The sequence below is a fragment of the Rhineura floridana genome, chromosome 18 (assembly GCF_030035675.1).
Source record: "Rhineura floridana isolate rRhiFlo1 chromosome 18, rRhiFlo1.hap2, whole genome shotgun sequence".
NCBI classification, from domain to species: Eukaryota; Metazoa; Chordata; class Lepidosauria; order Squamata; family Rhineuridae; genus Rhineura; species Rhineura floridana.
The window spans coordinates 24,167,648-24,453,429 of NC_084497.1; the positions used below are offsets into that span (position 1 = coordinate 24,167,648).

The following is a 285,782-nucleotide window of genomic DNA, read 5'->3' on the forward strand; positions in this document are numbered from 1 at the left end:
TCCAGCTCCCTTGCTGGGTCAGAAGAGCCCAACGACATCTGAAGGGCCACTGGCTCCCGGTTTGTGCCTGATAAATCCCTTCCAACCCATCTCACCTCTGACTCAACCTTCCATTTCAATTTTTCCCCATTCCAAGGAGCTTCACTGAGATGGTACAGTCCTCACAGGGGCAGGCTGTAGCACCTCAATGAAGCCCAGTTGGCATCGCCCCCAAGTCTTGGCTTGGTGTCTACCGAATGAAGCTTTTGATCCTAATCAGGATGCCTATAACTTTATTTTAACCCACCTCCCTAAGCTTCTACCTTGCTGGCTACCAAAGACACTTGGGCATGCGTTTTGCCATCGAAGAAATCAACAACTCGACCTTTCTGCTCCCCGGCGTCATGCTGGGCTATGAAATCCACAACACCTGCAACAACCCGGCGGTGGCCACCAAGCCCACCTTGTCCTTCCTCTCCAAGTACCCCGGCAACCACGGTGTGGAGGTGCAGTGCAATTACACCAACTACAAGCCCCGAGTCATCGCCGTCGTCGGCCCTGACAATTCAGATCTGAGTGTGCTGGTGGCCCGGCTCTTGAATTTCCTTTCCATCCCGGAGGTAAGAAGGGAGAGGGTTTGCATTGGTTTATTTATTTAAGGCATTTTTTGGCCTTGCGTTTCTGCACAATGGCTCCCAGGGTGGCTAACCAATCCAAAGGTTCTCTCACCACACCGAAGAGTAACCCCACAACAAACCTGTGAGGTAGATTCGACAGCAAGAGAGAGGGACTGGCCCCAGTCAACTTAATGAGAGATTCATGGCTGAGTGGGGATTTGAACCCAGGTCTCCCTAGTCATAATCTGGCACTCTAACCTCTGTGCCACACAGCCACTGAAAGCACTCTCTAAGAGAACACCTTCTCACATACCAATCTGGCATACCTTGAGGTCAGCAGAGGAGATCCAACTGCTGGTCCCTGGGAAGGATGAAGGACGTAGCGCTAGGGTCCAAAGAAGGGCCTTTTCTGAGGTGGCTCCATGCCTGTGGAACACTCTCCCCACTACGTTGCGTCTAGCCACGTCGCTGTTGTAGGAAACAAGTGAAGGCTCACCTCTTTTGGCAGCCTTTTGGATGACTGAAATCATTTATGAATAATCTGACACAGCTGCTTACATTTTTATAACTGTTTTGATCTTTTGTATTTTATGGATGTTAAGGGCTGTGATGGATCTAACAGCCAGTGTGGTGCAGTGGTTAGAGTTTTGGACTGGGACCTGGGAGACCAGGGTTCAAATCCCCACTCAGCCACAAAGCTCATGAAGTCTCTTAGCACATCCTATGTTGTGAGGATAAAATTAGGAGGGGGAAAATCATGTTGGTACACTATTTTAAGCTCCTAGGAGGAAAGGTGGGATATAAGTGTAATAAGCAAGTAAGTAAATAAATAAATACTCTACGTAAGTCATGTCTATTAACTTCAATGGATCTGTTCTGACTAGCATTGGACACCACCCACAAAATATATCTTATTTTATTTATTATGAGCTAGTATCCAACATTAGTCCTACTCAAAGCAGACCAATTGAAATTAATGGACCTAGGTTAGTCATGCCCATTAATTTAGATGGGTCTACTCTGAGTAGAACTTAGTGGACACAACCTTATGCCACTATGCCTTGTATCTGATGCTAGCCCTGCTCAGAGTAGATCCACTGAAGTTAATAGACATGACTAACTCAGATCCATTAATTTCAGTGGGTCTGCTCTCAGTATAGGACTTAACTGGATACAAGCTGTACACTGCCCTGTGGCTTTTGGACAAAGGTCAGTATATAAATTTCTTTAAAGGAATAAATACATTTTGTGGCAGGTCTCCCTTGTTGGTTTTTTAAAAATGACTAAAAAAAATCAAATTAAAAAAAATAACTTCTTTAAAAATGATAAGAAAACATCGATATCTCAGTACCCAAGCCACTGTTAGTTGGTTGGTTGGTTACTTGCATGGTGTCTGTCAACAGTGGTTTGAGTAACCCATTTACTCAAAGAGGGGAGATTTGTCATCAGGGGAGGCTATTTCCACCTGCCTTGCCCCACCCTCCAGCCCTGGAAGCCTTCAAACGCAGCTTCTTTCAGAAGACTTTCTGGCCCTTTGAGTTGAGCTATGGGGGTTCGGGGGATGGAAGAGGTTTTTGCATCAGCTTGGAGGTTAGTTTTTTTTAAAAAAAAATTGTTTTGGCTTTCTTGTTGAGCTTTATGCTCATTTATGCTTTGATGTATATATTTTTTTCTTAATGTAGTGATTATACTTTGTATTTTGTGTTGTGTTTTGGCATTCTGACTATTTGTGTGAACCGCTTTGAGCACGTGTATTTGTGGAAAATGCGGTATATAAATAAATTTAATAATAATAATAATTTTGGGTTTAACCTCACCTCTCCTCTATTCCTCCCCAGATTAGTTTCGCCAGTTCCAGCGATCACCTGAGCGACAGAACTCTTTTCCCAAGTTTTTTCCGAACTGTCCCCAGCGACAGAAGCCAAGTCAATGCCATGGTTCAGCTCCTGAGCAAGTTCAGCTGGAACTGGGTGGCCGCCTTCGCCACCGACAACGAATACGGCCGCCAGGCGCTGCTCATCTTCGTCCAACTGGCCCTCTCGAAGGATATGTGTGTGGCGTACGAAGCCATTCTCCCAAGCGACGTGGAGGAGTGGAAGAGAGAAGAAAAGCTCTCCAAGATAGTGGGCCAGCTCCAGAGGTCCAACATCAACGCCACCGTCATCTTTGCGCAACCGAAAGAAGCGGAAGAACTGCTGAGGGTGGTGGTCGAAAGAGGCATTACTGGCAAAGTGTGGATAGCCAGCGAGTGCTGGGCAACCTCGTCCAACATTGCGCGGATTCCAAACCTGGAGAGCATTGGCACCATTGTCGGGTTGGCTTTAAGAGGCGGGGAGATAGCTGGCTTTCCTGAATACATACACAAGGTCCTGGCAGATCCTGGGGAGAAGCGTAACAGCTCCATCCTCACTGAGGAGGATGAGCAGTGTCCTGAATGCAGGTATCTAACCCTTGCCAACTTCTCCACCACCGTCAAACACTCCAAGTTCTATTCCACGCTCAGCACCTACAAAGCGGTCTACGCCATCGCCCATGCTCTCCATCGGCTGCTCCGCTGCAGCGCTACCAGCCAGAAGTGCAACATGAAGCACGAGGTCTACCCTTGGCAGGTGAGTGAGACAACAGCAGTGCAGGACTACCTGCACGGGTTGTGAGTTTGATTGGTTCATCTCCTTGCACAGTCTTGTAGAAGGACACAGACACTCGCCCAGGGAATTCGGCAGGATTCCATCCGGATCCCCAGAATTACTGACCTTCCCTGTTCAAAATACAATTAGGTTCTCTTATAAAAGCCACCTACTCACGCTAGAAATGCTTTTTTTGCGGTGGAGTAGGGTGCACAGTCAACTTTATAAACCTGCTCTGTCCCTTCTTCCCCGTTTTCTTGCCAGTGTCACCCACACACACACACAATCTAGTCGGGCGGCATATAAATTTAATAAATAAATAAATCCCTTGCAACAGCAATATAAACCTTGAAAAAATGGACTGCCTTCAAGGTGATCCCAACTTATGGCTACCCTATGAATAGGGTTTTCATGGTGAGTGGTATTCAGAGAGGGTTTACCATTGCCTCCCTCTGAGGCTAGTCCTCCCCAGCTGGCTAGGGCCTGCTCAGCTTGCCACTGCTGCACAAGCCAGCCCCTTCATACAATCATAGAATAGTAGAGTTGGAAGGGGCCTATAAGGCCATCAAGTCCAACCCCCTTCCTTGTCCGCAACTGCCAGCTGGGGGGCAACTGGGCTCCTGGGGACTCACTCTGCAGCTTGCAGAGGTGGCAGGGCACGTCACCTCTGAGCCGCTTGCTCTGGGGGTGACCTTTAGCTGGCCCTTTACACCCAGGAGACACGAGTGGGGATTTGAACTCACAGACTCTGGACTCCCAGCCAGGCTCTCCTCCCCATTGTGCTATGAACAAAAAATATATGCACCCAATCGGTTAGTTTTTATACCATCAGTTAACTGTCCAATCTGGGGCCCTGAGCCCAGGTGCTGTCACCCAGGTGAAGATGTTCACCTCGCAGTCTTGTCCAAGTGAGGTCGCCCCCACACAGTGGCCTAGTTTTTTTTAATCTTTGACGTTAAGAACCTAAGACCATCAGAAGAGCCTTGCTGGATCAGGCCAAAAGGGGCCCATCTAATCCAGCATCCTGTCCTCCCAGTGGCCAACCAGGTGCCCTAATGGGAAGTCTTGAAATCGCAATCATGAGCTGTGTGGGCTCTTTCCGGGGTACAAAGTCAATACAAAAGGAGCTTAAATGGCAAACCGCCTCCGAACACCTCTTACCATGAAAACCCTACGGATATATCCAAAAGATTCAGAGGGCCACCATAAGTCGTAATCGACTTGAAGGCATCGAACAGCAACAAATATTCTCTTTTTTTATCATTAATTTTTATTCAAATTTTCAAAGACAAAAAACAAAACAAAACAAAAACAATTAAACAATAAAATAAAATGTTGACTTCCGATTTGTCGCAGATCAGTTATAGGTCTACAATATATAACAATCCTGTCTCTTAAATTATATTATAAAATCACTTTCCTCCAGTAGTTATCTTAATTAATCATCAAATCTCATAAACATTACTTTATTCTTTCCACAAAAAGTCAAAGAGAGGTTTCAATTCCTTGAGAGATATATCTTTCAACTTTTCTCCAAATAGACATGTCGCTTAATCCATCTCGTTCAAATCTATTAGGTCCAATAATTTCAATAGCCATTCTTCCATTATCAATATTAATTCCATCTTCCATCTTCAATAATCCTGTTAAGTCCAGTAATTTCAGTAGCGATTCTTCCATTATCAGTATCCCATAATAATCTTGTTGTCATAGCCATAGTCCAAATAAACATATCGATTAATCCATCTCATCAAATCTGTTAGGTCCAATAATTTCAATAACCATTCTTCCATTATCAATATTAATTCCATCTTCCATCTTCAATAGTCCTGTTAAGTCCAGTAATTTCAGTATCCATTCTTCCATTATCAGTATCCCATAATAATCTTGCTGTCATAGCCATAGTCATATAATAAGAGTCTGATGGGAATTTCCTATATCACAAATATTTCCTTGCCCTCAATTCTGAATATGTTGCTGAAATATTGTTGTAAAGTCATATCTCTGTTCTTCTTTTTTACAAAATGCACTGGCTCATCTCTTGAGAATTTTTCCATTGTCACATATCTGTAGTTAATTCCATAGATTTTTTCTATGTCAAGCTCCATCACATCATTCCAGTCCAGAAAATTATCCAAGACATTGATAACTTTATCTCTAATATCTTCATTAATTTCTTCAGAGACAACATTGAATTCCAAACAGTAAACTTTATTTCTAATATCCATAAACTCCAAATCTTTTTCCAATTCCACATTTGTTCCAATCTCCAGGGCTTGTATCTTCCCTTTAATTTTTCTTTTCTCATCTCTAATCTCAACAATCTCCTCTCTCACAAAATCCCCTATTTCTTTAAGCTCCTGCGTCATTTTGCCAAATTCAATTTTCATCTCCTGTCTACCCTGTCTCAGGGTTTGTTTCGTTATCTCAATCTCATCCATTATTTTCTGAAACATAATTTCTTCCATGGTCTCAGCCACTTTCCTGATTGCCATTCTTAAAACCACGAAAACAAAAATTATTTCAGCCACAATTGGGTTAATATTCCAGGCTTGATGACATCACAGTGTAGACAGTACAGTCTGCCTTATCTCTTATATGTTCAGGAATACAAAACAAATTTAGTTCCCAGCATCAAAACAGTTAGTGGCGTCGTGAACAAGCAGATTCGTCGAAATGAAATAGACCAAAAAGAAAATAGTCCCGGACATATAATACTCTAAAGTTCATAAATCAAATTTATTTATTTATTTTTCCTCCTCGAAATAGAAATCCCTCTTCCGTTTGTATCTTTAGAATGCACTTCCAGGCCAGCTTTTTGCAATAAAAACAAAGATAGGCTTTTTCAATTTCTTTCCTCCTCAATTTCGTGAATAAAAGAGAAGAGTTATAACTCACCCAGAAATTCTTTATAGCTGATTCATTGACAAATCTCTTTTTGCTGCAACAATTTAAACCAAGTGAAAAAAAAATAGAAAGAAGGATGCTTGCCTGTTAAAGTCCGTTTTTCTTTGAAGAAAAGATAAACGTGTCGCTTAATCAGTTAGAGCTTGTTGGAAGTCCGTCCGGTTAGGGTTGGCTGAACTTTCTCTCATAAATTAATGAAATCCAGTCCTCCCAACAAAAACAGGCTTTTGTGGTTAATCTCTATGTTTCTCCCTGCCTGGGAGAAAATCTTTACCAGTCAAAAAGAACGTTCTGACTGATTTTAAAACTGAAAAAGCTTCTTCTGAGACGAGAGCTCGTCTCAAAAAGCAGGCACAGGCGAAGTCACCCTTCCCGGAAGTCAGCAACAAATATTCTCAATTCAAACATTGGTTTTAATTTTCTGCCGTTCCCTGGATTCTCTTTGTGTGTTGTAGCTCCTGGAGGAAGTAGCCAGGGTCAACTTCACGGTCAATTCTCAGCCGGTTAATTTCAGCCCCACAGGAGATCTACCGACAGGTTACGATCTGATTTTTTGGGAAGAGACCACGCCTGGCAACCACGAGTTTGTCGTCGTCGGCAGCTATGACCCCCAGCGGTCTCAGCTCAGCGTCAATGCAGCTAGGATCAACTGGAGCACGGAAAACAGAAAGGTTTGCACTAAATTATATATTACTATTGTTTATTCTAGCTTAATGCCCACAAGGCTTCTAAATGGGGGAGGGGGGAGCAAAATCTCTTTTCCGCAAATGGTGGCGGCTTTCCTATGCTGTCCCAGTTAAATCTGTTTAAACAGAACCAAGCTATGCAGGCCTGCTGAAGAGTTCTTCCAGCCCATCTCCCCATCCCCATGCCCTTCCAATCGAAGTCCACATCCTTCTCCTCCCACTGCTCCTCACAAATGGGCTGGCTTCGTTTCAGCTTGGTTTTTCAGCCATAAGGACTAGAGACTTAGGGCCTCTTTTTAAAATCATCATCATCATCATCATCTCAGGGTGCTGGATGTTGTTGCCAGTATCCAGACCTCAGATGGCACACTCGTGGGATGGTGGACTCTGTATAGCCAATAACAAAAGCCTCCTCTTTCCTGTGATGGCCCCAGTGACAAGGGTCAGCACGTTCAGGCAGCTGCCAAGGTCCCAGGGCTCTGGAAGGGCTCTGCCTCCTGGATTCCCCAATCCCAGGCCCTTGGCTGCCACTCACTTGGGTGCCACTGCTTTCTCATAGACGTTCTCAGCAATCAACAATGGTGGCAATGGGGCAGGCGGGGACATTTGAAGCAGAGGTTACCGACCTGGTGCCCGTGAGCACAGCAGTGCACCTTTCCCTGGTCCCCACAATGCCTCCGAGCCGCTCATTCCCTGCCCCCTTAGTCATGAGGTGGTGAGGGTGGCTATAATTTTCTCTATTGAAAAGTACACAGAGCCAAAGGGAGAAGCTGGAAGAATTATGCTCTTTCCCACTTCCTCTCTCCGCTCTGTGTGCTTTTCAAGGCTCAGGTTAATTCTGCTAGATTTTACTTTCACCCAGATCCCCCAAGGAAGCAAAGTTGATGTGCTTTCTATCTTTCTGTCTCTTGTGGGGGGGGGGATCCAGGGAAATGGGGAGAGACGCGCCCATGGCACTCGCTCAGAAAGTCCCAGTGTGCCCATGGGCCTAAAAAAGATTGGCAACTCCTGATATAGAGGAAGGGGAGACCTTAGTTTGCCTTGCCAGAGGGCCTCTGCTGCCAGCCAGAGCATATCCCCATGCAGCGGATAAATATTTTCCTTTCCTTTTCTAAAGCCACCTATCTCAAGGTGCACGCAGGAGTGTCTGCCAGGGCAGAAGAGATGGCTGAGAGGGGAACACAATTGCTGCTTCCTGTGCGAAGACTGTCCTGCAGATTACTTCCAGAACCAAAGAGGTGAGGTGGAACTTTGCCAAGAGCAGCGTTTAATTACCGTGTGTTTGCAGCAAACCTTCAGACCGTTCTATTTTTTTCCTTCTTTTCTCTTTGCAGATTTTTTGTTAGTGTTGATGTGTGTGCGTTGTTGCATGAAACAGCATACATTACGTTGGAGTTAAGTTGAGCAAGAAACTTCTTCAGAGCATTAGATCATGTTAAGAGTCTTTATTAAGCCATAATGTCTTAATAAAAGACTCTTAACCTGATCTAATGCATCTGAGAAGTTTCCTCAGCACTTTTCGCCTCTTGTCTCCGAAGCCATGCCTGACGGAGGTCTGAACGTTGCGTTTATTGAGGAAAAGCTGACCCAGGAATGGCAGCGGAGACAAGAGGCGAAAAGTGCTGAGGAAAAGCAAAGAGCCAAGCTGAAAGAAGAAAGCAGCTGCAGACAGGAAAACAAGTGGAAACAGCAGCGGCTGAAGTCTTGTTATGCCTGTGGGGCTCGTGGGCATCTCCAGAAAGACTGTGCAGTCAAGCGAAACTCCAGGGACGGAGGCTTGAAGCAGGGAAGTGTCAACTTTGTTTGTAAACAGAAGTCTCAAGATTTAGCACCTGTTAACTGGATTGTTGACAGTGGGGCAAGCCATATATTAATTAAAGACAGGAGTTTGTTTTATACGTCTACAAATGAGCAGGACTTTGTTTTTCTTGCGGATGGATCGCAGAAGAGCGTGGAAGCTCGAGGACTGGTGAGATTTGATAAACTGGGAATACATTCAGAATGTTTGTTTGTTCCAGAATTAGATCATAACATGTTGTCTGTGAGAAAACTGGTGAGTTGTCAATTTTCAGTCTTGTTTGACAGAGGGAAATGTTTTGTGCAGAGAAGAGGCAAAGTTGTCTGCCAGGGATTCATGACACAGGGGCAGTTTAGAATGACCATGGGTGTGAAGTGTGCTGATGCCTTGAGTTTAATGGGGCGGAAAGGGAATGACCGCCAGAGCTGTAAAAAGACAGCTGTAAAAGGCACACAGTCAGTATTTACTGCTCACATGGAATCTTCATGTAATGCAATCAGGTTAATGCCTAAGAGAGTGCAAAGCAGCCGGGTACACATTCCACAGAGAAAAAGATGAGGCAAGCTTGCACCCAGAGAACAACAAGAATTTGTTTGGTTGTCAGAAACACAGCAGTTAATTCTGAGCAGAAGCATTAAAGTCTCAGAAAAACCTTGGGATCAAAGGGAAACAGTTGTTCTTACAGGGTCAGATGACACACAATCACAAACATTTAAGCCAAATCCAGACATAAAGGTGGAGGGCACACATATTCCTCTCAGAGATGCGTTAAATGAGCTCATTTGTGGGAAACGAAGATCAAAGAAATGTAAGGTTGAGGAAATGGAATCTCCTGCGCAGGCTGTGCCAAGCACAAGCACAGAAGGGGGGGCACAGAGAGCAGAAGCCCTAGTGCCATTAAGACGTTCTACAAGAGTAAACATAGGGAAACCGCCAGAAAGATATACTGTGGGGGTAATTACCAGTCCTGGAATGCATAAACTGGTGGACATGGATCCTGACACTTTGTATTTGACATGTGTACAGCCAAAGTTTGATTGAATAAAGTTTTAGCTAAATGTGCAGAGATGTTCTGAACTATACTGAAATGTAAGCTGTATTGCAAGATGTATTGTAGAAATGTATTATTGTAATTGTTGTAATGAATTACAGACATGATGGGGAAAAGGGGGAATTGTTGACCATTGAACCACACTGTCACTGAGTGTTTTTCCATCAAGTCTGAAAGTGTGGAAATCTGTAGCTAAGAGAAGTTATGTCTTTGCCCAGTCTGGCCGTTGTCATGGCAGCATCAAGATAGACTGGGAGAGTTCTAGCAGTTATCTGTGTTGAGCTGGGTCTTCTGTGTAATGTCTTTGAACTGAGAACTTCTCTCCTGGAGGGGGGGATCTTAAAGCCTTAAGCCATAATGTCTTAATAAAGACTCTTAACATGATCTAATGCTCTGAAGAAGTTTCTTGCTCAACTTAACTCCAACGTAATGTATGCTGTTTCATGCAACAACGCACACACGTCAACAGTTAGCTCCCTTTCATACTTCTAAAAAAATGTTCCTCTGTTATACTTTGTCCTATGCAGGGCTGCCAAACGTGATGAAAGAAATCAGAGTTGACCTGTCAGAAGCGTGTTTAGCCAATTGATGAAATTTGCACAAGAATGAAAGAGAGAGGGCAGCGGGGGGGGGGACGACTTCATTTCCGTGATACGAGCCAGGTGGGAACATTTGGTCCTCCAGCTGTGGCTGAAGGACAACTCCCATCATCCCTTGCCTTAGCCATCCTTGCTGGGGCTGATGGGAGTTTTAGTTCACTAAAGTTCAAGGTTCTAGTCTTGGTGGACAAAGCCCTATGCAGCTTGGGACCATAATACCTGAAAGACTGTCTTACCCCTTATATACCAGTTGATCACTGCGCTCTGCAGGTGAGGGCCTCCTGCAGATACCATCCTATCAGGAGGTCCGTTATGCACAACATAGGAAATGGATCTTTAGTGTGGCGGCACCTACCCTGTGGAACTCCCTACCCTCAAATATTACACAGGCTGTAATATTCTGTTCTCTTTTCGGTGCCTACTGAAGACCTCCCTCTTTCAACAAGCCTTTTAAGTGGAGACCTTATCCCAGTCTGCGTCTGTGTTGGATTTGCTTTCTAAGATGTTTTTAAACCTTTAAAAAAACCCAATGTTTTTAAACCTTTTTTTAAAAAAAATCTTCAAAGCTTTTTTAAAAAAATGTTTTTAAAGTTGTTTTGTTTTAATGTATTTTAATGTCTGTTTTTATGATGTTTCAAAGTGTTTTTAGTGCTTTTGTTTGCCGTCCTGGGCTCCCGCAGGGAGGAACGTGGGATATAAATCAGATAATAAATAAAATAAATAAATAAAAATATCTGGAGGGCCACACAGGATCCCCACACCTGATGTAAGTGGGAGGCTTTGTCTTAGAAAAGGCATTCCCCATTCTCTCTCTCTCTCTCACTCACTCACTCACTCTCACACACACACAGAGGAATGCCTCTTCTAAGACAACTATTGCCACCTGCAAATTGTTTTCTTAAAATAATTACTGGCATTGAATATAATCTTCAAAAATCTGCTTAACCAGGTAGAGGGCAACTTCTTAGCCAAACATACAGTTTTTACAACATAGAAATCTGCCTTTCTGTCAAGTCAGGCCAGTGGCCCATCTAGCCCATTACAGCCTACACTGACTGGCAGCAGCTCTGCAGGGTTTCAGATTCAGATGGGGGAGGGGGGTCTTTCCCAGCCCTGCCTGGAGATCTCAGGGATAGACCCCAGACCCTTCTGCAGGCAAAGCAGAAGCTGTAACCACTGAGCCACAGCCCCCTTCCTGCCTCACCGGTGCTTCTCTTCACCTAGATCCCCACGAATGCACCCCGTGCCCTAGACACCAGTGGTCTCCTCCACAGAGCACCGCATGCAAGGACAGGGCGTTTGAGTACCTGGAGGTGAGCGACACCCTTGCCATCGCCATGGTGGCCTTGACCATGTTGGCCATGGCCCAGATGGCTGCTGTCACCGCCATTTTTGCCAAGCGTCGCGGCACCCCAGCCGTGCGCTACGTCGGCGCCTTCCCCATGCTCTTGATCGTCCTCTCCTCAATGTGCTTCTGCAGCAGCTTCTTCTTCTTCGTCATCAAGCCCTCCGAGGCGGTCTGCAAGCTCCGCCAACCCCTCTTCTTCCACAGCTTCACCCTCAGCTTGGCCACTCTGCTGGGCAAGGTGGTCCAAAGCTCGGGGCTCGACCGGGCCTTGAAGAGGCCTTGGCTGAGGAAGCATCTGATGGGCGCCTGCGTCCTCCTGAACACAGCCATCCATTGGCTCCTGGTGATCCTGTGGTTTAGGCTGAACCCTCCTTCTTTGGAGGAGAGCACCGAATTGGAGAGGACCATCCTGCTGCAATGCGAGGACAGCTCCTTCCCAGGGTTTAGCTTGCTTTTGGCCCACGACTATGGCCTGGCGGCGGTCTGCTGGCTCTGCTGCTTCGCAGGCCACAACCCGGAGCGAAAGGGCAACAACGCGGCCAGCTCCATCCGCTTCAGCATGGTCCTCATTCTCATCATCTGGACGCTCTTCCTGCCCGCCTACGCCACCTCCCAAGGGAAATTCGTCGCCTTGTTCCAGGTCTTCGCCGGCTTGGCCAGCCTCTTTGCCATCTTTGGCCCCTGCTTCTATCCAGTGTGTTACGTCGTGCTCTTTGCGCCCCACATGAACACAGATGCCCACTTCTGCAGCCGGCCCCGGGACCTTCCTGCAGATGAGCCGAATGGCACAGAAACCAAGTAATCCAGGGTGTGTGTGTGTTTATGAGGGGGAACGAATTGGTGCCGTCTAGACTGGGGGTTCCCAAACTTTGTTCCCTCTGGACCGCTTGAAAATTGTTGAGGGTTAAATTTAGTTCTCTACATTTCTACTGCGATCTTCAATTTTTTTAACAAAAAATCCTCATGAAAATTCTCCACCGTTTTAGTGCGAATTTCTCCAAAGAAACACATTTTCGTAGGCAGTTTTGACAAAGGTGCACATTTTTGCAAGCCATTTCTCATCGTTTCGTGCCCTTTTGCCTGTTATTTTCACTCATGTCTTCATTTTTATGCACACTTCCCCCTAACATATGCATTTTTGTAAATGCTGTTTAGTTGGCGAACTGCACCCCAAAATCTTAATAAATGCAAATTTTGAACGATGGCTGTGTTTTGGTTCTCGTGTTGTTTCGGAGACTGCGAATTTGAGAAATCCTGCTTGAAATGCAAACTGAATTGAAATTCTCACCCATCCCTAACACACACACACACACACACAGACACACACACCCCTCTCTATCCACCCAGGAAATCAAGAGTCATTATCACAGTACAAGAACGCATTCGAGCCAGGCAAAAATCACTTGAGAAAGGCATGGAGTAGGGCCGGTACAGCTTCTCACCTGGGAAAAGGGAAGGTGGCATGGGCAAAGGCACAAGGGCCAGGTAGATACTTCAACTCCCTTGTCTCCTTGGGAGGCACCATAGCTGAGTGGTAGAACATCCGCCCTGCATGCAGGAGGTCCCAGGTTCCATCTCTGCGGGTAGGTCTGGGACTGTCCCCTGCCTGAAACCCTGGCGTGCAGCTGCCAGTCAGTGTAGGCAATACTGAGCTAGATGGACCAATAATCTGACTCAATCCATATAAAGCAGCTTCTGGTACTTCTATGGATACTTTCTCTACTTGGATGTAATGAATCATTTTCTTTTTTCCCTTAAATATTTTAAGTGCTTTAAAAAGATGTACGATGCTTTAATTTAACTTTGGGACAGATCTGGATGTCAATATAGGCGAAGACTTTTGAAAGTCATCCACTTATACATTTGTGGAAAGCACAAAAGCAGGACTACAGCTGAACGTCAAGTAGACTAAAGTAATGACAACAGAAGGTTTATGTAACTTTAAAGTTGACAACGAGGACATTGAACTTGTCAAGGATTATCAATACCTCGGCACAGTCATTAACCAAAATGGAGACAATAGTCAAGAAATCAGAAGAAGGCTAGGACTGGGGAGGGCAGCTATGAGAGAACTAGAAAAGGTCCTCAAATGCAAAGATGTATCACTGAACACTAAAGTCAGGATCATTCAGACCATGGTATTCCTGATCCCTATGTATGGATGTGAAAGTTGGACAGTGAAAAAAGCGGATAAGAGAAGAATCAACTCATTTGAAATGTGGCATTGGAGGAGAGCTTTGCAGATACCATGGACCGCGAAAAAGACAAATAATTGGATGTTAGAACAAGTTAAACCAGAACTATCACTAGAAGCTAAAATGATGAAACCGAGGTTATCATACTTTGGACACATCATGAGAAGACCTGATTCACTAGAAAAGACAATAATGCTGGGAAAAACACCAGGGAGTAGAAAAATAGGAAGGCCAAACAAGCAATGGATTGATTCCATAAAGGAAGCCACAGACCTGAACTTACAAGATCTGAACAGGGTGGTTCACGACAGATGCTCTTGGAGGTCACTGTTTCATAGGGTCACCATAAGTTGTAATCGACTTGAAGGCACATAACAACAACAACAAAGGTACTTCTGCAACAGATAGAAATCTGGGGCGTGGTACACACGCAGCCTGGTATCTCCCTCAGGTACTAGAGAAATAAGGACCTTTTTTAAACCTTTTTTTACCTCAAAAACTTGGGATATGAAGGCACATCACTATGACAGAACCAGGCAAGGTGGGCTCCTGCTGGGAGGAAGGGCAGGATATAAATCAAATAATAAATAAAATAAAAATCATCCAGGAATATATATCTATGCTTGCAGGTTATGAAATATACAGTACATAACGCATAGCACTCTCTGCCTCTCTGAAAATAAAGCATCACCACAAATGAAGGAAAGCTATGGACGTGCATTGGTCACATAAAATTAAAAGCTTTTTTTTTTTAGTGTTTAAAATAGCATTTACACATAAGCAGCTATATATTAACTATACAGACACTTGGATTTTAATACATTATCTACAAAAAAGCAAGAATGCAATTATGAAACGGAGATTTAAAACAGGGGGAAAGTGCAGTTCACACACCACCAAAAAAGTCGGGTCGATCTCAGGAGCTGAACCAGTTCTAGAACAGTCAACGTTTGAGGGCGAGGGAAGTGGAGATTCCACACACACCCAACTACAGTCATTGTTCAAAATTTTTTTGCTCACTCTACTGTACATAAATTCTTTACACATCTTTCGAATCGCTGATCGGAATTTGAGTCGTTCGTTTGAAGTTACTCATTACAATCCAGTTAAATGTGATTTTATAAAGTAAAGGGTGGCAGTGGATGTAGATGGGAACACAGAGCAAATGTTACGGGTCCGCTTAGTGGATTAAGACAACAGGACAGGAGCAAAGACAAGATGGGTCAAACTCAAAATGTCGAGGGCAAGTCAGCGGGGCAGGCTTGTCCAATTACATCTGGGAAAATATTCAGGGACGGATCACTTTGAAAGAGAAGAGAGAGAATGTGGCGTAGGGATGGAAAGATCTGCGTATTTTCATTCTCTCAGTTTTCTCATTATACAAATCATAAATTCAGTTCTCCACATTTCTACAGCAATTGGCAATTGTTTTTTAAAAAATATCTTCACGAAAATTATCCAGTATTTCTGTGCGAATTTCTCCTGATAAAACACATTTTGTAGGCAGTTTTGACACCCATACACGTTTTTGCAAGCCGTGTCTCATCCCATAATGCATTTTTACATGTTATTTTCACTCATAGATTCATTTTTATGCCCCCTTTCCCCTAACACATGCACTTGTGCAAACATTGGTTGGAGAACTGTTTCGCAGAATCCAAGGAAGGGTGAATTTTGAAGGCTGGCTGTGTCTCAGTTCTCGTGCCATTTTGGAAAGTGCAGGTTTGACAGATTCGGCTTGAAACGCGAACTGAATCGAACTTCTCACCTATCCCTAAGATGGAGTCACTGAGAGACAACAGTGGAGTCTTGAAGGGTGGTGTACCCTTTTTAGGGTGAAGGCAGATCTGTTCCTTAAAATAGGGTTGGGAGACGTTACGGTCCTCTAGATGCTGTTGGACTCCAACTCTCATCAGCCTCATCCAGCATGGCCAAAGATCTGGATGATGGAAGATGGAGTTCAGCCGTGTCTGGAGGACCAAAGGTTCTCCAGCCCTGCCTTAAAAATGTTACTCCTGTCTGAAACCCTGGAGAGCTGCTGCCAGTCAGTGTAGACAGCACAGAACTAGATGAACCAACTTCCTAGCTTCCTAGGTGACGCCTGTCATCGACCGAAGGCCGCAATCCTAAGCACGCGTACTTAGGGAGTAAATCCCACTGGACAATGATAGTAATGACTTCTAAATATACAGACATAGGATCGCACTGCACAGCTGGATTCAGTGGCCGTTCAACACCACAACACACTTTCTGCATGTTGCACTAACCTTGGAAAGGATGGCATATCCTTCTACGATTCACAGATGGCTGCATTTCTCAAACTATCCAGGTACCATCAAAGCTGCTGATATACTTCGGGGAAGGGCCGTAGCTCAGGGGCAGAGCATCTGCCTTGCATGCAGAAGGTCCCAGCTTCAATCCCTGATGGCATCTCTGGGTAGGGCTGGGAAAAGATCCCTGTCTGAAACCCTGGAAAGCCGCTGCCAATCAGGGCAGACAATACTGAACTAGATGGACCAATGATCTGACTCTATATAAGGCAGCTTCTTATGTTTCCTTACTGCCAAAGGATCCCAGAGTTCTCTGGAACATAGTTTTGGAAACCTCTGTTCCTTTATAAACGTGCAGTTAGACTCTGGACCTTATGACCTCATTGTGTGTGTGTGTGGGGGGGAGAGTTCCATGCCTTTAGATGGCAACACATATAACTCCAGTTATCTTCAAAATGCGGCGAGCAAGTTCCCCTGCTCACTCTGTTGGGCGGGACACTGGGCTTCTGCCTTGCCTAAACAGCAAATATATGAAAATGGAAACGGACTGCCTTCAAGTCAGTTCTAACTTATGGTGACCCTACGAATAGTGTTTTCATGGTAAGCGGGATTCATAGCCCAACACTCTAACCACTACGCCCCACTGGCTCTTAGCCAGCCCCCATCTTCTTCCAGGCTGCAAACAAGCCCAGCTTCCTCCTCCTCATTCTCAGTGTTGCCCCTTGTAGAACTCAGCAGGAAGAAGGATGGGGATAAAATTAGAATGAGCTGGCTCCGCCTGCCATTGGCTCCAGCTCAGCCAATCATTGGCTCTGGCTCCACCTACTGTTGGGCTCCCTGCCTTCCGCCCCACCAGTCCCAGCAGGCACCAGCCGCCAGTGGCTAAGAGGAAACCCTGATTAAAGCTGGCAAAAGGAATGGAGCAGGGGAAGGGGAGGGGAGTTAGACATTCAGATGAAATTGAAAAACTGACTATTGGCGAAGAAGGGGAAGGAAGGGACAGCAAATATTTTCTTTGAATGGAATGGACTGCCTTCAAGTCGATTCCGACTTATGGGCGACCCTACGAATAGGGTTTTCATGGTAAGCGGTATTCAGAGGGGGTTTGCCATTGCCTTCCTCTGAGGCTGAGAGGTCATGAATGGCCCAAGGTCACCCAGTGAGTTTCGTGGCTGTGTGGGGATTCAAACCCTGGTCTCCCAGGTAGTCACCAAAACCTTTATTTGTAAGTGGGGCCCACCCTGTTGCTCTGCACTGACATGGGGGTGCCTCCCAATTCCAAAGGAAGTAAGTCCAGAGCAGCAACTCATGCAGGTACTAACAGGCAGCCTCCCCTGACAGTGGGCCAGTTCTGCTGCCTCTCCGTTTTGGGAGCGATTGAACTGAACAGTGATGCAGACATGCAAAATGACATGCTCCAAATGGAGGCTGCCTGTTGTCTCTCTGGATGAATCAGTAGTCTCGGCGTACCTCTTTGCTATTAGCCTGCACTGGGCTTGGGTAATTGCCTCTATCTGTTAGGTGTGTGGATCAATAACCCAAGCCCAGTGGAAGCTGATGGAAAAGAGGCAAGTCAGAAGCAGCAACTTGCACAGAGAGTCAATGAGCACCCTCTTCTCCAGGCAAGTCCTTTGGGCTCTTACAGGGTGCCTCTATTGATCTATGTTTGCTCATATATACTGTTGACACCACAAGCCATTCACACATTTTAATCATTTTAATTTATTTATTTCTCGCCACACAAGTAGCCATCCAAACTATCATGCTCCAGCCCACAGTTTGGACACTTCTGCGCCAGCAATTTTATCTAGCTGCAAATTTTATTTTATAGTAGCAACTGCACCTTTTCCTGCCAAGTTTATAAGCACAGCCATGTATAGTCAGTGCACTCACAAGGGGCACCCTGCAAGGGTGGGTATGTTGTATTGATCACAGAATTCTGCATTCTTGCTCAGAGTTTTAATTAAAAAGTTTCTAGCCTTCATGGCTGGGGAGCCCAGCTTGAAAACACGGGCAATCTTGTGCAAGTGACACGCTGTTATCTCATCAGTGTCAGTTTTGTACACTGATGAAATAGCAGCATGTCACTTGCACAAGATTGCCCTTGACAAAGGGTTTTTTGATGCCCGAAACGCGTTGGGCCGCAATAAACAATTACCACTTTCGTTTTTGGCTGGTTGCACTTCGATGGCCTCCCTCTCTCTGTCTGTGGTATCTCATAACTCTGCCATTCCTGAGAAACCTCCAAGGTGGGGGACATTCTTTTCTTAACACATCACAGGTATTTTCATTGCCTCTGGTGCATTTTGACTCTTCTCAGGTGGATGAACAGGTTGCTATTTTCTCCACCGCTCCCCATCCTCAGTACAAATTAGGAGGCAGATGGGAAAGTAACTTTTCAGTTGGCTCCCATGACTCTCACGTTTTCTTATTATGTTAATTATTCCATGTGTATCAACTTTTATTGGTCTGTGACCAGTAAATAAATCCACCTACCTATCTCACTGGCACGTTTATATTTAACAGTGCCCTCCTTGTTCAGCTGTGTATGTAACTGGAATCACGTTTTATGGTTTGCTAGGATGTTTATTCATGAGGTGAAGCCACTGGTCTAACAAAAGGGCAGTTCCAATTACGCACGACTCAGAATTGCTCCCGGCTTTCCGATACAGAAAGCAAGTTGGGCATGGAATTCATTCTCTCAGTCATCGGCTGCTCTTGCCTTCAGTTCAGAAGGAAAAGGCTAGCAGCCGATGCCAGAGAGAACGAGGAAAGGAGCGGGAGTGGGAGAGGGAGTCCCCTGTTCCCTTTCGGCAAAGAGAAACAAAACACAAGAAGGCACAGTGCTACCTTTAGCATGAGTGAACAACGCAGGCGGCAGCAGTACTTCTTGCCCAGAGCGGATGAGAAACATGGCTGCCTGTAGTGGCTGTGGGGACCAGCGCACACTACAGTCATTGGGAGGCTTCTTTCAACATGAAGCGAATCGTGTGAGGCAGGGCATAAGCATTCATGATTTGTAGAAGTCCCGTGCACAATTCACACTTGGAGACGTGCACGGAGGAGGAGGAAGTGCAAGAGGTCATGAACATACGACCTCATTTTCCAGGACAAAGTGCCTAACTCTCTAGGAAGTAGCTTTCTCTTATCAAGGTAATCACATGGTATACTGACCCAGGCATACAGCGTGTAAACAAGACCTAAAGGGCAAAATGGAAAAAGGAAACAAACTCAGAACAGAGCCAGATCTTCATCAGCTGCTGGGGATGGGGCTCCCATAATGCACCTCTGCTTGGACACACCTTAAGATTTTACAGCTGCTAGCTGGCACTGTCCTTAACATAGCAAATAATAACAATAACAATAATAAAGTCAGACTATTCTCCCCCCCCCCGGCTGGAAGGAAAGAAAGAAGCCAACCAGAACATTTTTTTTAAAAAAAGGTGCAAATATGCATGAGTGAAGAATTGTGTGTAGTTACTTTTTTAAAGTACTATATAAAATGCTATTCCTTGATTAAGCCAAGGAGGACACAGTATAATTGCACTGGGGAGAGGATGCCATAGATAACGAAGCTCATTAGGGTATGTAAAGAGAACACCAGTCAATCACATTGGTTAAGGGGTGGGAAGGACGAAAGGAGAAAAAAAAAAGATTCCATCAATTTGCGGATAATCTAAGACCCCAGAATTTCTCTTCCTCATTTGCTTGCAAAGCACAATCAAGAGTCAGGGAGGCGTGACATGCAAAGGACAGTCTGAAGGGTTATTTTTCTCTCTCTCCTGCCACCATTATTTCTTTTCCAACACTGATTCACAAACTGGAGAAAAAAACAAAAAGGAATCCCGACAAAATAAACTTTCCACACAAGAGTCTTTGAAGGCACTTCTTGTTCACATAATGTCAACGAAGAATTCGCAAGGGTTGCCCATGGCCTTCTGGAACGACTGGCGGCTGCCGGTCAGCTCGGGGGGGACGGAGCCGAGTTCTCGCACGGGGGGCCCCCCTGGGGGCCCGCTCGTCCCATAGACTTTGGAGCCCAGCTTGGGGAGGTTGTAGAGTGGGGGCACACCTGGAGGACCATAGGAATGGTGGCTGTGCGGGTTCCTCTCGCTGGGAGCGGTAGAAACGTTGCTCCGGTGGCTGAGCTGGCTGGCCGGGCGCTCGCGCCGAAGGATGCTGCCCCCTCCTCCGCTCCGGGTGGTGTGATCCGATTCGCTGCCGCTGCCGGCAGACTTGCGATCCTTCTCCCGGTTCAGGGCCCTCCGGCTTTTCTCGCTGTTACTCCGGTTTGAGCCGCTGCTTTTACTTCCTAGTTGTGGGGAGGGGGCAGGAGGAGGAAAGGGAAGAGTCAACGAAAGGGGGAAAAAATGAGAGTTACACATTGGCCACACAGCTGATCAATGGCTCCCCGAGAAAGAAAAATGTAAGGAAGAGCACAATGCATGCAATGGATAGCTACAGGATTTTTGTTGGGGGGGGGGCAATCACCAGGACAAAAGCAGATGCAATCTTTCATCATGCATGGATGTCTGGAAACCCCATCTAAAGCCTTGTTGAAGCAACGAAGCGCTATATATGAAGATTTTTTCGTGAGAGGGATCGCACCGTAGCAAGGAAACAATGGCAAAGAGTTTCAACAACAAAATCAACCCTCCTGAAATAAATAAATATTTCATGGGACCATTTATTCCAAAAAGTCCTGAAGGCCTCTATATTGGCAAGTGGGACCTGTAACAAAATGTTGCAGTATATCTTCCTGCCGAAAAGCAGTGCTTGTGTCCAGCCAGCCACTACATCCAAGCAGGGCTTTCCATGCTTCTCCGGCTGTCACTCTACATCCCGTGACTGTTGAGCAGGCTGTCTTCACTGGCTGTCGCTTAGAAGATTTGTCTCCATAGTTTAGGGGATGGATAGGTTAAAGGTGGGGTATTTGTGGGGGGTGCTTCTGCAATCCTCGGAGTTGACCCGCAAATGCTGATACCGCTCCTGTTGTTTCTCAGTGCCCCCATTTTAGCTACAGTCCTGTCGACGCTCAGCATCTGAGTTTGCTATTATAAAGAATGGAGTTAACTTACTGTTGTTATAAGATACGTGAGAGCAGCTAGAGGGGTAGACCAAGGTAAGTGGTTTTGGGGGGTGGAAGGGAAGAGGGTTGAGGCGCTGGCTCACCACCCTCTTTCGAAAAGTGGCTTCCCAGGAAGCCTAGTTGTTGACCAGGGAAACACACACATACACACACAGAGTTTGCATTAGTTTGCAGTTGCCTTTTGCCCAGAGAGCCATTAGAAGCTGGAAAATTTTCTTCTGTGTAACTTAAGTATCCAAAAGATAGCCTTGGTGTTTTTTTTCAAGACCACACTGGTAAAGTAAGAACAATCAGTTTCCCATTCCTAGGTGCGTCAGACAGTGGAAGTGTGCCTCAATGACCTTACAGGCCCCAAGTTGGCCAGAGGTCCTGTTCACAGGAAGAACATTCTGGCCACCATCTAGAGCAGCCTTTCCCAACCAGTGTGCCTCCAGATGTTGTTGGACCACAACTCCCATCAGCCTCAGCCAGCATTGCCAATGCTCAGGAAAGATGGGAGTTGTGGTCCAACAACATCTGGAGGCACACCTGTTGGGAAAGGCTGATCTAGCGGAAAAGGACTTGGCTTCTGACTCTTCCCCATTGGCCTCCTCAGGAGGGGTCTCTGGGATCTGCAGCTCTGCCCGCTTACCAACTATTAGTAAACTCTCAGAAGAGAAGACAGATCGCGTCTGGAGGGCACGCTTTGACAGCAAAGTCTGAGACTTCAAAAGCTAACATTCTGCTCCTTTAAATTCCTGCCAGCTCTCAGACAGGGAGCAGAACCAAGGTATTCGGCAGGCTCCCTTTGCTATTTAGCTGCTCAGCTCAGCTCAAACGGAATCAACATCTGCCTCAACTCTGAACCTGGAGAAGTCAGCAATCCTCCGTGCCACCTGAATCCGGCACCTTGAACCCTGCAATCTGCTGGTCACTGCTGGGTCAACTCCAGCTGAACTCCACTCCTGTGGTTGACATGGGGATCGTTTATTCTCATTTTACAGAGTTATGCATTTGCATTTTGAGTGTGTTGTAAGCCACTGGGAGACCTTCAGGTAACAAGGGACTAGCAAGTCTAATAAATAATAGTAATTTAAAGCGTCGATTCCCACTCGGCAGGCTCTCTCAGCCCAGATGGCTGGGCGCTCGAGATAATTCAATCAATCAAAAGGGCAGCGGGTGAGAGGGAGAGAGAAGACAGCAGGGAGAGAGATGAGCCAAACATTTTGGAACGGGGGGGAAAACACAAGAATCTAGATGTTCATGCTATACGGACCGACAATATTAGTTTTCAGTGGAGGTGAGTGAGACGCTTACCAATCCCAGCCATTCCTTTATGAATCCTTCAGTCTAATGCTTGCTCAGGACAAAACAAGGGAATAACAGTTACCAAAAAAAACCACCCCACAACACCCTCAACGATACAACAGCAGCAACAGCAGCCATGGCAGCAACACACTTTTAGGAAGAAGGCAATGAAAGGACAAGCAACACACCATCTCCATCATGCTCTTTGGTCTCTTTCCCCAGATATGCTTATATATAAATAACACATCCCTTGCGCCTGTGGTTTCAATAATGAGCAATGTACAGGTCTGTAGCTCTGTCTCTAAGGCCGCATCTGCACTGTACATTTAAAGCACTATGATACCATTTTGAGCACTCATCGATTCCCCCAAAGAATCCTGGGAACTGTAGTTTGTTAAGGGTGTAGAGAGTTGTTAGGAGACAACTCACAGAGCAACAATCCCCAGAGTTCCCTGGGGAAAAGGACAGATTGTTCAACCATTCTGGGAATTGTTGCTCTGTGAGGGGGAATAGGGGCCTCTCTAACAACTTTCAGTACCCTTAACAAACTACAGGATCACAGAATTCTTTGGGGGGCATCATGACTGTTTAATGTACAAACCATGACTGAGGGAAGGTTCAAGAGCAATTGAGGAGCTTGCATTATTTGGCTCCCTTAGCAAAACTCCTAGACAGGGATGGCTGGATCCTTACTTTGGACCACGAAGAATGCTGCCCATCACTCCATTAGGTTCAATGTATTTGTTGAATGATGCAGATAAATGTATTACCTTAAAAGCAGCCCAACTTGCTGTTAGAGAAAATAAACCTAGGACTTTGTAGACAGGAACGTGGCAAGATGGAACAGGCAACAGCCAGAATATCCAAGTTCCAGCTACACCGCTCTTACTCCCCAAAACTAATCTGTCATTAACAAACATAATGCATATTTTTGTATGTGGAATGTTAGATTGTGATTTTTTCTTAAACTGGTTTATTGACTCTCCTGTGACTATTATCTTTTACATTCGCTATAGACTGTAAAACAGACCTACATGGAGAGGGCCTGTTTTGATTATTGAACAGGGCCTCACAACACTGTTGCTATATATACAAATGGTTTTAAATGCTGCTGTGGTTTGTTTGGCCACCCACTTGGGTAGCACAACTCTGCTCCTTCCTCCTGAAAGCTGAGATAGTCTGCATGCAACACTAAGCCAAACCATGGGCTTAGTACGAACAAGTAACCAGGGGGGTTCTTTCAAATTAAGGTCATCTGCTGATCTCCTACCCTGGTCCTGCTGCTACCATGCTAGCCATGGTTTGGCTTAGCGCTATGTCTCAACCTGGGTTCATGGTGGGTCCCCCCAGACAAGCCACAAGCGATAAATGAAGAACAAACCTTGGTTACAGCTTTGACTGGAGCGGGATAAGCCATAAGGATGTGCAGGTTTGCTCATTCATGCTTTGGCTTAGGGTTATGTGCTGAAGCTAGTTACTACTTTTCACAAACATTTTCAACAGTGTCAAAACATGCCACCTCTTTGGTGATTTATTTATTTTTCTGGCGCTCCCAGCATAAATGACAGCCATCACTTGACTTCAGTTTTGATTGCCCTCACTTGCCTTCAGTCTCCATCGCCCTCGCTTGCACTCAGCAATGTCTTTATTTATTCATTATTTAATTTTATTTATTTATGTTACCAAATCCGATTTGGCTGAGACCGTGTGGCTTGCTTAATCCTACTATGCAGGTCGTTGCAAACCTATGCAGGCAGCTTCCTTAAAATAATCATTAACTGCCCTTCTTGTTGCACAGCAAAGAAATCATTTCCACGCATGATGCACACAGGATGCCATGAGAAGAGGAAAGGGGCAGAAGAATTAAGCAAACGGCCAGCAGCGGAAATGGAAAGAATGGAAGGAGGAGAGTCGTGTCTGCGGGCTTACCTTCGCTTTGCTGGCTCCCTGCGCTGCCGCTCCCATAGCTGAAGCCTGGGTCCTGATAGGCCGGCGGGAAACATGGAGGGGCAAGGGGGTATTGGTAAGGATAGCCTTGCCCCAAGGGCCAAGGCGTGGCAGAGTGCGGGAGGGGGCCCAAGGTGTCTTGGTTGGAAGCTCCGCTGGAACCGTTGTTAAGGTTCAGTGCAGCCAGATCTGGAACGGGACGGGGGGGGGGGGACATTCAGAATGGTGCAGACACAAGGACATAGCTCAATGGTAGAGCCATCCCCTTTGCATGCAGAAGGTCCCAGGTTCAATCCCTGGCATCTTCACCTACGGTGATGTCCCTGGAAAGCCACTGTGGATCGTTTCAGGCAGTACTGAGCAAGACAGGCCAATGGCTTGATTCAGTATAAAGCAGTTCTCCCCCTCCTCAATATCTAAGGCCCGTGAAGGCTCCTATATTTGGGGAAGGGTCACAGAGAGCAACCTTAAGAGACAGCAGCCACTGGCCAATCACCGTTTTGTTAAACGGTTTTGTTAAATGCCCATGGAGCCCTTAAACATGCCAGTAATCATTCTGGCATGTTCTGGCAGGGCTACGGTGCTGTCTTCCATCAACGTAAACTAGGAAGGTAGGAAACTGCCTTATACTGAATCAGATGATGGGTCCACTTAGCTCAGTATTGCACACACGGACTGGCAGCGAGGGACGGGATCTGTTGGCCGGTGCTCGTTCAAAAGCACTCCATCAACCTAAAAGACCAGTATCAATTCGAGTGCGTTGGGCAAATCGCTAAATCCGCCCCGCAACAATATAGAGAAATAAGTGAATTAACCGAAAACATGGTGCCAAATCCAAACTGGGTGGGATTCTAGCCCTACTGGTAGCGGCACTCCAAGGTTTCAGAAAGGAAGATGCCATTGGGGAACGAACCTGGGACCTTCTGCATGCAAAGCAGATGTTCTACCGCTGGGCTATGAAGACACTCCCGCAAAATGGCACATAAGAGGCCACAAGGGGGACTTACTGCCGCAGAGGTCACCGAAAACATAGTAGCACTGCTCAGAGAATGTGATCTTGTTCACAGTGTGCCTGAGGTAGCCGTGTTTTAACATGCTGCTGGCGTACTTCCGGGCCTCCCTTCGGTCTTTAAAGCCCTCCACGTGCGTGTAAAGCCAGTCGACCACGTCCGCTCCTGCAAACGGCAAGAAGGGTAGTCAGGAACAGCCACAGCATCCTACTGGGCAATCCTTACAGCAACCCTGCAAGGTAGGTTAGTGTGGTTACTCTCATTGAGCTGAAGCTAGTTACTGCTTTCCACAAACGTTTTCAGCGGTGTCCAGAAATGCCATCTCTTTGGCGATTTATTTATTTTTCTGGCACTCCCAGCATAAACAATAGCCTTTACTTGCCTTCAGTCTCCATTGCCCTTGCTTGCCTTCGGTCTCCATTGCCCTCACTTGCTCTCAGCAATGTCTTTATGTTACCAAATCTGATTTGGCTGAGAGTGCATAGCTTGCTTAACTCTGCTATGTAAGTTTATGGATGAACTGAAGTTTCAGTTCATCAGGGACTTGCAACTCGCATGCAGATGTAATGCAGTTTCTCCCTAAAACCAGGGCTGACTGGGTGCTTGGGCACAAGCCTGCCCCAGCCAACCCCCCACACACAGACGGCGCGGGGCTAATAAGCCCGCTCGTGCACCCCACCTACCTCTCGTGCCATGTGAATGATGTGCATGCATAGCGCGCATGCCTGCCATCAACCAAGATGGTGGGGGGGCCTCAGCTCCTTAGGGAAGCCCTTGCCACCATCTTGGGTGATGGCAGGCATGCACACAATGTCTACGGTGTTCACACTGACAGGAGAGGTAGGTGGGGCATGCAAGTGGGCTTATTGAAGTCTGTGCGGCCTGTATTGCAGGGGTGCCTGGGAGCTCCCTCTCTAAGATCTGAGGCAGCGTCAGGTTGCAGGACCCAACACTGCCATGGATCACAGAATGGGGACACCCCACCTCCACCCTAAGGGGAGGCAAGCAAAGCATGATGGGAATTGTCATTCAGCAGCATCTGGAAGGCCAAAGCTTTGCCACGCCTGGTTTAGACTCTTTGGCCTTTTAAGCTGAAAAAGCATATTTTTTTTGGGGGGGGGGATATATTCAGCCATTCACATTCCACTCTGGGTGGGGGTTCTGATGTTTTCTTAAGTCTTCTGAAGTATATTTTATACTTCAGCACAACAGCTTGTTAACATACCGAAAGTTAGGAGGGAAAAGTTGCTGAGGATCACTTGCATGAATGTTGAACTGATGTGAACAAAACTAATTTGTTTTGTAAAGAGATGAGTGTGACCTGGAATTAGTTTGTTTATTTTGATTACATTTAAACCCCACATTTCCTCCTAAGAGCTCAAGGTGGCATACATAGTTCTCCTTCTCCCCATTTTATCCTCACAACAGCCCTGTAGGGGTAGGCTGAGAGGCAGTGACTAGCTCAAGGTCACCCAGTGAGCTTCATGGCTGAGGGGGGATTCAAACCCTGGTCTTCCAGCTCATTGTCTGACACCCTAACCATTATACCACACTGGCTCCTTTTCAGAGATGTTGAACTTGAACTAGTTCCTTTTTAAATGAACTTTCCAAGTTCTGGGCATGGCCAATAGTCAAGGGTGATGGAGCCTCAACAACATCTGGAGGGCACCATGTTGGGGAGACGAGGCCTAACTGGTTGCCTGCCAGCTGCTTTCTCAAACAGACAGGTGAGCAAACGTTCCTCACTGGCATAAACAAAAACCTTGTAGGGCGGACTTTTTCTTTTGCCCCTTCAGAAACCTGAGGCCCTCACCTATTACTGCGTTGGAGATGGTGATTTTTAACCACATCCTGTCCCGAATTTCAAGGCCCGAATCCAGCAACTGCATAACCTTGACAATGGTGGCCATGTCGCTTTTAACAGTTAAAGGGGATTCGTCCAGTTCTGGAAAAAAAGGAAGAGGAGAAAAAAACGTTGTTCAAAAGGAACCAAGGGACGGACGGAGGCAGAGAGAAAAGGGTGAGGGGAACAGCAGTTTCACACAGGGGTGAGCCCTACCATGAGGAAAATGGAGGAGGATGCTTCAGCTTATAGGTTGCCACCATGGGCGGCCAAGTGAGAGACAGCCTAACTGACCCGTGAGGTAAAATCCACCCACAAGTCCTTCTGGGCAAGCCTGACTGAAATGAACTGCAGCTGGACAAGAGGAAAGTAGGCACAGAGTGGGGCGAAAACTGCTTCCCTCCATTTCGGGTGCCCCATTTGGAGGTGGTTAAACATGAAAGGGATGGTTTCAGTGATACTTTGGATAAGGGGCAAAATTTATCGCTTTGGCAACAGGACATTCACCCCCTCATTATGATGCTATGACGTGACACAGAGTTGCGTCCAACTGAATTATGTTCAGGGTAGACCCACTGAAATGAAAGAACCTAAAGTAGTTAGGTTCATTAACTGGGGCCATGTTTGCATTGTACATTTAAAGCACTATTACACCACTTTACTCCAAAGAATCCTGAGAACTGTTGTTTGTGAAGGTGCTGAGAGTTGTCAGGAGGGGACGCCCCCTCTTCCCCTCACAGAGTTACAATTTCCAGAGTTCCCTGGGAACAGGGACTGGTTGTTAAGCCACTCTGGGAATTGTAGCTCTGTGAGGGGAACAACGGTCTCCTAACAACTCTCAGCACCCCTTCACAAACTACAATTCCCAGGATTCTTTATGACTATAAAGCTATGACTCTTAAAGTGGCAAATTACTGCTTTAAATGTATAGTGTGGATGGGGCCGGGGCCTACTCTGAGAAGGACAGTGGCGGCTGGTGGCTGCATGTCAGGGGAGTGGTGGAACCCACTCCGGGATTTTGTCTGAACTTTCACGGGGCTGTCCAAGGTGCTGAACCTATTGTGGGAAGAGGTTTCAGCACCGTGGACAGCCCTGTGAAAGTTCAGGCTAAAACTTAAAGTTGATTCCACCGACCCACACACATGGAGCCACCAGCTGTCACTGGAGTAAGACTGGCCTTGGATGCTTTGGACTACAACTCCCATCAGCCCCTGGGGCAACAAGAGGGGGGAAGCAGGAGGGGTGACAGAGAGAGAGAGAGAGACTACACAACCCCCCTGAGGCTTATGGGACTTGGAGAAACTTGGCAATGCTGTGCCACAGGAACATTTCTGGGTTTTTAAAATCAGAAAGCGCTGAGACCCATTTCATCCCCTACAGAAACCTCCAGATTCAAAAATTCAGCTCATTTTCCGCGCTTACTATGTCACATGTCAAAAAAGAAATAAGCATGCTGGTGAAGACAGCCTTGGGAGCGCAAGAGATTCAGGCCAATCACCTCCTTGCACATCAGAAGAACATGCCTCCTCCACCACGGGCCGCTTTACACCCCCAAAAGGGTTCCGTATGCAACCAGTTATCATTGGCACTCTGCGGCAACGTTTGGCTTTGGCAGGAAGTTAGTTCGGTTAGTAGCAAGAAAAGCGAGACGCGGTTTTGTTTCACAACGTTCCAATTTGAATATGTGGGGAACAATAAACTGGGCGAGAACGACAGATTTTTTTTAATGGGTTTGGGTGGGTGGGAGGGAGGCTGGCAAGGTCATGGCAGAAACCAACTAGCGTGGAAAGACGGGGGCTGTCTGGTCTGGTTCCCACAGAGCAGGGAGGGGCAATCTTTTCTTCCCCTGTAAAGGGTCACATACTAGCAGGGGCCTGAGTCAAAAGTGGGCAGGGCCAGAAGCAAATGTGGGTGAGGCCAGCCCTTCTCTCTCTGCCGCCCTTTCCTTCTCTCACTCTCTCTTCCACCCCTTTCCTTCTCTCTCTGCCACCCCCTTTCCCCATGTTTTTCCCCCTCCTTGCCATCTGCACAAAATGAGGCCAAAGACCGCAGGTTCCCACCCTTGCCATAGAACAGACGGATCTCTCCTACAAATGGGCTTTACAGGATACTACCCCAGACTTAAAATAGACACTCCCAGACTAGCACTTTGTTCTCACAACGGCCAACCAGGTGCCTCCTCTGGGGAGCCCCCCAGCAGGACCTGAGTGGAAGGGCAACTCTCCCTTTCTGCAGTGCCAGCAACCAGCGTTCGGAGACATGTTGTCTCTGACAGAGGAGGTAGAACACGGCCTCTATCCTCCGTGGATATGTCTAACCCTCTTTCAAAGCCCTCCAAGTTGGAAGCCGCCCCTACACCTTCTGGGAGTGAATCCCCTGGTTTGCTCGCTTCCCCTTGGAGCTAACTGAGAAGAGGCCTCTAACAGCAAAGTAGCCAATTCTAATCCAGTAAAAAGACCCTCAAAACCGCACGCCACAGGTATTAAAAGTGTGGACAGGGCCAGCGTAAAACATAACAGATTGCACAGTGTTGCTGGGAACCAGGAGCTCCTTCCTCAGTTGTTCAGCTAATGTCCCCTTTATGACAACTGCATGCCATTTCTGCTGTATTTTTTTTTTTTTAAATCCTAGCCAGCCCTTGCTCCAACAAAACGACAACAAAGGGGCGGGCCTTTGCCCCACATTCCCACAGCTTCCTCTTGTAGCTATGCAACAAGGTACCAAATCCATCTCCATCTCCGCAAAGAACGCAAAAAATGTTACAGACGCCTGCTGCAAGCAGTCGGCAGAAAGCCAAAGATGCCGACAACCTCAAGTATGCACAGAATTGCACATATATGCGTTGGGAAGACAGAGAAAATGCTTTTGATCAACCGCTTTCAACCAGCTGCGCTCCAGACATTTTGGACTACAGCTCCCATCTAAAGCAGCCTTCAAGAAGGCAGCTTCAGATAAAATCAAGGCAAAGCAAGAGTTTTTCTTGCTGGTCTTTTAATTAAGAAGGAGAAGAAAAAAAGGCCAGATCACTCTACATAGGAACACAGAAAGATACCAAGTCAGACCATTGGTCTATCTAGCTCAGTAGTGTCTACACTGACTGGCAGGGGCTCTGGAGGTGGCAGGGATAGAACCTGGGACCTTCCACATGCAAAGCAGATACTCTGCCCCTGAGCTACGATGCTTCCCACACCCTGTAAAATGATGCTATCAAGGACTCTGAGACTTCAGCCAGTGCCTGTTGCAGGGTGATTTTTGGGGGGAGAGGGGGGAACTCGGGCAAGATACTCACAGTGGGCCCTTCCCTGAATATGCCCACCCTCACACCACTGTCCATTTGTGGTGTTGCGGTGGAAGTGTCCAGCTAGGGCCTAGGGGACCCGAGTTCAAATCCCTGCTTGGCCGGGAAGCTCACTGGGTGACCTTGGACCAGTCACTGCCCTTCAGCCTAATCTACCTCACAGGGTTGTTGGGAGGATAAAATTGGGAGGGGGAGGACCATGGACGCCACCTTTAGCTCTTTGGAGGGAAAAGGTGGCATAGAAAGGGCCAGGAGCCATTTTTAAAGGTTAGGAATTTTGAATGGAAAAGAAAAAAAAATACCCCAAGTTTATCATGGAATCATAGAATAGTAGAGTTGGAAAGGGTCTATAGGGGCATCCAGTCCAATCCCCTGCTCAATGCAGGAATCCAGATTAAAGCATCCCCAACAGATGGCTGTCCAGCTGCCTCTTGAAGGCCTCCAGTGTTGGAGAGTCCACCACCTCCCTAGGTCATGGGTTCCATTGCTCTAACAGTTAGGAAGCTTTTCCTGATGTTCATTTGAAATCTGCCTTCATGCAACTTGAGCCCATTATTCCGTCTCCTGCACTCCGGGACGATCAAGAAGGGATCCTGGCCCTCCTCTGTGTGGCAACCTTTCCAGTACATGTAAAGTGCTATCCCATCTCCCCTCAGTCTTCTCATCTCAGGGCTACACATGCCCAGTTCTTTCGGGCTCTCCTGAAGTTGTGTGTGCGCGTTTGGAAGGGCGAGAGGAAAACCAAAAAAGTTTGATGCTTCCCTCAAAGTATAATGAGCACTGTTGTTGCTGTAGCAATTGGGGTGTGTGTTTTGTTTGGGGCGTTCTGTTTGTTTGTTTGGCTCCACACTGCCAACCCTGCGCAGGAGGAAAAAACCTGCCCGGTCCTGGTGGCAGTGCGACTTACTTTCCGAATCGGGAATTGAGCTTGTTAGTGAGGAGCTGGTAGAGGTGATGGTGCTCATGGAAGGACTCATACCGTAACGGGGGTACGCTCCCGTCAGGGCCGTGGTATGAGAGATCCAGGCTGCTGGGTCGATCGGCCGCACAGGCTCAGCTGGAGTGCAAGAGAGAAACAGAAAGAATAAAAACAAAGCAGGATTTTAGCAATCGTGTTCCACAGGGGTTAATTAATTTATTGTATTTATTTATTATTTGATTCCTCCCAGCAGAAGCCCAGGGCAGCAAACAAAAGCACTAAAAACACTTTAAAACATCATAAAAACAGACTTTAAAATACATTAAAACAAAACATCTTTAAAAACATTTTTTAAGAAAGCTTTGAAGACGTCTTAAAAAAAAGGTTAAAAACATCTTTAAAAAAAGGTTAAAAACATATTGTTTTTTGAAAAGGTTTAAAAAACATATTAAAAAGCAATTCCAACACAGATGCAGACTGGGTTCATCTGTTTACTTTCAAAGCTTAGATCCTGGCTTCACTAGAGCAATATTCAAGGCTGCTTTACAACACAAGGAAAAGCCGTACGCAACTTTTACAGAGATGGGTGAAATAGATTATTTATCATTATCTCATTATCTTTATTGTTTGCGGTCATTGACTAGCCATACAGGTACAAATATTTAAAGGCAGAAAGGCAGAAAAATTACATATGTAAGTAAACAAGTATATATATCTATAAAAATGAGGATTTTATTTTCAAAGCAGCCCAACGCATTTTAAACAAGTACTTCCTGCTTGTCAGTCCCTGACTCTACATTATTAATTTGCTTCCTCTTGGCATTTATATTCTGCCTGGTTAACTGTATGTCTTCTGGGCGGTTCACAAATTAAAAGCAACTAAAATACAAAATGCAATCCACGAATGAGTGAAGCCATTGCTACAAAAGCGGAAGCAGCAGAGAACTAGCTAAAGAAACAGACGAGCGTAACAATCATACGAAGCAGCATAAAAAATAATCATTAAACAGAGCAATTGCTTTCATCAGGTCATCCCTAGATCCACGTTCTTCGGTCGCGGGGAACCCAGTTCCCATCACCCCCAGCCAGCATGGCCAACAGTAAGGGATGATGGCTGCTGTAGCTTACCAAGCTGCTGGATTCACTCATATCATTCCCAGCCAACTTATCAATGCTTAGGCATTACAGGGCCTACGGCCATACTGCCCTGAACACGCCCAATCTCGTTTGATCTCGGATGCTAAGCAGGGTCAGGCCTGGTTAGTACTTGGATGGGGGACCGCCTGGCAATTCCGGGTGCCGTAGGCTTAGAGGAAGGCGATGGTAAACCACCTCTGAATACCTCTCACCATGAAAACCCTATGAATACATCCCAAAAAGATTCATATGGTCACCATAAGTCATAATTGCGACTAGAAGGCATATAACAACAGGCATCTGAATCGAAGGCATATAACAACACCAGGCATCACAGGAGTTGTAGTCCAACCACATCTGGAGGGCCACAGGTCAAAGATCACTGCCGCAGATCACAAGTTCCCCTCTTTCTGCATCATCACCACCACCACCTCATAAGAACTCAGGATGCCCCATGCTGTGAGTTTTGTGCACCTTAAAGCTGTGAACAATGGCAGATCACTCACCTCTCGGGATTGTGAAATAGCTCCGGGGTGTGGGGTCCCAGCATTTCGCCACCGTTAGGCTGATTGGGCTGATGCGGAGCGGGGGCGGGGAGAGAAATAAATACAAATATATTTTATGAACGGAACAGAAACAAAACTCCCACTTGTCCGTCCCAGACAACATTGCTTCAAAACCCATGCGGGAGTGAGAGGGAAGGAGAGACACAATATTGTTTGCTCTGCCAGGCAACACAAACAAACCTACACCTCCCTGCATATAGAAAAGTAGCATGTCAAAGAGAGAAAAAATCTATCTCCTTGAGATACTCATTTTCTACATGCAGGGAGTCCCACTCTATCCCACATGGGGAACCACCCGCTTAACCTGGCTTCGCAAATGAGCCTACAAAAAGTTACTAGCCTGCAGACTCAACACTAACTGGCTACAGGGGGCTGGCCAAACTCCATCCTTGCTGAAGTTAACTCTTGCACTTCTGTGCTGGGTAAGGAGGAGGAGCTACTTCCTTGGCGACTTCCTTGGCTGTGTGGAATTCAATGCACTGCATGCAGTCCCCTGTCAGTGATGGCTAGCAAGCGAGTGCTTTGAATACGAGGCTATCTTAGCTATCAGCAGTGGAGGTTGGTATATGAGGGCGCCAACCTCAGGCAGCCCCCCACCTGCCTGCCAGCTCCCTCCTCCTCAGTGTCAAATGTTGTCACTATAGAACTCAGCAAGGAGGAATACGAAAACTAGGATTTTGTGCCTCTGCTTGTCATTAGCTCTAGCACCACCTACTGACGGGCTCCCTGCCTTCCACTCTACCGTCCCCATGGGCACCAGCCATCACTGGCTATGAGGCCCCGCACTGGCCCACCTATCCACCGACCCACCGGGTCTCATTTTTGGGGACTTGGTAATCCTGTTTACAACAGGTCCCCTAACAGGTCCAAACCTCAGAGCCACATTCTAAACCCAGGCTGAATTTGGGAGTTTGTTCTAAGTACTGGAGCTACAAGCAGTGGGTTGTAGCCAGCAAAGTTCTATTTATTTATTTTTATTTATTTATTAGATTTATATCCCACCCTTCCTCCCAGTAGGAGCCCAGGGCAGCAAACAAAAGCACTAACAACACTCTAAAACATCTTAAAAACAGACTTTAAAATATATTACAACAAAACATCCTGAAAGCATATTAAAACAAAACAAATGTAAAAAAAATCTTTTTTTAAAAAAAAGCTTTATAAACATTTAAAAGCAATTCCAACACAGACGCAGACTAGGATAAGGTCTGTGCACTTTGCAATTAACAAACCTAAGTTAGTTGCGGCCGTTCGCTTCAGTGGGTCTGCTCTGAGCAGGACTAGCATTGGATACAACCCACTGACCGAAGGAACGGCCCCCAGTCCCGGCTCTGCTGCGCTCACTCACCCCGGCTTGGAGACGATCTCCCGTAAGACCCGCACCGCGTCGTCGTTGCTCATGTTCTCAAAGTTGACCTCGTTCACCTGGAATGCACCCGGGGAAGAAAGTCATTACCTCCAGAGTTTCTCCTCCAGATCAGGATTTTATTTATTTATTTATTATTTGATTTATATCCCACCCTTAAGATGCTGGACTACGACCTGGGAGACCAGGGTTCAAATCCCTACACAGCCATGAAGCTCACTGGGTGCCCTTGGGCCAGTCACTGCCTCTCTGCCTCAGAGGAAGGCAATGGTAAACCCCCTCTGAATACCTTTTATCATGAAAACCCTATTCATAGGGTCGCCATAAGTCTGAATCGACTTGAAGGCAGTACATTTACATTTTTACTTCCTCCCAGCAGGAGCCCAGGGTGGCAAACAGAAATGCTAAAAACACTTTAAAACACCATAAAAAGACCTTAAAATACATTAAAACAAAACGTCAAAACATTTTTTTAAAAAGCTTTAAAAACATGTTTTTTTAAAAAAGGTTAAAAACATATTATTAAAGAAAACATATTAAAAGCAATTCTAACAGACACGGTCTGGGATAGGTCTCAAAAGGCTTGTTGAAACAGGAAAGTCTTCAAAAGGCACCGAAAAGACAGCAGAGATGGCGAAAAGATAGCAGGATGTAAAGAGAGGCCTCGCAGGATGCGGCCAAAGGACCTGACTAGCCCAGCGTTCTGTGATCCCAGCAGCAAGTGGAACGCAATGCCCATCTTCCAGTTGAACACTGGATGGAACAATTGTCAAAGGGAGCCTTGCTCCGACACCAGGAATTGGGGGTGAAGGCGAGTGCAGCCCGCTACACCTCACCATCTGGCCTTTGGGACTCTCCCCGAGCCACTCCCCCTCCTGAGCCACACACCCCTCCTGAGCCACACACCCCTCCTGAGCCACACACCCCTCCTTCATCTGCCACACCCCTCATTGGCCCTGTTTGCACCCTCCTTGAGAGTTTTTGCTTGGCTGGAACGTACCCTTGAACTCGGATCATGCCTCTTTGCTTGCCTGGATGGTGAACAGAGAGGGGTGTGCGAGTGTGTGTAGAAACTAGGGATGGGTGAGAATTTCAATTCAGTTCGCATTTCAAGAATTTATCGAATTTGCACTTTCCGAAACAATATGAGAACCAAAACGCAGCCATCCTTCAAAATTTGCTATTTAAATTTTGGGATGCAGTTCGCCCACTAAACAACTTTTAGAAAAACGCATATATGAGGGGAAAGTGTGCATAAAAATGAATATATGAGTAAAGTAACATGCAAAATGGCATGAAGTGATGACAAATGGCTTGCAAAAATGTGTACCTTTGTCACAACTGCCTACGAAAATGTGTTTATTTGGAGAAATTCACAGTAAAATGGAGAATTTTCATGAGTTTTTTTTTAAAAAAAATCACAGATTGCTGCACAAATGGAGAGAACCGAATTTAACATTGGAAAAGTGAGAAATGGAGAGAACTGAAATTGACAGATCTTTCCATCCCTAGTAGAAACTAGCCTGCTGTGCAAAGGGAAAATTCAAATCCATTTCTCTGCCTACTTTTGGCTCCTGCCCCCCCACTAGCATGTGCCCCCCCCCCAGAAGGTCGTCCACCAGCAACTCATTGGCAGGACATGAGGGCACGAGCCCTTTCCCGCTGTTGATCTGCAGTGACGCGGCCCCTCTCATCCTGGGGGCGTGACCCAAGAGGCAATGTCAGTGCTGACCGTGGAAAGGTCACAACCACCACCACCTCCTGACTTGCACCGACCTGCAAGAGCATGTCCCCCGGTTCGATCCGCCCATCGGCCGCCACGGCCCCCCCTTTCATGATGGAGCCAATGTAGATCCCGCCGTCTCCTCGGTCGTTACTCTGGCCTACGATGCTGATACCCAGGAAGTTGTATTTTTCTGAAACGAGGGAGTGAGAGAGGAGGAGGAGTGTCCAAATGTGCAACAGGAAGGTCATCACAGGTGACACTGTACAGGCGCTCCCTTGCCACCTGCTGGAGGGGCCCCTGGGCTCTCCCTTGCAGGACTGGGCTGAGGCATCTAACTGAAAGGTAAGGCAAGCCAGCATTAATTCCCAGAAGGCCATTCAGATTGGTAAGGGAAAGAACTGAGTCATGGAACCAACCGTTTTAAAAGCATTGTCATCACAGCCTTGAGACAAGGGTAGTCAACATGTTGTTGTTGTTGTTATGTGCCTTCAAGTCGACTACGACTTATGGCGACCCTATGAATCAGCGACCTCCAACAGCATTTATCGTGAACCAGATCTTGTAAATTCCTGTCTGTGGCTTCCTTTATGGAATCAATCCATCTTTTGTTTGGCCTTCCTCTTTTTCTACTCCCTTCATCTCTGATCATTAGCCATAATGGGGACTGGGAGCCCAATAATGGGTTGCATTCGACTACGTCCTACACAGAGCAGACCTGGTGAAATTAATGGACCTAAGTTAGCCATGTACCGTAACTTCAATAGGTCTACTCTCAGTAGGACTAGCACTGGATCTAACCCAATATCTGGATGGCCACTGGTTTACTCCTCCCTGATCATAATAAAAGCCAGAACAGTCACTCATGCAGAGACACAGCAGGAAGCCCCCTTTCTGGACGATGCTTCCAGCACCCAGGAGCAGTCAGTCCAGGAATGAAGAACCTGGTGCCTTCCAGATGTTGCTAGACTCCAACTCCAGTCATGCCTGATCTCTAACCACACTGGCTGTGGCAGATTGGAGCTGGGAGTCACAACAGCATTTACAGGGCAGTATGTTGGTTTCCTTTGCCTTGGGGCCTTGGATCCAAGGTAGAAGGTTACTGGTTGCACATATCCAGCTTACTTCAGCAGAGACAAGACCCCGCTGTTTATAATGTATGTAATATATAGAGAGCCTAAGGTGTTATTAGACTGTGTAATATCAGCCTGAGATACAAGAGATTTTAGTGCAACAGATGTAGAATTTGTCTGTGCCTTCAGGTAATGGAAGTTATTTTTATTTTTGCTATTCACCCTCTTCCGTGTAGATATTTTTTTAGATTTCAATAAATTTGAATAAAAAAATTAAGGTTTGGAGTTTTTTTAGGCCATGGCTGCATTACAAACGTGCACATTCTGTGACTGAGCCTTCTTCCTCAGCATTCAGATCTTCTTGTGAATGTGCCAAGACACAGCAGCAGCTCAGCCAATGAGGCTTACCCATGTTGAGAGTGACGGTGATGATGTTCAGGGACATGGTGGAGTCTGTGATGCTGCTGAAGGAAGATGACTGGAAAACAAAAAGGAGAGACAGGTTAAAAAAATCCGCAGTTTCAACAGTTCAGAAAGTGGCTATTAAAGGAGTCAACTGGGCAAGCACATAGATTAAAAAAAAAAGAAATGGCTCAAAGGTCAACATTCTTGGCATAAATAAGTCTAGGTCACTGTTTCTCAAACTTTTTAATTTTTTTATTTTTTTGTTGCTGGACTACAACTCCCATCAGCCCTAGCCAGCATGGCCAATGGTCAGGAATTATGGGAACTGTAGTCCAGCAACAAAAAAATAAAAAAAGTTTGGGAACCACTGGTCTAGGTTGCTAACCCACAAATACCAACATTAGCCAACTGTGGCCCCAAAGATGAAAAACAAACGAATTTTTCGGAAACTTCCCTAACTGGTTGCCTGGGGATGGTTGTTACTCACCACAGGTGACCAGGCAACAGCTATTTACAAATCTGTCTAAAGCAAGGATGGGAGACCTGTGGCTCTCTAGATGTTTTTGGACTACAGCTCCCATCAGCCATGCTGGCTGGGGCTGATGGGAGGTGGAGTCTGACAATATCCAGAGGGCCACAGGTTCCCCAAATCCTTGCTTACACTTAGGGATGGGGGCGAAATTCAATTCAGTTTGCATTTAAAGGTGAATCTATCAAATTCACCCTTTCTGAAACAGTATGAGAAGAGAAACATAGCCATCCTTCAAGATCTGCACAATTCCAAATTTTGCTAAGTAGTTCACCAACCGACTAATGTTTACAAAAACGTATATATCAGAGAAAATGTGCCCTAAAATGTATACATTATTGAAAATAACATACACGCATTCCGTTCGTCAAAACTGCATGTGAAAATGTGTTTGCCAGGAGAAATTTGCACTAAAATGCTGAAATATTTTCGTGAGGATTTTTTAAATAAAAAAATGACAAATTGACAGATCCCTTCATCTGAACGTTACACTCTTAACCAAGTCTGCAAAGCTCAGCATTGCCCAGCCTCACCCTGTCAATCTGCCGCATCTTCTGTTTCCGGCGACGGCGTTTGTGTTTCCGGATGAGGCGGGATGAAGTGCTTTGTTCCGTGGAACTGCTCAACCTAGGGGTGGTAAAGAGGACAACAAACAAACAGAACATTCAGAACGCCTTTCAACAGTAGCCAAATCCACTTTCTTCTGTGCGTGCAGCCATTGAGCCAGCTGCCTGTGGAAAACACACTAGGGCCGGCCTTTCCAACTGTCAGCCCTGGCCAGCATGGCCAATGGCCAGGAATGATGGGAACTAGAGTCCAGCAGCATCTCAGGACCCAAAGGTCTGGGAAAGGCTGCAACAAGGCTATGTTCTATTCAGAGGAGTAGAGGTTAATGAGGCAGTAAGACAGTCATTACTGTTAACTTCAGTGGGTTTACTGTGAGTAGGACTAACATTGCATACAATCAGGGGGGCATGCTTAGTGAACGCACTCACTTTCAGGGATTGACACTCGAGTTGTTGTGAAAGGGATCAAGGTGATTCAGATAGGCCTTGCCCCTGCTCACCTCTATTTTGCTCATGCCCCTAGTCCTCATGCTGCCCTTAAAAGCAGCCCACATGCAAAGTGGTGGGCATGATGCTTTAAAAGGCTGCTGGGGGTTGGGAGAAGCCCACCCCTTGCAAAAAAAACCCTTGGGGGAAGAGGGTCTTCTGCACACAGTGAGGTTTGGGTGTGTGTGTGTGGGGGGGGAGATCATCCAGTGGAGGGCTGTTAGTTGTCCCCCATGTTACAGAGGCCTGGCTGGCCTCAACTGCAAGTTGGGCATTTAGTGTCACTGTTCCCATGGTATGGAACACTCTTCCAGCAGAGATGCGGCAGGCATCCTCACTTTTGACTTTCAGGCATCTCTCGAAAACATTTTTTTTTAACAAAAGGCTAACAGGCTTATGCAGTTGGTTTTAACATTTTCTTGAGCATATCCACTGCCAGTCACTTCAATCATTGTTCTGTGCAGTTTTTCAATGGTTTTTATGTTTTTATATCAGCTCTTGTTCTGTACAGTTTTTAATGTTTTAATATCGCTGCACGCAGACAGAAATGCTTGTCCAAAGAAATCAGTAGCTCTCAAACCTTTTCTCCCACAAACCACTTCAAAACTGCTGAGGGGTCCTGGGGGACCACTTAAAATGATTTTTCTGCTGTTATGGCAAATGCAGGGCAGCGCACTAGATGCTGTATGTCTTTTAAAGTGTATATGCATTTTTTAAAACGTTCTTATATTGTGTTTTATCATATTACAATTTGCATTCCACATACATGATAAGAAACAAAACAAGCACCAAAAATTCAATTAAAAATCAATATAGTATTAAATGTGGACATGATGTGAACCCCGTGAATGAAGTTCCCGGACCACTGGTGTGAACCATGGACCAGTTTTATAAATAAATAGGGTGTGTGTGTGAGAGAGCACTTTTAATGAGTCCTTTTATACTCCTTCCTGCTGAGGATGCTCCAATGGGCAGCCTTGGCGGGTGGAGTCAGTCCAGGACCTGACAGTACTTCACTAGAGAAGCTGCCCCCTGCAGTTCAGCGGCTCGCCACACAGGGGAGCTGTGTGCAGATCCTGCAGTTCCCCCAAGCAACCATCTGCCTGTGGTGACTGCCTCGCTCTGCCTTGTCATAGGGCTGTCTCTGCAGGCATGAGGAACACAGGGATGGGGAACCTGTGGCGCTCCAGATGTTGCTGGACTACAACTCCCATAATACCTGCTCATTGGCCTTGCTGGCCGGGTCTGATGGGAGTGCGAGAACATCTGGAGGATCACAGGCTCCACTCCCTGCCTTGGGAGATCTGGGAAGTCGCACGGCCTGCCTGGGTGAGCGGAGCCACCTAAGAACAGGGGTGGACATTACAGCCCTGGGAACATTTCTACCTGCAGCTCTTCAGCTCACCACAAAGGGCAGCAGAGCACAGGCCCAAAAGTTTCCCAGCGGGGCGGCTCCTGAAGTTAGTGTGGATGTTCCTGGAAGGCATAGGATGAAAACAATCTCATTTATTGAAAGGACGGGAAGGAAAGAGGCATGAGAACAATGAGCTGTTTAAATTAGGCAACCCACAAACAATGACCGCACTCGACATGTTTAGGTTGCAGCAGGAGAGCCTCGGCATTTGTTGTGTAGCCCAAGTCTAAGTTACGAGGCAGGAACCTGGGTTTGCCATGGAGAAGATCAGGGCCGAACTTTACAATGCAGTTCTCCAATCCAACAATATGTCCAAAGACACCTCCTTTTGGGGTGTGCATAAAATGCATATATTGGTGAAAATAACACACACAAATGCATTCTATTAGGGAAATTTGCTTGCAGAAAGTGCATATTTGTCAAAATGGCAGACAGAAACGTATACAGTACATTCGGAGAAATTTGCACCCAATTGTCACGAGGGTTTTAAAAAGCCAAATTCACAAACTGCTGCGGAAATGCAGAGAACTGAATTTAAAACGGGAGCAACGAGAAATGCAGAGAAGCCAGACTGATCGATCCTTCCAGCCCTACAAACCATGGCACTCTCCTTGCAAAAAGTGCCTTACGGGGGAAGAGGGGATTTTTCAGATGAGGGAATGCAGTGCCGGGAGGTGGGAATGTTTAAGACTCTTTCCCTGCATGCTAGATTCCCAACGAAAAGGTGAAGGGCTGTGGCTCTGTGGCGGAACGCTTGTTTGGCATGCAGAAGGCCCCAGGCTCAATCCCTGGCATCTCCAGGTAGGACCGGCAGAGAGCCCTTTCGGAAAATGTGGAGAGTCATTGCCAGCCATTGCAAATGATCCTCCGCTAAATGGGCGGAAGGTCTGACTCGGAATAAGGCGGATCGCTAGGTTCCGAAGCTGAACACGAGTTGGCATCTTCATAACAGCAAAAACTGCAGGCTTTGGGGTAAGCCTGTGGGTTTCAATCCCTGACTTGAGAATGAAATGATCTATTTATAAATATATTTATATACCGTTATTTCGTTAGAAATGTCAAAGCGGTTTTGCAACAAGTTAAAAACAATAACAACCAAACAGTAACAACCTTAACAATACAAAGAACAAAAACAAATGTCAACTATTGCATAAGCCTGGCAGAACAGAAAGGTTTTCAGCAGGCGTTTAGAATAGCAGAGTTGGAAGGGGTCTATAAGGCCATCAAGTCCAACCCTCTGCTCAGTGCCGAAATCAATGCAGTTTAAAAGTTAAAACATAAGCAATTGATTCTGTGTTTTTTCCGTGCAACAAATGTCAGAGCAATTTTGGGCTGTAGCTCAGTGGTAGAGCTTTGCATGCAGAAGGTTCCCAGGTTACAACCCCCAATATCTCCAGGTAGGGCTGGGAATGCCCCCTGCAGGAAACCCCAGAGAGTCGCTGCCAGTCAGTGTAGACAATACTGAGCTAGATGGACTGCAGTTCCTATGCGCTACCCCTGCCCCTTCTTGAGTGATATTTGACCTCTTAATGAATACTTAGCAGAAGAAATAAGAGATGTAAATGTTTAGATTAGCTTTTAAAAAAAACCCTTTGAAACATTCCAACCTCTGAAACGCAATCCAAAAAGATTCAAGCTTAGTTGTGCACAGAAGACTCCAGGCCAGAGCTGACCAGAACATTAAGAGCAGCTTTGATGGGTCAGGCCAAAAGTCCATCTTGTGTAGTGTCCCACAGGGACCAACCAGACATCTGAGAAGCCCAAGAGCACAGCATGAAGTCAATGGGTTATAGCTATCCATGTCTTACTCAGAGTAGACCCATTAAAATTAATAGCCATGCCTAACTCAGGTCCACTTCTTTCACTGGGTCTGCTCTGAGTAGAACTAGGATACAGCCTAACAGACCTCTTCATTTTTGCTCTTCAGCAACTAGATTCAGAGGCTCAACACAGCCGTCAAACCTCGTAGCCAACAAGAGTTCCCCTCCTCTTCCATACATTTATCGTCTTTGAAGCTCCTGGTCACCTCCGCACCCTGTGGCTAGCGAATCCCACAAATTAATTACACAAGGTGTGATTAACAGGCTTCTATTTGGCCATCCTTTCCTCTTCCAACAGTTTCACTGGAGGACCCCAAATTCTAGTATTAAGGGAGAAAGACTTACACGAAGAAGACACCCTTTTCTCACTTGAACACTTTCCCCTAACCCCAGATATTGCAGGAGGGCTGGCAGCGAATGAAACAGCCGTCTGCATATGCCTGCAGACACCCTTGTTTTGATACCTGTGATTTTTTTTTTAAGTCTCTCCCTCTTTCCGGGAAGCTGCAATTCCAAGCCAACCATGGCCCTGCTCTAAAATCTATGGGTTGCATCCAACTACGTTTGAGCAGCAGAGCCACTGAAATGAATGAAACCAAGCTGGCCACGTCCATTAACTTCAGTAAGTAAGAACTGAGTAAGACCACCGTTGGATACAACTCTGTCAAGAAAAATTTAAAAAACAGAGTAATTACTCTCTGGCTTGCGAACACCCCATACATTTAAAGCGCATGGCTTTCCCCCAAAGAATCTTGGGAACCATCGTTTGTTAAGGGTGCTGGGAACTCTGGAAGGGGTAAATTACAGCTCCCAGGATCCTGTGGGGGAAATAATGTACTTTAAATGTATGGTGGGTACGCAGCTTTTCTTTCTCATACACACACACATATATATATATAAAAAAGGAAACCAGAGTACTCACGCAGGTAGGACAAGGAATACGGCCCCTCACTAACACAGCATGACCTTTTCCAGCCGGATCCTCTTTTCCTGGCCCCAGGAAACACCCCCCTGCCTGGCCGCCGATGCCCACCTTAAAAATACAAGTGCGCCCGCTTTGGCATGCTCTTCTACAGGGCCAGACAAAAAGCTTTCTTATTTTGCCTCTGGCTGTTTGTGCAGAAAAGCCCAGCCCCTTCCAGGGCTGACCCGCCTCCCCTTGCCCTGCACCCTGCCAGCCGACGGAATGTCTCATCCGCTTACGAACATCATCTTTGTAATATTAAACAACATGCCTTGGCACATTCCACTCCGTCGCTCTGCATGGCTGGCCGGCTAGCCAGCCCCTTGCTCGTGCCAAGGCAGCCTGGGCTCAGAAAGGGGGGAAAAAGGCCTCTTGGAGTCATGCATTTTGTTTTATTTGCTTCAGTTTCTAAGGATAACCAAAAAAAAAAAAAAATCTGGGGTGGAGAAGAAGAATGTTATTGAAACACACACTGGGATCTGCTCGGCTCCAGCACGCGACGCTCCAATAGCTACGTTAGTTGTTCTTAATCCTTTCCCGGCGTCTTATCTTGCCGCTACGGAAATATTCCATTTATTTATCAAAATGGGAGAGCAGGGAGGAAAGAAAGGTACCTCGTTCCCTTCGGAGGCCTAAAAGAAGGCAAAGGGAAGGAGGCCGTCGAGTGGAAGAGACCCTAGCACTGTGCAAACAAAGAGAGAAGGTTTCATTTTTAGCTGATTCGCACACAAAGAGAACCCTTCCCAACCTTTTGATGACTCGAGCACGACCGATGTTTGGTTTTTTTTAAGTACTGGTATAGAGGGTGTCATGAAGCCTGCGGGTACAGGACCCAATGAGGATTTCATTGGTGTTTAATCCCTGATAGGCTTTTGATAAGATGCACTCAGTGACCCCACTGAACTGCTGGAAGCCGGCAGACTTGTCTTCCTGGGCGGTGAGCTTGCTAGACATGCTTATGACCGTTGGAGGCAAGTGATATCAGAAATCACAGGACATCACTTCAACTTCAGTCCTTCGTTCATTGTATTCCATAGGACAGACAACGGCAACCACGATTAAGAAACCCTTAATAATCAATTTATTAATAGGAACATAGGAGGCTGCCTTATGACGAGCGAGACTATTGGTCCACCTAGCTCAGTATTGACCTACACTGACTAGCAGCGGCTCTCCGGGATTTCAGACAGGGGTCTTTCCCCCAGATCTATCTGGGATTGAACCTCAGACTTTCTCAACGCAAAGCTGCACCTCTAAGCTCTGATCCTTCTCCTAAAGATAAAGTGCGGTTCTAGTCCTCATGATCCTGAATAAAGGGCTGAATTAAACAGAAGCATAGGAGGATGCCTTAGACTGAGTCAGACCATTGATCCCTTTAGCTCAGCGCTGACTACACTGACCGGCAGCAGCTCTCCAGGGCTTCAGACAAAGGGACATTTCCAGCCCTCTCTGGAGATGCCAGGGACTGAACCTGGCACCTTCTGCATGCAAAGCAGATGCTCTAATCACTGCGGCCCTTAAGACATGGGAAGCTGCCTTATATTGGTCTATCGAGCTCAGTACTGCCTGCACTGAGTGGCAGAGGCTCTCTGGCATGGACAACACCCAGCTATATGGACCTCTGGATCCGACTCACAATAAGGACGCTTCCCTCCCTCCTCGCCACGCACACAGGCCTGGAAGCCTTTTCATTACCTGCTTGTGTGTTCGTCATCGTCCGAGTCGACGAAGCTGCTGGATTCCAGTTCGCTGCTCATCATGGTGGAGGAGCTGTCATAGCCGGGCGGGTGTTCCCGGTGCCTCTCCAGCTTCGGGTGCCCATTGATACGGGAGACTGCAGGGGGAAGGAAGGCGGGTGTTAGCTGACAAGTGTTCGGCTGAGATGGGGTGGCGTCCAAAGGTTCGCAGCAACATAGAATCATAGAATAGTAGAGTTGGAAGGGGCCTGTAAGGCCATCAAGTCCAACCCCCTGCTCAATGCTTGGAATCCAAACCAAAGCATTCCCGACAGGTGGCTGTCCAGCTGCCTCTTGAATGCCTCCAGTGTGGGAGAGCCTACCCCCTCTCTAGGTCATTGGTTCCATTGTCGCATGGCTTTAACAGTTAGGAAGGTTTTCCTGATGTGGGTGCATTCGCTGGCATGGAAGGGAGGGCAGTGCAATGGGGTTTAGAGTGCCGGGCTCTGGACCGGGAGACTCAAGTTCAAATCCCCAGCCAGCCACAGAACTTGTTAAGTGACCTTGGGCCTGTCACTATTGATCAACCTAAACTGCAGCTGCATATGCACATGGACCCATATGTTGAAAGCATCCCGGGAGCCGCAGTCTATCCCGCGCAGAGCTACAACTCCCAGCACCCTAATCAAACTACAGTCCCCAGGATTCTTTGAGGGAAGTCATGTGCTTCAAATGTGCTTTAAATGAACGGCGTGCACGCAGCCTGTCACACAGGGCTTTCTGGAGCGAAAGATTCATGCGACACAGAGTGGGCAAATTTAACTTGGCAAATGATGGATAGTCAAGACATTTGCCACATTAGTGGGGTGGGGAGTAAAACCAGCAGTCTGGATCAGTGGTGGCTGGTACCCACTGGTAGGGCGGAAGGCAGAGAGCTCAACAGTAGGCAGGGCCAGAGCCAATGACAGGCAGAGGCAGTTAATTCCACTTTGTCTCCATCCTTCTCCCTGCTGAGTTCTGCAAGGATGGTGTAATGGTTAGGGTGTTGGACTATAACCTGGGAGACCAGGGTTCGAATCCCCACTCGGCCATGAAGCTCATTGGGAGACCTTGGGCCACTCTTAGCCTAACCTACCCCACAGGGTTGCTACAATATAGAGAGAGGAGAACCATGTTTGTACACCATCCTGAGCTCCTTGGAGAAAAAGTGGGATATAAATATGAGCAGAAGAGCAGAAGAGCCTACCTTGCAGGGTTGTTGTAAGGATAAAATAGGGAGGGTGACCACTTTTGTTGTGCTACAGTACAAAAGGTAACAAGAGGTAACAAGGGAGATACGCTGCAGGAGAATGAATAAAGCGGAATGATGTGTGGACAGTCCGGTATAAATCCAACCCTAATGCACTATTATTGCCTCAACAGTGTGTTGCAGAAGACACCTGCAGAAAACCCAACAGTCTGGAGGGACCCAGACGGAAGCAACCCTATTACAGGCTCTCTCGAGACCAACAGCTTTGCCAATGTGCATGTCTGCAAGTCTAATAAGGATTAGCAACCTAGCAGGGGAAAATTCTTTCCAGATTATCCCGTGTAGCAAAGAGCAAACATGTTTGGGCATCTCCAAATATCTTCCACTGACCCAGCTCCCCTTGCCAAACTTGATTACAAATTTACTGCAAACTTAGGGGCGGGGTGGGAGGACCGGATGGAAAAGGATGGCTACTCCCAGCTGCCTGATTTTAGACCCTGAGCACAGATTCCTCATTCATGACCAGGTCAATCATTGATCCCAGGCATAAAAAAAAAAGCACGCACCAACCATTCCCATCTATTGTGAAGAATCAATGGCCCACATCAGTTGTTCATGTTGAATTGGGTTGAGGAGATGGAAGGGAGAGGGGAACTCACACACGGAGGACAATTCTGGAAAAGAGGCTTGCTTGCTGTCCCACGCATACACAGGCTCACAACCCAGACAGGCATATTTTATACGTCAGCACAGCGAATTTACCGTCCTCCAAATCCAGCCTTTGTCAACCTGGTGTCCTCTAGATGTTTGGGACTACAGCTCCCATCAACCCCAGCCAGCACGGCCATGGCGGGATGGATAAGAATGTCAGAAGAGTCTATCAGCAGGATCAGGCCAGTGGCCCATCTAGTCCAGCAACCTGTTCTCACAGTGGCCAACCAGGTGCCCCAACGCTAAGCCCGCAAGCAGGACCTGAGCACAACAGCATTCTCCCCTCCCGCTGTTTCCAGCAACTGGTATTCAGAAGCATACCACCCCCCAACTATGGAGGCAGAGCATAGCCATCATGGCTGGTGGCCACTGATAGCCTTACCCTCCATGGATTTGTCTAGGCCTCACTTGAAGCCCTCCAAGTTAGTGTCCATCGCTGTCTCTTGTGGGAGCGAATTCCATAGTTTAACTATGCGTTGAGTAAAGAAGTCCTTTCTTTTGTCTGTCCTGAATCGTCCAGTAATTTAGATCAGCCTCACTCAACCTGCTCGCTGGGGCCGATGAGAGCTGTAGTTGAAAATATCTGGAGGGCACCAGTTTGGTGAAGGCTAGGCTAACCTTTTGACCATTTTGAGAATCCCAGCTTACCCTTTGCGCAAAAGTAGCCAGCTCCATGCTGGCTCTAGGATTTGGGAGACCCATGAATGTGGCACCCACAGACCACTCACCCCCCCACAACTAAACCCGGAAGAAATGGGACATGCAAACTAAGAATTCTCTTAGGATGCACTGGATCTTCTTGGATACTCTGAGCGAACTAGAAATGGTGGCAGTGCTTAGAGGGGGTGGGCCTTCTGCTGGGCTTGTGGCCCTGGCAAATGCCCCACTTTACCGCCTTCTGGCACCAACCTTGAGGCAGCTTATAATTCCTACAAATGAAGTTGCAGTGGGGAGACTTTCACTACATGAGAGCAGCTGGATCTCCTGGGGCACAGAAACCAGTCCCATGTCCAGAATGGAAATCAATCCAGTGAACACCGATCAGTATTTACTGTTGCTGCAACTTTCAGTCCGCAAATGGCACGTAATTGGTTATTGGGGGGGGGGGTTGCATCGCATTTCCCTTGCACTAAAATGAATGGAGTAAATGCTGGGAGGAAGGGCGGGATATAAATCAAATAATAAATAAATAACCCTCACATTCTTGCTCCCTGGCTACTGTTATTCAGTGGTATACTGCCTCTGAACTTGGAGGTTCCATTCAGCCCTCGTGGCTAACAGCCACTGATCTAAATTCCATTTCAAAGCCTCCTAAGCTAAGGGCTACTGCCACATCTTGTGGGAGCAGGTTCCACGCATTAGTTATGAGCCATATCATTAACAAGTGCTTCATAGAATCATAGAATAGTAGAGTTGGAAGGGGCCTATAAGGCCATCCAGTCCAACCCCCTGCTCAAGGCAGGAATCCAAATCAAAGCATTCCCAACAGATGGCTGTCCAGCTGCCTCTTGAATGCTTCCAGTGTCGGAGAGCCCACTACCTCTCTAGGTAATTGGTTCCATTGTCGTATGGCTCCAACAGTTAGGAAGTTTTTCCTGATGGCCAGTTGAAATCTGGCTTCCTGTAAGTTGAGCCCATTATTTCCTGTCCTGCACTCTGGGGCGATCGAGAAGAGATCCCGGCCCTCCCCTGTGTGGCAACCTTTCATGTACTTTTGTCTGTCAGTGGGACATAGGAAGCTGCCTTAAGCCGGATCGGACCATTGCTCCCTCTAGTTCAGTATTGTTGACACTGACTGGCAGCAGCTCCCAAAGGTTTTACATAAGGAGTCTCTCCCAGCCCTGCCTGGAGATGTTGGGGATTGAACCCGGGACCTTCTACATGCCAAGCAGACACTCTGCCACTGAGCCATGGCCCTCCCCATCTTGAATCTCCTGCCAAACAGTTTTGTAAGACTGGAAAAAGTATGAAAGATTATCATTTTTTAATTATTACACCTTATCTAAAGAGCTCTTTGGACTTAACCACCTACTGCAAATAAACTACTGGGGAGGTGGAAGGGGGTATTTTTTCTACTTCTTTTTGCAAAGCCTACTTTGAAATAACAGTGGTCACATCAATGCACCCTGAGGGAAATTCCTTTTAGAAAAGATGGAACCACACATAGGCGGTCGGCACGCACACCTCAGAAGTGGTTATTAGAGGGACATCTTTGAATTCCCCACTACCTACAGAGATATACAGGAGGCGGAGCTTCAGGGTAGCATTTGATTGGTTCCAGTGGCCTCAAAAGGTGACGCCCCCAGGGGGTACAGTGCTTCCTGTTCCTGATGGGTCTCCGAGGGGAATGTGGGAGTGTCCTACGTGTTCCATCCTGCAGCGGCTGACCTCGGCCAAAACATTCCAAAAATGCAAAGGTCACCATCACTTGGGGGTGGTGCCCCCTTTGCCAACTCAAGGCACCCAAGCCTTCGGAGCACCAGCAACCAACACCCAGGGTGTCAACCTCTCGCCACGTACGCCCATGCAAGTTCAGAGAACGGAAACAAAACGCTCTCGACAAGGCTATCCCAGACGTATTTGGGAGGAGGAGAGACAAGCTATAAAACTTCAGCAATCCAGCTGATGGATCAAGCAAATATCCGCACCCAAAGCCTCAGAAATGGCACAAAGCACACCTCAAGAGATCCATAGGCCTCCTTTTCCGCAACAGCATCCCAGCGACATATTTTTTATTGTGTAAAAAGTCCACCACCAAGCACCGGATCCGTGCAAAAAGCTGTGGAAAATAAAACACGGATCATGACAAACTTGGATTCATTCATTGCAATGGGCCTGAGTTGGACTCTGTTGGGTACAACCCACCGTGGGAAATTTTTATTTAGAATCACAGAATTGTAGAGTCGGAAGGGGCCTATAAGGCCATCCAGTCCAACCACCTGCTCAAGGCAGGAATCCAAGTAAGCATACTCATAACTGGGGCAGGCTGACCCAATATAGGAGGCAGCCCAGAGGACACTTTTCCTCTTTCCAAACCTGGAGTTAATTCTAGTTTAATCCTTCCACTATCAGACATATTTTATTTACCATATCTTTTGTCAAATCAGAATCCCAAGGTTGCACAGTTGGCATCGCCTGCCGCAGAATGTTGATAAAACAAGATTATTCTAATATCTTCTCAGGTTCCATGCAGGATCTGAGAGTTTTTATGCTTTTATATGTATTATATTTTATATGCATGGGTCTACGACCGAAATCAATCAATCAATCTAATCTAACTCTAAATCAACTCATTTGAAATGTTGTGGTGCTGGAGGAGAGCTTTGCGCATACCACGGACTGCAAAAGAGACAAATGATTGAGGGTTGGAATAAATTACACCAGAACTGTCTCTAGAAGCTAAAATGAGGAAACTGAGGTTATCATACTTTGGACACATCATGAGAAGACATGATTCACTAGAAAAGACAATGATGCTGGGAAAAACAGAAGGGAGTAGAAAAAGAGGAAGGCCAAACAAGAGATGGGTTGATTGCATAAAGGAAGCCACAAACCTGAACTGACAAGATCTGAACAGGGTGGTTCACAACAGATGCTCTTGGAGGTCGCTGATTCACAGGGTCACTGTAAGTCGTAATCGACTTGAAGGCACATAACAACAACAACAAAAATCTAACTTCCACTGTACCATTTCCCTGATCTAAACAGCTGCTGAGGGGAGGGGGGTGGAGAGATGTGACATACCTAGCAAGGCATGTGCTCTACCCCTGGGCTATGCTCCTCCCTACTGCACAGACCATCATTAAGGCTCAAGGCAATGGGTGGTAGCGATTCCCAGCCATGAGGCTGCTGGATAAAAGCACACAACCACATCTGCCAGTTTGCATGCACCATCATCCAGCCGGCACCTTAAAGTCATTGGTGCGCAAACACAGCCTTCCCTTTGTGCCACTTTGGTGGCACCAAATTGTGGTAAGCCACTGCCACATTCCTCTTCAGTGGATGACAGAAAGCAGGATTTTTTGGCCCTCCTAGGGTATATCAAAACATTTGGCCAAACTATTTAAAGCATACACACCCACACAAAAGGAGAGGACGGCTTAATCCGCAGCCCTGGTTCAAACCAAAGCGCTTGGATTTTGGATTTCTGTAAAAGCCATCTCCTAAGCTTCTGTGGGATTAGACAGAGTTAAACCCGAGCTGTTTAGTTTTCAAGGATCTCATTCATTAGTAGGAACAACAAAGGCAAACACGCTCTGAACTCAGAAGGCAGAATTACCTCTGAAGCTTCTCGTCCTTCCCAAATCTACAAGTGTCTCCACTGACACATCTGTAGCCCATTCGCACCTACTTGCAACTAACAGAAATGTACTCTGCCCTCCTCAAAAAAAAACACACAGAGACACTGCCCAAACATACTTGTGGTCCAAATTTCATCTGCTTGGAATCCTTGAAAGTTCCCTTTGAGCCAGTCCCCAGACAAGATTCATTGTGCTTGGAGATACCATAAGACGACCCAGCTGGCATCAACAGATTTGCTTCTGTCAGGCCACACACCCCCTCTGGGAGCAAAGCCAATGAGAGAGGAGCTATGCAAAATGCTCTCCCAACAGCCACATCTCGCCAGAAAGGAACAGCTCTCTTCAGGGCGTTTGTCACAGGCCACTGCAGGTCAGGTTAGGGGTGGGATGCAATGCAGCCGGTGTTTTCATGCGAAGCAACTTAATTTGCGCCTCCCCAGAACAACGCGCAAATCCGAAACGTGGACTTCCAAATTTGGAGTCCTCCGAATTTCACGCTGCAATTTGCCAACCAAGAAATGTGGACAAAAATACACATATTGAAGGAAAGCATGTGCATAAAAATGTATATGTTAGTGATTATTATGTACGAAAATGCATTTTATTAAGCAATATTGCTTGCAACCAAAATAGAGGGCTATTAGGCAGACCTGCTTGCAGAAAAGGGCATATTAGGAGAAACGCACACTAAAATGCTGGCAAAGTTTTGTGAGGGATTTTTAAAAAAATAATAAATTGCAAACTGATGCAGAAATGTGGTGCATAGAATTTAAGATTAGAAGAATGAGAAGCCAAGAGAAATTGAAACTGACAATATGACACAACTGGCATACAAAATCTTTGTTTGGCTGTTATATTAATCAGCTGTCTCTTGCTGTGAGCCTGTGGGTGATGCCCAACGCCAGGACAATACAAGTCTGAAAAATATGTCGAGACACAAACCCATTCATGATAATCAATGAGCCAAAGTGGCTACAGTACTGAAAATATTAGCACCGCCACAATCATCATACAAAAATGAAAAGACTCACAATGCAAGCTAAAATAGACTACTTGCCATCAAATTGAGCACAGACTAAAAACAAATCACACAAACAGGCAGCAACAGCAGAGGACAGTCAGGGTTTTGTGGGGGTCAGCAATGGGGCCTTGGCTGGGGTGTAGCTGCCTGACAATGCCAGCCCCTGAGGATGGCCCAGTGTGCACCTGCTAACTCTTGCACTGCACAGGGGGTTGAGCTAGATGACCTCTAAAGTACCCTTCCAACTTGATCATTCTCTAAGTAAAAATAAGGGGTGATACTTAATGCTAGTCCTAGGCAGAGTAGAGTCACTGGAATCAATAGACGTGACTTAGGTTTATTCATTTCAGTGGTTCAAAGGACTTAGCTTTACACGCAGCAGCCAAAGTGCAGTTTTAGCTCACAAAAGATTACGCTATAACAGAATCCCCTGGTTTTTAAGGAGCCGCAAGACTCTTGACTGCTTTTGTTGCAGCAGACCAACATGGTGGTTGTTTCTTTAAAAATGTACACCTAAAAAATGTAACTTGTGAAAAGGACAAATGTGCATTTGGAAACGTGCAGGATTAGACAAGAGCTAGGAGAGCCTGCAGCTCCCCGTCCAGTTACCCTTGGGCTTAGGGATGTAAGAAAGCCTCGCTCTCCACTCTGCCCTGTATTCATCACATGCTGCACTGTTTCTGTTGGACCGCAGTTCGTCTTCCGCCAAAACCCACATTATTTGTCTCTCTGTCTGCAAAATTACGTAAATTACACCATTTATGTAATTCATTGCATGAGTTATATTATCATGACGTTATTCCACCTCATTCACTCCAATGCAAAGGAAAAGGAAATGCAACACAAATGGGAGGAGACATAAAATCGATGCAGAAACGCTTACTGATCCGGCGACCATTCCATACGACTGAACAAACACTAAAACCAGCTGCTCTATAAACTGCTAATCAGCAAGCATTTTAGCCCTAGCATCAAAAACAACGCTTAAAAAATTGCCAACATTGAAAATGACTATAGGGAATATTACGGTTCAAACATACTTTCGAAAGAACTCCATCAGCTCGACCAGGAAACCGTTCCAAAATGGGATGCAGCAGTCAGTCCCTCGCACCCTTATAATTGTTATTATTATTATTAATTAGATTTGTTAGACGCCCATCTGGCAGAGATTAGTCTGCCACTCTGGGCGACGTACAACAAAAACACAAATACAATCCATATAAAAACATAGACAGAAAACATTAAAAGATTAAAAAGTTAAAAACCCCTAGAATTGCACTCTGACAGCCTAACCCCCCTCCCATGCCTGGTTAAAGAGCCAGGTCTTCAAGGCCCGTCGAAGACACAGCAGGGAGGGGGCCTGGCGGAGGTCAGTTGGGAAGGAGTTCCAAAGTGAGGGGGCTACGACTGAGAAGGCTCTAGACCTGGTCCTCACCAATCTAGCTGCTTTTATGGGGGGAATGAGGAATAGACCATTCGTGGATGACCTTGTTAGCCGGCACCCTTGGTGAGAGTGAAGGCGTCCCTTTAGGTAAAGTGGGCCAGCTTCAAATAGGGCCTTAAAGGTTAAAGCCAGGACCTTAAATTTGGCCCGAGCAGCCACTGGTAACCAGTCCTTGAGGACTGGGGTAATATGGGGTAGTTATAAAAACTACAATACAAAAGCATGTGTAGTATAGACTCCACAGCACCGGATCCACATGGACGCTGTCTCTGAGCATGAGGTGTGCCTTGGAAGCATCCTTCCTTCATCACAGAGGACATGGCATTAAACTTAGTCAAAAAAATGTTCTCCTACACTAGGGATGGGCTTTGCTCTTTGGTTCCAGTCCGTGTGGTTTGTGGTGCCGATCCAAAACATTTTCCCCCAATTCTTTTTGCTCTTTTTTTGCTATTTCCGATCCGTTTGTAATAGCTAACAAAATTGCTAATGCTGTTGGCGATCTTTCTACCAATAGTCTCCTGGGTTTTCTAATTAAATTTAAATTAGGCAGATCATTGCCTATCAGTTCTGCCTCTTGCCTCAGGTTACTGCTGATGGAAAGATGTTAATGGCGATTGTTATCACTTCATTGAGACAGAACTTCAAAGGAATACACATTGCAGCACTTCAGAGAAAAGTTGCTTATGTTAATAACGGTGTCAAATTAGCCCACAGATTTATTTTTTAAAAAAGCCAGTGTTGCTGACAGTCGCAAGCGTTAGTCAAACCCAACCCGAAGACATACAGGATCTACGGCTTCTGACAGAATTCGGTAACAAATCCAAAAATGCCGAAATGCGCCCCCCCCCAAATCTCTATCCTACACCGCCACAGATAGTTTGCCGTCGTGACAATCAGCCTCTCGTTTTGGACTGACAATCCAAGTTAGTAAAGATGTCAGACGTGGCTCTGGCTTTCAGTGGTGGCTGTTCGGCGAGTCTTCCCGAATTAGAGAGAAGATCGTGACGCCATGGCTCCTGCTTTGCTGGGGAACAAAAGCAAGTCGGTTCGCAAGTCAGAGACAGCTGCTAGTGAGGCGTCGAGCCAGATGCAGCTCTGATCTGATCAGACAGGCCAGATATTATGCACTTTTATCTAATTCTGATAAAGCCATGGCAGACAGAACTATCAGCCACGGGAGCCAAATGGAACCTCCATGTTTAACGGAAGTATACCTACGAATGACAGCTGCTGCTACCCAGGACTCAGAAGAACAGTATACCTGCTGGATCATACAAAAAGCCGATTGAGTCCAGCAGCCTGTGGCCAACCAGACACCTTTGGAAAGCCCACAAGTGGGACATGAGGCCAGCAGCGCCCTCATGCTCCCCAGTACTCAAAAACTGGTACTCAAGAAGGACGCTGCCATCACGACTAGCAGCCACTGACAGCCTTATCCTCCCAGAACTTGCCTACGGCCCCTTCAGATCTTTTTGGAGGGGGGGGGAGGCAAGTGTGTTCTGCACAGGGACAGGTGAGAATTTCGATTCAGTTCGCATTTCGAGCAGAATTTATCAAATTTGCAATTTCCAAAACAATACGAGAAGCGAAACACAGCCATCCTTCGAAATTCGCATCAATTAGAATGTTGGGATGCAGCTCGACAACTAAACAGCATTTACAAAAATGCAGATATTATTTTATTTATTTATTATTAAATTTATATCCCGCCCTTCTTCCCAGTAAGAGCCCAGGGCGGAAAGCGTGCATAAAAATGAATACATGAGTGAAAATAACATGCAAAAAGGCATGAAATGATGAGAAACGGCTTACAAAAATGTGCACCTTCGTCAAAACTGCCTACAAAAATGTATTTGGAGAAATTCGCACTACAATGGTGGAGAATTTTCATGAGGATTTAAAAAAAAATCACAGATTGCTGCAGAAATGTGGAGAACTGAATTTAACGTTGGAAAAAATGAGTAATGGAGAGAACCGAAACAGACAGATCTTTCCATCCCTAGTTCTGCAACATGTCGTTAATTCAATAATAGGGCATCAGTGATGGATTTATACTGGACTGTTTGCACATCATTCCCCATTATTAGTTATCCCACAATGCTTCCCCAGAGCGCAATGAAATAATGGGACGAAACAAAAAAACATTTTGGACAATTTTGGGGGGGGAATTAAAAAGTTAACGAAGTTACAGGGCAGTATTGCTGAGCCAAGTATCCCCCATCTTATCACTGTGCATTTGGTTTCTTTTTCCTAAGTGTAGAACCTTGCACTTATCTCTGTTAAAATTCATTCTGTTGTCTTCAGCCCAATGCTCCAACCTATCAAGGTTCCTTTGAAGTCGTCCAAGTTGACGGCCGCCGCTGCCTCTCATGGCAGCGAATTCTATAGTTTGATCCAGGCAGACCCTGGGGAGCTGTTGCCGGTCAGAGCAGACCACACGGGGCTAACGCGCACAGAGAGCTTAGCCTGATATAAGGCAGCTGCCTAACTTTCCGACACAGGGGAAGGGAACCTGTAGCCCTCCAGATGTTGCTGGACTATGTTTCCCATCATCCCTGATTATTGGCCATGCTGGCTGGGGCTGATGGGAGTTGTAGTCCAGCAACATCTGCAGGGCCACAGGTTTCCCTCCCCCATCCTAAAGGAACACTGAACATCTGAATGCAAAGATCCACACAACACAGCAGCAGGTCCTCAATATTTGTGCCCAGCCTCTTCATCCAGCCGTCTGCCGTCCCCCAGCAGAAGGTGCCAGACATACATTCCTATGCTGCCTGTCAAATTCATAACGTGCTGCCTTTTGGGAAGTGCTGGAGCTCAGGGGAAGAGCACCTGCCTGGCATGCAGAAGGTCCCAGGTCCAGTCCCTGTCACATAAGAACATAAGAAGAGCCTGCTGGATCAGGCCAGTGGCCCATCTAGTCCAGCAGCCTGTTCTCACAGTGGCCAACCAGGTGCCTGGGGGAAGCCCGCAAGCAGGACCCGAGTGCAAGAACACTCTCCCCTCCTGAGGCTTCTGGCAACTGGTTTTCAGAAGCATGCTGCCTCTGACTAGGGTGGCACAGCACAGCCATCATGGCTAGTAGCCATTGATAGCCCTGTCCTCCATGAATTTGTCTAATCTTCTTTTAAAGCCATCCAAGCTGGTGGCCATCACTGCGTCTTGTGGGAGCAGATTCCACAGTTTAACTACGCGCTGAGTAAAGAAGTACTTCCTTTTGTCTGTCCTGAATCTTCCAACATTCAGCTTCCATCACCTCCAGGCAGGGCTGGAAGAGACCCCTTGTCTGAAACCCTGGACAGCCGCTGCCGGCCAGTGTCGACAATACTGAGCTAGATGGACCAACGGTCTGATGCAGTATAAGGCACCTTCCTATATCTCCACCCCCACCGACTATGTGCAAGAGACAGGCTGGCCCATCTCACCAGCATCCAAACAATTATGTCACCACTTGACACCTGCAAGGGGAGAAATAACTCTCCACCACCCCACCCTGCAGAGGCTCTAAAACATTCGGAGCGCCAACAAAAAAACCCACCTCTTAATTACCTCGCTAATTGACTCTCCCTTTTCTTGCTTATCCTTCGGAAACAGAAGTGTTGATGGTTTTTTTAAAAAAAACGCCTTTGTCCTAGTGAGCGTAGGGTCCCAAGAACAGACCTCCCAGGCTCATAATTAAGTGTGGGCTTCTGCAACCCTCCTTTTTTTAACAGGGCCTGGTCAATTTTCCCAACCAGTGAAAGGGCATCTGTTGTTTCAAGCAGAGGTGGGGAGGGGTCACTCTCTCTCTCTCTCTCTGGGACAAAAGATGTCTTGTTCGCAATGTTAACAGACAGACAGAGGATCTGCTAATTAGACAGAAAAAAGACTGAAAGGGAGAAGGGCAGAGTTCCTAACGCACTGAGGGGGCGGAGAATTACACACGTAACGCACTTCTCACAATCACTGCCCCCTGTGCACTCCCCCCCTCAATGCAATTATTTCTCAGTTGTGCTCGACCTGCCCTTCACCTGCTCTGTTTGGGAAATCACTTGCCAAAGATAATTCCTTCCAGGCCCGCGTTACAAAATCAATCTTTCTCCGCTGCTTAGAGGTCTTTGGGACCTTGTTCCATGGAGAAAAGCACCAAACGGCAAAAGGGTTAGCACAAATACAACCAGCCGGTCTGTATTTCGGAGGGCAAACCCCCCACTCTCCCCAGGGAAAAGGAGGCTGAGAACGCAACCGATTCCCGCCGCGGAACCCCCTTCGCCAGCTGCACCATGGCAGGGCTGCCTCAAACAAACATTTGCATACAAAGATGAGCGGCTTTATTTTATATATATATATGTAGGTATACATTGACGTTTTTTAAGCAAGAAAATATACATCGGTTGCAGCCTCCTCATACGAACCCTGGATGACATAATAAAAAGATCTTAAAACAAACAAGAAACTAACCCCCCACGCCTTGCCGCAGATCTCTGGAAATAATAATTACGTAATAGGTGTCAAGAACACCAAAGGAAAAAATGGGAAACAGGAAGAGCCAAACAAGAAATGCACAATTAGTCAGTACCAAATTTCAAATCTAGACATGCAGACTATTAGGCGTTCAAATCCAAGCATAATGAGATGTGGGCTCCCTACCATGCTCTCTCTGGTTCACATAGATTACAAACTTGACGAGGACGTTTGCGTGCAAAGATGAGCAGCTTTATTCTGTTAAAACTCAGGGTTGCCCACCTTTCAGGATGCATAGGGCCCTTTGCAAACCAGAGAAACAGTTGTGGGTGCCATACATGTATCACAACTCCCCCACGACTCTGTTGCCCCCCCCACACTATTGTTGTTATCATTTATGAAATCTAGATCCCACCCTTCCTCCCAACAGAGCCCAGGGCTACAAACACAAAAGTGATAAACTAGACTATTAAAAATAAATTAAAGACATATTGGAAACATTTAACAACAACGAAAAGCATTCAGACACAACGGCGTATTCTCACAGCTGATCATTTTAAGGATGCCAGAAAGAGTTTCTTTCAGCCATCAAACGCCTGGGCAAACGGTAATGTTTTGAAATTCCTTCTAAATGTTAATAACGACGTAGGCAGAACTACCTCGCCAGGAAGGGCATTCCATCAAATGAGGAGCCACCACCAAGAAGTCACTGCTCAGCACCAACCAGCACCCAGAAGAGGCACAACCAATGATGTGGCATGAGGTGACCCGTTTCTGCCTAAGCAGATAATCAGCCCACACAATACCACGCAATACACACCAGTGCGATGCCATTTATTTCTATTTTGCACAAATCCCAAGCCAATGTTTGAGGTTAATCTCCACTGAACGAGGAAGCGACAGCGGAGAGGAGCCCTGAAGAGGGCAACGTTGGGAGGCACCTACTCACCATCCTCGTGGCCCTCTCGGTTCCTCCGCCGGTGTCGGTCTCGCCTGTGGCTGATGACAGACTCTGTTCCCGTTTCGTTGTCCAGTCCATCTCGACTGCTTGCGGCATTTGGACTGCAGAAAAGAAGATGGCATGAGACGCAGCTGGCATTCAGAACAACTCCAGGTACCCTTTCACCAGCTCATGTTGAATGCCTGTTGGCAACCAGGTTCAAAGCGACTTCAAACATTCAGCCAGACATATGGTACAGTCCCCGCAGGGCACAGCCATCTCAGGAATGGATGGAGAACAGCACTTGTTCGTCATGAACATAAGCAAATTTTAAAATATTCAACAAGGCATGTGATTTGGTGCAGTCCTCACCGGAGAGTGCCAAATCAAACACATACATGGACCAGGAAAGGCTGACCACAGTGGTTCAGGCACTGGTGACCTCAAAGCGGGATTATTGCAATGCACTCAATGTGGGGCACCTGACCAAGAATCTGCAGTTCGTGCAGAATGATGCAGCAAGGGGTGAGATCCTGTCAGCATATAATGCCCCCTAAGTGCCCGCTTGACCGCTTCGATCTGTGGAATAGGCATTGTTACAGGTGCCACATAATGCTTGTGCTGCATTTGTAAGAAGGCAATTCTTTCGTGTGGCAGCACCCTACACTTTGGAACTCCCTGCCGATTGACATCAGCCAGGCGCCGCCACTGTACTCTCTTCAGCGCCTGCTTAAAACGTTTTGTTTAGGCAAGCCTATCCAGACAGATGCTGATGTGTTTTAATCTCTTGTTCGCCTTCTGTTGTTTGTAATTTGTTTTTTTAAAATGTTTTCAATTACCTGTTTTCACTGATAATTGTAACATTTTTTGTAAACTGCTTAGAGATTTCTCACAATCGACTGCTACATAAATGTTGATAAATAAATAGATACATGGGAGACTGCTCATTTGAAAGCAACACACAAATACGCTATGGCACATTTTGGGCTTTGCTTGAACATGTGAAACCTCAAAGTGTGGGAGGGGGTAGAGCTGTGCACATCAGTCACACCCCAATGCCCTTGTCCGTGCCATCCCCTCCCCCCCAAAAAATACCTTCTCTCTCCCGTGATGAGTGGGAGAGGTCTGCAGGCAGCTGCTATGTGTGTTTGCCTCATGCAACCGGGGACCCTGATCATGCACAGCAGAGACAGGGGAACCCCAGGCCCTCCAATGCAGCCCTTCAAACCTCTGCTTAATGTCTACACTGACTGGCAGCAGCTCTACAAGAGGTTTCTCCCAACTGGATGTGGAGATGCCGGGGATTGAACCTGGGACCTTCTGCATGCAAAGCAGATGTTCTATCTGCTAAGCTATAGCATTTCCTGATTTAGAAACCTCACAGCAAGGGGAATCTGGCTCAGCAAAGGTTTGTTATCATGGGGGAAGTTTTCAAGTACGATCAATCAAAAAACCCTCTTCACACTTTCTTGCAAATTGTAGGAAGATGTGGCAAACAGGCCATGGGCTGGGGGATGTTGGGGGTGGGGTTTGCACACAGGCTCCTGCCTTGCCCACGGTTTAAGCATCCACGTGTTCAGGCAAGGGCTGAAGTTAGTGGCATGCAGATCCCATAGAAATGAATGGGACAAGTGCGACTTTAAAAGCCGAGTGCTGTTGATTTCAATTAAGGGCCATTAACTTAGGCCGGATCCAACCCATGGTTGGCATTTGATAAACCAAGTGCCTTTCTGCTCTAAAGCACCAAAAAATTATATCTTCGTTACTGATGTGCTGTTTCAAATTCATGTGTGATGTGACGTTTCAAATTGTGTGCTGACATTCATCAGAATCTGACATTTCCTCCTTATCAACGTGTCTTTGCTTTATCCCCCCCCCATTCAAGGAGTTCACGTTGGCATACGTGATCAGCCCACCCCTTCATTTTATCCTCACGACAGCCCTTTGAGGTAGGTTAGGCAGAGAAGGAGCCCAAGGTCAACCTGGCTCTCCCCCAGCCCCAGCCTGGCATTCTAACCACTATGGAGACATACACCTGCATTCTCATCTCATGCAAAAGGTGGGTCCCCAGAATTGTTCAGGGACCACAAAGCCTTCATCTCTCTGTACCAGCAGTGCCATCTAGTGGCCAGATGCTGTTTCAGGTTGGAACATTTCCTTGGCAAACAGACCCTGTAGAATTGCAGAGCTGAGAGGAAGGCAGATCGGGATCTGCTAGTTGATTTCTGGATGGTTTACAGCAGATCAAGCAAGGGATTTTCTAATTATTTCACAATAGTATAACGCAGGCTTTTTTTGGAGGGGGGATCCAAAAATTGGGGGGAGTGCAGTCAGTTTGAAACTTGGACTAAGACCTGGGAGTGTGTGTTTGTGTGTCATGTGCCTTCAAGTCAATTATGACTTATGGCGACCCTGTGAATCAGCGACCTCCAATAGCATCTGTTATAAACCACCCTGTTCAGATCTTGTAAGTTCAGGTCTGTGGCTTCCTTTATGGAATCAATCCATCTCTTGTTGGGCCTTCCTCTTTTTCTACTCCCTTCTGTTTTTCCCAGCATTATTATCTTTTCTAGTGAATCATGTCTTCTCATGATGTGTCCCAAGTATGATAACCTCATTTTCATCATTTTAGCTTCTAGTGACAGTTCTGGTTGAATTTGTTCTAACACCCAATTATTTGTCTTTTTCGCAGCCCATAGTAGCTGTACTATAAAAACCCAAGGACAATGTACAACTGTGTGGGGGAAGGGGGGAAGCAAAGGTGTACGCCAGGCTGTATCCTATAAAGTGGGTTTTGCATACCGATGTGTATGGACTCTCCTTTTGTTTCGGATGGCTCTCTTGCGTGAACTCATACCGCGCCCTGCTGGGACAGGGCGCTGAATACCAACAGGTATGTGCAAAGCTCTCCTCCAACACCACATTTCAAATGAGTTGATTTTTCTCTTATCCAGACTAAGATGCATCCAAGAGGAAGGCAATGGTAAACCACCTCTGAATACTTTTTACCATGAAAATCCTATGAACAGACTATCCAAAATGCGAAAGGATCTGGGAGACCAGGCTTTGAATTCCCCAACTCAGCCACAAAGCTCACTAGGCGACCTTGCAACAGTCGCCGCCCCTCAGCCTAACCCACCTTGCAGGGTTGTTGCGAGGATAAAACAGGGGAGAAAGGAGAATGACACATGGCATGTTTGAGCCCTTCGGACGAAAAGCGGGACAGAAATGTAATAAAGAAAATGAACGCATAACGTTTTGCTTTTCAGCATGTGCTGTGCAGGTAGAATTCCCCGGCACCTCCAGTGTAAAAGATAAATAAGCTAGCCAACGGAAAGGCCTCTCTCTGGCCAAGACCCTGGAGAGCCACTGCCAGCCAGAGCTGGGCTAGAGGGACAAGTCCGCTGGAGGGTAAGGGCCGCAGCAATGTGGCAGGGCAGCTGCTTTGCATGCAAAAGGCCCCAGATTCATTCCCTGGAATCTGCCGTAAAAAGAATCTCCTCTCAGGTATCAGGTAGTGGGGAAGGCCTCTGCCCGAATCCCAGGAGGGCTGCTGCCAAACAGAGTGGACACTCCTGGCCTGGGTGACAAATCACCTGGCCTGGTATAAAGTAAGCCATGAAAGACCCTGATGTAGGCAAGATAGCAGAGGAGCCTTCCGGTGTCTGCTCTGGCCTGGGGGAAGAGCGGTAGTTCAGTGGCGGAACACCTGCCTTGCATGCAGAAGGTCCCAGGTTCAGTCCCCAGCATCTCCCGATAGAGCTGAGAGAGACCCCTGCCTGAAATGCTGGAGAGCTGCTGCCAGTCAGTGTAGACAACACTAAGCTAGATGGACCAATGGTCTGATTTGGTATACGACAGCTACCCATGTCTTAAGGGAAGGCCGTAGCTCCGTGATGGAGCGCCTGTTTTGCATGCAGAAGGTCCCAGCTTCAGTCCCTGGCATCTCCAGTTAGGGCTGGGAGAGACTCCCTGCCTGGAACCCGACAGCTGCTGCCAGTCAGGGTCGACAACACCGAGCTGGGTGGAGCGACAGTCTGCCTCAGTTCAAGGCAGCTTCCCACGTCCCTCGGAGGCCAGAGGAGTGGGAAGGGGAGACAAAGGACAAGCCAGCCCAGCCAATCTCATGACAGCGTTTACCTGCGGCGCTTGGGACGGAGGAAAGCCACAAGAGGGCAGCAAGAGAACAGGAGGACAGAGGCAAGGCCTGGCAACCAAAGCACAGGCCCTCCATTTTTTTCCCTGGTTGAAAACGTTAACAGAACCGGCTGTGACGCTTTCCTGGAGGAGGAGGAACAAAACAACAACCCGGAACTCTTGCTTCTTGAGCTCTGCAAGAGCGTATTCCTTCCTTCCTTGCTTGTTTGTTTTTTAAGGGCTGCCACTTGCCTGAAATTCCTAGCCAGTTAACAGAATGCGAGCAGCGAAAAGTGGGGAGGGAAGTGTTAGTTATTACTCTGTCTCTCGCAGAGATGGGGGAACGTGCCGGCTCTCCAGGCATGGCTGGACTAGGAGGGATGGGGGAGAAATTCAGTGGGCGAAGCAGCGACACCTCAACCACCACCCCAAATTGCTACGGTACCGGGTACAATGAAACGCGGGCATGAAAAAGCTCCTGTTAGCTAGGGTTACCAACCGTACGAGTACATGTACTCTTTTTGAAATGGTGCAACAGCATACTCTTACTTTTCACTTATCAAAGCCAAATGTACTCTTTTTGAAATGACAAAATGATGGTAAGAGGATCTGCACAGAAAGGAGGCTGCCCACTGCATCCCTGCATGATTTTGTGGCTCAGAGCTTTTTGATGCTTTCCCATTGGAGGGAAAGGGAAGGCAGTCTGCTGCGTCCATGAGTACGCTGGATGCAGAGAAGGTCAGAGCAGCAACTCACACAGGGGAGCAATGAGCAGGTCCCTGATAATTCCGTCCTGTAGACGTGTGACTGGACGGGCACGATCAGCTGATTTGATCACACCCCCACGGTAGAGATGAGGAAGAATCAGGCTACCCTCAGAGGGGAGGAGGCGGCTCATCGCTCCTCTAGTTGCTCCTTAGGCCTTGCCTCCATCAAAATCAGCCTCTGACAGGGATGGATCATTCTGCAACAGAGAAAGCTTCCTTATACCGAGACAAACCAATGGTCCACCTTGCTTAGTAATGTCCACACTGACTCGACATTGGAAAAGGGTGGGAATTTCTTACATTTGTACCATGAGCAGGACCGCCCACCAGTCAATCGCCCAATGGGACACCGAAGTCAGGCGGCCTGTTTGTCAGGGCTTATGTGGCTCTGTGCACGGTGCTTTGCAAGCCCTGAGAATCGGCTGACTGCCGGGGCTTGCAAAGCGTTGTGCCCAGGGCTGGGTGGTGCCAGCAACTTGGCCCAGCCGCATCTTTATCTCCCCACACCTGACATCATATGACATCACAAGATGGCATCATATAAGGTGTCAGATGATGGCATCATAAAAGATGCCACATGCAAGGCAGGTTGCATTGCTTTGACCAAAATTGCCTCATGGGCCAGGCCAGACAGCCTCCACCCCTGATTTATAAGCTCACAAAATAATCCCTTTGGGGGGGAAATGAGCAAAGCGAAACTCCGATTTTATTTCGGAAGGGAAGCACACCTCCCAGCCCGCTCGGCAGCACAGCACAATGCGGCAGAAACTAGTTCATGCTTCCAGCTGCAACAGGAAAAGTATTTTTAAAAAAGAGCCATACTGAAAGGAAGGGGGCCGAGAATCCCCGATGCCTCCTGTTCTCTCGATGGGCGGAGGAAGGTCCGTGTGGCTTTCTGTGCACTGGGAGCCGGCGTCCGAGTGGGAGCTCTCAGCCAGGACCAGCTGCAAGAGTCAGAGAGGAAAGAGAGTTAGACGTGGGGGCTCAGTTTGGGTTTAAAACCCTCCGAAAGGGAGAGCGGTCTCTTGGAACTCCAAATCCCTCTATTTGTAGCATCTGGGGAAACGCTCTGCTTTTGTTTCGCTTTCCGGTTTGTTTGTTTTTTACATACCCTTGGCGCATCCCTGCAGCATCACTCTGTATAACCATTGCCCCATCCATGTGGACAGAGATGGGACAGCAATTTGATTCACTTTGCATTTCAAGCTGAATCAATCTGCACTTTCCAAAACAGCACGAGAACCAACACACAGCCGCCCTTCGAAATTCACACCTATTTGAATTTTGCAGTGCGGTTCTCCAGCTAAACGACATTTAGAAAAATACACACATTAGAGGAAAGCGGGCATAAAAATGTATACATAAGTGAAAAGGACATACACAAATGCATTATGTTTACATCATATGTACATTAGTCAAAACTGCATACAAAAATATGTTTAGCAGGAGAAATTCACACTAAAATGCCAATGAATTCTCAGCATTTTGGAACTGCTTTTTAAAATGTTTTTAAAGCTTTTTTTTAAAAAAATATGTTTTTAAAGATATTTTGTTTTAAGATATTTTAAAGTTTGTCTTTATGATGCTTTAGAGCATTTTTAGTGTTTTTGTTTGCCACCCTGGGCTGCTACTGGGAGGAAGGGCAGGATATGAATTTAATAAATAAATAAAATGTGGATTTGTGTGTGTGTGTGTGGGGGGGGAAATTGCATATCGCTGCAGAAATGCAAAGAACTGAATTTAAGACTGGAAAAATGAGAAACTGAGAGAATCAAAGCTCCTACAAGTGAGTAGACTATGTAAAACAAAAAAGGTTTATGCGGATCTTAATAAAAGTCAGGACCAGCCCACTGCTTTTGGTAGTTTTGAAAGGGGTATCAGGCAAATTCATTGGGAAGGAGAAATCTATCAACGGCTGTCTGGCCTTGGTGTCTAAATTAACACTCCAGTTCAGATGTACAAGCAATAATAAAGAACCCTTCATTCATCTCACACTTTCCGCCGCCTTTCCCGCCACTTTCCAAGCTGCAAAAAGCCCAAAAGGGGTTGTTGCTGTGCTAGCATCACAGATCACTTTAATCCACGTTAACTGCGCAAATCCGAAGTTCCGGTACACATGAGAATCCCTGCCGCGAAATACCGGCAGTCCGGAGGCACCCTAAGAGCAGCCTCTGCCATCCACCAAGCTGCAACAGGGGAGAGGGTTGAACTTCATGAGTCAACCAGCAAAATTTCCAAAGTAAAATCAGAGACGACGGCAAAGCGCTAAGGAACTCCTAACAGCAACACGCCAAGGGGATTGAAGGGAGGAGAGTGAGAACATATCACAGGTAAGACAGACACAAACAAAGCGTGAATTATAGGGTCCTTTCCCCCCCTAGGAGCGCATAAAACAGCTCTCATCAGAGACAAGCTCATCTCCCAACACAGTAGCCATCAGGGAAACAGAGAAAGAAATAGATCATGCCAGCCCTTGGGTTGACTTGACAGATAATGCCAGCCCTCGGGTTGACTTGAGATTGGCATTTCTGATGCTGATGTGCAAAGGAAATGTTAATAAAAAAGGTATACTCTAGAGAGGCGGGTTGATGAGGCGGGTGAACCAAAAGCCAGAGAGACTGTCCCTCCCCTGAGGTGCTGTTTTGCTGATGTAAATATCAGCATCATTAAAAAAAAAAAATAAGGAACAGAAGACAAATCAAGGAAAGGATGGAAGAGTTCCACAGGCTCCTTTCCTCCTTATTGGGCTTATCTCAGAAGGGGAAATAAAACTTTCCCAAGACATCGCATCCTTTGCTTCAGAGAGAAAGGTTGTGCGCCTTCGTCTGCCGACAGCATCCCCGCCTTCATTAAGCGCAGAAAGAGACGGAGAAAAATGAACGAAAAGTCTTGCGGCAGCCTCAAAGCCCTCTAGAGGTTGTTGGACTCCAGCTCCCGTCAGCCTCAGCCAACACGGCCAATGGTCGGAGACAATGAGAGTTGGAGTCCAGCAATAGCTGGGGGAGGGGCACAGGTTCCCCATCCTTGGTATCCGTAGTGTACTGGCAAATTCAGAAGTGCAGTGTCCCTTCAAGATAGGCACAGCCATGCCCCCTTTTTTTTGCTGGGTTGATAATGAGATCCTGGTTAAGGCCTTCTCCCACAAAAAGAGGCATCCCTAGGAGCCAATAAACACGAAACAGGACAGTTAGCTACTGAAAGGAGTCTTCTCGGTGGCTGACTCACCTCCTTTCACTCTGATTGGCTCCCACCGGCAGGAAAGAACAAGGAAGCAGGTTAGAAGACTCTTATCAGTGGCTAACACACTCCCCCTTTCATGCTGATTGGCTCATAGGATGCTGGAGACATAGGGACCCTGCTGGGACCCTGCTCCCAAAAAAGTAAGGGGCCTAAGACCCCCCTGAGACCCTGGACGACTACACCACTGCTTTTTATATTTGTAAACTGTATTTGGTGGTGGATTTTTGTTGAGAGATGAGCGAGTGTTTTGATCCAGTTCGCATTTCAAGCCAAATCTATCAAATTCGCACTTTCCGAAACAGTACAAGAACGGACACGCAGTGATCCACGGGAAGGTGCACTTCTCTGAGTTTTGCAGTCCAGTCCTCCGGCCAAGAAATCTGTTCCAAACTGCACGAAGTAACATACACAAATGCATCACAAGGGGAAATTGCAAAACTTTGCAAAACTGTGTCTATGGGATGGCAATCACTGGGCCAGCCTCCAGCCAAGGGGGAGGGAGGATTTGACATGTGCACAACTGTACCTGTGGATTGGGACTCCTGGTCACACCAGGATCCCTGCTCACAAAATGCATACAAACTTTTCCTGTGTATGCAGAGAACGGGGGCTATGTCACAGGAAAGGGCCATAGCGTTCCATGATAGAGCATCTGCAGAAGGTCACGGGTTCAATCCCCAATGGCATCCCCAGGTAGGGCTGGGATAAGACTCCCTGCCTGAAATCCTCGAGAGCTGCTGCCAGTCAGTGTAGATAATATTGAGCTAGATGGACCAATGGTAAGGGTAGCTAGTTCCTACGTACACACATCATTAAATAGGCAGCAGCACTCTCTGGAAAACGTCAGAATCTTTTCGTTGTATGTTTGCTTGTCTTGTCTCTTGGCCTGGGCGCTTAACATAATGAGCTAGAATTTGATGCAATGTGTGTTGTTGGGTGCCTATGTTCTTCCTCTCGAATGAGGCTGAGCAAGTATTTCAATAAGCGAGTATCTCGATTCAGTTCGCATTTCAAGCCAATCTTATCAACTTCGCACTTTCCACAACTATATTAGAACCGAAAGACAGCCATCCTTTGAAATGTGTGCTTATTTGAATTTTGCAATGCAGTTTGTCAACATGCAAGGTTTACAAACATGCAGATGTTAGGGGGAAATGTGCATAAAATGAATATATGAGTGCAAACGGCATGCAAAAAGGCATCACATGATGAGAAACGGCTTGCACACAAGTCAAAACTACACACAAAAATGCATTTATTGGGAGAAATTTGCACTAAAATGCTAGAGAATTTTCAGGAGGATTTAAAAAGAATCACAAATTGCTGCAGGAATGTGGAGTACTGAATTTACGGCTGGAAAGATGAGAAATGTACAACCAAAGCTGATAGATCATTCCATCCCTTGCATACATCACACACTGGAAGCCGACTGAAAGCACACGGCTTCTCCCAAAGAGGCCCACGAACTTCAGCCTACCCCTCGCAGAGCTACAGTTCCCAACGCCTTTAACAAACTACAGTTCCCAGGATTCTTTGGGGGAAGTCATGCGCTTTAAATGTATGGGGGGTTCAATTTCGCCCTGTCCAGCCATTGACGTTCAAGGGACGGATTACCCAAACGAATTTAGCTGGCCCCTCCACAGTCCAGGACAAAGTTGAATGGATTTTTTTTTTAAACTGCATAGGGTAAGTGCACCTGGAAAGCAACCATGCACACAAAAAGGGAGATTAAGTATATATTGTGGTGTCTCTTTTTAACACTCCTGATAATGGGCACCAGAACACCATAGTTGGAGAAGAGGGGAGGATGACATCACCACAAGTCAATCGGGAGCCTTTACCAAGCGCGAAGAAGCCAATCAGATAAAAGCTGCTCCCTTATTGCAATGCCTCCTTTTGAAATAAGACAGAATTGCCCACAATGGCCAACCCACTGTGCGCAACCTGTCATCAGCCAGTGGCTCGTCGAATTTCACGATCAGCAGGCAGCGGGCAGGCTTATTCTTTTTCAGAAAAAGAGGGTTGGCCTCAGCAGGGTGGCTGGGCTTGGAGTCTCCGAAGAAAAACAGGCTTGCCTTTTCAGGATTGATTGAGAGGCGATGGAAATCGTGAAGGGCATGCACGTGCTCAGCCTCGCTAATAGAAGGGTGTAGACTGGCTGACATGTCCCCATCCTGCATGACTGATTTCTGAGGTGAAGGAGGATGCTCTCCTTGGGAACCCGCTGGAAAAACAATGTAGGATGAATGGTAAAGCTTGCCATCGGGATTATAGATGAGCACCACAGACAAAGGCTGGTGAGACCATAACACTGCCCCTAACTCTGGTTTGGGAGTCTTGGAGTGTTCTGCAGGCTTGTCTCCCGTTCCAGGATGTGCATTTTCATTTCATGTTATTTTTGCAGCTAACCATGGTTAACATCTACTCCTCCAGAAACCATGGTTAGCTCTAAAGCACACTGTGCAGATACGGTTAGAAGCAGGCTTTTGGAGCCAGCCACATGGTAAGAGCACACACACGCGTGCACACCATTGCAGACAGCATGCCAATCAGAGCCAGTGCCCGACTTTGCTTCCTCCCCTCCTCCTCCCTCCTCCTCCCTTTTTTTCTTTTGTGCTGTGTCTTTTGGATTGTAAGCCTGAGTGGCAAAGACTATCTCCTTTCTTTTAATTCTATCTGAAAACCGCTCTGGGAGGTTTTTTTCCCCACCTGAACAGCAAGTGTATAAAAATGCTTTAAATAAAAATAAATAAGTCGTTAGAGCCAAAAATGATAATGGGGGGGGGATTCGTAAGTGAGAAGGAGAGAGGCCATGAACCCACTTGCAGCTCCTAGCCACAGGTGGGTGACCAGGCAATGTTCTATCTGCAGCAGTCTTAGCAGGCAGAAACAATCTGAGATATTTTGTTGGTGACAGCAGCCCTATGCAAAGATTCTGGGTTGCATCCAATGCTGCACTAAGTTAAAGTCATCTGTTGTGCTGGTGGAAAATTGGCGAGCAAGGGAAAATGCAAAGATGGCTGCACAACGGATTGCACAAGAATCAGCTGTTGCACAACAAGCCTCCACTTGCGCAACTGTTGTGCTGGATTCCTTTTTCGTGCAGCTTATAAACTTCTGCCATCTGCTAGCCCCAGGGCTTTGTACTGGCAAATAGACAGCCTTGGATACAGTTATAATAGTGATATAAAAATCCAACAAATCCAACAAGCACTTCCGTCTGCGGAACTGGCCCTGTTAGAGGTGCCACATAATACTTGTTCCGCACTTGAAAGAAATTGTTCTTTTAGTGTGGCAGCACCTACTCTTTGGAACTCCCTGCCTATTGACATCAGGCAGGCACATTTCCTTCTGGAACCTCCCTAAAAAAATTTAGACGTTGACCTGTTTTAATTTTTTTAATTAGTAGTTAATTGTTTTAAATATGTGTTAATTACTTGTTTTCAACTGTTTTATCAATTTTTTTTTTTAATTGTAAACTGCATAGAGGTCCTTGCATTCAAGCAGTATATACATTTCGTTAAATAAATTAATCAACTATGGTGTTTTTTCAATAAACAAGATTATTCCACAGGTGAAACCAGAATTCTTCCTGTGCTTGAAGGGTTAGTATGTCCTATTCAGCACTGGTTAGGCCTCATCTTGAATACTGCATCCAGTTCTGGTCTCCGCACTTCAAGAAGGATGCAGACAAACTGGAATGGGTTCAGAGGAGGGCAACAAAGACAATCAGGGAACTGGAAACAAAGCCCTATGAGGAGAGACTGAAAGAACTGGCCATGTTTAGCCTGGAGAAGAGAAGACTGAGGGGAGATATGATATCACTCTTCAAGTACATGAAAGGTTGTCACATAGAGGAGGGCCGGGATCTCTTCTCGATAGTCCCAGAGTGCAGAACATGGAATAATGGGCTCAAGCTGCAGGAAGCCAGATTTCGACTGGACACCTGGAAAAATGTCCTAACTGTTAGAGCCATACGACAATGAAGCCAATTACCTAGAAAGGTAGTGGGCTCTCTGACACTGGAGGCATTCAAGAGGCAGCTGGACAGCCATCTGTTGGGAATGCTTTGATTTGGATTCCTGCATTGAGCAGGTGGTTGGACTTGATGGCCTTATAGGCCCCTTCCAACTCTACTATTCTATGATTCTATGACTCACTGAGAGAAGTCTCAAGAACCAAATATCGGGTTGTCTTCGGAGTTTTGGCCTTGCCTAAGGAGCCATGGGTGGCGTTAGCCAAGCCCTTTTGTAATTTGAACTCTCTCCCCTCGGTTTATTCCTTCCATCTTTCGTATTTTGGTGAACCAGGCGCCTGCCAGGAGTTGATAGGAGCATCATCCCTTACCATGTGTTGCAGCCGGCGGTGAACATCTCCCAGTGCTGCCATTTAGAACACAGAAAGCTGCCTTATGCTGAGTCAGACAGGTGGTCCATCTAGCTCAGTACTGTCTACACTGACTGGCAGCTGCTCTCCAGGGTTTCAGGCAGGAAGTCTCTCACCACCCCTACCTGAATATGCCTGGGATTGGACCTAGGGCCTTCTAAATACAAAGCAGATGGTCTACCACTGAGCCACAGCCCTTTCCCTCTTCTTAACTAAGGCCACATCTACACCATACATTTATTCCACTTTAAACAACCATGGCTTCCCACAAAGAATCCTGGGAACTGTCGCTTGTTAAGGATGCTAGAAACTATAGCTCAGTAAGGGGTCTTCCAACAGGGGTGGGCGAACCTTTGGCATCCCAGATGTTGCTGAACCACAACTCCCATCATCCCTGCCCATGGGCCATGCTTGCTGGGGTTGATGGGAATTGTAGTTCAGCAACATCTGGAGTGCCAAAGGTTTGCCATCCCAGCTCCTTGACAAACTATAGTTCCCAGGGTTCTCTGTGGACTGATACTGTCTGTTTTTTTTCCAAGGGCTGGAAAAATGTCACAATATGGCTACCTAAAAACTGGATGCTGGCATTTAAGAAACGTAATTGTGTTTCATTTAATCAGCTAAATGCTTAACGAGCACTAGTCTGAAAAAAATGTTTGGTAAAAGAATCCTAGCAAAATTTCTCACACACACACGCACACAAAGCTTAAAAACACTCGTAAATCCACCCGCATTTGGCTTAAAAGCACAATAACTCAGTGAGTTACCCTCAAGAGCCATAAAACTGTGTCGAATCGCAGCAAACCGCTTGTAAACCTCCTGACGCAAAATGAATGGCAAACACTCTGTGGGCCCCTGTGGAGCAACAGACCTGCAGAATGTGTCAGCAAGCATGAAAGTCTTTACACAGTGGTAAACAACAAAAATAAAAATAAATTCCAGATCTGTAAGCAGAGCAAGGGCTACGGAGCAAAGCACCTAACGGTTAAAAAGCAACTCTCACAAATGAGTTCTCAACAAACAGCTTGAACCGTCAGACTCTGCAGAAAAACGAATGAATATGAGGCAGGATGGAAGTTCTATGTGGGATACTTGATCTGTGATGGTTATGCTGCGGCCATCACTGGGCAGAGAACACGGCCATGGGTGAGCTAGCTCCAAGGTAACAGGGAGAGTGAACAGGTCAAGGTAAAACTGTGATGTTGCAATCATAACTTGCCAGTGTGGTGTAGTGGTGAGAGTGTCGGACTGGGACCTGGGAGACCAGGGTTCAAATCCCCGCTCAGCCATGAAGCTCACTGAGTGGGTGTCCAGATGCAACATGTGTATGTAAATTGGTACTTGTGCGCCTGAAGCTTGTGAGCCAGACAGAGGCAAAGCGCCGATCTGCGAACCCCTCCTGCAAATATACCCATCGCTACTCTTGCTTTGTCAATGTGGAACAGGTTCTATCAAAGATCGTTAACTAGGCCAGAGCCAGAGTGGTTCAGAGGTTAGGGTGTCAAGACTAAAACCTGGGAGACCAGGGCTCAAATCCTTGCTCAGTAAGCTTGACCTTGGGCCAGTTAGTCTCTCTCACCCCATCGACGGCGCAGGGTTGTTGTGAGGATAAAGTGGGAAGAGGACACTGTTGCCAATCAAAGCTCCTTGAATGGAGAGTGGGGTAAAAATGTGGGTTGTATCCAGTGCTGGTCCTGTTCAGAGTAGACTCATTGAAGTTAATGGGAATGATTAACTTAGGTCCATTGATTTCAGTTGGTTTACTCTGAGTGAGACTGAGCTGGATGCAACCCCCAGTGTTTTATGAAAACTGGGCATGTTTAGCCTGGAGAATGGAAGACTATTAGGAGATATGATCGCACTCTTCAAGGACTTAAAAGGTTGCCACACAGAGCAGGGCCAGGATCTCTTCTCGATCGTCCCAGAGGGCAGGACACGGAAGAATGGGCTCAAGCTACAGGAAGGCAGATTTTGACTGAACATCAGGAAAACCTTCCTAACTGTTAGAGCGATACAACAAAGGAACCAATGACCTAGGGAGGTGGTGGGCTCTCCGATACTGGAGGCATTCAAGAGGCAGCGACAGCCACCCATCAGGAATACTTTAAGTTGGATTCCTGCATTAAGCAGGAGTTGGACTCGATGGCCTTAGAGGCCCCTTCCAACTCTACTATTCTATGTTTACAAAAAGGTGTGTTAGGGAAAACTGCACATAAAAATGCATCTCCTTCTGAAAATAACATACTCATTTTTGCAAGCAACTTTTCCTAATACAACACATCCTTACATATTAATCAAAACAGCATATTAAAAATGTGTATATTAGGAGAAATTTGCACTAAAAATGCCCACAAAATTTCATGAGGATTTTTTTAAAAATTGCATATTGCTGCAGAAATGTGGAGAACTGAATTTAAGTCTGGAAAAAAATGAAAAACTGAAATGGACAGATTCATCCATCCCTCTCTGACACTACCCAACAAGATTCTGAAGCTTGCAAAGAAGGAAGAATTTTGGCATGAATACTTTGTTTCTACCTAGTGCAGTAGAGATGTGAGAAGTTGCACCTACTAGTTCTCCCCTCCCTGCCCATGTCAAATGCACATGAGATTTGACCTATAGTAGATCTGACAGTGCCTCCTCCAGTGCCCCACAACATTCAGCCCACAGAACCAAAACGACTCAACGTACCCAAGACACGACACGTCCATTGAAGCACGGCAGCTTTGCATTGTCATCTGAGATCTCCTCTTTCACCACCCTGGATAAGAAAAGAACGGAGGCATCAGGAGTTGGATAATGAAATTATACATGCAGTGATTAGGACAGAGCACAAGCTTTTGAAGATGCCCATTGTCAGCCCCAATGAGTTAGCCCTCCCCCCCAAAAAGCACATCTAAAAATGAATAAATACAAAGCCACCCAACCAAAAAAACACTAAAACAACAGCATAATGAAAGCAAAACCACCATAATGATAGGACAGGCTCGAAGGAAAATAATGTCTTAAAAGGAGATTGCATTGACTATTTTCATGGAAGGCTGACAGGAAAAGGGTTAAAACAGGCTTCCCAAGGGACAGCATTATTTTATTCATCCATTTAAATATTTCTAGACTTCACTTTCATAAAAATACAACAAGGTGGCAGTATACAGCATACGGAATTACAATCGGATCAGTAAAAACCCCAGTAAAAGCCATTTCGTAAACAGAAACACATGTTGCCAAGGCCTGTCTGAGTAACACAGTTTTCAGGAGGTGTCTAAAAGAAGGCAAACATGACTCCTATTGAGCCTCTACTGGCAGGGAGTTCCACAGGACAGAGCCTGCCCCACTCTAAAGGCTCGCCCCCTACTAGTAAAGGTTGACCAAACCTCAGGAACATGGGGAACCACAAGCCGTGCCTAGGAATGCAGGAGCAAATTGCATTTAAAGCCAAATTGATCACATTCGCACTTTCCGAAACAACAAGAAAAGCGAAGCACAGCCATCCTCCGAAATTCGCACTTATCCGGATTTTGGGATGCAGTTCTCCAACCAACCAATGTCAAAATGCATATATTAGGGCAAAGGGTGCATAAAAAATGAAAACATTAGTGAAAATAACATACAAAATGCATTGTAGTAAGAGAAATGCTTGCAAAAATTTGTACTTTAGTCAAAGCTGCATTAAAAATGTGTTTATTAGGAGAAATCCGCACTAAAATATTGATGAATTTTCCTGAGTATATATATATTTTTACAAAAAATCACAAATTGTTGCAGAAATGTGGAGAACCTAAATTAAAATTGGAAAAATGAAAAACGGAGAGAACTAAACTTGACAGATCCTTCCATCCCTAGGTATGCCCTATAAGAAGATCTCAGTGACCAAGGCGGAGCAAAGAGATCAGACAGCCCTTAAAGTACTTCGTACCCAAATTGTTTAGGGCTTTGTCAATTAACACAAGGTCCTTACAGAGCCCGGGTGCCACCACCGAGGCGAAACCGGATGCAGTTCCAACAGTGATCAGATCCTGAACAGAATCGCCCCAGTGGTTGTTTAGCCATCTGGGCCAAAAGTGGCTTTAAAAAGATTGCAACCAGCTCTTTGAATCGGGCTCTGAAATACCCCAAAGCAGATTAAGCAGCAAGGAGCTGATTGGCCCCAAATAAGAACACCCCACACACCCCAACATCAAAAGTCTGGCAGTTGCATTCTGAGCCAGCTGGAGCTTCCAAACAGTCTTTAAGGGCAGTCCCACACAGAGGCTCTGTTGCAGTAGTCCAACCTGGATGTAGCCAAACCATGTACAACAGTACCCAGCTCTCCTTTCCGCCATTCGCCACAGTTGGCACTGTCTCTGAAGCTCTGTGAATGCACTCCTGGCCATAAGATTTGGCCTTCCAGCACTCCCATGAGGGAACAGCACCACAATACAGAATAGAACCCATTCCTGACTTTTTCATTTACTTTCTTTCTTTTTTTAATCCGCCCTTCACCAGAATGTCCCAGAGCAGGCTGAAGCACATAAACGCACACTTAAAACTGTCAAAAACCACCCCGCCAATAACCATAAAATCAATCACTCATACAACACATTACAGGGAGGTCGACAAAAGTAATTCTCCAGTTTTCAAAGGCCAGGGGAAAGAGATGTATTGTCAGCAACTGAGGGAAGCTGTAAAGAGATCATACCGGATGCGCCTCTGTGGGGAAGGAGTTCCACATTCTTGGGGCGATCACCAAGAAGGCCCTCTCACAAGCCAAATTCCCTGATCTCTGAGGTTATGTACACACCATACATTTAAGCACATGTCTTCCCCCAAAGAACTGTAGTTTACCCCTCACACAGCCATCATTCCCAGCACCCTCAACAAATGACAGTTCCCAGGTTTCTTTGGTCTTGCTAAGTCTTTTTTAAATGGCTAAAGAATTGGTCGAGAGTTTATGTGTGGCATGTTCAGGTTGCGTATATTTACAAATAAAACCCAGAGCTTGGAAAAGTTACCTTTTTAAACTACAGCTCCCATTAGCCAACATGGCCACTGGATTGGGCTGATGGGAGTTGTACTTCAAAAAAGTAACGTTTCCAAGCTCTGATAAAACCATATATCCTCAAGACACCACAGTCTTCGCTGACCTTCATTCTAAGGAAACCAAACCCTGGTGTAAGCAATGAAACCCCCGGAATCTCTCACCACTTGAAAATCAGGGTGCGCGCAACAATACTTTGGGCTCATGGCCACCTTTAATCAGTTGACAAACTAGCTTCTCGCTAGACACTTGCAACCCTCTCGTTGCACATTAATGTGCCTCCAACGCATAGCCTGAGAATGACGTCTCTCAAGGGGAGGAAATGGGCTGTCCTTTACTCTCTCACTCTTTCCATCAAGAAAACAAAAGCAGTTTTGCCTTTCCTTTCCTTTCCTTCGGATCATTTTATTTTGGTTCCGGGGGGAACACCACCAACTGGAAAACTAATCAATCCAGCGAGGGAGAGGGGAGTTGTGCTGTTTGCTTGCTCTGAAACCAAAAAAACAAAACACCACTCCCTCTGTTTGTTTTAACAATTCCCTCTGTGGTTCTTTGGCCCTACAGGAGGAGGGAGGGAAGCCACAGTGACCACAAAGGAAGGAGCGAGTCTTTAAAGCTTAGTCAAAAAGGAACCAAAAAAACCACACACACATATTTGCAAAAGGAGGACTGTTTCCCTTTTCTAGGAACGACTTGCATATAAAGAGATCTTAAGCATAACAAAAAGCTGTAATGAAATCATTTTAGTCCCCATTCAAGGAAGAGGTCTTATCAGTGTTTGATCCAGATTCTGGGGAGGGGTGGGGGCCAAATACAGCTCTCTGGGTATGGAGGGGGAGGTAGAAATACAGTTCCGTTCATATTTAAATCCCCAGAGGTCTCTGGGAAGAGGGACTGGGTTGTTGAACCACTCCAGAAACTAGCTCTGCGAGGAGAACAGGCTTCTCCTAACGACTCTCAGCACACTTCACAAATGACAGTTCCCGGGATTCTTTGGGGACAGCCATGACTGTTTAAAGTGGAATCACAGTGGAATAAATGGATGGTGTGAATGGAGCCCCACAGTGTAAAACAATGCCTCCTACTCCTAACTCATTGGTCCAAGACAGTACCATGGCTGATGGTATTAAGAGCCACTGGGAGACTGAGTAAGATCTCACTCTGCCTCCATCTCTCTCCCAACCATCAGGACAACCAAGGCCGATTCGGTCCTCAAACCAGGCCTGGACCCGGACTGAAATGGGTCCAGATAATCTGTTTCCTCCAAGGGCACCTGAAGTTGAGCTGCCAACACCCTCCCAAGCACTCACCCCAGGAAGGGGGTATTTGCAACTGGACAGTTTCCGCCATATACCTCGGGGTCCAGGGCTGCTTTTTTCAGGAGGGCCCAAACAGCTTCCCTCCTGATTCACATCCAGTACACTGTAGACTCTTCTGGTCAAACACACACCCAGCTAGTTAAACTCTGGAATTCAGTTCCATGGGAGGCAGCGATGGCCACCAACCTGCATGCCTTTGAAAGAGGATTAGACAAATTCATGGAGGAGAAGGCTATTAATGGCTACTAAGGGCAATGGCTACTATGGCTGAGAATTTTAGTTCAGTTCGCATTTCAAGCAGAATTTATCAAATTTGCACTTTCCAAAGTAGATGTACTGCCCTCAAGTCGATTCCGACTTATGGCGACCCTATGAAGAGGGTTTTCATGAGGCTGAGAGGCAGTGACTGGCCCAAGGTCACACAATGAGCTTCATGGCTATGTGGGGATTCGAACCCTGGTCTCCCAGGCCGTAGTCCAACACCTTAACCACTACGCCACACTGGCTCCGAAACAATATCAGAACCGAAACACAGCCATCCTTCGAAATTCGTATTTATTAGAATTTTGGGATACAGTTTGCCAACTAAACAATATTTATAAAAATGCATGTATTAGGGGAAGTGTGCATAAAAATGAATGTATATGAGTGAAAATAACATGCAAAGAGGCACGATGTGATGAGAAATGGCTTGCAAAATTTTATTTATTTATTTATTTATTGTTCGATTTATATCCCACCCTTCCTCCCAGCAGGAGTCCAGGGTGGCAAATGTGTCCCTTTGACAAAAGCTGCCTACAAAAATGTGTTTCTTTGGAGAAATTCGCACTCAAACGGTGGAGAATTTTCATGAGGATTTTTTTTTTTTTTAAAAGTTGCAGATCGCTGTAGAAATGTGGAGAACTAAATTTAACATTGGAAAAATAAGAAACTGAGGGAACCGAAACGGCTAGATCTTTCCATCCTTACCCTGAGCTGGGATCTTCCAGAGCCGCTGCCAGTCAGAGTAGACCACACTGGGTTGGATGGACTCACAGTGCAGTGCAAGGCAGTGCTCGCTGTTCATATGCCCGAGAGCGCAGGCGGAATAAACATTAGATGCATTAACAAAACCACATGAGAAGTTAAAACAGCAACTCAGATTCACACCCGCTTTCAGTGGTTGGGTTTTAAAACGCCAAGGTTGATAGCGCAGCTCCCTGCATTTTTTTAATTGCATCATACATCCTTGGCAGCAATTTAATCAGCAGAATGAGTTAAAGAGAGTTTGCTCTTTTTAATTATTTTTTAGAAGCCTGTTAAGAGCTGCCTTGAAGGGTGGGGGGAGAGACCTGGCAGAGAATTAGTACAGCATTTGTTTATCTCCTTCCTTATGGGTTGGCTGTGGCAAGTGGCAAATTTGGAAAGGTTTGAATGCTAAAGTGGGGAGGGCGTGTAGTTCCTGTGCAGAGTGAGAGCCTGTGCGGTGAATTGAACAATAGGAGAAAGTCACCAGATGCCTTCAAAGTGAGTGTCTGCAACTGGCAGAAGGCTGGCCCTCCCTGGGTGTAAGGCGGGGGGGAGCAGATGTGCCCTGTGTGAAAGTTATTGAGTGGGTCTGACTGTTCCCAATTCTCTCAGAGGCCTACTGGGAATAACTGGTTCACGTAGGTTTTGTTGATGGGCTCTTCTTGTGTCCATATCGGGTGTTTAGAAGTCTTAGTAAAGAGGGACACGAGTGACGGCACCACAATTTCAGTGATCACAGGTAGAGGGAAGTAGAGGTGGTGAGCTACCACAGAAGACGAAGGCAAGGCTATCTTCCCCTTGTTCCTTGCTCCCACTCCTCTCATGGACAGGTTCCTCGTTGCTCATCTGCTGTACTCACTTGGCCTGTGTGTGTTGTTGTTTAACGCCAGTTCGGTACACAATGACCACTCTCATCCATGATTTGATTGTGGATGGAGGTGCTGTTTTGGTGTGCATTACCGAGACCTAGGTGGGTGAGCTTGGAGGAGTTGATCTGACCCAACTTTGCCCACCTGGATACTCGGTGCAACACCAGCACAGGCTGCAGGGATCGGGGAGAGGAGTTGCTGTGGTCTACACAACTTCCATCTCTGTCACCAGGAAGCCACTCTGTCTTGGAGCTGGCTGTGAGGGCCTGCACTTGGTGTTGAGCCAAGGAGAGAGTAAACTAGGGTTGCTGCTGGTGTAACATCCACCCTGCTGCCTGGCAGCTTCTCTGACCGAGCTGGCGGAGCCCGTCTCGGCTGTGTTGTTGAAGGAGCCCAGAACGATAGTCCTGGGTGATTTCAATGCCCATGCTGAGAGTGCTTCTAGTGTTTCAACTCAGGACTTCATGGCCTCCATGACAACCATGGGGCATTGTCACAGGCCCGATGCATAGGGCAGGGCATATCCTCCACTTGGTTTTTGCTCTAGGGAGAGGAAGGGGTGGTCTGGAGATAGAGGGGGTGGATGTCACCCCACTGTCATGGTCAGACTACTTCCTAGTGAAGTTTGAACTTATGGCAGTTCTCCTTTCAGATCTCCCAAGGCAGCAAACTGATTTAATTGTCTAGCCTTGGCCCTGCTTGATGGGAGATTTCTAGGTATCCCTTTTAACAATCGAATCTGTCCCTGCAAAGCTGATGCGACTGAAACTCTTTATCATGTTATTTTCGATTGCGTATTATATAAGGAGGAACATACTAAGCTTATTACCCCAATAATTAATAAATTTCCCCATAAATCAGATAAATATTTACTTGCTTTCCTACTATATGGTTCTAGTAAAGATATAACCTTACCGGTAGCTAAATTCATTTTTATCGCCCAACAAATTCGTAGAGGTTGTCCTTCTACTGTTCTTTCGGATGATTAGAGGTATTTCCTATCTTATTGTAATGCATTTGGTAATTGTTCTATATTTTAACCTTTGATCTCCCATGTATATTTGTTTTAACATATGTATCATTTCCTTTTCCGTATTTGGGTCTATGACCGTAATAAAGTGGATTTGATTTGATTTGAACTTATGGCTCCGATCCTCCCTTGCAAGTGTGGTGGACAGATTAAGATGATCTGCCCCCAGAGACTAATGGAATCCACTGGATTCCTGAATGCCCTGGGGGAGTTCCTAGTAGATACAGCATGTAACACTGTTGAAGCCCTTGTCACTCTGTGGAACAGTGAGGCATGTGGGGCTCTTAACATGGTGGCCCCTGAGCGCCCTCTCTGTGGAGCCTGGTTTGCACCTTTGTACCCCAGTGAACTAAGGGCAGTGAAACAGGCAGGATGACAGCTACAGCGTATGTGGCGAAAGACATGCTGTGAGGCTGATCGGGCATGAGTAAAACATCATAATCGTGCCTACTGTGTGGCAGTGAATGCAGTGAAGAAGGCCCACTTCTCTGCCTCCATCGCACCCTCAAGTAGCCGTCCAGTGGAGCTTTTCCGTATTGTCAGGGGTCTGTTGACGTCAGCTCCAAGAAATTGAGTTTTAGACCTTTCAGAAGTCCATTGTGAATTGTTTGCAAGGCACTTTGAGGGTAAAGTTGCTTGCCTCTGTAGCAATCTTGATGGCCATCCACAGCTACTGTAGTCCCCAGTGAGGTGTCCAGTGCAATGTCTGCTGCAACTTCTTGGGATTGGTTTCAGTTGATGCGGCCTGATGACAGGGACAAGGCACTTGCGATGATGCGGCTAGCAACATGTCCTCTAGACCCTTGCCCTTCTTGGCTTATTAAAGCTTGCCGAGGGGGTTTGACCGAGTGGATCCAAGGTGTGGTCAACACATCATTGTGGGAGGCAGTGGTTCCAGCTGCCCTGAAAGAGGCAATGATCCGACCGCTCCTGAAAAAGCCCACCCTGGACCCATTGGTTTGTGACAACTACTACCTGGTCGCAAATACCCCCTTTTTAGGGAAGGTGACCGAGAGGGTTGTGGCACAACAATTACAAGTACTCTTGGATGAAACAGAATATCTTGACCCATCCCAATCTGGGTTCAGGCCTGATTATGGGACTGAATCACCCTTGGTCGCCTTGATGAATGGCCTTTATCAGGAGAAGGACAGGGGGAGTGCGACCCTGTTATTCTTACTTGATCTCTCAATGGCTTTTGATACTATTGACCATGATATCCTTCTGGGCCGACTTAGTGAGATGGGAATTGGAGGCACTGTTTTACAGTGGTCCCAACCCTACCTCCAGGATCATTTTCATTTGGGTGATTGTCTTTCGGCCCCCTGGCAGTTGTGCTGTGGGGGTGCCGCAGGGTACCACCTTGTCCCCCATGCTGTTTAACATCTATATGAAACCCTTGAGAGTGGTCATCAGGAGATTTGGGGCAAGGTGTGAGCAGTATGCTGACAATACCTAGCTCTACTTCTCTGTAACGTCTGAATTGTGAGAGGACATGGAAACCCTGGCCGAGTGCCTGGACTCGGTGGTGGGTTGGATTGAGGGCCAATAAACTGAGTCTGAATCCTAGCAAGACAGAGACGCTACGGGTTGGTGGTTCCCAAGTTCAGATAATTGGTCAGTTGCCTGCTTTGGATGGGGTCGTACTCCCTCTGAAAGAGCAGATCTGTGGTCTAGGGGTGCTCCTGGATCCATCTTTGTCACCAGAAGCCAGGGGACCTCAGTGGCTAGGAGTGCCTTTCACCAGCTTTGGCTGGTCAAACAGCTGCAGCTGTTTCTGGACTGGGATACCCTGACCACTGTTGTCCATGCACTGGTAACCTCCAGGCTAGATTACTATAATGTGCTCTATGAGGGGCTGCCCTTGAAGTTGGTCCAGAAGGTGCAGCTGGCATCAGTGGGGCATGTTTTGAGTAGACATGATTTAGGATTGTGGCCTTAGGTGATATGTTTACACTCACTCTCTTGTTTTTCTGGTCCTAACACAGGGATGGACAACCTGTGGTTCTCCAGATGTTGCTGGACTCACACTCCCATCGACGCTGACTGTTGGCCCCACTGGCTGGGGCTGATGGGGTTGGGAGTCCAACAACAGGTTCCCCCATCCCTATTTTGAATGAGGAAACGGCTGAAGCCATTTTTATTGCTCTAGGCATTTGGATCCTAAAGGTATTTTATTTGTGGTGCGTTTCTACAGAGAGAGTTTTACTGCTGACGTTTGCTGTATCTCATTTGACTCGCCAGTATTAAAAAATCCTTGTTAAAATTGCAATTATGGTATTTTATTATAATTGTCGCAAGCCACCCTCACCTCACGCCTCCTTTTGGAGGAAGGGCGGGACAGAAATCTTCTCCAACAAATAAATAAAGACAGGCACTCTGCAGATCTTCACATCAGATTTTTTTCCCCTATCTGATGTGATAAACATCAGTTTTATGTCTGATGAAATTGTTTTGCTGACTTTTGGCATTTGTATCTTTGCAGTGTGCTGACCTGATTTTATCGCTTGTGTTGGTGTGGTTATTCCGTATTTATCTTGTACACTTTTTTGATGGCTTTATGCTGTGAAGCAGTGTATACATCTTAATAAAAATAATAGAAATAATTATTATTATTAAGTTGTAACGTCTGAGGTAGGCTTAGGTCAAGCATGCACACATACACACACACATATAACAGGGTGCTCTGCGATCATGCACACATTTATGCCCTTCCTTAAAGCTTAAGATGGTTAAACAATTAAAATAAAAAATTATTCATTTTAATCCCACCATTTATTTATTATTTTATTCATATCCCACCCTTCCTCCCAGCAGGAGCCTAGGACGGCAAACAGAAGCGCTAAAAACGCTTCATAAAAACAGACCTTAAAATACTTTAAAACAAAATGCTAAAAACATTTTAAAAAGCTTTAAAAACATCTTTTAAAAAAGGATTAAAATTATTTTTAAAAAATAACAAGCAATTCCAGCACAGACGCAGACTGGGATAGGTCTCAACTTAAAAGACTTGTTGAAAGAGGAAAGTCTTCAAAAGGCGCCAAAAAGATAGCAGAGATGGCGCCTGCCTAATATTCAAGGGGAGGGAATTCCATGGGATAGGTGCCACCACACTAAAGGTCCCGTTTCCTATGTTGTGCAAAACAGACCTCCTGATAAGATGGTATCTGCAGGAGGCCCTCACCTGCAGACCATTCCTTCAAAAGAGCTCAGGACAGCTCATTCTCTCAGGATGTGCAAATCTGTCCGTTTTAGTTTCTCTCAGTCTTCCAATCAGCTCTCCACATTTTCATATTAGTTTGTGTTTCTTTAAAAATACATATATTTATGGCATTTATATGTTGCTTAACCATTAGCATTTCTAAGGGGCAGACATAAAAACAAGCCCACACAGAGGAGGAAAGTCCTCGTGAAAATTCAACAGCATTTTAGTGCAAACTTCTCAGAATACAGTAATACCTCAGTTACCAAATCCTCCAAGAAAGAAGCTCCTTTTAACAAAGTCTTGTTTGGGTACAGGGGGCGTTTGTGTGGGGGTGCACTCTGACATAGTCAGAATGTGGCTCCTTGTCCACTGGATTGCCTCTCTCATGCGTGGCTGGAATGGCGCTCCTTGCCAAGTGGCGCAGGCACCTCCACAGTAAACAGAGCTTCCCGGGTGCCCTGGAAGCACTGCTTACTGCAGGCACTCTTTACTCCCCTACACTGCTCGAGTGTAGGGGAGGATGGCAAAGAGACAGCAAGAGACCAAGTACAGGGTGGTGGGCGTGGCTGCCCCTTGCCTGCCTGCTCAAGTGTACGGAGAGGAGAACTGTGCTCAAAGCCTGAGATTGTTATAGCAAGATGCTACATGATAAAAGAAAAAAAGGCAAGGCAGGCATCCATGGACACATTTTGGAAGAAGCCTTCATGTGGTCTGTATACAAGGCTTATCTGACCTGGTTGTTTCATTTCAGACATTCAGATAATCCTTGACAAGTTCAATGTCTAAGGGTTGCAGTCAACTAAATTTTACTCCTCCAATTTAGGAGCCAAGTTAGTCATGTTCATTGACTGCAGTGGGTCCACTCTGAGTAGGGCTAGCATTGAATGCCACCCAGAGTATGAAAATGAGGCTGGACACTTTGCACGTTCCGATTCTGCATGTTACCTGATGCAAAAAAAATATGATATTGTGTAGTCCCAAACAAAGACAGGAAGCTGGCATGGAACCCAAAGAGGACACACACAGACCTTAAACTGCTTTCCCACCCACCGAAGGTCAGCTCAGAGAGGCTTATGTTGTGAACCAGCTCATCTTCCTGCTTGGAACCCTCTTCTGGAGGAGGGGGGGGGAAATTCTTTTGCTATTTTAAGAGTTGGATGTTCTGACTGCTAGTACGTAACTGCTCCCTGGAGAGAACAAAAGCCAAGGTGATCATTTCAGGGGCACTCAGTAGCCGATTTAACTCCCAGCCCCCTGGCAGTGAAAAGCATCAACTGTCCCAGAGTTATTTTGTTTTTCAATTGGTGTTTTTGTTTTTCAGTTGCAGGCCCAGGAGACTAAGGTTCATTGTTCCCATGAAGCTTGCTGGAGGACCTTGGGCCAGTGGCTTGTTTACAGCTTGACCCGCCTTGCAAAGTTGCTGTGGGTTAAAATGGGTGTGGGAGAAATTGGATTCAGTTTGCATTTAAAGACAAACTGACTTAGTTTGCAGTTTCCAAAGCAATGTGCCATCCTTCATAATTCACACTTCTCCAAATTTTGCAATGCGGTTCTCCGGCAAAGTGACGTGTACAAAAATGCATGTGAGAGAAAACATACCTGTTTACATTTGACGGCTGAAGGGGACTGTTCTTGGCAACCTGGAGATCACTAGATGGAAGAACGTTTTTAAACTGTAACTGCGTATTTTAGGATGCTTTCCTTTTTTATTGCTGTTAAATTGTTTTGTTGTTTTCCCCCCATCCTGGGCTCCTTTGGGTGGAAGGACACAGTCATTCACCAAAATGGAGACAATCGTCAAGAAATTAGAAGGCTAGGGCTGGGGAAGGCAGCTGTGAGAGAACTAGAAAAGGTCCTCAAATGCAAAGATGTATCACTGAACACCAAAGTCAGGATCATTCATACCATGGTATTCCCGATCTCTATGTATGGATGTGAAAGTTGGACAGTGAAAAAAGCGGACAAGAGAAAAATCAACTCATTTGAAATGTGGTGTTGGAGGAGAGCTTTGCGCATACCATGGACTGCAAAAAAGACGAATAATTGGGTGTTAGAACAAATTAAACCAGAACTATCACTAGAAGCTAAAATGATTGAACTGAGGTTATCATACTTTGGACACATCATGAGAAGACATGATTCGCTAGAAAAGACAATAATGCTGGGAAAAACAGAAGGGAGTAGAAAAAGAGGAAGGCCAAACAAGAGATGGATTGATTCCATAAAGGAAGCCACAGACCTGAACTTACAAGGTCTGAACAGAGTGGTTTATAACAGATGCTATTGTGGGTTGCTGATTCATAGGGTCGCCATAGGTCATAATCGACTTGAAGGCATATAACAACAACCCTTAGAAACAACCCCCCCATATAATGGGATTCTCCCCAATCTTTTCTCGAAATATTGCCAAGAGGGGAGAAGATTTCTCATCGACTCTCTGCCCCATGGTTGAACTGTCCTTTTATATAGAAATCATTCCCTCCAATACCAAACTCACATGGTGAGCAATGGCACGCTGGGAGCCAAAACAAGAGAGAGGCATCAGCACGCTCCCCGTAATGGTAAATTTTAAATCTGTTGAGGAAATTGCAGTTCTCCTTTCAGATCTCCCAAGGCAGCAAACTGATCTTGGTGGGATGGGTGAGAATTTCAATTCAGTTCACACTGGAAACCAAATCTATCAAATTTGCACTTTCTGAAAACAATCTCAGAACCGAAGCAGAGCCCTCCTTCGAAATTCGCACTTATTAGAATTTTGCGACACAGTTTGCCAACCAAACGGTGTTTACAAAAAATGCCTATGTTGGGGGGAAAGTGTGCATAAAAAATGTCTGACACACAAAAGCTGCATTAGATGACGAGATATGGCTTGCCAAAATGTTGACGTGAGTCAAAACGGCCTCCAAAAATGTGTTTGTTCGGAGAAATTGACGCTATCTGGATCCATTTCAATCGGGCTTTCGGCTGGGGTTTGGTACAGAAACAGCCTTGGTCACCCTGTATGATGACCTCTGTCGGGAGAAAGACAGAGGGAGTGTAACTCTGTTGGTTCTCCTTGATCTCTCAGCGGCTTTTGATACCATCGACCATGGCATCCTTCTGGGGCAACTCACGGACTTGGGAATTGGAGGCACTGCTTGGCAGTGGCTGCACTCCTATCTTGGGAATCGCCTCCAGAAGGTGGTGCTTGGGGAGCATTACTCGAGTCCCTGGGTACTCCAATATGGGGTCCCGCAGGGTTCAGTTCTGTCCCCCATGCTCTTTAATATCTATATGAAGCCGCTGGGTGAGGTCATTAGGAGATTTGGAGTGCGTTTCCAGCAATATGCTGATGATACGCAACTCTACTTCTCCTTTTCATCTTCTTCAGGTGAGGCTGTTAATGTACTAAACCGCTGCCTGGCCGAGATAATGGACTGGATGAGAGCTAATAAACTGAGACTCAATCCTGACAAGACTGAGATGCTGTTGGTGGGGGGGGCTCTCTGCCCAGATGGTTGATGTCCGACCTACCCTAGATGGGGTTACACTCCCCCTAAAGGAGCAGGTCCGTAGTTTGGGGGTCTTATTAGATCTGCTCCTGTCACTGGAGGCTCAGGTAGCCTCGGTGGCACGGAATGCGTTCTACCAGCTTCGGCTGGTAGCCCAACTATGACCCTATCTGGACAGGGAGAACCTCACCACAGTTATCCATGCTCTGGTAACCTCTAGATTGGACTACTGTAATGCACTCTACGTTGGGTCACCTTTGAAGACGGTTCGGAAACTGCAGCTGGTGCAGAATGCTGCGGCCAGAGTTCTTACTTGGACTAAAAAATCTGACCATATAACACCTGTCCTGGCCCAACTGCACTGGCTACCAATATGTTTCCGGGCCAGATTCAAAGTGTTGGTTCTTACCTATAAAGCCCTTAACGGCATCGGACCGCAATACCTGGTGGAACGCCTCTCCCACTATGTACCTACCCGTTCGCTACGCTCAACGTCGAAGGCCCTTCTCCGGGTTCCAACTCATAGGGAGGCCCGGAGAGCAATAACTAGATCTAGGGCCTTCTCAGTGGTGGCCCCCGAATTATGGAACGCCCTCCCTGACGAGATACGCCTGGTGCCTTCTTTGTTATCTTTTCAGCGCCAGGTAAAGACCTACCTCTTTGCCCAGGCATTTTAATCTTAATTTTAATTGTAATTGTAATCTTATTTTAATCTTTGTCTTCACCTTGTTTTTAAAATGTTTTATAGTTGTATTGTACCCACATTCACCTGTATTTTAATGTGGTTTTATTCTGTTGTACACCGCCCTGAGAGCTTGTCGCTAAAGGGCGGTCTAAAAGTACAATAAATAAAATAAAATAAAATAAATAAAGCGCTGGTAAAGTTTCATGAGGACTGGCCATGTCATTTGAGTGCCTGATCACCGTCTTCCAAAGCAGCTACTTTACTCCCAACTTAAAGATGGAAAACGGAATATTGATGGACAGCAAAAGAGGTTTAAAGACGTTCTTAAAGTGAATCTAAAAAAATGTATCATGAGCATTGAGAACTGGGAAGTCTTGGCCCATGAACGTCCCAAAGGTCCCGTGGACTTCGAAGAATCACGAACACAAGGCGAATGGGACAAACGAGCTAAACGGAAGGCACGTCAAACAAATCCTCATCGTGACCATCTTCCATCTGGAAACCTATGTCCTCACTGTGGGAGGCTGTGTGGATCCAGGAGTGGCCTCCACAGTCACTTACGGACCCACCATTAAAGACCTTATCTTGGAAGACAATCTTAGCCATGATTGATCCCCAATGAATAAAACAAATTTGCAGATTGCTGCAGAAATGGGGAGAACTGAATTTAACACTGGAAAAGGGAGAAATGCAGAGAAGTGAGATGGGCAGATCTTTCCATCCCTCGCAGAGCCCCACTTCCCTGAAAAGACTGGCCTCCATGGCCTTCGCTGCTCTGGTCCCCTCCCTGTCGGTTTACTCCCTGCTTTTCTCTGTGCCCAATTAACAACAACCAAAAACAGGCTCCAAGAAAAGCATTCTGAACACGCATCTAGTATTCTTCAAGCTACCCTTCAGGTTTCCTCATTCAGTCTCAACGCCCAGCCCAGTTAATGAGCGGGAGAGCGTGGAGGCCTATTATTATTATTGAAATGCATCAAACGGTAGCATGGAACACACTTTGCCTGAAGGCCAGACGGCACAGCATTTAGAGCTTTGCACTTGCGCGTGTGTGTGTGTGTCATTCCTACATTTTAAGCAGCCAGAGCAATTTTTGAAAAGGGGGAAGGGGAGAAAGGGAGGCCTGGATCGTTATTTGCCATTTCACACGACAGCATTTATTCTGTTCCGCTGGTTACCATTTGCCCAATGATGTGCTTGGATCCACTATCAGAAAAGACCTTCTGGACAGGCAGTTTTTCACAGATAGGCACACTCCTAAGAGAATTGCAGGCAAGAATTTAATTAATTAAATTAACAGTGACTGCGATGGACTCCGCCACACCTGGAGGAGCTTCCAGACTGCTTCTCCGCACGATCTACTGATCTCTCCTCCTTCCAACAATCTACCTCTGCGGGGAGGGAGATGAGTAGTCCTGCTACAATTCTGCAGGTGTGACTGGATCACCCAATTACTCCCGCTGCAGAGACACAGCAAGATTAGAGGAGGTTGCCTGTTGCACCTCTGCATATATGACCTGGCTTTGCACATGCCCCTTTCTCATTAGAAGACAAGACAGAACAGTATCTGGGCTCCAGCGACAAAACAGTCATGTTAATTTTGATACAATCTTAACCACGGGGGTGGGGAGAAGGTAACAAATTGCTAAAGATTTGCAATCTTTAGGTTCAAAAGACTGCTTCCAACTTCCAACTGCTTAACAGCAGCAAAGAAAACAAAAGGCTCCCCACCACCCCAATCAAATCTGTAGTGATCAGACGCAGGTCATCCCAGTGCTATCCCAGCCCATAATTCAGCAACGGGGAACCTTTTTCAGCCTAATGCCTGCATTCCCTTCTAAGAAGCCTTCCAGGGGCCACAGGCCCGTGGCAGGCGAGGCCAGAGGCAAAAGCAGGCAGAGCAACGAATGTAAATCTCACCTTGCGCAGCAGGCCAGTTTTGACATGCACTCACCCGCCCCTCTCTACCCTCCACCCTGCCAAACGAGAGGCATGATCACCGTTCAAGGACACGTTCCAGCCAGTCAAAAATCACTCAAGGAGAGTGGCGAAGCAAGGCCGCTGAGGGGTGCCCTGTTTCAGACCAGGCCTCGGCTGGGGAGGGTTCAAAGCAAGGCCCACAAGCAGGCAAGGGTGCAGCCACACTGCCGGCAGTCCAGGCAACAGGAATATGCAAAGGCAAGGTCAAGAGGCAGCCCACGCTCTGGTCACCCAGAGGAGGAAGTGCAGGCAAAGTACAGGGCTGACAGAGAGACAAAGTGCCAGCAGCTCTTCCAGCCTGCTTTGGAGGCTTTTGAGCTGCAGCTGCAGGAACCACAGCTCGGGTCAAGCTGAATTCCATCAGCTAGTACCAAAGAGAGATCTCCTCGTCGTTACGTGACTTCAAGTCGATTACGACTTACAGCAACCCTATGAATCAGCAACTTCCAAGAGCATCTGTCGTAAACCACCCAAGTTCAGATCGTGTAAGTTCAGGTCATAGAATAGTAGAGTTGGAAGAGGCCTATGAGGCATTCCCGACAGATGGCTGTCCAGCTGCCTTTTGAATGCCTCCAGTGTCGGAGAGCCCACCAACTCTCTAGGTCATTGGTTCCACTGTCGTATGGCTCTAACAGTTAGGACATTTTTCCTGAAGTTCAGCCGAAATCTGGCTTCCTGCAACTTGAGCCCATTATTCTGTGTCCTACACTCTGGGACGATCAAGAAGAGATCCCGGCCCTCCTCTGTGTGACAACCTTTCATGTACTTGAAGAGTGCTATCATATCTCCCTTCAGTCTTCTCTTCTCCGGGCTAAACATGCCCAGTTCTTTCAGTCTCTCTTCATAGCGCTTTGTTTCCAGTTCCCTGATCATCCTCGTTGCCCTCCTCTGAACCTGTTCCAGTTTGTCTGCATCCTTCTTGAAGTGCAGAGACCAGAACTGGACGCAGTACTCAAGATGAGGCCCAACCAGTGCTGAATAGAGGAGAACTAATACTTCACGCGATTTGGAAACTATACTTCTGTTAACGCAGCCGAAGGTCTGTGGCTTCCTTTACGGAATCGATCCATCTCTCATTTGGCTTTCCTCTTTTTCTACTCCCTTCTGCTTTTCCCAGCATTACTGCCTTTATTGCTCCTCCCCTTTAAGCTCCAGTTACAACCGAAAGGGCTGCCAGCTGATCAGGAGCCTTCCCTTCTCCTCTACCCTCCCTCTCCTCCCAGGGCAGTGCCACTGTGCACACCTCCTCTAGAGGAAGAGGATCTCGATGATGTGACACTGCTTCCATTGCCCCAGACACACAGACAACCGAGACAGCAGGATCAGCTGGTCCCCACTTTCTCACCTCGAAGGAGCGCTCGCCTGCACATGCACAGTCCAGTTCTGCGACACCTTCCAAGTAGGAAGAGCGTGCCCGAACCTACTTAAGGGCTGTAAGGGGGCACGTCTAACTGCGCACTAAATTTGAGTTTTTCATTGAACATAATAGAGGAAGATACACTGGCGGGTCTGAGACTGATTCCAACAGATTTGGTCAGGACACTGTTTGCGGACTTCCCATGGGTTAGGAGTGGGACATCTCAAGCCCGAGAGCCAAATGCAGCCCTCCAAGCCTCTCTATAGGGCCTTCAGGATTCTCTCCTCCACAGCCACACCTCTTCTGTTCAAGCCATGCACCGTCACTGCCCTACTGGAAGGGGACCTTCTCAGCCCTCCCGGGATATGCCATTTGGGGCCTTCTTCATGCAAAGCAGATGCTCTCCTACTGAGCTATGCCCCTTCCCTAAAGATATGATTAAGTCGCATATCTGATCTCGATGCAGAGAATTACCCCCCCTCCCCACAAAGCTAGTTTGTAGACACCCAGCTGGACCAAAACTGCTAAAATCGTACTTAATCATCACTCTAAATAGTTGACACTACAACGGATTTCATGATATTTCATATACAGCCATTTATTCAATGCAAGCAGGATGGCAACAAAATGTTGCAGCGCAGAGTACTCCGGTTCAGAGTTCTAGCCTGCTAGCCGGCCATGCCCTCTTTTAGGAGACTCCATTCCATTCCCCTAACAATGAGTATTCCATACCCACCAGGCATGCTCAGTTCTCATTGGGAGGGGGTCCCCTTCAGGAGGGGAGAACATGTGGCCCTCAAGATGTTGCTGAACTACAGCTCTCGTCCATCCTGCCCATTGGCCATGCTTGACAGAGCTGATGGCAGTTGCAGTTCAGCAACATCTGCAAGACTCACAGGTTCCTAACTCCTGCCCTAAAGATTTATTTCTCTCTCAAGCCGGCCGATCCACTTCTCTCGCGCACAGGTTACGCCATTTTGGTTCCCTGCAGGATCAAGCACATGGGGAATGAGTTTGCTACAGGCACGTAAGATTGTCCTAACAGGTGCAGCAACTCCAAAATAAATACAAGGAAGGAGGGATGGAAGGATCTGTCAGTTCAGTTCTCTAGGTTTCTTATTTTTCCCGTCTCAAATTCAGTTCACATTTCTGCAGCAGTTTGCTTTTTTTTTTTGAAATCCTCCTGAAAATTCTTCAGCATTTTGGTGCAAATTTCTCCTGCTAAACACATTTTTGTCTGCAGTTTCGACTAAGGTGCGCATTTCTGCAAGCAATTTCTTCTAATATAATGCCTTTGTGTATCTTATCTTCCCCGTGTTAATTTTTATGCACACTTTCCCCGAACATACCCGTTTTTGTAAACATTCCCTGGTTAGAGAACTGCAGCACAAAACTTCGGCTAAGGGTGAATTTCGAAGGCTGGCTTTGTTTCGCTTCTTGTATCTTTTCGGAAATGGTGGATTTGCTAGATTTGGCTTTAAAGGCAAACTGCCTCGGATTCCTCCTCCATCCCTGCGAGGAAGGCCTCTCTTCGCTGCTGCTTCGTCTGCAGCCCAGCCTTGTTCTGGGAAAAAAGCCACAAGCCGCCGTGGAGCAAGAGGGCCGTACCTCGTCATGCCCGGGGCTTGGTGCCAACACAATCCAGGCAGAGCTCTGGGACAAAGCTGTGCCTTGCACACTTGCAAGGGGAGAAGACAGAAAGAGAGAGAGTGCTCTGTGACACATCACCATGCTGAGTCTGTGCGCATGCGCACACAGGGACCAATCCCCCCAAAAGCCTGCTGAGTCAGAGGCAGGAGCTGGCATCAATTGTGCACTGTTCTGGTGCGCGGTAAAAGCACAGCGTCACTGCACCGTTCCATCTTTGCTGGTTTAGCTCACGTTGGCCCCTCATCGTCATCAGAATTTAAGGAGAGCCCTGCTGGCTCAGGCCAGCCATCCGTCTGGTCCAGCGCCCGGTTCTCACAGTGGCCAACCGGAGATCTATGAGAAGCCCGCAAGCAGGACCTGAGCAATGCAACAGCAGCTCTCCCTACTTGTGCTTAATAGCAACTCCCGTTCTGCAACACCTTCCTCGTACTAGTAGGAAGAGCCTGCCCGAACCTACTTAAGGGCTGTAAGGGGGCACGTCTAACTGCTGAGACAACGTCTTTGCTTTGAGTAGTCATGTCTAGTTATGCATAGTTTAATATGCCTCTGGTAGTGGAGGTAGAATATAGCCACCAGGGGTTAGTAGCCACTGGCAGCCTTGTCCTCCACGACTTTGTCTCAGGCTCTTTTAAAGTCATCCAAGTTGAAGCCGCTGCTGCCTGGGCCTGGATTCCATAATTAACAACCTGTGAGCTGCATAAAGGAGGACTTTCTTTTCTGCCCTGAATCTTTCAACATTCAGTTTCACTGCATGTCTCCGAGTTCCAGTGTTGCGGGAGAGGGAGAAAAGTTTCCCTCTGTCCACTTTCTCCGCACCATGCGTACGTTTAAACACTCCCGTCATCATGAATTTGGTGAAAATTAATGGCGGGGGCGGGAGATAAGAAGCAGAGGAACTGGGCTTAGAGGAAGTCACCCTCAGAACTTAGTTGTTGTTGTTGTTATTATTACGTGCCCTTCACCCAGAGGTCACAGGGAGGATTACAACCATTTTAAAACACATAATGAAAAACAGTTAACAACAACCTAAACAACAAATAGAAAACCAGCATGCTAGCTAGCTAGGAAGCTAGGTTAGAACACTAATCCTGACATGTTGGATAAGAACATAGCAAGTTGCCGTATACTGAGTTAGACCACTGGCCCACCTAGCTTGGTGCACTGACTGGCAGGGCTCTCCAGGGGTTGAGACAGGGAGCCTTTCCCAGCCCTCCCTGGAGACAGAGCCACCCCCAGGCACCGGGAAGCGAGGCAGTTGCTACGGACCCCGCGCTTGGTGATCTGCTCACCACCCGGCTCCTCCCTCCCTGCCTGCTCACCTTCGCCACGCCGGGCAGGGCACAGTGCTTGCTCGCTCTCTTTCTCTCCGCCTGGGACAGGGGCTCGCTCGCCTGCCTGCCCGCCCACCATGCCAAAGCCGCCGCCGCCGCCACTCCTGCTGCGGTCAGCGAGCGGTAGCCGCCCCGGGGACAGCAAGCTGGGCCGGCAGTTCTGGGACTGGTGCCTGTGCACCTACAGCGACTCAGCCAAGACCAAGACGGTGACCCGGAGCAAATGTGGAGGGCCCCCAACTATGCTTTTGCCTCGGGCCCCTCACATGCTAAGGGAGGGCCTGCCTGGAGATGCCACTGGCGATTGAACCTGGGACCTTCTGCATGCAAAGCAGATGCTCTGTCCATTGAGCTACAGCCCTTTTCTATGCACAGGGAATGTACTGTTATTTTTGGGATGGAGGCACCTGCAAATCACAGAAAAAGACCCTTGCAGAACTGTGACTCTGTTGCTGGTTTTTTGTTTCTTGTTCTGGTTTTTCCTCTTTTCCCCTAGGCTCCCTCTGGCCCCATCCACCCCATAAGCTAAAGCACTACGGTTTCGCTTTAAACCGCCACAGCTTCCCCCAGAGAATCCTGGGAACTGCAGGTGCTGCCACCACTGAGCGACGCTGTCTCTCCCATACAGGCAGCTTATAGAGCACGCATGCTGAGGAGGCATGTGGATCCTAAAAGAGGACCCCTCCAGACTGGCATTCTGAGGCGTATTTTCTTGTGGGTGTATTCTGCCCCCATCTGTACTATACATTTAGAACCCAAGTATACCACTTTAAACAGCCATAGCTTTCCCCCACCCAAAGAATCCTGGGAACTGTAGTTTGTTCAGGGTGCTGAGAGTTGTGAGGAGACCCCCTCTTCCCCTCACAGAGCTCCAGTTCCCAGAGTTCCCTGGGAAAGAGGACTGGTTGTTAAACCACTCAGGAAACTAATTCTGTGAGGGAAAAAAGGGGTCTCCTCACAGCACCCTTCACAAACTACCATTCCCAGGACCCTTGGGGGGAAGCCATGGTGGCTTAAAGTGGTCTCGTAGTGCTGCAAACGTACAGCGCTGGTGAAGCCTCTGTCCCGTCACTGCCTCGTGCACGCCATCGTTTAGTTAGACTCCTGGAATGCTGCGTGTTCAAGGCTCTCTTAAACGAGTGAAAAAAAACCCCTTCCCCGCTTGTTGACACAGCGCAGCCAGCATTTTATTTGCCTCTTGCCCGCTTGAAAGCCAAACCTGCCTTCCCAAGTTCAACAGCCTGCACGCTGGCCAACTCCCAGCGCTTGTCGAGGCATGTTAAACGAGGCAGCGTCGGTTTGTTGGCAGCTCAGAGAAGGCACACAGCGTGGGTGTGTGGGGGGGGTCACCTCTTCCAGCTCGAGGGCCGCATTCCCTCCTGGGCAACCTTTCAAGGGCCACATGCCAGTGGTGGGCAGGGCCAGAGCAAGGAAAGCACAACTGACCTTCCTACGGTAAGCTCGTTTCTACACACAATCACCCACGTCCCTCTTTACCCTCCATCCAGCAAGCGCGAGGCATTGTTGGAGCTCAAAGACACATCCCAGACAGGGGAAAAACCATTCAAGGAGGGTTTGAGCAGAGCTAGTTAAGGCAGTGGCTTGGGGAAAATCCCAAGGGCCGGACAAGGACACCTGGAGGGCCACATTCGGGCCCCAGGCCTGAAGTTCTCCGCCTCTGACACCCACGCAAGCCATCAATATGTTGTTGCTCTTGTTCTATGCCTTCAAGTCGATTACGACTCATGGCGACCCTATGAATCTTTTTTGGATATATTCATAGGGTTTCCACAGTAAGAGGTATTCCGAGGTGGTTTACCATTGCCATCAAAATAAAACCTAATTATTTATCAAAATTAAGAACGCATGGCCTTCACTCCCCCACTTGTTTAATAAAGTGATTTTTTAAAAAAAAAAATAAGCCTTCAGCCTGGCTTGAGAATTCTGCCATTTTTAAGAGACTATAGTTAAAAAAAAAGTCACTTTCTAGTGATAGCTGGAAAATAGGTCTCCCCACAACCACCAATATTTGTTCAGTTTCTGCAGATCACCTTTACTGGGGGTTAGGCATGGGATCCCTGCTGAGGTATGAGCCTCACCAAATAGGCAACTGCCTTATACCCAGTTACACCAATGGTCCATCTAGCTCAGTATTGCCTACTCTGACTGGCAGCAGCTCTCCAGGGTTTCAGGCGGGGGTTTCTCCCAGCCCTACCTGGAGATGTCATCGGGGATTGAAACTGGGACCTTCTGCATCCAAAGAAAATGCTTGACCACTGAGCTGTGGCCCTCTCCAACCCCTGGCACCACCCCTGGATGCAACCGAGAGGACTAGAGATGTGAAAGCCCCAGGGGGCGTGAAAAGTGCAAAACTGGAACAAAGCCTGGGTGTGTGTTTTTTTCCTGTTAACGCCACATTTTTCTGGATTTTTTTTTCTGGGGAAAAAGGGGGGGCGGAAAAATTGGAGAAAAGAACCCCAGCTTTCCACTATTTTTTCCAGGTATTTTCCAGGCCATCACCTCTCTACAGAGGATGCCCAACTTCCCAGTCACTAGCCAATGAATCAGGGCAGCCTAGTAGCAGGCAGGCCGAAAAGATGTGCCCTGTCAACAAGCGGGGGAGTGAAGGCTGTGCGTTCTCAGCGCAGAGGACGGCAAGAGAAATCCTGCGCTCCAAAGCAAGACGGTTTCATTTGGGGTGGCGGCAGGTGACTCAAGGCTGCCAAATCCAATCAAATCCTGAAAGCCGTCATCAGGAGTCGCTTTTCTCCAGCCTGTCAAGCAGGGCAAAATCAATTATCATCATTAGCTCATTTGCTTCGCCAGTGCCCGGATGCACCCAGTGGTGGCAGAGGCAATGCTCCCTCCTTGCTCCGATGAAGATCTTTCCTTTTGCTGTCACCCTTTTGGATCTTTAAAGCCAAACACCGCACCCCACAATGTTTTCCTCAAGGGAGAAAGCGAGGGTGATGTTGCTTTTTAAATGGGTTCCCCTCCCCCATTGACGTCTCTGAAATCCTTCATGCGCCAAAAACGAAATCATGACTCAATCAAACGTGTCAAGACTCAGCCAGATGAAAAGGAACCTTCTGGGACTAGGAACAGAAAGATCTGTCAAGTTTGCTTCTCTCATCTTTCCAATCTCAAATTCACTTCGCCACAGTTCTGCAGCAATCTGAGATTTTTGTTAAAATCCTCATGAAAATCTCAAGTATTTTAGTATGAATTTCTCCTAATAAACACGTTTCTGAAGGCTGTTTTGACTTACACATTCGGAAAGCAATTTCTCCTAGTTTAATGCATGTTTAATGTTATTTGCAACAATATATTCATTTTTATGCACATTTTCTCCCCTAACATGTGCATTTTTGTAAACATTGTTCGGCTGGCGAACGACACTGCAAAATTCAAATAAGTGAGCATTTCGAAGGATGGTTGTTTCGGTTCTCATATTGTTTCGGAAAGCCAAATTTGATCAGTTCGGCTTGAAATGCAAACTGAATCTAATTTCTCACCCATCCCTATCTAGGGCACACAACAGGAGGAATTTAAACCAGAGATAGCCTACTGCAGCAGTACATAGTGCATGGTCCCACCCCGGTCTGATTTCTGTCGCCTTCCCCCGACCCCGTGGAGCACACGACACACAGGGTCTCAGCAGCACACAACGCAATGGGCCCTTTCCCGGCCAGCTGATATGAGAGTGCAAAAGGATACCAGTGGCTGCTGCATTCCTCACCTGCTTCTTCCACAACCCCGGGCCATCCCCGCAGCGTGAAATGAGTGTTTCAATCCAGGCTCCATCTGCACTGCACAGTAGGGCCCCACTCATACGGCGGGTTACGTTCCAGACCCTGGCCTAAAAGCAAAACCCACCAAAAAGCGGAACTCTGTCAATAAAATGGCACCCGACACCCAAAAACCCCCATAAAAGCAGAACAAGCGCCATATGAGTGGGGCCTTACTCTAATTGAAAACTGCCGTATTAGTGGAACGCCAAAAAGCAGGGCCCTACTGTATGTTTAAAGCAGTATCATTCCACTTTAAACAGTCATGGCTTCCCCCCCACAAAGAATCATGGGAACTGTCATTTCTTAAGGGTGCTGAGAGTCGCTAGGATACCCCTGTTCCCCGCAGAGAGCTACAATTCCCAGAGTTTCCTCAGAAGAGGGATTGACTGTTAAAGTACTCTGGGAATTGTAGCTCTCTGACGGAAATAGAGATGAACAATGGCTACTAGCCACGATGGGTATGTTCTGCCTCCACTGGTAGAGCCAGTAGGTCTCTAAATACCAAGTGAGGAGAGCGCTCTTGCACTTGGGTCCTTCTTGTGAGCTTCCCAGAGGTATCTGATTTGGCACTGAGGACAGGGGCAAGGCCGGCACCAGAGGGTGGCCAAGTCAGGCCCTGGCCAAGGGCCCCTGCAGCCCAAATGGGTCCCTGAAGAGCCCCTCCTTAGGGTGGGAGGGTAGCGCTCCCCTTCAGCGATCCACAGCAGCGTTGACTTCTGACCCTGCCGCAGATCCTGCCCATACAGACTGTTCAGGCCCGCAACACCTCTCCGCACACCCCACTTACCTCTCCCTATGCCATGAATGCTGTGCGTGCTGCACATTCATACCTGCCATCAACCAAGATGACAGTGGAAGTTTCTCTAAGGGGCTGATGCCCCTACCGCCATCTTGGTTGATGGCAAGCATGTATGCACAAACATCACGCATGGGTGTCATCAATGTATACTGTACTGCCTTCAAGTCGATTCCGACTTATGGCGACCCTATGAACCAAGATGGCGGCGGGAGCATCAGTCCCTTAGGGAAGCCCCCACTGCAATCTTGTTTGATGGCAGCCATGCGCGCACAGCATCCTTCCTAAGGACCGACGGAGAGGTAGGTGGGATGTGCGGGTGGGCTGGTGCTGCGGGCCCGGAGCAGGCTGATGCCCAAGGGCCCAGTCATGCCTGGCGCTAGCCCTTTAGATGAGCCACTGGCCTGGTCCAGCAGCCAGGCTCTTCTTATGTTCTTAACATTAGGAGAAATTCATTGATGGATGTTGGGAGTGAAGCACCAACACACGTAACAGGTAACCTGAACCAGTGAGGGAAGCAGGAAAGATAGACAGAAAGGCAACCTATCCTTCCCTTGCTGGTTCCCTCTTTAAACTCCTTGTCTGTTTTGCTCAGCTTTACTTCCTCCCTTCTCTTCCTTTACAGTCAGTCAGAGACAGTGCCTGTGACTGCAAGCCATATAGCAGCGCAATGGCTGCAACATGAAAGGTTGTCACTCATAGGAGGGCCGGGATCTCTTCTCGATCGTCCCAGATTGCAGGACATGGAATAATGGACTCAAGTTGCAGGAAGCCAGATTTCGACTGGACATCAGGAAAAACTTCTTAACTGTTAGAGCCATACGACAATGGAACCAATTACCTAGAGAGGTAGTGGGCTCTCCGACACTGGAGGCATTTGAGAGGCAGCTGGACAGCCACCTGTCGGGGATGCTTTAAGTTGGATTCCTGTATTGAGCAGGGGATTGGACTTGATGGCCTTATAGGCCCCTTCCAACTCTTACGATTCTATGAGTCATCCAAGAAAGTTGATTGATGAAAGATTCAAGCTAGATGATGGCCAAGATGGCCCCCCAAGCCTCTCTATCTACTTCTCTCTTCAAGTACATGAAAGGTTGTCACATAGAGGAGGGCCAGGATCTCTTCTTGGTCATCCCAGAGTGCAAGACATGGAATAATGGGCTCAAGTTGCAGGAAGTCAGATTTCCACTGGACATCAGGAAAAACTTCTTAACTGTTAGAGCCATACGACAATGGAACCAATTACCTAGAGAGGTAGTGGGCTCTCCGACACTGGAGGCATTTGGGAGGCAGCTGGACAGCCACCTGTCGGGGATGCTTTAAGTTGGATTCCTGTATTGAGCAGGGGATTGGACTTGATGGCCTTATAGGCCCCATCCAACTCTTACGATTCTATGAGTCATCCAAGAAAGTTGATTGATGAAAGATTCAAGCTAGATTATGGCCAAGATGGCCCCCCAAGCCTCTCTATCTACTTCTCTCTTCAAGTACATGAAAGGTTGTCACATAGAGGAGGGCCAGGATCTCTTCTTGGTCATCCCAGAGGGCAGGACATGGAATAATGGGCTCAAGTTGCAGGAAGTCAGATTTCGACTGAACATCAGGAAAAACTTCCTAACTGTTAGAGCGGTATGACAATGGAACCAATGACCTAGGGAGGTGGTGGGCTCAACACTGGAGGCCTTCAAGAGGCAGCTGGACAGCTGCCTGTCAGGGATGCTTTAATTTGGATTCTTGCATTGAGCAGGGGGTTGGACTTGATGGCCTTATAGGCCCCTTCCAACTCTACTATTCTATGATTCTATAACAGCATGCATGGCTTTAAGAGCAATTCGGTAATGGATCCAGACCCCGGAAGGGTGGTGCGCTCTGCCTTATGCCAAATCAGACAATCTGTTGGTCCATCTGGTTCAACAGTACCTTCTCCGACATGCAGCGGCTCGCCAAAGTGTCAGACAGGGCTGAGACTTCGATTCGCCAGAGATTGAATCTAGGATCTTTCGCATGCCAAGCAGGTCTACCATTGAGGTACAGCCCCTAAGATGCATTTGGCGGTGGAATACTTGAGACAACAGGCCAACTGACCAACAGCTACCAATTAATATAAATAGTACAAGATTTAAAAGGCACTCCTTTTTCTTCTTCTTCTCTACTCCGGCTTCAACAAACCAAGGGACATCAAATGTATTGGAAGCAATAAAATAAAAAACTTTTTAAAAAAATATATTGCTTGTTAAGAGGAGGAAGTAATGGGGGAAAAAAATTTTTTTTGCAAAGTTCTGCAAGCGAAGAGCAAATATTGTATTCATTCAGGAAACTAGCCTAAGGTTGAAGGTTTATTCTGTGGTCGCTGGGGAACACTATCATTCCAACCTGATATCCAACAAACAGCCGCCTACGTTTTCATTGTAGCCAACAAGTTTCCCTTAGGTTAAGCAACATATCACATTCAACCAAAACATGGACTGCTATCAGGGGAAAAAAAATCTATTTCACTCTCACTCTCACGCTCACTCACACTCTCACGCTCACTCACGCTCACTCATGCTCACACGCTCGCGCTCGCGCTCTCGCTCACGCTCACTCACACGCTCACTCACACGCTCACTCACTCACTCACTCACTCACTCACTCACTCACTCACTCACTCACTCACACTCACACACTCACTCACACTCACACACTCACTCACACTCACACACTCACTCACACTCACACACTCACTCACACTCACTCACTCACTCACACTCACTCACTCACACTCACTCACTCTCACTCACTCTCTCACTCACTCTCACTCACTCTCTCACTCACTCTCTCACTCACTCTCTCACTCACACACTCTCTCACTCACACACTCTCTCACTCACACACTCTCACTCTCACTCACTCTCTCTCTCACTCTCACTCTCACTCTCTCTCTCACTCTCTCTCTCACTCTCACTCTCACTCTCTCTCTCACTCTCTCTCTCACTCTCACTCTCACTCTCACTCTCTCTCTCACTCTCACTCTCTCTCTCTCACTCTCTCTCTCACTCTCTCTCTCTCTCTCTCTCTCTCTCTTAAGCCAGAAAACACAAGTGCTGGATGTTTTGAACTGGCATAACATTCCATCATGCTTAGGATGGGAGAGAACTTCTCACAACTCTCAGCACCCTTCATAAACTACACTTCCCAGCATTCTTGGGGGAAGCCGTGACTATTTAAAGTGCTATGATACTACTTTCAACGTAAAGTGCCCCAGGATGCTAGGAAGCCAGTCATGTCCCCTTCCAGGATACTTCATTCCATTCCTCCCTGGTTTTTCCTCCCCCCCCCAACAAGTCAGCCAACATTCAGCTGTCACCAAGCTTGCTCCGAAAGGGAGGCATGTGGCAGAGTTGCCCTTAGGACGGGTTGAATTCGGGACAGGGATTCAGGCCTTCCTCAAACACTTTGCTTCTGTGTTTATTCACCAGCTTGTCCTGTCCAATTAATTGCTGAGGGGCAGATGGGCGTTGAGATGCCTGCACTGAGGACAGAACACTCTTGTGTGGTGAGATGTTTGAGACAAGAAAAGCCAAACTAGAGGCACATCGCTGCGCCTCCCCAAACAGAACCAATATTCATTAGCAAACAAGCAAACAAGCCGTGATTGACGTCCTAGCAGGAACCAGTCAAAACTTTCTTTTGTGCAGCCCCAAACCCAACGCCTCCGACAATGACCTCGGCCCAGGATTATCCACCCAGGAGCCGTCTCAGCCCCTGAGATCTGGACTCCAAGAGAAACATCTGCTTTCCCAGGTCCTGAAGAAGCTGGCAAATTCCAGTGCGGTTCTTTTTACTAGAGCCTCCAAGGTCTACCAACCCAAATCAGATGCAAAACTCTGGCTGGAAGGTAGAGCCAATTCCTGGCTGCACAAATCTGGAGCTTGGGGCGGAGCCAGATGGAAAATGGCAGCACAGGGGGAGGAGCCAATTCCCTGTTGTGCCCTTTGAGCCGTATAGAGTGGGATAACCTGCTTCCACGAACATACATCAGCATCCGAGTTGATACAAAACAGGGGTTCTAACACAAAATTCCAAAATCAGCCTGCAGAGAGGCACAAAGACTTGTTTGAAGACTATCCATTTTACAGGCAAGGAACACTGAGGCCAAGAAAGAGAAGCAATTAGACAAGGCCAGCCACGACAGACAATTTGGGAGTGGGTTTCCCCACCATCACCACCATTTACAAGCTTGCTTACCTGCTATGGTTAAACCAAGTGGGTGTCGCAAACCTTTGCCCCTGAAAAGGTCTCCTTGAGAAATTGGTTTCATTACAAAAATAAATGCTCGTTGCAGACCGAGACACTGCGGGGCAATGCAGACTCAATCTGAAGATAGACATAAGAACATTAGAAGAGCCTTGCGACTGGATCAGGCCAGTGGCCCGTCTCGTCCAGCATCCTATTCTCACAGTGGCCAACCAGAGGCTCATGGGACGCCCGCAAGCAGGACCTGAGCACAAGAGCATCTAATTGTATTTTTCACAGATACGGAGCAGACCACCTAACTGAAGCCCACGGACCATCATCGTTTGGGAACCCCTGCGCTACAGATATATACAGGAAATAATTTTTATCCAGAGCAAGGAACCCAGAGGTTGTTGGGCTTCAACTCCCATCAGCTCCAGCCCTGGAAATAGTCAGGCCACAACTGCGGTCACCGGAAGGCCACAGGTTCCCCAGCCCTCATCTAGGTCTCCCAGACTTGTAAGTCACGTTACCAAACGCAGAAACCCTGGCCCCAAATACGAGACGGGGGGGAAAGTTCATTTCACGCCTAAGGCCCTCTATTGAAAGCCAGGAAGGTTTGAGTTCTTTTTCATATTCAAAGAGGCAGGATTAAATAAAATTTGTGTCTCCCCAAGGAGCCATAATCCAGAACTGCAGAAGGAGCTTCTTGATCATTTTTGCAGTGACAGACCCTGCGAGGAGAAGCTCGGGGAAGACAGGAAGAGGAGTTTATTAAACCGAGAAGATGGCAGCGGAACAGGGAGGAGTAAGGAAGGACTGCAGCTCAGTGGCAGAGCACCCGCTCTGTGTGCAGAAGGTCCCAGGTTCAATCCCCAGCATCTCTAGGTAGAGTTGGGATAGCCTCCCTGCCTGAAGCCCTGGAGAGCCGCTGCCACTCAGTGCAGACAATACTAAGCTAGATGGGCCATTGGTCTGACTCGGTATAAGGCAGATTCCTACCTTTCCCCTCCTATGAAGGGGAGGGGGGAAAACCCATGATTGACGGCTGGTCGTTTCAGCCACGCTGCGGAAGAGGCGAACGACTGGTGAGGAATCTGTCTCAATTTCACCCAACAAGCCAACCTATAGCCCAACTCTGCAAACGACAGCAAACACGCACCTCCTCATGCCTCCAAATCGTACGAAAATTGCCTGCTCAAACACGTACAATCAACATCGATTCTCTTGCAAGATATAATTTCTAAAAAGCCTTTTTAAAAGGCAACTGTGAAATGGCAGCAGTCAGCAGACAAGCCAACCTTTCCAGGCTTTGAGCCCAGATACTGAAAGAAGCCCTGTCCTGGCTCTGTCCTGCCTGGTGAGACCACCAGAGATCCCAAACAGGCTGCGAACGATCCAAAAGGATGTGTGAGTTTCCTGAGGTTCTCTGAGGGCTGGTACGCAACAATGAAAGAACGCCCTGCGTGGATGAGACCATCTAATCTAGCATCCCACTTCCACCGGTGGTTCTGGTCTGCAGTGGCTCATACCCATGGGGACTGGTAGGTCGGGGTGCCAAGAGCCCAACAGTAGGTGGAGCCAGAGCCAATGATTGGCTGAGCCAGAGCCAATGACAGGCAGAGCCAATTTATTCTAGTTTTATCCCCATCCTCCTCCCTGCTGAGTTCTACGAGGGCAACACTGAGACTAAGGAGGAGGAGGGAGCCAACGGGCCAGGCCACCCCTTGGACTGGTTGCAAGTGAGAAGGCAGGCTGGTGGGGAATGGCTCAGGACAGATTGAGGCTGGTGGGTCAGTGCCCCGTTCACGCTAACGGACCAGCCTTCTGCGGTTCTTGTCCTGCACTTCAGAACGACAGAACAAGGGTGCTCCCTCTTCTGCCTTTCAAGTGTTTGGAGTCAGTTTGCTACTCAAAGTCTCATCAGATTTTATTATTCATAAGGACATAAGGAAAGCCATCTGTCGGGGATGCGGTAGTCACAGATTCCTGCATCAGGCAGGGGGCTAGACTAGATGACCTCTAAGACCCCTTCCACAGCTCACATCCATTGAAATTAATGGGCATGACTAACGTAGGCCTGTTGATTTCAACAGCCCTGCTCTAAGCAGAACTAACACTGGACACACTCCCACCTCTACAATTCCAAGAGCCCAATATTCATGGAAAAAGAAAAAATAAAGATGTCTCCCTCCGGAGAAATCAGGATTCTGATTCTCAGCTGTAAAATGCCAGCTACAGGGTGTGCTTGACCTCTTCTTCCTTGGCCCTTGCTGTCAGACCACAAGGCCTGGGCCAAGTTGCAGAGGAAATGGGGGGGGAATGACTTTCCCCCAACATGTGGAGGGAGGAAAGGTGCATGATTGGTATTTGGAGGCGGGGAGGTGTCCATCAGTTCCCTGAAGGCAAATGCTCCAAGCATTACACTCGACAGATGCTTCCTCCGCTTACTTAGCACCAGGAAACTTTTTGTAACACGAGACTGCTAGGTGGTCCATCCACACCCTCTTGTCTGAGGAGTGCCGGGAGCTACAAAGAGTTCCCCAAAGAGATACTCCTGTTTCCAAGCTCGCAATCACAGGCTCATTTCCAAGCTCACACACAAGGGGCCAGCCCTGGTGGATCAGATCCAAGGCCCACCTAGTCCAGCATTTCACTTTGTATAGTGGCGGATCCGATGCCTCTGGGAAGCCCACAAACAAGGCAGGTAGGCAGCAAGCCTCTCCCATTGTTTCCACTTCAGCATATGGTATTCAGAAGAAGACTCCTTCTGGACATGGAGGCTCCATTTAGCTGTCACGGCTAATAGCCATGGATAGGCAGTCCTCCTCCATCAATGGATTGGTCTAGTCCCCTTTTTAAAACCATCCAAGACAGTTGCCCAGGCCGTCTTGTTGCTGTGAGCTTCATGTATTAATTGTGGGCCGTTATCACTGAGACAGGGGTGGGCAAGGTGGTGCCTTCCAAATGTTGGACTACAATCCACGATCGTAACTCAGTGGTAGCAATCCCCGACATCTCCAAACAGGGCTGGGAGATGCCCCTGCTTGAAACCCTGGAGACCCACTGCCAGTTAGAGTAGACAGTATTGAGCTAGATGGACCAATGGTTTGACTTGGGATAAGGCAGCGTCCTCTGTTCCTAGAGCCCAGCAACATTTGGGAAGACACCACCATGACTACCCTTGCACTAAGGAGGACTTCCTTTTATCCGTCCTGACTCTTCCACCAACGAGCTTCGTTGGATGGTTCCAAGATTCAGGATTACGAGAGACAGAAAAACATCTCTGCTGGATTCCAGGCTCAACTCTCAGTGGCTGCCACTGAGTTCAAGGAAATAAAAGGAAACAGACTACATCAGAAGCTGCTGCACCTCCTCCTTGAGCGGTTTTGCCTGCTTGGAGCATGCCCTTGAACTCTAATAATGCTTCTTGCTTGTCCTGATGAAGGATAGACAGGGGTGTTGTCAGCATGTGTTGAAACAAGCCTACCATAAAAATTAACAGTCGTTGCTCTGCCCGCTATTGCCTCTGGCCCTGCCTACCGCTGTCATGTGGCCCCCAGAAGGTTGCCAGAAGGGAAGGCGACCGTAAAAAGGTTCCCAACCCCTGACAGAGAGCGAGTCAAGGCAGCTTCATATCACCTTGCAGAACTAAGAGCCAATGTGGCGTAATGGTTAGAGTGTCAGACTGGGGCCTGGGAGACCGGGGTTTCAAATCCCCGCTCGACCATGAAACTCACCAGGTGACTTTGGGCCAGTCACTGTCTCTCTCAGTCTAACCTACCTCATAGGGTTGTTCTGAGGACAAAATTGGGAGGAAGCGGGAAACCAAGTTTGTGCGCCACCTTGAGCTCCTTGGAGGAAAGGTGGGATATAAATATAACAATAAATAAAAACAAATATATATATAAAACAGCAGGTAGAAGTTCACCACAGTTCAGGTACAGATTCAAACCAAACAGGCTGTAAAGACAGTTAACTGACTCTCTCCCCCAACTTTACCACCTCTCAAAAAGTTTGGATGCAGGATTTGACCTTTTGTACACACGTAAACACACACAGAGAAATTGTTGCCTGTGGGCTCACTCAGAGGGGAAGGCCATAGAGAGCGAAGTCCCAGAATTCATTTGTTTTGCTAACTGATCTCCCCGCAGAGCACAAAAACCACCGGAAAAAGGCCCCGTCTCCTGCATCCCTTTTGCTGTGTTTTCATAGCATCCGTGGGTTATAAAAGAACGTGCCCCACCCAGACTGCTGGGATTGTTCCTGCTTGAAATTGTTTGTAAAGACCAGTCGCAAGAGGGCAGGGGGGGGGAGGGATAAAACTTTCCAAAAACTCATCCCATCCACATTAAGTACTCGCTCTAACTGTCTCCATTTACCAAAAACAGCCCCAGTTCTCTGGTTCCTTTGTAAAAACACCATCCCTGTGTTCTATCCCACTTCCGAGGAGAAAAGCCGGCCAGCCAACTACGCCCTCCTCAAAGGCCACCATTCCATTAGCCTCTCTGCTCCGATTTTCCCGCTCCAATCATCAGTCCTCGTTGGGCTGGTTTGGGTTTACGCACATACACACACTCTTAGGGGTCCCCCCACACATTCTGGCTCTTGCTGCTGATTCTTCATTTTTGGTACTTCTGTAAAACTTGATGCTTCTCCAACATTGTTGCCACCTCCCTCGTGTGTGTGTGGATAGTGCCATCCTGGCTACACTTGAAGAATGAGTTTGCAATTAGTATAATATATTTGGTTGGTCGATTAGGGCCCACCAACCTCAGTCTGCCCCAGCCATCCCCCACTTGCCTACCTTCTTACTTACAACCAATCCAGGGGGTGGCATTGCCTGTCAGTTGCCTCGCCCTTAGTCTCAGTGTTGCCCCTTGTAGAACTCAGCAGGGAGGAGGATGAGGACGGGGACAAAACCAGAATGAGTTGTCTCTACCTTGCACTAGCTCTGACTGTCATTGGCTCTGGTTTCATCAGCTGTTGGGCGCCTTGCCATCCACCCCAGCAGTCCCATGCAGGGGTGGACAAAATGTAAATTGGAAACTGCTGCTAGATCTCTGGGTGCTACATAGTAGATTGGTAAGGGTTTCTGACTCCTAGTTTTTAAATTAAGGATGAGGACCACAGCTCAGTGGCAAAGCACCTGCTTTGCACCCAGAAGGTCCTAGGTTCAATCCCTGTCATCTCTAGGTAGGGCTGGGGGGAAACATCCCTGTTTGAAATCCAGGAGAGCTGCTGTCAGTCAGTGTAGACAATACTGAGCTACACGGACCAACGGGTGTATAAATGTATATTTATATGCATACATATTTACATAAAGCAGCTTCCTAGATCGAATACAATGTCCTGTAGCAATGCTATGTCAACAGCATTGTGGGAAATTAAAACACCAGCTCCCAGCCATTCAGGGCTGATTCAGCGAGTGCTGGGATTCAAGGCTAAGGTGACCACTAACAGAACAGTTTTGCAGAACATTTGCAAACGCCAACCAATATGTATAGATGCAAATGCAGAAACAGGTATTCTGATTTATATAGGAGCACGACATAGCTCACCAGAGTGGGGAAACGTGTGGTCAGATGTGCCTGGTCCGTCTGTTGTCTGGATACTCCCCGTGGATGGACAACTTCAAGGCCTCTTACAGATCTTTATCTTTAAAACAGCCAGTCCTTAAGATCATAAGAAGAGGCGTGCTGGATGAGGCCAGTGGCCCATCTAGTCCAGCATGCTGTTCTCACATTAGGCAACCATATGCCCATGGGAAGCCCACAAGCAGGACCTGGGTGCAACAGCGTTCCCCCCACTTGCAATTCCCTTCAACAGTATAAGTAGAACATTCCATTTATATATTCAACCAGAACTGTCACTGGAAGCTAAAATGATGAAACTGAAGTTATCATACTTTGGACACATAATGAGAAGACCTGATTCACTAGAAAAGGCAATAATGCTGGGAAAAACAGAAGGGAGTAGAAAAAGAGGAAGGCCAAACAAGAGATGGGTTGATTCCATAAAGGAAGCCACAGACCTGAACTTACAAGATCTGAACACGGTGGTTCATGACAGATGCTCTTGGAGATCGCTGATTCATAGGGTCGCCATAAGTCATAATCGACTTGAAGGCACATAACAACAATAATTAACAACAGCAGCTTGGCTAGTAGCCACCGATAGCTGAATCCTCCATGAACTTGACAAATCCTCTTTTGATACTATCCAAGAAGAATAAGAACATGCGCCTGCTAGATCAGGCCAAGGGCTCATTTAGGCCACTCATGGAGAACAGGATGCTCATGGAGGATAAGACTATTGGTGGCTATTAGCCATGATGGCTATGTTCTCCCTGCATAGTCAGAGGCCGTATGCTTCTGAATACCAATTGCTGGAAACCTCAGGAGGGGAAATTGCTCTTGCACTCAGGGCCTCCTTGCAGGATTTCCAACGGGGCAACTGGTCGGCCGCTGTGAGAACAGGACGCTGGACTAGATGGGCCACTGGCCTGCTCCAGCAGCCAGGCTCCTCTTCCGATGTTCTTATGGTAGACAACCAAGGGCCTTTTTGGAAGCCCGCAAGCAGAACCTGGGTGCAACAGGGATCCCCCCACTTGCAATCACAAGCGACTGGCGCTCAGAGACATCCTGCCTGCAGCAGTGGAGAGGGAACACAGCTGTCTAAAGGAAGGGTGTCTTCTGTAAAGTAAGATGCAGAGCCGCCCTCCTCGAGGCAGCAGGCCCCGGTGGGGTGCTAGGAACACGGCAGCTGCCCAGGAGTGCGGGATTCTGGGGCAGAGGCCCAGGGTCCCACTCAACAGAATAAGCAGGGGGGCACCCCACATACACAGGAGCAGGGCTGACATGCAACATTTTGGAGTAAATGACCATCTGAAAGGGACACCAGTAAGGCCACTGGGGTTGTATCCAACAGGGCTGTGGAGTCGTGGAGTCGGAAGAAATTTTGGGTGGAGTCGGAGTCGGTAGAAATGTACCGACTCCGGCTTCAAAATAAATTTTGATTGGCAAATTTTTTAAAATATAAATTCAAAATGTCAAAGAAGCTCCCCATGAAGTCAGCTGAGCATTTCACCATAACTCAGGATGGAAAACATTTTGTGTGTCAGTGTATGACACAGGACCCAGATGAAGACAAATGCTGTGATGCCAAGATCAGCACATATTCAAGAAGCGATAAAAATGCTCCTGCAAGAGCTTCCAATTTAAAGAGACATTTACAGCGCTTTCCAGGGCTGTGGAGTTGGAGTCGTGGAGTCAGAGTCAGAGTCGGACAGGAGAAAAACAGAGGAGTCGGAGTCGAAGGTTTGGCGTGCTGACTCCACAGCCCTGCTATCCAGTGCTGCTCCTACTCAGAAGAGACCCATGAATAGGTACGGCTAGCTCAGGTCCATTCATTTTAATGGGTCAACTCCAAGTAAAAGCTGCATTCAACCCACAAGCATGGTGTAGCAGTTAGAGTGTTGGATTAGGACCCAGGAGGCCAGGGTTTGAATCCCCACTTTGCCATGAAGCTCACTGGGTGACCTCGGGCCAGTCACTGCCTCTCAGCCTGACCTACCTCACAGGGTTGTTGTGGGGATTAAATGAGAAGAGGGAGAACCACGTATGTCCCCTCGAGCTCCTGGGAGGAAAAAGGTGGGATGTAAGTGCAAGAAATAAAAACCAATAAATAAAATTAAGCCCAGAGTGGAAAACTACCTGGCTGATCCACTGCAGCTCCTCAGGTTTTTTTTCCCTCCTGAGTAAATCTGTCTAGAATCGTGTTGTGAAGTCGTCCCAAAAGCAAATCAGAGCTCAGAATCATAACAGCTTTTGCAAGCAACCAGCTCCACAACCTCAGCTCTGCGGTATGCTAACAGAGTACGGCTAAAAGACAGGCATACATATATTTAGGAAACTGACACCAGGCAATCACTGCTCTGCATCTGGATCCTGGCCAGGCTTCACCTCATTGCTCCTCTCCCTCCTGCCTCTGTTACTCAGGGCCGGGAGCAAACACAACTGCACATTTCATTCTCAAGCTGCGGATTTATTTATCGCATCTTTCACTTATTGTTTCAGGAGGATGCAGGAAAAGGCAGTGCCCTTATGACAACATGCACGTTATTGCGAAGTCAGATCCGCTCGGGCCGCCTTCCCTGCGAGGCTCTGCTTCCAAAAATGGAGGGGGGAAGAGAGCAAACAAAACGAGTTGCTTTGGCTTGCCAAGCTGAAAACCATCTGCCAAATTACAACCCTGCAGAGCCACCCTGGAAGACAGCCAGGAACAGGAGTCCTCACAGAGCCAGCAGTTTCCGCCTCGAATGGCAACGTGAATCTAATTCCCCGCACGAGGAAGAGGCGGCGCTGGGGCGGGGGCGGGGGTGAGGGTGGGGAAAATATGTTAAGAAATATTTTCCGGGAGAGTCAGGTTCACTGTGCTCATTTATCCTTCACGGAAAAGATGCAGGCCGCATTCCCTCAGCCAGCAGCTCCCCCAAATTGCAGGCCAGTGAAGAGACAGGGATACTCAGGAACTTATGAGAGGCCCCCTCGATGCTGAAGATGGAGAACTTGTGGTCCTCCAGATGTCGCTGGACTCCAGTGGTGGGTGACAGGGCGGGAGGCACGGCGCCCAGACAGGAGGCGGAGCCAGAGCCAATGACAGGCAGAGGCGGAGCCAACTCATTCTAGCTCCCCACCCTCCCTGCTGAGTTCTACAAGGGGCAACAATGAGTCTAAGAGGAGGAAGCCGACAGCCAGGACTAGCCCCCTGCCTGGCTGCAAGTAAGGATGTTGGAGAATTCCAACAGGAACACGAGTGGAAATTGCTGCTCTTTGCTTATTCCTCCCACGTCCAGAGCGAAAATCAATGCAGTGAATACGACTGGTACGGGCTGCTGTTCCTCTCAGTCTGCAAACAGTACACAACTGATTACATTCCCCACACACATTTGCATTGCGTTTCCTTTGCACTGAGGTGGAATAATGTAACTTATGTTACCAAGTACGGAAGTTGCATCATTCTGCCACAGCGGAGAGCACAATGAATAACGCCCCCCTTTTTTTTTTCTGCAGAAGGCGAACTGCAGTGGAATGGAAACAGGGCTGCATGCAACAAATGCCGGGCGGAAGGGGGAAAGAGGCCTTCTGCCATCCCCAGCTGCAAGAAAGAAGGCAGGCAGGCGGGGGCTGGCCGAGGGCAAACCGAGGCTGGGGTGTGTGTGTCCCAGTTGCCCTAATATGCCAGATGCCACTGCCACGGTGAGCTACTCAGATTCGCAATGCAGATATGCACCACCACTGCTCTTCGGCACGATGAAATGGCTCCTTTTGGCCAGATGATTTCTTCTTCTTTTTCATCCTCGTGCAAATCGCACTTATGAAGAAGCTTTAGCAGGAATGATAGAAGGTGGTGGTGGGGAACTGATTGACAGCCAGCTGCTGCCTCAAGAGGGACAGCAAGTCCCAAAGGCTCGGCAGTCTGCCTTGCTAACAACTTTTCCCTCCTGTGAAGTTGACGCAGGACTGCACTGAAAAGGGGGGGGGTTCCCCTAGAGGAGGCTGAACAAAGAGTCCAGTAATAATTACAAGCAGAAGGCCTTAGAGGGGGGAGAAACAAGCAGGTACAGCAGCAGGAACCTCGTGCCTCTTCTCATCCTGGAGTTAGAGGGTGGCATCCCATGCTAGTCCAATTTAGAGCAGACCCACTAAAGTCAACAGACCTGACTGACTGAGGTTCGTTCCTTTCGATGGGCCTACACTGAGTAGAACTCAGTTGGCTACAGCGAATCCCCAGACGCTGTTGGACGCCATCTCCCATCATCCCTAACCATTGGCCACGCTGGCTGGGGCTGACGGGAGCTTAACAATATCTAGATGGCCCACGGGCTCCTTGTTACTGTTTCCCCACTGGTCTTAATAAAAGCTAGAGCAGCCACTCATGCAGAGACATGAGAGGGAGCTTCCTTTCTGGCTGGTGCTCCCAGCTCTCACGAGTCTTTAGCCCAAGAATGGGGAACGTGTAGCCCCCCCCATGTTGCTGGGCCATGACTCCAATCATCCCTGATCGTTGGACACACTGGCTGCGGGGGCTGATAGGAGCTGGAGTCCCACGACTCTCGGAGGGTCGCTGTTTTCCCCACCTCTGGCCTAGAGAGGGATTTAGCACTTCGTTTCTGCTGCTTGTAGCATGGACAAGACTCTGGTACCTCTATAGTGGAGTGGGGTGGGTTGCGTGTTTCAAAGCCCTAACAACAACAAAAAGCTCCCTCACATGTAGAAAGTATACTTATTCCGTACCCCAAAAATCCTCCCTGCACATAGAAAAGTAGCATGTCAGGAAGAAGGCTAGGCCAGGATCCTTTTTCCCCAACATGCCCAATTCCTAAGTGCAGGGAGGATTATTTGAGCGTTCTTGCCCCATGCACAACCCTCCCTGCATGTAGAAATCTAGCATCACAGAGGAAAAGGATCCTAGCCTGGCATTCTGGCTGAGGTTGATGGAATTCAGCAACAGCTGGGGGGGCCACGTGCTCCCTACCATGGATTTATGACTTTAGGCACCAGAATCAGCTAGAGACAAAACACCAGCCAACGAGCCTATTGAGATTCAAGGTCATAGCATTTGCTGTGATCACCAGTTGTCTCCCACTATGGATGGAAGAGAAATTCAATTCAGTTTGCATTTCAAGCCGAATCCGTCAAATACGCACTTTCCGAAACAATATTAGAACTGAAAACATAGCCACCTTCTAAAGTCACACTTATCTGAATTTTGCAATGCAGTTCGCCAACCAAGCAAAGTTTACAAAAATGTTTATGTTAGGGGAAAGCATGCATACAAATGAGTGAAAATAACGCACAGAAGTACATTCTATGACAAGAACTGGCTTGCAAAAGTGTGTACATGAAACTACCTACAAAAATGTGTTTATTAGGAGATATTGGCACTAAAACACTGAAGAATTTTCCTGAGGATTTTTTTTAAACAACAACAACAACAGCAAATTGCTGCAGAAATGTGAAGAACTGAATTTGAGATTGGAAAAATGAGAATCTGAGAGGACCAAAATTGAGAGAACTTCCCATCCCTGTCTCCTACAAAGTTTTACTCGGAGCAGACCCACTGAAATGAACAAACCTAAGCTGGTCACGCCCATTAACTCCAATGGGTCTGCTCTCTGAGTAAGACTTGCACTGGATATGACCCCTGAGATCCCATCGGGGAGACACCGGACATGAGCCCTGTTACAGGAAGATAACGAGGCTTTGCCTTTTCATCCTTTCTCTGCCTTACGGCAGTCAAAACTCATTGGCAACGTGGCACTGGCTGCGATTGTTCCAGCTGTAAATCCAATTTTTTACAGTTTTTTACAGGGGCTCCCAAGTCAGTTGTAACAACAGCCTATAATCTGGCGGTTAATTAGAAATTTAGAAATGGCTTTCCAAGCTTCCAGATAAGAGGGGTGTATGTGTGTGTGTGTGAGAGAGAGAAACAGACAGACAGACTCCCAACATCTGCACAGCAGTAGTGTAGTGGCAAATTCAGAACTGCAGGGTCCCTTCATGTTAGTCATAGACACACACCTTCCCCTTTTTTGCTGCATGGTTGAGAATGAGATCCTTGTTCATGCCTTCTCCCACAACAACAGTTATCCGTAGGAGCCAATCAGCATGAAAGGGGACCGTGTTAGCTACTGAGAAGACTCTTCTCAGTAGATGACTCGCCTTCTTTCACTCTGATTGGCTCCCATCTGCAGGAAAGGTCAAGGAAGCATGTTAGAAGACTCTTCTCAGTGGCTAACACACTCCCCTTTCATGCTGATTGGCTCGCAGGTTGCTGGAGACATAGGGACCCTGCTGGGACCCTGCTCCCAAAAAAGCAAGGGGTCTAAAAAACCCCAAGACCCTGGACGACTACACTCCTGCTGCACAGCCACCACACCAACTGCAATATAAGCTCCAATTCACCATTAGGGCAAGAGCCATAGTTCAGGGGTAAAGCATCTCCTTTGCATGCAGAAGGTCCCAATCCCCTATGGCATCCCCAGGTAGGCCTGTCCTGCCTGAAATCCTGGAGAGTCACTGCCGGTCAGTGAAGACAATACTGGGCTAGATGGACCAATGGCCTGACTTGGCATAAGGCACATTCCTGTGTTCCCGTTCACATGATCTTTCTAGGATTTTCGCAATTCCCCCTTCCCCAAAGAACTGCAGGTGAAACTATCACAGCTGCTGTAGCCAGCAGCTGAAAAACAAACCTTGCGTCTCCGTTGGGAATTTCAAGACCGTTCTCCCAAGGGCGGTGGGTCTCCTGAAATCATTGTGACATCTGGTGATTGACAGGCGGGGTGGAGAAAAGGATCCGTCCGGCCAACCAGATCCAGTTCCCCATCCCACGCTTTAAACCTTCAGATAAAGGATCTGATTAATATAATATATGATGGAGCTGAACGTTGGAAGTTTCAGGACAGACAGAAAGGACTTCTTCACATAGTCCACAGTTAAAACCATGGAAATTTGTTCCCACAAGAGGCAGCGATGGCCACCAACTTGGATGGCTTTAAAAGAGGATTAGACAAATTCATGGAGGATCAGTCCATCAATGGCTACTAGCCATTATGGCTATGCTCTTCCTCCATCGTCAGAGGCAATATGTTTCCAAATACCAGTTGGTGGGAAGCACAGGGAGGGCCAGCCCTCTTGCGCCCAGGTCCTGCTTGCAGGCATCCCATAGACTTCTGGCTGGCCACTATGAAAACAGGATGCTAAACTAGATGGGCCATTGGCCTGATCCGGCAGCCATGCTCTTCTGATGTCATTCATTATACTCTCTTTGGATGGCTTTAAAAGAAACAAGCGATGGCTTGATTCCATAAAGGAAGCCACAGACCTGAACTTACAAGATCTGAACAGGGTGGTTGATAACAGATGCTCTTGGAGGTCGCTGATTCATGGAGGGTAAGACTATCAATGGCTACCAGCCACGATTGCTATGTTCTGCCTCCATTGTCAGAAGCAGTATGCTTCCAAGGACCATTTGCTGGAAACCGCAGGAGGGGAGAGTTGCTGTTGCCCTCAGGTCCTGCTTGCGGGCTTCCCATGGGCGCCTGGTTGGCCACTGTGAGGACAGAATGCTGGGCTAGTGAGGCCAATGGCCATTATTTTATGCAGGCTGTGCTACACTTTGACACGTTGTTGCTTTCCTTTTGAATTTGGCAACTTGAAAACAAAAGGCTTTAAGAACGTTCCAGCGTTTCAGCTTCGCGGTTTACGTCCAGAGGACTCTGCGCAGGAAAGCGCTCAAAATAAAACAGAGGGAGCCCCATGCCGTAGGCTGGCCTGCATTCCGTCTCCCTCGGCTCGGCCTGACCTTTTGCAAGCGACAAGAACACGGAGTTCGCCGCAACAGAAATAGACGCAGGTACGCGCAACCCAACACGGAGGGGAGGGGTGCTGCTAAGACGATCATTGCACTTCCAGCGCTGATTCATGCTGAGCATCAAAAAGAGTTGGCGATGAGGCTGGGCTTCAACCCCTCCCCTCCCTTTTTTTTAATTATATACATGCCAACAGGTTCTTCCGCGCCAACCCTGACAAAACAGATCTTTGAGATAGCAACACCAGGGACTGGGGTGGAGGGAAGGTTGGGCTGTTGCAAGGCTGTAATGTAGGCCCCTATGATTTTTGTTTTAAAGAAAGTCTACGTTGTAAGAACATATTAAGCGCAGTAGTGCAGTGGCAGATTCAGAACTGCAGGGTCATTTCATGTCAGTCACAGCCATGCCCCCTCCTCACTTTTTTTTTTTGTTTTTGCTGTGGGGTTGAAAATGAGATCCTTGTTAATGCCTAGGAACTAATCAGCATGAAAGAGGTAAGTGTTAGCTACTGAAAAGAGTCTTCTCAGTGGCTGACTCATCCCCTTTCACTGTGGTTGGCTCCAATCAGCAGGAAAGGATAAGGAAGCATGTTAGAAGGCTCTTCTCAGTGGCTAACACTCTCCCCTTTCATGCTAATTGGCTTGTAGGATGCTGGAGACATAGGGACCCTGCTCCCCAAAAAGTAAAGGGTCCAAGACCCTCTGAGACCCCCCACGACTACACCCTTGATTAACAGCCTTGCTACATCAGACTAAAGATTCGTCTAGGCCAGCATCTGAACACGGCCGCAGCTCAGTGGTACAGCTTTGCATGCAATCCCCAATGGCACCTCCAGGGTAGAGCTGGGAGAGACCTCTTGCCTGAAACTCTGGAGAGCCACTGCCAGTCAGTGTAGACAACACTGAGCTAGATGGACACAGTGCGAGTCGGCTTCCTACATTCCTGTGGCTGTCTGAAGGAGGCAGCAGTGAGACCACTCCTGAAAAAGCCTTCCCTGGACCCAGAGGATTTCAGCAGCTACAGACCAGTGGCAAATGTTCCATATCTCGGCAAGATCTTGGAACGAGTGGTTGCTGACCAGCTCCAGGTGCTATTGGATGAAACCAATTATCTAGATCCATTTCAATCGGGTTTCAGGCCCGGTTTCAGCACTGAGACGGCCTTGGTCGCCCTGTTTGATGATCTATGTCGGGAGAGAGACAGAGGGAGTGTAACTCTGTTGATTCTCCTTGATCTCTCAGCGGCTTTTGATACCATCGACCATGGTATCCTTCTGGAGAGGCTTGCGGAGTTGGGAGTTGGAGGCACTGCGTGGCAGTGGTTCCGCTCCTACTTGGCGGGCCGTCTCCAGAAGATAGTGCTTGGGGAACATTGCTCGACACCATGGGCACTCCAATGTGGGGTCCCGCAGGGTTCGGTTTTGTCTCCCATGCTTTTTAACATCTATATGAAGCCGTTGGGTGCGGTCATCAGGAGTTTTGGAGTGCGTTGTCACCAGTACGCTGATGACACGCAGCTCTACTTCTCCTTTTCATCTTCCTCAGGTGAGGCGGTCAATGTGCTGAACCGTTGCCTGGACGCGACAATGGACTGGATGAGAACTAACAAACTGAGACTCAATCCTGATAAGACTGAGATGCTGTTGGTGGATGGTTTTTCCAATCAGATGGTGGATACATATCCTGTCCTGGATGGGGTTACACTCCCCCTAAAGGAACAGGTTCGTAGTCTGGGAGTCGTTCTAGACTCTTCCCTGTCACTTGAGGCTCATGTAGCCTCGGTGGCACGGAATGCGTTCTACCAACTTCGATTGGTAGCCCAGCTACGTCCCTACCTGAGTATGGAGGATCTTACATCAGTAGTACATGCTCTGGTAACCTCACGTTTGGATTACTGTAATGCGCTCTACGTAGGGCTACCTCTGAAGACGGTTCGGAAGCTACAGCTGGTGCAAAATGCGGCGGCCAGACTGCTAACAAGAACGAAGTGGTCTGACCATATAACACCTGTTTTGGCCCGCTTGCACTTGCTTCCAATACGCTTCCGGGCCAAATTCAAAGTGTTGGTATTAACCTACAAAGCCTTATACGGCACGGGACCTCAATATCTGTCGGAACGCCTCTCCCGCTATGAACCGGCTCGTACACTACGGTCTGCTACGAAGGCCCTCCTCCGGGTCCCGACTCATAGGGAGGCCCGGAGGGCAGTGACAAGATCAAGGGCCTTCTCAGTGGTGGCCCCCGAACTATGGAATAGTCTCCCCGAGGAGGTTTGCCTGGCGCCGACACTATCATCCTTTCGGCGCCAGGTTAAAACCTTTCTCTACTCCGAGGCATTCTAATTTTTTGTTAATGATTGTAATGTTTGTAATTTGATTTTAGCCTTTGCTGTTTTTAGATTGTGAAATTTGATTTTAGACTGATGTTTTTGTATTATATTGTATTTTATTGTATCTATGTTCACCGCCCAGAGAGCTATTGCTAGTCGGGCGGTATATAAGTTTTAAAAATAAATAATAAATAATTAAGGGAAGGGCCGTAGCTCAGTGACAGAGCATCTGCTTTGCGTGCAGAATGCCCCAGGTTCAATCCCCAGCATCTCCAGGTAAGGCTGGGACAGATCTGAGAGCTGCTGCCAGTCAGTGTCGACAGTACTGAGCTGGATGGGCCAATGGTCTGGCTCAGGATAAGGCCGCTTCCTGTTTCCAACAGGGTGGCACGCAGGGTGTCTCTGGGATGCTCACAGGTAGGATGAAAGCAATGGCCTTTCCCTTGCTGATCTGGCGGTGTGGGGTACACTGCCCCTGACCATGGGGTTTTTACTACCTCTCACAGCTACTAATTTTGGTTCCCATTTATCTGGTCTACAGGCCATCAGCATTCAATACAGTTTCATCAAGACAGCTTCAGCAAAGAAAACAACACAGTTACAAATGCACACCCAGCTGTTAAAATGCCTTTTAAAATAACAGCACCCACGAACAATCAGAAACAGTTGAAAAAACACAGAGAGAGACAATTCTGACTCATCTTCTCTTCAGTAACCGTGGCCTGGTTTTCATGGCTACAGAGAGGCACTTGGCACTATTTTTTGTAATCGTAGGGTCGAGTCTGCCAGCAAGATTGAACCATAGGATTGTATCCAACTAAGCTCTACTCAGAGTAGGCCCCCTGAAATCAATGATCTGAAGTCAGTGGTTCCCAAACATTCCCCCCCCCCCGGATTGCTTGCAAATGTCTGGACCGCTGAACAATTTTTCTGACTGCTGAAGCAATTGAAATGCCCTGTCCTCAACGCTGTGGGGGTTTTCATTATGTTTTGACTGCTTCTTTCGTTTCACATACATGTACTGCAACTTGAATTCCATCGGGTTGTATATTCTGCGGAATCCAAATGGTTATACAACAAAACACAGTATCTAAGAAAGTAAAGAAACAAAGGGGAAAATGCAATTTAAAAAATCACACAGCTTCTAGCACAACGCACCGCAATTGCTACAGCAGGCAGGGGGGAAAATGATTCACTAGAAAAGACCATAATGCTGGGGAAAACAGAAGGGAGTAGAAAAAGAGGAAGGCCAAACAAGAGATGGATTGATTCCATAAAGGAAGCCACAGACCTGAACTTACAAGATCTGAACAGGGTGGTTCACGACAGATGCTCTTGGAGGTCGCTGATTCATAGGGTCACCATAAGTTGAAATCAACTTGAAGGCACATAACAACAACAAAGTCCTACTCAGAGTAGACCCATTGAAATGAATGAACCTGTTGGTTGTTTCCATTAATTTTAATATGTCAAATCACAGGGTTGTATTCAAGCAAGTCCTACTCACTGTAGACCCACCAAAATGAATGAACCTAAGCTGGTTATTTGCATTAACTTTAAGGGGTTTACTCTGAGTAGGACTAGCATGACATACCACCCATTAAGTACTCCACCAAGAACCGTGGGAATTTTCAAGCAATCCTTTGGGAAAAAAAGATTGAGCTCATCTGTAAATACCTTCCATTTTTATCAATGGGGTCTAGCGCAATCAGATACCTGCTCTCCATTTTATTTTTATTCCTCACGTACAATATTTATAAACCAAACTTCCGTGTAAAGTATCGCAAGGCCGTATATAGCCTAAAGACAAAGAAACACAGTATCACGATAAATATAGCAACGGCATCGATAAGAGCTGGCTGGCAAAGACTCTCAGATTTAATTTTTATATATTTGAAATAGAGATTCTTGCCCACCCACCCAAGCACCCCAAAATCAGGCCTGCTTCATGGTGACCCTCAACCACTCAAAGGAGAACCTGCCAGCCTTATGGTTGCAGAAAGTAGCAGAAGCCGATGGGGGCAGAGGCGGGTGGTGGCTCTGTGTCAGTGGGGCAGTCAAGTACCTTGGACAGCTCCTGCAAAGTCCAGACTAAAACCCGGAGCGGATTCCACTGCCCCACTGAAAACAGGTTCAGCACTTCGGACCGTTCCTTGGAAGTTCAGATGAATACCCGGAGCAGATTCCACTGCCCCACTGACATGGAACCACCAGCCACCACTAGAGGGATGTGTGTGAAGCAAGACACACACACACACACACACAGAGACCCAATACCTCCTGAAGGAAGTCTCTAAACCCCTCAAATCCCCCTCCTCGAAGAGTGCCACAATGAACCAAATACACACTCCCCAGTTCTCCTTAGCAACCTCGATTTAAGAGAGGTTTCCCCTGAAACAAAGGTATCTGCCTTCTACTGAGTCAAACCACTGATCCGTGTAGGTCAGTATTGTTTACACTGACTGGCAGCATCTCCTTCCCAGCCCTACCTGGAGATGCCGGGGGTTAAACCTGGGGCCTTCTGCGTGCAAAGCAGGTGCTCTACCAGCCCTTCTCTTAAGATGCAGGAAAACAGGGAGCTATTCTGAGTCAAGACCATTCGTCCACCTAGCTCAGCACTGCCTACACTGACTGGCAGCAGCTCTCCAAGGTTTCGGACAGGGGACTCTCCTACCCTACCTGGAGATGCCAAGGTGGAGATTGAACCGGGGACCTCCTGGGTGCAAGGTGGACACTGTACACCTGAGCTACGGCCCTTCCCTGGATGACGCACTAGGGCTATAATATTTAGGCATAGGATGCCACAACCTTGCTGAAGCCAAGCTGATTCGGGTCTGGTCAGCACCTGGATGGGAGAGCACAGAGGAGGACCCCATGGACTCCTTTAACTGTGCGTATCTACGTAACTGTTGTGTACTGTAATGCTTTGATTTGGATGCCTGCATTGAGCAGGGGGTTGGACTTGATGGCCTTATAGGCCCCTTCCAACTCTGCTGTTCTGTGATTCTATGAAATCACTTTGGGGATGCTTCATGGGAATCGATTCATAAATGAAAGAAATAAGAATTTGGAGAGCCAGTGTGCTGCAGCAGTTAGAACGTCGGACTGGACCTAGGAGAACAGGGTTCAAGTCCCCGCTCGGCCATGAACTTCACTGGCTGTGACCTTGGCCCAATCACTGCCTCTCTCTCAGCCTCACCTACCTCACAGGGTTGTTGTGAGGATAAAATCAGGAGGGGGAGAACCGCGTTTGTACACCATGAGCTCCTCAGAGGAAAGGTAGGATATCAATACAATAATAAATAAAAATACATATATACAATTCTCCCATCTATGGGGCACTGTCAAGGCAGAAGAAATGAAAAGGACCCACATCCTCCAGCACCAACAGAAATCCATACACACCTTCTGGGGCTGCCTATCTGGGGAGTGGACCCTCACCTTCCCTGAGCCTCCCTCTGTAACTGGAGAGCCCCCAAGGATGGAGGCTTAACACCTCCTGAACTCCAGAAGTGAAATGCCAAACACCAACCGAGATTTCAGAAAAGCTGAACCTCCTCAGCTTTACAACGCCTTTAAGAGTAGGAGGGGGGTCAAGGAGGCAGCTAGCCAGTCCTACCCAGAGTAGACCCCTAGAAATTAACAGCCAGGGCTAACTTTGCCCCATTCATGTCGGTGGGGCTGCTTTGACTCCGCTGGGGGCAACCCTTGGCTTCCGGAACTTGAATTGCCATCGCCCCAGAAGACAATCCTGGACACACAGATTCTCTCCAGAGCCCCACATTCTAGAAAACCCAGATGCCGCCATGGTCTCCTCTAGGGTTTGCTTGGCAGCGCCTGGCAAAGCAATGACAGCCCGGCATCACAGACAACCTAGTGTCTTGGACACCCCTTTATCCAAATCAAAGGAAGGGGAGGGGGAAATACACCCACAATTTTAAGATCCAGTTTTCTTTCACTCCCAAAAGAGGAAACCCAGCTCTCTCTCTCTTTTTTTTACAGCCATGACATTTAATTGCATGTCATTTGCCAAAACATCCACCCACCCACGGAGGAAAAAACCTTGAAAGATATAGTAACGGCAAAGGGAAGACTCTGGTGTTGATTCAGAGCTAGGATTGCATACATTCTTCCTCTGGGTGTAAAACGGGTGTTGGGGCCGAAAGGTGCAGCAATGGGGTGTGTGTGTGAACAAACCCCAGCAGATTTGAAAGCTGGCCACATTTTAAGAAGCGTACAACTCGCACCTTGCCTAAAGACAAGCTCAGGAACACGGCCAGGGAGACTCGGGGTTTCCAAGCGTTCCCCTTTCCAATAAATAAATAAAAGCAAAACTAGAATATGCCAACTTACCCAAAATCCTGATCCATAGATTTGAAGAAAAATTTGTAGTTATGCACCGGCCGGTTGCTGAGGACATTTTTAAAATCAGCCAAAGTGACTTTTTCGGGAGAGACGGGCAGTTTCACCAGATAAGGGGTCTCCTCTTCATCAATGTGATAGATTATTTTTGTCTCCGCCATGGACGATGCAAGGAGGGGGGCGGTGGATGGGGAGGGGGGGCAGGGAAAGGTTGGGGAGGGAAAGAGAGTGACCGGCCAAGGAGGGAAGAACAGGAAAAAAGGGGGGGAGAGAAAAGGGGGTGGGTGGGGAAAAATCAAGGCCAAGTTCAAGGTGCCAGTCCCTCAGATCCTTGGTTTCACAATGCAAGGGCTGCTTCCAAACAGGAAGGGAAATGTCAATGTCTGCTGAATGTTACCGTAGCAAGCCATACGCAGTAGGGATGTTATGCCCGACACCGCTCCCTAGCGGCGGAGACGGAGAAAGACACCGTGGTAGGGACTCGCCGGAATGCATGCTCCCCGATCTCGGGGGCAGGAGGCGTGGGAGGGGGGGCGTGTGCGTGCTCACAGCATCTAAAGGGGCCCCGCTTTGCTTGCAAGCCCGGGTTTGCCCGCGTCCAAAAAATAAAGAAATAAATCCTTTTCTTGTTTACTTCAGTGCCGTTTTTCTAAAAACAATGTTGCAGTGGTGAAACCGACGCAAAGCCAGAGGAGAGCGAAAGAGCCTTGGGCTTGCAAAGATGGGTGTCGCTGCCGTGGAGATAAAGGGTGGGGTGTGTTGTTGTTGTTAATCCAAGGATCCTTCCTCAACAAATGCACAGGAGAGGTCTCCCCGTCGGCTGCAGGGAAAGCACAAGCACCGCTGCTGTCGCCCTCCCCAGAAATCCCCGCTTCCGCCGTCGCCCCCCCACCCACGCAGCTTAAAGGGACGCAGCTCGCATTTTGCAAGCGAGAAACGAGCGCACCTGCGCCAGGCGCGCGGCCGACATCCAAAGGCGCGCGTCCGGGGAAGATCTAGATGAGGGCGCGCGCTGAGGAGGGGCGCGCTTCCCAAAATTAAGGGTACCACCCAAGAGAAACATCAGACTCTAAACCTCCCTCTCGCTCTCTCCCCCCCCCCGCGCAGCAAGCCAATGTGGCTTTGCTCAGGGCGTCATGTGACTGGCCCACCCCTTCCTGCCTGTCCTCAATTTTTTGGGAGGGGGGGTGGACGTTCCTAAAAGCAGGCGGGTCGTGCGCCTTAAGGTCGCCCCGCGATTGCGTGTGTGGTTGGGATCTTTTTTGAGCAGGTGTCCATCTAGAGCGGGACAGAGGGCCACCTTCTCTTCTAGGCAAGCTTCCAAGGACCACATGCCTGTGGTGGGTGGGGGCAGAAGCACAGGTGGGTGGAGCAATGGATGCTAATTTTACTTTTGTAGAGCAGCCTAGTTTCTACTAGGGGTGGAAACCTCTGTCAATGTCTCCTTTTTCCAGTGTTTCAGTGAGTTCTCTACAGTCCTGCAGAAATCTGTGATTTGTTTTTTCAATCCCCATGAAAATTCTCCAAACATTTTAGTGCAGATTTCTCCACATAAACACATTTTTGTAGGCAATTTGGACATTTTTGCAAGCCTTTTCTCATCATATGGTGCTTTTTCACATTTTATCTCCACTCATGTATTCATTTTTATGCACACTTTCCTCTAATATATGCATTTTGTAACTATTGTGTAGCTGGCAAACTGTAACGCAAAAATCTAGTAAGTGTAAATGTCTAAGGATGGCTGTGTTTCGGCTCTCATACATGATTCACTAGAAAAGACAATAATGGTGGGAAAAACAGGAGGGAGTAGAAAAAGAGGAAGGCCAAACAAGAGATGGATTGATTCCATAAAGGAAGCCATTGACCTGAATGTACAAGATTCTGAACAGGATGGTTCATGACAGATGCTCTTGGAGGTCACTGATTCATAGAGTTGTCATAAGTCGTAATTGACTTGAAGGCACATGACAACAACAACAAAATGAGAAAGAGAGAGAATTGAAATGGACAGACCTTTGTGTTGCACACTCACTCACCCCCTCTCTCCTCCACCCAGGCAAACAAGAGGCACTTTCCAGCCAGGCAAACACACTGTAACGAGGTGGCCTAAGAGCATCAGAACAGCCTGCTGGATTAGGCCAGTGGCCCATCTAGTCCAACATCCTGTTCTCACAGTGGCCAACCAGATGCCTCAATAGGAAGTCCTCAAGCAGGACCTGAGCACAAGAGCTCTCTCTCCTCCTGCGGTTTCCAGCAACTGGTATTCACAAGCATACTACCTCCAACAGGGGAGGTAGATCATAGCCATCAGGGTTAGTAGCCAGTGATAGCCTTATCCACTGATAACGTCTGTCCTCAGTCCAGGTGCTGTTGATGGGCAACTTCAAATCCCTGCTCTCTCTTCTTCGACTGGAATAGAAGCCCCTAATCTGCTGTCCTGGAGGGGACTGATGAGTAGGAGGTCTGTGGAACAGAGCACCTGCTTTGCATGCAGAATGTCTGAGGCTGAATCTTATGAAATGCACTGTGGACATGCTCAGAGAAATAATCTTTCAAGGCTGGGGGATGTGCTGAAAGTAGGCCAAGTGCCAATTTAAACCCAGCCTGCACATTTTGACACAACGATCCTGCATTCTGATAGCTGGTAAGAAAGCAGTTGGCCACAAGGGGGTGGCAAAAGCATTGCAGCAAACCGCACCTCAGTCTGCTAGCTGTAGCAGGTTGGGAATTTTTAAAGGACCCAGGAGGGTCATGAGAGCATGGCTATTTCCAAAAGTCAGTTATGTTTCCAAAGATTAGCTTGTTGCTAGGTTAATCCCAGAGGTCACAAAACTGATAAGGTGGCTGCTGTTACAGGACATTCTTGTACTATGCGGGCAAGCTTTGTGTGCTATGCAGAACTCTTCATCAGACTAGAAACATAGCTCTTTTCTCAAGCAAGCGTGTGCAGTGGGAGGGACCATATGGAAGAGTTCCAAACAGCCAAACTCTCATGCAGGGAGAGGGAGGCCTTGCATTCTGCAAAGTGGAAGATAGGACACATTGGGATTCATAGAGGATAAGGCTAGCAATGGCTACTAGCCATGATGACTATGTTCTCCTTCCACTGTCAGAGGCAGTACTCCTCTGAATGCCAGTTGCTGGGGATCACAAGTGAGGAGAGCACTATTGCAGCCAGGTCCTGCTTGCGGGCTTCCTGTGGTCATCTGGTTGGCTGCTGCAAAAAGATGACACTGGACTAGATAGGCCTCTGGCCTGATCCAGCAGCCAGGCTCTTCTGATGTTCTCCCATCCAATTATTTTCAAACACTTCAAACTTCCAAGAACCCTTTCCTTGTATGCCAAGAAACTCATGCCCAACTCAGACAAAAACTAAGCCTAACTCAGGACTACTCCAGACAACCTGTTTATTGAGGACTCATCCTCATTTGCTTGCACAAATGTCTGGTTTTTACAAAGCATTCTTATTTGTTGGCAGGGAGGTGACACGACAGTGAGCATTTGTTCTGCCTTCATCCTGCCTTCGTCCCAATTGCTTGTGGGGTATTTATACGCCTTCCCTTTAATCTTTGTTTGTCCCACAATTTTCAATGCACTTTCGTAACAGCAAAAACTCTGCTTCTTTTTTAAAGTGGATTTGTTGTCCGAGGACAACAGAACCCTTTCATTCACTTTAACTGCGCAAACCCACTTTTCCTGGCATGTGCTTGACTCCCTCCTGCGAAATACCGATGTCCGGATGTGTCCCTAATAAGGATGGGCAAGAATTTTGATTCAGTTCTCATTTTAAGCCGAATCTATCAAATTCACACTTTCTAAAGTAATGTGAGAACTGAAACACAGCCGTCTTTCAAAATTCACACTTATTTGAATTTTGCAATGCAGTTCGCCAACCATACATTGTTCACAAAAATTCACGTTAAGGGAAAATGTGCATAAAAATGAACATATGAGTGAAAACAACATGCAAAAATGCATGACATGATGAGAAATGGCTTGCAGAAATGTGTACATGAGCCAAAACTGTCTACAAACTTGCAAATTTAGGAGAAATTTGCACTAAAATGCTGGAGAATTTTCTTTTTTTTTTAAATTCGCAACTTGCTGCAGAAATGTGGAGAGCTGAAGACTGGAAAAACCAGAGAAGCAAAATTGACAGATCTTTCCATCCCTAGTAACCCATTTTACTCACATTTTATCATCTTCCCTTCCTCCCTCTCCTCCCCTTGCTTTGTTGAATCAAGCACCACTGGCCAGCAATCCATCCTTTGCTTATGTTATTCTGCAAAACTCTGGGCACTTCAAGACTGCCTCTATTTTGGGGTAGGATTCAATCCCCAGCAAATTCAGGTTGTGCCATTATAGTTGATTGGGAGGTCTTGCGTGACAAACCCACTTCCCCAAGAGATTGGACTTTTTGTGAGAAGGAACATGAAAGGATAATGGGGTGAAAGTGCAAAGATCTGTCAATTTTGGTTCTCTCTCTCATTTTTCCAATCTTAAATTCCGGTTTGCAGCAATTTGCAAATTTCTTTTTTCAAAATCCTCATGAAAATTCTTCAGAATTCTAAGTGTGAATTTCTCCTAGCACACGTTTTGACTAAGGCACACATTGTGGCAAGCAATTTCTCCTAACATAATGAATGTAAGTATGTTCTTTTCACTAATATATTCATTTTAATGCACTTTCCCCTAATATATGCATTTTTTGTAAACATTTGTTGGTCAGAGAACTGCATCACAAAATTCAGATACGTGCAGATTTTGAGCAATGGCTATATTTTGGCTCTCACATTGTTTCAGAAAGTGTACATTTGATAGGTTCGGCTTTAAACACAAACTGAATTGAATTTATTTCCCATCCCTAGTGTGTATCGCTTGCTTTGTTACAGTGTTGTCTAACCTCCCCACAAACAAATCTGAATGAATGCTCAGTAAATAGCTAACACTGTCTAATCTCCCTGCAAACAAATCAGGATGAAGGCTCGATAAGCAGGTCATCTAGAAACCCCCTAGCATGTGATCTGGTGTGATTTTGAAAGCGTATTTTTAATCTCCGGGAAGGACCTTTCCACTTAAAATTTGCAAAAACACTTAATTTCTATGGCTGTTCCCTTCACTATCCCTAACGAAGGCACTGTGAGAAGACACCCCTCCACCCCCTCAGAAGGTTTTCATGCAGATAGAAAGATACAGCAATTAACACATTTTTAATCATCTGCCGGAAATAAGCATGTCCTGCTGACAAGCTACAGTTGCGCTATGGGGGAGGGTGGCAGAAATCTTTACATCAGATAAATGTGACACCTCGAGTTATTTCCGCACCTGCACACAGGCGCCACCTCCCATTCCCCCAGCTGCCTCCAATTAAGTTGTCTCACAAATTAGGACTCTAAGATCGGGCTGGTTTGCGGCAAAGATCAGCTTGCCCCCCTAGACTCTCCTAATAATGCAAATTAATTATCCACAGCAGTTACCAGTGTAACAAAATCCTTTACATTTTTTATTTGCAATTTGCACCCACCCCCCACCCCCAATCCTCACAACATACACGTGTCGCCCGTGCAGGTGATCAAACTACACTGGAGTCTCCTGAGGTTCAAACACTATGCAGGGTCTGCAGCCTGTGAGGGAAGGGGTGGAGTTTGCCCTGTCAAGGGGTGGAGATTAGGGATAGGCAAACTCATCCATTTCAGCTCTTCTCAGTTTTTTGTTTGTCCCAGTCTTAAATCCAGTTCTCTATATTTCCACATCGCTCCCCACAAAAATAAATCAGCTTTTTAGTGTGAAGTTTGCCTACTATAGACATGTTTTGCAAAAGCAATTCCCCCTAATATAATGCATTTTTATGTGTTATTGTCACTAATATGTGCATTTATACCCTAATATATGCATTTTCTTTTTACACATCACGTGGCTGGAGAACTGAATAATCATGGGGCCATTTGGTGACAAGGGCCTAAGTCAACTCTTGCTGCTCTCAAGTGTACGTGGTTCATTTCTTCCAAAACTCACCTTCTTTGCCTTTTTTCCTGTTCTGCTGACCAAACTGTGCCTAAAACCATAAGGAGGCCTTTGTTTCATGGTAGAGCACAAGCGGAAGATCCCAAGTTCCATCCCTGGCATCTCCAGTTCAAACGATCGCCTTTAGCAGGTGATGAGGAAAGACAGTTTGACTGCCAGTCAAGAGTAGACAATGTGGGGATGAATGTGAAATTAACACACATAAAGTTGATTCCTAACAATGCTGTGCCTGGCTCCTAGAATTCTGAGTAACCCAAATGTTTTCTCCCATCAGTGGCAAGGGTTAGTGCTGCAAGTAACAAGATATTGAGGTCGTAGTGGATAGTTCAGTGATGATGTTGACCCAGTGTGCAGTAGCTAGGAAAAACTGAAATTCCATGCAAGGGATAATTAGGAAAGGAATTGAAAATACTTGAATAATACTTGAATGGTTTCAACTGGAAATAAAATTGCTGATATAATGCCGTTATACAAATCTATGGTGCACCACCGTCTGGAATACTGTGTATAGTTCTGGTTGCCTCACCTCAAAAAGCACAGAGTTGGAAAAAGTTGAGAAAAGGGCAGCCAAAATTATTGAGGGGTTGGAGCGACTCCCCTGTGAGGACAGATTGTAGCATTTGGGGCTTTTTAGTTTAGAGAAAAGGTGAGTAAGCGGTGACATGACAGAAGTGTATAAAATTATGCATGGCGTGGAGAAGTGCATAAAGAGAAGTTTTTCTCCCTCTCACATTAACATCTAGAACTCTGGGACATCCAGTGAAGCTGAATGCTGGAAACTTCAGGGCACATAAAAGAAAGGGCTTCTTTACACAGTGCATAGTTATGGAATTTGCTTCCTCAAGAGGCAGTGATGGCCACCAACGTGGAGGGCTTAGAAAGAGGATTGGATAAATTCATGGAGGGTAAGGCTATCAATGGCTACTAGCCATCATGGCTATGCTCTCCCTCCACAGTCAGAGGCAGGAGGCTTCTGAATTCCAGTTCCTGGACACCACAGGGAAAGGTGTTCTTTCACTCTGGTCCTACCTGCAGGCTTCCCATAGGCGTCTGGGTGGCCACTGTGAGAACAAGATGGGCCACTGGCCTGATCCCGCTGTCTCTTGTATTCTTATCCCATTCCCTTTTTGATTGAAGGGGGCTCAGTCTAGTGGCTATCAGGGCCAAGCCGGTAGCATTGGCTGCATTAGATACCACACCTGGAGGGCTCCTCCAGATGCCCTGTTTATTGAGCATTCATTCTGATAAGCTTATGAAGAGATTAGACTCTGTCTGGTCTTTACCAAGCATTCGTTCTGATTTGTTTGCGAAGGGAGGTTGTTCAACAATGAGCATTCCTCCTGATTTGCTTGCGGCAGGATGTTTGCATGCCTTTCTGTTAGTCATTCACTCATCCCCCTCTTTTCAGTGCATTTCTGCATCACTTTTCTCACCCCCAAAAGTCCATTTTTTAAAATACTTTCATTCACTTTAATTGTGCAAAACCTAAAGTTCCCGGTGTGTGTTTGAATCCCTCCTGCAAAATACTGCAGGAGACTGGAGTGTGTGTTTTCTAGCAAACGAGAAGCCAAGAGTCCCAGAGTGCTGGCACGTGAAGTTCAGTAAACAGAAGATAATAGCTGTCTTGGCCTGACAGGGGCAGGAGGCACCAGATTTGTGGTATTTATACCAAGCCTGGCCAATCCAAAGGCTTCGTACTGCTGGCCAATCGCTGGAGTCGGTGTTGCATGGGCCTATTCCCTTTCGGGCCAGAAGAGGGCATTGAGGGCTGTTCCACTCCCTTACTAAATTAGGCCGCAGCCTCAAATTTAGCCAAAGCCCTGAAGCCCTGACAAAGGCACAATTCAGGAAATACAACTGCTGTGCCACCCCCGTTCCTTTTCAAAACAGCCACACAGAAACAGATCTTGCTGGGTTGCTCTTGCTCTGAAAAGTTCAAGGGTGAAAATGCCCCCCCTGCAGTGTTGAAGGTCAAGAAATCTTGGTCCAGAAAGCCTGGAATTTGCTTCTAACCAGGCCGCTGCTGTCAGCTCTGTTGCCAAGGCAACAGTCATGCATCCTGAGGAATGGAGCGCAGTGTTACAGGCTATAAGCCACACAAGCGAATATTGATTCCAGAGTTCTTGGAGAATTTTGTTTTCTTTCTAAAAGCCCCTTTTTCTGCACCAAAGTCCTCCCCACATTCTTTTTCTGAAAATTCTTTCTTCCGAATAGTTGACCTATAATGGCGTTTAACATAACCCTTTTTTAAGGACACGGCAGGATGTAAAGCATTTCCAAAGGAAAATATCATTTTTTTCCAGAAACATTGTAACGACTGTAGCAGATGCTTCTTTCTCACTTTCTCAGCTGGTGGTGGAATGGCATGCAAAAATCTGTTTTTTTTGTTTTTTCACGTTGTGTATGTGCCCCCGCTTTAAATCAAGTTTTTTAAAAAATTAGTGCAGCTTGTTTGCATGTGAAATACATATACATTTAAGGGGCAAAAGAAACTAGGATATATATTTATCTTCACTAGAGAGTAAGATATCTCAATGTTTACTATGCTAAATATGCCCAATAAGCCTGCTTTACTAAGTGCAGTGAATTATGGGATACCATCAGCTCCAGTCAGGCTGAGGTAGGGGCAGTCTGTAGCCAACACAAGTCACTGTAAGAACAAAGTCCCTTTTGATGTTCAGGGAAGGAGTGGAATGATCTGAGTTTCAGTTGTCTCAGTTTCTAATTTTTCCAATCTTAAATTCAGCTTTCCACATTTCTGTAGCAATTTGTGAATTTTTTTAAAAATCCTCATCAAAATTCTTCAGCATTTTTGTGCAACTTTCTCCTAATAAACATGTTTATATGCAGTTTTGACACATTTTTGCAAGTAATTTCTCCAATAGAATGCATTTTTGTATGTTATTTTCACCAATACATTATGTGCACACTTTCCCCTAATAGTTGCATTTTTGTAAACATTGCTTGGTTAGAGAACTGCATCGTGAAATTCAGACGTGTGGATTTCAAAGGATGCTTGTGTTTCAGTTCCCATATTGTTTCGGAAAGTGCGAATTTGATAAATTCGGCTTTAAATGTGAACTGAATCAAAATTCTCCCCCTTCCCTAGTTCAGAGCAATGAGCAAGACTGACTTACAGCTAGGGGCGAGTGAATCTATCGATTTGGACTTCTCAGTTTATTTTTATATTCTTGACTTCAGTTCTCCTCATTTCCACATCAGTTTGAGAATTTTTGTTTTAAATATTTCTCATGAAAATTCATCAGCATGGTAGTGTGAATGTTTCCTAATATGCACACTTTTGCAAATATGATGCATTTCTGTATGTTATTGCCACTCATATAAGCAGTCTTATGCACACTTGGGTGTGTACATTTTTTATACACATTACTTGGCTGGAGAGCTGCATTGCAAAACTCAGAGAAGTGCGAATTTCAAAGGATGGCTGTGTTTCAATTAGCATATTGTTTTGGAAAGTGCAAATTAGGTAGGTTCACCTTTCAATATGAACTGAATCAAATTTCTCTGCCATCCCTACTTACAGCAGACTTCATTAAAAAGAGGAAGGGGAAAATCCACAAATTCAACAACTTGTAAAAAATATTAGAATTCCATTTTTCTGCAGGGGGGTTGCACCCATTTTGATATTTTTACTTATGACATTTGACTGGGAAAGAGGCGTTTGAAAAATCTTAGATCTTGACTCCAGATGGTGAAGTATAACCAAAATATTTATTTTCTGCTATTCTCCCGGCTCCATTGTTTATTTTGCTTAGTTTACCTTCTAGCCTGATGTAGAGTTCTGGAGAATTTGAAAGCTTGCACACAACCTTGTGACATTTTGGTTGGGCAAAAAAAAAGGTATTGCCCTAAAGTGAGGGTATTTTTTACGAATTGGTACCCCAATGTTAAAAAGTTTCTAGTGCAACATCATCTTTGCTGTAATGTAACCCTTACAACAACCCTGTAAGGTAGGTAAGTCAGCATCATTTTCTTTCATATTGCAATTCCGGGGCTGAGGACAAGACAAAGAGAATCGCTTATTGCTGAAAGTCACCTAGTAAATCCATGGCACAGGAGAAATTTGTACCAAGCAGTGGCTTCTTGCTTTGCAGCTCAGTCTATCAGCCATGATGCTTTACCAGCAAATTATTTATTTATTTATATAACATCCTCTCACCAAACATCAGGTTGGTGGAGTGCAATATAAAAAAAACCTTTCAAAACATTACAGATTGGCAACTCGAGAAAATTTGAGATGTATGCTGTGATACATCTGGCAGGTGTAAAGTCCGCAGCACTTTCTAGAAAAATGGCTTTCAAACTTTGTTCCAGCCATGGCCATTCTCAGTTCACACAGAGAAACAGCAAATACTATTCTCAAGACAAACTACCCAGAAGCCTTTGCAACAAACAAAGATTACACAGCAGGTTTACTTGACAGACAAGTTGAAATAATTTCTCCTAAAACAGACTTGTATTGAACAACTCACTTGATCGCCATAGGTGATCAGGGGATTCCATGCAGGCAAGTGAGCTGGCTGACAGTGGAGAAATTGATCATTCCATCCCCAGCCCATTTGGTTTCTGCTGTAGCTGCTGAGGAAAGAAACCTCTTCCTCCATGACCAGCATGGAAACTCTTTCCCTTTTCCATGCCCAGCATGTCAACACAGGCTACTAGTCTCATTGGAGGCTAGTAATATTCTTTTTTGCAGGCTAGTAACTTCTGTGGGCTTATTTACAAGACCACCCTAAAACCAGAAATCTAGGAGGCAGCAATCACCCTGAGGAAGAGTCACAGCTCAATGGTAGAGCATCTACCTTGCATGTAGAAGATCCCAAATTCAATCTCCAGCTAGGCCTGGGAGAGACTCCTGCCTGAAACTCGGAAGAGCTGCTGCCAGTCAGTGTAGACAAAACTGAGCTAGATGGTCTTATGGTCTGATTCAAAATAAGGCAGTTTCTTACGCTCCCATGTGTGAAGATTATTGCAGTCCAGTGCGAAAGAGCAGATCAACACTTTCTTTTTCCTTCTAAGCAGTTTTGCAGCACTGGGTGAGTTGAAAGAAATATTTTAAACGTGGCAGGCACTAGATGAGTAAGTGACCCCATTTTAGTTTTGGCTAGTGTGAGGTGCTTGGAACGGGCAGTTAACAAAATCTGATTTTTGACTCACTGACATAAAAGGGATCCTGAAAGATACCATCACCGTCCGTGGCAGGAAGACCGTTTTGGCTTCTGAGAGAGACAGAGGGGACTGCCAAATTCTTCTGAAGAACCTTGGAATCCAAACAGTAATCTTATTTGCTGTGCTGCCTACTGGCCTTGGAAACGAAAACCAAGAAAATATTTCACCCTATCATCAGTGAGGCCACATCCATGCCATGTATTTGAAATACTCTTATACCACATTAACAGTCTCAGTTTCCAGCATCCTGGGAAGTGTAGTTTGTTAAGGTTGCTGGGAATTGTAGTGCTGTGAGAGGTCTCTGAACAGCTCTCAGCACTCTTGACAAATGACAGTTACCAGGATGCTTTGGAGGAAGGCAGGACTGTTCATGTTGTATAAGAGTGCTTTAAATGTATGGTGTGGGTGGGATCTGCGTTAGGATGTGAGTATGTTTAGCTTGCAGAATAGGGAGGCTTCCAAATGACCTGTTTATTGAGCATTCATCCTGATTTGTTTGCAGGGAGATTAGATTATGTTGGTTATTTAGCGAATATTCATTCTGATTTGTTTACAGGAAGGTCAGATGTGTGAAAGGACAGGCTATCCTACATCTTCCAGTGCGTCCCTCCATCATTGTCCATGTTGCAAAAACCCTGATCTTTTGGGGAAGCAGATATATAGTGGAAGACCTCCTAATCAATTATAATTGTGCAGCCTGAATTTGCCAGCATGCCACTGAATCCCACCCGTAAATAGCGACAGTCTGGAAGCTCCCTGGAAGACAAAGGCAAGACATGATAACACTCTTTAAAGTCCTGAAGGGCTGTCACATGGAAGAGAGCAGGACTTGCAGACAGAATCAGATCAAATGGGCTTAAGTTTCAGGAGGGAGGATTTCGACGGAACATTGGGAGAAAAGTCTTTGACTATAAAGAGTAGTTTGACCATGGAATCAGATGCCTAGAAGGACAGCAGAGTTTCCCTTGCTGGGGGTCTTCAAATAGAGGCTGGTTTTTCCTGCACTGAGCAGGGGAGGTCAGACTAGATGCCTTACAAGGCACCCCTCCAACTCTGCTATTCTAGTCCTCGAATCAAGTAGGTCAGAATCTGCAGAAACAAGGAGAGTTTTCAGGAGAGGCAGCAGCAGAGCTTGCAAAGTCCCATGCTCAACCAGTCCCTTATATTCCCAAGCAAGGCTGGGCTGTGGCTCAGTGACAGAGCAACTGCTTTACACACAGAAGGCCCCAGATTCAATCCCTGGCATCTCCAGGAAAGGCTGGGAAAGACTTCTCCCTGGAATCCTGGAGAGCCACTGCCAGTCGGTGTAGACTACGCTAAGCTAGATGGACCAAATCTTGGTATTATGCAGCTCCCCACATCTTGCAGGAAGGGCTAAAGCTCAGTGGGAGTGGATCTGCTTTGCATGCAGAAGAACCCCATCTGAAACCTTGGAGACGTCACTGCCAGTTAATGTAGACAGTACTGAGCAGGATGGACCGACACTATGACAATATAAGTCAGCTTTCTCTGTTCCTATGTTGATGACTACAAGAACCCCCCTCTTCCTTCAAGAAAAGCTGCAGGGAATTTAAAGGGGGAAGCATTTTGGTGGTACCAATGAAATGAACTTGAACTGGGCCCTTCTACCCTAGGACAGCTAAAGGTGGGCCAATCAAGATTCGTCACCTAAAATGACATGAAGAGTTCTGGGTAATATGAAAGCCAGCATGTTTCAGCAACGGCAGAACCAGGCTAAAGTCGAGATAACCACTTTTTTTTTTTTTTTTTTACAAAAAAGTCTTTTAAATGTTGGTGCAAAAAGGAAAAAAAAACCCTACAACATCTGTTCTGTGTTTAACAGTAATCCACATTCCTATTTTTTTCCAGCTAGTTGAAAAAAGACAGTTTGAGGGGGAAAACTAAGAAGATTGATACAAATTAAACAAAATAATTACGAACAGAAAAAGAAAGGGGGTCAGAAAGGAGGGAAAGTTAGCAATCATGCCCAAAATAAAAACAAAAACGCACCCTGCCCTCCCTAAATAATCACTGTATAGTATAAGAAAGAGGAAGTTTTAACAGTGCAATCCTATACCAAGCCCTATTGAGTTCAATTGGATTTACTCCTAGCCAGGTAAGCGTGTATAGGACTGCGACCTAAGGAATAGATTCCATTGGATACAGTGGGCTCTTTCCAATGTTAGTCATACTCAGCGTAGACCCACTGAAATCAATGGCCAAGACTAAGGGTAGAGACACATTTACTCTTGTGCCAGTTCCAGTGTGCCTCCACCTCTGTTTTCTGAAGACAGGAGCACACAATGCTAGTCAAACGTTGCCCCTTTTCACTCTAAAACGTGGTTGGGTCAACTCGAGTGCGTTGTTTTTTTTAAAACAATTCTGCTTCAGACAGTTTTCGCAACTGAATGGTAGATCAACCCATTGCCACCACTCCAGGTTACTGTCTGACTCAGGCAGAGACAGTGACTGGCCTGATGCTTGGCTGTGGGCAGTCCTGAAAGGTCTGAAGTCAGCAGTGGGAAGGGAGATGTGTCCAGCCGAGGGCAGAGTGGCTTCGAAGCATGGCCAGAAACTTACAATCAGTTAATTTAAATGTGTCTACCCTGGGCGTGACTAAAGTTGAATACAACTCAATCAGATTTACTTCCAAGTAAATATGTATAGAATTGCACTGTAAGTTATCATCTATCTGTTTGTTGCCACCAAGACTACAGAGAGCTCTTTGGTTACTGGAAGGATGTTGTAATAAGGCAAAAACAGCACTTCTCTTGTTCATTTCATTCCTGATTGGTGCTTCTGGTCCAGCCAGCAGCTTTGCTTCATTCCTTTCATTTACAGTATTCTTTCCTGAAATCTGAAATCAAAAGACGAAATGAGAAGATTAGTGGGATCAAATGTGTCAACCCGACAGAATTTTGTGATTCTACTGAGGTGTGTGTATATTTGACTATGTCTTAGCTCAGGACTATATATTTGACTCAGGGGTTCCCAAACTGTGATCAGCGGACCACCAGTGGTCCACAAGCTTCATTCAGATGGTCTGCGGCATGTCTGTAAAAGTACAATTAAAAATCATACAGCATCTAGCACATGACAATCGCTGCAGCAGGCAGAACCATGTTTTAGAACAGAACCATGCGGTCAGCCAAGACTCTCAGCAATTTTCATGTGGTCCATAGGGGAAAAAATTGGGAACCATTCTTTGCGCCCTCCCCAAAAAATGGCACCCAAAGGAACAGAGATTACAAAAATCTATAAGTAGAAATAACAAATTGTGTGTGTGTGTATGTTAGGAATGGGCAAGAATTTCAATTCAGTTTTCATTTCAAGCCAAATCTATAAAATGTGCAGTTTCTGAAGCCATATGAGAACCCAAAGACAGCCATCCTTTGAATTTTGCACTTACTTGAATTTTGCAATGCAGTTTGCCAACCAATGTTTATAAAAATGCATGCATTAGGGGGAAATGTGCACAGAAATGAATATGTGAGTGAAAATAACACGCCAGAATGCACTACATGACAAGAAGCGGCCTATAAAAAAATGCACACAATTCGTCAAGTCAGCCTACAAAAATGTGTTTATTAAATTCGTGCGAAAATACTGGAGGATTTTCATAGGGATTTGTTTATTTATTTATTTTTGCAAATTGCTGCAGAAATGTGGAGAGCTTGAATTTCAGACTGGAAAAATGAGAAACTGAGAGAACTGAAATTCACAGATCTTTCCATCCCTAGTGTGCAGTGTAATTGATTCAATATAACAGAAACAACAAATACAGCAGCTGGAGAAACCATTCCAAAATCAAATGGGGAACAAATGGAGCAATAAAAAAAAAATGGTGGCCCTTCAGGCCTCCCTGTCTGGTCCTTGGGACTCTCCGCAGGCCGCACACCCCTTTCCCCAAGCCACACCCCTCACTGGACCTGCTCCACACCCTCTTCCACTTGAATTTACGTGGACGGAATGTGTCCTTGAACTGTTATGATGTCTGTTATTTGCCTGATGGAGAGGTGTAACGCATGAAAATCAGCATGGCTGCACTGTAGACTCCTCTACGAAGATAAGACTAGCACCCATTGCTCCAGCCGCCGCTAGCATGTGGCCCCCCACAAGGTTGCTCACTAGTGAATGCTAGCTGAAAAAGCACCCTGGTGGTATGCACGGTTTCATATTAATCATGGCCTTGCCAAAGAATCCTAGGTTTTGTAGTTTGGCGAGTGTGCCACGGATTTGCAGCCTTAACCCTCTCCCGCCACAAAAGAACTACAATTCCCATGACTCCCTGGGGCAGCGGGGAAATAGACCAGATTAAGTCCTTAATGGAGATTTGCCTTGAACCTATTACAATACTAAATCTGAAGTTCGGTGTGACCATGGGAGTGTGAAGGGGGTGGGAGTGGGAGAAGGTTTCTTGAAAGAGGAGGAAAGTATGTGAATGTCAGCACCAAGAAGAATCCAGCACGCTGGCATTTCTCCTGAAGGGAAACAATGACTCGTCAGTGACCAAAAATCTGTCATAGCTCATAATAACCCCTTTGTATGTCAGTTGTGGTGGGATGATGAGAGAGTGTGGATGAAAGAGTTAAAACTACGGAAACTCTCTGTTGCCATCTGTGGTTGGCTTTGCTAAGGACAGAGTGTGACATGCTCTTTCCCATCATGCAGTGAGGCATTTAGGAAAGGAACCCCAAATCGTCCCAACATCAGCACCCTCTCACCTTTATCTAAGTCAATGTTCTTAGCAGGGAGGACCCTGGTTTGTTCGGCCTTCTCCTTCACGATATTGTTCTTGTAATCTGTGGCAGGAAAGGATCTCGGTTCAGTAACCAGCACTGATCACAAGGTGGAGGGAGGGGAAGCCCCAGAACATACACCAAAGCCCCAAAGAGAGCATGTGGATTGATGATTTTATTAGGCCAAAGTGCTCATATCATTTTTTAGCTTTTCAGAGCAAAGACACATAATGGAAGAGAAGTGATAGCCAGGTGTTGTTAATACAGCTTCACACGGTGTTCATAACAGACATACGCATCAGCTAATCAAAGACCAGTTCTTGGCCCTCTTCCCCCATTGTTCAGGCACACTGACTTAGTAGCGTCAGAGTTCAGCCCTGGAATGTGTAAAAAGCATGTCTACCACTCCAAAACAACCTCTGAGACCTACCCAGCCGGATGTCTTCACTTTTGCAGTTGGATAAATCTGGTGTGTTGGCTGGGAATTCCCTGAGACTCATCTCTTTCCTGGCAAAGCAAAAGAGAAGAGTTGTGATTTTTCAAAAAGGGTCAGGTTGGTCAAATGCATTTCCAGCTCCAGATTATACATCGTCATGGTCACGCAAAGGGTGGCTGATGGACTCTGTTTGACACTTGTGTATAATTAATCACTCAGGATGTTCCTTATTTTATTTTATATTATTTGTCAGGAAGCTCACCCAATCCACATAAGTAAACAGATACTACCAACATTTTGATATGCATTTTGGTTGGGTTTTTTGGGGCCAATAACTGCATGGCAAAATTTGGAGAAGTACAAAATATAAAGGATAATTGCGCCCCAATCCATAATTTAGTCCAGGAGAGATGGATCATAGAATCAAAGAATCATAGAATAGAGGAGTTGGAAGGGGCCTATAAGGCCATTGAGTACACAGCATCACAACAGGGTTCATACTGGATTTCAGAAAGAATGAAATCCTCAGGCATCCACAGTTTCAACATTCTGCTTATTGAGCTTGCTCCTGCTTGCTTCAGCAATGGACTGTTATTTCCCTTAAATATTAAAAACACCCTTCCTACCTGCCCCTTGATACCCAAAACACCCTCTGGAGGAGGATGGAATGGAAACCAGAAATTCCTCTCTGGCATAGATTTCAATCTGAGCCATAGAAGAATTTGGGAAGGGGAGTCAAAGGGGGCTTTTACAAGTCCCCAAAGCACATATCTGAGCCCAAATCTGGGTAACTGTGCCAGCATTTCTGTTAAATTCTAACATCCCCCCGAGAACGGCTTCCCTGCATGCACCTACTGTTGGATCACATTCATTCTTACCACCAGTGGTGCTGCCAGATTTACTTGCTACTCCCTCCATGCCACCCTACTTACTCCCCACACCGAGCTGAATCCCAGACAGCTAGCACCTCCCTATCAAGTCTTCTTCTGTAGCAGCGAGCTGAGGTACAGGGGAGACATGAGATGAGCAAGGTAAGAAGTGAGAGGAGAGAGAAGTGGGTAGGTGGTGAGGAAGGCCTAGCATCCACTGCCTGCCCTCCACCCCACCCCACTATTCCCGTTGCATCTTAGTGCTCCCTACCTGAAAGGATTTGCTGCTGTTTTCCCTTCCCTTCTTCTTCCTCCTCCAAGGTACTGCCATACCCCGTTCAGGTGATGCCTCATGCACATGGCACACCTTTCTCTCTCCTGGCACCAAAAAGCAGCCCCCCACACCAGATCAAATCCTGGCAAAGGGTCTGAATGAACAACCCTCATACAGTGCCGTGTCCGTTTCGCACAAGGAATCCATTTCTACTCACTCGTCAAATTTCTTCACGTTGCACTCAAAGCCTGGAAAGAAGAGAGAAAAGAGGCCGCTCACGCATCATCACTCAAGGACTGCAACGTCAAGGGATCTCTTTTGCAGGTGTGATTAAGCCATCACAAACCAAACCATGCATCATTTTTGTGATGCTTCTTGATGGAGCCAATTCACATCATAGCAGCGAGCCACAAGCAATACATTTTGGACTGGCAAGATGCTCAGGGATGTGCATGCATGTCTGCATTAGACCATGATGCTCCTCGTCAACTTTTGACACATCTCATTTGCACCTATTGCAGTGGCGGCCCCCACTCTCTGGAACTCCCTCCCGTATGACCTTCGACATGCCCCTTTCCCGAACGTATTCCGCCAGGCTTTGAAGACCTGGCTCTTCAGACAGGCCTTTGGGACTTACGGGGAGGGTTAGATTTTTACGACCAATAGCCTACTACTCTGTACTGGAACTGTTTTATTGTTTTATTGTTATATTGTATTTTATGATGTATTTTATTATGATGTAATGTATTGTTGTTAAATTGTAGGTCGCCTAGAGTGGCCATTGGCCAGATAGGCGACCCACAAATCAAATTATTATTATTATTATTATTATTATTATTCACTTTTGTAATGGATGAAAATGGAACTGTTTTTCGTCCTTTACAAAATGTAGACACAGTAAATAAATTGGGGTCCTTCCAGACTGGTTTTTTTTTTTTTAAAAAGGTGTATTCTGCAACATGTCACTGACCCAATAATAGGGCATTAGCAGAGCTTGGAAAAGTTACTTTTTTGAACTACAACTCCCATCAGCCCAATCCAGTGGCCATGCTGGCTGGGGCTCATGGGAGTTGTAGTTCAAAGAAGTAATTTTGCAAGCTCTGGGCATTAGTGCTCTGTTTATACTAGACTGCCCACACATCGTTCCACTTTATTATTTGCACTGTGATGCTTCTCCAGTGTTACTGGCAGAGCTTGGAAAAGTTACTTTTTTGAACTACAACTCCCATCAGCCCAATCCAGTGGCCATGCTGGCTGGGGCTGATGGGAGTTGTAGTTCAAAAAAAGTAACTTTTCCAAGCTCACCGCATTATCTCCATCTGGAGCGGCATTCTTGAGCTAGAGTGCAACAAAAGGGGAACAAAAAACCAAAAACAAACAGGGACATTTGTGGCATAAAAAGTTACAGGATTTCAGCAGGAAGCTACAGGACATGTACTGACTGGAAACATAGGATTAGATGCAATGTTAGTCCTACTCAGAGTAGATCTATTGAAATTAATGGACATGACTAATTTAGTTGGATTAAGCTATAAGCAATATGGGTTGTATCGAATTAATGTCTACTCAGAGTTAGCCATGTCCATCAATTTCAATGGGTCTACTCTTAGTAGGGCTAACATAGGATACAGCCGCATGTCCATCCTAGGGATGGGATCCGTCCATCTAACAGGCTGGTATCAATTTGAATTTGTTCTTTGTCCACATGCTGCTGCTTTTACCGATGCGCTTTCCCTCCTCAGAAAAAAAAATGATATTAATATTGATATTTTGAAAGGAAATATTGATAAATCAAAGGAAGTATCAATAAAAATATCAATATCACTACATAAAATTCCGATCTGCAATGAAAGTGAATAAGCGAATTAATGGAAGACTTGGTACCAAATCTGAGTTGGGCGAAATTCTAGCACATCCCTAGCCCATCCCAAAACTTTTGCAGGCACAAAACCGTATTGGAGGAAGGCTCTCGGGTATAACCACCCCAATACCACCATGGACACAAATCTTCATGAACACACAATAAATCTGGGGGCACCCTTTATACAGTAACAGGTGCTCAAACACTCACCTCTCCTCCGGCGTTTGCGGGTAACAAGGACCACGAGGATCAGGAGTAGAATGAAGAGCAGGAGTGTTGCCAGGATGTAGCCCAGCTGGTGGAAGAAATGAGCACGGCTCTCAGGAATGATGACATTGATCACGTTGTGGCCATGGCCTGCATTTGGATCTAGGTGGCAGAGGAAGACCAAGAAGAAGGGATGGGCCAATGGTACTTCTTGGAGAGACAGAGAAACTGACAAACTAGATCACTGCTCTTCATCCTTGGGTCCCCAGATGTTCTTGGACTACAATCCCATCACCCCCAGCCAGCTTAGCTACTGGTCAAAGGATCATGGGCGTTGTAGCCCAACATATCTCAGGACCCAAAGCTGAAGAACGCTGAACTAGATCATAGCTTGGTGGCAGAGTGATGACCCTTAAGTTCTAGTATTAAAAAAGAGGAAATCTCTGTTCTCTATTAGACTGTTGGCTTGACTTTCAATGGCTGCCACTAATTTCTGTGGAACAAAAGCAAATGGACCACATTAGATGCTGCATCATACCAAATTAGGCCATGTCTCCATCTGGAATATTCTGATTGGCATCAACTCTCCAGTTTGGGCAGCCTTTCCCCCCCCAAATCACCTGCTATTTGATCCTTTCAACCACAGATAGGAATGGGCAAATATGTCAATTTAGTTCTCCACAGTTCCACATCAGTAAACACCGTGCAAGCGAGTCAGGATGAACTCTCAATATTGTATCACCACCTTGCAAGCAAATCAGAATGAACGCTCAAGGAAGACTAGGCATAAGAACATCAGAAGAGCCTGCTGGATCAGGCCAATGGCATCTAGTCCAGCAGCCTGTTCTCACAGTGGCCAACCAGATGCCTCTGGGAAGCCAGCAAGCAGGACCTGAGTGCAACAACACTCTCCCCTCCTATGGTTTCCGGCAACTGGTATTCAGAAGCACATTGCCTTGAACTATGGAGACAGAACATAGCCATCATGGTAAATAGCCACTGGTTGCTTTACCCTTCATGAGCTTGTCTAATACTATTTTAAAGCCATCCAAGTTGGTATTCATCATCACTGCCTCCTGTGGGAGCAAATTCCATGGTTTAGCTACGTGCTGTGTGAAGAAATACTTTCTTTTGTCTGTCCTGAATCTTCCAACATTCAGCTTCCTTGGATGTCCACAAGTTCCAATGTTATACGAGAGGGAGAAAAACTTTTCCCGATCCAGTATTCCTATCCACCGTGCATAATTTTATACCCTTCTATCCTGGACATAATCTAACCTCTGTCTAAGCTCTGTGGAAGCAGATCAGAATGAATGCTCAATCATCAAGTCATCTGGAGGAGCTCTCTGTAAAGAAGCAGCCTAGCCCAGTAGTGCAAACCTTAGTGAGAGGAAGGAATGTTGATGCATGCCAAGAGAATACGTTTTGAGAAAACAAAATAAACCACATATGCGTGCATGCACATAGATACAAAAAAAAAAAGGGCAGAGGAAGCCAGAAATCCATTCCTTTGCAGGGCGTATGTCGAGCCAGAGAAGGGGAACTGAGAGCAAGTCGCCAGTGTGGAATGTATCTCTCTGGACAGCTCTGATGAGCAGGTCATGTTTAAAAGAGATTTGGAGCAACATCTGTCTGTAAGAGTCAAGGGTAGATAAAATGCAGATGAGGGACTGATAGCTGCAGGCCGGGTTTGTTTTGTTTTATTTACCTTGGGGAAGGGGGTAGCAGCAGGCACTCCTATTGTTTTGTGGAATGTCTCCTTGCGCACCCTGTCCACCCTCAAGATTTCATTACAAGTCAAGTCCATAGGGATGGACGAAGGTCTCATTTCCCATTCCACCCAGTATTTGTTGCATGCAGCACTGTTTCCGTTCCTCTGCAGTTTGTCTTCTGCCAAAAACGATCTTATTTGTCTTGCTGTCCGCTGTGGCGAAATTATGTAATTTACGTAATTAATTCCGTAAATCCCATAAATGACGTTGTAACTATGTTATTCCGCCCCATTCATTTCCATGCAAAGGAAAAGCAATGCAAAGCGGCATAAGTTGTAATCAATTACATATCATTTGCAAACTGAGGCTGCTAGACATGAGGCTCATTGCGTCAATTTAACGGATTAAAATGGTAGCACTTCTGTGCCAATTTCAAAAATTTCTTTCATACCGCAGTACCGGTTGTGTTAAGGAACAGTAGCTTTTTCAGCTGATACATCGGCATTTCGCACAAATGTCTTTCACACGGCTGCAATGAACAATGTCTTGTTTTAGTCCCTCACCTATGATACACATGTGCACTGTAGTTCCCCACTGTGTAGGAGTTCGAAGATCTCACCAGAATACCAGTATAATTTTTCGTTAGGGAAAAAAAAAGCGCACCTAAAGGGCGGGAACGCACTGCACGCTGGGATGCCTGTCAGGTGAGCAGCTGCAACTAGCAAAAAACTCCTGTGATTTTTCTGGTTCCCAAACTTGTAAACGGATTGTTACTGGTATCATTTATGATGAAAATTTGCACTAAACTTGCATTATTTTCCACTAGAATTCCAGAACTACCTTGTATATGTCGTGTGAAAGATCAAATATAATGCGCAAATTACCAGGTAAGAAATCAGAATAATGGAATAAAGTGCAGTGTGAAAGCAGCCTGAAAGCAACAACAGCGAACACTGATTGCATCCTCTGGATAGATTTCCATTCTGGGCATAGGATGAATAACCATTGTCAATTTCTGCTCCTGCTTCTGTTTTAGTGGAAATCCTCTGGTATCCCTACAAGTCTGCATCCCAGTTCAACTGGAGGTTGGTGCCCATTGGAACTGGTGGGGCAGAAGGTAGAGAGACCAACAGTAAGAGAAGCGAGAGCCAATGAAAGGTAGAGCAACGAATTCTAGATTTGACCCGATCTGAGACAAAGGAAACAAAGCTGACAGACAGTGACACCTCCTGGACTGGTTATAAATAAGAATGCAGGAAGATGCGACTGGCTGAGGAGAACAGATTAGGGTTAGTGGAACAGAGGAGGATATCCCATGGGAACATCCACTTCTGATGTTGCCTCCCTGTCTTTCCCAATTTAATATTTTTGTTTGCTGGACCAACATAAGAATAGCCCTCTTGGATCAGGCCAAATGTCCATCTAGTCCAGCATCCTGTCCTCACAGTAGTCAATCAGATATGCCCATTATGGGAAGTCCAGCAAGTGGCATTCAGAGGCATGCTGCCTCCATCATAACCATCTGGACTAGTAACCGCTGCTAGCCTTCTCCTCCACGAACTCGTCTAATCTCTTCTTAAAAGCCATCAAAGAAGGGTACAGTGAATAAGAACATAAGAAGAGCCTGCTGGATCAGACCAGAGGCCCATCTAGTCCAGCATCCTGTTCTCACAGCAGCCCACCAGGTGCCTTTTCTGGGAAGCCCGCAAGCAGGACCTGAGCGCAACAACAACTCTCCCCACTTGTGATTCCCAGCAACTGGTATCCAGAGGCATACTGCTTCCAGCAACGGAGGTAGAGTATAGCCATTGTGGCTAGTAGCCATCCAGATCTACTTTTGGTCGATCCAGTGGTCTTCCGATGTAATGGCCTAACTCAATATGTGGCAATTTCATCTGGTTTTCCACGAGAACTTCAGCTACAAGTCAGTCTACAAACCCAGTAAACATGCTGCCACGTACGTTGATGATGTTCTGATTAGAAATGATAACGCTGCTCACTCTATCCACAGTAAACTTTCCTTTCTACTTAATTATGAGATTCCGAAATATGAGCAATCCATAAAACTGGGAACAGATGGCTGGTTGCTGTCAAGATTTTTTTTAAAAAAAACCCTTCTACTGAAAGCCATAGAGTTCACTTCAGATCTGACAGTGAGGATCAGCCAAAATAGAACTAGGCCGTGTTGATATTGTAAGAGGAATAACATTTCCTGTCTACAGAACTGTTCCAGCTTTGGAGCTGCGCCCAGGATTAAGAGGATCCAAGGAGAAGCTTTGTGGTTGTGATTCTCTTTATCTTCATGTGTGTGTGTGTGTTTAAGGGTCTATCCCTGCATGAGTTTACATGGACATCAAGGTGGTTCAAGCGGTGGTCTTGCTGCTAAGTAAACACCGATCCATTTCCTGCTATGTTGCTGTTGGGGAAGAATGCACATCCAATGAAGCTGAACGTTGGAAGATTCAGGACAGACAAAAGAAAGGACTTTCTTCACACAGTGCATAGTATCCTGCAGATACCATCTTATCAGGAGGTTCGTGCTGCACAATATAGGAAACGGACCTTTAGTGTGGCAGCACCTACCCTGTGGAACTCCCTCCCCTTAAATATTAGGCAGGCGCCATCTCTGCTATCTTTTCAGTGCCTTTTGAAGACTTCCCTCTTCCAACAAGCCTTTTAAGTTGAGACCAATCCCAGTCTGCGTCTGTGTTAGAATGGCTTTTAATATGTCTTTTAATATCTTTACCCCTTTTTTTAAAAGATGTTTTTAAAGGTTGTTTTTTTTTAATGTTTTCAACGTTGTTTTGTTTTAATGTATTTTAAGGTCTTGTTATGATGTTTTAATGTGTTTTTAGTGTTTCTGTTTGCCGCCCTGGGCTCCTGCTGGAAGGAAGGGCGGGGTATAAATAAAATAATTAAATAAATAAATAGCAATAGTTAAAACAATGGAGTTCACTCCCACAAGAGGCAGTGATGTCCACCAACCTGGATGGCTTTAAAAGAGGATTAGACAAATTCATTCAAGATAAAGCTATCAGTGTCTGCTAACCACGATGGCTATGGTCTCCCTCTCCCTCCACAGTTGGAGGCAGTACGCTTCCAAATAGGTACCAGTTGCTGGGAATCACCAGTGAGGAGAGCGCTATTGTGCTCAGGTCCTGCTTGTGAGGTTGCCATAAGCAGCTGCTGTGAGAGGAAAGTGCTTGACTAGTAGGGCCTTTGGCCTGAACCATCGGGGCTTATTATGTCCTTAATTTGGATAATCAAGGGACTCATTGTCATTTTACGATCAAGGACCATGTGGCGCCACAATGCCAGTGGTGCACCTGGAACTCCGAAGGCTGCGCAAGTGGCGCAAATTGGATGCACAAGTGCCCTGCGTCTGTTTCAGGGCTGGCCTGTGGGAATGCCCTAGTGAAAAATATATCCTCTGTGACGGGAGGACGTACATTATTATTACTAACTGTTTATCATTAGAATGAGTGGGATATGTGTGTGTGCACGTGAGCATGTGTGGAAGGAAAGCTTTCAGAGTGCAAAGACCGGATCCAGCAGGGCTCTTCTTATGATCTCAACAGGCCGATGAGAACTTCCAGATCTTTTTTTTTTCCCACAGGCAAAAAGATAAAAGTAAAATAAATAACGTTCCCAACTTCCCATCGGTTCAGCAAGTTCTCTGTGTGCTGTTTTCTGCACCAGGAAAAAGACTTCAACTAGGAGTTTGAACTAGGGACAAAACACCCCCCCCTCAATCTTCCTTTTTTTTTGGTCCACTTAGAAATGCGTTCCTTTGAGATTTGGGGCGATTTGCTGGTTGCAACTGAAATAGATTCCAGTTCGTGGGGTTGGGGGGAAGGGAAGGGTCCTTCTCATTAAGTGTCTCCTCCCCCCCCAAAATTTGCATGCCAGAGTTTGAATCGTGCTGTCTGCCTTATTCCCACAAGGCCTTCTGTTCCCATAAGGCATCTGATTTCTCCTATCCCACCCCCACACTGCAGTTGTTCATAAACTACCAATACTTGCCCATTAAAAAATTTATCATGCCATCTTCCGGTTCAATATTAAATAGCCAATAAATATTAAAAGCATGATAAATATTTTAAAATGTTAATAAGTGAAGAGCTATACCCTGCAGGTTGTATGTGTGAATTAAAAAAATGATGATAAAACTGCAGTTTTTATTTCTCACTGTTATGATTGGTGTTTTTTTTAAAAGAGAGAGAGAGAAAACAACTTGAAAAGCACCTGCTCATTCCAGAGATGGAAAACACACAATGGAGTATAATTGAGAGGGATGTGGATCCTTTGAGCTTCAAGCAACCATTTTCCAAACTGACCTGCTTGTCATGGAATTCCTGTTGCAAAGGATTCTGGGAAGTATATGAGGGTGCTAACTTGGTTCTCCCTTGAACACTCCCCAGTATCCTCCACAACAGGGACCCCAATATCATAACTCTGAAGTCCGACGGTAACCAGGATACCGAGTCAGAGGTTACAGGGCCACTGGTTGAGGAGCTAGCCCAGGTTTCTGGTTCTGAATTTGATGGTGGAGACCAGGAGCTCACTAAACCAAAGGCAGACAGAAGCTTGCTGAGCTAGATCCCACACCAGGACCCCTAAAACCAGAGCCCAAACCGTCAAAGGTGGCAAGGAAAAGCCAGTTGAGAAAAAAATCCCTATCCATGTCTGGACAGGAGTTGGGGAAATGGTGGCTTTGAAACACCTTCTCTCGAGTTCAGATGAAGACCTACACGAGGAAGCATCCTCTCAGATAATTCTGAGGGCCAGGTAGCATCTTTTCAGGAGATAAGCATTACCTCACCACAAAGATAGCTCACCTTCATGAGGTGATCTTTTCATGATGAGGTGGTCTTTTCTTCCTCTTCTTAAAGAATAAAGCTTGCTCTCATTCCTGAGAGAATTTTTTGTCAAGTGGGAGCCATTTCATTATAAGAAAGATGGTAGATACCTCACTTTTATGAGGGGGTAAACTGTTTTGACGAGGTGGTCATTTTTATTTTTCTAAGGACACAGATATCTCATCTTCATTGGGGGTGGAAAGAGGAATCTTTGTGAGGGTGTGAGATCCATTTTTTCACATTTTCTTTCATGAGGGGGCAATATTATGTTATTGCTGTTGTTGAAGAAGCAGCCATGTCCTCATAACAAAGATCCTTGGGTTGTGTCCAATGTTAGTCAGAGGAGACCCATGGAAATTAATGCACATGACTACAGTCCTTTCATTCCAATGGGTCTACTCTTGAGTAGAACTAAGCTGGCTACAACCCCTTATATTTCATGAGGGGAGCATTTAATTTTTTTTTATAAAGAGGCAACGGCATTTTCTTCTCACAACAAAGATCCTTATCTTTCAAGAGGGGGCAAGTTTGTGTGAGTTGGCAGCCATTTTCTTGCCACAAAACGTGGTCTCCTCTGACGGACCAATTTTTATTTTATTCATTTGTGCATGTGTGCTGGAGTTACCTACCTAAAGCTGGCGCATTGTGACGAGTGACATTCACCAACACCTTCTTCTCCGGTTCCGGCTCCACAACAGAGACCTGGAAGATCCTGCGTTCGTGAAGGCCGCAGTAGTGATGGTGGAGATGGCAGGAATAGATGCCTTCATCAGCCACTTCCAGAGCAGATATCCTCAGGGAGAAGTCGCCCAGGGCAAAAGCCTTGTCGGTGATATTCATCCTTTGCTGGATAAACAAGGGCCCGTACGAACGCCCTTCTCCGGAAGCATACAGGTCAATGAGGCGATCAGCCCTGTCGTGAGGCACACCCGGTGGCTGCCGGTCCCAGTGGACCACTTGCTGATCCTCCTCATCGTGCCGCTCGGTCCAAATTTGGTTCCGGTTGATACAGGGGAGTACCACGGTGCTCTCCTTCAGGGCCACAATCACCACCTTCTCCCCATCCCAGTACCTCTGCACTTCTCGAGCTGCAGAAGAAAATCACACGCAAAGGACACATGTACAAAGGTACACAGGAAGCTGCCGTATTCCAAGTCAGACCATTGGTCCATCTAGCTCAATATTGCCTACATTGACTGGCAGCCACTCTACAAGGTTTCAGGCAGGAGTCCCTCTCACCCCTACCTGGAGATGCTGGGGATTGAACCTGGGACCTCCTGCATGCAGAGCAGATGGTATACCACTGAGCTATGGCCCTTCCCCAGGAGACTTGTCAAGAGATGCCATTTTACACACCCTCTTCTTCAAACACTGCGTGGTTCAAAGCAACCTTCGTCGGGTCATTTTTCTTCAGAGGAGAAGGACTTGTGCCCCTTTTGTAATATATATACATACACACCATACGTTTAAAGCCCATTTAATGCACCTGGCTTCCCCCAAAGAATCCTGGGAATGGTAGTTTGTTAAGGGTGGTGGAAATCATAGCTCCCAGGATTCTTTAGGGGAAGCCAGGTGCGTTAAATGTATGGTGTGAGGTTGAAGATGCATTAGGGAAGCCACAGGAGAAAGCACACAGGCAGTACCAGATTCAGAGCAGCGTCAGTTCAGCCCCAACATCCAGATCCAAAACCTATATTGTGAGTTCTCCTCATTGACACCCTGTGAGCAAAGATAGGCATGTAGATGGGCATGTATCATGCCAGGCCCTGATGGGACCCCAGATGACATGTCCTCTGGCAAAGACCCAGACCTCCTGGAACTAGTAGACCCAGGGAAAGGTCAGGTACCTTCCCTTACCTCTACTCAGTAACTTTGCCCTTGCTTGACACTGTTTCATTGTGTTTTAACATGACTTTGCTTTGCTTAGACCAGAGATGGGTAACTAGTGGCCTTCTAGATGTCATTGGGCTCCATCATCCCTGACCAATTGGCCACCCTGACTGGGGCTCACAAGAGTTAGGAGCTTAACAATATCTGAATGGGCCACAAGTTCCCAATCCCAGTTTCCACCGGTATTAATAAAAGCCAGAGCAGCCACTCATGCAGAGACACAGCAGGAAGCCTCCTTTCTGGATAGTGCTACCAGCTCTCAGGAGTCTTTAGTCCAGGGATCATAGAATCATAGAATGGTAGAGTTGGAAGGGGCCTATAAGGCCATTGAGTTCAATCCTGGGCCACAACTTTCATCGTCCCTGACCATTGGCCATGCTGGCTGCTGGGGCTGAGGGGAGCTGGAGTCCAACAACCCCTGGAGGGTTCTGCTCTTTGGATTCCCCTTGTCCCTCACTGATGCTGTTGTTATTTGAATCCCAGCCTACGGTTGACTTTGATTTGTGGAATGCTCAAGAAGCCAGACTTAAGCTGGCTGGTGCACGACTGCATGACTCAAGGTACATACCAAGTCAGCTTTAGATGCAAGCAGCCAATTAAGCAAACATCTGTGGCTCCCCATTAACTCCAGGAGATGAGCCACACTCTGAGCTTTTACACAGATGAATGGCATGACTCTACAAACTGAATCACTTCTTTACCAGAATTGTGGATCATAATAAAGGGCACTGTGTTGTAGTGTGGGGAGAGGGAGAGAGAGAGAGGGATAGGGAGAGAGGGAGAGGGAGAGGGAGAGAGAGAGGGAGAGAGGGAGGGAGAGGGAGAGAGAGAGAGAGAGAGAGAGAGAGAGAGAGAAGGGGTCAAATTTGGATTGGGAAGAGCCAAGTTCAAATCCCGCGCTCATCTGAGCAATTTGGAGCCAGCTGCCTCTCAGCCTAGCCTCTACCTCACAGGGTTGTTGTGAAAATAAAATAAGGGGGAACCTGGGCTGCTTAGGAAGGGCAGGATTATATAGCTGCGAAATTGATCCCTTCCTTAGAGAGAGGTTTCCCCATCACCTCTTCCCCTTTAGGTGAGCAACCTTTTTGCCCCCATGGACCACATGCAATGGTAAGTGGGTGGGTGTGAGATTCACGTCAGTGGGTGTAGTCACACTATTTATTTATCTGTATTTTTATTTTTGAAATGGTGTTTTAACATTGTACGCCGCTGTGACAGTTTATGATATGGAAGTACAGAAGTACTTTTATAAACAAAACAAACATCTGTAAGGGGCCAGACTGGGGAGAGGGCCCCTAATTGCTGTGGGTTTGCTTATCTGTGTAGAGCAACCTTTCCCAACCAGTGTGCCTCCAGATGTTGTTGGACTACAACTCCCATCTTCTTGACCATTGGCAGTGCTAGCTGAGGCTGATGGGAGTTGAGGTCCAACAACATCTGGAGGCACACTGGTTGGGAAAGGCTGGTGTAGAGGGAAGGAGAAGGCTCTCTTGCAGAAGTCTGGAATTATTCTATTCCTCGTGCTCTGCACAGTACGGCTGATGTGTTTCTCGAAGCTTTTGTACAGCCTTGTGACAGGAAATGCTCCGGTGCCCCGCAAACATCTTAATTACAGTCCCTGGCTCTGCCTCTGTGGCTGCCTCGAACAAGAGTTGCACAGCTTTGCAAAAGAGAAACAAGGAGGGGAGCAAAAACCACATGCACACGTGTGCTCCTACTTTCATCCCGTCGCAGATCTCTTGCAAAAACATTTACCTTTTTTGGTGACATCGAGTTGTACCTTTACCGTTTCGTACAGATGGCAATAATGGTGGTGGAGGTTGCAAGAGTACACGCCTTGGTCGCTCTCATCAATGTCTTGATTGAAATGCAGGAAGGAGAGAGAGAGAGAGAAAGAACATTGGCATCCAGGAAATGAAATCATGGAAGTTTAGAAACAGAAGGTACCTCAGAGGTCATCTAGTCCAACCGCTGCTCAGGACAGGTGTCTTGCAATGATGCATACCTCCCCAGTCTCTGCTTAAATGCCTCTAGCAAAGACAAGCCCACCACCTCCCAAAGTAGGTCACACTGACACCATACATTTAAAGCACCTGCTTCCCTCCTCCCCACAAAGAATCCTGGGAACTGTAGTTCACCCCTCACAGAGCTGCAATTCCCACCGACCTTAACAAAATGCACTTCCCAGGATTCTTTGGGGGAAGCAATATGCTTTAAACATGCTATGGTGTGGATGTGACCATAGTCTGTCCTACTGTCAAACTGTCAAGTGCAGAGAAACTGGAACAGGTTCAGAGGAGGGCAACAAGGATGATCAGGGGATTGGAAACCAAGCCCTATGAGGAGAGACTGAAAGAACTGGGCATGTTTAGCCTGGAGAAGAGAAGACTGAGGGGAGATATGATATCACTCTTCAAGTACATGAAAGGTTGTCATACACAGGAGGGCCGGGATCTCTTCTCGATCGTCCCAGAGTGCAGGACACGGAATAATGGGCTCAAGCTGCAGGAAGCCAGATTTCGACTGGACATCAGGAAAACCTTCCTAACTGTTAGAGCCATACGACAATGGAACCAATGACCTAGAGAGGTAGTGGGCTCTCTGACACTGGAAACATTCAAGAGGCAGCTGGACAGCCACCTGTCAGGGATGCTTTAATTTGGATTCCTGCATTGCACAGGGGGTTGGACTTCATGGCCTTATAGGCCCCTTCCAACTCTACTATTCTATGATTGTATGAAATAGCACTTACAGTTACGAAGTTTCTCCTAATGTTTAGCTGAAATCTGCTTTCCTGCCATTTCCACCCATTCATGCTCGCCTTGCCCTCTGAAGCAACAGAGAAGTCTACTCCATCTCTCAGTCATAACAGCCCTTCAAGTTTCCAAAGACAGCTCTCATGCCTCCCCCTAATCTTCTCGTCTCCAGGCTAAATGTACAATCCCTCATTTCCAGAGCATCCTGGTCACTCATACAAACATAAGAAGAGCCTGCTGGATCAGGCCAGTGGCCCATCTAGTTCAGTATCCTGTTCTCACAGTGGCCAGCCAGATGCACATTATGGGAAGCCCACAAGCAGGACCTGAGTGCAAAGAACATAGCTGGTATTTGGAAGTGGACTGTCTCTGTTTGGCTTGAACAAGGAAATCTAACTTTCTCTATACATCTTGGGACTGGGTACAGAAGGGCCCCGCTTTGCGGCGCTCCGCTTTACAGAGTTCCACCGATACAGCAGTTGTCAACTGCAGAAAGGCCCTGCTCCTACGGTGCTTGTTCCAGTTTTATGGCGTTTTTCGGGTGTCGGGCGCCATTTTGTCAATGTTAGTCAATGCGTTCCGCTTTACAGTGGATTTCGCTTTACAGCAGCGGTCCGGAACAGAACCCGCCATATGAGTGGGGCCCTACTGTACCTGAAAGATCATCTCACCCATTATAATACAGATTTTAAATGTTTTGAGACATTCTAAATGTTTTTAGATGGTTCTTATGTTGTTTTGAAACTTTTAAAATTGGTTTTTACATTGTTTTGAAATGTTTTTGGTTGGTGTTCAGACTGTTTTGAAATGTTTCAAATATGTTTTCATTTTATTTTAAATGACATTGTTGTAACTTTTTCGTTTGTTGGTCTGCGCTTCTTTGGGAAGAGGGACAGGATCAAAATTTAATAAACTAAATAAATTCCTAGCTGCCAGGGTAAATAAAGAAACAAGCAATGCGATATAGATTTCTTTGTCTGATAACAAAAAAACACACAAACTCACTGGGTGAAACATTTTTCCTACGACTAAATTCAGACAGATATTTCTCACAAGGATCTTTAGATAAAGGACACTGGGTAATGTAATGAACGACATCCTCTCTAGCTGTTTTACAAAACAGACAAAACTGGTGCTCTAAGGGAAGTTTTTTATAACAACCATCGAGAAAGGCGGAAGGCGTGACATTAAACCTTAACTCAGTAAAAGCGATTGTGTGTGGTGCTAAAGTAATTACCTCTAAGTAATTATCTTTCAGAGAGCCAGCGTGGTGTAGTGGTTAGGGGGCTGGACGACGACCTGGGAGACCAGGGTTTGAATCCCCACACAGCCACAAAGCTCACTGGGTGACCTCAGGCCAGTCACTGCCTCTCAGCCTCAGACGGAGGCAATGGTAAACCTCCTCTTAATACCGCTTACCATGAAAACCCTATTCACAGGGTCGCCATAAGTTGGGATCGACTTGAAGGCAGTCCATTTCCATTTTTCAGTTAGCTTTCTGATGGTCTGTTTTAAAGCACGGATGCAGCCTGGAGAACCTTGAAGAATGGGTAGTTGGCATATCTGCCTGGAGATGCTACGGACTGAATGGGGAACCTTTCGCATGCAAAGCTGGCACTCGGATCACTGAGCTATGGCCCATCCCTTAAGACACAGAAATGTAGGAAACTGCCTTATGCTGAGTCCAGATCATTGCTCCATCTAATATTGTCAGCACGGCCTACACTGACTGGCAAACAGCTCTGCAGGACTTCAGGCAGGGGACGTTCCCAGCCCTACCTGGAGATGCTGGGGATTGAACTGGGGACCTTCTGCTTGCAAGGAGGATGCTCTACCACTGAACTATAGTCCTTCCTGCCTGCTCATTTCATAACCAGGTGAAGAGTGTGTGTGTGTGTACCTTTGACCACCAATGAGAAGTTGCCATCCACAAACGCATTTTCGGGCATGAAGATCCTCCCTTGGTTATAGACGCTGTAGACTCGCTGGTCTCCAGCCGAATACATGTCACACAGTCGCTCAGCGTTGTAGTCTCCATACTGGTTTCTGTACAGGTCCCAATGGACCACGCGCTGGCGGTCATTCAGGCGGTCCTGGGTCCACACCATCCTGTAGCTCTTGCAAGAGAGGACAGTTCGAGAGCCTGCCTTGGCGGTGATGTTCAGCACAGACACAACCACGCTTTCGGGATTAGAGGCGTCTGCTGGAACTGCGACAGAGCGAGAGAGAGAGAAGCCATTTTGAGAGATGCGCCCACAACTGAAAGCCTGTTGTGACAAGAGTATTTCCCTGCCCATCAGGACTTGAACCCAGAAGCTCCTAGATATCAACATAAAAATGTAAGAAGAGCCATGCAAAGCCCCATCTAGTCCAGCATCCTGTTCTCACAGTGGTCAACCAGATGCCTCCGGGAAGTTTGCAAGCAGGACACGAGTGCAACAGCAACTCTCCTCATCTGCGATTCCCAGTCCAGCAACTGGCCATCAGAGGCGTACAGCTTCTGACAGTGGAGACACAACATACTCATCATGACTAGTAGCCACTGCTAGCCTTTGCTGTTATGTGCCTTCAAGTCAATTACGACTTATGGTGACCCTGTGAATCAGCGACCTACAGTAGCATCTGGATAGATAGATAGCCTTAACCTCCATGACTTTGTCTAATCTCCTTTCAAAGCCATCCAAGCCAAGTATGATGAACAAGAACATCAGAAGAGGTTGGCTGCTGGGTCAGGCCAAAGGTCCATCTAAGCCAGCTTCCTGTCCTCAAGGTGGCCAACCAGAAATTTGACTCGATTCACATTTAAATGCGAACTTCCTTAGTTTGCGCTATTCAAAACAATATGCAAACTGAAGCACAGCCATCCTTCAAAATTTGCCCTTCTCTGAGTTTTACAAGAATGGTACAAAAATGGACAAACTAGGTTAAAGTGTGCATAAAAATGCATGGATTAGCAAAATAACATACCCATATGTGTTTCACTAGGGAAAACTGCTTTGTAAAAATGTGCATATTACGCAAAATTGCATACAAATAAATTTGCACTGAAATGCTAAAGAATTTTCAAGAGGATTTTTTTTTTTAGGAAAAAACTTGCAGACATGCGATGAACTGAACTTAAGCTTGGAAAAACGGGAACCCGGGAGAAACCAAAATGGACAGATTCGCCCGTCCCTAGGGGGTGGTTAGAATAACAGGCTGACTTCATAGGGCTTTTGTAAGGATTACATGCAACATTCAACACTTGAAATCTTGCCTTGTCACTGGATATTTACCTGAATAGGGATGAACAACAGACTCTAAAAGGAGAAGAAGAAGAAAAATATTAGTGACAACATATTGGATCATCATCGACTCGTTGTGGTTTTGCTGAGGGATCTGATTTATTAATCCAGGATGCCATCTAAACTCATTCATTCCCCAGCAGGGTTAACCACGATCCTGCTGTATTCAGGGACACAGATCACCACCAAACCCCCAAGTAGACATCCCAGCCCCATAACCACCAGACCCCGCCCCCAAGTGGACCTGGAAAACCCATAACGCCAACCCTCCCACGGAGAGTTCTGCTGACAGGCAAACCCCATAAAGACGACCAGGATGGCCTTTTGCTTTGTTCAGCTGCTCTGTGTTTTAATCTGCATCTCCGATTTTAATTATGTTTTTAATTAGCTGCCATTTTCCTGCGTTTATTGCCATATTGTTTTCTGCTTTGGAATTGTTATTTTTTTCCATTGTGGATTTTATTGGCTTGTGGCCAGGCCGACTGAGTTTCGCTCAGAGTAGACCCAGGAATGTTTGAGCCTCAGCCAGCCTGGGTGATGGGAGTTGTTCCGATTTCATTTCTTTCTCACAGCTAGGGATGGGGGAGAAATTTGATTAGAAGGCAAACTTACCAAATTTGCACTTTTTGAAACGTTTACAGCAAAGTCCTCCAACCAAGTAATGTGTAGGAAAGGGCATATACAGGGATAACGTGTGTATAAAAATGCATATTTCAGTGAAAATAACATACACAAAGAACACACGCAAACGTTAAGGAAAGATTGCTTTCCAAAAATGTGCATATTAGGGAAAATGCCATGTAAAATATTGTAGATTAGGAGAGATTTGCACTAAAATGCTGGTGAATTTTCAGAAGGACTTTTTTAAGGCTTGAAAAATGAGAAACCAAAATTGATGTTCGTTCATCCTTATTCACACGGCACATGAACAGTTACCTCTTGCTACACAATCCTAAGACCCAGCCTTCCATATTTCCCACTGTTTATCTCACTGCTAAGGAGCCTCCCACGGTGGACATTTTGGAAAAGGCCAACCATAAGCAAGGAGCACTTCCTCTCCTCTGCCCTTGGAAGTATCCGAGTGCTCAAAAGGCAGTGCCGACAAGTATGCGCCCGTCCCAAATTACCCCTCCATGGAGGTCAAATTGCAGCCTTGGTTTCCCCCGAGACCAATGCCAAGAGGGAACAAAAGGAGAGTAGGGATAGAATCCAGATGGGAATACATGGGGGATGTTCAAGGCCTGCTTTCCTTATGGAGCTTCCAACGCCGCGTAGTTTCACTGGCAATGCTCAGAACCTGCCCCCCAAAAGAACAACCCAAACATCTACCCACCCCCCAAAGCAAATAAGACCCCCCAAAAGCAAGCAATAGCCCCACAAGAAACAGAAACCCCTCAAAACTGCAAAAGAGCCCCCAAAACTCAATTTTAAAATATATATAATTGGGAGAGGTAGGGGCCATGGGTAAATGCCAAGGAGCTGTTTGAGGGCATCGTGTTGCTCACGGGCACCAACATTGGGAATGCTAGGATGCCACAACCCATATTTTTTTCCTTCAGCAGGGGTAAAAGCAGTGGAGGCTGGTCTGTTAGGGCAAACAGGGCACCGCCCCACCAGCCTCAGTCTGCCCTCAGCCAGCCCCTGCCTCCCTGCCGGCCCTGGCTGTCAGCTCCCTCCTTCTTAGACTGAGCTTTTGCCCTCATAGAACTCAGCAGGGAGGAGGAAGGTGGCGGGACTAGAATGAGTTGGTTCTGCCTATCATTGGCTCTGGTTCCACCTGCTGTTTGGGCTCCCTGCCTCCCGTCCCACCAGTCCTGATGGGCACCAGCCACCACTGGGTAGAATCACTTTGAGGGGGCCCAAGGAGATGACTTTTAGTTGGGGAAAAAGGTTAGAGGGGAAACGGTTAAGAACTCTCTTTAGCCCCTTCCGTTCCACTTATTTGACTTTGGAACTGCTTATTTTTTAAAAAATTGCATTTTTGCAGCCCATCTCATGCATTTTGCACACTTGATTTATCCCTGTCATACGATGACTTTGCACGCATGAATCTTCTGGTCACAGTTCCTCATACTGTTTTTTAAATAGGCAGACACTGATAGTATTACTATTGTTATTTGAATGTATTTGTCACTTGCCCACAAAAAGGGTCTCCAAGTGACGTACAAAAAAAAGTAACAGCATAAAGCATAAATAAAAACAATACATTACAATAAAAACATATAACAGCTCATTTTAAAAAGCCCACAGACTTCCCCTAATGAAACAGCAGGAAGCAGCACCAGCAGCAATAAATCTTCAACAAAATGCTTAGAGGTTTGTATACAAATCAAGCAGTATATTTTGTTGTTGTTGTTATGTGCCTTCAAGTCAATTACGACTTATGGCGACCCTATGAATCAGCGATCTCCAAGAGCATCTGTCATGAACCATCCTGTTCAGATCTTGTAAGTTCAGGTCTGTGGCTTCCTTTATGGAATCAACCCATCTCTTGTTTGGCCTTCCTCTTTTTCTACTCCCTTCTGTTTTCCCCAGCATTATTGTCTTTTCTAGTGAATCACGTCTTCTCATGATGTGTCCAAAGTATGATAACCTCAGTTTCATCATTTTAGCTTCTAGTGACAGTTCTGGTTTAATTTGTTCTAACATCCAATATTTTGTAATTTTTGCAGTCCATGGTATGCGCAAAGCTCTCCTCCAGCACATTTCAAATTTGTTAAATAAAAATAACTATATACACAACAGCCAACAACAAACATCTCTTGTACTCTGTCAAATGACTGGGAGAGGAACTAAGTTGTTCCATACATTTTCTCATAAGTGAGAAGCTAACATTAATACTAGGCTATGCAACTCAGGGCTGCCAGTTTTACAAGCAGAGGCAAACGGTTTTATGTGTTGAGTGGATAGTTGAGCAGACAGTAGAGGCATCACCAGGGTGAGGGCAAGGGGTGGTTGCTCCACCACACACACTGGGAATGAATTATAATCCCCAGATTTGATTTGATTTGATTTTACTTTTTTAAAAGAGTACGCTTCTAGCATTTATATCATTTCTTACATTTTTATATCTCACTTTTCCTCTGAAGAGCTCAAGCATGGTTCTACCTCTCCCCGTTTTATCCTCACGACAGCCCTGTGAGGTAGGTTAGGCTGAGAGTCTGTGACTGGCCCAAAGTCACCCAGGGAGTGTCATGGCTGAGTAGGGATTTTAACTTGTGTCCAAGGTCCTAGTCATTTCAGGAAGTGCCGCCCGCTAGAAACTTGACTGAGAATTGCAGCTTGGTAAAGGGTGTCCTAATAACTCTCAGAACCCCTGACACACTACTGTTCGCAGGATTCTTTGGAGGAAGCCATGACGGTTGAAAGCGGTTTTGGAAAATGGAAATGGAAGTTTGCACTAAAATGCTGATGAATTTTCACGAGGACTTAGAAATGCTAATGGTTAAGTGACATGAAAATGGACTGTCTTCAAGTCGATCCTGATTTACCCTATGAATAGGGATTTCATGGTAAGCAGTATTCAGAGGCGGTTTACCATTGCCTCCCTCTGAGGCTAGTCCTCCCCAGCTGGCTAGGGCCTGCTCAGCTTGCCACAGCTGCACAAGCCAGCCTCTTCCTCATCCGCAACTGCCAGCTGGGGGGCAACTGGGCTCCTTGGGACTACGCAGCTTGCCCACGGCTGCACAGGTGGCAGGGCACGTAACCCCTGAGCCACTCACTGTGGGGTGATCTTTAGCTGGCCCTTGGCACCCAGGAGACGCAAGCGGGGATTTGAACTCACAGACTCTGGACTCCCAGCCAGGCTCTCCTCCCCACTGTGCTATACCAGCTTAAGCGGTGTAGGAGTGCTTTCAATGCATGCCGTGGATATGACCTGAGTCTCATTACCATTGTGAAGTCACAACGTGGCGTTGGCTCTTCAGCGGCAGGAAAGGCCCTTCCGTGCCATGTGTGTGTGAAAACATACGTGCCTTTTCTCCTTTTCCATTTAATGTAAAGAACACAGGCTCCTGGACAGATCCCATAGATTCAATAGGGGACAAATCCATATAACACAAAAGTTTGGCTGTCCTTTCAAAAAGCAGGAAACTCCACAGATGTGCCTTTTCCTCTGAACGGCACGATCCTGGAGCTAAAAATAGCATTTAATGCTGTTTCTGGATTACTTTACTGTGCCAGGTTTACCTACAAGCACAATAAAAGACCACCCAAGACCCAGATCTCCTGTCATCCAAGTGCGGCTGGGGGGGGGGGGGCTGTGACATGCTTGCAGCAGTGCTGTAACTAGGGCTGCATAACACCCCATACGTTTAAATCACATCATTGGTCCCCCCAGAGAATCCTGGGAACTGTCATTTATTCCTCACAGATCTACAGTTCCCAGCACCCTTAACAAATTACAGTTTCCAGCATTCTTTGCAAGAGGTCACGTGCTTTACAGAGGTAGAACTCCAACAAAGCAGTTTTCAAAGACTGAATGTGCTTTGCTGTGTTAGGCCAAAGACACACTGCAACACTAACCACTTCTTTTTGCTTGTCCTGTTCCCTCACTGAGCCTCTGAACAACCTGCATCTGCCAGCCCGAAGACATGCCTAATCTATCCTGGAAAGAAAACAATTCACAATTTAACTGGTTTTTTCCCCCTGAATAACGGCCAATATATGAGAATGCATCCAACGTCTGTGCCTCTGTCCAGACTGCTCTTGGGGCACATGACTATTGTGCCCTGTGGTGTGGCACAGCTCTGGGGAAATGCAGAGGTCTAAAGGTGCTCCAGCAAGGAATAAGCTGAAACTGGGTCCTTATATGGCAGCTGCAGCAGCTGCAGGTGGAACCTAGTTGTTAGCACCATTTGGGCTGCACGATGCTGCTGTGCACGAAGCGGTGGCAATAATAAGGCCTTTCCTTGGCCTTGATTTGCCATTAAACCCAAGAAAAAGTCTCCTGTTGCAATGGAGTAGAGGAGCCTCAGGTCTTCCTGGGTCTACTGCAGCAGCGTCCTCTGAGCCAGAGGATAGCAGTACCACATCCTCAGGCTGGGATAAGACATTGGCCCAGCAGGTTCATCTGAGAGCCCTTCTGGGACTGGCCCACTTCACCCTCATCTCCCTGAAAATGAGGAATCCGACTCCAGGGCCATGATAGTGAGCCTGTTGCCCTAGCCTGCTGAAGCAATTGCCTGGTAATTAAAAGTTCAGAAAATATATTACAAGGTTGTGAGTGTCCTGCAAAACAGGGCTTTTTTGTCTTCAGTGACAGAACACAGTGCCTGTCTTTAGTGCGCAAGGTGACCTCTGAGATTGTGCAGAGCACTTTGCTCTTATCACTAAGCTCCCCCATCCAGAAACAGAAGAGATGGTTAAAGAAAAGGGTGGGTATAGAACAGGGGTCTCCAATCTTTTTGGACCTCTGGGCACATTTGGAATGTTCAGAAAGCACTGCAGGTGCCAGTCACAAGATGGCTGCTGTAGGGGTGTGGCAAAATGCAACATGGCTACCACATGTAAAAGAGCAGAAAAACAGACAGGGGCACAAAAGAGTGCAGGCATCCCCTCCTCAAATGATGGGGAGGGGGAAGGCACCTACATCAGCTGCCAATGCGGTCACTCACATCGCTCTTTGCATCTCTTGTTGGTTCAGATTAGATGGAAGGGAAGATATCTAATCCTGGCATTCAGTGAAATTTGTGCGTGTTGAAGGGGGCATGTTCAGTGCAAGAGAGGCTGAGCACAAACAGGAACTGAGAGGAAAGAGCAAACCGTCTCTTGCACATTGTGGATTTCAGACGGAGGTCTTGGGCTCCTACGGGGAGGGAGGGTGGGATATAAATGCAATAAATTAAAAAATAAAAAATAAAGAAGGTCGCCTTCTGACATCCCTTCCAATACAAGACCCTCCTCTGTAAAGCACCACGCATGGCCATCGGGTCCAGAAAGCTCTGCATGCAAAAGGTTCCAGGTTCAACCTTCAGACATCTCTTCTCCAGAACTTGGGTAGCAGAGCTAGGAAGGCCTGAAGCCCTGGAAAGCTGATGTAAGACTTTCCAGGTGGTTGCCAGGCAGGAGGGTGAGGTTCTGTTTCTCCTCTGCTGGGCCAAGGGTCCTGAACTGCCCCTGCTGCTGCAGCAGCGTCTGGGAGGGTAGGGAGGGTAGGGGGGCCACCTCCTTCCATGCCTGCCTCCCCCTTGAAGCCCCTGCTTTCTCTGGCCGCCTCTGGGCTGCCAGATTTTTTGCAGGAGGGAATCAGGCACATACCGGAAGTTTAGGTTTGCATAATTAAAGGATTAAAGCGCTCTGTTGCCTTAACACAACAAATCCGCTTTAAAAAGAAAAACCCTGACTTTTGGAGGTTAGAAAAGTGAGGGGGAGGGGAAATGCACTGAAAAATGTGGGATGAATGAACAATTAACAGGAAGACATATAAACACCCTGCAGGCAAACCAAGAGGTACGCTCGCAGTCGTATAATCTCCCTGCACACAAAACAGAACGAATGCTCAATAAAGAACAGGCCTCCGTGATAGCTTTGTGTGAACAAAAAATCAGGATGAATGCTCACAGAACAGATTGCTTGGAGAAGCTTTCTTTCTCTCTCTTTCTTGGAAGGAAGGGTCATGCAGAGAACCCAAACTGGATGAGGCACAGGCCAAGTACACATCCAAGTTGTGTCTATCAGCAGCTATTAGCCAGTGGTGGCAGCTGGCGCCCATTGGGGCTGGTGGGGTGAGAGGCAGGGAGCCCAACGGTAGGCAGAGCAAGAGCCAATGAGAGGTGGAGGCAAGTCATTCTGGCTTTGCCCCCATCCTCCTCTTTGCTAAGTTCTCCAAGGGCAACACTGACTCTCGGGAGGAGGTGACAGGCAAGGCCACCTCTTGAACTTGTTGCAAGTGAGAAAACAGGCAGGTGGGGGGCTGGCTGAGGATTGGCTGAGGTTGGTGGGAAACACCCCAGTTACCCATATTGGACCCGCCTCCACTCTGCATAGTAGCTCAAAGGCCACTTCCGGGGGAGCCTCCAATCAAAGGAGAGCTGCCGCCTTCATGCAGTGCTTTGTGGTCTTCCTAGAAACACCAGGCTGTCCTCTCTTGGAAACAGGACACTGGGCTCGATGGAGCTTTGCTCTTCTTATGACACTTCAATTTTTTTAAAAAAAAATTGAAACAGCTAGTAGAACGTCCCTCACTGAAAAGGTGATGTGTATGTGCGTGGATGGCCTGTTCATTGAGCATTCATCCTGATTTATTTTGCACACAGCTCGCTGGGAGGTTAGTCAACACTGGCTGTTTATTGAGCATTCGTTCTGAGTGGTTTGCAGGGCAGTTAGACAACGGCTTCATCTGCACTACGCATTTAAGCATTCTTATCCCGTTTTAAACAGTCATGGCTCCCCTCCATGGATCCTGAGAACTGTCGCTTGTTAAGGGTGCTCACAATTGTTAGGAGATTCCCTTCTTTCCCTCCCAGAGCCACAGTTCTCAGAGTGGTTTAACAATCCATCCCCATTCCCAGGGAACTCTGAGAACGGTAGCTCTGGGAAGGGAAGAGGGGTCTCCTGACACCTCTCCGCATCGTAACAAACTACCACTCCCAGGATTCACTGGGAGAAGCCATGGCTGTTCAAAGCGGCATGATAATGCTTGACATGGATGGTGAGGATGGAGCCAAATTTGCCTCAGGCAACTGTTATCTCACTTTCCATAACATTTTCCTACCACTTTCCTTATTGCAAAAATCTATTATTATTATTATTATTATTATTATTTTAGGGGGAAGGTAGGTTTATTGCACAGGAGCGTTCAATCTACTTGAATTGCGCAACCTGAATTTGCAGGCATGTGACTGAATCCTACTAGAAAAATAGCAACGGCCTTGGAGCATGGATAGTCCAGCAATATCAGCATAGGCTCAGGTCCCCATCTCTGGGGAGATGCAGCTCCGAGGGAACTGAATTTGATTTATTTTCAATATAAGCTGCCTGGGGAACATACTGGATCAAAGGGCAGGGCTGGAATAAAATCAGTCATAATTTGCCACGCTAACAGTTTCAATAACTTCAGTTTCGCTTCATGTGGTGCAAGAAACAGACAAGCAGAAGATAGCAGCCATAGTCCTACACACCTTGGCAAATTTGGGGGATTAGTAAATATGTCAGTTTTGGTTTCTCAGCTTATTTCCCCCCGTTTTCATTTCTCTACATTAGTTTGCTAATTCACATTTCCCATGCAAATTTCCCCTGCTATACACATTTCTCCCTAATATAGGATTTTTACAAAGCAACTTACCCTAATAAAATGCAGTTTTGTGTTATTTTCACTAATATATGCATTGATAGGTACAATGTATCCTAACAGATGCAAGTTACTTGGGTAGAGAACTGAAATGCAAAATTTGGAGAAGTGCAAATTTCAAAGGATGGCTGTGTTTTGTTGCAAATCTGGTGAGCTCACTTTTGAATGCAAACTGGATTGAATCCCCCCCCCGTAATTTTCCACTAGACTCTCCCCAGGCAAAGTCTCTTTGCTTTGGATGTGTTTGCAAAACCTCATTTTAGGGGGGAAAAAGGCACCGCCACAACACTTTGCAGCAGAAAGAGGGGGAAAGGATAAACAACTTTTGTGGCTTGGCATAAAAGGGCGTTAACTTATGTAAGATTGAAAGAGGCCCTAGATTCAAATCCCTAGTTGGCCATCTGTCTCATTAGGAGATGTCGGGCCAGTAACTATTTCCATTTCCCAGAGAAAAAGAGACAGAAAAGGCGGATGGCAAAAATAAACAAATTAGCATACCAATTTTGAAGAGAGTATAGTTTTGTAAGCAAGCTTTTAGGTTATACAGAATGCTTCACTGGCATGAGTAGGAACTCGGTGTAAGTCAAAACCTCACATCTGTCTGCACTAAAAAAACTTTTCTCCCCTACTTTTCTTAAGCAAATCTTTCCTTAATCACTCAAGCTTCAACATTTGCATTATTGTCAAACTCTTCCCTGCTCTATGTCAAAATCCATGGTTTTCTTTCCACCCCTGATCTATCTGTCTATAGAAGACAAAGTGTATAAAAAGTTGTCCAGTTACTGTAAAGATTAAATGTAAACTGATAGACCAAAAGCTATCACTCATTGATAGAAGGAGAAAACTCCATCAATAGTTCCTTTTTCTTCCCTGGTCACATTAACACGTTAGAAAGAGCTTCATAAAATATTGTGTGTCCTAAATCTCTTACCAATTACAATTGGCCCTCACCCAGTTAAGCAACTGAACTCTTTGTTGATTAATCTACCAATACAAATTCTTTTAACGCTTCTAGGAGCCCATCTTTTGTCACCTCCTCTCCTGCCTTGCCATGCTTTGTCCCATTTCAGTCGGTACCTCATCTTTGGCAGAACCTCTCCCTTCTTCCAATGTGTGGCATACTTTATAAAAAATGTAAATGTACTGCCTTCAAGTCGATTCCGACTTATGGCGACCCTATGAACAGGGTTTTCATGAGGCTGAGAGGCAGTGACTGGCCCAAGGTCACCCAGGGAGCTTCATGGCTATGTGTCGTAGTCCAACACCTTAACCACTACACCACACTGGATGGTTCCTTTTTACAGATGGGGAGGAGAGAGAGAGAGAGAGAGAGAGAGAGAGAGAGAGAGAGAGAGAGAAGCTTTCCTCCTGAATCCATGGCAGAAAAGTTGGGACATGAACACAAATCACAGCCAGCTTTCTACCTACACCACATGGTCTCCCCAGATGGTAGCAGGGGCAGCTGTTCAAGTAAGGTTGCCACATTTTTCCTGCCCCTGCTCCTCTGCTTTTAACAGCAACTCGACACAGAGAAAATACAACAAATGGAGCTTTTTCTCACCGCTTATTGCCATGGCAGCAAAGGCAGTATCTGTTAGACTTTTCTGTGCACTTAGCCACAGCATTTCGAGCTAAGGGCATAGCAGCTGAGCCCATTTTTAAAAAGTGGCAACAGGAAGCACAAGTAAAACCCTACACAGTTCTTTTCACCCCAGTGCTACAGGACTGATTCTTCTGTCCTCAGCTACTTCATGGCATCCAGAAATTCAACTGGCGCACCATGCCCAAGGATACAAATGCATTGGTGACGTTTCACCCGTGGGATTTCTGCCTGCCATGCTTCCTCTGAAAACACACACATTCCTAATACATACATAGACTGTTCTGGCTTTTCTGCACAAAACCAACCCATTATATATATAATTTTCTTCCTGTAGGGAATTCTTCCAAGCATCCAGCTCAGCTAAAGTCTATCTACAGAAAGAACATGCCTTAAAACTTACCTTGCAACAGCAACAGCAGACCCACGAGGAATTTGGTTGTGTGCTCCATGCCTCCCTCTTCCTCCCTCTCACCCCAAAATCCAACTTTCTGTAGCCTCCTCTTCCCTGCTGTCTCCTTCCTCGCTTGAAAACACTTATGATCTCAGCAGTTTACAGCCCAACCAACATGCAGTGATCCTGCTACTCCCAGCTACACATTTTTTTAACTCCTCACCTTCTCTCTCTCCATCCCACTGCCCCAAACCGCTTTCCTCTCCCCAACACTTCGCTGCTCAATGTCTACATGGCAGACAAGCACTCAGAACAACACTTTCCCCTCCCTGCAAGACTCTCCCAAGCCCCTTTTGATGTAACAGTGTAAATCGAGCGAGTTTTTGCTGGCCCCGAGTTCCAAAAACAACCTCCACTCCACCCCACCGCCCTTCTGGGTATGGTATTAATTTTCTCGGGCATTTACAAAATCCAGCTGTGCTTTCCACGCCTTGACATTCTGCCAGATGTCTGCCTGGATTCTGTTGCTGTTGGCTTTTCTCAATTCCCCTGTCCTTGCCTTCTGTGGTTCCCCCCCCTCCTTTCTCCTCCTAATTCGCAGCTCTCGGAAGATCGCTCAGAAAACAGCGACATTGACTTTTGTCCAAGCAAAAGCCTACTAGGGATTGGAAGAAATTCAGCTCAGTTCGCATTTAAAGGCGAATCTACCCAATTTGCACTTGGTGAACCAAAACACAGCCATACTTCAAAGTTCACACTCCTCTGAATTTTGCAGTGCAGTTTGCCGAGTGATGCATCCAAAAGGGCAAATACTAGGGGGAAGTGTGCATGTGAATGTTTTGGACTACAGCTCCCATTAGCCCCATTCAGCATGCATAGCCAATAGTCAGGGATGCTGGGACTTGTAGTGCCAAACATCTGGAGGGCACCACATTGGCTATCCCTGGCCTACAGGCCTACAGGCAACCCTCATAGTATTAGTGAGATAACAGGGGCCCCAACTCTTAATAATATTTTACACACACACATTTCCATGGCTGGTGGCACGTTTTGGGGGCAGAACTTTTCCAGCAGGAAAAGTGATACTGCAGGGGTTTCGTTAATATCTGTTTATTTACAAACACACACTGATGAGGAGCAAACCAGCGCCTGTGCAATGGGATTCAAAGCCTCCTATGCTGCTTAACGGTCATGGCTTCCCCTGCCAAAAATATAAAATAGCAAATCCTGGGAACTGTAGTGTTCTGGGGGTGCTGGAAATGGTAGCTCTGCGAGGGGTAAACTACAGTGCCAGGATTCTTTGGGGAAGCCATGACTGTGTTAAAGCGATATAGAAGATTGTTTTTAACTGTTATTAGAAGTGTTTATTGTATTGTTTTAGTAGACATGTTTGCCACACTGGGCTCATTTGGAGGAAGGGCAGGATATAATAATAATAATAATAACAACAACAACAACAACAATAACAACAATAACAACAACAACAACAACAACAACAATAATAAATGATAATGATAATGAGAAGAAGAAGAAGAAGAAGAAATTATTTGGGGGGTTCTCATACTGCAATTGGCCCTTTTTTCCTATGGGAGACTGTAAAAATGGCTAGGTCTCTATTGCAAGTGCTAACTGGGCCTGAAGAACAACAGATGAAGGGTATCAGGGAGGATTTTGATCCTGTCTTTTCGCATCTGGTTCTCAGGGACTGGATCTAGGCCAGAATGCTTTTGGAGTGGGGGATGCAGGAGTTACATCTGCAAACTCTTGGCCATGTTATATACTCTCTGGTTCAGGGAAGTTCTGTTTTTGTGGGTTTTTTGTTTTAATGTTTGCAACACTAGCACAAATAGTTCCATCTGAAGGGCCCCATCCTCCGGGAACGTGCATTTCTCCGCTAACCCTTTGCAGGATAACCAGAGAGGCCCAACCAAAGAGGCAGTGGTGGTACAGGAAACATAGGCTTGAGCGCTCCTGGTTTCCAGAAGGCTGGTGGGGTAATTTTCCCTGGAGGAACATGAAAGGCAAAGGGGCGGAAGTAACACCAGACTAAGCTCTGGAATCCATACATTGTGGGCTGAGTCTGTTGCTTGGCTCCACTGCAGTTCTTGCAGATTTCCCTGCTGTTCTTGGCCAGCACAGGCATTTTGGGCAAATGTCAGAACAGGGGCCCTGGGATCGCAAGATATAGGGTAAAAACACATTCCCTGTTCTGCCGGTTCCAATACATCTCCACCTCTCTCTTCTGAAAATGGGGGCACATGGTGTTAGTCAAACCCTGCCCCTTTTTACTGTAAAACCCGGTGGGAGCTCAAATGACTTTTTTTTAAAATTCAACTTCAAAGCGATTTTGTAATTGATCAAGAGATCAGGTTTCCCCTCCAGGTGTGGCTAATGGAAACTGCTCTGGCGACTAGCATGTTGACAGCCATACTGTACGGTTTGAAAGGCCTGTCTTTACGAGACACGACATGATGAAAATGTTAAAAAAACCCAACCCAAAATAAACTGGGGTCTGTTAAAGACACTGGGTTGTGTACCCAGCTCAGAGCAGACCTGTTGAAATTAATGGGCATGGCTAACTTAGACCCATTAATTGCAAGGACTTGAATTGGCTACACAAGCCCTCTGCTATAATATTTGTTCAATATTGATACAGGAATACCCCGCATTAACGTACGCAATGGGTCCAGAGCGAGTACGTAAACCGAAAATGTACTTAAAGTGAAGCACTACCTTTTTTCACTTATTGATGCATATACTGCACTGCAGTCGTCATATACCGGCATAACTGATGTAAACAACACATTTATAACTAAAATAAACACAGTAGGCCTTATTTTAAGAAAACGTTTGTAGTTGGAAACTGATCGGGCGGTGGCGTCATGCCGTTAAGTGTCCGTTCTTGTGAAGCGAGCGTACGTAAACAGGGGAATGTGTCAGGCTTAGGTGGGCAACACAGCCAGTTCCAGACAAGACCGTTAGGAGTTAAAGACACAGTGAAGCCGTTAATTGACAGCACTTGGCAGAAACGCCCAAGGTCAGGCTGCAGCTGTAACGGATAGGAGAAGCAGCAATACAAAGGCTTCAATGAGCACACAGAGGTGTGGGGGTAATAGGAAGGCGTTATAGAGTTGGTTGGAGAGAGAGAGAGAGAGGGAGCACGGTGTGATAAACTGCCTATAGCAACAGTAAAGTTTATTCTTCTTGAAGACTTGGCTGATGGTCTATTATTTCGGTTGGCGACTGGCACTGATAAGCAAGCTAAAATGCTACTGGACTCTACTGGTTATACTGGTTAATAGGTGCTGCACTCTACAAGGGTTATGGGCCCAGTTCCAAACCAGTAACACCCAGTTAAAACCAGTGAGCAAGCTTGAGCTACGCCGGACAACCGAAGGAAGCTGAGCCGGAGGAGCTGGTGAGCTGTGGGAGAGCGGCAAAGCAGAGATAGAGAACCGTGTTGCCTGGAAACCAAAGTGATAAGAGGTCTGCAAGAATGACTGGAGTAACTTTGGCTGGTATTCCACTGGAACGTCTCTCTGAACGAAATTACTCATGCTGGTGGCTGCGGATGCAAGCCTATCTAAACAGAGAAGATTTATGGCAGGTAATTGACCAACAACCCCCCTCCGTTCCACCACCTGCTGAATGGCTACACTTGGATGAAAGAGCGAAGTCATTAATTATCTTAGCTGTTGGAGACTCGCAACTACTGCTTCTAAGAGGTAAAGAGACTGCTAAAGAAATGTGGACTGCTTTAAGAGCATATTATGTTCAAGAAACAGCTAGCAGTAGAATAAGTCTTGCGAGAAAACTATACAGAATGCAGCTAACTGATGAAGTAACTATGTCAGAACACTTAATGAACATTACAAGCCTGTTTGTAGAATTACAAGAAAGGGGAGTGGAACACTCTGAAATGCAGCAGATCTATATCACTCTTTCAACACTTAATGACTCTTGGAATCCTGTTATCAGCGCACTTGAAGCGATGCCCGATGCTGGACTTTCGTTTCGATATGTTGCAGACAAACTAAAGCAAGAGTGGGAGAGAAGAAAAGAAACAAAACAAAGGCAAGAGGGACGGAACGAAAGGAGTGAAAGAAAAGAAAAGACTGAGATAAAGGCTTTTGGGACTAAAGCTTGTTACAACTGCGGCTCCTTGCATCATTTAAGGCGGGACTGTGACTTACTGAGAAGGAGGAGGGACGGAAGAAAACCCTCACACGTGCAGTTGGTGAGTGCAAAGACAAAGAATGAAAAAGACTTTGTTAACAGAGACAATAGTTTGTGGGTCCTGGACTCAGGTTCCACCCATTCACTGATAAAAGATAAAAGTCTATTTAAAACAATGGTGCCAGCTAATGAAGACATGAGTTTAGCTGATGGCACTAAACAACAGGTGATGGGTAAGGGTACAGTACAGTTATGTGCTTTACAAACAATAATGACAAATGTTTTATTCGTGCCTAATTTAACTAACAACATTCTGTCAGTTTCAAAACTATTGCAAATGAATTATAGTGTGTTATTTAGTAACAAGAAATGTGAAATAATGAAAAGGGGAAAGGTGTGCCTAAAAGGATATTGTGAGGAAGGAATGTTCTATGTCAATGTAAACCCTGCAGTACAAGCCTCACTAGTAACGCATAAGAAAACACATGATAGATGTATCCATGAATGGCACCGAAGGCTGGGGCATGTAAATTATGAGACTGTGAAAAAGGCAGAGCAATTCAGTGCTGATGTACAACTAAAAGACTGCAAGCAATACATGCAGTGTGAAGTATGTCAGCAGACAAAGGCCACTGTAGCTCCAATTAACAAAGTAGCTGAAAGAAATACAGATAAGCCTTATCAGACAATACGTGTTGATTTAGCGGGACCATTTCCCAAAACAAAAGGTGGTGCTAAATATTTTCTCGTGATTGTTGACGATTTTTCAAGATTTTGTCATGTAAAGTTATTGAAAACAAAAGATGAGGCTGCAGAGCAATTAAAACATTTTCTAAACAGAGTAGAAGTGCAGCATGGTACACAGGTGCAACAGATTAGATCTGACCAGGACGGGGAGTTCACAGGAAAGTCCCTGGAAGAATATTTTGAAAAGAAAGGAATAAATCATGCTGTAACCGCCCCGTTTTCTCCACATCAGAACGGGACAGCAGAAAGGAAAAACAAAACATTGCAGGATGCAATGAGAGCCATGTTAAAGGATTCAGGCCTTGATCAATCTTTCTGGGGAGAAAGTTTAATGTATGCTGCTTATATTCAAAACAGAGTACTGCATAGAACTATTGCCATGTCACCATATGAACTGTTGTACAAAAGAAAGCCCAGACTACTACACATACTGAGATTTGGTTCCCCATGCTGGGTGCATGTTCCCAAGGGAAAGAGAAAGGGAAGATTGGCTCCCAGAGCGAAGAAAGGATATGTGTTGGGGTATCAGAATGTAAATTACCGCGTGTGGGTTCCACAGGATGGTAGTGTAACACACAAGAACAAGACTCAGAGAACCACAAAACATATGTAAATCTAGATTGCAGTGACACAAATGGCATAAATGCAACAGAGCCTGCTCAACAAATAAAACAGGAAAGGGAAGAAACAAAACAGGAGATAGAGACAAGCAGCTCTGATTCCAGTAGCAGTGCATCAAGCACAGACATAGATGCAGAACAGGAACAAGAAACAGAAACATTAAGGAGGTCAACAAGACAAAACAAAGGGAAACCTCCAGAACGTTTCCAAGTATCAGCCGTACAGGGTGAGACGAACAAAGAGGAAAACAAACAGTGCAAAGTAATAACAGACAGTGATACTCTGTTCATCAATAGCATAAGAAAACGAATGGCAAAGTATGCTCAAGAAGGTGACAGTGACTGTGCATATATGTGTTAAATGTGTAAAGAATGTAGAAAAGTGAAAAATGCCTGAAGACTGTACAAAGTAAAAAAGCAAATGTATGTAACAAAGGAAATGTATAATTGTACTGTGAGAAAAATGTAAAAGTTTAACTTGAAACGTCTGTCTGGAAGGTGGGGGCTGTCAGGCTTAGGTGGGCAACACAGCCAGTTCCAGACAAGACCGTTAGGAGTTAAAGACACAGTGAAGCCGGTAATTGACAGCACTTGGCAGAAACGCCCAAGGTCAGGCTGCAGCTGTAACGGATAAGTGAAGCAGCAATACAAAGGCTTCAATGAGCACACAGAGGTGTGGGGGTAATAGGAAAGCATTATAGAGTTGGTTGGTGAGCAAGAGACCGAGCACGGTGTGAAAACAGTAAAGTTTTGTTTTCTTAAAGACTTGGCTGATGGTCTATTATTGCGGTCGGCGACTGGCACTGATAAGCAAGCTAAAATGCTACTGGACTCTACTGGTTATACTGGTTAATAGGTGCTGCACTCTACAGAATGGTGCTACTGTAAATATGTCCCTACTCGCGAGTGTCGGTAAAGTGAAGGTCCGTATAGCCGGGTATTCCTGTACAGTGTTTTGCCATGTACAGAGTGTAAAGTAGCGATTGCAGTGTTGAACAGGGGCTAAGGCAGGAGTAGGGAACCTTTTTCTGCCCGAGGGCCACATTCCCATCTGGGGAAGCTTCTGGGGGCCACATGCCAATGGTGGGCAGGCCAGAGGCAAAAGTGGGTAGTGGGGCAAATTTTGCTTTCATACAGTAGGCTGGTTTCTACACGCACTCACACAGGCAGCTTCCTATGGGCCTTTAGTCCGATTCAGAAATGCTCTTCTGATGTTCTTGAGACTTGAATTTACCACCTGGCCAAGATCTATGGGGTCAGCCATGAGCTCAGCTCAGCCAGTGCATGGTGCTTTCAACACTGGAAGGAGAAGCTGTCACCTTCTACCACAAGGAATTAAGGACCTGCACTTTCTGACCTTGCTCGAATGGGCAGCGTAACGCAATGTGAGCGCGACACAAGAACATTTGATCAGCGTTACTCGAGACAATTATTAAAGTAAGAGTTTGCTGCCCTTCCATGAAACTCAGATGGGCTGCCTGAGGTGTCCGACTCACTACGCCCAAGGATAGAGCTGGCCCTGATTAGAGACAACTTCAAAGGCTGACTTCTACAGCAAGACTGGGGAACTTTTCTCTGTCCAAGAGCAACAATGCCTTGTGGACACCCTCCCAGGGACTGCATACCAGTGGTGGGTGAGGCAAAAGTAGGCGTGGAGAGACGCCCCTTTCCATCCTCCATTCTGGCAAGCAAGAGGTATTATCACAGATGACGGACACGCTCCAGCTAAATAAAACCACTAAAGGAGGGTGCAGAGTAGGGCCAGTGAAGGGCATGGCCTGGGCAGAGTCTGGAGGGCCACATTCAGCCCCTGGGCCTGAGGTTCCTAAAGGGCCAACATTTTCCCAAAAGGCAAAATAAGGTCAAAACCAAGGGAGTGCTTTACCAGATATGAGAACACAGGGACAATGGGAGTGTATCATCTCCAAATGCCCTAAGACTACTTGTTTAGTGATGCAAGCCATCGGTCGACACCGAAATTGAATCCAGCTTTGCAGGGCTGACACAATCCAGAACGGGGGGGGGGGGGGGGGAGCTGGCTCCGTGAGCGGCAAGGGCAGAAGCTGAAGCACGGCCACAATTACAGGCTTGCGCGATGCAAGCCTCTATTATTCCCATGACTTCACCAGGCCTGGAATCCCCACTGGACACCATCATACAGGGTACTTTCTGTGTTCTCCTAATTACCATCTTGTACAGCCCCTGATTAGTTTCCCCAAACAAACGAACACTCTGTCCACAAGGACGCCTCCCCTTGCGGTGCCCTTTTCATGGCAGAACTGACAATGCAAACCCAGGCATGCCGACTCTGAACCTGATGGCTCTTATTTCTGAGCATATGCACACGCACACACACATGCATGCTTACACTCAGGGGTGTAGTCGTCCAGGGTCTCGGGGGTGTGTGTCTTAGACCCTTTACTTTTCTGGGAGTAGGGTCCCTAAGTTTCCAGCATCCTGTGAGCCAATCAGCATGAAAGGGGAGCATGTTAGCCACTGAGAAGAGCCTTTTAAAATGTCCTTTCCTGCTGATTGGAGCCAATCAGAGTGAAAGGAGGCAAGTCAGCCACTGAGAAGACTCTTCTCAGCAGCTAATGCTCTCCCCTTTCATGCTGATTGGCTCCTAGGGATATCTGTTGTTGTGGGAGAAGGCGTTAACAAGGATCTCATTCTCAACCCAGAAGCAAAATAAGGGAGCTGTGGCTGTGACTAACATGAAGGGAGCCTGCACTTCTGAATTTGCCCCTACACTACTGCTCACACTGCTATACAGTATACCCACACCTACACACACATACATACCTCAGGCCTCTTTATCTGGCACTCAGTACGCTTCCCAGGCCACACCTCCTTCTGTAGCCATACCCCTTCTCCCTGGGCAACACCCCTTGCTGGCCCTGCTTTGCGCCCTCCCTTGTGTGTTTTTGCCAGGCTGAAATGTGCCCTGGAGTTCTGGCCATGCCTCTTATTTTACCTGACAGGTGGACAGAGAGGGATGTGTGTAGAAACTAGCCTACTGTGCAAAGGTAGAACGTACATCAGTTGCTCCGCCCATTTTTGCCTCTGGCTCCGCCTGCACTGGCATGTGGCCCTCGGAAGGTTGTCCAGAAGGGAATGTGGCCCTCAGGCGGGAAAAGGTTCCCCGCAACCCTGGTGTATAGGATCATTCATCCCATACTTTTCAGTCCATCACTGTCCAAACTGCAAAAAGTCCAATGATGTTTTTGAAAATCAACTTGTTGCACTAGAGCAATGATGCACTTTAATCCACTTGAAGTGCGCATGCCTAACATTCTGGTGTCCTCTTGAATCCCTCCCGCAACCGACTGACAGTCTGAGGATCCTGTAGTGCAGAGTGCCCATTACCTACTGTCTTTATGCTCTTATCCCCCATCAATCGATTCCACAGTCCAGAGAGCCATAGCTTCGTGTTGCTGCTTGGCTGTCGCAGTCATTTTCATTTTGACACCTTGGAATGGTACAGCCGGCTCAAAATTGACTCCATTTGCCCTGCTCCCCCATTTGGCAAGTGTTCCATTTATGCATTCCTGGAATTCACAACAAAACCATTAATAGGAACCAGTTAGAAAAACAGATGAGCTGCCCAGGGAAAACATTTGGAAACCCCTTAAGAAAAGTTATATCCAGACATTGATTTAGGAAATTGTCTCACACACACACACACACACACACAGAGTGTGCACGTGTGTGCACGTGTGTGTGTGTGTGTGTACAATAAAAAGATATAAAAAAAAATGCCTCTTTGGCATTATAAAACTTGTTACACACTGTTATATGCCGCCCTGGGCTCCTGCCAGGAGGAAGGGCGGGATATAAATCAAATAATAAATTAATAAATAAATAACTTTTCCAAAAATGTCCGGAAGGAAGGAGAGTTTACTTCAGTTTTGGTCACATTCACATCTGACGCACATGGCTTCCCCCACACAATCCCGGGTCCTGTAGTTTACCGCCCAACACAGAGATCTACAATTCCCAGCACCCTTAACAAGTTACAGTTCCCAGCATCCTTTGGAGAAAGTTACGTGCTTTAAATGCATGATGTGTGCGCAGCCTAATTTGAGGCTACCTGTCGAAAGGGGTGCTCCCGCCCGCATAAGGTGCCACTGCCAAAGGATAGTTGCCCTTCTGAGTTGGACCCCCCCTTTTTTAAATAGTTCTCTCTTCTCATTTCCTAATCTTAAATTTGGTTCTCCTTATTTTCTCATGAGCATTCTTCAACATTTTAGTGCCCATTTCTCCTAATTTTTGTATGCAGTTTTGATTAACGTACACATTTTTGCAAACAATTTATTTTTGTGAGTTATTTTTACAAATGTATTCATTTTGCGCACACTTTCCTTTAATATATGCATTTTTATACAACATTACTTAGTTGGAGAACTGCATCGCAAAATTCGGATGTGTGAATTTTGAAGGACGGCTGTGTTTCAGGTCTCATATTGCTTTGGAAAGTGTGAATTTGATAGAATTGGCTTTAAATGCAAACTGAATCGAATTTCTCCTTCTACCTCTACTTTTTAGACAAAAGTTTCACCTTCCTCTGTTGCAGGCAGTATGCTTCTGAATACCAGTTGCTGGATTGCTGGAAACCATGGGAGGGCGCTCAGGGTGTGAGGCCTGCACCCTTAAACAACTACAATTCCCAAGATTCTTTGGGGAAAGCCACGGCTGTTACTGACATAAGAGTGGTTTAAATGGATGGCATGGATGTGACAGTTTGGAAAGCAATGGGTGCTGCGTTCAAAAGTATGGGGTGAGCAAATTTATTTATTTATTTTTATTTATTTATTATTTAATTTGTATCCCGCCCTTCCTCCCAGCAGGAGCCCAGGGCGGCAAACAAAGTGCTAAAATGATTAACAGGAATACGTATGAACACCCCACAAGCAAATGAAGATGAATTGTCATGGCCATATAACCTCCCGGCAAACGGATAAGAACAAATCCATAATAAAGACTGGACAAAGTCTAACTTTCACAGGATGAATGCTCAATCAACTAGTTGCCTGGAGGAGCCCAAAGTAGCAACTGTTGAGAGAGGTTACAGCTCAACAGTAGAGCATCTCCTTTGCATGTTACCTCCAGGCAGGGCTGAGTAGCACCCCTGTCTGAGGGCTGGTTCACATGGCAACTTACTGTGAGATGGGTGCTACTTGCATCCCCATTTAATTTGCATGATTCACATGATGTTGCAGGCAATTAGAAGCTATCACACAGTTTTCCCGTATCAAACCAATCCAATTTTAATGCGAAAAGGAAAGTAAAAACCATCTCAGATTCATTGCGCTCCTCTGTGCAGGCGCTTTGCCTCGATGTTTTTTTAGTGGGCGGGCTCTCTTATGCCCCATCGCTAGCTCCCTCTCTCTCTGTCACCTGCAAAAGCTGCCTTTCGCTCACTCCCCCCTCTATTCAGTTTCATACAGTTTCATGTCAATTGCACCCAAGCCCAGAGAGGCGTGCAATTGACAAGAAACAATGAAACTGACAAAAAACGCTCCCTTTCTGCATTAGCAATATTGATACTTCAGAGGGAGTAAGCATGTAAAATTAGGGGTGGGGCCATAAGGAAACAGCAATACTAAACCTTTCCAGAGGAACGCCTACTTGTGTGAAAGGAAAACAGCAGATTTGAAGGTAGAAAGTGTAAACCTTGCAAATCTATCGCAATGGCAAAAGCTGAGTCTTTACTGCAAAGTTCAGCTCCCCTGTCAATGAGCCCCAAAACCCTGAAGAATCACTGCCAATCCAGCCTTTCCCAAGATATTGCTGGGACTATAATTCCCATCATTCCTGAGCACCAGCCATACTGCCTGGGGCTGATGGGAGTAGTAGTCCAACTTCATCAGGGGGCACACCGGTTGGGAAAGACTGATGTAGCCTGTACAGAGCTAGCTGGACCAAATAGTTTGCTTTGGTAAAAGGCAGCTTCCTATGTTTCTAACCTGAATGTTTCCGGGAGGAAAGCGTCCTCCTCCTCTATTCTGGATGGGGGCTGGGAGGAAATAATAAAGAGATCAAATCAGCATCAGGAGGCCTCGCCCAGTCTGCTTGGTCTCCGAAACTCAGTGCAAGCAGCCAGAAAGGGACATTCCATGCTCTGTTACTCATCTGTGCTGGTCAGTGATGGAGACAAGGCTCCAGGAGAGACAGGCAAATGAGAAAAGTGCATTGAAAAAAGGAGATGCGGGGGGACTGTTTTCCATCCAAGGGCCGCATGCTCTTTGGGGCAACCTCCTGAGGCCTGCATCCCAGAGGTGGGTGTGGCCAGAGGCAAAAGTGGGCGGGGTGTCATTGCTCCTGCTCTGAAGAAAGACCTGGAGCAGTGGCCCCGCTGCCTTCCCCTTCCACTACACCAGTGTGGGATGAAGAATCTCAGGCCTGGGGGCCAAACACGGCCCTCCAAGGCCTCTCTATCTGGCCCTTGGGATTCTTTAGGCTGCATTCCAAACCCCTTCCCCAGCTACACCCCCTCTCCCCAGAACGCACCTCTTACCGTCCCTGCTTTGCACCCTCCTTAAGAGTTTTTGCCGGGCCGGAGTGAGTCCTTGAACTCTGAGAATGCTTCTTGCTTGCCTAGATGGAGGAGAGAGAGGAGTGTGAGAGCATGTCGTAAACACCAGCCGGCTGTACAAAGGAAACATTTGCATCCATTGCTTTGCCTGATTTGGCCTCTGGCCCTGCCCACCACAAGCATGTGGCCCCCAGAAGGCTTCCCGGGTGGCAATGCAGCCCTACAGCTGAAAAAAGGGTCTGCACCCCTGGCCTAAAATAGTGTTAGAGTTTGCATTTTATACGTGGGTAGGATGACAGTTTTCACATATATCAATAGCTGTATCTTTCAGCTACATAACTTACAATGCAAACAGAAGTTTTTTGGGCGGGTGGGGCATGGAATTTTAAGGAATCTGATTTGCATAAGACTTGCTCAAATTGTGTCAGATGTTACATTTTACACGTTCCCTACCACAAAGTGGTAAAAGCAGCTGCAGTTTGCATTGCTTTGGCTGCGTACACACCATACATCTAAAGCACATATAAAGCATTTCCACCCCAAGAATCCTGAGAACACTCGCTTGTTATTTGTTATTCTCACATCTGTTTCCAACCTTTCCTCCAAGGAGGTCGAGGTTATGTACCTGGTTCTCCTCTTCCTATCCTCATAACAACCCTGTGAAGTAGGTGAGGCTCAGAGACAGGGACCGGCCTCAAGGTCACCCAGTAAGCATCACAGCCAAGTGGAGATATGAACCCACTACACCACACCAGTTATGGGTGCTGGGAATTGTAGCTCTGTGAGGAGTAAACTACAGTTCTCAGGATTCTTGGGGGGGAAGGGAATGTGCTTTAAATGGATGGTGTGTGTACGTAGCTTAAGATAGCCATGTGGCAGCAGTGAAAAGATGCTGCTTCAAACCCATGGCCCTCACACTTTGAACCGCACCATCCCCACCCGCTCCACACACACAAACCACACTGGGGTTGCTGCAACCTTTTGAAGGGGAACCTTTATTCCCTCCCAGTAATTGCACTCCACCTTCCAAACCCACCCATAATCATGGCCCGGCTGAGTCCCAGAGAAACGGGAGGGCAGAAAAACACCCAGCCAAGAGCAAGAGGTTTGTATTATTTCTCCTGATTGTGGCACACCAACATCGTTTTTTTTTTTAACACTTGCTTGGAATTTCCAGACCTCTTTGGGCTTTATGAAAAGAAGAGCTGGCACAAGGTAATTTCGGACTCCAAAAAAGGCTAAGCAAAGTATGCTGTGGTCGGTGTAAGATCAACCCGCTGCCAAATTTAGATGCACGGAGATGGGGAGCAGCCAGTTTCTTAAATATCTAGAGTTGCTGAGCTAAAGCACAACAATAAGAAAAGGAAGAAATTAGGGGCATCAGAATGGCAGCCTTTAAACTCAGGGGGTTGTAGTGTTAGTCCTACTCAGAGTAGACCCACTGGAATTAATGGATATGAGTGGGTCCATTAATTTTCATTGGGCCTGCTGCTCTGAGTAAAACTTGGGTGGATACAACCCAGAATTACTACACAATGAGACTTAACTGGGTTGCATCCAACTAAATCCTACTCACAGCAGACCCACTGAAATGAATGAGCCTACGTTAGTCATGCCTGTTAACTCCAATGGGTCTACTCTGAGTAGGACCAGCATTGGATACTGCCGTCTGAAATCTTCCTCCCTCTCTCATAACACTAGAACTCGGGGCCATCCAACGAAGTTGCAGGTTGGAAGATTCAGGGCAGACTAAAGAAAATAACCCCGCTCTGCCCTCCATTCAGACAAGCAAAAGGCACTGATGGAATTCAAGGACACGCTCCACCTAGGCAAAGGCACTAAAAGAGGCTGTGGAGCTGGGCCAGTGAGAGGTGTGGCCTCTGGAGAGTTCTGAGGGCCAGACAGAGAGGACTGGAAGGCTGCATTTAGTCCCTGGCCCCGAGGTCCCCCATCTCTGCCCTATGTGAAGAGGAGCCAACTGGCACAGTGACATAGATCAAACATTACCTATTGATTTGAAATCAAAGGTTCCTTTAAAGCAGGGGTGAGGAACCTGAGGCCCCGGGGGCCACATGAGGCTCTCCAGGCCTCTGTACCTGGCCCGGAGAGTTCTTCCAATGCCACACCCCCTCTCCCCAGGCCATGCCCCTCACTGCCCCTGCTGCACACCTGGAATGTTTTTGCCTGGCCAAGATGTGCCCTTGATCTCTGACAACACTTCCTAATGGTCTAGGTGGACAACAGAGAGGGGTGCGCGAATGTCTGTAGAACCTAACCTCTTGCACAAAGTGATATTGACATTTGTTTTGCTCCGCCCTCTTTTGCCTCTGCCACACCCACCACTGCAATGTGGCCCTCGGCATGACGGCCAGCAGGGAACGCGGCCCTTGGGTTGAAAAAGCAGGTCCTCGCCCTGGCTTTAAAGCCAACGGTATTCCAAATTTGGGTAATAGTTCCCGCTCTGCCTCAGGCAGCAAAATGCCTTGGGCTGGCTCTGTGTCACGCCAGGATGAAATCACACAGGCCAGAAAGCAAGTTTGACTCAGAGTTACTCAAGGTGCTGATCTCTCCTGAATGCGAGGAGGCCAGCGACCACATTTGAAGAGTTGCTGAGTGACCTTTCTTTTTGCACGTGCTGCTTTCAGTCCGCCACCCACTCACGCCAAATACACTCGCATCATGGATAATTTTCCTCTTTAACTCAGGCTCTCCACCAGCTGCCAAAGTTCGCTGACCTCCATCTCATCCCACTGCAATCTCTCACTGACATCTTAAGCCATACTTTTTCCATGGAACATGTTGGACTTTTCTGTTCCTGAGAAGATATGCCTTTTATGAGCCATGAGGGGCTGCCTCACAGCCGTTGGTGGAGTTAGGTAATTTTAAGACTTTGGGCTATAGTCATCTTACTACTCTGCCCTAAATGTTAATCTATATTACCTCACTGCTGTGCCCTGCTCCAGATGTTAATATGAATGACTTCAGTCCCACTGCATTGGGAAAAGGCCATAGCTCGGTGGTAGAGCATCTGCCTGGCCCGCATAATGTCCCATGTTCAGTTCCTGCCATCTCCAAGAAGGGCTGGAGAGACTCCCTTTCTGAACCCCTGGAGAGCCACTGCCAGTCAGTGTAGACGGCACTGAGTGGGATGGACCAATGGTGAGCATAAGGCAGCGTGTCTTAAGGGAAGGACTGTCAGCTCAGTGGTAGAACATCTGTTTTGCATGCAAAATGTCTCCAGCTGGGAATGCTCCTGACAGAAATCCTGGAGAGCCGCTACCAGTCCGTGTAGACGCTACTGAGGGAGATGGACCAATTATCTGATTTGGCACAAGGCAGCTTTCTGTGTTCCTACACCTTGAGGGAAGGGCTGTAGCTCCTTGGTTAGAGCATCCACCTTGCAGTAGAAGTGCCCAGGTTCGATCCCTGGCATCTCCGGGGAGGGGGAGGGAGGTCCCCTGCCTGAAACCAGCTTGAGAGTTGCTGCTGCCACTCAGTGCATACAATAATGAGCTAAGCGGACCAATGGTCTGAATCGGTATATGGCGGTTTCATATTACGGGGCCTTCTTGCTCATTTTGCTGAGAGAGGCCCCAACATCTCCCCCATCACCACCAAGTCTTGCCCTGATGGTGGGACTGCTCAGTGATGGCGGGTAGCTCCGATGTCAGAGAGCCAGGGGGTTGGACTTGATGGCCTTGCAGGCCCCTTCCAACTCTACTATTCTATGATTCATCCCTGGTACTGCACACAGCATCGGAGGGACGGAAAAGACATCAAGACAGTTAAAGAAGGTCATGGAAGAGAGGTGAGATGATGACTATTAGCCACAGTCATCATTTATTTATTTATTTATTATTTCAATTTATATACCGCCCTTAGCAGAATAGCTCTCAGGGCGGTGAACAAACAAGATGAAATACAATATATCATAGTAAAAAATCACAAAAACATGTACAAACAAACAACAGAAAGCACAACAAAAACGAAATACAACACAAATTAAAAAGGATACATGTTAAAAGTAGAAAGATTAAGAAAATTAAAAGATTAAAATGCCTGGGAGCATAAAAAGGTCTTTACCTGGCGCCGGAAAGATAGAAGTGTATTATTATGTTTATTATGTTTGAACATATTTGATGATACACATAGGAACACTGGATTTAGGGCAGTGTATTTCACTGGATACCTTCTTTAAATCCTCTTCACACATATAAACAATCACAGAGCTGGCAAGATAATTGTAAACTCTCTTTACTCATGCACTCCATTATCTACCCTTATTTTTCTTCTAAATTAAGTGGAACATCCAAGCAGGAAGAGTGCTGTGGCCCGCAGGTCTTGCTTGTGGGTTTCCCAGAGGCATCTGCCTGGCCAGCCACTATGGCCTGATCCAGTCTTTGGCCTCATCCAGCAAGGCTCTCCCTGTGGTGTTACAGTTGTCTAAGTGAGCAGACATCACCACATCTCGTGGCAGCAAGTTCCAGAAGCGTATTAGGTGTGTGGGCAAAAAAAACCCTGAGGGCCACTTTCCCATCTGGGCAACTTTCTGGGGGCCTTGTGCCAGTGGGGGGCCACGCCAGGGGGAAAAGCAGGTGACGCTCACAAACGCTCAGAGTTCAAGGACGCACGGCACTCAGGCAAAAATACTCAAGGCACACAAGAAATAGGGTCAGTGAGGAAGGTGGCTTGAGAGAGAGCCAAGGGACTGATAGAATCTCATTTGGACCCTGGGCCTGAAATTTCCCATGCCTATATTAAGGTACCTCAGTCAGCCTAGCAGATTTGTATTTTTTACATATATATTATAGACAGAATCATAGAACAGTAGAGTTGGAAGGGGCCTATAAGGCCATCAAGTCCAACCCCCTGCGCAATGCAGGAATCCAAATCAAAGCATTCCTAACAGATGGCTGTCCAGCTGCCTCTTGAATGCCTCCACTGTCGAAGAGCCCACCACCTCCCTAGGTAATTGGTTCCATTGTCATATGGCTCTAACAGTTAGGAAGTTTTTCCTGCTGTCCAGTCGAAGTCTGGCTTCCTGTAACTTCAGCCCATTATTCCGTGTCCTGCACTCTGGGACGATCGAGAAGAGATCCCGGCCCTCCTCTGTATGACAACCTTTTATGTACTTGAAGAGTGCTATCATATCTTCCCTCAGTCTTCTCTTCTCAAGGCTAAACATGCCCAGTTCTTTCCGTCTCTCCTCATAGGGCTTTGTTTCCAGTCCCCTCCTCTGAACATGTGCCCTTCTCTGAACCTGTTCCAGTTTATATATATAGCATTAATCATCCCTTACATCTGATTATTGGCATCACTACTACTATTATTAATGGACTGAATCCAACTCTGGATAGTAGACCCATTGAAATTAATAGACCTGTTAGTCGTGTCCATGAACTTGGATCTACTCAGAGAGGACTAGCACTGGCTACAATCCAATATTATTAATGGGCCAACAAAGGATCGTTCAGGGTCAAGGAGAAGACCCTAACAGTCCCAGTGTTCAGAAAGCTAACAGGTAGGAAGCCAGCAGTGTGTTGGTTTTTATTTTATTTTATTTAGCTGTAAGTAGTTCTTTGAGCTCACAAATGTAAAGGCCTTCTTGTTCCTGTTAACAGAGCATTGGACAGCTGAAGCTCCTGGAGTTCTTACCAATTTCCAGACAGAGAGAGTGCCATGGGAGCACAGCTTAACTGTCTGCTTCTTTTTGAAAGGCTGTTTTGTGTCCCAGGGGCTTGTAAAAAAAGGGGTGGTGGTAAAAAGGGAAGGAAAACTGGCATCCAAAAGCAGGTGAGCCAAGGGTGGTACCGAAAGCCTCTCACTACATGCCTGTTTCTCTGCAGTCGTCCCTGGAGGAAATTCACAAATAAAATTAAAAATAGCTGCAGTCTGCAAGCGCCAATAGTCTAGCGCAGGTCGGGTTGCCAGGTCAGAAACATCCCAAACCCTGAGATTTCAGGGGTGAGCCCTAGTGATGTCATTAAGCATGATATGTTAAGCGTCAACCACAGATGCTTGAAGCATACCACTCAAAGAAACAAAATATCCGATTGCAAGTTAAGATAGAAATCTTAGCTAAATGAGGGTGTTCCCAAGTCCAGCTGAAGTTATGGGATCATTCCTTCTCACCTGCATAGGGAGCCTGGATGAAATGGAAATGGACTGCCTTCAAGTCGACCCCGACTTATGGCGAGCCTACGAAGAGGGTTTTCATGGTAAGCGGTATTCAGAGGGGGTTTCCCATTGCCGTCCTCCGAGGCTGAGAGGCAGTGACTGGCCCAAGGTCACCCAGTGAGCTTCATGGCTGTGTGAGGATTCGAACTCTGGTCTCCGAGGTCGTAGTCCAACACTCTAACCACTACACCACACTGGATAGGGAACATTTAATCTATGCTGTTGAACTCCAGCTTCCCTCAGCCCAAGCCAGCATTGCCAATGGTGCATCAACATTTAGAGGGCCACAGGTTCCTCACCTCTGCTCTATGGGGAACCCTTCAAACACCTCATGGATTCATGAGGTAATCCCCCCCTTTTAATGTAGCTGTTTATAAGAGCTAGGGATGGGATCCATTGGTCGGTGCTAGTTTGAAAGCATTCCGTCAACCTAACAGGCTGGTATCGATTCAAGTTCATCCTTTATCTGCTAGACGCTGCTTTTACCCATCCGTGGTTTGGTTTTGCTCGGAAAAAATATCAATATTAATATCGATGTTTTTAAAGGATAAATTATCATTCTTAAAACCGATGTTTTACAGGAGTCTTTTTTTTAAAGTCCATTTTCAAAAATAGCTGCAGAAATTTGCTACTTTAAAATCCAGTCCTCAGTGTCTGAAAATAAGCAAATTAATGGAAAATTTGGTACCAAATCCAAATGGGGAAGAATTCTAGCACATCCCTAATAACAGCTAAAAAAAGCTCTTTGCTGTTGCACTTGGAAATTCTTCCACATAATAAACTTTACAGGGCTGCCCCCCAGGGCAGGTGTGGGGCACCTTTGGCCATCCAGATGTTGCTGCACTGCAAGTCCCATCATCCCTGGCCATTGGTCATGTCGGGGCTGATGAGAGTTGTAGTTCAGCAACATCTGGAGGGCTAAAGGCCCCTCATACCTGCCTTAGGAGAAAATCACCTGATGTAATTTTTATTTATTAAACTGTGGCACTTTCCAAGGAGCAAGGCAACAGGCTGTCTTGCTGTTGCCCTTAAAAATGCTGCAGGGCTTTGGAGACAGAGAGGGAGGTCCCTGAAGAGAAACATTATGATGCAGGGGGAGGGAAAGGCAAGAAAATCCTCAGGTACAGGACTGTTGTCTCTGCTCACCACCCCTGTCTGTCTGAAGTTCACCTTCTCCACAGAAAATCCTAGAACTCTTTAGTTCCTTGCCAGACATCTCACCCCTTTTGTTTCTGAAGAAAGAGGGGTTTTGATACAGTTAACCTCTAGGGCACATATGGGGAACCTTTGGCCCTCCAAGATGTTGCTGAACCACAACCCCCATCAGACTCAGCAAGCATAGCCAATGGCCAGAGATGATAGGCGTCATCGTTCTGCAACATCTGGAGGGCCAAAGGTGCCCCACACCTGCTCTAAAAGTTGCATCCAACTAAGAGAGCCCATTTAGCATAGTGGTTAGGATGTTGGACTATGACCAGGGAGACCAGGGTTCAAGTCTCCACTCAGCCATGAAGTTCATTGGGTGACCTGGACTAGTCACACCCTCACCAGGTCATTGTGAGGATAAAATGGGGAGGGGAGAACCTACTCAGAGTAGACCCATTTTAATTTATTTATTTGATTTATATCCTACCCTTCCTCCCGGCAGGAGCCCAGGGCAGCAAACAAAAGCACTACAAACACTTTAAAACATCATAAAAACAGACCTTAAAATACATTAAAACAAAACAACTTTAAGATGAAGGAGGTGTGAAAATTGCAGGGAGAAATATCAATAATTTAAGATATGCAGACAATACCATACTATTAGCATAAACCAGTAATGATATGAAACGAATGCTGATGAAAGTTAAAGAGGAAAGCACAAAAGCAAGACTGCAGCTGAATGTCAAAAAGACGAAAGTAATGACAACAGAAGATTTATGCAACTTTAAAGTTGACAACGAGGTCATTGAACTTGTCAAGGATTATCAATACCTCGGCACAGTCATTAACCAAAATGGGAACAATAGTCAAGAAGTCAGAAGAAGGCTAGGACTGGGGAAGGCAGCTATGAGAGAACTAGAAAAGGTCCTCAAATGCAAAGATGTATCACTGAACACCAAAGTCAGGATCATTCAGACCATGGTATTCCTGATCTCTATGTATAGATGTAAAGTTGGACAGTGAAAAAGGCGGACAAGAGAAAAATCAACTCATTTGAAATGTGGTGCTGGAGGAGAGCTTTGCGCATACCATGGACCGTGAAAAAGACAAATAATTAGGTGTTAGAACAAATTAAACCAGAACTATCACTAGAAGCTAAAATGATGAAACCGAGGTTATCATACTGCTGCAGGGGTGGGACTGTGTTGGAACCATCAAGGGGCAAGCTTTTCCACCTGCTTTGCCCCCCATCCCCGCTCTTAGTGACATTTTTCTGGGGACTGCCCTTTACTAGGAAGATGAATGCTTTTGGTTAGCTGTTTTCGCTTTTTAGAAACGTTAGGATTTTGTTAGTTTGATTTTTTTTGTAGATTGTATTGCTTTTATTTGTATTTTGTATTTGTATTTTTATTTATGTGTAAGCTGCCTTGGGGGCCTTTTGGCCAAAAGGTGGCCTAGAAATAAACCATAACATAACATACTTTGGACACATCATGAGAAGGCATGATTCACTAGAAAAGACCATAATGCTGGGGAAAACAGAAGGGAGTAGAAAAAGAGGAAGGCCAAACAAGAGATGGATGGATTCCATCAAGGAAGCCACAGACCTGAACTTACAAGATCTGAACAGGGTGGTTCATGACAAATGCTATTGGAGGTCACTGATTCATGGGGTCGTCATAAGTCGTAATTGACTTGAAGGCACGTAACAACAACAACAAAATACATTAAAACAAAACAACTTTAAAAACTTGTTTAAAAAAGCTTTAAAGACATCTTTTTTAAAAGGGTTAAAAAAACAGTTTTTTTCAAAAAAATTAAAAAAAAATATATTAAAAAGCAATTCCAACACAGACGCAGACTTGAAATTGGTAGACCTAAGTTTGCCATGTCCATTATTGTTAATGGATCTACGCTGAGAAGAACTAACGTTGGATACAATCCTTGGTTAACAAGGTTTGCAGGAAACTGCTTCTGTGTGGTGGGAACGGCCTGGAAAGCCAGAGAACCACAATCTGACATAATATATGACCTGTGACTTCTGCCCATTCTGCAGTGTTTACAGCAAACTCAATAGTCCCAACTCCTTGAATTCAACCACTAAGATTCCAGGGCTGGAAAGCAAGGAGGAAGGAGATATGTTGCCACCTGTAGTTAGGCCTTGGCTTCATGCACCGCTCGCCTGAGCGACTGTCATAGTCTCCCAAATCTCTCATTACCACCACCACCCTTTCCATCTGTCAGAAAAACTCGAGGTGAAGGGGCTTAACATTAGCCATCAAGAAGAAAGAAAAACCAGACCTATTTGGGACAAAGACTTTCCCACTTAAAGAGTCGCTCGACCCCACTTGCATTTTGCCCTCCGTTCCACATATGATGAGGCTGAATTGATGCTACACAAAATGGCCGCCCTGCTCGTTAGGCATGGAGCTTTGACAGAAAAATCAGCCAAAGAGAGGGAAACAACAGAGCCTGCAATTTCACCCCTGACTCTTAATCGGTTTTTTTTGCTGCAGACACACACAGGAAAATACTGAGGAAAAAGCCAAGGGAAAAATACTGCTTGTGGCGTTGTCATTGTAGAATTTTGCTGTGTAGGCAGAGAAATAAAAAATTAAAGGCATAACTGTGAGAGCAGAGTGTCTCAAACGGTGGGCCAGAACCTGCCTTGTGGGCCTTGGGCCCTTTTCAAGTGGGCCTCAGTGCCACAACGTGCCAAGTCCCTTCTCGTTAGCCTGTCTTGCCCCTTAGCAATGGCACAGCCATTTTGGTTCGGCCAGTACCAGCACCAGCACCTCTTTGCATGCCAAGTCAAAGCGGTTGGGAGAAGTTGGACAGGGTGAAGGGAGGAGGAAAGGGAAGTCTACCTCAGAGGAGGAAGGGGCAGTGGAGGTGTTGAAGGAAACTGGAAAGGGAGATGAAAGAAGAATTTTTTAAAACCTGGAAATAGAAAATAAGGTGATAAGAGAGGAAAGCTGTTATAGGAGGAGGAAGTGAATGTAAAAGGCCGAGGGAGGAGGAATGAAAGACACTGGCAGTTTCGGGATTGAAAGATCCGTCAGTTTCGGTTCTCTCATTTTTCCCATCTTAAATTCAGTTCTCCATGTTTCTGCAGCAATTTGCCATTTTTCAAAAAAAAATCCTCGTGAAAATTCTCTAGCATTTTAGTGCTAATTTCTTGTAATAAACATATTTTTGTAGGGTGTGACAGGAGCATGGGAGAAGAAAATATAAGAGTAAAAAAAAAATTGTTTTGAGAGGCCTGTGGGAAAAATACAAAAGAAGAATAAAAAAATAATCCTCCGCTGGTTTTTAGAGCCTCTGGATCAGCAAATTCTACCCAGAATGGGGAAGTTGAGTCAATACAACCTCCAGAGCAAACGTCTGAACTTAGCTTGAGGAAAGCTGAGCTGTGGAACTCCTCGCCACAAGGAAAATTTGAGTTCAAGTTGCATTTAAAGCCGAATTGATCAAAATCTGCACTTTCTAAAGCAATATGAGAACTGAAACGCTGCCTTCCTTCAAAATTTGCATGCATCCGAAACTTGTGATGCAGATCTCCAAACAAAGGCATTGCTTACAAAAATGGATAAAAGAGTGCATGAAAAATATATTAGCAAAAATAACATACAAAAATGCACTATATTAGGAGAAATTGCTTGCAAATACATTAGTCAAAACAGCATACAAAACGTGCTTATTCGGATAAATGCTCACTAAAATGCTGAAGAATTTACAAATATATTTGCAAATTGTGCAGATGTGTGAAGAACTGAGTTTAAGCGAAAGGGAGTGAACCGAAATTGACAGATTTTCCATTCCTACTCTGAAATATTGATGTTGGATTCCTTGCACGTAGGCTCCCCCTGCTGGCCATCTTTGCAATTTCTTCCTAGAACTCTCCAAAATGAACTCCTATCAGCCTCAACCGCATGGCCCAACGGTCAGAGATTATGGGAGTTGTAGTCCAACATCTGGAATGCCATAAGTTTCGCTTCTTTGGTGGAGGATCTGCCTGCCCATTCAGCCTTAAATATTAGACTCCACAGAGATAGTAAAGAACAGAGTGACACATATTCTGAATTTTAGTGCTCAGTTCTAAGGTCTTATTTTCTGTGAAGACATCGGTTTTACACATTTTAAAGAGCAACCTGTCTGCATGTGCATCAATGGAGCACTAAGCCTCTTCATGCAACCTAGTGCTGGTTTAGATCAGGAGAGGGTCCCAGAAGGAAATGTAAGGAAATTGACCTTTGCTGCAACCTGATGATGTTTGGGGGGGATTCCTGGCTTGAAATCCAAAGCAGCCCCACCTCTGCCCTGCCATATTCATAGTGGACAACCTTGTAAGGCGGTTGTAAACCTGTAAAGGAAGCCACAGACCTGAACTCAAATTATCTAAACAGGGTGGTTTACAACAGATCCTATTGGAGGTCACCGATCCATAGGGTCACCATAAGTTGTAATTGACTTGAAGACACATCACACACACAGGACCTGAGGCCAACAGCAACTGTCTCCACTTGCGATTCCCAGCAGCTGGTTCAGAGGCAATAATGGAAACAGTACAGAATTATCCTAGTCTGACCAGGGACATAGGAAGCACCGGAGAGGTGTGCTAGGAGGACAAACATCCCACCCTGCCAAATAACTTACCCTGCCACACCAACAATTGCTGGACCATACCTTTAGAGCACAGTCAACACACATTTAAAGCACAGTACTTCCCCCAAATAATTCTGGGAACTGTGGTTTCCCTCTCACAGAGCTACACATTTCAGCACCCTTAGCAAGCTGCAGTTCTCATGCTTCTTTGGGGGGGGGAAGTGATGTGCTTTACATGTGCATTCGGTGTGCTTTACATGTACAATGTGGACCTGTGGGAAGCCCACAAGCAGGACCCAAGTGCAACAGCCATCTCCCCCTGCTTCTGATCCCCAACAACTGATCCCCAATACTGCCTCCGAGAGTGGAGGCAGCACATAGCCATTTGGGCAAGCAGCTCTATCACTGAGTTATGGCCCTTTTATTTATGGTTGGAAGTAGATGCAAATACATATGTACACACACACACACACACACACAAAGAGATTGAAATTATTTTTATTTCATTTGTTTGTCGCCTAATACCAAATGGTCTCTAGGCAACTTATAACAGATTTTAAAAATACACGCATTTAAAATTAATAGTGTGGTAGTTATTTTTAGTAATTTCAATGGGTTTACTCTGAGTAGGACTAATGTTTGCTACAAACTATAACTATAACGTATATATATAAGATAGGGCTGCATCCAGCTAAGGCTGCAATCCAATACACACTTACCTGGGAGTAAGTCCCATTGAACCCAATGGAGCCTACTTCTGAGTAGACATGTATTGGATTACAGCCAAAGTTTCTCTCAGAGTACACCCAATGAAATTAATAGTGCTATAGTTAGTTATATTCATTAATTTCAATGGGTCTATTCTGAGTAGGGCTTAGTTAGCTACAACCTTATTTTTATTTATTTCTTACATTTATATCCAGGGGAGTAGTTGTCTCAGGTGGTCTTAGACCCCTTCCTTTTTTGGAAGCAGGATTCCAGCCAGGTCCCTATGTCTCCAGCATCCCACAAGCCAATCAGCACAAAAGGGGAGCATGTTAGCCACTGAGAAGAGTCTTCCTACATGCTTCCTTGTCCTTTGGATCCAATCAAAGTGAAAGGAAGTGAGTCGGCCACTGAGAAGACTCTTCTCAGTAGCTAACATGCTCCCCTTTTGTGCTGATTGGCTCTTAGGGACCTCTTTTGTTGTGGGAAAAGGTGCGTGGGGGAAGGACTGAGGAGTGCAGAGATGATGACAGAGAGCAAGCAAACAGGTGAGGGGGCATGGTGTGACTGTCATGAAGGGACTGTGCACTTCTGAATTCACCGCTGCACCACTGTGAATATCCCACCTTTTCTCCAAAGAGCTCAAGGTGGCATTTGTGGCTCTTCCCTCCCCCATTTGATCCTCGCAACAACCCTGTGAGGTAGGCTACGCTGAGAGCAGCCCAAGGGTTCCCAGTGAGTTTCATGACTAAGAGGGGAGATTCGAACCCTGGTCTCCCAGGTACTAGCCCGACACATTACCTATTATTTATTTATTCATCCTATTTCTATGCCGCCTTTTGGCCAAAAGGCCCTCAAGGCGGCTCACAAAAAAAATAAAAAAATAAACACAAATACAAAATACACATCAAAAAAAGAATACAGCGCACAAAAATTTAAATAACAAAATAATAACATGGTTAAAAAAAAACAAAGATTCTTTGCACCATACCTATGCACATCTTTGTTTTATACAGGCGATTTCTCCGAAGGGAACCCAGAAATCCCTCCCCCATGATGGGATGTAACCCTTTGCATGCATTGTATCTCGGCGCTTTCCTGCCCCGCCCTCCTCCTCCTCTTCCTCCGCCAGGCGGGAAGCAGGACAGAGCGCGGGCGATCGAGGCGGCGGTGATGGCGCACTGGAGAGCGGTGCGCGACTGGTCTCCTTCGCGGAGGATGATTCGCCTGGCTTCCCCGGACCAGGAGCAGGAGGAGGAGAAAAAGAGGGACCTCCCACGGAACGTGGTGGTTGAGGCCGTGCAGCACTTGTTGGAGTGGGGCAGGCAGCGGGACCAAGTGCGGGGTGAGAAGCACCGGCGGAACGAAGAGGGGCTCCGGCCGCCACCCAGCAGTCCCCAAAGTCCCAGCGGCGGCTCCTCCTCCTGCCCCAAGGCGCCCTGCAGTGAAGCATCCCAGGTGATCAGGACGGGGAGTCCTGGGCTCAAGTGACAGGCAGCCGGATTTAGGCTGAACATCAGGAAAAACTTCCTGTTAGAGCGGTAGGACAACGGGACCAAGGACCTAGGGAGGTGGTGGGCTCTCCGACACTGGGGGGTTTCAAGAGGCAGCTGGACAGCCACCCGTCCAGGATGCTTTCCCTTGGATTCCTGCATCGAGCAGGGGGTTGGACTGGATGGCCTCACAGGCCCCCTTCCAACTCCACCATTCTACAAGCAGGAGGAGCCCTTAGCTTTTCACCTCTTTTCTGGTGCACAGCAGCTGAGACTTCCTGCCACAACACGGGGGGGGGGGACATACTGAGGAAGAAAGGAGGAAGTGTTGGCTCAGAGCAAGGGGCAAACCAAGCCTCCTAGGTTAGGTTTCGTTTCCCAGGCCTCCCCCACCTAAGGCAGCCTTTGCCAAGCGGCTGCCCTCTGCAAGTTTAAGCAAGCAGTTTAGGGCCTCTGAAGTTATATACATAGCTCAGTGGCAGACCGCCTGTATTGCATGCTGAAGGCCCCAGGTTCAATCCCCAGTGGCCTCTCCGGGCAGGCCTGGGCATGAACTCTGCCTGAGACCCTGGAGAGCTGCTGCCAGCCAGTGCAGACAACCCTGAGCTAGATGGACCAGCGAGTCTGGCTCAGGATAAAGCACCATCTTCCTAGGTTCACTACTGTTCAAGTTTTACATAATCGGTTAGGGGGGGGGAAATCAAGGAAATAGGGAAAACGGACTCCTAAGACAGGCATGACCGTTCTGATACGACAAAGATATACGGAATGGCTGCACAACAGAAATAACTATAATTTATATCATCAGGCCAGGGGGCCATAAGTTGTCCAAACAGCACCAGTGGCAGGTGAGGTCCGGTTCAGGTTTTAGGCAGATTAATTTTTTTTTAGTTGCGTTCTTACCTACATACTGGTATATATGAAAATATAAAACTTATTGCTATTTCCTTGTCCTTTCTGTTAATCCATCTTTTTGGGGAGTAATGCAATGGGGTCTCTTAAACATGACAGTTCAGGGCTTCAGCGTGTCTTAATCTAGCCCTAGTCAATGGGTGGGATGTTGTTAGACTATACCACTGGCTGTGTATTTCAAAGCAAAGCCTCCAATTGTATCTCACCCTCAGAATTTGTTTCCAATACCAGAACTGAGTTGATGGTCCTTTCATGCAGAAATCCATCCTGGTTCCCCCTCCTCAGCGTTCTTGTTTCAGTACTGTAATTTTATTTGGGGGTGGTAGCTAACCTGTGGCTGTCGAGATATAACTGAACTATAACTCCCAGCCAGTATATCAGTGGCCAGGGATGATGGAATTTGTAGTTCAGTAACATCTGGAGGGCCAAAGGTTCACCACTCCCAACGACAGTAAACAACTAACTTTATATATAAAAATACTTGCAATATACAGCCATTACATTAAAAAAAAAACAGAGGGGTTTACAACCATTAAATATACACACAATAAAAATTCACAGATCAGCTAGCTATTTCTTTTAAGTTGTTTGTATAAGCCAGGCAACATAAAAAGAGATTTCAGCAAACATTTAAAAATGAATGCAGAACATGCCTGCTGAATCTCTATTGGAACAGCATTCCACAGGAAGAACTTGGCAATCTGTTACCAGTCGCCCAGAGATCTAACAGTGGGTCCTGCTGTACCCACCCAGATTTAATCAGTGTGAAATAAACGACATTTGGTGCTTGGTGTTTTGCACCAGAATTTGGATCTCCTTTCTTTCCCTGCCGCCTCGTTTAAAACAAAATAACCTTGCTTATAGGACGTTTCCCCTCTGAAATCCTAAATTGGCATCAATGCAATAAATTAGCTCATGCCAAATTTGCACCATGGCCCACTGTCCCAAGTCATTTAAGGACCTAGCAACGTAGCATTGATTGTTCTTTAGTGGCATTGTATCTGTACAGTCAAACTATGCAGTACACTCAGAGGGAATTCACCCCAAAATAAACTTTAGATCACAACAAATCAGACACACACACATCTGGGATGGGGGGCAGAGTTGTCTTGTTCTAATATTTGTTCTGATGCCCTCCAGATGTTTATGGACTACAGCTCCCATCTGATGGTAGCCACAGTCCAACAACATCTGGAGTGCAACAGTTTAACAAAGTCTGGGTTAATCTTATCATATTGTCATTTCCCCCCCTATCTACCCAGCCTGCTAGCAATTCCCAACCATCATCAGGAGAGACTTCTGAAATGTAAGTTTCATGTATAATAAAGTTTTAACATAGATTTGTATCTAGACATTTGCCTGGTTGCTGAACTTACTGATCATTTTCAACTCCAATCTGATTTCTTTTTCAGTCTTAATCAAGAGAGTGTGAATTCTTCTCCCGCTGAATTGGATAGTGGGGTCTCTGAACACACCAATATATCTTCAAAGTAAGGGCAAGCCTAAATGTGTAATGAAAAATCAGTGTTGTATCGAGTGCTACTCCCAACTCAGAGCAGACCTGTTGAAATTAATGAACCTTAGTTGTCATTTCCATTAACTTCAACGTGTCCACTCAGAGTATTGTTATCTAATGGGACTAGCACTGGATACAACCCACGGTCTCCAAGTATTTACACCAGCTCTGTAGTCAGTTCATGTTGCACCATCATTGGGGCTGCGGTTGCGATCCGGAGGGTATAGGAATTGGCCATAGTTCAGTGAAAGAGCATCTGTCTTGCATGCAGGAGGTCCCAGGATCAATCCCTGGTATCTCCAGGTGGGCCTGGGAGAGACCCCTGAAACCCTAGAGACCTGTACCACGACTTTATTGTTACAAGCAAACACAACAGGTGTCACTTTCATTTTGCTTATAGGCAGGTCCCAGTTGTTTCACCATGCAACTTAAGAAATACATTTACCTCTTGAAGCAAACTACTCTTTGTATTCAGTTGAGTTATAGTTTGTGGAAAACAAGCATTTATAGCCTTAACACTGATGTCAGGTACATCAGCACGGTCCCCTGCAAAGATAAAAGCTTTCGGTTTACAGAGAAGCAGGAGATGCCCTCAGAGGTTAGGATCCCAGTTACAGGAGATTTAAGCCTTCACCAAAGTACTCACCCATGTGGAGGGTGGCGGGGTTGCAGATGCAGCAGAGTCCAAACAAACAAAGGCCAAGCGCAGAAAAAAATCAGTCTAGGTCCAAATGTGATTCAATTATAAAGCCAGGCAGCCGTCCAAGGTCAATATCACAGGGAGTTGAGGCAAGGGCCTACACAACAAAGTAGAACCAAGGACCACTCATTTCCAGCTAGAAGGTTCAAGAGGGAGGCCTTATGTGCTCTGGTCCACTAAAAAAACCACAGCTGCTGGCAGCAAGGTATCAGGGATTGCTTACTCACAAGTAGACCCCATACTCACAAGTAGACAGACAATTCTGGGTCTGTGGATGGATACAGTGTCATCTAGGGTTGCCAGGTTCCTGGCCTGAGACTGATCCTGTATCTTTAGGAGAAGAGAAAGCCAGCCAAGTGCAGGTATTCTTGCAACCCTGTAATGAGAAAACCCCCAAAGTGGAATTCTCCCTTCCCCCTGCACAACTTAGTATCTTTAAATGTTGTGCAGGGGGAAGGGAGAATTCCACCTTGTGGTTTTTCCCATTATAGTGTTGCAAGAACACCTGCACTTGGCTGACTTTATCTTCTCCTAAAGATACAGGATCAGTCTCAGGCCCTGAACCTGGCAACCCTAGTGTCATCACTTTTTAGCATGAACCTGAACCTTTTGGTGCTGCTCCTCTATGAAGAACCCTCTGATAGTTCCGAGGGTTCTTCATAAAGTATCCATCCTGACGGCCCCCTCAAGGAGACCTTTAGCACTGGATTCAGGAGGGCTTGCCTGCTCCTCAACCTGTGGGGAATCTGGTTTGTCCTCTGAGGACTCCATGTGTGGTACCGGGTCAGGGCTATGCAGGACACTGTGCTACTGAACACCCGAGGCTGGGACCAGGAATGTGGACCCACTTCCCAGTACTAATGCGACGCAAGTAATGCATCGAGAGGGTTGTTTTTATCACTTAAGTACTACAAGGCTGCTTTTTAAATTTTTATTCTAACATTTTCCTACAGGGAGAAAACACCATCTGGACTTTCAAATCCTCATTCACAGAAAAGCGAAATCACTGTCAATGAAAGGTAAGACAGCCAAATTAGACGTGATTGGAGGGACATAATCAACATGTCAAGCATAAAAGGGGCAGGAAGGGGAAGGGCGGTAGCTCAGTGGTACAGCACATGTTTTGCACGCAGAAGTTCCTAGGTTCAACGCCCAGCTTCACTAGGTGGTGTTGTTTATTAATTTATGCACCGCTTACACATTGTGGTGGAAAGATTTTAGAGCGCTTCAGAACTGAGTTTAGTGAGTTTATTTTTGCTGTACCAAGAGAGATCCTATATGGCATTCAGAATGAGAAAAATGATGCTTTTTGCATCTTCTCAGCTGCACTTTATACGGTGGAGTAAAAAAAATTACAAGTGAGCATAACAGGATATGATAAAAAACTTTCAGCAGCTTCAAACATCTTTTAGAAAGAGCATAGCAACTAGCCGTTGCTATGCTCCCCATCAGCTAACTTAACCACAAGCCAGCCAAGTATCCATTGCATACTGTGTACATGGTCTATCAGCTTTGCAGAAATGGCTTTCAGCTTAGTCTGAGACAAAATGTAAGGCAAAATGGACTCTTGAGACCAAGATGGTTTCCAGTATTCCTTTTCTCCATCAATGTCAAATTGCCTTCAAAGCAGTTTTCATGGAAAAAACCAATTATAAAATCCATGTTGTTGTTGTTACGTGCCTTCAAGCTGATTTCGACTTACGGCAACCCTATGAACCAGCGACCTCCAATAGCATCTGTTATAAACCACCCTGTTCAGATCTTGTAGATGGCTTCCTTTATGGAATCAATCCATCGCTTGTTTAACCTTCCTCTTTTTCTACTCCCTTCTGTTTTCCCCAGCATGATTGTCTTTTCTAGGGAAGCATGTCTTCTCATTATGTGTCCAAAGTATGATAACCTCAGTTTCATCATTTTAGCTTCTAGTGACAGTTCTGATTTAATTGTTCTAACACCCAATTATTTGTCTTTTTCGCAGTCTATGGTATCTGCAAAGCTCTCCTCCAACACCACATTTCAAATTAATTGATTTTTCTCTTATCAGCTTTTTTCACTGTCCAACTTTCACATCCATACATAGAGATTAGGAATACCATGGTCTGAGCGATCCTGACTTTGGTGTTCAGTGATACATCTTTGCATTTGAGGACCTTTTCTAGTTCTCTCATAGCTGCCCTCCCCAGTCCTAGCCTTCTTCTGATTTCTTGACTATTGTCGCCATTTTGGTTAATGACTGTGCCAAGGTATTGATAATCCTTGACAAGTTCAATGTCCTCGTTGTCAACTAGAAAGTTACATAAATCTTCTGTTGTCATTACTTTCGTCTTCTTGACGTTCAGCTGTAGTCCTGCTTTTGTGCTTTCCTCTTTAACTTTCATCAGCATTCGTTTCAAATCATTACTGGTTTCTGCTAGTAGTATGGTATTGTCTGCATATCTTAAATTATTTATATTTCTCCCTCCAATTTTCACACCTCCTTCATCTTGGTCCAATCCTGCTTTCCGTATATGTTCTGCGTACAGATTAAATAAATAGGGTGATAAAATACACCCCTGTCTCACAGCCTTTCCGATGGGGAACCAATCAGTTTCTCCATATTCCGCCCTTACAATAGCCTCTTGTCCGGAGTATAGGTTGCGCATCAGGACAATCAGATGCTGTGGCACCCCTATTTCTTTTAAAGCATTCCATAGTTTTCCATGATCTACACAATCAAAGGCTTTGCTGTAATTTATAAAGCACAGGGTGATTTTCTTCTGAAATTCTTTGGTCCGTTCCATTATCCAACGCATGTTTGCGATATGATCTCTGGTGCCTCTTCCCTTTCTAGTTTCAGTTTCAGTTTATTATTAAATCTGTGTATAGCCATTGGCTGTTACAGAAGGAACAGAGTCATTAAAAAAACATCAGTAAAATAAGATAAAATACAATGGAAACATTTAGTAATACTGTACAGATGTGTTTAGTTTAAGAAATTCTGTGATACTAGTGCCTATGTTAATTACAGGCTTTAACATGCCTGGCTCTGAGATTCTTTGCCGCCAGAGCAAAATTAGCAGTAGCCATCATTATGTGAGGTTGATCTGAGGATAACAAAAATACTACTATCTGAGCTTCATTTAAATCTTTATTCTTTGGGATCAGTGGAACCAGAAATTTGTTCCTAGGGCCATCAAATAAGGGAGAAGCTAACATATAGTGAGTTAGGTCCTCGGGAACCTTACACCCTGCGGGGCATAGTCGTTCTGCATAAGGAATACCGAGGTATCTACCACTTAGGGACGCGGAGGGCATGACCTGAAATCTTAATTCAGTATATGCTCTGCGGACAGCGGCCTTAGTTAGAATATCTAAATAAGGTGGCCATTCATGACTGGATTTAATACGCGGAAACCAAAGGGAGAATGGAGCTTTAGAAATAATTACTTTGTCACGTTGTGCCTCGTGTCCAAAGATATGGTTGCTCAATGCTCTCGAGTCAAGATTTCTGAGGAGATTTTCAGTTAAATCATAAGTTTTAACTACGGTAGAAAAATTTTTCTCCCAGGGTCCGTTTTGCAACTGTTCATCCCGACAGAGTCTAATCAACGATCGGGGATTAGATGTAATAAGTTTCTTTTGATACCTGAGAAAAACCAGATCTGATCTAGCCTTTATCGAAGGGACACTAAGTTCTGCTCTGATGTGAGCTACAGGGGAGGCCTTGGGTAACCCTAGAATTTGCTTGAATAGAGTATTTTGAATCTGTTCTAGGGCATGGTGTAAGGCTGGGCCCCAAATTTCAGCACCATATAAAATTGACGGAATGAATTTTCTTCCCTTTCTAAATTCAGCTTGGACGTCTGGCATTTCTCACTCCATTTGTTTGTTGTAGAATCTTGAGCATTACTTTACTTGCATGGGATATTAAGGCAATAGTTCGATAATTACTACATTCCCTGGGATCCCCTTTCTATGGAATTGGGATGTATATTGAATGCTTCCAGTCTGTGGGCCATTGTTTTGTTTTCTTGACAAATTGTTGTCAAAATTTGGACAGATTCAGTCTCAATGACTTGTAGCAACTCTACTGGTATGCTATCTGTTCCTGGTGATTTGTTTCTTTCAAGTATTTTAAGTGCAGCTTTCACTTAAATTTCTGGTTCTTATAAAATCCATACCCCATTAAAATATGCAATAAAACAATGAGGAGGGCCTGGGATAGGGGCGAATGCACCTTCCTTGTCCTCCTTGATCTCTCAGCGGCTTTTGATACCGTTGACCACGTTATCCTCCTGGACCACCTGAAGAGGTTAGGCATGGAGGGCACTGTTTTGCAGTGGTTCCATTCCTTCCTCTCTGGTAGGTACCAAAGAGTGGCATTGGAGGATGAGGTCTCGGATCCTTGGCCTCTCACTTGTGGGGTGCCACAGGGTTCCATCCTCTCCCCGATGCTGTTCAACATCTATATAAAGCCGCTGGGAGCAATCATCAGGAGATTTGGGCTGCAATGTCATCAGTATGCGGATGACACGCAGCTCTATCTCTCATTTAAATCTTCACCGAGGTTGGCTGTAGAAACCCTGTCCAAGTGCCTGGAGTCGGTGAGTGGCTGGATGGGAAGGAATAAGCTGAAGCTGAACCCTGACAAAACCGAGGTACTGTTTGTGGGAGACAAGGGAAGGCTAGGAGATGTGGACCTGGTGCTCAATGGGGTACGATTGCCCCTGAAAGACCAGGTCTGCAGCCTGGGGGTCATTCTTGACTCCCAGCTGTCCATGGAGGCTCAAGTCTCGGCTGTGAGCCGGGTGGCGCTGTATCAACTCCATCTGATACGGAGGCTGCGCCCCTACCTTCCCAACCATCTGCTCCCACCGGTGGTACATGCCCTGGTCACCTCTCGCCTAGACTACTGTAATGCGCTCTATGTGGGGTTACCCTTGAAAACGGTCCGGAAGCTACAACTGGTACAGAATGCGGCGGCTCGTCTAATTAAAGGCAGCTGCCGGCAAGATCACATCACTCCAGTGCTGAAGGAGCTGCACTGGCTACCGGTTGTTTACCGGGCCCAATTCAAGGTGCTGGTTTTGACCTTTAAAACCCTATACGGTTTTAGCCCAGTCTATCTGAAGGAGCGCCTCCAGCATCGTCAGGGATGCCGCTCAACAAGATCAGCCTCAGAAGACCTTCTCTCGATCCCACCGGTTAAAACAGCTAGACTGGTGAGGACTAGAGAAAGGGCTTTTTCAATAGTGGCCCCCACCCTGTGGAACTCTCTCCCAAATGATCTCCGCCATGCTCCTTCTATGATGAGCTTCTGCCGGGCCTTGAAGACCTGGCTCTTCAGGCAGGCTTTTGGGGTGGGTTAGGTTTTTATTGTTATGGTTTTAAATTGTAATGTTTTAATGTATTGTTTTTTTTATCTTGTACGTCGCCCAGAGTGGCTGGACAACCAGCCAGATGGGCGACTAATAAATTTAATAAATAAATAAATAAATAAAATTCCGTCCATGCATAAAAAGCATCCATAATTAAAACTTAAAAGAAGTCATTTTTAGTTATTTATTATTTCATTTATATCCCACCCTTCCTCCCAGCAGGAGCCCAGGGCGGCAAACAGTTGAAAGAGCAATTCAAACCAGTAGATCAGGAAGTTTAGGTTCAGGGGAATGCTTGCTTCAACAGGTGTGGGTCTCCAAGAGCTGGTGGGTTGCCAGTACCCATGGGGCCCCCCATATTTCAGCAGGTAGGGCATCCCACAGCACTGGTGTCACCAGTGAACAAGCCTGCCTCCGTGTTACCAAAAGCCAATAATCATCAGGCCATGGCAAAACTAACCAGATTCCATTTGCGGATCTTAACGCCCTTCCTGGGCAGCAGAGGCTGAAGCTAGGTTTGCTGTCTTTTGTCATGTTTGTTTCATTAAATGAACAATGCGATTATATGGCTTTGCCATGTTATAATGCTAAGACTTTCTTCCATTTCTTAAAACAGGTTTCTTAAAGATTATAACAACATCGAGTGTATTGCAGACGGAGGATTTGGGTGTGTGTACAAGGCACACCATCTCCTTGATAGCACACAGTATGCTATCAAAAAAGTGAAATGGGCCATGTAAGTTGTCCTGTGCCTTTTTTATTTGAATCGCCAGCCCTTGGGTGTGTGCTGTTCCCTGCACAAGCACCCGACATTAATATTAGTTGCTTTGCCCAATGTAATTATCATCCTAATCCCAGAAGAAAGATTGATCATTTTGTGCAGAAAAGTTCCCCACAAAAGTTTATTTAAGTTAAAACCTTCCTTTTTTCCGAGGCATTTTAAACTTAATTTTAATTTTAATTTAAGTTAACCTAATTTTTATATTTGCTGTAACAAATTTTAGATTCTTTTTATTTTTATATGTTTTTGCTGTATTACATTGTGTGTTTTTATTGTATTTCTCATGTTCACCGCCCAGAGAGCTATTGCTAGTCGGGATGTATAAAAGTTTAATAAATAAATAAATAAATAAATTTATTTATAAAAGTATATCCCGCCTTCTTGCAAACCATCCGGGTGTTCCACAACAACATAAAAACAATGCCAAGCAATCATTAAAATGACTGGCTGCTCTAAAGATATTTTAAATAGCTTCATAGGCCTGTCGGCACAAAAAAAGCCTTCAAGAGACACCTGAAAATCAAAAGCGAGGACGCCTGCTGAATCTCTGCTGAAAGAGTGTGGAGAACACATCAACCCTGTTGTGTCAGTCAGTTAATAATCGCCAGTCTGCTGACCGCAAGACAAACAGGAAAAAAAATAGTATCAGTGAAAGTTGGTGACATGGAATGTATAAAATTCCAAACTCTACACGAAATGAGGAGACCTTTTAAATGGAAAAAAACCCACTGCCACTAAAGGAGGGGAGTACAAAATGTCAGCTTGGGGGACATGAAACCCCAGGGCGCACTTTGAGGAAATAGTGCGTGTTCTAATGAAAGTTCAAGAAGCTGCTCACGCTTAAACTGGGGGGATGCTGTGCTTGATGAGAGAGGGGGATTATAAAGAGGAGCTCTCCCCCCCCCCCGTGGTGAATGGTATGATTGGTGTCTTTCTACAGGTTCAATCAAAAGGCCCGCTTTCATGTATGTGAGAGTAGAGAGGAAGGGCCAGTGATGGGCATGGGCTGGGGATGGCCTCAGAGGCATAGTCCACTGTTCTTCAGTCCAGATGTTGTCGGACTATTTTTATTATTATTATTATTATTATTATTATTATTATTATTATTATTATTATATCCTGCCCTTTCTTCCAGCAGGAGCCCAGGGCGGCAAACAAAAGCACTAAAAACATTAAAATGTCATAAAAACAAATTTTAAAACACATTGAAACAAAACATCTTCAAAAACATTACTTAAAAAAAGCTACCAAAACATCCTCTAAGATTAAAAACATTTTAAAAAAGAAAGTTTAAGAACTTACTAAAAAGCAATTCCAACACAGAAGCAGACTGGGATAAGGTCTCCACTTAAAAGGCTTGTTGAAAGAGGAAGGTCTTCAATAGGCACCCAAAAGATAACAGAGATGGTGACTGTCTAATATTTAAGGGGAGGGAGTTCCACAGGGTAGGGGCCGCCACACTAAAGGTCCGTTTCCTATGTTGTCCAGAACGGACTTCCTGATAAGATGGTATCTGCAGGAGGCCCTCACCTGCAGAGCGCAGTGATCGACTGGGTGTATAAGGGGTAAGACGGTCTTTCAGGTATCCTGGTCCCAAGCTGTGTAGGGCTTTGTACGCCAAAACTAGAACCTTGAACTTGGCCCGGTAGCAAATGGGCAGCCAGCCAGGGACTACAACTCCCATCAACCCCAGCCAGCTTAGCCGGTGGCCAAGGATGATGGGAGTTATTGTCCAACAACATCTGGGGACCCGAGGTTGAAGAACAGTGGGATAGGGGATTAGGGTTTCCCGCCCCTGGTATCAACAGCCAATGTCAAAACTACCAGTCACTTCTGTAAAGGAATCCATTATGAATGTTTGTAACAAGATTTCTTTTCTCTCGTCCCCCACTCCCCGCTCCCGAAGCGGTAAGGAAGAAAAAGTTACACATGAAGTGGAAGCTTTAGCAAAACTTAGCCATGAAAACATTGTCCGGTATTACACTTGTTGGACTGGGAAGGACATTTTTCCATCGGAGGACAGTGATAGCAGGTAATGCGTCACATCATTGGCAGTGATCTGCAGTTACATTAGGATGGTTCAGAGGGATTGCCTTGGAGGATTGCTGGTGTCGGGGTGGACGAAAGGGATTGGGGAGAAGAGGAAATGCCAACTGATAAGCCAGACCCGCAGAATCATATTTGATCTAGCCAGATTCCTAGTTGCCATTCTGTCTATTCAAAAGGAATGGGATGAAGCTCATATGGTGGACGGCCAGCATGATTCAGAATGAAAGAGGGAAGGGGGGGGGAGTGCCAGATAACAGATGATTGCTAACTTTCAGTTAAAGTACCGAGTTAAACTTAAGCTAAAGTTCTGCTGTATGTGGAAATCAGATGTGCTGTTCCATTTTTATTATGTTTTGAGTGATTTGGTTTTTGTATAATTGATGGCCTTTGGCTAACTAATAAAGACTTTGACTCTTTTTTTGCCAATCTTCCATGCTAATCTATGGCACTGAGGCTGGAGGGAAATCTTCCTCTGTAATCACTGCTGTAGTAACTGTGCTTAAGAGCAGAGTTCTATCATTGTTGACTGCCCTTGCTTGCCAAGCTTAAAAAATGTAATTTCCAGGCTTCTGTCCTTTCCCTTCTAAGGAAGCCCTCTCCCAACAGTCTTTCCAGCGTGGAACGTAGGCGAGGAGGTGCTGTGGTTTAAGTGCCTGGAGCTTTGGCCATTCTGGGGTGAGACAGGTGTCTCAGCAACAAAGTGGCCAAATGGCAACACCGCTCTCCATCTTTCTCCCAACTTTAGAGCTGGGGAGGGGGCAAGGATTTTCACAGACCTCCCGGGATGACCCCCACCCACCTCTGCAGCTTCAGAGTTGGGAGGAAGGCCAATTATTTGTGGCACTTGCCAGATGAGAGTTGCCATGGCTTCACTGTGACTGGAAGCTCTGAAGCCTGTTTAGGCCCATGCTTTTGGCTGGTGAGTGCGAGTGACTCATCTGGACAGGGCCAAGCTCACAGGGCCTTAAGGTGATAATATTTCAAGTAAGAAACTGCTGCGACGTCAAGCACGGGATGGTTTGCGATGACTGCCTTTAGCAGATATTTTCTGCATCTTGTCATTCAGTGTCTGGGGAAAGCACTAGTTGGCTTGTCCAAATTATTTGGGAGATCTGATGTTCCTAGTGGCTAAGAATGAGAGATGGAAAGTCAGTAAGCGGCGAGGGTTGGGGATCTATCTTCTAGGGGTGATATAGTTGAGACTATGTGTGAAATGTTTTGCGCGCTTGCAGTAAATGCTAGGTAGTATGGTTTGCTTGCCTAGGGAGTATGTTGTCCTAAAACCCTTCACTGTTAGTTGCTGAAAACAGTGCATTGACTTCCCACTTTGTTCAAGTCTTGATAGTCAAAAGGGGCTTTCTTACAATCCTAAACTAGGCATTTGGTGCCATCCTAGAGAACTCAGTCCCTTGCTCCTCCCTTTATTTCTTTTTACAGCTCAGGAGAAGAAAAACTGCACAAGTGCCTCTTCATAAAACTGGAGTTGTGTAAGTTAACGCTAGAAGACTGGATTTACTCGGAAGAAAGCACAAAAAATTACAAGGATGACGCCTTTGAAAAATTTCAGGAAATACTCAAAGGGGTGGCATATATTCATGAGAAACACTTCATTCACCGAGATCTCAAGGTAAGTATCTCAGATCTGATTATGGGTCTGAATGATAAAATGAAACGTAAAGCAAAAAGTTCCAGTTAGCTATTTTCTGTATTGAAATATTTTAGAAGTCACAGTTGCCGCAAGGCCTAGCTAAATGCAGGCATACCATAGTCCTCAGAAGTGCATATCAGGTAAGATGAAGTACTTGGGATATTGGAGATAATGTAGATGGTGCTCTGACTTACTTAGGAAATTTCATCAAGTGAGCTATAAAACAGTTCACAAAACAAATGGGAATAAATCGCAACTGAAAAGTACAATGGAAAGCCAAAAGGCCTTTCTTATCCAGAAAGTAAGTCAATCCTTTGTTCTCTCTGATCTAATGTTGCATGATTTTCATGTGAAGACAATTTCTGATTAACTCCTATGAGTTCCTGCACGAGGACTTTACCATATCAAAGATCCTGTCTGTGCATAAAGTGAGATAATTATTTTATATAAGTGACACCAGTGTTGTTGTTTTTTAATCTTTGCAGCCTGCAAACATATTCATATCTTTTCAAAATATAATAAAGATAGGTGATTTTGGACTAGTAACGACAGGTGCAGATGATATTCCAGTGAAGAGGACCAGAAAGAAGGGCACAAAATCATACATGGCCCCTGAACAGGTAATTCAAAACATCTGATCTGTATGTACAGTAGGGCTCCGCTTACCAGCGCTTCGCATTCCGGCGTTCCGCTGATGCAGCGGCAGGAAATTCCCCTTTTTAAAGCCGATTTTGTGGCATTTTTGCGCCACTGCCCCCTTATAGTCTATGGGTTCCACCTTATGGCAGGGGCCTCATCCCTAACCCGCCGTATAAGTGGGGCCCTATGGTATATATTTGACACATTTTCTTTGAGCAGCTGTGTCCGCAACACCCACTCAGAGAGGTCTGTATTTCTGTGTCACCGGTTTAGACAGAGTTTTAAGTCTTGGTCTGATGACATTTTTGATCTGATCATACAATTCTAGCTTTCTTTCCAAGGGTCAAAAAGGATGCTTCGCAGATATACTCCAAGAGTGGGAGGGCTTCTTGGAGTGCCTGTTGTCAACGTTGTAAATAAAAACTGCAAAAGTTAATCGCCCGACTTTTCTTCACTGGCCTGAGGAGTAAATAAGGAAGCTAGTGAATACATTTTTAGACCTAGATATTTTGCCTACTTTATGCCCAGTTGAGAAACACAAAAGGCTGTGCTCTCCAGCTGATCTTCCTCTCCTCCGGCGAGATCAGCTGGAGCGTGGGGAGCTCCAGCCCCCCCCTCCAGCTGATCGCCCCGCTGGTGCCGTATTAAGGGAACACCAAAAAGCGGGGTGTCAAGAAGTGGGGCCCTACTGTACTTGAGTTCCAAGACATTTATAGCCTCGTACACCAGAACCAACACCTTTAATTGGGCCCAGTAGCTCAATGGCAGCCACTGCAGAGCTTTCAGTACCAGTGATCAGGATGGATCATCTTTGTTCCAATGCTGGATGCAGGGAGGGCAAGAAGTGTCCTCTTCCATATCCAGCATAGAAATATGGGGTCTGTGATGGAGAGAGGAACCAAGTGCTGTATCCCACCGGCAGCTTTAAAGCAGGATGGAGAACCTGTGGCCTCATTGGCCATGCTGGCTGGAGGCTGACAGGAGTCCAGCAACGTGCGGAGGACATCAGTGATTTCTCAGGGCCTGCTTTAATGTTCTCGTTTGGAGAAAAAGCCAATTCCTGTAGACAAAACGGTTGCTAAAGACCATTGCGCCTTTTGATTTGTCCAGAGCCTGTAGGTTTAACCTTTCTATGAAAATGTGTTCTTAAGATGCACATCTAACAATATTTGTGTTCTGTACAGGTGGGGCAGGAATATGGAAATAAAGTGGACATCTTCCCATTAGGATTAATTTGGTTCGAAATGCTTCATAGATTCAAAACAAAATCTGAGAAATCGAAGGTAAATGATCTGGTCACTTTCTTGCCATTTGCCGTCACCTCTTTCTTAAGAAGCGTGCCTTTGGGCAAAGGGCTCTGCGTCGGCTTCATCAGCATCTTTCCGGTCAAGAAACAAAGAGCTTTCTGTGTAAATGCTGCTCTGCTGTGCCTTATTCTTCTTGCTCCTATCTGCATCTTACTGGGACCTGGCTGAGACATGTGGATCGACTTTGGCTGCTTCTCTCCTTCCTGGCTAAGGCAGCTGCCAAAAGGCACCACCTGTTTGTGAACAGTTGGGACCATCCCTCTCCACTGGGTGAGCGGCGCCTTGTCCTACTCTGTGCCTTGCTCCCCTTCCCCTCTCTTGCTTTGAACACCTCCTTGTTCCTTGGCTTTCAATCCTTCTAACTTGTTTACACAGTCTCAATGTTTGGCACACGCTTCCTATCCTCCAAATCTACTCCCCCTTTGCTAACTCGTCCTCATTGTCAGTTGTCCTGGAACCACAGCTTCCTTACCCAGTGAGGACTCACACACCACAATCTTTCTACTCCTTCTCATGCTCTCTGGCTCTTTGCCCTTTAGTGCTGGGATGGAGAACCTGTGGCCCTCCAGATGCTGTTGGACTACAACTTCCATCCTTCCTGACTGTGGCCTGTGCTGACTGGGACTGATGGGAGTTGGAGTGCAGCAACATCTCAGTGGGCCCCATCCTCCATCTCAGAGAAGACTGAGGGGAGATATGATAGCACTCTTCAAGTACATGAAAGGTTCCCAGGATCTTTTCTTCATTGTCCCAGAGTGCAGGACACGGAATAATGGACTCAAGTTGCAGGAAGCCAGATTTCGACTGGACATCAGAAAAAACTTCCTAACTATTAGAGCCGTATGACAGTGGAACCAATGACCTAGAGAGGTAGTGGGCTCTCCGACACTGGAGGCATTCAAGAGGCAGCTGGACAGCCATCTGTCGGGAATGCTTTGATTTGGATTCCTGCACTGAGCAGGGGGTTGGACTTGATGGCCTTACAGGCCCCTCCCAACTCTACTGTGATTCTATGTTCCCTATTCTAAGGTGAACAGGGCAGGAAGGTGGTGGCTTGCTATGCAGAAATGCAATTTGTACCTGCCCAGGAAACCCACCGTCGGTGAAGGAGTCTGCTTTCAAAATGGCAGCCTGTAAATAGGATGCAACGTTAGTCTGACTGAAATGGTTGATGAGGCAACAGTTTTTACTGCATGATCATTTGGGGGCCAGTGCGGTGGAGCAGCTCAGGTGCCAACTAACAGCATTGTTCTGGCAGGTTCCTCATCCTAGCCTTAAACTAAGGGGATTGCGTTATGCACATGCATGATCTCTGCATCTCACAAGAAGGGCACCGGCAGGGGAGGGGGGAATCAGTGAGACAAGTTTCAGACGGTTAATCAGCTGTTAGAAATCATTGCTTTGACTTCAGCCACCGGCAACCGTATCCTCAAAACTCTTCTTCAATGTATTTCCTCAGAGATGGGAGGATGTCAGAGACGGCAGGTTTCCACCAGAGTTTATCAAGGCATTTCCAACAGAGGTATATAGCCCAGAGAAAGCTTTTCTATCTGGTTTTTTTCCCCCTTATCTATTCCTGTTGCATCGTTTTCTTCAATTAATCTTTGTTATTGTTTACAGAAATCCATAATAAAGAAACTGCTTTCAAAAGAGCCATCTAAAAGACCACCAGCAGCAGCCATTCTGCGTATGCTGTTAGTTCACTTATTCAGAAGCTCCAGTATTTAGCCGAATGATCAAAATGCTCTGCTCAGATCATCATAGCATTTGTTCAAATGTCACTTTTTAAAAGATTGCACCCAAGGGTTTTACATTATTGGAAGCCTCTGGCCACAGCCCACGTATCCCATCTCGGACGGCTGTTAATCTGGGCCTTGCCCCTGCTAGACCTGCATCGCTAGCAGCTGCCATGAATCTGAATCACGCAGCGGAGCAGCCATGAGGGATGAAAATGGATGACCCGCTGGGTCGTTTTTGTTGCCATTTCTGTGTAAGACCGCTTGGGATTTTGTGCCAGATTTCACTGTTGCCTGAGACGGTGGCATCCTAAAGGATGATTAGAGTAGAACGACAACAAAACGTACAGCCACAACAAAAGTGGAAGCGTAACGTGTTTTGGCAAAGCAGTGCTGCAGGGTGCCAAGGCGCCCTGCACAGGGAACCACTGAAAAACCAAGAGTCCCAGTTAGTCTCTTCTACACCCACAATCCATACCACAACCACCACCAGATTGTAGTAATTCATTGTTTATGTCTTATGTGGGACTACGCACAAAGGAAATTAAATCAGTGCAAATAAAGAAAGAGTCCATCCTCCACCCCCCAGTCCAGTTTCTAATTAATGTGAAAAGTGTAGAAAGAAAGTGATCGATGAAATAGCTCCATTTAATTTATGTACCTCAATATAGGAAACTGTTGTATTATTACCCTTAAATATGAAGGGGTAAGAAGTTAACCTTAATAATTACCTATTATTACTTCTGTTCATTTCATATTTTGCTGTTGTTGCTTTATTTTGTAACGCTTCTATGTAATCAAATTGGAACATTTTGTACTTTTACTTTATCTTGAATAAAATTTAAAAAAGAAAGAAACATTTGGGGAGGAGGTTGGTTCCCCCCCCCCCAATCTTTCCTGCTATCTGCCCTGCTTTGCCTTGCTGAAGGCCACAAGGCCCGCCCGGCCACCATAGCTTGCTATGAATTTTATTTAACCGAATATGCTAGATGGGCTGGAGGACGTTAGGAAGAAACAGTGTTATTTACCCTGATTGATTGCTATGCCAATGCCTTTAAACCATTAATTAACGGGTGCAATTTATGTAGCATTGCTTTAAACTTTATCATACGTGATCGATGTCATAATGCCATTAAGTGGCAATAAATCAATTGATTCTTTTCTATTACAATCTTGAGTCTGTGGTTATTGTTAGTGATCCTTTCCTCCCTTGTCCTGCTGGTTGCTTCTGGGCAAATGCAAATCCTAGGTTATATCCAAGGAGAGACCTACTCAGAGTAGACCCACTGAAATTAATGGGTCTAAGTTGTCCATGAATTTCACCAGGCCTTCTGTGAGTAAGACTTGCATTGGATATAACCCCGATTGAAGGACCCAGTTAGTGCTGGTGCACTACCCTTGACTGGATCCCCAAACTAACGACACACATGTGACATCAGGTGTGAAGGCGGTAAAGATGCAGCTTTGAAGTCTGTTGGCAAGTGGTTTGAACTGAAACTGTTTGCTAGTAGAGTTCAAAGACTAGCCCCTTTCAAGTTGTCGCCTGGTATCATGTCAAGCCCTTCACCTAAATATTACTTCATAGTTCTGCAGACTTTGAGGATCCCTCCAACAGAATCCCTCTTGTCATGAGCGGTGATGTTTGGGCTGTATAACAGATCCACGCTCGAAGAATGTGTGTGCGCTACTTGCATACACAGGTGGTGGCCCTGAAACCAGACACTGCAGTGTGGAAATGCTTCCATTCTGGATTTGAGCCACTCTCCATTCCGCCCCCCCTTGCCAGTTTTTGATTTTTCCCTCCTGTCATGCTCAGTCTTGACTGGGCTGTTTCCCAAATCCCAGCTACGTTCAAACAACTGAATTTCTCCATTGATTTTTGGAAGAAAACTGAAAGGACAAAGCTGCCCTTCTGCTTTAAATACTATTTAATTAAAAAAAAAACAAGAAAAACCCACCCAGAGCAACGTCAATCTGACTTCACAAGCCTCAGATATATCTTGGGGGTCACCCATCCCTTCGGCGGCTTCCGCAGGCCAGCTCCCCTCCAGATGCGCTCTAGATCGCGTTCAAACCTTTTCTATAAAGAGACAGGAAAAAGAAGACCAAGTTTTAGGAGTGACGTTTTCCCCCAGGATATTTCAGACCCTACAGCAGGGGAGATGGGGAAAGCCTGAGGGCCACATTCCCTTCTGGAAAACCTTCTGAGGGCCGCATGCCAATAGTGGGCAGGGCCACAGCCAAAAGTAGGCAGAGCAACGGATATAAATGTCACCTTTGCACAGGAGGCTTATTTTTACGCTCACTCTTCTCAATCCCCCCATTCCAGGCAAACGAGAGTCATGTTCAGAGTTCAAGGACACAGTCCAGCCAGGGAAGATCACTCAAGGGCGGTGTGAACCAAGGGCTCTGAGGGGTGTGGCCTGAGGAAGGTGAGTGGCTAGAACCTAGCCCCTAAACCGCAGGTAACAAAGTGGAGAGCAACAACCTACCAGGGGCCACATGGCAGGGATGGGTGGGACCAAAGGCGGAAGTGGGCCGAGCAACAAATTTAAATTTCACCTCTGCACAGTAGGCTGGTTTCTATACACACTCCCATCCAGACCAGCAAGCGGCGGTGATAAAAGTTCAAGGATGCATTCCAGCCGGGGGGGAAACACCCGAAGAAGATGCAGAGGAGGGCAAGTGAGGGGTGTGGCACGCAGAGAGGAGGAGAATCTTGAGGACCAGACAGAGAAGCCTGGAGGACCACATGCAGCCCCCAGGCTTTCTTGCCCCTGAACTAAACATCTATGCTGGACAGTTCCCAGAATCCTCCCCTCTCCTGCTCACCTGCTTTCTCCGACGACGCCCCTCCCTGATCTTCTTCCGCAAAAACTTTGTCCGCTTCATCAGTTTCCGGTACTTGTGCTTGTTCATCTTCCTCCTCCGGATCTTCAGAACGTTCTTGCACTCCATTTTGTCCTGGTTCAGCTCCCCTCCCTCCTCGCTCTCATCCTCCGCACCCCAGGAACAGGGGGGAAGGTCGTACTCCCCAGCGGGTTCATAGCCTAGTCGCTTGTAGATGCTGGTGGCTCCTTCACCACTAGGGAGGATATACTGGACCGTCAGCCAGCTTTCGAGAGGGGAGATGGACATCTTCCTCGGCACCAGGATTTCTTCCAGATCCGGGTCCAGGTTGAGCCACTGTTGGGGCTGGGCTCCATTTCTGTTTGAGGGATGCGTGCTGTAATTTGCGGAAGCAGCGAGTCTAGGATTAGGAAGCGGAGCCGGCGTTCTCAACAGGAAGCGTTCTGTGTGGAATGGAGGGTTGTACATTTATGAACATTACCTGTGGGATTTTTTTCACATCGCAGATAGGGCACAGTGATTGCACCCAGCCTTTCCCCGATCTGACCTCCAGACATTTTGGACGACAACTCCCATCGTCTCTGACCAACGAAGGAAGGGCTATTGCTCAGACTGTATACGCACCGAACATGCATCCCAAGACAGGTTTCTTAGAGGTGGGGGCCAAGATGTCTGCCCCAGTGACCTCAATTATAGAAGACCCGTCCTCTGCATTACACCATCCTGGATTCTTTCATCATCATCAGGAGCAGCAGCATTAAGGGCTCTCCACATGTCCTTTTTATTGTGCATTCATGACGGTTTGTGCTCGTGATGCTACTGGGGCAGCCACACAGCATTCCCACTTTCAGTACCGTTTGTACCTGCAAACTTTTGGGGGAGGGGGCGGTCACACTGCTTCATTTCCAATCAGTGTATATCCCATAACTTCATGCTGAAATCCTGTTACACCACAAATGTTCTGGTTCATTTCTGTCCTGCTTCTGTTATAGCCACTCTGGAGAGCAACAATGTGGTTGCACTAGGGAAGCGTCACAGAAGAACTCATAAAGCCGAAAAAAACCCAGCACTGATGCACTATTCTTGTGCAAAGAGCGTTTGGCAGAACACACTTGCAAGAAAACACCCGTCTGGAGGGACCCTTATTGGTTGTTTTTCACACACAAAAAAGTCTCAAAAGGACTTAAAACAGTGAAAATACAGAACAGCTAAAACCAGTTAAAAGCCATTCAGAAAGAATAAAACAAAACACTAGACACAGAATTCTTGGAGTGCTCATTCGATAGTATAAAAAGGATAAATACTGTCTGGCCCCCTCTCCACGATCCAAGGAAAAACAAAGCAGTCTGAGTTATAGCCCAACTTGTGTGAAAGTGAAAAGTTTCATTGAATCATTCCCCACCGCACAGGAAATGTTTCCAGCCAAAAATGTGTAGCAAATCTAAACATCATATACACAGGGTTGTATCCAAGTAAGCCCTACTCACCCAATGGAATGAATGGACCTAATTTAGTCTTGTCTATTAATGGGTCTACTCTGAGCAGAACTAGCGTTGAATACAACCTACAGACAATTCTGCTTCAGTAACCCAGTTTCGCCACTTGGTCCTTTGCAGAAAGTCCCCAACCCCTAGCAATTCAAAAGGATCAGGGAGGAAGTGATGGGGAAGTCCCTTCTCTGCCTGGGAACCTGTAGAGTTGCTGCCAGTCAGAGCAGACAATACTGAGCTCGATGGACAATTAGTCTAGCCTGGTAAATAGCAGCTACCCCTTTTGCTATGGACCGGACGAGCTTACCTGCAAATCGCGAGGCCCTTGCTATCTGGGATGTCAGCCGTGATAGCAGCATACTGGATCATTCTATCAGAAATGAAAAAGATTTTTTTTTATAAAAAACCCTTTTAAGTCTTGGTGTTTTGTAAGAAGATGCTTCCCATTTCCCCGAATACATTGACTCAGCAATACTCGAGAGCGACGCGTCATTAGAAACGATGTGCCATAGCTCAGCAATAGAGCATCCGTTCTGAATGCCACAGGTCTCAGGTTCAATTAAGGGCTGGGAGAGAATCTCTGCCTGAAACCCTGCTGAGCTGCTGCCAGTCAGTGTAGACAACACTGAGGAGATGGACCAATAGTCTGACTCAGTATGTGTTCCGGCTGAAAGATAAAAATCACTAAGAAGGAAGACCAGGAGAAGCGTTAAGGTTGCCTATCAATAGTTAGCCCCTGGACAGCAGCCTGAAGAGGTACTCAGGCCATAAGGATGTAAGAGCCCTGCTGGATCCGGCCAGTGGCCCATCTAGTCTAGCATCCTGTTCTCACAGTGGCCAACCAGATGCCCACGGGAAGTTCACAAGCAGGACCTGAGTGCAAGAGCACTCTCCACTCCTGCAGCTTCCGGCAATTAGTTTTCAGAAACAGACCGCATCAGACTTTGATGGCAGAGTAGCCATTGATGACCTTTAATAGGTCACCATCTTCCCCATCATGCTGAGATGTAGCATATTTCTATTTACATGACATCAATTGTTCCTAAATTGGCATCCCTACAGATTAATGAACATATACAAATTTTAATACCCAACTCTGTCCTATTTTTTGGCAACAAGGGGCCACTCTATGTAGATATCGCATTAAGGGTTATTCCCAACAGCAGAGGGTTGTAGCCAACTAAGTCCTACTCAGAGTAGACCCACTGAAATTAATGGACATGGCAACTCTGAGTAGGACTTACTTTTCACTTATGGCTCCCCATTTGTGGACGGTGCTGCCCCAGTGAGGTCCGCCTGATGCAGCCTTTCCCAACCGGTGTGCCTCCATATGTTGTTGGACCACAACTCCCATCTTCCTGACCATTGGCAATGCTAGCTGAGGCTGATGGGAGTTGTGGTCCAACAACATCTGGAGGCACACTGGTTGAGAAAGGCTGGCCTGATGCCTTCATTGACATCTTTTCAGCACTAGTTAAAGACATACCTTTTTCCACCAGGCATTTGATAGACTGAGATGATGTTGCTTGCATCAGTGTGCTGCCAACGTTTTCTATGGGTGTATGGGAGTGGCTGTCGTTTTATTTTTATGGCATGGGATATTTACTTTTTTAAAAAACAATGTTATAAGTCGCTTGGAGACCTTCAGATAACAAGCAACTAATAAGTCCAATATAATAACAATAAAAACTCAAGAATGTCCCATAGTGACCCCCCCAATCCAACAGAACATTGCCATAAATCATGGCACCCCTTTTTCAACCAATTCCCCCTCCTTCTCTGTCCAGAATTAGACCCTTACCACAAATAATGCACCATCGGACACAAACTGGAACCCCTCTCCGCCCCACAGACTTACCATAAACTATGTATTACTGGCCACCCCTCAATAATACCAGGCCCCAATCAACCCCCTCCCCTCCATGAATCTCTTGCCGGAATTATTCTGTTAGCAGCCACCCTGTCACAAATAAACTCCCCCTCGCACCAAAAAGGGGGTACTTCTATCGTAAATAATGCATAACAGCTTCCAAAATTTAAACAAGGTATCGACCAAACTCAGCGTACCCTACTTGCAGCGGCAGAGAGAAGCCACGCTGCCAATAAATATTGTCTTATTCGTCCCTCCGCGCAGACTTACCAACCCGTTTAGGGCCGGTGTGCTCTTTGAACTTGCAACTTCCGGCAAAGCAGTTCATCACCCCCTCCATGCAACGCGGGCCCACTCGGGAAGTTCCGGCGCCAGAAAGTTCCTACCGCCTTTCCTCATGGGCGCTGCTCCCCTCTAGCGGCAGCTCGCGGCATAGCATAGCAGCGAGGTCTCTTGCCCCGTTCTTAACTGCATGGCAGACAATGAAGTGCCGTAGTTCAGTGGTTAGAGCAGCTGATTTGCATGCAAAGGAGCCCAGGTTCAATCCCCGGCAGTTCCAGGTCGGGCTGGGAATGTCCCGCCTGCCTGAAATCCTGGAGAACTGCTGCCAATCAGTGCAGACAATACTGAACTACATGCACTAACAGTATTCCAGTATTTATATGGTGTAAATGAATTGAGGGTGCACACTTTGGGGAGGGAAGGGCTGCAGCTCAGTGGCAGAGCTTTGAATGCAGAGGGCCTCAGGTTCGTTCCTCACCATTCCCAGTTTTAAAAAAGGATCAGGAAGCAAGTGATGGGAGGGACCTCTGTCTGGGATCTTGCAGAGGTGTTGCCAGTCAGAGTAGACATAATTGGCCAGGAGTGTAGTGGCAAATTTGGAAGTGCAGGGTCCCTTCATGTTAGTCACAACCGTGCCCCCCTTTTGCTGCTGGGTTAAGAATGAGATCCTTTTTAAACCTTCTCCCACAACAGATATTCCTAGGAGCCAATAAGCATAAAAAGGGAGAGTGTTAGCCGCTGAGAAGAGTTTTCTCAGTGACTGACTCACCTCCTTTCAACTCTGATTGGCTCCCATCAGCAGGAAAGGACAAGCATGAGAAGACTCTTCTCAGTGGCTAACACACTCCCCTTTCACACCAATTGTCTCATAGGATGCTGAAGACATAAGGACCCTGCTCCCAAAAAAGTAAGGAGTCTAAGACACACACCCCAAGAGACCCTGGACAACTACACCCTTGTAAGTGGCTAGATTGGGGATGGGGAAGTTGCAACTTCTCAGACGTTAAGTGAAATAAATACATATAATTATCATTATAATTTCACCCACCCTTCACCAATAGTTCCGATGGTGGGTCACAACAATAGAAAATACATTATTAAAAAGTTTAAAACAAGGGACCACTGAAAGCAGGGCTGTGGAGCCTATGGCTTTCCAGAAGTTGCTGGACTCCATCGCCCATCATCCTCAATTCCATTGGCCATGCTGCTGGGGCTGATGGGAGTTGGAGTCCAACAATATCTAGGGAGCCCCAACCTCCCCACCCCTGAACTAGACAGATGAACAGTTTGACACTTAGTATTAGGCCAGCAATTATTTACGTAATCTGCTGCTGCAGTATACATTATATAAATATACAGCAGCGTAAGAAATAACAGCGAAAATTACATAATTTTTCAAAACAAAAAACAAGGTAGAGAACCGGGAACTGCGATAACTAGCGAAATACAATTTATAGCGTATAGGAACTAGCAGCCCGTTTTGACGAATAGCAAAACGGAACGGAATCAGATAGCGAACCCCATTCCTAAAGTCGAGGGCCCCACTCAGCAGAATTGTGGGGCTGGGGTGCTAAACAGCAGGGCAGGCTGCTTAAAAGCATTACCATTTAGAAAGCCCCTCCACCCTGTGAGAACACTTAAGTCCACAATCTAAAATGACCTCACTGCACCACTGTCTGTAATGCAGTTTCCTTTTTTTGGTGGTGGTTCTGTCCTTTTAGGACTCCTACTGTTTAGAAAGACACTCTCCAAGGGTCCAGCGCCTTCGTGGGTTAAAGGAAGGTTTCGAAAGACCTCCAGACTGGTGGGTTTTGTTTGCTCGCTTTTTTGCAAGGTATAATTTCTGCAACGTCCCATTGATTGAGGCAACTATGGTGCATTGCTGGTGGATTTTTAGTGGACCAGACACACATCATTCCGTTTCATTAGCTGTTCTGTGACGCCTCTCCAGTGTGACTGAATGATTGACATCTGGAGAGGCACTCATGCAGTATAGCACCACAAAAGCAGGACAAAAGAATAAACCCGGAACATTTGTGGTATGGAATGTTAAAGGAATTCATCAGGCTGCTATGGGATGTGCACTAATTGAAAACGAAAAACCGTGTTCCAAAACTTTTGCAGGTGCAAACAGTATTGAAAATGGAGTTGCATATAACTGCGCAAATGATACCATCATGAGCATAAATAATCATAAATGCACAATAAAAAGTATTTCTGGAGGGGTCCTAATGTTTGCAAGCGAGAATTGTCTAATTTTCTCTATAGACTCAGGGCCGGTGAGTACTATTTGCATTGCCTGTGTTCAGTTACTTATGCACTTAGCCCCACATAGAGTGCATTACAGTCATCCTTAACTTGGCCCACCCCAGCGTGAAGACATCCCCTTCTCATTACACCTCAGTCCAAAGTACAGGAGATAGTCCCACCAAAACTGTGACATCAGCTGATCACACTGGAGAAAGCTCAAGAGGTCTTGGGCCACAGCTCAGCTTGGATCTGTGGGTGGCACCAAACAGCTAATCTCATGATATACAAACCTGTGGTGCAACTGAAGCCCTGCGTACAGTTCTGGTTGCCTCACTTTAAAAAGTATACTGCATAGCTGGCCATACTATGCTGAACATGCCCGATCTCATCTGATTTCGGAAGCTAAGCAGAGTCAGGCCTGGTTAGTCCTTGGATGGGAGGCTGCCTGGGAACACCGGGTGCCGTAGGCTTAGGGGAAGGCAATGGTCAACCACCTCTGAGTACCTCTCACCATGAAAACCCTATGAATACATCCCAAAAAAATGCATAGGGTCACCGTAAGTCGTAACCAACTTGAAGTCATATAACAAAATAGCTGGAAAAGGGTCAGTGCAACCAAAATAATCAAGGACTTGGAAGAAGTTCCCCACAAGGAAAGGTTACAAACACTTGGGGATTTTGAATTTATAGGAAATAGGCAAGCAAGAGAAGACATAGGTTTATAAAATCACGCACGGCGTGGTGAAAGCTGATAGGTAGACGTTTTTCTCACTCTCGCTTATTACTAGACCTTGGCAATGTTCTGTGACATAATATTGGAAGATACAGACCAGACCAGAGAAAGGGACTCCTTCACACAGTGCGTAGTTAACTATGGCACTCACTTCCACAAGGCGTAGTGGCAGTCACCAGCTTGGATGGCTCAAAAAGAGGGTTAGACAAATTCCTCTTGGTTTGAAGAGCACAGTATCAAAACAATTTCTTTCCATCCTGGCTTTTAACCAGAGACCTCTCGATGCCTCGATATAAATTATTTTCTATCGTGACCAGAATCTCCTACAACTCCATCCCACCTTACCCCCCCCCGAGCTCTCCTTCCAATCTTTTCCCAGTGGCATTGTCAAGGTCCACCACAGACCATTTAAAAGCTAAAGAGCAGGCTCTAGCCGTCGCTCCCTTGAGGACACCTCTCCATTTTGCGCTTGCAGAGGGGCTTTGAGGTGGCTGCCCAATTGACAGGGCAGCCAGGCTCTACCAGGATCCCACATCATAGAGGTGCAGAAAAGGGGCGCTCCTCTCCAAATGCTCTGGGATGTGCAATTGGCTCTGGCTCCTGGAAGCATAGGGCTGCACACTTCCCTTTCATGAGGCAACACAGATGGAACCTGCTTACTGCAGGGAAGTAGTTTTTCCTCTTGTCCGTCCAGCTTCGAACACAGGCTTAGAGCAAACCAAGCTCTACCCAGAGTAGACCCACTGAAATTCAGTTACCCTCCTCTCCCCCCACTTTCTGCTTTAAGTTGCAAGTTTCTCGGGGCAGAGGAACTGTGGTGGTTTGCATTCTGTAAGCTGTATTTGCCATTCTTTTCAGCGCCTGCTTCAAACTTTTTTGTTTAGGCAAGCCCATCTAGACATAGGTAGATGTTGATGTCCTTCAATCTTTTTAGGCTGCTGTTGTTTTTAAAATGTTTTAAATTACTTGTTTTTAACTTGATAATTTAATTTTTTTTGGTAAACTTAGATTTTTTTTGCAATCAAGCAGTATATACACTTTCTTATTTAAGTGCTGATCAGAGACACCCACTGAAATTAACAAACCTAAGTAGCACAGTGGGGAGGAGAGCCTGGCTGGGAGTCCAGAGTCTGCGAGTTCAAATCCCCACTCCTGTCTCCTGAGCGTCAAGGGCCAGCTAAAGGTCACCCCACAGTGAGTGGCTCAGGGGCTACGTGCCCTGCCACCTGTGCAGCCGTGGGCAAGTGGCATAGTCCCAAGGAGCCCAGTTGCCCCCCAGCTGGCAGTTGCGGACAAGGAAGGGGCTGGCTTGTGCAGCTGTGGCAAGCTGAGCAGGCCCTAGCCAGCTGGGGAGGACTAGCCCCAGAGGGAGGCAATGGGAAACCCCCTCTGAATACCGCTTACCATGAAATCCCTATTCATAGGGTCGCCATAAGTCGGAATCAACTTGAAGGCAGTCCATTTCCATTTCAAGTTAGTCATGTTCATTAACTTCAATGGGTCTTCTCTGAGCAGGGCTAGAATTGGATGCAACCCTCATTTTTTGCTGAGGTACCCTAATGTTGTTAGATAAATTAAAAACAGGCTTAAAAATAATAAAGAGTAGAGATCTGCAAAAAGCCAAGCTCTGTACCCCATGTTACCTTCTGTACTTGTCCCGCATTCCTTTAAAACACCCTGCTGTAGTCAAGCACTTTTTAAAAAAAACAAACTACTCCTTGGCTGATGTTTGGTACTGGGGAAAAAAAACACCCGGGCTCAGAACAGAGGCCCCATTTCCATCTGTGATACTAAATGACCATCTTAGGTGAGGACAGAGGCAGAATGTTTTAAATATAAAATCAAATACTTTAATGAAAATCAGGGAACAGGAAAACAGCTCAGATATATACCCCTAAAACGGATATTCCTGTGCTGCGTACATTTCTCTCTTAATATAAATGCCTTCTTTTAAGCACGCAAAGGAGGAGGGGGCAAACTATCAGTTCTTCAAGAATTTTTAAAGATCCTGAGTAGAGGGTTTTTTTTTTTATCTAAACCACATAAAATGTTATATTATATGAAAGCATCCCAAGTCCTGAGCTGGTGGCCAGCACCAGGCAATCCACCAGTTTTAAAAAATAGACCACTTCCAACACACTGAATCTAAATACTTTTCACATTTCCACAGATTTCTTTATGCAAAAAAAAAAAAAAAAAAAAAAAAAAAAAACAAAGAAAAAAAGGGGGGGTGAGAAGTCTTTAGCTGAGGAATCCGAAGTTCTCAATATTCAGTATGCAGGTTACAAACTCCCCCTCCCCAAATTTAATTAAATGCATTTGCACTTTGTGGGTAAGTTTAAAGGGTTAAGGCCTTTTTTCTGTCCTTACTATTCCAACACCAGATATATACACACACAAAAAGGCCGCCTAATATAGGCATTGCTTCTAAAAACAAAACAAAAATCACCTTGTGTTCTACAACGCAATCAAGTCCGCTCTGGTGGGGGGGGGGAACAACTACCAAGGACTGCTGTTAGCACCAAGCAATGCTGTTGGGTCTGAGTGTCCAAGATCCTTTGAGAGGGAAAAACAGGGGTCGTCCAAACCCTCTGACTGGCCTCAAAAGGCAATTCTCTCCTCAGAATCCGACGTTATCCGGAAAACAATCCTGCTTCTGTAAGCAGGAAAAGAGTGTCCCCTGCCTAGTACGAAGAACGGACAGACGAGATAGCTGCGGTCCCTCATTACGAGGAGACGCAGAGAAACAAAATCAAAACAGCCCAAGTAAACGGCACGTCGTCCCAATTCAGTCCTTTGCAGCATTCGTCCTCGAGGTCTGCACCAAGCAGGTACGCAACTAAGGTGTCAGAGATAAAGTCTGTGAGCGCCCAGAATCTGGAAGAGGCGCTCAGCTTCGGATGCCCTTCGGCGTGACTCATCTCCTGTGCCGACTGTGGCCCGGATGGTCTCTCTCGTAGCGGTGGCCTGGCCTCTCGTAGGAGTGGGGCCGCTCAGGTCTCTGATCCCTGTAGTAGTGGCTTTTCTTCTTGTACTTCCCGGAGTGGTCCGACCGTTCCCGCGAGCGGCTCCTGGAGCGCGAGGAGCTCCGGCTGCGGGACTTGCGCTGCTTGGGCGACGCGTATTTGTACCCCTTGGCCTTTTTGTAGCTCCTCATCTTGGAGCCTTTGTAACTTGCACCGCCGTGGTTGAACTGCCGCGGGGGAGAGTCGCTGCGGCTCCGGGAGCGGCTGTGGGACTTGGAGCCACTCGACGGGGAATAGCTTTCGCTCTTCCTGGAGGAGGGAGAGAAGAGAAAAATGGCTTGAGTTCACCAGAGTTCTGGGACCCGGCAAGGGAAGAGTTAAAAGACAGAATGCAAGGGTGCAGATGGAACCACAGAGCAAAATTTGAATCGCGAGCAGAGAGAGGCCACCCAGCTAGCAGATTTGAGAAAACCACTCTGTTCCTCTGAAGTGCAGAACAGAACAGGCCAGTACACCGCATGGAGAGACAACTGCCTGAAGCCGATGGAGCTACAGCCCGGTTCACACATGATTTGCTACTAGCGGTGCGGGCAAGGAGGTGCCGCTCAGGGACTTCAACGGCTGCAGTGAGAGGAGGCATCTCAGGGAACTATACACGGCTGACCTGCAAACCACCAAACAAATGACGGCCCCACCCCCGGTTCCCAATTTCAGCAAACAAAATGCTGAAACCATTATTTCAGGTGTTTGCCAAAATAGTGTTTACCTCCTTTTAATTCCATGCAGGAAATTTAAATCCCGCCTTCAGATTCTCCCTTTTATTTATTACTTTAATACGTTTTACAATTATTATGATTTATTAGATTTTGTCCAGCCACTCTGGGCGACGTACAGAATAAAAACATACAAATACATTAAAATCTCAAACAGTAGTAATAAACCTAACCCACCCCAAAAGCCTGTCTGAAGAGCCAGGTCTTCGAGGCCCGGCGGAAGCTCATCATAGCGGGGTGAAGCAAGCAACACCCTGGCCTCCCATGACTGAATGTGCTCCCCATGGGGGAGGAGGAGATGCCAACACACAGGGTCGTATCCAACATTCGCCCTACTCAGAGTAGACCTGTTGCAAGTGATGTGCCTGATTTACTTAGGCCCACAATGTCAGTGGGTTTACTCTGCATAGGACTTAGATACAACACACAGGAAACGAGCTAGACAAGGGAAAGTCCAGGCTAGATCTTTTCTCCCCAACGTCTAGCGGGGTCATGCGGGCTTTCTTTTTGTGGCCAATGACTGCTACGACTAGCCCCAGCTCCAGAGAGGTACTTGGCTGCCCTAGCTGAGGTATTCGTACAGTTCATCCTCTCGCTCCTGGGACATACCTCTGCTTTGGAGATGGCGATCTCGAGGGTGACCTGGAATAACTCTGGTCTCTACTTCCACTTCGGCTCCGGCTGTCTCTGTCTTTCTGAATGCTGCAAGGTTAAAGCAAGAGAATCAGGTGTCAACACAGCAAGTGGCCCAGTCCTCCCCACCCTGGACCCCAATCTATGTACACAGATGCCAAAATCTGGGGTGCTTTTAAAAACAGTCTGCAGGAAGACACGAACGGGGTAGCCCTGGGCTTGAGGAACACAAGGCAGGCATATCCAAGCTCATTCACACAGGTGTTTAAGCAGGCACAGCAATGGATGCCCCCAGCTAAGGAACTTCACTTTTGTGGCAACACTGCTGCGAAGCTGTGATGAAGCGTTCAGAAGCCGTTATCTGGACTCCACACAACTGAAAGCTGCAGTGACCCATGCCTTTTGGCAAGCCTGTCTCAAGTCTTTAATGTTTCTCTAGGGTGTGCTAATTTAGCCCCCAGGGGCCTGGAGACGTACATCAGAGGGCAGGCAGCAGTGGCCCAGGGAAGAGGGCCTGACTATGTCGCTCACAGTCATGCCTATAAGTCCCCAGACGCCTTACTGAGCAGGGCTGTGGGTCTGCATTCCTTGAATGCGTTCTCAGCAAACACAAACCGGGGAGCAGTTGATTATGTAAGGCCCTTACCCGTTGATGGGGCTGTTGGATTTTACCCGCTTCATCCCTTCCATTTTCCTCTTGGCGTTCTTTATCGCCTGCACAGCAAGTGGGGAAGGCTTGCTGCCCTTATTTTCTTTTGGAGACTCTAGTGGAGCATAAAAGAGGAAGGTTCAGTCGAGGCTTTCGCGGTGACAAGGCTGTGTTCTTTACAGCGCTACCCGAAATGCCCTTTTATGGATTTAGGGCCTTCAGGACACAAAGTTCCATGACCAGAAAACCCTGGGAAAAGTGAAAGGAGTTCTGACACTCCGGAACACAAACCTAAAGGTTCATAGTAACTAGATTTTATTATAATTGTTTTCAGATTTTTAATGTCTAATGTATTTGTATGTCTATTTTGTACGTCGCCCAGAGTGGCTGGATAACCAGCCAGATGGGCGACTAATAAATTCAATAAATTCAATTAAAATTAATAAAGCTTGGTTAGGCAAGGCCTACAGCTGCTACTGGACCCAAGTAAGTCCGACTTTGGTCTCAATTCTCAAACTCCATTGAGCCCCAATGGCACTAGCATGTTTGGGTGTGGCGTCCATGCTAAAAATGTGATACTGCATGTGTAATTTTACCTGTGCAACATTCTAGGTGGCTGACAGTTCCTTTAAAACTAGGGGAACGCGGCCCAGACATGTTGTGGCTGTGCCTTGTTCCGGTCCTTCTCATACCCGCAGGGTTGTTGGTTGTCCTCTCAGCCAACTCTCAGATCTCCAGCTGCTGCTTTTTAATGCCAGATCGGTACATAATAAAAAAAACCCTCGTCCATGATTTGATTATGGACGAGGCAGCCGATCTGGCATGCATAACCGAGACCTGGGTGGGCGAACAGGGAGGAGTTAGTCTCTCCCAGATCTGCCCACCGGGGTATTTGGTTCAGCATCATGGTAGATCTGAGGGTCGGGGAGGTGGGGTTGCTGTGGTCTATAAGAGTTCCATCTCACTCACCAAGCACCATGTCCATACAACTACTGGTCTGGAATGTTTGCACCTTGTGTTGGGCCAGAGGGACAGACTAGGAATCCTTTTGGTGTACCGCCCACCTTGCTGCCCAGTGGCTTCCTTAACTGAGTTGACGGAAGTGGTCTCGGAGGTACTGTTGAGATCCCCTAGACTATTAGTACTGGGGGATGTCAACATTCATGCCGAGGCTACTTTGTCTGGGGCGGCTCAGGACTTCATGGACTCCATGACAACCATGGGGCTGTCCCAATATGTTAGTGGCCCAACACATATATCGGGGCATACACTCGACCTTATTTTTGTTACTGGACATGGGGATAGTGATCTGGATGTGGGGAGTTTTACATCTCTCCCTTCGTCATGGACAGATCACTGCTTGCTGAAGTTTAGACTTTCAGCGACCTTTTCCCTCCGCAAGGGTGGGGGACCTATTAAATTGGTTTTCAAAGGGCTCTGGGGGATTTTCCGGCTGATAGGACCGGCGCTCCTGTTGAAGCCCTGGTTAATCTGTGGAATGCGGAGATGGCCCGGGCTGTCGACACGATCGCTCCTGCGCGCCCTCTCCTTTGCAGAGCTCATTCAGCTCCTTGGTATACTCCAGAGTTGAGGGCGATGAAGCAAGATAGGAGGCGGCTTGAGCGGAGATGGAGACAAACTCCTGATGAATGCAACTATACGCTGGTTTGTGCTTTCACCAAGCGGTATATAGGAGCGGTGAGGGCAGCGAAAAAACAATATTTCGCCGCCACTATTAAGGCATCTCTCTCCCGCCCAGCGGAGCTTTTTAGAGTTGTCCGAGGGCTACTCCATCTAGGCCTTCAGGACACTGTAGATACTTCGGTGGCCCGCTGCAATGAGTTTGCTGAGCACTTCCAGCATAAGATCTTACGCATTCGTCGGGACCTAGACTCTCATTTTATAGCAGTTAACCCTAGTGAGGTGTCTGGTGCACAGTCTTATCATGTTTTGTTGGATGAGTTTCAGTCGGTTCAGTTCGAGGACGTGGACAAGGTGCTTGGACAGGTACGTGCAACCACTTCGGTACTAGATCCTTGCCCCTCTTGGCTAATAAAAACTGGCAAGGAGGGAACAGTTGGCTGGGCCAGGGAAGTGATAAATGCCTCCTTGCGAGAGGGAGTGGTCCCTGGCTGTCTGAAGGAGGCAGCAGTGAGACCACTCCTGAAAAAGCCTTCCCTGGACCCAGAGGATTTCAGCAGCTACAGACCAGTGGCAAATGTTCCATATCTCGGCAAGATCCAGGCGCTATTGGATGAAACCGATTATCTAGATCCATTTCAATCGGGTTTCAGGCCCGGTTTCAGCACCGAGACGGCCTTGGTCACCCTGTTTGATGACCTATGTCGGGAGAGAGACAGAGGGAGTGTAACTCTGTTGATTCTCCTTGATCTCTCAGCGGCTTTTGATACCATCGACCATGGTATCCTTCTGGAGAGGCTTGCGGAGTTGGGAGTTGGAGGCACTGCGTGGCAGTGGTTCCGCTCCTACCTGGCGGGTCATCTCCAGAAGGTAGTACTTGGGGAACACTGCTCGACACCGTGGGTACTCCAATGTGGGGTCCCGCAGGATTCGGTTTTGTCTCCCATGCTTTTTAACATCTATATGAAGCCGCTGGGTGCGGTCATCAGGAGTTTTGGAGTGCATTGTCACCAGTACGCTGATGACACGCAGCTCTACTTCTCCTTTTCATCTTCTTCAGGTGAGGCGGTCAATGTGCTGAACCGTTGCCTGGACGCGACAATGGACTGGATGAGAACTAACAAACTGAGACTCAATCCTGATAAGACTGAGATGCTGTTGGTGGATGGTTTTTCCAATCAGATGGTGGATACATATCCTGTCCTGGATGGGGTTACACTCCCCCTAAAGGAACAGGTTCGTAGTCTGGGAGTCGTTCTAGACTCTTCCCTGTCACTTGAGGCTCATGTAGCCTCGGTGGCACGGAATGCGTTCTACCAACTTCGATTGGTAGCCCAGCTACGTCCCTACCTGAGTAAGGAGGATCTTACATCAGTAGTACATGCTCTGGTAACCTCACATTTGGATTACTGTAATGCGCTCTACGTAGGGCTACCTCTGAAGACAGTTCAGAAGCTACAGCTGGTGCAAAATGCGGCGGCCAGACTGCTAACAAGAACGAAGCGGTCTGACCATATAACACCTGTTTTGGCCCGCTTGCACTGGCTTCCAATATGCTTCTGGGCCAAATTCAAAGTGTTGGTATTAACCTATAAAGCCTTATACGGCGCGGGACCTCAATATCTGTCGGAACGCCTCTCCCGCTATGAACCAGCTTGTACACTACGGTCTGCTACGAAGGCCCTCCTCCGGGTCCCGACTCATAGGGAGGCCAGGAGGGCAGTGACAAGATCAAGGGCCTTCTCAGTGGTGGCCCCGAACTATGGAATAGTCTCCCCGAGGAGGTTCGCCTGGCGCCGACACTATCATCCTTTCGGCGCCAGGTTAAAACCTTTCTCTACTCCGAGGCATTTTAATTTTTTGTTAATGATTGTAATGTTTGTAATTTGATTTTAGCCTTTGCTGTTTTTAGATTGTGAAATTTGATTTTAGACTGATGTTTTTGTATTATATTGTATTTTATTGTATCTATGTTCACCGCCCAGAGAGCTATTGCTAGTCGGGCGGTATATAAGTTTTAAAAATAAAATAAACAAATAAATAAATTTGTTGATCACTAATCTGGCCTGGGGAAGGGCATCCCATTTGGCACGCGCAGCAGCAGAAACCAACCAGGTAGATTGCTTACATGCCCAGGAACACATTTCACAACCGGGCCTCACGTCGCAATCAGGACACACTAAAGTCATCCTCTTCCTATAAAGCCAGCACCATGCTGTCACGTGAGCAGAGATCTAATCTGGCACAATTAAGACCTAAATCTTAAAAAGAATGGGAGAATTTGGCCCACATCTAGAGACGTTAGGCCTGGCCATACAGGTCTGGGGAAAGGGCATCACTTTTTGAATGCTCCTTAACCCTAATAATTCCTTGCAAGAAGAAAACCAGCCTGTAAAGGGCTACAGCCTTCCCCTTCGTGGTCTGGCTTTCCATAGGAGTTTTGAACTTAGAGTGGGAGAGCCTTCAGGAGTGATATTCCACCCTCCTTCCCAGTAGTCTGACACAGTACAATCCCTTCTGCCGCCTCAAACTATCACATCTCTGATGTCTGTGAAGACCAGGTGTGTGTGCCTGTATGTGTTGAACCACACACGCAGAATCGGGGGTACCAACCAGTTTTGGGGGCAGGCGAAAATCCAGACACAGCATCCAAATTGGGGGTCCCATCTGGCAAGAGGCCTTTTGCTTGTGCTTTTGCCTCTTCGATGGCTAGCTTCTTCTTCTCTACTCGGCTTTCCAGGACAGCTAGATCAACCTGAGAACGAGAGGCAACGGTGAGTGCTTGAGCAGAGCTATTTATGCGGCACCTGCATGCTGAGCACTGCACAAACAGGCCTTATAATGCAGGCGGAAGGTGTCAGGAGACACCAATGAGAGGAAGAGGGACTCTGATGAGACAGGTAACCTCTATTATTTTGGGCATGCTTTTTAAGTACAGCACAAAACCCAAAATCTGTGGGGAGGGAGGAATAAAATCCCCCAGGAACTTATATGAAGGAAAAAGTTTGGATTCTGGTTCCAATTTGGAAAATACACACTACCCTGAAGCCTTAAAGCACACAGGTGGGCTCTGTCCCCACCTCTGAGGCACTCAAAGTGCAAGCAGGACTGACCTTTTTACGTGTGTAGAGTTGTAAAATTTTCAGGCAGATCTCCTGAATTTCCTCTTCTGTCGCTCCAAAGAGTAGAAACCAGTGGGGGCGATTTGGAAGTGGGATCTGTAAACAACACCGCAGTCAGCACACACTTGTAAAAGCCACTTCAAAGAGATTTACGACAGCCATCGCTATACATAGCCTTGTATTGTTTATAACCAAGGAAGGAGAACTGAATTAAGGCCAAATGAAAACCGGCAAGAAAAAAAAGCCCCGTTTAACAGATTTCTTATCAGCTTTCCAGGGTAAAAACACACACAAAGATCAAATGATAAATATCCAATAAATAATGAAAACAGGTAGCATTTGTCAAGCTTCCCACTGATGTGTCTTCATCTCTTTCTTAGCAGTTAATTGACAACTAAATATTTTTACAGTTTCATTTGTACAACAGGGCCTTGCATCTCTTGGTCACACTGTGTGCATTTTGGTTTTTCCCTTTTTATACCTATAGAGGAAGTGTCCTTGCGATATTCCAACAAAGGGTCTCTCTTAAGAACAGCAGCTGTGACAGTTGGGGGGATTAAGCATGGGAATGAATCGTTCTGCCCTCTTTCTTCCATCGCGGTCCCTTGTATCATCACAGTCATCAATAATAATTTATTATCCAACCCTCACCTTGAGGTGCCAGGGTGTGACAATGCTTCAAAATGCATCCGTATGAGGGGTTATAGGCATTCATTTGCCCAATAAAGCTCAGAAAAACAACCCCTCTAAAGAGAAGATTTAGGCTTATTTCTCCTTGAACAGCACCACCCAGTTATGTTGCAAGGCAAACTGATTTCAAACTGAAGGTGAGAGACATGGCGTGGAACGCCCCTAGAGCTGTTTAACTTGCTCTTGATCAGCAGTGGCCTGGCAGTTCTGGGATGTCTGAAAGCAAAACTGGCAAGGAACGTGAACTACTCCAACCCATCCCCTTTCCTGGACAGGAACAAGCTCAGTAAGAACCTAAGAAGAGCCTGGCTGTTGGATCAGGCCAACAGCCCATCTAGTCCAGCATCCCATTCTCACAGTGGCCAACCAGATGCCACCACTGCGAAGCCCGCTAGTGAAACACAGCCACCGCTAAACCCTCAACATCTGTTCATTACTTTATTCACTCCTGCAGTTGCAGTACCACTGGGGGAGCAAGCACAGCATCCTACACAGCATGAACCAGATCCACACCAACCTCCAGAGTCCTAGCAGCAAGGTAAATGCAGGCGCAAGCGATGCTCTCGGGGTGAAACCTTACAAAGACGTCGGTCCGCAGGCTGTCATTCATGTAGTTCCTGAGACGACAAAAAGGGGCGAAAGTTGCAGAAGGCCGAAAAGATCCCCTTCTTTGGCTCTGCTGCTTTTTAAAGTCTCCTGCAGCTAGATCTCTAGGGCATTCTACAGCTAGGTTTGAATGCTAGATAACCCTGTGAAACCTGACAAGAAGTAGAATGGGCAGATGTGACAGCATCCTTTCAGGGTAGGACATCTGCCAGGAATTTATTAATGGGATGTTGGCATTTTATGAAAGAGAACCAATTTTAACTTCACTTTTCTCCCTGTTATGATCTACTGGCCTGTTCTCATGCAAAAAACCAACAACATTTTTTTTAAAATTGTAGGCACAACTTGAAGAGTAAATTTGAAGAACTCTGTCAAAGATCTAGACTTAATCCCGTCATGCGGAGTGGCATGCAAACTTGAAAACGGACAGTCTGAAGTTGCAGATCCGACTGGGGCTTCGCTGCAGGAGGAATGAGGATCCTTTCAAGCATTCAGTCTCATCAGTTGCAAGCTTTTTTGGAGCAACCAGCTTCCACTCAGGAAAGCATCCAACACACAAATCCTTTTAGAGAGCAGGACAGCGCCACAGATGTTCAGTCCAGACGTTTGCTATTGTTGCTGCTGAAGGGCCAAAGGTCTTCACTGGGTTCTCAATGGGCTGCTTCCAGACTTGCCCCACTGTAATAAGGTTGCTCAAAACAAATGTTCACAGAATGAGGCAACTGTAAAAAATATTGCACTATAAAAATATTGCACATGGCCCAGTTAGAACATTGTACATATTTCTGGGAAATCTGAATTTATTGCAATACACCCAAATGCACAGTGGTAAGTTTTTTAAAAGTTATTGTCCAGTGTGAGAATAAAACAGAACAAGACCCAGAACAAAAGCTTTAATAACGGTCGTATTATGGGATAGGCAATTATGTTTTGCAACTGAGATGTACAAAGACTGATTTCATATGTGATCAATGTCAGCATGCCCAATCTGACTATGCACAGAATTCCTGCACAGTTTGTTCAAAAGCAAAGCAGCTGAAGAGCATGGGGACTCCGGCTTAGGGCAGCCAAAGGTTTTGTTCTTAAATTAGCAGGATTCCAAAATTCAATTGTCAGTTTTCTAAGAAGCCTCTCAGAGACAAGATGGACTAGGAAGGGTGCCCTCTTTTTCCCCAAAAGTGTCAAGTGAACTGGATCCAAAATGTTCCTGATAACATATTTGACTATGCCAGGTGTGTTGGGACATGAAACAGCAGGCCAGCCCTTCAGAGCCCAGGTCAGCCCGTACGCAATTCTTTAGAAGCATTCCAGGCAGCTCAAACATTTGCTAACCTCTGAATGCAACTGTCCCAAGAGAAGGTCAGCATCCTTTCCTTTAGGATTAACAGCTATTCTTTGGGTTTAACATTAAAAAAGCAAGCCGACAGGCGTTCACAGTTGTTTCGGCCTGTGCTTAATCCAAAGCTGTTGCAATTCTCTAAGCACCACCCTACCCAAAACTAAGGTGCTACAGGGCCAGATTCAGAATAAAGTGGTGGCATTTAACGGGGGTAGTACCATGCAGGGGCAGTCTTCTCCCTCTCCCACCAATCAGGAATATATTGGGTTGTATCCAATGCTAGTCCAAGTCAGAGAAGACCCACTGAAGTTAATGGACATAACTAAACCGGGTTCAGTCATTTCAACAGGTCTACTTTTGGTAGAACGAAGTTGGATACAACCCAATGGAACACAACAGCAGCAACTGAAGGGTTTGCAGGCAGGATTCTGGATTTACCCTCCAACAACACAACAAACAGCAGATCCCCACAATATAATCGAACTGATTTTCAGCCCCACAAGTTTCAAAAGTATTTGTTATGATGCATAGATAGGTGCAGAAAAATTGATGGAGAAACACATCCAAAGTTCTACCATTTATACAGAAGTCTTTCTGGGCAGGACCCAAACTGCACAATTTTAAAAGCAAAAAAAAACAACAACATTTGAGGTGCTGTGTGATTGGGGGGGGGGCTTAAGAAAGCTTTAACACATCTCTTTATTCCAATGCTTACGTTTTCAAATATGAAAAACAAGTGTTATTCTAAGAAAACCCAGCCCCAGTTAAGACTTAAAACCCAAGTTCAATCAAAAGTGCCTGCATTTAAAAAAAAGAAGACACATAAAACAAGGTAACAACGCAGTAATTTGGACAGTTAACAGACTTATCTGGAAAGTGTACAAATATATTTTTTTAAAACAAAAAAAACAAGCAGCAGTCGGCCAGTTTTAACTCTACTAGCGTACGCATACCACCTGTCTAGAGCCAGCCTTCTCTCTGTGGAGCCTGCTTGGGTTTGACTGAAGACGGCAGTTATCCCTGCACCATAGCGCTTGGGCAGCAGAGGAGAAGTCTTAGTCACTTACCCTCAGAGGCTACCCTTTGATCAAAAGAGTACAGAAAAGAAGAGTCAAAAGAGGTTCTCCTTCAAAACAGCCAGTTCAAAACAGCCTGCAGAAACATTTTTTTTTTAAAAAAACTGTCTTTCAAGTCAACTTTTTACATGTCAGTTTTCACAGGTTACCATTTGTTAACAGCGACCTTTCTTGGGGGCAGAGGATATTTTAACATAAACCCATCCCAAGAAGGGCGGGGGGGGGAGGAAACCAGGATAGGCAGATGACATATTAAGAAAAACACACACCATTAAGTTATCAAGGTCAAGAAGCTGAAAAGTTGCATCGCTGCGGGTATATATGGCATGAAAGGGGCCGTTTCCCCAATCGTTTTGAAGCAAAATGACAGTATGCCACCAGAGACCACCTTCCCACACAGGCAGTGATGTGGATATATGCTATTAACATCATAATCAAAGGCAGGATACTTTTGAATGACAAAGGGGAGGGCCGCTGCCGTCACGCCCGGCTTCTGAGGACCCAGAGGACAACTGAGTGGCCGCTGTTCAGAACAGAAAGCTGCACTAGATGGACTTGTGGGCTGATCCGGCAGGACGGCTACATCCAGACCTTTCACTTAAAAAGTAACTTGAATGGGCAACGGTAAAGGAAGAAAAGAGCAACGGCACTCGTTCTCCAGGGTTTAAAAGCTCTCTTACCATTTAAGACAGTGTCTGACTCTTATCAAAGAGGCTCATCAACCTGGGGGGGTGGGGGCAGGGAGGAATAGAGGCGCCATTCCAGGTTAAGGCTGGAATCGCACTCATGCCACCAACATGGCAGCGGGAGCGAACACGTACTGTCCCCACCACATGACATATTTCTGCCACTGCCCTCAGGAGAAACAAGAAACATCAACTTACCATGAGGTCTGGACCAGGTGTTGGTTACGTTCACATTCTAATACCTGAAGGTACATAACGATTATCTGGAAGATACGGGTGATTGAGTTATACAGGTGACCAAAGCTGAAGACAGAGGTTTTAATTTAGGCAAGAGGAGGATGCCCATGCAATCCAGGTTACTCTATCCTGGACCAAAACCCCTGTTAAGCCTCCACCGTGTCTATAAAATGTTAAGAGCATGCCTTGGGCAGGCAGAGAAGAAAATGTACACGTGTGCAGCAAAAGGCTTGCTTTTGCATTAAGAAGTATGGAGCCCTGGCCTCCTAAATATATACTTCTCATTTGTTTGAAGTGTCTCTTAAAGTACCTAGAGATTATTTGGTAGTCTTTGGTAGTATTATAGCAGCAACCGGAAAAGAAAAAAAATTGAAGGACTGCTTCAATACACGCATTTGTTGCAATGGATGACTAACACAGTCCAGATTTGGGGGTGGGAAGAGCAAAGAGGGAGTTAAGTGACTGATTCGAAAGCCAGAGCCAGCAAGATGTTCTGACAAATGAACGTGAATCACGACAGAAGGCAGAAACCCAAGGACTGAAACGTCAGAGGAAAGATGGTGTTGGTACTACAGGGTTACCACTATCTGTTACGGAGGGTACCTCTACCTACTTCTGAAAGGGTCACACTTCCACAGCTGACAGCCAAGCATCAAACCAGATTTCAGAAATTCTAGAAAATGCAACAGATTCTGCCTGTTTTTAAAATGCCACACTTCCTTGACAGGTGGTGGCGGTCCTAAAATCTCACCAGCTGGGTCAGGCTTTGGAAAAGCGACCTGCCCAAGTTCATCTGGCATCTCTCTCACCAACGTGAGCAGATAATGCTGAAATGATGATACAAGCAGCAAACCTACAGCATAAGCACCAGAGGCAAGAGGGCGAAGGGATCGTGCTATGCCTGGACATGAGGAGAGAGGCCTGTAAACTCTGGCAGGGCACAGAATCAGGTCCACACGCCCGAATGCCTCTCTCCAGTGCTGCTTGCTTCCAGGCACAGTTAATCGGAGACACAACCACACCAAGCTGCTCGCATGCTGTAGCACACACTAGTGGCACAATCTCCATTTCCTGATTTGATTTATGGTGAACTTGCCAGAAGCGGTTGGCTGTGACTGTACGATCAGGATAGAATAAAGTGAGAGCCGCAACTAAGACGGTCTCTCTACTTCCCTAAACTGGTGGCTCGCTCGAACCTTAAAGCAACAGCACTTCCATCTCAAACGCTTCCAAGGCAAAAAGGAAGGCAAATGGTCAAGCATACAGAGTAGGGGAAGGGAAAACAAAAACAGAGGCCACCAGTCTGTCTCAGAAGTAATACTTTCTTTGCAAGTCAAACCTAGTCCTGCGCCGTACCACTTGTAGGGCTGACCCTCCCGCAAAGCCTTATCACACGCTATTCAAGAGATACATGATGGCATTACCTGCTTGCACAAGAATAAGCTGCTTTCATGCTAAGGACTTGGAAAGGAGAAACCAAGTATAGCTAAGTCTAACCAGCACTTCAAAGCTGAAGCGACCAGTCTTCACTCACCAAATGAGACAGGACCAACTAGTAGGCATTTTCTTGAAATGAGAAACAAAGACAGCAAATGCTGTTAACTACAATTCAGCTATGGCACGCACAGGCTCATTCCTTATCCGTTCTGTTCAACAGCTACTCAGACCAAAACAATTTTTAAAGAGAAAAAGGAAAACACAAACCTTGTGAGGATGTTTCACATGTACACAAAATCCTAACTCCTTCAGAACTCTCCTCTCAGCTTTTATAATTTGGTTCTTCAAATTAACATACTCTTGATCCAGGATTAGAGGTACAGGCTTCCTGGTTTGGGAGAGAAGGAAAGAGCTCGTTTTAAAGGCTCCCCTACAAAAATCAAAGCAACCATGGGCATATGTCACTGGATTGGGGCTATTTTGTGGTGTGTCATGGAAACAGCATGAAAGGAATAAACTTCGACCAAGATATTTACAAACTGAAGAATTGTGTGTGTGTTTTTTTTGGGGGGGGGCTTCTTAGTCTGTGGCTGACTAGGCACATGCCTCTATTTTGAACCCCAAACTCCCCCTTTGGACATGTAGGATTTGTCTCTATTTGGCCCCTTGCAAGAGGAAACTACAAAATCCTTCTCAACTCAGAGGGAAGAGGAAGACCTAGCTTCCTAAGCAAAATGATCCAACCCTTTGAAATTCTCTACATGTTGACACATGGACTCTTTTGAATCAATCAGCATGGAATAATCTGTAGTATGCAACAAGGGCTGGCTGAAGGTTTCCAACACCTTCGCTGAACCTGTCTTTCCAATGAAGATTTTTTTTTGGGGGGGGGGAGAAGTTCAGGAACATTCTTTGGAGTGGCACAAAATTCTCCAGACTTTCAGGGGAGGGGGTAGTAGTAATTACAAATGTCCCTGGGAAGATGCTTCATCTTTACCAAAGCATCATTCAGAAAAAGATGGTTTACCCAATGCGGCAAGTGATGCTTGAATAATTACTGTTATCCCCAGAAGTAGGTATTTCAAGACTTTTGAGTACACATGGTTGGAGTAACCCCCCCCCCCAAGAGTCTACTTACTTTTTCTCTCTCAGGAACCGGAGTCTGTGGAATACGTTAATTACGTCTCTTATACGCCTTGGTGCTTCTTCAATTTTTGATGCCAAGTGAACACAGGCCATCGACACATGCTGAAAAAGCACAAGCAACACACTGTAGTTTTATTCTGACCTGTCGCAGGCAATCACCAATAGCTGAAGGAGCCTGCAGAGTTATGGCAGCTGGACTGGCGCAAGCATATTGCAGAAGGAACTATTATTATTATTTATTTATTTAATTTATTAGTCGCCCATCTGGCTGGTTGTCCAGCCACTCTGGGCGACGTACAAGATAAAACAATACATTAAAACATTAAAATTTAAAACCATAACAGTAAGAAACCTAACCCACCCCAAAAGCCTGCCTGAAGAGCCAGGTCTTCAAGGCCCGGCGGAAGCTTATCATAGAAGGGGCATGGCGGAGATCATTTGGGAGAGAGTTCCACAGGGTGGGGGCCACTATTGAAACTACACCGTGATTAAGGGCACACTTGAGAAAGTGATATTTTGGAGTTGAAAGCCCTCCGCAGACTGGGACCAGGGTGGCTGACCATCAGGCCGGATTTGAACTTGCTGGAATAACTCCTGCCCAAAGCTCCTTGGCTGCGGCTGAGCCCCAACTGTAGAACACCCTGCCAAAGGAGATCCAAATTACCCGTTCACTTTTATCCGTAAATAGGCAGTGCTTGCCCTGTTCTTGTTAGGTGGGTAACTTCATTTGGTGTATCCTGCTAAAAGAAGGCGGGGAGATGTCCTTAGGTTGGTCTATCGACTGCTGAGCACTATTTGAAGCCTCAGGACATAGCCTGACAGCATGGCCACTTTAGCAAAGCAGGTTTGCAAGACCTCCTGGGAATCATATGCATGCTGGCTTGAGTTTCATGATGGAAGACAAGCAGGATATAAATGTGCTAAAAAACCTTTGTTTTATCATTATTTTTATACAACTGCATGCACTCCCATATTATCTGAAGTCTTATTATACTGATTCCTTGATCTTTTTGCTTCAAATGCAAACTATGACAGAAAGGTAGTGTGCAATTTTTAAAAAATAAGAATCCCAGAATTAGAAATCACCATGTTGTAAACATTAGATGGCAGGGGCACAGAGCAGCTTGCAGACTGCTTGTTAATGACCAGTGGTAATCCTAAACACACTAGCCTGGAATTAGTTCTGCTGAGATAAATGGGAATTATTTGCAACTTAGTATGTTTAATACTGGTGTACCCAGCACAAACAGGTTATCATCATGCTTATCCATGAAACCAATCTGACAACTATTAATTGCATAAAAGAAATCCCATACCTCCATGGAATGCTTCACAAACGATTTTGTATAAAAGAAACGCTGGAACAACACCTGCCCCGTAGCCATGGCCACCTAAGACAGACAAAGCAAGAATTCACATCAATACGACTGTAACAGAGATGTTTGAAGGAAATGCAAATGCACCACCATTGATTCTGCACCTGTAATACCACCAAAAATGCTTTTAAGTCCTGACAAATTATAAGGCATGGATATTTAAGAGCTGTAGTCCACATAGCTCGGGCACCAAAACGGCTGCTATCCCAGATGCAGCAGCAACATTGCGCGGCTGAAAGCAAAGGTGCTTCATCAACTTTCTCAACAGTGCACTCCTAACTACATCTACTAAGAAGTCAGCCCTACTGGATGCAATGGGGCTCACTTCCAGGTAAGTGGGATCAGGACTGCAGGCTAACAGTCCAGCACGGTTGTAAACTCCTAGTCACACAATACCTCTTCTAGCTGTACACTATTTTGCCAGTACTGTGAAACCCAGGTCTTGCTGGGGGAGAGAAACCACAGGGTTTGAAGACACTCAAAAGGTAATCTTCCCTTCAATGTCGTGAATCCAGGATAATTACAATAAAGCCTCAATAGCAAACAGAAGTAATGACATAAAAATTAAGTATGAGAGGAGTGGACTCATGAGCAACACCAATTAACTCACATTCACAGAACTTCCCTGTGCTCTGACAAGGAAGAGATGGGATGGTGACAGCCACAATTAAGTTTCACTCAGAGCAGACCCAATGAAATTAATGAACCTACATTAGTCATGCCCATTAATTTCAATGGGCCTACTCTGAGTAGGATTAATACTGGATTGTCTAGATGTAGTACTATTTGAGAGCCGCTGCCCAACCCCCATCCTGTGATTTTTAAATGGCTGGCAAGTTAGGAATCTGAAACGTTTGCTTGGTGTTCACACAGATGTTGAGACCTTACAAAGTGACTCCCTCCTCACAAAAAATTGCTTGCTCATCTAAGCTTCTACCCATTTCTGATCTCCCCAAATGAAAGCGGTCATAGGTCAAACCTATACACCACAATCCTTTAAAAAGGCAATCTGGGGGCACAAAACTTTGCGTCGCAAGCAGCCCTGAAGAAACCAGGAGTGGTTTCCCCTAAAAACGTCAGGAGAATAAAAACAAGTCTCAGGAAGCAAGGCAGGATGAATCAGCTACCGAGAACTAGTCACAGTTTCAGTATCCGTGAAAGGCTAGCAAAACTCTTCTGGTCCAAACAGAAAAGGGGGAAAAAAAGAAACAAAAAACTCATCCTCTTCAAGCGGGTGGCAATCAGCAAGCCTGCCAGAACACCCTGGCAAACATGTAAGACTAGCAAGGGAGGGGACAGCCGTCATTTCCGGGCAAGACCTGTTACATCACTCATTTCCTGGAACAGAATGCCGGCCTTTGGAACCTCCTCCATTAAAGCAGGATGTTTTTCTCTCTGCCATCCTTATTGCTCTGGACAGTAAAAGCCCCACACCTTTGGAGTCTTTAAAGGACTCTTTAAGGTGCAATCATGTCTGGCAGCTTGGGGCCCTTTGTTCTGGATTTCAATTGCATTGCTCCCAACAAAAGCCCCCCCCCCAGCGCTAGTATGGGAAACTGAACAAAGCGGATCTAATCAGCGTTCTTTATTTCCTGTTCCCCAAACATTTACATTCAAATCCCTGGAGTACTTGTGAGCAGATTTTCCTCTATAGGAAAGTCCAGTTTAAACTGTCTCAAACAATGCTTCTCTGAACTGATTTTCTGAGTTTTGGGAAGGATCACCCACTCTTTTCTCCCACTGTCCATTTAAATATAGTAACTTCTCAGGAATCCTCCCAACCCGAGCCCTGGCAGAAGTGGACTGTGCCTACCACAAGTATAACTGTGCATACTATATCCATTCTGTAGCCAATTTTCTACAGTGATATCTACAAAACAATGCATTATATAACTTACATATATTTTACACTCAGATCATGCACACTCGAACCCTCATTTCTCTCTAAAAAGCCTACCCCGCATTCTTCTAAAAAGGCTTCTGTTCTGCAAAAGTGTCACAGCCCCTGCCCCAACACCACAATCCAATGACCTCCCAGCAAGCTCTCCAAGCATCTGTCCAGATCACAGTGCCTCTGGGCATGGAGGTTCTACTCAGCTATTAGTGTCAGTGAAAATGAAATGAACTGCCTCAAGTTGATCCCGACTTATGGCGACCCTATGAATAGGGTTTTCATGGTAAGCGGTATTCAGAGGGGGTTTACCATTAGAGGAAGGCTGAGAGGCAGTGACTGGCCCAAGGTCACCCAGTGAGCTTCATGGCTGTGTGGGGATTTGAACCCTGGTCTCCCAGGTCGTAGCCCAACACTCAAACCACACCACACTGGCTCTCTTATTAGCGCCAGTAACCAGTGACAAATCTATTCACCATGCATCTCTCCTCACTCTCACAAAAATCTAGAACTGCCTTCATCTAGTGTAGCATTTTGTCTGACACAAAAGCCAACCAGATGCCTCTAAGATGCTCACCAGCAGGGCATCAGGGCTACAACCATCTCCTGCTATTGCCATCCCACTCTCCACAGCTGGCGTTCACTGGCATCCTCTTTCTGAACACGACTCCATCCTTCATTACTTGAATCCAAAAACAGCCTTGCTGGATCAAGCCATATAGTCCAGTAGCCCGTTTTCAACATTCACCAACCAAATACCTCTGGAAAGCGCACAAGCAAGGCATGAGAGCAAGACCCCTCCCCACATTTGCCCCCTCCAGCTCAAAGGTATTGGAGGCACCACTTCAGCCTGAAGGCAACTGGCCTGCTTTTTGATTGATGAACTTGGGGGCTTCCACACAGGCATCGTGACTACCAGACACGTTCAAGAAAGATGGTTAATTCTTTATAGCAACTTGTTCAATGGTGCAGACAAACCTATCCTCCAGAATTCAAAAACTGCCTTGGGATCCACTCCATTCTCTTCCTTGAATAAGCCTCACTCAGAAAGTGTGTGTGTGTGGGTCCTCATCCAGTCCAGAATGGACACAGAAACCCTGGCCACGACTATTATTTTCTTCAATGAATTCAAAGCCAGTTTTTAACAACAAAGTGTGGTGGAACCTTAACAGCTAAGAATTATGTAGATTAAGCTAGCTGCATTTAAAATTTCACCGATTTCAACAGGATCCAACTAAATTTGTCTGGATCTAACCCTAACAAACTTGCTATGGCAGAACAGGTTTACTAGCCTTTCAAGGTGTCAGAAGCCCTCTTGAAAAAAGCTAGTTCTGCTGCTAGGCACGTCCAGGGGATCAGGTAGGAGAGGTGAGCTGCCCACAAAGAAAAAAGAAGTGGAAGATAAAGAACAGGGGAGCCTGGGCATTTTTTCTGGGTAAATATAAATGTATTTACAAAAACTTATTTACCTAAAATCAGCATTTCCCTTTAAATGAGGACTTGGGGAGTTGAGCTTTTCAGAAACACAGATTTAAATAATGTATAGTACTATTCTTTCTAGTAAAATATAGATACGAATTTAGCTCATTGGGCCAGTCATTTTCTCTTATCTTAACCTCACAGGATTGTTATGAGGATCAGAGAGAGGAAGAAGAACCACGTACACTGCCTCAACTCTTCTCAGCTCTTGGAAGAAAGACCTGTTTCTTTTTTTCCATCTAAATATCTACATCTAAATCTGTCTTTTTAAAAACATAGCAGCATGTTTTTATAGCAAGGTGCCAATAATGCCAAAGGCTTTGAGGGATTTACAGATTTAGAATCCAAAACGTTTATTAGGACTAATCAATATGTTGCAAAATAGCGTGCAAGTTTTTGAGTTCTCCAGGACACTTCCATCAGATGTGATGGTATAAATGCAGGAATGTGGAGGGAGGGGGAAGAGAAAGAGAGATGAGGGTCCGGAAGGGATACTGCCTAGGAAATCCTGTTAACTGTTGCCTTGAGTTCCATTTTGGAAGAAAAAAGCCTGTAAATATGCTAAATAAAATAACTACTTTTACCATGATGTGCAATTGCTCATACTCCATCTTTACCTGCAGTTTTCAATGTTATAGTGATTTCCGGATCTTTTTGTGAAGCCATCTCAAACCAAGGCAGCATACAATTCTAAAAATCAAACAGGCTGGATCTTGAAGTCTCAGAAGTCAAGCTTCAGACAGAACAAAAATGACAGAGAGAGAGAGAGAGAGAGAGAGAGCGGCCTACATCTAAGTAAGTCCTACTCAGAGTGGACCCATCCAAGTTAGTGGACACAAGTAAAGACCATTAATTTCAAGGGGGTCAACTCTGAGTAGGGCTTAGCTAAATGTATAGTCCTATGATTGCATGGGCTGCATCCTACTCAGAGTAGATCTACTGAAATCACTAGACACAACTGATGCAGATTCATTAATCTCAAAGGGTCTACTCTGAGTAGGTTTTGGTTGAATATACAACCCTATGATTGTATGGGATGTAGCCAATGCTATTCCTACTCAGAACAGATCTACTGAAATCATCAGACTGATGCAGATCCACTAATTTTAATGGGTCTACTCTTTGTAGGTTTTGGTTGGATATATAACCCTATGATTGCATGGGAGGTATCCAATGTTATTCCTGCTCACAGTAGATCTATTGAAATCACCAGATTGATGTAGATCCATTAGTTTTAATGGGTCTACTCTGAGTTAGTTTTGGTTGGCTGTACAACCCCTATGATTGCATGGGTTGTATCCAACGCCAGCCTTGTCCAAGAGTGAACCCACTAAAGCAGCATTTCCCAACCTTTAGGTCCCCAGATGTTCTGAGTCGTAGATGTTGTTGGACTACAACTCCCATTAGCCCCAGCCAGCTGGCCAATGGTTAGGAATGATGGGAAATGTAGTCCAGCAATATCTGGGGACCCAAAGGTTGGGAAAGAGTGCACTAAAGTGACTAAATACGCCCGACGTGGATCCATTAATCTCAAGGGGACTACTCTGAGTCGGCCTTACTTGGGTATACGTGTATAATCCCTATGATTGTATAGGATGTATCCAATGGTAACCCTCCTCGGAGTAGGCCGACAGAAGAGACTAAACACGACCAACACGAGTCCTTTTAATTTCAAAGCGTCTACTATAAGTAGGACTTAGCGGGAGGCAACCCATAATATTTCTCTAACGCCCCTTCCAACCGCCTTCCACAACCTTCCAACCCCCAAACGAATCTCCCCCACCCCAAATTCGCTTCGCCCTCCTCTACCCCCCGGTCCTCTCCCAACTAAGTGCCTTCTCTCCTCGAGGGGAGCGCGGCCTAGGCCGGACCTAGAGCCCTTCGCTGCGTACCTGAGGGAGCCTCAGCAGGATCCCGGCGGCCTGGATGAGCTCGCAGCCGGTGACTCGGAGCTGCGCCTCGGTCTCGGCGTCCAGGCCACTGCCCATCGAAGGCGTGAAGCGGAGCGCGTCGGCCGGCAGGAGACAATTCTCCAGCGTGATCAGCACCCCCGAGTACAGCCTGTCGCCGATGCGGACCGCGCCGGGAGGCGGAGGAAGGGCCGGAGGAGGGAGAGGAGGCGGGCAGCAGTTGCCGGAGGAGGAGGACGACGACGAGGCCATCATCATCATCATCGCCGCCGCCGCTGAGCCGGCGGGCCCGGGCCCTGCCGCCGCCACAGCTCCTCCCGCGGCCGCCATTATCGCCGCCATCTTGTCTCGACGTCGCCGCTTCCCCCTCACACTGACTCACTTCGCCTCTTCCCGTCTCCTTACGCGCACGCCCGTTACGTCACGCGCATGCCCTTTTTTTGTCTCCCGCCCATCTCTTCCTCCCCATTGGACAGCCGCAACGAGGCGGCGCCCTCACATTGGACAAAAGCGCCGGTTTCTCCGTTGTGACGCAACGGTTGGGAATTCAATTTCTCTCTCTCCGCCCGAACGAGGCGGGTGAAGGTTCGTTACTGAGAAGAAAAGCAAGCTTCCCGGCATGCACCTCGTGCTCCCCTCCCCGCCGGCTTCTTCGTTCTCCCAGTTTGGGCTGTACCATTTTTTTTTTACTTTAAAAAGGGGATTATGTAACCACAGGCTTTCGTATTAAAAACAAAGCAACCTTCATATAGAAAACGAACACCTCAGGGAGAAACCTGCCATCTCGCTTTCTAGGCACGGGCTTAAAAAAAAATAAGCCCACCTCGTATTTTGAAGTGGTACAATCGGGATTCAGGTCTGGCTCCTTGGCCAGAGAACCAGGAACAAGGCCTGTCCTCACCCAATGCCTCGAATTCAACTCCTGGCTTTGGCCTAATGCGCAGGAAACTTAGGGTTGTAGCCAACTAAGTTTTACTCAGAGTAGACCCATTCAAATTAATGGACCTAAGTTAGCCATTACTTTCAATGGGTCTGCTCTGAAGAGGGCTAATGTTAGCTACAACCTTTATTTTCCTACCCAGTCTTCAATCTGTTTTAATGTAGAAATTAAATCTTATTTATTAATTACATTTCCAACAAGGAGCTCAAGGTGGTGCAAATGGTTCTCCTCCCTCTGCATTGTATCCTCACAACAACCCTGTGAGGTGGGTTAGAGTTAGAGATGGTGACTGGCCCAAGGTCACCTAGCAAGGATTTGAATCCTGGTGACTCCCAGGTCTTAGTTCAATACTCTACACCATGCTGGTGTTTTAACTTGAGTATTTAGATAAGGGGGAAAAAATCATTTTCAATACTTTTAGACTGCAAGCCTACACAAGGGAGTAAATCTCATTGACTGCAATGCAACTTACGTCTAAGTATTGTTTATTTATGTAACAAACTTTATATACTGCTTGATTGTTTTTTATAAACCACATGTAGGTTTTATGTACAAACATAAAACCAAACATTTAAACAATCAATAAAAGACACATATCAAAGTCCTACCCAGAGTAGACCCATTGAAATTAAATTAGTCATGTCTATTAACTTCAATGGGTCTGTGGCCACAACCCAGAGTTTAAAACAGGAATTTAAAAAAATCAAAATATAATGAAAATGAACAGTAGCTAAAATCAGATTAAACACATGTTGACTTCTACGTCTCTGGATAGCCTTGCCTGACCAAAAAAATGTTTTTACCAGGTGCCAAAAGGCCTACAGTGAAGGCACCTGCCTGATAAAGTAAAGTATAGTATATACTATACTGATAAAGTAAAGCAAAGTATAGGTGCTGCCGCACTAAATGATCAATTTCTTAGAGGCATGGAACAAATATTATGTGACACCAGTAAGTTCTGCAGATCAAGCGAACTTACCTTAGAGTAGGCCCCATTGAAAAGAACGGGACTCGCTTCTGAGTAAATATGCATCTGATTGCATAACAAGATCCTTTGTGGAAAAAAAACTTTACTTCTGAGGACACTTGAATAAGATTGCGGCAATCCAATCCACGTTTATCTAAGTGGATAGTTTATAACCTTATCATTTCCGTCTTTATCATTTATTTATTTAGGAAAATGTAGAGCCCACTGCTCTTCCAAAGAATTTGCATCACTCAGGGCAGCTTAGAGCAACAATTAAAACAATAAAGGAAATCAAATCACCATAAAATCAGAAAATGGGCTTGCCAGATTAAAAAACATTCTAAAATGTGGACCTACCACAAAAAAAAATCCAAATAAATGCTTGCTGGAACGGGAAAGTTTCAACCAGTCAGAAGAAAAAAAACATATGAGGGCGTCAAATTGATCTCATAGATAAGGCAGAGAAGACATTGCCCCCAAAGAGGACAGATTTGCACCGCATTCGCATTTGCTAATTTATATGTATAGATGCAAAACCCAGAACTGAGTAGGACTGCAAGAAAATCTTACCATAGCAGGTAAGATGGTGGCCAGGTGATCTATGTGCCTGTTCAGTCTGCTGTCTAGTTCCTGCTGATGAGTAACTTCCAGCCCCCGCACCCAATACTTTTCCATCCAGCTCTCAGGATCCCACCCAACCAACATTACATACACTCTGTGCGGTGCCTCAATGGATTTCTCCTAAACTGAGAGACAGGCAAAGGGGCTCTTCTGCCTCTCTCACATTTCAGCTCCTCAGGTCTTGGTGGAAGTCAAGACAGAGATAAATGAGTAGTAAGGAACTGAGGCGTCCAGAGGAAGACTCCGCCAAAGCCTTCACAACGGGACAGAAGAGGTTAAAAAGCCTGTTGCCTGTACCTGGTCAAGAAGAACCATAGCTCACTGGCAGAGCATCTGCCTTGCACTCAGAAGGTCCCACTTTTAGTCCCCAGCTTCTCCAGATAGGTGGAAAGAGCCACTGCTAGTCAGAGTAGAAAGACTCCTGCCTGAAACTCCTGACAGCTGCTGCCAGTCAGTGTAGAAAATACCAAGCTAGACAGACCAACAAGGCAGCTAGTAAAAAACCAGTTGCCAAAGAAGAGTCTTACAGGCGCAAACCCTTTTTGCAGGCCGAGTTATAATCACACATATTCGAAGGCAAAATAGGACAAGAGTCTCACCAGCGCCTCAACGTGCCACAGAGCAAACTGGGTTGCTTATGAGGCTTTGGAGAAGATTATTCTGGTTCACACCTCAAGGCAAACGTTATTATTAAAAAGTCCTGTTTTAGTTTTAGCACAGTCTGGGAAGTGAGCGGCAGCACACCGCTTCAGGTACATCTCACGATGCGCGAAAATATCCCTTCGGGTTCCTTTCCGTCGCCCTGGGCGGCAAGAAGGCCCTCCTCTCCTCTCCTTTTGGCTAAAGCGGCTAAGGACTTGAATGTCTTCGGCTCGTAGATCGCCAGATCGGCCAACACCTTCCGGTTCAGTTCCACTTGACACTAAAATGTAAAAAGAAAAAAAGAGGGAGATTTAAAGGGGGGGGGAAGAGGAGCAAGAGGAGCAAGAGACTGCCAGAATAGCAGCAGTTTCTGGGGCAAAATGGTTTCAAACCGAGGTCACATCCACCTTGTACATTTAAAGCACATTTAATGTGCATGGCTTCCCCCAAAGAATCCTGGGAAATATAGTTTGTAAAAGGAGCTGGGAATTTTATTATTATTATTATTAATTAAATTTATATCCCGCCTTTCCTCCTAGTAGGAGCCCAGGGCGGCAAACACTAAAAAACGTAAAAACAGACATCAAGATACATTAAAACAAAACATGTTTTAAACCATATTAAAACAAAACAGTAGCTCTGCGAGGGGTAAACTACAATTCCCAGGATTCTAGTGGGGCAGGGGAGCCACGTGCTTTAAATGTATAGTGCGGATGCAAACTAAGTAGGAACTGGCATTCAGAGGGTTGACGCTACCAACAGTGGAGGCACAACACAGCCATGATGGCTAGTAGCCACCGCTAGCCTTCTCCTCCATATATTTGTCTAATCCTCTTTTAAAGCCCCCCAAGGAGAGTATGATGAATCAGAAGATAAAAAGAGCCTGTCTGCTGGATCAAGCCAGTGACCCACGCAATCCAGTACCCTGGACCAACCAGATGCCTTTGGGAAACCCGCAAGCAAGACCTGAGTGCATCAATGTAATAATTCACCCACTGCCACCCTGGGCTCCTTCTAGGAGGAAGGGCAGGATATACATTTAATAAATAAATTCACACACATGTCCCCCATTTTTTCCCTTCTTTCTGTTTTGTAGCCCACGCGTGTCGTTTCATCAAGGCTTTGCTCAACTGTCGCATGCAGCTGGTGGGCTGGTCAAGGAACGGTGGGCTACAAGAGCGATTCTAGAAGCAGTCCAGATAGCAGGAGGAACAATGCTGGAGAGCAAAAAGAGGGATAGCCACACCCTTACCTTGGAGAGGTTGCTTATGAAAACGTGGTATTTCACCCTGTGCTCAAGAGACGCCGCTTCGATCCTGGTTTGCCACAGCTGAAAGGAGAAGGGGAGATTTCAGAGAAGCATTCAGTGTTTTGGTGGATTGATCTAGGGTAAGGTGGTTGGGGGCGCGGAACGTTTTTCAGTCGGAGGGCCACATTCCCTTCTGCGCAACCTTCTTGGGAGAGGGCATGCCAGTGGTGGGCAGGGCCAGAGACAAAGTGGGTGGAGCAATGCATGTAAATTTTGTATAGTAGGCTAGTTTCTACACACGCTCTTTTGCATACCCCCCTCTCTGTCTTCCATCCAGGGCAGAAAGAGGCATGATCCAAGTTCAAGGACACATTTCCAGCCAGGCAAAAACACTCACGGAAGGTGCAAAGCAGGGCTGGAGGCTATATAACCTAAGGAGAGTCCCGAGGGCCAAGCAGAGAGGCATGGAGGGCCACATATGGCTCTCAGGTCTGAGGAGTCCCCACCTAATGGAACTATCTATTAAACATTTTTGAAATTGAATGTAAAAACAAGTGTTCTTGATTAAAAAAAATCACACACACAATATATATACGCTAATATATACTATTATATAATACATACTATAATATACACAAACACACACACATATAGATGTATATATATATATGTGTGTGTGTGTGTGTGTATATATATATGTTGAAAGAGGACCCACCTTAGAAGAGGCATTCCCATAGAGGTGTGATAGACAATTGGAGATGCCTCTTCTAAGATGGCCTCTGCCACTTGCAAGTTCTGCAATCCTGTGTACGTGTATATATACCCAGACAGACACATATATATCGTGTGTACGTGTGTGTGTATATATATTCTCCAATTGTCTATCACATCGTATATGCTGTATCTTATTTTAAATTATGTGCGCCGCCTAGAGTGGCCGTTCACTCGGCCAGATAGGCGGCATAAAAATAAAACTGTATTATTATTATTATTATTATTATTATATCTCCTCCATGGGAATGCCTCTTCTAAGGTGGGTCCTCTTTCAACACACATGGAAGAGCCCAAGTTCAATCCCTGCCATCTCATCCCAGAGAACGGCCTGTAGGTACGCGAGGCCACCACCTTGCTAAAGCTAAGCCGGTCTGGATCTGGTACGTGCCTGGATGAGAGACTGCCTGCCTGGGAACCACATGTATACCACCTTGGGTTCCCTGATGAAAGAAAGGCAGGGTACAAGAAAATAAGTAACTAAATAAAAAATCTCCATCTGAAAGGATCAGGGGGCTGCTCTCGAGGGTCTCAGGGAGAGAAAGGCCTTTTCCCGTCACCTTTGGGAGGAAGGGCAGGATATAAACTGAATAATAATTAATAATAATAATAATAATAATAATCTGCTTCCTTATTCTTTTAATAGGAAATTCCAGGGATTGAGCATGTGGCTTTCTGCATGCAAGGCAGTGGAGGCTGGTGCCCACTGGGACTGGTGGGGCGTAAGGCAAGGAAGCCAACGGTAGGCACAGCTGGAGCCAATGACAGGCAGAGCCACTTCATTCTAGTTTTGTCCCCGTCCTCCTCCTCCCGGCCAAACTCTGCAAAGGGCAACACCGAGACCGAGGAGGAGGGTGACAAGCAGGGCCTCCCCCTCGGGTTGGAAGCAAGAAGGCAGACGGGGGGGGGTGCTCAGGGCAGACTGAGGTTGGTGGGGCAGCACCCCAGTCACCCTCATGGGCCAGCCTCCACCAATGCAAAGCACTGCAAAAGGAGCAAGGGATCCGCCGTCTTCACTGTGGCTGCTCACGATCCATCGCGTTAAGAGAACAGGCGCGGGAGGAAGGCAACGGGAAAGCACGGGGACATCACCAACATGGCAGCAATTTCACCCTGGTCTTTACCGTCCTCAAGTCGCGCTTTTTCAGATATCTGGCCTTCGTGGCATACACAAAAGCCCTCCGGACAGCGCGGACGGCCAAGCTGTAGCAACGGTTTTTCCGCCCCCGAAAATGCTAAAAGGAGACACAACACAGAAAAACAAATCGTCTTCCGTTAACGGGAAGCAGGCAAGGAACTTTTTCTGGAACGATGACGCTCTCTCCCCAGAGAACCGTGAACATTTCAAGGGCCGCATTTCCTTCTGGGCAACTTTCCAAGGGCCACATGCCTGGGGTGGGAGGGGGCAGAGGTAAAAGTGGGCGGGGCAATGAATGCAAATTTTACTTTTCGGCAGTGGGCTAGTTTCTACGCACGCTCGCACAGCCCTCTCCGTCTTCCATCCTGACAAGCAAGTGGCATAGTGATCTGAGTTTGAGGACACATTCTGGCCAGGTCAAAACTGTGTGTGAAGCTGAACGAGTGGCCTGGGAGAGTTCAGAGGACTGAACAGCAAGGCCTGGAGGGCCGCATCTGGCCCCTGTTCAAGCACAGGCAACGTTTCACTAGGGAGCTGCAACTTTTTACGTATTCCTTTGGCAGCTTAGCCAACCAGCACGGCAGTGCATTTTCCTTCTAATTCGCATCCAGATTACGCTAAAATGCAGGCTACAAGGCCCACTTTCTACATCTGGGCTGGAGAGCCTATGGCCCTCCTGATGTCGTTGGTCTACAACTCCCATCGTCTGTGACTGCTGCTCATGCTGGCTAGGCCCGATGAAAGGCCACTGATTCCCCCACCTGTACTCCAAAATCCCTGGAGCTTCTCCCAAGTCAGCGGTCAGTAAAGCGCCGACAAAACCGTCAAAATATTCTGAAATATTTCCTTTTCCGAACGAACAGAAAAAATATTTTGTTTTCTTTCCTTTTGAGCTTTTTAAAAAATAAAAACTACAAACAAAAACCTCTTTAGCCACATGAGCTGTTTTTAACAGGATAACACGAAGGGCAACACCAAGAGCCAGTGAGTCCCAGTGGTTATAGCGTTGGACTGGGACCTGGGAGAGACCAAGGCTCAAAATTCCCGCTCAGCCATGAAGCTCACTGGGTGAACCTTGGGGCCGGCCACCGTCTGTCAGCCTAACCTACCTCGCAGGGCTGTTGTGAGGATGAAATCGGGAGGAGGGAGAGCCACGTTTGCAGGCCTCCTTGAAAGAAAGGGGGAATTTAAATGCAATAAATAAAAAAAAATAAAATAATAAATAAAAATCGATGGGCGATATGCTCAGAAATAATCCTCATCGAGGGAGCAAGCTACAAAATGCCATCAGAGAAGAGGATGATGTGGGAAAAATAGGGTGGGGGCGTCGTGCGGCTGCAAAGGAATTGGGGCGAAGGGCACCGATCCTCAGTCCTCCTTACCCGTGCATGCTTGAGCACCTCCAGTTTTCGCCAGCGGCGATCGGTCAAACGGGACCGGATCCATAGACTAGAGGTTAAGAAAACCATTTTTTTCAAAACAAAACAAACCTCTTTCCCTTTCTCCTTGGCCTTGCAAAAGGCGAAACCAAGGGCGGCAGAAGGAAGGGGCTGCAGGGGGAGGAAGCCACGCGGTACAAACTGCAACGCCGCTTCCCTTCCGGGCGGCAAACTGCAGCAGTTGCAACCGAGCGCGGGGGAAAAACATAGAGGGAGAGTCCAAAAGACTGAAGGGACACTTACGCCCATCCCTGACTTCCGGCGCTCGTTGGGACACTCCATTTGAGTGGAGAAAAAAATACCACTCTGCATCAAACCCAAACCGATGGGGCATCGCAAAGGTTTGCATGCAACTAAGTTGAGTACAGAGTAGACCCACTGGAATGGAAGGACAGGGCATACATTTCCATGGGTCTACTCTGAGTAGGACTAGCGTTAGATAACCAGTGGCAAATTCAGAAGTGCAGAGTCCCTTCAAGTTAGTCACAGCCACGCCCCCTTCCCCATTTATTTCCTGTGGTGTTGAGAATGAGATCCTTGTTAATGCCTTCTCCCACAACACGTGTCCCTAGGAGCCTATCAGCACAAAAGAGTGTGTTAGCTACTGAGAAGAGTCTTCCTAGCAGCCGACTCACCTCCTTTCACTCTGATTGGCTTCAATCAGCAGGAAAAATGAGGAAGCTTGTTAGTTAATTTCAATGAGTCTACTCCACACCCACATTTAAAGGACTCTTACCCCATTTTATGACTTCCCCCTCAACGAATCCTGGGAACTGTAGTTTTATAAGGATGGAGAAGCCACTTCTGCATTCATTTGGGGAAGGTTTGTAGTCTGATCCTATACGGTAAGCCTCACTGAGTAACCCAGGCAAAGTAGGATTGTTGCAATCATATCCCTGATCTGTACATAAGTCCCATTGAAGTCCCTGGGGCTTACTTCTGAGTAGAAGGGCAAAGGATTACATTGCTCTGCTGCAATTTACTTGCGATTATCTTCCATTGATTCAAGGGAGTTTACTTCTGACTATACATGGACAGGATTGTAGGAGACTACAATCCTATGTTCATTTATAATGGGAGTAAGGCCCACTGACAGTGCAACTAACTTCTGAGCAGATATGCACAGGATTGCACTGAGTGCCACACTTACTATAACCTGAAGTATGTCTCGTGTAGGATTGCTTCCTTCCTCCCCCGAAATGTGGTGTGAGAACATGCAACTGAGCTTACTCATTCTTCATTGGGCTGCTAGGGGGAGTGGTTGTTGTGATGTTCCTGCTTATAGTGTAAATATGGTAAGTGCTGTTTATATAGAAGACATATGGTAAGTGGAGTGAAAGAGGAGGGGGGAGTACATGAGCAGTAGAATGCTGGATGATTGGCTGAGCGTTTGAGTGGCTGGGAGTATAAATGGAAGAATGACAGTTGAGTCTGGGTGGATGTCGGGAGTGTGGAGAAAGAGGGAGTTGGAGTTCTGATTAATAATAAGTCAAGTACAAAACAGGAATAGATGAAACCATACGCTTGTGAAACATTCTAAAACTAATCTTGTTATTTCTGATATTTAATAAATACTTATTTGGTTTACCAAAGGCCTGATCCTTGGCTGGGGAATATACATACCAGAAGGGAGGGCAAGGTAATTACCAAGGCTGAACAGAAACAGTATCTAATGGTGGTAGCGGTGAAGGGAGGAATAATAACAATTCAAGTATCCAGAGCAACCCAGAGTTGTATGCGTTATCTATAAAGATACAAGGGGGTTGGGAACAGCATGAGCATGCAGTCACAAAAGTAACCAGCTAGAGAGAGACTCAGGCAAAGTCTCTGGGAGTATTGGTTATAGGACGTGACTGGTGGTGCTGCCTAGCAGGGGGATCTGGTGAGATCTGTGCTAGAGCAGAGTGAGAAACCATATAAAGGATGGTCCGGACTGGTGGTATCCCTGGTGGTGCCTAGTGAAAGGCAGTAGCCACAAGCAGGTGGGAACCTGACAGGGAGAACCAGGGGAGGATGTCACAGTTGTCCCTTTAGGTTGTGGTTCTTGTTTCTACAAACTGTGCAGTTCCACCAAGCATGCCGATGCCTGCTTCTTGTTTCTCGGTGGCCCCAATTTGGTTCCATTTTTGTCAGCACTCACCACCCGTGTTCAGTATTAGTGATTTTCTTCTCAGAGTAGGAGCAGCAGCAGAAACAGCTGGCAGAGTGGCGAGAAGGTTCTGAAGGGCATCTGGTCCCCAAGGCCTAGGGATGGACTGAACTGTCAATTTCGGTTCTTTCCGCTTCTAGGTTTTCCAATCAAAGGTCTCTACATTCCTGCAGCAATTTGTGTTGTTTTTAATCCTCATGAACATTCATCAACATTTTAGTTCAAATTTCTCCCAATAAACACAGCTTGGTATGCAGTTTCGACTCATGTTTACATTTTTGCAAGCACTTTCCCAGCCCTGGTTTCATGCCGTCAACAGCACCCAGTATCTCTGATCTCTTATTGGGTGGTCATCAGCCCATAAACCCAATTTTTATTATGCTCACAACAATTCCCCTTGCAAAACACCAGACCAATATTGCCCATGCAAGAAAGAAAGGGAAGGGGTTTAAGAGGTAGCGACTACAAGCAGAAACCAGTAATGATTTTAAATTAATGCTAATGAAAGTTAAAGAGGAAAACACAAAAGCAGGACTACAGCTGAACATCAAGAAGACTAAAGTAATGACAACAGAAGATTTATGTAACTTTAAAGTTGACAACGAGGACATTGAACCTCAAGGATTATCAGTACCTCAGCACAGTCATTAACCAAAATGGAGACAATAGTCAAGAAATCAGAAGAAGGCTAGGACTGGGGAGGGCAGCTGTGAGAGAACTAGAAAAGGTCCTCAAATGCAAAGGTGCATCACTGAACACAGGACCATTCAGACCACGGTATTCCCAATCTCTATGTATGGATGTGAAAGTTGGACAGTGAAAAAAGTGGACAAGAGAAAAATCAACTCATTTGAAACGTGATGCTGGAGGAGAGCTTTGCACATACGATGGACTGCGAAAAAGACAAATAATTGGGTGTTAGAACAGATTAAACCAGAACTATCACTAGAAGCTAAAACGATGAAACTGAGGTTATCATACTTTGGATGCATAATGAGAAGACATGATTCACTAGAACAGACAATAATTCTGGGGAAAACAGAAGTCAGTAGAAAAAGAGGAAGGCCAAACAAGAAATGGATTGTTTCCATAAAGGAAGCCACAGACCTGAACTTATAAGATCTGAACAGGGTGGTTTATAACAGATGCTACTGGAGATCGCTGATTCACAGGGTCGCCATAAATCGTAATTGACTTGAAGGTATATAACAACAAAGGAGTGAAAACAAATCCAACTAAGTTTCACTTCGAGTAGGCCTACTGAAATGAATGAACTCCCGCTTGATTTTTGCTCCTGCCAGGTGTGAGGTTCTGCACCCCTACATTAAGCTATGGCTTCTCCCTTACATATATATAAGTATACTGTGTTGACGCTACAGCAGATTTGAGATACATCAGCAGTTCCCAAACTTCCCCCTTCCCGTGGACCCCTTGAAAACTGCTGACGGTTGCTTAGTTTTTATTTTTTGCCTGTTGCAGCCATTGTGCTAGATGCCGTGTGGTTTTTCATTGTATTTTTAATGGCTTGTTTTGTTTCTTTCTGTTGTATTTTATTTGTGCTGAATTTTGCATTCCATTGCATTCAAACTGGAATACAATAAGATGCAACCTAAGAAATGCAAACACAATGAAAAATTGATATGAATACTGAATGCGGATATACCACGGACCACCAGAAAGAAGCTGCTAGACCACTGGTGGTCCAGGGACCACTGTTTGGGAACCTGTGTGATAAAACCATAAATAACAATGTTAAAAAGGCATTTAATATGAGATTGGTCCAGGCAGAGGGTCTGAATCAGGAAGTTGGGGAGGTGGAGGGGAGATGTGATTGGGGTGGCCCAGGGTTGTCTTGAGTGGTGGAACCTCCAGGACTAGACTTCTCTGACACCAGCTCTTCAGGCGTCTCCTGCCACTGAGTCCTCAGCAGAAGGTTTGCCCCCTTGGCCAACAAGAGTTCCATTAAAGGAAAGTGTCTTTTCTCGGCAGCCAGGTGCAACGGGGTTTTGCTGAGCCAGCCGGCGGCATTGACGTCGGCGCCGTGCTCGAGGAGGTAGCGGGCTACGTCGAGGTGGCCGCGGCTGGCAGCCCTGTGAAGCGGAGTCAGGTTGAGGTTGTCCTTTCCGTTAACGGTAGCGGCTCCTTCTCCTACCAAGAGGCAGACAACCAGCAAGTGTCCTGCGGTCGTGGCCTTGTGGAGTGCAGTGCAGCCGTAATGGTCGGCCTGGTTCACAGCTGCTTGGCTCTGGAGCAACAACTTCACCGTCTAAAGAGAGAGATAAGAATACGGCAAGGATGTGGCGCCCGTGTAAGTCATGCATGTCATAGAAGTCATGCGCGCCATGTTACCTCCATGTTAAAATCAACAGTAGAGTAAGAATGTGTGTGCTGTTAGTCATAGGAACATAGGAAACTGCTTTATCCTCATCAGACCATTGGCCCATCTAGCTCAGTACTGTCAGCACTGACCGGTAGCAGCTCTCCAGTGTTTCAGGCAGGAGTCATGTATGTCATACACACCATGGAAGAAATGCACACCGTGGGCGACATCCAACAAATTTCTACTGAGTCTCAGAGTAGACCCATTGAAATCAATGGACCTAAGTTTGCCATGTCTATTAATTTCAATGGATCTACTCTGAGTAGGGCTGGCTTTTGATACAAACTCATGAATACCACTTACCCCTATGCTAAAATCAGCAGAAAATGAACAATGTAGGCACTCGTAATTGTAAGAACATAGGAAACTGCCTTATCAAGAGTCAGACTGTAGGCCCACCTAGCTCAGTACTGTCTGCACTGATTGGCAGCAGCTCTCCAGGGTTTCAACAGAAGGACCTGGGACCTTCTATATGAAAAGCAGATGCTCTAACACTGAACTATGGCCCTTCCCAAGTCGTGGATGTCCATAATCAAGGACAAGATCTCAGCCAGTTAAAGGATCAAACAGCCATAGTTTGTGGACAACTTTAAACAACAACAACAAAGCTATGCAGATTTAACCAAAACAGTGTGTGAACAAACTCTAGACTCTAGAGGGCTCCTCCAGATGCCCTGTTTAATGTAAATGGGAAGGGGCTGAAATTTGGGGGCATTGTTTTCTCTTGTATTCCATTGTTTCATGGCCAGTGACCAGAGATGATGGGAGTTGTGGTCCAGCAACATCTGGAGGGCCACAGGTTCCCTACCCCTAATTTAAGAAGCACCTTTGACTAAGATCCTGCACCAAGAGCAGGGAATCTGTGGCCCTCCAGATGTTGCAGGACTCCAACTCCCATCAGCCCCAGCCAGCAGGGCCGATGGTCTAGGATGAGGGGAGGTGTAGTCCAGCAACATCTGGAGGGCCACGAGTTCCCTAACCGTGCTGTAAAAGGACAACTGAACCCAATGTAAAGTGCAGTTTGGGACCTAGAAAGCTCTTGACGACTTAGAACTCCAATACCTTTGGGAGCGCCTTTCCCAATATGAACCAACCTGGACCCTTAGATCTTCTGCTGAGGAGGCTCAGAGGCTGATGACAAGAGAGAGGGCCTTTTCAGTGGTGGCTCTCCATCTGTGCAATGCCCTCCCCAGTGAGGCCCACCTGGCGCCTTCTTTGACATCTCTTCGGCACCAGGTAAAGGCTTAACTTGTTTCCCCTGGCATTTGATGGGGTGTTTGTATCAGTGTACTGCCAAAGATTTCTCTGGCTGTATGCGGGTGGTGGTTGTTTTTATCATTTTGCTTTGTTTCATGATAGATTCGCTTTTTGTTTTTAACAATGCCAAAAGTTGCTCGGCAACCTTTGAGGAACAAAGGACAAATAAATCTAGTAAAGAAAAACAACAAACCATAAAGTAAATGATAATAAATAAATGATAAGGGCAATCCAACCTCATGATGCCCATTGGTAGAAGCAATGGAAAGGGGCGTCCTTCCCAGCCCATCCTGAACATTGACGTTGGCCCCCTTCGCAAGCAGGAGACGTAGAGCTTCCGTTCCCCCAGTCTCAGCTGCGATATGCAACGATGAGATGCCCTCCTGGCTTCCAAGATCTGGGCTAAAGCCCCAGGATATCAGCAGGTCCATAATGTGCAGCTGGTTGTTGGCCGTTGCCCAATGCAAGGCCAGCCATCCGTGGCGGTCCAGGAGGGCCGGATCTGCTCCGTGTTGCAAGAGCATCTGCACCATCAGGGTGTGCCCGTTGGCTGCCGCAAGATGGAGCGGCGTGAGGCCTCCTGCTGTCGCCGCCTTCGCCCCCGTGCCGCGGCTCAAGAGGAACTCTGCTATTTGAGTGTGGCCGCTCCAGGCGGCGTGGTGCAGGGGCGTATAGCCAGCAGCATCATCCACGTGGACCACTGCTCCACGCTGGACAAGAAACTTCACCAAAGTGCAGTAGCCGTTCAAGGAGGCGGCGTGTAATGGTGTCCATCCGTTCTTGTCTCTAAAAAGGGTCACATTGTTTTTTTAAAAAGACAGCATTTAGCTTATCCCTACAGTGCAGACTTCAAAATCCATCCTCCCTCATCCAGAGGATCCTGGGAAACATAGTTCTCAGGGTGTGTGGAGGGGGATCGCAACACACAAGAGGTGGGAAACCTTAGGCCAGATGTGGGGAACCTTTGGCCCTCCAGAGGTTGTTGAACAACTCACATCAGCCCCAGCAAGCATGACCAACAGCCAAGGATGATGGTAGTTATAGTTCAGCAACATCTGGAGGGCCAAAGGTTCCCCACATCTGCTAAGGCCCTCTGAATACCAGTAGCTGGGATCACAAGTGAGGGGGGAATGCTGTTGCACTCAGGTCCTGCTTGTGAGCTTCCCCTTGGGACATCTAGTTGTCTACTGTGAACACAGGATATTGGACTAGATGGGCCACTGGCTTGATCCAGCAGCTGGACTCTTCTGATGTTCTTAAGTAAAGAAGTTGATGACTCATAGGCAACACTACCGCAGGCCCAGCACTTGTACATCCTTCAGGCCACCAGGAGTGGCAGCAGAGAGCCTTCCCCTCTGGCCTCACCTGCTCTCCGTGGCTGCTCCATGCTTCAACAGCTGCTTGACCAGGCGTGTGTCCCCGTTCTGGGCCGCCCGATGCAGCTCCTTCAAGCTCAATTGCACAGCAGCCGGGGTCAAATGGTTCTCAGAGGCCTTAGCGGTCAATACGTGGTGGTCTTCCCTGATCAGGCTCCCCTGTGCAGCAGTCTCCTCGCTCAGCAACATCCATGCCCTTGCCATCTCGGCCTCGACTCTGGTGCCTCTCGGCAGGAAGATTGAGAAACATAATCAGTCCCGCGCATGCTTTCTTTCCGTGCTGTGGAAAAGTCGGTTGTTGGTAGGGCTGAAATGAGGCACTCAGACAGAGTTGGACAGGCCCAACAAATTGCCCAGTCTACAGTATTTATTATTATTATTATTTCCTTGCCTAGTGGATAGAGTGTTGGACTACAACCTGGGAGACCTGGGTTCGAATCCCCACACAGCCATGAAGCACACTGAGTGACCTTGGGCCAGTCACCGCCTTTCAGCCGCAGAGGAAGGCAATGGTAACCCCTCTCTGAATACTGCTTGCCGTGAATTCCTCTTCATGGAAATGGAAATGGACTGCCTTCAAGTCGATCCCGACTTATGGCTACCCTATGAATAGGATTTTCATGGTAAGCAGTATTCAGAGGGGTTTCCCATTGTCTCCCTCTGAGGCTAGTCCTCCCCAGCTGGCTAGGGCCTGCTCAGCTTGCCACAGCTGCACAAGCCAGCCCCTTCCTTTTCCGCAACTGCCAGCTGGGGGGCAACTGGGCTCCTTGGGACTATGCCGCTTGCCCACGGCTGCACAGGTGGCAGGGACACCCAGGAGACACGAGCGGGGATTTGAACTCACAGACTCTGGACTCCCAGCCAGCCTCTCCTCCCCACTGTGCTATTCATAGGGTTACCATAAGTCGAGATCAGCTTGAAGGCAGTCCATTTCCACTTCCATTTCTTGTTTTTAACATTTGCTTTGTATGTCCCTCTGAGTCACTTTTGTGAAAAAAGCATCTAATCAATATAAATAATAATGGATAATAATAATCCAAGTGCACTCAGAGTAGGTCCTTTGTAATTAATGGGGATGACTAACTTAAGGCTGCAATCCAATACACGCTTACCTGGGAGTAAGTCATTCATTTTTATGCACACTTTTCTCTAATAGATGCATTTTTGTAAACACCGTTTGGCTGGCAAACTGCATTGCAAAATTGAGTAAGTGTGAATTTCGAAGGATGGCTGTGTTTGTTTCAGAAAGGGTGGATTTGATAGACTTAGCTTGAAATGCAAACTGAGTCAAATTTCTCCTGCATCCCTAGTGTACTCTGAGTACAACTAATTGGAACAACAACAATAACAACAGGAATTTATCTTTCCTTTATCTTTATCTTTCCTATTTGTCTTTCCTATGACAGGTTTCCTACGTCATGCTAGCAGCTTAAATAGTAACACTTCTTTGCAAGACTGTTTGCATTACGAATTAGAAACATTCCAGCTGTCTGAAGATCTTTTGTTTAAAACTGGAGGTAGCCTATAAGCTGATCCTATGCAATCGGAAGCAAGCAGCACGAGTTCCATGGAACTCCCATGGAAACTAGGCATAGGATTTCAGTCACACCCCATGGTTGATCAGGGATGTGAGCCCTGGTCTCCCCAGCCACACTCCAGCATGCTAACCAACGGTGCCTGGAGCTCAATGGAATAGGTGGGGCGGAAGGCAGGGAGCCCAACAGGATGTGGAGCCATCTCCAATGACAGGTGCAGCCAGAGCCAATGACTGGCAGAGACAACAAATTATAGTTGTACTCCCAACTTCCTCCCTGCTGAGTTCTACAAGGGCAGCCCTGAGACTAAGGAGGTGGTGCCACCCGCTGGGCACACTATAGGCAGGGACAGATTAAGGTTGGTAAGGTAGTGTCCCATTTCCCCTAAGGGAGCCATTTTGGCATGTCTGCAGTATATAAAATTACTGGGGTGCGTCCCACTAACTTTTACTCAGTGTACAGTACACCCATTGACCTGAATGGCCATGGCTAACTTAGGTCCATTAATTTCAAAGGGTCTACTCTGAGTAAACCTTCGTTGACTACAACCTATGATCTTGTTCCGGAGAGCTTTTGGGAGGGACTGAGGGTAGAGCCTGACACTGATTTTATGCCTTCTATGTTAATTTTTACCTCTGTAGTCCCGTCAGTACCACTCCCTATATATATATATATATAGTATTTTATGTATTTTCATTGCATTTTATGTATTTTAATTTATTTTAATATTGTTGTGATCTTTATTGTGTACAATTTTATTATGTACATGTTTGATTTAATTGTAAGCCGCCCTGAGTGCCTTATTATAGGGTAGAAGGGCGGGATAGAAATATTTTAAATAAATAAATATTGATAATGATGATGATTAGACAATACTGAATTAGATGGGGAAATGGTCTGACGACAGTCACCTCCACACCGTACATTTAACCCCCAATTCATGGCTTCCCCCAAAGAATCCTGGGAGCTGTAGTTTATTCCTTTGTTTTTGTTAAATGCCTTTGTTATGGCGACCCCATGAATCAGCAACCTCCAATAGCATCTGCCGTGAACCACCCTGTTCAGATCTTGTAAGTTCAGGTCTGTGGCTTCCTTTATGGAGTCAATCCATCTCTTGTTTGGCCTTCCTCTTTTTCTGCTCCCTTCTGTTTTCCCCAGCATTATTGTCTTTTCTAGCATTATTGTCTACAATTCCCAGCACCCTTAACAAATCGCAGTTCCCAGGATTCTTTGGGGGGGGGACATGCCATGACTGTTAAAGTGGTACAAAATGCTTTACATGTATGGTGTGGATGTGACCTAGGTATAAAGGAGTTTCCTTTACATTATTATTATTATTATTATTATTATTATTATTATTATTATTATTATTACTACAATGATTTCCCACCCTTCCCCAATAGATCCCAGAGTTGGTCACAACAACATAAATACGTTACTAAAAACAGTTTAAAGCAAATTATTTTGCTGAATAGAATATTGTGTGTCTCAGGTTAAAGATCGTGGTTCCCTTTTAAGAATATTATGATCTTATGGTGAGAGAGATACATTTTCCTTACCAATCATTTCTCTTCCGCTGCTGATTGGTGCTCCTTAATTTATTCCAAGGTTGTGCCTGAACAAAACACAGTTCTGTTATCCGGTTGCTCCAGTGGATGCGGAGGAGCACGCCACACTTTTACTCCTAAAGCAGGAGTTTGGATGCTGAGTTGTCCTTGCTCCTTTAGATCATCCCGCCTGCCCCTTTTACGGCAACTGCGCAAGGTTGTCCTTGGAGTGGTGACTCTTGCAAGGTGGACTTGTTTGCGCACGCCAAGCCTCGACTGACTGCACAAAAGTTCACTTGGGCTGTGGTTGGGAAAAGATGCTTGTCACCTCTCCTCTGGAAGAATTCCTGAGACAGCGATGGCAAGAAATTGGTTAGCGGGAGGCCTTATTTTAACCCTGACAGTGTTCGGACCCATGAATATCCAGCCAGTTCAGCCGTAGAGCCAACTTGCCAGCTCTCTCGATTGTTACTATGATCTGTGTATGCTGGAGCGTGCTAAGAGCTGTTTACTTAATGACTAAATGGATTCTGAGAAGAGGGAGGAGTGCTTGGCCGCTAATGGCTAAGAGGATATCAGCCTGCCAGTCTTCTCTGCTGGCGCACATATGGAAATTCTTTTCAGTTGAAATTCTGTCCCCGTAGAACAAGGGCAGGGAACATTTTTCAGGCCGAGGGCCGCATTCCTTCATGGGGAATCTTCCTGGGGCCGCATACCAAGGGCCAGAATGAGATATCTTGGCACTCAGAGCAAGCAACGTGAAATGTGTCCCTAAGCCAACCCTGTATTTTATGACGTTAAAAAAATAAAATAACCACAGTTGTAATACAATGATAACATTATATTTATGTTTGGGAGGCAATGGTAAACCCCCTCTGAATACCGCTTACCATGAAAACCCTATTCATAGGGTAGCCATAAGTCGGGATCGACTTGGAGGCAGTCCACTTCCATTTTTCCAGGCTTGGATAAGACTCTGTTAGAGAATATTCACTAAAGGGGACTGTTCCTGGCCACTTGAATGATCACTTACGAACGAATGTTTTGAATCGTACTTTAAAATATTGTTCACTGTGTTTCAGAATGTTTTTGATTGTAATATTTTTAACTGTAATTGTGTTTTGGAATGTTTTTCACTATTTTTAGAAATAGCTTTAAGCTTGAAAACATTAATAACATACTAAACAGCAATCCCGACACAGATTATTTATTACATTTATACCTCGCCTTTCTCTTCATGATAGAAACCCAAGGCAGCTTCCATATGGTTCCCAGGCGGTCTCCCATCCAGGCACTGACCAGACCTGACCCTGCAGGGTGCTGGCCTCATGTGCCTTCAGACCATAGCCTGGGGCCAGATGCATGAACTGTGTGAAGAAGGACCTTCTTTTGCCTGTCCTAAATCTTCCAACATTCAGCTTCATTGGATGTCCACAAGTTCTAGAGCGACTGATTGTTCGACCACTCTGGGAACTGCAGCTCTGTGAGCAGAAGAGGGGTCTCCTCCTAACAACTCTCAGCACCCTGAAGAAACTACACTTCCCAGGATCTTTTGGAGGGACCCACGGCTGTTTAAAGTGGCATGGCAGAGCTTGAAGTGTATGGTGCGGATGGGGCCTTACTTGGATCCAATCCCGTTACATGTCTACTCACTGAAGCAAAATCTTTTTTTTTTTTTTTTTAGCAGGTGTCAAAAACAGTTCCACGGAGATGCCCGCCTGGCGCAAATACCAGATCCCACTGTGCAAATAAATAATAATATTGAACAATCATTGGCTGGGCCCCAGTGAAAAGGTGAGTTAATGATTGAAGTCCTTGTGATTGCATCCCTCTTGCGCTATGCTCCGAAGCACGACCCCTGCGAGAAGATCAAACCCTGGGCAAGGGCTACAAGGAACAGCAGGTCATTGCGCAACAGGAAGAACCTCGCAGAGGAGGCATGTCGATGCAGGCCAGAGTGTCTGTAACAAGATCCTTTGGCGTGTCATGTTTGGTTCTCCTGTGCTTCTAAAGTTAGCGTCGCTCTGATCCGTGTCACTCCTTCGGAACTTTCCAGGAGCAACAATGCTGTTAGATCAACTCATCATCCATCCTAGGGGCAGAGGAGCAACCAGTTATTATTTCTTCATATTTGTTGGTCACATTTCTCACCAAGGCGACTGAAAGCAACTTACGTTAACTGGTTAAAAACAACAGAATCAGTAAAACCTAAAAGCGCTTCTGACAATTAAAAACACAATGGGCACAAACCAAGAGTGGGTATACAGGCCCCGCCCCACTAGAAGAGGCCATCAGTAGCCAAGACTCCACCCATCAAGGCCAAAGGCACAGAGAAAAGTCGTTGCCTGGCGCCTAAAGATGATGCCAGATGTGCCTCCCTGGGGAAAGCATTCCACAGCCCAGGGGACCACCACTGAAAAGGCCCTTTCTTGTTTTGCCACCCTTCAGACCTCCCATGGAGGGAACACACAATGAAGGGCCTCCGATGACGATTGCAGGGTCTGGGATGGTTCATCTCCTTAAAGCAGGGATGGGGAACCTGCACCCCCCTGGCTGTTGTTGGACTAAACCTCCCGTTAACCCCATCTGTGGTGGCTGCTGCTCACTGGGACTGGTGGGGCGGAAGGCAAGGAGCCCAACAGTAACTGGCCAATGCCAGGTGGAGCCAACTAATTCTAGTTTTGCTGCCATCCTCCTCCTCCCTACAGGGGCAAAACCAGAGACTAAGAAGGAAGAAGCTGAAAGGTAGGGCCACTCCTTGGACTGGTGTCACGTAAGAAGGCAGGCAGCTGGGGGCTGGCCGAGGGCAGACTGAGGTCACGGGACAGCTCCCTATCTGCCCTAACGGACCAGCCTCTGCTGAGCCCCATCCATCATGGCCAATGGCCAGTGATGATGGAAGTAGGAGTCCATTGAACAGTAGTGGCAAATCCAGAAGTGCAAGGTCCCTTCATGATAGTCATGCCATGCCCCCTCGCTTGCTTGCTTGCTCTCCGCCATCATCTCCACACTCCTCAGTCCTTCCTTGGAAGCCAATCAGCATGGAAGGGGAGTGTGTTAGCTACTGAGAAGAGTCTTCTCAGTGGCTCTCACATCCTTGCACTCTGATGGGTGGCTTCAATCAGTGGGAAAGAACAAGAAAACATGCTAGAAGGCTCTTCTCAGTGGCCAACGGGCTCCCCTTTCATGCTGATTGGCTCGTACGGTGCTGGAGACACGGGGGCCCTGCTCCCAAAAAGGTAAGGGGTCTCAGACCCCCTGAGACCCTGGACAACTACATCCCTACCAAGGACAGCTGGGAGGCCATAGGTTTCCCATCTCTGCCTTCAGGCACGCATGGCGAACCTCAGACCTGGTGGCTAAAATGTGGCCCTCCAGGCCTCTCCGTCTGGCCCTCGGGACTCTTCCTTGGGTCTTATTTTTTACTGGCCCGGCTTCACACCCTCCTTGAATGCTTTTGCGTTGTTCAACTCTGATGATGTCTCTTGCTTGCCTGAAGCGAGGAGGGAATACATCCTACACAGGACAAAGGTGAAGAGTTGTGTCTGTTGCTCCGCCCATTTCTTGTTTCCGGCCCTGCCCACTGCTGGGATGCGGCCCCCGGGAGGTTGTCCACCAGGGAATGTGGCCCCCGGGTCTTCTGCCTGTTGTAGCCATGGCAACGCTCCACACTAGACGCTGTCTGATTTTTAAGAGTTATTTTTTTCTTGCTTCTTTTCTTTCTTTCTGATATTGTGTTTTGTCGTATTATCATTTGCGTTCCATTGAGATGGTAATATAACCTACAATGTAGGGGGGAGGGAGAAGAGATAAAAATGCAATTAAAAATGAACACGAATATTTGATTCGGACATGCCACGGACCACCCGAATGAAGCTCGTGGATCGCTGGAGGTCCATGGCCCACAGTTTGAGAACCCCTGGGCTTGAAAAGGAAACTAGACTCAAAGACAGCTTCTCCAGCTGCCCACAAGATGGCGCTATGGGTACAAGAAGTGAGAAGGTGCTGAAATTCATGGGCCTAAGACAGTCATGCCCACTCATTTCAATGGGTCTACTTGGAGGAAAAGTTAGTTGAATGCAACCCATAGGGTCCGGCGGCACCCAAAAGATCAATGCCTTCATTACGGCATAAACTTTCATGCCTACCACTGACTTGCGCAAACTGTTGTCCTCAGTCAGCAGGTGTGAGCCTAGGCCAGGGGTAGCCAATGTGGTGCCCTCCAGATGTTTCATCGTATTTATTTATTACATTTATATTCCACTGTTCACCCAAAGAGCTCAAGTCAGCATATAGACACAGTCCTCCTGCTCCCCATTTTATCCTCACAACAATTCTGCAAGGTAGGCTAGGCTAAGAGATAGCGATTGGCCCAAGGTTCACCCAGTGAGCATCATGGCCAAGCGGGGATTTGAATCCTGGTCTCCCAGGCCCCATCAACCCCAGCAACCATGGCCAGTAGTCGAGGTTGATGGAAGCGGGAGTCCAACAAGATCTAGAGGGCACTATGTTGGACAGCTCAGATCTAGGGCAGTGTAGCGTAGCTAAATAATCTGAGACCATAAACTTAAATACAGTAATCTTACAGGGAGACTCCCTTTAGGCATCCATGTGTATTAAGTCACTTTTGAACCATACATTTGTCAGATTCCCCCCTGGCTCCGTGCTTTACAGTAGTTTCTGCAGTCCTGATATATTAGAGAACATGAGAAGAGCCTGGCTGCTGGGTCAATCCAAAGGCCCATCTAGTTCAGCCTCCTGTTCTCACAGTGGGTAACCAGATGTCCCAATGGGAAGCCCATGAAAAAGACCTCAGCAGAATAGTAATTGTCCATGTGATGCGTCCTTCCCTGGCTCTCCCTGTCAGGTTCCTACCTGCTCGTGGTTACTGCCTGTCTCTAGGCACCACCAGGGACTCCACCAGTCCGGACCGCACTCTCTTATGGTTTACGTATCCGCTCTAGCACAGATCTCAACAGATCCCCCTGCTAGGCAACCCCCAGTAACGTCCCAATACTAGTATTCCCAGAGACTCTGAATACTGGTATTGTTATTCTCTTCACCGCTGCCATCATTTGTTACAGTTCCCCTTCAGCCTTGGTCATTACCTTACCCTCCCTTCTGGTCTGTGAAACCCCAGCCAAGGATCAGGCCTTTGGTAAACCAAATTAAGTATTTATTACAGATAACAAAGCTAACAAGATTAACAAGATTTCTTCTTAAGGCACATAAGCATATGGTTTTACTCAATACTAATCCAAACTCCACCTCCCTCCTTCTTCACGCTCTCCTGGCAAACAACTCTCTCCAACCCCACCAAGCAATCCACCCTTTCTCTTCTCCCCCCAGATTCCACAATTCACCACCTCACATTCACCCAGATTTACCTGTCATCCTTTCATTTATACTGTCAGCCATTTTAAACATTCAGCCAATCATCAAGCATTCTATTGCCCATTCACTCCCCCTCCTCTTTCACTACTTACCATGTATACTCTAAACAACCAGCACTTACCATATATACACTAATATATAGGAACATCACAGTCCCCACTTGTGATTCCCAGCAAATGGCATCCAGAGGCATACTGTCTCCGACAGCAGAGGGAGAACACTGCCATAGTGGCTAGCAGCCATTGATTGCCTTATCCTCCATGAGAGTTGAGTCCATTATTGTTTGTATGTGTGTGAAAAGGCCTTTTCCTTCAAGGATTTAGCAATGGGATGAGGGGTGGAGGGTGACCTACTTGTCTGGAGTGGGTGGGAACCTGTCGTTCCCTTGCCCATCCTGGCTCCTCTAGCGCCCCTTTCGGCTCCACCTCTGTCATGAAAAGCAGGTTCAATAGAAACTCTCCACCACAGAGGAAATAAAAGAAGGAATCGTTCAGAGCAGACAGTTCAGGAAGGGAGACAAACGAGCTACCAGCTTGTGTAATAAAGACACTCCTTCCCCCAGGCGGTTTTTTTGAAAAAAGGATAAGTCGTAATGAACTCTATCCAGCGTTTCGATGGAGAGCAAGCCCACAAAGCTCAGCTCTGAATCAATTTTGCCTCAGTTGGCTCTCCTGTTCTGGAACAGCGGCTGAGAGCTGAGGAAGGCAAAACATATATTATAAATCAATTAAGCTCTACAATTCTGTGTGTCCATGGTGCAGCTCCTTAAAATATCCCCCTCCCCAAAGCCGACCCTAGGAAGTTCCCAAGTGCCCACCGGCTATTGGGTGCTTTGGAAGCTGCGCCAGAGACTTTGACAGGTGGGTCACCCGTCCCACCTGTCAAATCGGGGTTGTGGGGGTGGGGGAAAATAACAATCTGGCCTACTGGTTTGAAAAAGTCCCCCACCCTTGGACGACAACTCCCATAATCTCTAACATTGGCTATGCTGTCTGGTGCTGTTGGGAGTCAGAGTCCAGCACATCTGAGTGGAGATCAGTTGGGCAGCTCCTGGGGTAAATGGCCTGTGTTCAAAGCTTTGACTACTATACCCCACAGCTCAAGGCGGCTTATAAAGATGGTTCTCCCCCTCCCGATTTTATCCTCCCAACAGCCCTGTGAGATAGGTCGGGTTGAAAGATAGTGACTGGCCCAAGGTCACCCAGTGAGCTTCATGGCCGAGCCATGAATTTGAACCCTGGCCTCCCAGGCCCCCAGTCTGACACTCTAACCACTATGCCACATTGGGTGTTTAATGGGGGTAGCCCCAACAACAGACCAGAACTCATGAAGACAAAAGAAGGTGACATAAAGACACCAGGACATGGCAGCCCGAAGGAAACTCCCTCCTCCGAAGCTGGTATGTGCATTGGATGGGTGGGGAGGAACCCTCCCCAATTGGCGCAAGGAAGTTGATTTCCTTCCAGAGCTAATACCAGCTTCAGAAGAGGTACATAGAAAACTGCCTTGGACTGAGTCAGGCTGTTGCTCCATCAAGCTCTGTATTCTCCACATTGACTGACAGCAGCTCTTCAGGGTTTCAGACAGGGGTCTCTCCCAGTCCTAGCTGGAGATGCCATTGGGGATTGAAACTGGGACCTTCTGCATGGTTCAGAAGAGGGCACAGTCCCTCTGTTTAGAAAGGCTCCTTGCTATCTCGGTGCAGTCATTTGCCTGCTGAAAATCTGAGATTCCGAAAAGCAACTCATGGCAAAAAAATTAAAAAAGAGAAAAGCTACCATTGTATAAATCAGGCAGGTTCAACTGGCAATTATAAATTATTTTATTAATTTATCTCATCGTCATTATCATCACCATCAGTTCAATCTATATCCCACCTTTCCTCCCAAAGGACCCTTGAGCAGGATAAAGCAATCATTTATTTGCAGCTTTTCAGCTGTAAAAGCAGCCCTCATAGAGTGCTACAATTTTAAAAAGCATTAAAATGCAATCAAATCAGTGTTAAATACAATAAAATCAGAAGCAGTCAAGACACAATCAAGGGGAGGAAGAAAGCGCTTCAAAGCAAACTAAAAGCCAGGCGCAATTAAGGAGTCTTGACAGCTCATCTAAAGCTTAAGCAGGCTGCCTAATGCTTAGAAAGGAAAGGATTGCAAGGGCTGGTAGCGCGCTGTTAAATAAAGCATGATGAGGCATCCTTGGGTGTCACACCTCCACATCATGTTCTTGAGGCTTATCGTTGGGGGGTTGTATCCAACTTGGTTATACTCCCTGAAATTGTGTTGTTCTTACATGCCTTCAAGTCTATTTCGACTTATGGCGACCCTATGAATCAGCCACCTCCAGTAGCATCTGTCGTGAACTACCCTGTTCAGATCTTGTAAGTTCAGGTCTGTGGCTTCCTTGATGGAATCAATCCATCTCTTGTTTGGCCTTCCTCTTTTTCTACTCCCTTCTGTTTTTCCCAGCATTAGTGTCTGTTCTAGTGAATCATGTCTTCCCATTATGTGTCCAAAGTATGATCACCTCAGTTTCATCATTTTAGCTTCTAGTGATAGTTCTGGTTTAATTTGTTCTGACACCCAAATTTGTCTTTTTCACGGTCCACAGTATGCGCAAAGCTCTCCTCCAACACCACATTTCAAATGAGTCGATTGAAATCAATGAACCCAAGTTGTGTCCGTTAACTCCGGTGGGTCTTCTCTGAGTAGGACTCGCACCGGATTACAATTCTGGGTTCCTGGTCTTTTCTACCTTTTGGGAATCAGCAGGGGATTTGGCTGCTGCAATAGGAGGGCTGTTTGTTAAAAACAGCGCCCCTTCGTAAAGGAGCGTGGATGATGACCTAAACCAGCAGCCAGAATGCCATGAGGTTCTCTAAGGCGGGCATCCTAGGCGTGCCTGCTTCAAAGTGAGCGCCATCAAAATCAGTAGGACTTAATTTCAGAGAGAATGTGTGGAGGTTGAGAAAGGAACAGGAGGGGATGGGCAGAGCATCTGCTTTGCATGCAAAAGGTCCCGGGTTCAATCCCCGCCATCTCCAGCAGGGCTGAGAAAGAGCCCCGTCTCAAAACCCTGCCATTACTGAGCGAGATGGGCCGATAGTGTGACTCAGTATAGGCACCCTCCCATGTCCCTGTATCTTAAGGGAAGGGACATAGCATGCAGAAGGTCCCAGGTTCAATCTCCGGGAAGAGCTGGGAAGGACTCCCTGCCTGAAACCCTGGAGGATCGCTGCCCATCAGCGGCGTCTGTACATGAGTTGGAGTCCAGTCCACCATCTCCTGGAGGGCCACAGGTTCCTCACCCCTGACTAGGCTCAGCTTGCTCCAAATGCCTGCTCATGCAGTCCTATGTCTGTCTACTCGAAAAGGGAGTTCGATGGGAATTTCTCCCAGATGAATGGATGTTGGATTGAAGCCTGAGTTGCCAAGAGCCACCAGCCAAGTGTGAATCATTTCTGGCCCACGGGCCTGATCATACCTGCCGGACCAGCCCATTCCGGCCCTTGCAGAGCCCAGTACATAGCACTTCTCAAGACGCAACAATCAGCGGATTGTTGGTACGTTGCGGTCTGTGTCTGCATGATTTGATCTCAAACCATGCGGGCTGAAACCTGGACCCCAAACAGTGGGGCAGGGAGATCACAATCTAGTTCTCGGCTCCTGGTCTAGACTGGCACACATTCCAGTCATGCAAGGAGATCACGAACGGCTCCCAGACGTGGTGACATCCAACTTATTCCAGCAGCAGGTGTTGTTGACAACAGCAGCTTGATAACAAGCACCTCCATGAATTTTTATCTCTCCCTCCCTTATAAGGAAGCAGCAGCAATATTTCAGCAATGAAGAGGAGGGATGACGGGAGGAAGGAACTCTTAGGTGAATCATGTTAATGGTATATTTCACCCTTCAAGGACAGAAGTCAGAGCAAAGATGTCAAGCTGGGATTGAAACACTCCAGGCTGAAGCTGATTTATCACAAAACGGATATTGCTTAGACTGGGTGAGAAAGAATATCAAGGTGAATTGGGAAGGAATAATAGGTCCTTTCTACGGCCATACTACCCTGAATACGCCCAATCTCGTCTGATCTCGGAAGCTAAGCAGGGTCAGGCCTGCTTAGTACTTGGATGGGAGACCGCCTGGGAATACCGGGTGCCGTAAGCTTAGAGGAAGGCGATGGTAAACCACCTCTGAATACCTCTCACCATGAAAACCCTATGAATATATCCAAAAAAGATTCATAGGGTCACCATGAGTCGTAACCGACTTGAAAACATATAACAACAACAATAGGTCCTTTAGTCTAGCCTTGGGGAGGGGGAACCTTTTCAGCCCAGGGGCCACATTCCCTTCTGGACAACCTTCCAGGGGCCACATGCCATAGATGGGCGGAGCCAGAGGCAAAAATGAGTGGACCAATGAATGTCAATGTTACCATTGTATGGTAGACAAGTTTCTATCCACACTGTCATGCGTCCACCTATCCTCTATCTAGGCAGCCAGGAAGCATGATCAGAGTTCAAGGACTCTTTCCAGCCAGGCACAATCACTGTCTGAATTTTGCAGCGCTGTTCTCAAAACAAAGGCTGTGTCCATTTAAAGCACATTTATAGCACACGAGTTCCCCCAAAGAATCCTGGGAACTGTAGTTTATCAAGGGTGCTTGTAATGGTAGCTCTGGGAGGGGGTAAATGGCAGTTCCCAAGATTTTGTGGGGAGAGCCATGTGCTTTAACTGTGCTTTAAATGTATGGTCTGTACGCAGCCAAAGGATCCATGCAAAGATGTGTGCGTTAGTGAAAAGTGCACTTACAGATGCATATCTTAGGGACAACCGTGTACAAAAATGCCTTCTGTTAGGTGGAAATGGCTTGGGAAAATGTGCGTACCAGGCAGAATTGTGCACAGGAGTGCTGCGTGAAGGGAAATGCACGTGACAATGTGTACAAATTTTCACGGTCACGTAAAAAAGAAATGGGAAACAGATGCAGAAGAGGGGTGAACCAATCTTAGGACTTGGAAGGGTAAGAAACGGAGAGAAACCAAAATGGACAGAATCGGCCAGGCCTAACCTGGAGGGCGCTGGGTTGACGAAAGGCTAGACTACAGTGTCAAATGCAGGATGAGTGATTTGTCCCAGGCACATGAAGACTTTCAGGATGTCAACCCACTTTCTCCCTTCCCTTCAACAGCTTTGGGCTTGTTTGTTTCCTCAGCTTCTCACTTAAATCACGCGCTCCCAAGTCACAACGGCTCTCTGAGCACGAGAAAAGAAAGCCACGGAAATAAAATTAGACCCGGCCACTGACACCTTTTGCAAGAACGTTTGCATCACATGCTTTTCGTGTAGGAGGTGAGAAAGGGAGGCTAAAAATGTGAACGCACCTGCGTTTGGGAATCTGCCGGGAGAAGAAGAGAATTAGAAAAAGATGCCATAAAAGATATTTTAAAATGGTGGTGGCAAAGCCTTTGGCAGTGATTGGCTGAGTTGCCGTGACATCACAAGAAGACCAGGGTGGGCCCAAGGTAGCAGGGAATCTGTCTGTCTGCCATTGGCAGAGCTGCTCTCTGCCCCCAGAACAGCCATTCCCAACCTGCAGATGAGAACCCATGATGTGTAGTGGCAAGCAAATTAAATAACTGCAGGGTCTGCGAACCTAAAGTATGCATCAAGAGGAGGCTGCCTGCTGCTTCTCTGCATGATTTACCATTTTTTCTATGCTACCTTCCTGCAGATGAGAACCCATGATGTGTAGTGGCAAGCAAATTAAATAACTGCAGGGTCTGCGAACCTAAAGTATGCATCAAGAGGAGGCTGCCTGCTGCTTCTCTGCATGATTTACCATTTTTCCTTCGCTTCCTTCCAATCAGTCTTCCTTTGCTGGGGGTGGGGGAATGAATTATCCTGTGCCTCCACATGGGGTGCGATGGAATCATCCTGATGTCAAGATGGAGCAGAAGTGTCTGCCCTCACAGGAGGCTGCCCCATAGCTTCTCTGCTTGAGTCTGCCCAAGCCTTCTCCCATTCTAGGAATGCATTGCCACCCAAGGACAGTGAAACGCAAGGGCAGCCCTACAGAATCAGACCCTGAACCACTGACCCTGTCGGGATCTTACAGCAACAGAGAGTAGGTGTCCTGGGGAAATTTGGGTTTTTTAATGTCATGCCTGACTTCCTCACATGCTGGATTCAGTGCCATCTAAAGAAAGAAAAAATCCAACAATGCCCTATGATGCCCATCTGTTTTTCTGGAGAGCTGCTGTTTCACTTCTGTAAAACAACCCCAGGCAGCGACAACAGATCACGACTTTACCCTCAGAAAGATGGAAATCAGAGCAGAGTGGGATGGAGGCATAGAGAAAGGAGGGCTGTGCCAAGCCAGCAGCTCATGCATAATTCACAGTGCCAGTAATATAACAATGCAGACAGATTGGAGTTAAAGAGTTGCAGCCCCAAGCAGGTGATATGATGAAGTCTCAGGGTGCGTGCAAGTACCCACGTGCACGGAAGGCTGAATGCTACAAGGAAAGCATCCCTGAGAAGCATACCAGACGGATGAATCTGTCAATTGGGTTTTTTCCCTATTGCTCATTTCCCCCCAACTTAAGTTCAGTTCTGTCTATTGATGCATCACTTTCCTTTTGTTAAAAGTGAGCTTTCTGACGCGCATTTCTTCTTCCTGGCACCTTCTTGTGAGCAAATGTCCTTAACAATAAAGGTTGAAATTTTAATTTTAAATGTACATACCGCTTGATTGTAACAAAACCTTTCAGCAGTTTGGAAGACACATTGAAATTGTCAATAAAAACAGTTAAAAACAAGTAAAAACCTTGAAAAGACAATTAAAAGCAGAGTGGTAAGCGGCGGTAACGCAGCCGAAGCTCTGCTCATGACCGGAGTTCGATTCCAACGGAAGGAGGAAGTCAAATCTCCGGTAAAAGGGGTCGAGGTCCACTCAGCCTTCCATCCATCCGTGGTCGGTAAAATGAGTACCCGGCATATGCTGGGGGGTAAAGAAAGGCCGGGGAAGGAACTGGCAATCCCACCCCATATATATGGTCTGCCTAGTAAACGTCACAAGACATCACCCTAAGAGTCGGAAACGACTTGAACTATAAGTGCGGGGACACCTTTACCTTTACCTTTTGGACAAATTCATGGAGGAATCAAATTTTTCCCCCGTACCTACATTGAGCTATGGCTTACCTTAAAAATACAGAACCAGGCAAGGGTCCTTTAAGTAGCACAACTGGCTTCTTCAGGAGGCAGGCCTTAATACAGAACAGGTATTGCCTGCCTTCATAAGGCCTAAGATGGTAACACCCTTCTCTGTGGGAAATTGCAGCTCTCTAGTCTGCATTTTCGATTCCAACGAACGGAGGAAGTCTAATTTCCAGTAAAAGGGGTCGAGGTCCACTCAACCTTCCATCCATCCGTGGTCGGTAAAATGAGTACCCGGCATATGCTGGGGGGTAAAGAAAGGCCGGGGAAGGAACTGGCAATCCCACCCCATATACACGGTCTGCCTAGTCAACGTCGCAAGACGTCACCCTAAGAGTCGGAAACGACTCGCACTACAAGTGCAGGGACACCTTTACCTTTTTTAAACTAAAAAGTGACTAAAACAATAAGGCATGTTTTTGCACATTTTTACTAATATAGGCATGTTCATGCACACAATCACCTAATATATGCACATTTTTTGGTGCACATTATTCGGTTGGAGAACTGCACTGGAAAATTCAGAGAAGGGTGGATTTCTGCGTTTTGCTCTGCCTGTTGCTTCAGGAAGTGTGAATACAAACCAAATTCTATTTCTTCCCCCACCCTAAGCGGACTAAAGCTAACATTCAAGAACATTGCGAGACAAGGCCTCTAGGACTTCCAGCCCAAAGATGAAGATGGGGGAGAAATTCAAAGCAGTTCTCAGTTAAGGCTGAATTTATCAACGTCGTGCTTTCTGAAATGATAAGAGAATGCAAACACAGCCTTCCATTGACATTTGCACTTATCTGAATTCTGTGATGCCAATCAGTGTGTACAGAAATGCATAGATTAGGGAAAAGTATTCGCAGAATGAATATACTGGTGAAAATAACATACAAAATGCATCACATTAGGACAAATTGCTGGCAAAACATGTGTACTTTAGTCCAAACTGCATACAAAACTGTATTTATTGGGAGCAATTTGCACTAAAATGCTGAAGAGTTTTCATGAGTTTTTTTAAAAAGTTAGAACCGAATTTACTATTGGGAAAACAAGAAATGGAGAGAACCAAAAGTGAGAGATCATTCCATCCCTACCCATAGATGTGTAGTCAGTGGTGGACTGGTGTGCCCAAGAAGTTGCATATTTGATGCCATCTGTTCCAAAGGGATTCTGATAAAAAACTTTTAGCAATGGAGATTGAGGGATGAGAGGCTGATGTTCAGGCCCCTCCTGTTGTGATCTAGGATGGGATGGGAGATACTGATGAGGGGGACATGGATTTTGAGGACTGGGTCGATGAGCCGAGGGAGGGGGCAAGATGTGAGGAGAGTTCACAGTGTGCTCAGTCCCCTCCCCTCCCCTGCTGGAGCGCAGCCTGAACTATCAGAGGCTACTCCAAAAGACACGCCTCCCTTGCCTATGTCAGAGGCGCTGCCTTGTCAACCTGTTTCCCATCCAAGCACTCCACCACTTCCCACATTTGAGCAGACAGATAAGCCCCACCAGTCAGATGGGGAGAAGGAGATCCAGCCCCCCTCGCCCCGCACTCGGAGGCTCCAGAGGCGCGAAGTTCAACAATCAGAGATGAGGAGGAGCAGCCACTGACGTGCGAAAACCAAGCCTACTTAAAGGGGTTCAGGGGAGGGGATCGTTGCTGAGTCAACGTCTGTGGCTGCGAAGACCAGTGTAGTCAGTGTTAGTCAGGGCAAAAGTTCCTAGAAAGTGTAAATAGACTGATGAGTCGCAATTGATATATCTATTACTTTAATAAAAAGAGAGAAACTTATAGAACCGAGTGCGTCTGTGTTCATCGGCTTCAGGCAGGACACTTCTCCTGCTCTCTGGATGCTCCAGCCGAAACAGGCAAGAGTTTCTAGCTGGAGTTAACTGTGGGTGGAGCCTTGGGAATGCTGGAGGCTGATGGCTCCGCCATCAGTGGGGCAGTGAATCCTCTCCAGGTTTTAGCCAAGCATTCAAGGAGTAGCGCAAGGTGCTGAATGTATTCAGGGCACTGGTTTCAGCAACATGGGCAGTTCCTTGAAAGTTTGGGCAAAATGCGGAGCAGATTCACTGCCCCACTGACGGCGGAGCCACCAGCCTCCCCTGCTAGGGAGGTCATCTGCCTTGTTGGAACACCAGCTTGTCTACATTCATGCTCTGCTTATGTCCTTGTAAACAAAACAGATATTGCAAAGGCACTGCCAGTCTCTAGTGTGCACTCCCCCTGTCCTCCAGAAAGACATTAAATCAATGAGCATCAACCCTGGAAATTTCTACTGCACGGAGATGTGTGGAGAAGGGAAGAGTATTGAGAAAAGCAGGTTCTTCACATGCAGTGTGATCTGACTGGGGATGGTCGAATCCATCAGTTTTGATTTCTCTCCATTTCTTATTTTTCCAGTCTTAAGTTTGGTTCTTGACATTTCCACATCAGTTTGCCAATTTTTTTTAAAAAAGTCCTCATGAAAATTCACCATTTCAGTGCAAATTTCTGCTGATATAGACATTTGTGTGCAGTTGAACGCTGGGCCTGCTGTCAGTCCTCTTCTATTTTAAAAACAGTTGCATGTACCTTCATGGATCTATACCTTCATCTTATCTGAAGATAATTTTTTTTTAAAAGTTGCAAAACTACTCTGGGGATTGAAGGCAAGCATCCTGATGATGGGCACGAGCGCTAACCAGTCAACAACCTCCACACCTGGCTCTTGCTGCAAAATTGCGGAGGTGTTGCATTTTTTCGGTGCCTTCTATCTCTGACTCTTCCTGCAAACTTGTGGGGGAGTTCTGTTTTTCTCCATAGCTTGGGAGAGGAAAAAAGATACCTTCGTTCCCTCTATTTCCAATGTTCAGGCTGTGAGTGCCGTTGGTTTTGTAGCCCAGATGGCTCCACCCGTGTTCAAAATGGAGGAAACAGCAGGATAGCAGGAACCAAGGATTGCAGACTTTAGGGAAAAGCCCTAAAGAGGGAAGGAGCCCAATGAGGAGTCAGCATAAGAACATTAAGAAGAGCCCTGCTGGATCAGAGCAGTGGTCCACCTAGTCCAAAACCTAGTCTGGCCAACCAGAAGCCTCCAAGCAAGGCATAGGAGTGATGTCACTCTCCCCACTTGTGGTTTCCTGACAGAGCTTGGAAAAGTTACTTTTTTGAACTACAACTCCCATCAGCCCAATCTAGTGGCCATGCTGGCTGGGGCTGATGGGAGTTGTAGTTCAAAAAAGTAACTTTTCCAAGCTCTGGACCGTTTCCAGCAGTTGGTACTCTGACAGTGGAGGCAGAACATAGCTGTTGTGGCTAGCAGCCGTCGATAGCCTCTTCCTCCATGAATGTGTCTAACCCTCTTTTAAAGCCAGCAATGTTGGTGGCCGTCACTACTTTTCCTGGAAGCAAATTCTGTAGTTTTTGTGCTGTCTAGCCCATTGCAAGAGGTGCGTTGCTGCACAGTAATTGCATGGAAGTTTACACATCAGCAGATTCTCTGACAGCGGGCGTCGGATGTAACACAAGAAGAGCACGGCTGCTGGATCAGGCCGCATCTAGTCCAGCATCCTGTCCTCACAGTGGCCAACCGGATGCCCCAATGGGAACCCCACAAACAGGACGCGGGCGCAAAAGCTGCTCTCCCCTCCTGTGGTGTCCAGGAGCATACTGCTTCCAACAGTGTTTAGTGGCTATGGAATGTTGGCTGACTGAGAGGAGGAGATGGAATGGAGTTTCCTGGAAAAGGGCATGGTGGGCTGGAACTCCGAAGAGCAGCATGCCACACTGCTACATTTAGCTGCAGATCCTTGTTGCATAGACCTTAAGAGAGGGCGCTTCGGAATCAGCTCTGTCTTCATCAATGGTTGCTTTCCTCCAGGATTCCATCTTGTCCCCCACCCCAAAAACCAAACATGATTCCTTTCCTCATTTGGGATGGACAAAGCAGCCAGAGAGGGAACCCGCACGTGTGCTTTAATCCTGAAATCTGGGGGGTGAGGAACAAGCGCTGTTATCTCTGGGGAACATTTTGTGCAGTCCATCATGTTTATTGCGCCCAGGATGCCATCTGGTTGTTATGCTGTTTTTCCAGGCTATATGCAACATGATGGCAAAGGATAGAAGCAACATAAAAATTCCTCCTCAGAGGCCTTGGCGGGGATGGGTGGGTGTGAGACGTGGAGAGTTACCTCCAAGCGCATCCTCAAAACGAGTGCAAAACAGCCAAACTGGTGAGGACCAGAGAGAGGGCTTTTTCAATTGTGGCCCCCACCCTGTGGAACTCCCTACCAAATGACCTCCATCATGCCCTCTCTATGATGGGCTTCCGCCGGGCCTTAAAAACCTGGCTCTTCAGGCAGGCTTTTGGGGTGGGCTAGGTTTTATTATTCTGGTTTGAGATTTTAAATGGTTTAATGTATTTGGATGTTTTATTTTGTACGTCGTCCAGAGTGGCTGGATAACCAGCCAGATGGGCGACTAAGAAATTCAATAAATAAATAAATAAAATTGCCGTACTCTGCTTACAACTCTTCTGCTTACAACAGGTTGAAAAATCAAGCAACAATAAATCTCTCGGAGAAAAAGAGGGATGGTGATGTCACCTGAGAGTTTTGGAAGCCTAGACCTCAAAGATCTACTATCATCCATGCACTAGGAAGGTCCTTCCTGGTCAAGGCTGACCCGTATGGCAGGGTTGTAGCTCTGCAGAAAAGTCATCACTCAGTGGCAGAACATCTGCTTGGCATGCAAAAGTCCCCAAGTTCAATCCCGGGCATCTCCAAGTGTGGCTGAGAGTGTCCCCTGTTTGAAAACCTGGAGAGCCGCTGCCAGTCAGTGAAGACAGTACTGAGAGACATGGACCAACGGGGCTGACTCAGTATAAAGCAGCTTCCCAGGGTCCTGAGTCCAGGATGAGCCAGAAACCAAGAGGCAAGGAACAGGCAAGAATGAGCCAAGGAGAAAGGCAGAAATCAGGACCAAACAGGGGCGCAGAAGAATGCACTAGGAAGGCTTCCCAACCCAAACAGGGGCCCCTCAAATGCTCCTTCTTCCCCAAGAGGCTCCAATGGCCACCTTGGGTAGGGGTGGAGGGCAACCCAGGGCTTCAGTCTATTTCACCACCTATTAGGGCTGTAGAACAGCTGGTATAGCACAGTGGGGAGGAGAGCCTGGCTGGGAGTCCAGAGTCTGTGAGTTCAAATCCCCGCTCGTGTCTCCTGGGCATCAAGGGCCAGCTAAAGATCGCCCCACAGTGAGTGGCTCAGGGGTTATGTGCCCTGCCACCTGTGCAGCCGTGGGCAAGCTGCGTAGTCCCAAGGAGCCCAGTTGCCGCCCAGCTGCAGTTGCGGACAAGGAAGGGGCTGGCTTGTGCAGCTGTGGCAAGCTGAGCAGGCCCTAGCCAGCTGGGGAGGACTAGCCTCAGAGGAAGGCAATGGTAAACCCCCTCTGGATACCGCTTACCATGAAATCCCTATTCATAGGGTCGCCATAAGTCAGGATTGACTTGAAAGCAGCCCATGTCCATTTTTTCATTAGGACTGCAGTTCCAAGCTGACGTTTTGCGGATCACCACAAGAGGGCAGCTGCTCAGGAATCCAAAGCGGTGGCAGTGGTACTGCCAAAGTTGGGCTCACCACCTGCGTGGAGACATTGCTGTGCCTTCCGTGTTCACCCTCTCTTCCCCCACAGAAAACCAGAAGGAGGGGGGAATCTCCCGTCAGTGACCCCCAGCCCCCCTCCGTCTTGCAAGCCAGGCGACAAGGTGCATTCCTGGTGAGCGTCGCTTGTGCCTCTGCGCCACCTCCAAGTGTCAGAGGGACCCAGAAGTCCCCTCTGATTTGCTGCTCCAGATATTTCATGGGTCTCCTCACACGACTCCGGCAGGAAGGCTCAACAGAGCCTGCAACTATTCTCATCGTAACCTGACATGGAGGGTAAACAGCACTGAGATGCAGGGCGAAGGGGAAAAGTGGGGTGCAATTCTGCAGCCATTGCTGGCTCTGAGACTCCGTCAGCACCCCTGTCTTCTGAGCGAATCCCTCTCTCAGATCTCTAACTTTCCTGGATGCTGAAGATCCTTATTTTATTTGGTACACTATAGTGGTTATTTATTTATTTATTTATTTCATTAAACTTATAGACCGCCCCATAGCCGAAGCTCTCTGGGCGGTTTACAAGAACAAGAACAACATCAGAAATACAATACACATATGACAATATAAAACATTAAAAATTTAAAATGTTAAAAATTAAAACAGTTCCAACACATACTAACTTAATTTAAGATGTTGGACTACGGTCTGGGATGCCAGGGTTCGAATCGCCACACAGCCATGAAGCTCACTGGGTGCCCTTGGGCCAATCACTGCCTCTCAGCCTCATGAAAACCCTATTCGTAGGGTTGCCATAAGTCGGAATCGACTGGAAGGCAGTGCATTTACATTTTATACTACCCTGAACACTCTGATCTCGGAAGCTAAGGAGGGTCAGGCCTGGATGGGAGACTGCCTGGGAATACCGGGCGCCGTAGGCTTAGAGGAAGGCAGTGGTAAACCACCACTGAAGACCTCTTACCGTGAAAACCCTATGAATATATCCAAAAAAAGATTTATACCATGTTGGTTGGAGCCGATGGGAGTTGGAGTCCACCACCATCTGGGGGGTACCACATCGTCTTCTCCTGAACTGCTATGATTGCCAGCAGTCTCCAGGGTCTCAGGCAGAGAAGGGACTTTCATGCCACCTGCTAGTTCATCCTTTTAACCAAAGGTACCACTACTGCACTCTTGTTGCTCTACCTGAACACGCCCAATCTTGTCTGATCTCGGAAGCTAAGCAAGGTCAGGCCTGGTTAGCACTTGGGTGGGAGACCGCCTGGGAACGCCGGGTGCCGTAGGCTGAGAGGAAGGCAATGGTGAACCACCTCTGAATACCTCTCACCATGAAAACCATATGAATATATCAAAAAAAGATTCATAGGGTCGACATGAGTCGTAATCGACTTGAAGGCATACAACAACAACAATGCTAGTTTCTCCACACACACACGGCCATAGCTCAGTGACAGAGCACCTGCCTTGCATGCAGAAGATCCCCGGTTCCATCCCCAACATCTCCAGGTGGGGCTGGGAATGCCCCCTGCCTCAAACCCTAAAGAGCCGCTTCTGTTCAGTGTGGACAATCTTGAGCTGGATGGACCAACAGTCTGACGTGGTATAAGGCCACTTCCGACGTTCCTACGCAGCAGAAATTGGTGACTCCAACATCGGTAGGGCAGTGAATCCGCTCCAGGTTTTCGTGCAAACTTTCAGGGAGCTGTCCAAGGTGCTGAAATGAGTCACTGCCCCACTGACACTGCAGCCACCCATCTCCGCTGCTCCTCTGCACACCAGGCAAGCAAGAGGTGCCAACGGAGTTCGAGGGCACAGCCCAGCAAGGCCAAAACAATCGAGGATGAGCAGCGAGGGCAATGAGGGGTGCAGCCTGGGGAGAGTTCCGAGGGCCAGACGGAGGGGTTTGGAGGGCCACGTTTGGCTCCCATGCCTCGGGTTTTCCATCCCGGATTGAATAGATTTGTTAGCTGTTTCTCAAAAATGCCACACTTTCCCTACAGTATCCGATAAAACCGGTTTAAAATATATAAAATGGCATGTGCACCGTTCCCTTCTGCTTTGTTGTGTGCTATTATAGTTAAGCCAGACATGCTTAGCAAAAGGACTCATTAAGGGTCATTAAGAAGCAACTAACCCTAAGAAGCAACTCAGCAATCTGGAACAACACCACCAATTAACAACATGTTTAGGGCCTGCCTAAAAGACAACCAGGAAAGAGGTGGCCATATATCCCGAGAGAGAGGGTTTTGGATATGTAGGGCCACCACTGAAAAAGGCCTGTCTCTCGCCACCTATCTCCTGTTCTGGTAACCAGCCCCGTTACTCCCCCCCCCCCACATCTCCAAGTGCCATGTGAGCTATTTCCACAGCCAAACTGACTTGGCACTCCCCCCCCCCGCCGAAGCTGGGATAGTTGGAGTGTTTGCAGACATTCCAGGACATCACAAGAACTCCCCTTTAGACAATCCACCCTGGGCTCCTACTGAAAGGACGGAATATATATTATGATTATTTGATGATGATGATGATGATTATCAACAACAATAATAGCCCACATTTCATTGGATGGCAGGATTGAACACCTATCCTCTCATCTGCTCTCAGCAGAAGATAAATGCAAACAGCTTCTCTTTCTAAGTGGGGGTGGCTTACGTAGGTAACCCCCCCCCCAGGCTTATTTATTTATTTATTGAATTTATTAGTCACCCATCTGACTGGCTGTCCAGCCACTCTGGGCGACGTACAACATAGGCATACAATACGTAGGCATTAAACATCTAAAAACAATGAAGATAAAATCGAACCCACCCCAAAAGCCTGCCTGAAGAGCCAGGTCTTCAAGGCCCGTTGGAAGCTCATCATAGAGGGGGCATGGCTGAGACCATTTGGGATGGAGGAGGAGGATGGGGGGGGCATGCCTGCCTCATTTTGTGGTCCTGTCTTTTAGTGTGTACACCAGAGACAAGGGAGAAATTCAATTTTGTTTGCATTTTAACTAGAAACTCCCACTTCTCAAACCCATACGCAAACTGAAGGTTGCGATGCAGTTGTCCCACCAAGCCACCTGGACAAAAATGCTTCTCCTGGGAGAAAGCGTGCATGAAAAATGAGAACAACACACAACATGCATTGGGTTAGGAATAGCTGCTTGCCGAAACGTTAATCAAAACTGCATACAAAAATATTCTTTGAGAAATTTGCACTGAGGAGTTTTCACCAGGATTTTATTTCATTTTTTTTTTAATTGCAGATTGCTACAGAAATATGGAGAACTGAATTTAAGACTGGGAAAAATGAGAAACAGAGAAACCAAAACGGACATATCTGTCCATCCCTAGTAAACACACACACACATCCACACCCCTGCAACTCTAAGAGGCTCCGCAGTGTCTTTATAAGAAGGAGTTGGCTAGTCTAGAGATATGCTGGTGAAGAAATGCTGACAGTGCTTCTTGGAGGCATATGATGCGGGTGTGTTTCCTCTTTAGTCTGAAATTGTTGTTCCCATTAACCATACTGCTGCATTCATGGCCTTGTTTATGACATGTTTTCCTTACGGTTGTTTGAGGGTAGTTGCTTTATGATGTGTTTCAGTTACGGGTAGCTGCATTTTTAGAACTGGTTTGATTTCTTGCCGTTCCGCTGTTGGCTTTTATTTGCAAACCACCTTGGTATTTCTCCTGGAAACAAAAGGCAGTGTCTGTATGAGTCTGATCATAAGGTCCTGGATTGATGGCTCTGTGAGTAGTAAGCCATGCCAGCTGGGAATGGGGGTGGCTTTCTGGCTGGGGGAGCAGCGGTTGCCAGTGATTGGCTGGATGTCAGAGAGAGAGAGAGTCAATGAAACTGCCTGCAAACGCTGCAACGCTGCACAGTAATCAGAGCCGGCTAGCTGGGGGAAGGCATCTAATATGAACTGCAGATAGGGAGATGCAACACTTTCCCGTCAAACTCAGCTTCTGCCCTGCTGCGTAGATTGCTGTGCATCGCTAGGATCGTTGAACAAACCAAAGGATCAGGCTTGCTGTTTGCTTGGTGTGGGTTGTTTTTTGTGTTTGGCAGAAAAAAAAATCCCCAAACTTTGGCAGAGAGAATTCCTGCCTCCCGTGATTGCAAGAGATAGAAAGAGATACACAAGGAGGAGGATTTGAAGTCGAAGGATTTCTTCCTGCCAAGATGACTGCAGGATAGATCCTCCCCAAGCAGCTGTGTCAAAGGAGCCTCGCAGAACATCGTGGCTCAGACCAGAATGGCGTGGAAACTCCGATAGAACAATACATCCCAACAAAAAGGATGCCCGCAAGAGCACGCATTCAAATCTGTGACTTCTTTCCTTGCTCCTAAACTTCCAGCTGGCACATCTCTGCTTGAACAGAAGATTCAGACAGAGCACAGGCTGAAGGTCGTCTTCTGGGGAACAAGCAGGAATGGTCCACCAGGAGTTTTGGAAGGTCTCCATCTCGTTCTGCTTAATGCTTGGCGATGGCCAATTGCTGGTGAGAGGACCACTGCTGGATCAAACTCAAAGTTCATCTCATGTCGGCTCTGTTGAGAAGCCTACACTAGCGACACCTCTCTGAAAGCCTTCTAGATTGGAAGGCAGAAAAGAGGAGTGGAAATTTGAGAGAGAGAGAGAGAGAGAGAGAAAGACAGAGACAGAGACAGAGAGAGACAGAGACAGAGACAGAGAGAGAGATTAGTTGGGCAGCTGGGTGGCTGACCCTATTTGATTTCTTTGAAAAATGTCCGACCAGGAGATTGATGACTTTGATGTGGACAACCTGTCTGACACATCGCGGATGATCAAGGGTCTGCCCCCGTACAACATGGACGACCAACTTCTGCCCATGGAGCGTCGTAGTACCTGCGGTTGTTGGGCCTGGACTTGCCTGGTGGCGGCGATGAACTCTTTGGTCTTCCTGTTGAACATCCTCCTGATGGCCGCCATCTTTGCCATCGTGCTCCTGCCCACCATCGTGGTGGTCTACTTTGGGTTCCAGTGCCACTCGCGGGTAAGTGCCAAGCTGCCCGCAGAAAGTTCTCATGAGGAAGCCCAGTCCCTAAACGCTGCTTCAGGCATAGGCAAGGTGGCAGCCATTGGATGTTTGCTGGTCTGCAGCTCCCATCATCCCACACCCTGGGCTCTGAGGTTTGGGACTGATGGGAGTTGTAGTCCAACAAGCATCTGGAGGGGCATGGGTTTCTCTTCCTGCCATAGATCCCAGATTATGGTCTGATGGCACATGAGGCCACCACCTTGCTGAAGCTAAGCCGGTCTGGGTCTGGTCAGTGCCTGGATGGAAGACCACTTGGCCACCCCATCTGTTCTGCCTTGGGCTCCATGATGAAAGAAAGGTGGGAAATAAAGGTGATTAGATTAGATAGATAGATAGATAGATAGATAGATAGATAGATAGATAGATAGATAGATAGATAGATAGATAGATAGATAGATAGATAGATAGATAGATAGATAGATAGATAGATAGATAGATGTGTAGGGTTCAGTAAATGAGTGCAAGGACCAAAGCAATGCTGGGAGAGAACACA

At 46.5% G+C, this 285,782-nt stretch overlaps 9 protein-coding genes, 2 non-coding genes and 1 pseudogene across 22 annotated transcripts in view; 6 read left to right on the forward strand and 6 right to left on the reverse strand.

The window, feature by feature from the left end:
• Positions 1-329: 329 nt before the first annotated feature.
• LOC133372830 (taste receptor type 1 member 3-like) lies at positions 330-12,414 on the forward strand. Its single transcript, XM_061601917.1, has 4 exons — positions 330-599; positions 2,435-3,205; positions 6,586-6,801; positions 11,539-12,414. Exons 1-4 carry the CDS (start codon positions 330-332, stop codon positions 12,412-12,414), a joined length of 2,133 nt encoding a protein of 710 aa, XP_061457901.1.
• Positions 12,415-14,531: 2,117 nt separating this feature from the next.
• On the reverse strand, positions 14,532-124,736 carry DVL1 (dishevelled segment polarity protein 1). Of its 4 annotated transcripts, none has more exons than XM_061600548.1 (15): positions 123,638-124,735; positions 74,526-74,595; positions 65,031-65,152; positions 59,314-59,426; positions 45,215-45,353; positions 38,803-38,896; positions 37,744-37,813; positions 36,316-36,455; positions 34,522-34,598; positions 33,114-33,181; positions 31,459-31,608; positions 27,224-27,355; positions 25,408-25,575; positions 24,383-24,589; positions 14,532-20,389 (listed from the first exon to the last, which is right to left on the reverse strand). In XM_061600548.1, the coding sequence occupies exons 1-15, from the start codon at positions 123,805-123,807 to the stop codon at positions 19,971-19,973; spliced, it is 2,139 nt and encodes a 712-aa protein (XP_061456532.1). In that variant the 5' UTR covers positions 123,808-124,735; the 3' UTR covers positions 14,532-19,970. The 4 variants fall into 4 exon arrangements, with proteins under 4 accessions (XP_061456532.1, XP_061456533.1, XP_061456534.1 ...); XM_061600549.1 differs by having other exon boundaries at positions 31,531-31,608; positions 123,638-124,733; XM_061600551.1 differs by lacking the exon at positions 14,532-20,389 and adding an exon at positions 21,980-22,501 and having other exon boundaries at positions 123,638-124,736.
• LOC133373005 (5S ribosomal RNA) lies at positions 32,660-32,778 on the forward strand. The gene has a single exon (XR_009759603.1). It is a non-coding gene; the product is annotated as a 5S ribosomal RNA (ribosomal RNA).
• An 11,955-nt stretch (positions 124,737-136,691) lies between the features above and the next one.
• Positions 136,692-168,620, reverse strand: MXRA8 (matrix remodeling associated 8). The gene is made up of 10 exons (XM_061601372.1): positions 168,044-168,620; positions 157,742-157,765; positions 156,367-156,675; positions 153,466-153,567; positions 150,450-150,908; positions 143,253-143,411; positions 141,399-141,429; positions 140,033-140,109; positions 139,588-139,665; positions 136,692-137,720 (listed from the first exon to the last, which is right to left on the reverse strand). Exons 1-10 carry the CDS (start codon positions 168,090-168,092, stop codon positions 137,695-137,697), a joined length of 1,314 nt encoding a protein of 437 aa, XP_061457356.1. The 5' UTR covers positions 168,093-168,620; the 3' UTR covers positions 136,692-137,694.
• Positions 168,621-193,801: 25,181 nt separating this feature from the next.
• Positions 193,802-212,054, forward strand: LOC133372831 (interferon-induced, double-stranded RNA-activated protein kinase-like). The gene is made up of 11 exons (XM_061601918.1): positions 193,802-194,203; positions 196,413-196,456; positions 196,563-196,640; positions 198,320-198,385; positions 203,340-203,459; positions 205,411-205,536; positions 206,991-207,180; positions 207,687-207,821; positions 209,025-209,123; positions 210,607-210,669; positions 210,768-212,054. Exons 1-11 carry the CDS (start codon positions 193,802-193,804, stop codon positions 210,873-210,875), a joined length of 1,431 nt encoding a protein of 476 aa, XP_061457902.1. The 3' UTR covers positions 210,876-212,054.
• AURKAIP1 (aurora kinase A interacting protein 1) lies at positions 200,131-217,473 on the reverse strand. Of its 5 annotated transcripts, none has more exons than XM_061600862.1 (5): positions 217,291-217,471; positions 215,531-215,593; positions 213,716-214,176; positions 212,842-212,963; positions 200,131-200,238 (listed from the first exon to the last, which is right to left on the reverse strand). In XM_061600862.1, the coding sequence occupies exons 2-4, from the start codon at positions 215,580-215,582 to the stop codon at positions 212,853-212,855; spliced, it is 624 nt and encodes a 207-aa protein (XP_061456846.1). In that variant the 5' UTR covers positions 215,583-215,593; positions 217,291-217,471; the 3' UTR covers positions 200,131-200,238; positions 212,842-212,852. The 5 variants fall into 5 exon arrangements, with proteins under 5 accessions (XP_061456846.1, XP_061456845.1, XP_061456847.1 ...); XM_061600861.1 differs by lacking the exon at positions 200,131-200,238 and adding an exon at positions 207,656-208,299 and having other exon boundaries at positions 217,291-217,470; XM_061600863.1 differs by lacking the exon at positions 200,131-200,238 and adding an exon at positions 210,265-210,278.
• A 2,506-nt stretch (positions 217,474-219,979) lies between these two features.
• LOC133372985 (5S ribosomal RNA) lies at positions 219,980-220,095 on the forward strand (annotated as a pseudogene).
• Positions 220,096-222,185: 2,090 nt separating this feature from the next.
• On the reverse strand, positions 222,186-244,545 carry CCNL2 (cyclin L2). 4 transcript variants are annotated; one of them, XM_061600948.1, is made up of 11 exons: positions 243,998-244,545; positions 238,676-238,750; positions 237,352-237,461; positions 236,481-236,601; positions 234,738-234,802; positions 231,350-231,449; positions 230,134-230,238; positions 229,634-229,775; positions 225,377-225,494; positions 224,707-224,799; positions 222,186-223,633 (listed from the first exon to the last, which is right to left on the reverse strand). In XM_061600948.1, exons 1-11 carry the CDS (start codon positions 244,355-244,357, stop codon positions 223,276-223,278), a joined length of 1,647 nt encoding a protein of 548 aa, XP_061456932.1. In that variant the 5' UTR covers positions 244,358-244,545; the 3' UTR covers positions 222,186-223,275. The 4 variants fall into 4 exon arrangements, with proteins under 4 accessions (XP_061456932.1, XP_061456933.1, XP_061456935.1 ...); XM_061600949.1 differs by lacking the exon at positions 243,998-244,545 and adding an exon at positions 242,723-242,805; XM_061600951.1 differs by lacking the exons at positions 234,738-234,802; positions 236,481-236,601; positions 237,352-237,461; positions 238,676-238,750; positions 243,998-244,545 and adding an exon at positions 233,731-233,828.
• Positions 244,546-245,423: 878 nt separating this feature from the next.
• MRPL20 (mitochondrial ribosomal protein L20) lies at positions 245,424-251,978 on the reverse strand. Its single transcript, XM_061601634.1, has 4 exons — positions 251,726-251,978; positions 250,330-250,440; positions 248,438-248,515; positions 245,424-247,465 (listed from the first exon to the last, which is right to left on the reverse strand). Exons 1-4 carry the CDS (start codon positions 251,810-251,812, stop codon positions 247,292-247,294), a joined length of 450 nt encoding a protein of 149 aa, XP_061457618.1. The 5' UTR covers positions 251,813-251,978; the 3' UTR covers positions 245,424-247,291.
• A 3,717-nt stretch (positions 251,979-255,695) lies between these two features.
• On the reverse strand, positions 255,696-262,479 carry ANKRD65 (ankyrin repeat domain 65). 2 transcript variants are annotated; one of them, XM_061601064.1, is made up of 4 exons: positions 262,039-262,479; positions 258,934-259,168; positions 257,805-258,354; positions 255,696-256,197 (listed from the first exon to the last, which is right to left on the reverse strand). In XM_061601064.1, exons 1-4 carry the CDS (start codon positions 262,043-262,045, stop codon positions 255,730-255,732), a joined length of 1,260 nt encoding a protein of 419 aa, XP_061457048.1. In that variant the 5' UTR covers positions 262,046-262,479; the 3' UTR covers positions 255,696-255,729. The 2 variants fall into 2 exon arrangements, with proteins under 2 accessions (XP_061457048.1, XP_061457049.1); XM_061601065.1 differs by having other exon boundaries at positions 258,934-259,224.
• An 8,991-nt stretch (positions 262,480-271,470) lies between these two features.
• LOC133372997 (5S ribosomal RNA) lies at positions 271,471-271,589 on the forward strand. The gene has a single exon (XR_009759595.1). It is a non-coding gene; the product is annotated as a 5S ribosomal RNA (ribosomal RNA).
• A 13,385-nt stretch (positions 271,590-284,974) lies between these two features.
• Positions 284,975-285,782, forward strand: part of TMEM88B (transmembrane protein 88B) — a 17,430-nt gene continuing 16,622 nt past the window's right edge. The window contains exon 1 of the mRNA XM_061602232.1: positions 284,975-285,244. Coding sequence (XP_061458216.1) covers positions 284,975-285,244 — 270 coding nt within the window. The remainder of the gene's footprint in view (positions 285,245-285,782) is intronic.

Excerpts from the sequence above, each read along its gene's own strand:
- LOC133372830 (XM_061601917.1), top strand. The coding sequence starts at position 330 with ATGCGTTTTGCCATCGAAGAAATCAACAACTCGACCTTTCTGCTCCCC. Across the intron at positions 3,206-6,585 it reads ACGAGGTCTACCCTTGGCAG|CTCCTGGAGGAAGTAGCCAG; the intron begins GTGAGTGAGACA and ends TGTGTGTTGTAG. Across the intron at positions 6,802-11,538 it reads GGAGCACGGAAAACAGAAAG|AGCACCGCATGCAAGGACAG; the intron begins GTTTGCACTAAA and ends TCTCCTCCACAG.
- DVL1 (XM_061600548.1), bottom strand. The coding sequence starts at position 123,807 with ATGGCGGAGACAAAAATAATCTATCACATTGATGAAGAGGAGACCCCT. Across the intron at positions 74,596-123,637 it reads TCTATGGATCAGGATTTTGG|GGTGGTGAAAGAGGAGATCT; the intron begins GTAAGTTGGCAT and ends TTTCTTATCCAG. Across the intron at positions 25,576-27,223 it reads CATCTCCAACGCAGTAATAG|GAGCGGACGTGGTCGACTGG; the intron begins GTGAGGGCCTCA and ends TGCCGTTTGCAG.
- MXRA8 (XM_061601372.1), bottom strand. The coding sequence starts at position 168,092 with ATGGAGCACACAACCAAATTCCTCGTGGGTCTGCTGTTGCTGTTGCAA. Across the intron at positions 157,766-168,043 it reads TCTGCTGTTGCTGTTGCAAG|AGTCTGTTGTTCATCCCTAT; the intron begins GTAAGTTTTAAG and ends TTCTCCTTTTAG. Across the intron at positions 156,676-157,741 it reads TGTTGTTCATCCCTATTCAG|TTCCAGCAGACGCCTCTAAT; the intron begins GTAAATATCCAG and ends GCTCTGTCGCAG.
- LOC133372831 (XM_061601918.1), top strand. The coding sequence starts at position 193,802 with ATGGGATGTAACCCTTTGCATGCATTGTATCTCGGCGCTTTCCTGCCC. Across the intron at positions 203,460-205,410 it reads AAAAAAGTGAAATGGGCCAT|CGGTAAGGAAGAAAAAGTTA; the intron begins GTAAGTTGTCCT and ends CCGCTCCCGAAG. Across the intron at positions 210,670-210,767 it reads TCAAGGCATTTCCAACAGAG|AAATCCATAATAAAGAAACT; the intron begins GTATATAGCCCA and ends TATTGTTTACAG.
- AURKAIP1 (XM_061600862.1), bottom strand. The coding sequence starts at position 215,582 with ATGCTGCTATCACGGCTGACATCCCAGATAGCAAGGGCCTCGCGATTT. Across the intron at positions 214,177-215,530 it reads AAGGGCCTCGCGATTTGCAG|AACGCTTCCTGTTGAGAACG; the intron begins GTAAGCTCGTCC and ends CATTCCACACAG. Across the intron at positions 212,964-213,715 it reads GGCGTCGTCGGAGAAAGCAG|AAAAGGTTTGAACGCGATCT; the intron begins GTGAGCAGGAGA and ends GTCTCTTTATAG.
- CCNL2 (XM_061600948.1), bottom strand. The coding sequence starts at position 244,357 with ATGGCGGCGATAATGGCGGCCGCGGGAGGAGCTGTGGCGGCGGCAGGG. Across the intron at positions 238,751-243,997 it reads TCCTGCTGAGGCTCCCTCAG|GTGGCCATGGCTACGGGGCA; the intron begins GTACGCAGCGAA and ends TGTCTGTCTTAG. Across the intron at positions 224,800-225,376 it reads TCCAACAGCCCCATCAACGG|CATTCAGAAAGACAGAGACA; the intron begins GTAAGGGCCTTA and ends TTAACCTTGCAG.
- MRPL20 (XM_061601634.1), bottom strand. The coding sequence starts at position 251,812 with ATGGTTTTCTTAACCTCTAGTCTATGGATCCGGTCCCGTTTGACCGAT. Across the intron at positions 248,516-250,329 it reads AAAAGCGCGACTTGAGGACG|CTGTGGCAAACCAGGATCGA; the intron begins GTAAAGACCAGG and ends TTCTCCTTTCAG. Across the intron at positions 247,466-248,437 it reads TCATAAGCAACCTCTCCAAG|TGTCAAGTGGAACTGAACCG; the intron begins GTAAGGGTGTGG and ends TTTACATTTTAG.
- ANKRD65 (XM_061601064.1), bottom strand. Across the intron at positions 258,355-258,933 it reads GGAGCAGCCACGGAGAGCAG|AGACAAGAACGGATGGACAC; the intron begins GTGAGGCCAGAG and ends GACCCTTTTTAG. Across the intron at positions 256,198-257,804 it reads CTACCAATGGGCATCATGAG|ACGGTGAAGTTGTTGCTCCA; the intron begins GTTGGATTGCCC and ends CTCTCTCTTTAG.